General features: G+C 43.0%; 2 protein-coding genes and 1 long non-coding RNA gene across 6 annotated transcripts; 1 reads left to right on the top strand and 2 right to left on the bottom strand.

Annotated features, from left to right (window-relative positions):
• Positions 1 to 64,238: 64,238 nt before the first annotated feature.
• On the bottom strand, positions 64,239 to 93,119 carry LOC116944037 (b(0,+)-type amino acid transporter 1-like). The gene is made up of 5 exons (XM_076068292.1): positions 92,129 to 93,119; positions 83,220 to 83,440; positions 79,028 to 79,159; positions 70,326 to 70,690; positions 64,239 to 67,929 (listed from the first exon to the last, which is right to left on the bottom strand). The coding sequence occupies exons 1-5, from the start codon at positions 92,656 to 92,658 to the stop codon at positions 67,678 to 67,680; spliced, it is 1,500 nt and encodes a 499-aa protein (XP_075924407.1). The 5' UTR covers positions 92,659 to 93,119; the 3' UTR covers positions 64,239 to 67,677.
• Positions 93,120 to 94,613: 1,494 nt separating this feature from the next.
• Positions 94,614 to 231,984, bottom strand: LOC116944135 (RNA-binding Raly-like protein). Of its 3 annotated transcripts, XM_032957593.2 has the most exons (10): positions 231,764 to 231,983; positions 154,556 to 154,611; positions 143,801 to 144,207; positions 124,830 to 124,905; positions 107,274 to 107,321; positions 104,645 to 104,931; positions 102,471 to 102,584; positions 100,839 to 100,993; positions 99,017 to 99,072; positions 94,614 to 98,205 (listed from the first exon to the last, which is right to left on the bottom strand). In XM_032957593.2, exons 3-9 carry the CDS (start codon positions 144,054 to 144,056, stop codon positions 99,037 to 99,039), a joined length of 972 nt encoding a protein of 323 aa, XP_032813484.1. In that variant the 5' UTR covers positions 144,057 to 144,207; positions 154,556 to 154,611; positions 231,764 to 231,983; the 3' UTR covers positions 94,614 to 98,205; positions 99,017 to 99,036. The 3 variants fall into 3 exon arrangements, with proteins under 3 accessions (XP_032813484.1, XP_032813485.1, XP_032813483.1); XM_032957594.2 differs by lacking the exon at positions 154,556 to 154,611 and having other exon boundaries at positions 107,274 to 107,291; positions 231,764 to 231,984; XM_032957592.2 differs by lacking the exon at positions 154,556 to 154,611.
• Positions 231,985 to 251,778: 19,794 nt separating this feature from the next.
• LOC142925373 (uncharacterized) lies at positions 251,779 to 282,847 on the top strand. 2 transcript variants are annotated; one of them, XR_012942354.1, is made up of 3 exons: positions 251,779 to 251,940; positions 260,492 to 260,601; positions 274,912 to 282,847. It is a non-coding gene; the product is annotated as an uncharacterized LOC142925373 (long non-coding RNA). The 2 variants fall into 2 exon arrangements; XR_012942353.1 differs by lacking the exons at positions 251,779 to 251,940; positions 260,492 to 260,601 and adding an exon at positions 271,047 to 271,805.
• The last annotated feature ends 5,511 nt before the right edge of the window (positions 282,848 to 288,358 follow it).

The raw sequence follows: 288,358 nt of genomic DNA, 5'->3' as shown, positions 1-288,358 counted from the left end.
TCAGCGTCTCCCCACAAAGCGTCTCCCCACACAGCGTCTCCCCACACAGCGTCTCCCCCACACAGCGTCTTCACATACAGCATCTCCGCACACGGCGTCTCCACACACAGCATCTTCGCACACAGCGTCTTCGCACTCAGCGTCTCCCCACACAGCATCTCCCCACACAGCGTCTTCACACACAGCGTCTTCACACACAGCGTCTTCACACACAGTGTCTCCGCACTCAGCGTCTCCGCTCACAGCGTCTCCCCACATGGCATCTCCGCACACTGCGTCTCCGCACACAGCGTCTCCCCACACAGCATTTCAGCACACAGCGTCTTCGCACGTGGCGTCTCCGCACTCAGCGTCCTCACCACTGCCCTCACCTACACTCCCTGTGTCAGCCAACACCCGCCCGGTGACGGCGTGAGGGTCGAGGTCCCGTTGACGACTGAAGCGGCAGTGGCGAGATGTCTTCACACTTGGTCCCCGGCAACAACGTCCCACTCGGCTCACACACATGCCCTTATAGGCTTATATCCTTCTGCTAATCATCCGAGACCTCTCGTGCGTCTCTTTCTGCTCTCGCCAGGCCGGCGCCTGTTGGCCCTTCAATCAACCCTCATCTCCCATCTCCCTGGCAACACCTCCGCTCTGAACCTGCAGAACCGGCCGACCCCGTTTGCACCTTGCTTCGCCCCTTAACAACTGGCGGTTTGTCCGTGCAAACCCCATGTGGCACACACGCACCTGTTTGCCCTCTAGTTGCCCTCGGTTAACTGTGCGCACTGCGTATTTCACTCCTCTACAAAAGCATTAAACAAATGAAGTTAAAAAAGGTGTCTGTTGTTGCCAGATAAAAGGGTAAAAAAATCATTTTTTTACTGGCAAATGAGGTTTCCAATGGTGTAAATGCTTACCCCGAGCTCTCATACTCTGATGATGCATTGTCTTTGAGTTGTGCGCCTTTTGGCGTCATCTGGTCCAACACCATGTGTGACTAGGCTCCAATGAAAGCTGTCTCGGTTGTGGACCGATCAATTTCAAGGACAGTTGCATACATTATCAGAGTTTTTGATTTAAAGCTTTCGTGACTGCAGCAATTCATATTCCTAGCTCTTTATATTATCAGAGTTATTATTATTTTTTGCATTCCGACCGCAGTTATTGTGGTAAATGCAAACATGACTCCTTGTAAAAAAAAGGTGTCAGTGTTGTTGCCAGATAAAAGGGTAAAAAAAACATTTTCATATTATTATTAACAAGTGAAGTTGTTCAACAAAAGACGAACTCACGTGCTTTTATTTATTTGTTCTTTTTTTGTGTTTGGATATGTTCAGCCCTGTTTCACAATGCGGTTAATATCATCATCAGCCATGGTCAATTCACTGCTGGATGATGGCCTCTCAAAGCTGTTGGCATCTCTCACAACCCTGCAATACAATAAGCCACCCACCACCTGCACATTAACTGATTTCATTGCTCCATCTCCACAGAGGATGTACCCCCCCCCCCCCCGGGATGGGCAGTTAATTTAACAATGCACAATAAAACATCACGATTGATGCTCGCAATGTGTGCGCTGCGACTTCAACTGTCCGAAGATATATGAACCAAACGGAGCACAAGCAGCCTACATGTATTCAAGACAGCACCTGGACTCTCCTATTTGCATTGCATGATCACGTTTAGATTTGTGGGCAACAAAACTCTCTCTATATATACCGCTTCAGATTGTATGCATGCAATTTACATCGTAAATTGTGAATGCAACGGCGTTAACACAAACGATAAAAAAAGAACAGTCGTAAAATCCGAACGTTCGTTTTCATGTACTGCTATGCAGCTTGACTATGGCTTCCGAATTTAGGTTTTAACCGGATAATGGGAAGGTGGTTCAGTTGAAGAGTGAGCGGCTCCTTATGGGAAGGTTGCCAGTTCCATTCCTGGTTGAGGGTTGGCTCAGGCCCACATCAAACCTGGGTTGATAAAACAAGTATTGCTGGGGGGGGGGGGGTCCAACATACTAACCTCTGCCACGGAATGTGGAATACCCACCACTAACTAAAAGCTCTAAACGGGAGATGAGCACTGCCTCAAGGACGACTTGAGCAGGAAATCGCCTTAACTTTTGAATCAAAATAAAACACCCCACAACATTTTTTTAATTTGTGTAAAATCCAACAACTGCCACGAAAAGCATCGGCAATGGTTGCTCGGTTCACGTGACCTCGCTCGGTATGGTTGGTTGAGTAACTTGACTTCACTGGAAAAATACAATTTACTGTATGATTAGCCTAGCCACAGCAGGTAGGGGATAATTGATGTTAAGTTATCATTGCACACTATTAACCTGCTATTTATACAGTGATCAGAAACCTCGTGTTGAACAATTGCTGAAGAAGTGTGGATGGCTGCTGGTTAGGCTGATTATGGAGTGAGAGGCAAAGGAGAGATGTCAGCTTGAGAGGATGCCCAGTGCAGAGACGTCATGATGCCGGTTCATTTATCGGAGTGAGGTGGATGGTGATGGTGTTGGTGATGCTAACAGACGCTTGTGTTCAAATGTATGATTCAGTGTTTAAATATTGAATCAATGTCTGGATTTTTTTGCCATGAATTATAGCCTAAATGTGCTACGGAAGTCAAGGGATATTGTTGTGACACCACAGAAGCACATTTCCAACCACTTCATTGCGCCTTTGCCATCTCACAATACGGCACCACTCCATTCTCTGAAAATAATTTGCCATTGCATATGAGTCATCCAAAAAACATTTAGAAATGCTGCAAACTGGGATAATACATTTTTTTTACTTAAAACCTTCATGATTGCAGGAAATCATATTCTATTGTTCTTCGGTAAAGTCACGTAGATATAATAATTAAGTGAATAAAAATAATAAAATAAGAATAATGAAAATAATACAAAACTAAAAACCACTGATGTAGACTGAAGCCTGGTTCTTAATCGGAGTGAGTGTACTGGCAGTCTAAAATGTAGACTGTAGCCTGGTTCATATTCTTAGTTTTTTCGGTAAAGTCACGTTGAAGAGAAACAACAAAATAACAAAATATATATATAAAACAATAAAAAAATTCTCACGACGTTTCGACCATATATATATTTTGTTATTTTGTTGTTTCTCTTCAACGTGACTTTACCGAAAAAACTAAGAATATGAATTACTGCAGTCACGAAAGCTTTAAATCAAAATTTGTAGCCTGGTTATTAATTTTGGTGAGTGTACTGGCAGTCTATAATGCAGACTGTAGCAATGGTTATTAAGTTTGGTGAGTGTACTGGCAGTCTATAATGTAGAATTCCAGTACGCTCACTCAGGTTAAGAACCAGGCTACAGTCTACATTATTGACTGCCAGTACACTCACCAAACTTAACCAGGCTACAGTCTACATTATAGGCTGCCAGTACACTCACTTTGATTAAGAACCAGGCTACAGGCTACATCAGTGTTTTTTCGTTTTTTTATTATTTGTATTTAATTTTTGTTATTTTTATTCACTTTATTTTTACTCTTCTTTTTCTATCTACGTGACTTTACCGAAAGAACCAAAGAATATAATATAAATTATTTGTGAAATTCAAATTTACATGTTTTCTGTGATTCGGTATGTATATTTAACAAATGAAAATCTAACTCAATATTTTCGTCAGTAAATTATTCATTTTTGCATAGAAATCTACTTATATTCTTCAGGATGTCCCCTCCCTGCAATATTGCGTTTTTACTACCAGCAGGAAAGCTTGACACTAGAGCTAATAATTGATGCGATTTCATAATATTTTTAGTTCAAGGAATACATATTCCGAGTGAATCTGTGACCTCCTCTTCGTCAGTTGTTGCCCAAGTCGCCCACCTGCCACCGGGCCTCCATAGACCACAAAGGCAAACACAACTCAAAAATTTGGTGTTTGCCTTTATGATGCCGAAATCACAGGTGCGGTCAACGCAGAAATGAAATCGGAATGTGAATTTTAACTCGAGGCTGCAGAAACTCAAGCACCAAAGAATTGTCGTATACGTATTAATTTTAATTTAGCATGGAATAGCTATTTAAATCGCCTCAGTTTATAAATAGGAGTTTGTGTGCTCCTTTAAAACTTGTCAAAGGAGTGCAGCGTTAAATCAATATTACAGGGATAAATCACAGTGAAAGGCTGCAAGATTTAAACTTTTGATGAAAAAAATATTAATGGCCTTACCACGAGTGAGAAAAATACATCCGAAGGAATGTTTCATTATTCTTACTTTCCATGATATTCTTTTGTAACGGTTAGCTTCTAAAACAAAAACATTTCGTGAATTGTACGCATACATGCATACGTACATGCACCTAGCATGGCATAAGCGCCGTGGGGACTCATCTTCACCACTTAGTGAAGACCGGCGGTTGTTGTTTTGTTGTTGTGCATATAGGCGTGTGAGTACAGGTATCATTTATAATTAGAGCAGTCATGCAATAGTTTGTGCACTGCACTATACATGCAGCAACCAAAGCTACACACCTGGGGACTCGGAAAATGTCAGTTGCAAGTGATATCCGAATCAGTCTTGGCCTTGCCTTAGATTCGCTCAGCCTTAAAAAATACAAAGTTATTTGGTGTGGTGTGCAAACGCCAGCACTGGGGAGACCTGGCGTGGACACACCACACCACCTCGTGTATCGGAGAGGTCCTTGACAGCAGCTCGCAAACAGCGCTTGCCAGTCTTTACGAATACTTTAGAGGACATGTTGTCTATGGTTTTCCATGATGGACTCCGGCTTAATCTGTTAACGGTGGGAAAACAAAAAGTGGTTTTGGCAGACACCGCCACTTCACACTGCCACACTGGCAATAGCAGTTGCTCGCTCACGGTACCAATATCAACATTCCAGGCAGACTTAGTGATCTCTGTGCTTGTGCGTCCTCATTTTATTTTGGTTCCACTACATTTACAATCCTCCTACGGCACACGTTTGGGTTTCGCTGTTGCCTATTTGGCCGGGTGTTATTGTGTTCGTGTGTAATCCATCGGCTTGGAGCCAATAATAATTTACATTTGTAAGGCGCATCTGATCCTTAGATTCCAATGCGCCACCGTGTATGGGAAGCGGAATTAAACAGAAGCAGGATAAACGGCCTGAACTAGGGGGTTAAAGGCCAATTTAAAGTTGTACGTTTTCAAGACAAATTTAAACATATCTAACGACTCTGATTTTCCTTAGTAGCAAATGCCAAGCGTCCCAAAGTCTGGGAGCAGCACAGTGGCAAAATCCCAATCACCCAAGCAGGACATGATCCTTGAACCTCGGAGTACTCAGAAGAAGGCGATCCGAACATCTCCGTGACCTTGTTGGAGAGTAAACGGGGATCAGTTCCTGTAACTATTGCGGGGGTTGATGGATCACTTTGAGATCACACGTGCAAGACACCGACTTACAAGGACGGCGAAGGTGCTCGTAGAGGTGAGTACAACAAGGTCGTTGCATAGTGTGAGTGGGGATTGAACTGCGTGGCATTTGGGGGGGCATGGATTTTCTCCAATTGTTCACGTTTCCATGGAAGGAAGAGAACAATGATCCAAAAGCTTAACTTTCCTGATAATGAATCTCAATACTCAGGGAGGTTTCATTTTTTCTTTAACAACACGTACAACGTTTACATAGACATTTATTTTATGTGTACATCAAACTTAAACGATTAAACTACCTTAAAGTTTGGCTATCTGGTTAGATAATAGATTACTTTATTGAATGTCGGGTTCAATTACTCAACCAGCCATATAGCACAATGGGAATGAACAACATTTCTCAGCTCTGGATGAGAGGCGATGGGTCGGGGCATGCTGGCGTCATTAGCATCACGCTGGGAACGGCGTATCTGGAGTTCCCTGCCTTCTGGAGGTCGGATGTGAGGGCGGACGATATTTTTAAAGGCGCCTAGAATCAGAATATTTATTTCGACTGGAGGAATCCGAACAGTTACTAATAAACTCGCAGAATTTGTATATATCCATCTAAATCAAGTCTTAATGCTGTATGCTCCGGACTGAAAGACGCACCCCCCAAGTAATGGGTCATTTTGAATAAATAAAACAGGCTGTCGACCACGAGAAAAAGTAGCACATTACAAGTTGATCATTCGACTCAAACTGACTGAGCATCACAAATCTTAATGAGCGTCAGTCATTCACGTTGTTTTATATCACATCGTTTGATTCCAGTCGGGCATGGGGCTTTCCGTGCAGCGCATTTCCTGCTGGGAGTTTTTACTTTTTAAATGGAGTCACCGTTGGAAAAGAGCCTCTGGTCTCGTGGGCTCTCACCCAGATTTAAATAGCAGCTTGAGTGAATTAGTAAACAAATCGTGAGAATGCCATTGTCATTAACCATCTATGGTGTCAACATTTAGCAAGTGAAATATGTAAATAGTTACTTTAAGTGCCTTATTAATAATACATGCCTCACAATGCAACTCTTAAGGGTTTTTTGGGGGGAATGTTATTGAATACAGTGAAGAAAAAAGTAGAGAGCTAGCCGTAGAGTTTATATTTGTTTCAAAATAGTTTTTCAAAAATGTTGACGGTGGCAAAAAAAATCTCATTAGGATGGAGATTATTCATCTGTATTGGAATTGCAACTGGTTAAGCTCTTTTAAAGCTTCAAAGTGCATGCGTGCAGAATTTAAGTTTCCACTTAAACTTTCATGCATCGGTACAAATGCTTACGTTAATTAATGCACTTATACTGACACTGAGCTGAAAAGATACGGCGATGCAAATGGCAATAATCACATTTGCTTAAATTCGCGACATCCTCAAAGTGTAATGTCCTGTAATAGTTCATAATGGAAAATAATAATGTTGCCAAGTGAAACTGAAGCTTCAAAGAATTCTGAATAAAACGCTTGGACAAAAAATAAAGAATCTCCAAAACGCAAACTTATCAATTTAAAGAATGTGGTGTTCTTTTTGTTGCTTTTGAATAGGTTTTTGTTCCAGAGTCAGATTTGTGTCGTTTGAATCAGGTGAGTGCAATAAGATTTTACCTGTCAACAGCAATGATGTGAGTGGACCTTCCACATTTAAGCTATAGCTACATTGTGCACAGGTATAGTATATGTACCTCCACAGTAATACAATATCACGAGCTGCATACAAAATGAAAAAACAGACATGATTGGTGCTGATAGAAAATAACCCAAAACAAGTTATATTGATGAGGTAGTTAAAGGTGCAGCCCTGCAATTTCTTGCACACACCACAGCTGGCAGTAGGGCTTCTACGAGGGGCAGCTAATGAAGACCCCCATCCAGAAGGTATTTGGTCTACTCTACCGTTCTAAATTGAAAACTCATTTCTTTAGAGCTGCTTTTTGTGTTTAAGTTTGTCCTTGCCCCGCAAGGTTGGCTACGTACGGTGTGAAAAAAGTTCAAAGCATACATGCTGGCCAAGTGTCTTGAAAGAGATGGGAGTCCCCACACACTTTACCCCACCACCCACACCTTGGCTATCGGCCGTGGTTTAGCCATTTACATTGCTGGGCGGACAGGGGTTGGGATGAGGAGCGAATCAACTTGCCCATTTCAAGCGCGCTTGTCATGGCTTGCCATATTAGAGAACCATAGACATGGTCGTTGTTATTATTTGAATTGTTTCAACCGTCGCACCTGGCGATTGAACCAGCGACCTCTGGAATTCCAATTCACCATCACGCCACAGCAGCATTTTTAGGAGGAATACCGATATAATGCATTGCATGTATTCCAAGCCAGAGCTATGCAAGCTCAAACACGCGTGTGAAACATGAAGCGTCTCATCAAGAATAGATTGTTTTTGTCTAAAGTATGTGCACCTGGACACGTGCAATCATCATTGGTACAACCAAAGAGGAATCTGCAATTACATGGGTTGCATGCCAACAACTGTATTTTATTTTCTTCAACAAAGTGCTTTGAAATGGAAAGCACGATGGGGGATGAGTAGCTTTTAAGGTCGGCGTAAATGCATATTATGCACTACTCCGTTAATTATAAACAGCAATGCTAATGATCCTTGGAAATTAAATACTGCAGGTAATAGCGAATATACTTGTGGCTTGGACCAATGAATTTTTCCTCTCGTCTGGCACTCAAAAATAGCCACTGCCGTCGCAGAGTAAAGTGCAGCTGTACATGACGTACGTTTGTGATTGCATTTTGCTAAATTTCGACGTGCTACCAATTTCAGAGGTCAAAATGACAGGTTGATAAAATTCCATTTATTTTACTATCACCTACCACTCTAAAACATTTTTTTGCATACCATTTTGAACATTAATTCTTGTACTTTTAGAAATGTATTTTCAGCATTATACATCGGTGGATGTGGTTATCTGAAGGACAAGATAATAAAATATACCTCACTCTTGCTAAGTACATGCGGATTAAGCAGATTTTAAATACAAAAGGCACCAATAATAAGAAAACCACAAAACGTGTAAATCAACAACATAAGCTAATGCTGTGCTTTGGAGATTCATGACATTGGGAACTATTAAGAAAATGAATGCCTGCGCATGCACATCGTACATCATGAAGACATGTTAGTAATAATCGGACAGATTAAATGTATTATTTCAAACAAAATGTACGTTTTAATGTGTGGCTTGTTTTAGTTATGTAATCATTCTTTTGGATTAGATCACAAAGAAGGTAGGAGGCATGCAACCTGGGGTTGGTATTTTATTTTCCACCTTGATAAAGGCTAAAAAAAGTACTCGGATACCTGTACGATAAGGTAGCTCAATAAACATTGCTTAAGTCGCCTATTGCCCGTCCAACGACGGGCGTATTGCAGTAAATCTGAAACTTGCAAGCGAAAATCAGACCGCGACGTGATATATTCATTGCACCAATTCGTGTGCGATTTGTAAGGGCGCGGTGACACAGAGCTATTTCATTTTAAGGTTATATAATCCCTTGTTCATCCTGACGTCCTTTTTACTTTGATGTCTCAACAGCAGCGTGACGGAGATCACGTGACGTGAGGGTTCTGCCTTTGTAGTGAGGGTTGTCAGTTGACGCCGAGGAGGGGGGAGGAGGTGCCTCGCCCCCCCCCCCCCATGTGGAGTGACGTCACCCGCTAATTATTATTAACGGAGGGGGGGGGTCCATTTGGAGGACGTCACCTGTTCATGATTATGAATGAGGGGGGCTGTTCGATGTGGAGTGACGTCACCTGCTCATGACTATTAATGAAGGGGGGGATTTCTCCATGCGGAGTGACGTTACCCGCTCATGATTATTAATGAGGGGTGGGTCCATGTGGAGGACGTAACCTGTTCATGATTATTAATGAAGGGGGCTGGTCGACTTGGAGTGACGTCACGCGCGTTACACCCTGACATTATTGGGTAACTATCGTCGTCAATTGTTGGAAGAACGCAACTTGGAGTCACCCTTGTAAAAGAGCCGTAGAGCTCAATAGGGTTACCTACTGTGATAGTAAACTTCCGATTTATTCTGAACTCTTCTTCTTCTTCTGAACTATTTTTCTTCTGAACTCTTCCTCTGAACTGTTCTTCTTGTGAACCCTTCTTCTGAAATTAAACACGGCAAAATGTGTATCATAATCAGCATCAGCCATGGTGGATTCACGGTTGTGTGAAGAAGGCCTTCCCAAGCTGCTGCCGATTCTCACACGATTCTGCACGTGAAATAATTGCAATATTTATATTGAGGCTAAATTAATTAATGTGGATCAGGGTCACATTGATGAAATGGAGTGAATTTGTTTTAATTAATCACATTTGCAAAACTGAACTATTAAGGAAGCAACATGATGCTGATTGTCCTGAAGAGAAATATTCAGTCATTGAATACTGCAAGCTATGGCACGGCTCATAAATGTGGATGATGCAAGCGAAAAAATACGAAAAGTACACGAAGCAACGTGGAGAAGGTACAATTTACATTTATATAGCATCTAAATGGAACCGCATCTCCAGACGCATCACAGGGAATAAATAGCCGTATGCACGTGAAAACAAATGCATCTTAAGTCTTGAGTTGAACGAGGGGCAGAGTCTCAAATGCATTAAGTTCAATAGGCGGATAATTCCAGACAACCGGAGCAGCAGCTGGGAAGGAGTGACCTTCCGTGGATCGAAGGTTGACTGTGGGCGGCTTTGTAAGGAGGGGAGGCCTTTATTGCTGGAGCAGAGACAAGATGCCCGGAGAGTAAGGTGAGATGAGGGAGGTGAGAGGTGGGCAAGGTGCATGCTCAGCCATTGCACTGAACCAGCAAAAGGAGCACAATGATCAGAGAGAAAGAACCCCCCCCCTCAAATCAGAGACCTCGTGTTGATGGACACATTGTTATAAAGGGGTGATGGCTGGCGGACTGGTAACTGGTGATGGAATAGCAGCCAAAGGCAAGAACTTACTTGAGAGGATGACCACTGTAGGAGTGACAGATTGTAACATTCCAGGATCATAAGAGAGACAAGTGTGGGGGTGCTTTCGTTCAGCAGTGGATGATGATAATGATGATGAAAAAAGATGTACGTTGCATTTACAGTCAGGAATTTAAATTAATTCGTACCATATTTAAGCTCCTTTTCCTACAATGTGTGTATACCTGTCAGAACATAGTTCACAAGTCTTAATGTGATGTGACGAATGCAATTAATTGTTTTTGCAAGCATACCTGGCTGAGGAATTATGCATTCAAATCACAACTGACAGGATGATGACCATCAGGGCTGGCTTGCCAGCAAAACTCAGCTCTTGGCAAAATATTCGTCTCTTTAAAATATGTTGAGGCATTCTCTGCACCGTGATTGTCGGTTTGAATGGACACATCGAAAGAGGTTAATGGAAACTGATTCAGGCTTTCTTCTCCACAGATGGCTTTCATACAGCTTTTGCTCACATTCGTATTAATTCACGAAGGTTTTTTTTCTTCCCTTTCATGTATGCAAGTGAATGGAAATTGCAGCGTGAAGGATGTTTGACGCTGGCGGTATGTGAAACGGTTTCGGTGTTTGCGTGCCCACTATCTCCAGTTTATTATATTTTTTTATTTAGTTTACCGAGGTTGAATTTCTCTGCGTATATCTGCTATGCAGTTTTCACACTTTTGTCAGCCCCCTGCTATGCTGCCGGTTGCACAAGGCTATTAACAGCCTGTTTATTGGTGAGACAAAGCCGACAATGTGTCAGTCACAGCTCCGTGTCGATTAACTAGGGGACTGCATCAAGCATACAGCACCGTGATGGCATTCTGCTCGTGGCTGCTCATGTGTGTATCATGTTTACGCTGATTAACAGCCCAAGTGAGCCGATGAATGTGTGAAATTTAATGCACTCGGCATTTGTAGTATTTAGGTGTGCAATTTTAAGTAAATCAATATCATCCGAGATGGTTCTCACACGATGCGTGTATGGTCGTTCAAAATCATGCTCAAGACGCAACAGAAAACAGGCTGCCCACCTCTCTGTGTAGCGTTTGAATTATTTACTTGGAAGCATTAGTTTTATTCAAGTATATAATTCTAGTTCCATCTCTGAATGAATGTAGCAGAACATCTTAAGCTGGTTCCTCTTGGGGGAAAAAAAAACGATTACAATAACTTAAGACTTTTTTTATATCTTGGTAAAGAGTATTATTAGTACACTTTTTCAATGCTTTAATTTAAACTGAAAATTCTCAGATATTCAAGTAACCTGAATTTTTCTAAACTTTGATGTCATTTTAAAAATAGATATTTTTGTAGATTTTATCTCAGCTGTGTAATACGTTTGAAACAAATATTGTAACGAGAGATAATACGGTACGTAGGTTAATAATCATGGGAGCTCTGCATTGGAAGTACATTAGAATGAGCACACACTTTTCAATGTCTGACATTTTAAATATAGCTGACAATTAAACCGACACGTGCACACAACGATTCACACGGTAAGGAAAGTGGATCTTTGGTCGTGAAACGGTTGCATGTTACGTTAATTAATTTCACAGATGGAAACACATTTGATGATCTCGAATGACTAATTAATCCAGCTGTGTTTTTTGAATTGCCAGATTGTCAGGGCATGTTGCCACTTTCACTCTGCAGCACTCTAATGCATAAAGTTGAGCTCTTATTCATGCCGTTGACCATATGCAAAACATGATTTTTTTAACCGTAACATCGAGGTTAGTATGCATGCATGTGTTAGCCAATAATTAAACGTGCATGCCATGATAATAGCCTCATTTAAAAAAATGGACCATGTGCATGTATGTGGAGCTTACATACAGGGCTCAATCTCAAACTCAATATTTTTCCTGCACGCAGCTACGCTGGCTTGGAGTAGGGGATGTCGGGTTAAAGCAGTGCCACTAGAATACAAGGTACGACTTATCCATAATAATCATATATGATTATACCCTTTTCATGTGAACAGGTTTTGATATTACAAATACGCATGTGGAGTGCCTACAATAATTCCCGGCATAGCCTTCCAGATTGTTCCGGCTGAAACTAAGCGCCTGCTTAATGTTCTTGTATAAATTGTGCGCGCTTATAATATAATATTAATTGCCATCATGCTTGCAAGCCAACACCACCCAGTGAGTATGTCTGATGGGATTGTGGGTTTGGCCCATGGCTAATGGTTTGGCATTGATTTCTCTACTACAGCAACAGCCTTTAAGCCGACCCCCTTGGCCTTTCCACTCATCTCCCGGCCTAACTGTTGAGAATACACCCACAGTGCTGAATTCTGTCAAGCATCAACACAATTCTAGGGGGACCTTTTTTTTTTAATCGAGCAGGCACCTACATGAAATTTGGAAAACATTGTCATGGGAATCCTGTGTTTTCAGTGTCGTAATTTTAAACTCTTGCAGGAGGCTACAGGAATTTTAAATGCTTCTGGGACCATCGCAAGGGAGTATGTCGCACACGCCTCACAAGCAGGAATGGTTGCAATGAATGTATTTATTGTATATTAAACGTAGGGGATGCTGCAGCGGCGTAACGGTTTGCACACTGGACTCGCCAATCCAGAGGTCGCCGATCTCCCAGTGTGACAGTTGAAACAATTGGCAGGTTTCTTACATCTTAAATCCCCCCGCCCCCCCACCCCGGAGCCTCTGCTCAGCCAGACGTGTAAATGGGTGCACCACCGTTAGTTTGATTGGCAGGACATCTGGCCAGCATGGACATCTGGCCAGCCCAATACCCTCTAGAGGACCTCTGTAGAGCTCCCTCCAGTGGAGGCTTTTCTGGCTAGCAGTGGCGTGAGCAAGCAATTTTAGGGCTGCACCGTTACCTTGCATTTAACGTCCACTGGTTCTGTGATTGCCTGAAATGAGGTTATGTGGTTTTTAAAAATTGCTAATACGTTGTCAATGACAATTCCCAACTAAAGAAAAAAACAATAGGTTTTCATACATTCATATTTGAGAATTAGTTTTAAACATAATCATATTTACGAATGTAAAACAACACCCTCCTCCTTCCCCCTTGTGTATGGAGTTGACTGGACTTTTGCCACATCTCGCTGACCACTGGGGACTGGGTTCTGCTGGCCCAGGAAATGGCTCTGGGCTGTTCAGGATCGGCAACATTGCACGGTTTAACACGTTGGCTTTCGCGACCAATATAATTTATAATAAAGGGTTTTTGGGTTAGATCGCGATGGCACGGATCCATGTTCCCAAACACCATGACCCACAAGGATCCACGGCCTTGGTCCATCCGACTCTCCCTCCCCTTGGCAGCACGAATCGCAGGCTTGCATTAGGATTAGACCATTCTCAGATAAGAAAAAAGAATATCTTTTGAAAATGTTGTCTTGTTTTTCACTCGGGAAAGAGGGTGCAGAAGTAGTGGACACAAGGTTTTTTGATTGGACGGACGTGACGGATGTGAGTGGGGCACTAAACAATAACATTCGATGGACAGAGCTGGGATAAACGCAGACTATTCCTGAAAATTTCTCAATACTCAGAAAGCGTAAGGTAGTCGCCTTAATAGGGTTGTTGCCTTAATTGTATGGATGTTGAGCCATGCGACATTTGAGGGCATGGATTTTCTCCAGATGATACTGTTTCCATGAAATGCAAAATAAATAAATGTACAAAAATCGAAAACAGAACTTAACTGAAAATGGGTCTGAAAAACCTTTTCCTTTTTTCTTTCATAATGCATAACAAAATGCACAGAGTTTGTGTATGTGTAATGACAGGGTGACATCTGCCGGCCTGGAGGAGTAATTACGGTTATGACTGCATTGCATAATGCCTTATTATAAGCAGGGCGTATCTGGGGTAAAGGTGAAAGGCGGAGTCAGTCGAGAAGCTCCGGGAACCATCCCGAAGGTTCTGGAAAGGGGGCGTGGCCAGAGGTGGAACTTGGCTGCGCCGGGGACGATATAAGAGGGAACGAACCAGAGGTTCGGGGCTGTTGCGGGTCCTGGGTCCTGGCTGCGTCTCTTCGTCCCCGAGCACGTGGCTGATCTTCTGGAACACTTTCTCTCCGTCGCTGCACTGGTCGAACAGCTTGCGTGAGCGAAGCCGGAGATGGGGCTACGTGTTAGGATCGCCTATGTGTAGCTGTGTTACACAATGTACCACCCACTGTGCTCTTAATTAATAAGAAGCCTTCTACTCGACGTGTCTCGGTAGTCGCTCACTACATATGTACACATTTTCTTGGTTTATTGAAGACGTGCATTGAACTGAACTGATTAAACTAGCTTCGAGTTGGACTATCCCATCGTATTATGTAATCGATTACATTACCGACGATCTGTTCAATCGCTTGAATCACCGGGTAGCAAATGGTTGTAAAAATAAACGTCTCGCTGATGTTCCCACGTGTGCTCCGCAGGTTACGGATGTGGTTAGTGACACCTTGAACATCATCAGTTGTATCACATTGGCCGTGGATTATTGATTAACCTCTTGTCGACTAATCATCCCAGCTCAAGAGGCTAGTCATTAGCTAATGTAACCCAGCTATAGCGATTGTGGATGTAAGCTATTATCAATTTAGTTACATGTCTTATGTAATATTTTATTCTTTTAACCTGGGAATTTCGCACAATTTACAAACACATTCCTGCGGAGGGAGCTGGTAGGAACGTTGGGTTGCTCGGTCAATGGCCAGGGTCAATGGCGGTGTGATGTATTCCGCAAATATGCCTGACTGTGAGGGCGGCCACAAGCCGGCGTGAGTAGGTTAAATGTTGAGTTTTATAAGGGCACCACGGGGTGACCAGCCCCTCCCCACTCAGCCCCACCCCTCCCAGCCCCCACCCAGCGCCACCCTCCCCATCCGGCCCCTCCCCACCCTTCCCACCCTGCCCCTCCCCACCCTCCCCACCCAGCCCCTCCCCACCCTCCCCTCTCCACCCAGCCCCACCCCTCCCATTTTTGGATGCACGACGGATGGACACAATAATCCCCCTGTGGGCTGGTAATGTAACCAGGAGGTTCCTACCGGTAAAAAAATTGGTAACCATATTTTCGGTTATTAGCTGAATTCAGTCATTATTGGAGCTGTCACTTACTGCTTGCAAACATCAGAATCAAAATCTTTATTTAAACTGGAGGAATCCGATGAGCTATGAATATAAAAAAACGAAGTAAACGATGTTGTTGCTATGCCTTGGACCAAATCACCCAGAATGCATTCAGTCTCATCGGACCGTGGACGCTAATCAGGGTTGCTTGGTTGTCGACTACCAGGAAGACCCACAGGTATCACAGGCATTGTGGGCAGCTGAGCGAAGTGTGAAACTAATTCCATTGTTTTACACTCAACCCCCCACCACCAACCAAACCACATTGACCAGCGTTGTGAAGTATGGTGAAATATCCCTCATGGTCACACAATTGGAGACCCTCATCCAGCAATGGATCATTAAAAGAGGCTGTATATGTAAGTGTGTATGTATGTATGGGGAGCGGAGACCCAAATTCGATTCCCGTTCACGGCAAACACCAGTGGCGATTATCTGAACCGGTCCTGGGCCTCCCCTAGGTCGACTCAGCCTCAAATGAGTATCTGGTGCGGTGTGTAAGCATCGCCACTAGGGAGACAAAGGCGGCCGGGCGTGCTGCTAGACACCCAGCCCCTCGTGTGCTGTGACAGCCTTCATAGGTGCTCGCTAACAGCACTTGCCCCAACAGTCTGTTAAGGCTACACGGGGGATTTTTGTCTTCGTATGTATGTAAGCCACATTGCATAGTCAGGCAAGTAAAAATACAACATTTTGCAAACCAATTCATCACAAACTCTTAGCATTTGATATAGCAGTAAATGGTCAATTGTGGTGCACTTAGAACATCATAGCCATCAGCAAACATCACTGTAAGCCATAACCATTTGAATACGTTAAATTATCTTGGATATTTTGGCTCTGAAGAAAGAAGTTAAAGGGAATACAAATAAATCAAGGCAAGTGTGATCGAGAAATGAAATAACTCTTCCCCCTTTTTCAATTTGCAACAGCCCAACGCATCAACAGCCAGAACTTTGCACGCTACTACAACGTTTGTCGTTTATAGAAAACGAATCTCGGTGCTGGGCTGTGCATCGCGATGCGCTATCCCGCTTCCTTCTGAAAGGGCATCATCAGCAATGCAAGTAAGGCCGTGAAGCCCTTAAAAACCCCGGGACTATATTTTCAAGAGGGCAGGATAAAGAGTAGGGCAAGGTGAAGGTGCAGTCCAACAATTGATTGCTCACGCCACTGCTAGTGGAAAGGCCTCCACGCGGGGCAACCCAAGACAGCCCCTCGAGGGTGTGTTATTTATCCAAACTTCTCAGAAGAGGTGGGAGTAATAACACATAATAATAATAACAATTTACATTCGTAAGACGCACCATTTCTTTAGAAAGTTTTTGTGTTTAGTTTGTTGTTTTTCCCCCGCACCTCCGATTAGCACGGTTGGCTACGTACGGTGCGATAGAAGTTCAACATCGTACATACATTTTCCTCCGTAGATCCCAATCCGCCATCGTGTATGGCAAGCAGCAAATAAACAGAACCTGCAGGGGAAACGGCAGAACCTAGGGGATGAAGGCCAGTTTAAAGAGTTGAGTTTTCAAGACAGGACTTAAATGTATCAAACGACTCTGATGGTCTTATTCCCAAAGGCAAAGCTTTCCAAACTCTGGGAGATGCACAGTGGCAAAAGCCCCATCACCTCACGAACAGAGAGCCTTGACCTCGGAGTACTCAGAAGCAGGCGAATCCGAAGATCTCAGGGACATCGTTGGACAGTAAAACATGGATTAGTTCCTGCAAATATTGCGGGGCTAACCCCCCCCCCATCCCCACTTCACCCCACCGTATGTGACCTGCCAATGGAATGACTGAAGTGGAATAATTTATACTGCTGGATGGACATAGGTAGAGGGGAGCGGCAGGATTTATAGAGATGTCGCTATTGTTTCAACTGCCACTCCGGGAGATCGCATTGCAGCGGAGATTGCAAACCCAGTGCGCTTCACGAATCGCACACGGGAAAAAAAGTATGGTGTAAGTAACATTTTTTACATCTGAAAATCATTATAGAATTAATTTTTCATTATATTTTTTTGCACACTTCAATGAGGTTTTGCGATATATTGTCTTTGTCAGTGTTGACGGTGGTTTCATGTGCCGAAATCCTATCAAAAGGCGACATCCTTTCTAAGACTGATGAATGTATATGCATCATTTGAATGTGGTAATTTTAACCCAGTGATGTCCCGTTTACCATTTTTCATTAATATAAAACAAAAATAATCATACTAATAATATGTACAAAATTGCATTAATGATATGATGCATTGCTTTCGGGAAAAAAAAAATGGATAGCCATCAAAGAAGGTTTTGCCCATTATATTGACTGTGACTTCAAAAGCCTCCCTTGATCCTGATGCCAAAATTAATCTCATTATGGAAGAGATGCGATCTTTGCTTCACCGCTCCAGGATACTGTTTGCGAAATGGCTTTCTGAAAGCCGAGGCAGTGCGCAGGTCAACACAAAGGGTTAAATGGCAGAGGGAACGGAATTGGCCGTAATTCAAATGCATTGTGCCGGGCATTCACAGGGCGCTAAGGACGTGCGTGCTGTGTTAATGCCACCGGGTAGGGCAGGTGATAGAGACTACAGCGTGAGCGGCTCTCAAATGAACGTGACAGGCGGCATTACTGTAACTCCTCTCATTTAACACATTTTTAGTAGGCTTGGCTTACAATTGAAGATTCAAAGATTCCAGCTGCAATGACCTTGGTAATATGTTTCGGGGACGTGATCCAGTAAAAGTGAGAACGTTAAGCATTCTCTCCGGTCTCTCCCTTCACACATTAAAACCCCTCAATACAACAAAACAAAGACAAAGATCCCCCATATAGCCTTAGCAGACTCTAGGGGAAAGTGCTGTTAGCGAGCATCTATTAAGGTCAGCACAGCACACGAGGGGGTGGGTGACCAACACCACGCCCGGCCGCCTTTATCTCCCAACGTGACGATTTTTAGACACCGCACCAGGTACTCATTTGAGGCTGAGTCGACTTAGAAGAGGCCCAGAACCGATTCAGATAATCGTCACTGGGAACCGAACCCGGGTCGCCAGGTTCACAGTGCAGCGTGCTAACCGCTACACTACCGCTCCCCACGAGAACACACACACAGACAAGTTAATCTAAAGCAGGTTCTAACAACTCTGTGAAATGAATCACTCGGGAAGGAACTGAATTGTGTTTTGCAGACACGAAGGGTGACGTAACGGGGGGTGGGGTGGGGCGGGGGGAAGGCTGTACGAAAATTAAAATGCAGACCTATAAACACAGCGCTGAGGTCTCGGAGGGCACGTCACCTTTGACCTGCGATTAGCGTGGTTGGCAACGTACGGTGCGAAAAAAGTTCCACATACATACTTTGAAGGCCACGGAGCAGTAATGATTTCAGATATAATGCACGTGTCCCAATATCTCATGCAAAAGACGATGAGAATGTATATTAATAATGTTCTCCAGAATGTCGTATTTCAGCAGTGAATCAGAGATGTCAATTGTGATGGCTTTTCCCCACATTTCAGTTGTGTTATTTCCATGCAGGGATATTTTCTTTTAACAATGGACATATTTTTTTACAAGTCATCAACATGGGATTTTTTTACAAGTCATCAACATGGGATTGCAATGTAAAAAAAAAACGATTAAAAGCTCATAATGTCAGCAGGGAAAATACAGCACAGAAAATGCTAAGTGAAGCTTAATAGACAGCAATTAGGTGGTGGCACTGAAAGTGCATTTGCTATGTTATAGTGCCTCCTAATGGCATCCAACATTCAGGCATATTTCTGAGGCTATTAAATGCAAATTAACATTTCCACGGTCATTGCAGTTAACTGAAAGGGGGAGCTGGTGGAATTTTTTTTTTTTGAGGTAATGATGCAGACTCTAAACTGATCTTGCCAAGTCTGTTTTGTAAATTGACAATTTGTGCTTTTGTTTTCGAGCAATGTCCCCGTGCTGGCAATGTGTTGCTTGCAGCAGCAACAGTTTGGGTCGCAGAGCTACGTGCTCGGGGCTAAACAACAACAAAGCATAATAACGACGCCGACCCGGAAGTAATTGTGTAATAGCCTAGGGTATATATATACATACACACACACACGTGTCTAGAGAATAGCAATGATGGTTTTTCATCTACACCGTTTACTTGCACAATTATTTGATATGCACTTGCACAACCTTCGTAAAGCCATTTCATCACGCAAGTAATGACTCCCTCGACCCCATGAAAAGTCAATCCATTTCCAGTGTGTTCAACATTCAAAACGAATGTCAATAATCATGGCGAACTGCTTTATGAACTTCTAGATTTGAAGCTTTCGTGACTGCATGCTCTAAATCATACCAAACATTAAACTAATTTTCAATGGTACAGTATATTTATCCAAGTAGTGATATACAGAACTTTCATTGCAGCTTATTTCACTTCACACCACATTTGTAAACTCCCCTCCCCCTCCCGTGCCGGTCCTCGTCGTTACGATCATTCCCCTTCACACTCCCCTCCCCCGCTCCCCCCCCCCCTCCTTGCCGGTCCTCTTGCGCTTCACGGTTATTTTATGCTAATTCCTTTGTCAAAGCGTTTTGTGTCCTCCCACACAGCTTAAAAGGACGCGACCTGGGCTGGACTGTCTTCACTCCAACGCTGCCCTCGTGACAGCACGCTTCACCTGATGAAGGCCACTTGTGTTGTGGCCGAAACGTCGTTATTTTTGTTGTTTTATTTTTTTTACCTACGTGACTTTACCGAATAGAACCAAAGAGTATGCTTCATGAACCCCGATGAGAAACGAGCTCTCGTTTAAAAGTTGTGGGTGAACACTTTTGGAGGTGAATACTGAGAAACCCTGAGTGATGCCTCGATTAACTAACTACTTTGAACTTAATGTGTAGCCTTTTGCCAACTCTGCGCTAACCGAAGTCCTCATCCTGCTGTGTTGGTCATAGGGACTGTTTGACCATATACCTGACCACGCTGCTAGTCAGTGCAGTTTAGTAATGTTGAGGTTCGCTGATGGAGGCCGTTGCTAGGAATTGAACTCCAGCGGCCCAGTTAAGGGTGTGGTGCGCCAATCATTGCATAAAATACCAAATGTATATTGAGCCTGCTTTGTTAATAACCTCAATAATTTCCTGTAGTCAATTGCTTTGGTTGATACAATAGATAAGTTAGTGACAAATCATAGTTTAACCTGTTATATTTATGCCTTAATTCGTTTTTTAGACAATATCCTGCCTGATTCATATTCTGAAACTTTTTGTAAACTTCCCTACATTGTATGAATACAGCGAGAAAACTTCCTGAATCAGATGCAATATGTGTAGACGTCGTCAACGAAGTTGGGACTGCTTTTAGAACAAACTTCGGTGTATTTATAGACGTTTACACAGGTGTAGGGGTGTTATGGGAAAGAAATACACGGTGTGGGAAGGTGAGGCACAACCACACCTTGGTGGCTACAACCACGTCTGCTATGGCTCCACCCTCAGTGGGGTATGGGTATAAAGGGCGTGGAGCCAGAGAGCTCGGGGCAGTGTGTTGGGGCCAAGAATGAAGAACCAGTGAAGAAGGAAGGCCGGCTAGGATAGACCACGGGACTCCTGTGACCACTGTCCTTTTCAGGGCCGGCACGGCAAGCCAGTGGTGCAGCCCCAGAGCCCCAGAGCCGAAGTCCTTTTAAGGGTCGATCTGGTTGGTGGGGTGCCGAGATCTGTGTCTGACCAGGGCCAGATCAGATAGCCTCCTCTAGCGCCTATAGCTGGAGGAATCGGGAGCCTAGGGCTTAGGCTAGATAGCCTGGGGTTGTTCCTGAGTGTATACGGGTGAAGGGGCCGCTACCCCTTCCAGTGTGACCCCTTGTTCAATAAATAGTGCTGCCTCTACTCTACCGTCTCCGTGTCCTGGGAACCCACTACACAGGAATGATATACCCCAATCGTCGAATAATATCTCAATCAGTCATCGATTAAATATAGAAGGCAATGCCGATTTGAATAACTACAGACCAATATACCGGAATCTCTTGCATGCAAATTGTTTATGCAGATCATAGGAAACCACTGGCCTTAGCCAGTCTACTGATCTCGTGTGTCCAGTCCCTTCAAGTTAGACTTGTGCTCTTCGATGGATTGTATTTTTCTAAGATATTATCCTGTCAATTGATGAAATGCTATCGTTGTTGCTTTATCGGTATAGGTGTAGCCCTGCAATTGATGGTTCACACCACTGCTGGTTGGAGGACCTTCACCAGAGAGAGTTTTAGAGAGGTCCCCTTTAGAAGATATTTGGCCTACTTTTCCATGCTAGCCAGACAACTTGGAAGAAGTGGGAGTACCCACGGTGGAGAGATGTTAATTACCTCGCCTGGTATACAGGATGTCGTAGGTTAGATCCCGACCCTGACGCCTGTATATTTGGCGTTTGCGTGTCGCTCTCTCACCGTGGTCACGTGGATTGTTTCTCCGGGTCCTCCGGTTTATCCCTCCACATTTAGAAATATGCGTTTAGAGTATTTCTCTGCTACACATTTCCACGTGATAAGCCACTTTGTTGAGCGATAATTTGTGGCCAGGTCGCTTCTCAAAAAGAGCTATGTAGCTCAGTGGGCCTTACCTGGTAAAATAAAAAAGTAGTTTTACCCCACCACACGGGACATACTGATTGGCTGTCGTGTACCACACATATGATGTTGGGTGGATAGAGGAGTGCTATTTAAGAAACGTGACGATTCGTTTCAATTGCCACGCCAGAGGATCGAACCAGCAAGCCTCTGGAATGGAAGTCCAGTGTGCTCCCGACTACACCACGGCACCATAATTATTTATGTAATATCACCCTCTTGTAGTAAGCATCGCAGCATCGTAGGAGTTGGCTTGGGGAGACCTTATTCCGGCAGTGGATTGATTATGGCTGATAATGAAGATAATGAATGCAATTCTTAATCTTTTATCCCATTACTGGATTATTAGTCGATTATTGCAGTGTGATTGTGTGAATGTTACTCAATAACCGTCCGTTCAAAATCGGATCCAAACTGTGCCAGATTGGATTGGTTGACCAATTCCGATCGATTTACATTGAGCCATAGATAGGATGGGCTTTGTTTGGAATTTGAATTCTTGATGGGATAACCAACCGCCTGCGCTCAACCAGACATACCCAAAGAGGCACTGCCAGCCCTGGGGTTCCTGTGTCCAGCGTGCACACTAGAGGGCGCCAAAACACTGAGCCGACAATCCTAAATCTCATCCAAAATTACGAGGTTTTTTTCTCTCTCATGTCAGTACGTACTGAAATTTAGATTCACAAAATTGTCGTGGACAGTATTGGCACAATTGTATTAGTCACCAGTTAGAGCTGGGCTATCCGGCCGTTTAAGCAATCCATTCACTTGACCATCAGTTGTATTGCTCAGCTAGTCGCATAACACGGAAACAGTTGGAACAACAAGAACAACAAGAACAAAAGGTACTAGCACCGATGTTCTCAAGTGGCCGGGGCCTGGCGACATCATCGGCATAATGAGCCACGTCACACACTGGCCTTGGCTTGTAGGGGGTTTTCAGCCTTCGGGAAGGAGGATGTGGGGGGCCGCTGTCGTACTTAAGGGGGGGGGGGGCGTGTAATCACCCACAAAAAGTGTCGATTATAATGCTTAGTCAATTAATCGACTTAAACGACCAATCGTTCCAACTCTGTAACTAACGATGACAAAGACTCTTTGTCAATCCAGTGCTGGGAACAAGGTCTTCCTCACAGTGTTGACAATGAGGTGATGTTTGTCTATACCAGGGGTCACCAAACTGCGGCCCGCGGGCCGGATTTGGCCCGCGGGCCGTAGTTTGGTGACCCCTGGTCTATACTGATGCACCTTGCAGCTCCGTGAGCGAGTTGGTGAAGTGGGGGAGGCTCAAGGACTGGCTCAAGTATCACTCACTGGGGGAATCAAATTCAGGTTACTGGAGTAATATAACACACTTTGCTAATCACACCAGCGCTCCACCCTCTTACCCATCAATGAATAAAATAGTACTCTGTTATCTATAGAGGATTGCTCAATTCACAAGCCTCAATACCTTTTCAGGAGGATATTTTAATTGGGTGTTTGGAGTGTGGAGCAAAGAGGTTTTTTTTAGCACTGTACTATGATCCCACCAAACTGAGTTCGATTCTGGCAACGGCCAACATCAGTGGCAAATTAATTCGTAACCAGTCCCGGGCCCCGACCGCCATAAAGGCACGGACGGAGTGTTGTGAATTGTGGTCAAATCGCCCCCATGACCGATATGACATGGGGAAGCCTTCATCCAGCAGTGGATTATCAAAGGGTGTAAATACATTGAAACAAGCCACAGTACGCGAGACTGATTACATACAGTTATGAGGAAGATTCTTTAAAATGAATGCTGATCTCACATTACATGATGCCAGGAGTGGCTCTTAAAGATACATTGTGTTTTTGGGGGGGAAATGCCCAACGTACTAAAATAAAATAGCGACACTTTGATCGGAATAAGTCGAGCAAAGTATCTAAATGGCAACAGTGATCAATAGCCAGCCACCAGCAGTCTGCTTGCTATACTGCCTCATGCAGACACCTCCTCAAGCAGGATGACATCTCGCAATGCTGAGTAGGCATTCTTGCTGAGCACATTATTCTGCAACATACCCTGCCATTTCAGAGGGTGGGACCCATTTCATCTGCTTTTTGACAGATTGTGATTACTGACCCACGGCAATGCCATGAGCAAGCTCAAATTGTTCATTATGCCATGAAAAGCGTGATTAGGGTTGCCACCTGAGATCTCAAAAACGGGACATCATGGCAAGAGGGGAGAGCTACGTGTACGTGCATATATTTGAGTGGTGTATTGACAATAACTGGGACTTTTAATCCTAGTTAGACGCACAGATTCCCCACGACAGCCACCTCAAAAGAAAACAATGCTGGCATTTAGGACAGTTTGGCAATCATGTGTGATATGACTGCCATCTCTACATAGTATAACATTTCCATGCCCTATTATATTGCTCACCCAAAATTACTATAAAATTACGCCTTTTGGCGTCTTCTGGTCCAACACCAATGGAGACTAGGCTCTAAGAAAAGCTGTCTCGGGTGTGGACCAATCAAATTCAAGGACAGTGCATATTATTATCAGAGTTGTCTTTTTTGTTTGCATTTTGACTGCTTGTGTTGTGGTTATTGCAAACATGATGCCTTGAATAAAGGTGTCAGTTTTTGTGCCAGTTAAAAGGGTAAAGCCTATTCCTATATAAAATTATATTTAAAATAATTTACGAGGAAACGCCCACTGAGCTATATATAGCTCTTTTTCAGAAGCGACCTGGCCACAAATGAGAACTCAACCAAGTAGCTTATCATGTGTAAATAAATAGCAGCCAAATACGGTGGAGGAGAAAACCAGAGAACCCTGAAAAGAATAGACGCAACCACGGGGAGAACATGCAAACTCCACAATATACAGACGTCAAGGTTCACAATCGAACCTACGACCTCCTGCATACCGGGCGAGGGATTTTAACTCTGGTTTCAGGCAATGAATGCAGTGAAAAGAGTAGCATGACAACAGGTCAGAGCAGTATGATATTGGACACGAGTGAATGGCTAAAAATATACCATAGTTCAGGCTTAAGGCCCTGTTTGCCCTTTACTCGCTACTGGCTATAAGTGGCCATACACTCAGGACTCAACAGAGTGAAAATGTGAAAACGCGGAGACTAGGATGCCAGGGACTTTGTATCGTGCTGAATTTACAATTGTCGGTCTCACAGGGACAATGTCCAGTGTTCCGTTTCAATAATTCAGTGGCATGCCCAGGGATGGGGCGGCAATAGACGCTATCAGGAAGGGCAGAGTGTTCCTCCCTGAAACAGTTATCATTGAACTTACAATCTCCACAGTCTCACACGTGAGGACAACCAAAGGGGCAATGCATCCCTCTGCAGGAGGACAAAAACAACCTCAAAGGACTTATCAATATTATTGCCCTTCATGCAATATCAAAAATATTTAAAAGGCGACATTTAAGGCAATGAACTTTATCGAGAGCACATCAGGGCTAATGTCCAAAACGTCCCGATTGTCTTCTTCCCAGGCAATAGCTCGTCTTATTCTTTATACCTCTGCTAAAAAAAAGTAACTATTGCCAGAAACGCCACCGATTATATATATTTTTTATAATCATCGCAGCTTTATTGACCAATAAGTTGAGCTTTTCTTTTTATTTGTGCTTGTGCACTACAGGCGAAGCAGTCTAACGCAAAAAAAACCATTATCTGCAGGAAGGGTCAGTTACCTCTATCTGTACATGCTCCTGCAACCAATAACACATATCCTCCCGGAATGCCTGGCATCTAAATTACAGGCATTTCCCGTGCACTTTGAAAATAGATAATGGATGATGAGGATTATAATTTTTATTGGATAATGTTGAAAAGCTGGCCTCAAGTCTCTTATTTCTGAACCTTTCCCATATGTTCTGTATGCATCCAAAGATTCTGCAGTCGCAGTGAATGAGGGCGTTATAGGTCATCGAGTGTGGTGGGTGTGAGGATAACTCTGCAGCACTGTAGAGGGTATCAATGTGCTGATAGTGCTATATTTGTTAATTGGAGGTGGATTATCTAACTGTTGGACATGAGAATCGTCCTGCGGGCCCACCATCCGCAGGATGAAGGGTGAGGGGCGGGTGCGATGCTAGAATGGCCAGGAGAGGGATGGTCTCAGACGGACTGGACCTGGCCAATGGGCACTGGCTATTGGGACGTGGAATGTCACGTCACTGTGGGGGGGGAGGGGCAGAACTGGTGGAAGAGGTGGAAAGGCACCGACGAGATATAGTCAGTCTCACCTCCACACACAGCATTGGCACTGGAACCAAACGTCTCGATTGGGGGTGGTCTTTCTCCTATTCCGGAGTAACACCTGGTGAGACGCCCCAGGCGGGTGTGGAGATACTCACAAGCCCCCGACTGGGTGCTGTTCAGTTGGAGTTTGTCCCAGTAGATAAGAGGGTCGCCTCAATGAGGCTTCGGGTCTCAGAAAGGAAATTTCTGACTGTTGTCTGTGATTATGCACCAAACAGCAATTCAGAGTATTCGGCCTTCTTGGAGACGGTGGGTGCAGTGCTTGATAGACTAGCACTTACCGACTCCATAGTCTTACTGGACAACTTCAGTGCTCACGTGAGAAATTATAGAAATACCTGGAGAGGCGTGATCTGGATGAATGCCCCCCCCTAATGTGAACCCAAACGGTGATATGTAATTGGAATTCTGCGCTAGTCACGGAATACCAACAACAAACACCATGTTCGAACACAAGGATGCTCATATGTGTACTGGTACGAGAGCACGTTGGGCCGAAGGTCAATGATTGACTTCATAGTTGTATCATCAGACCCAAGGCCATATGTTCTGGACACTCGGGTGAAGAAAGGGGCAGAGCTGTCAACTGATCACCACCTGGTGGTAAGTTGGATCCAACGCTTGGGCCACCAACTAGATAGACGTGGAAGGCCGAAACGAATAGTGCCGGTTTTCTGGGAACGTCTTGCCGAAGACCCAGTGCAGAAATATTTCGGCTTCCCCCTCCGGGAAAACTTCTCCTGCACTCCAGGGGAGGTCGTCTGAGTGGACGATGTTCAGGACCTCAATTGTGGATGCAGCTGCGAAAAGTTGCGACCTGAAGGCAGTTGGTGCATGTCATGGTGGCAACCCTAGCACTCGCTGTGGACATCAGCGGTGAGGGAAGCTGTAAAGTTGAAGGAGGCTTTCCGAGCTATGCTCAGGAAAAGGTCTCCTGACTCGATTGAGAGGTACCGGCTTGCCAAGAGGGCGGCAGCTGTAGCAGGCACTGCAGCAAAAACCCGGGCGGGGGGGGGGGGAGTTTGGCGAGGCCATGGAGAGGGACTACCGGGCAGCCTCAAAGATGTTCTGGAAAACTATCCGACGCCTTAGGAGGGGTCGATGGGACGTGGTCCAGGCTGTTTTCAGTAAGGGTGGCGTAACATTGACATCAACTAGGGAGATAGTCGAGGCGTGGAAGGAACACTTTGAGGAGTTCCTCAACCCGATGGACATGCCCTCCTTTCTGGAGGAAACCCTGGAAACAGGTGGGGGGGGGGGGGGGGGGCTGTCGAAGGCCTTTGTAGAGGCAAGGCTGCTGGGGTGCACGAGATTCGCCCAGAGTTGTTGAAAGCGCTGGACAGTGTAGGAGTGTCGTGGTCAATGCGCCTCTTCAAAGTTGTATGTAAGGCAGGTACAGTACATCTGGACTGGAAAACTCAGGTTGTGGTTCCCATTTTTATAAAAGAGGACCAGATGGTCTGCTCGAACTACAGAGGAATCACACTCCTCAGCGTCCCAGGTCAAGCGTATGCTAGAGTGCTGGAGAGGAGGCTCCGCCTGGTGGTCGAGCCTCAGATTCAGGAGGAACAATGTGGATTCCGTCATGGTCGTGGAACAATGGGCCAGTTCTTTTCGCTCTCACAGATATTTGAAGAGTCATGGGAGTACACTTTTCCAGTGCACCGCTGCGTTGTGGACTTGGAGAAAGCATATGACCTTGTTCCTCGAAATGTCTTGTGGGGAGGTGCTGTGGGAGTATGATGTACCGGTACCACTTTTGTGTGCTATCCAGTCCCTCTATTCCCGGAGTGAGAGGTGTGTCCGAATTTTTGGCATTAAATCAAAGTCTTTCACTTTGGGTGTTGGACAAAAGTGTGTCTTGTCTCCACTCCTATTTGTGATTTTCATGGACAGGATATCAAGGCACAGCTGAGGTATGGAGAGTATCCAGTATGGGTGCATGGAGGTTGGGTAGCTGCTTTTTGCAGATGACGTTGTCCTCTTTGCCTCGTAAGTCTGTGATCTCCAGCGTGCATTTGAGCAGTTTGATGCCGAGTGTGAAGAGGCTGGGATGGTCAACTGTCCAAACGATAGTGTGTGCCATGCACGTGCAAACTTGCATGTACCTACAGGAAAAACGATAAAGATCTCCCAATCCATTAATGCCGACGAGCGAGCACCTATTAAGACCAGCAAAGCACACGAGGGGGTGTTACAGCCTTTGTCAGTGCGGACTGATGATAATGTTTTTTTTTTTACACGTGGCCCCCAGGCATTCATTTAAGGTGGAGTGAGCCGAACAGAGGCTCAAATAAGTTAAAATACCACGTGTCACTAATGTTTAGCCTGGCGGGGAATCAAATCCAGTTCAAAGCACAGCTCAATATCCAATATTATCACTTTATAAACAAAGACAAAGGTCCCGGATATGGATTTTAATGGACTGTTGGGGCAAGTACTGATAGCGAGTGTCAATGACGGCCGGCAATGCCTTTGTCTCTCCAATGCTAAAATTTACACACACCACCAGGTACTATTTTAATGCTGAGTCGACCTAGGGGAGGCCCAGGACCGGTTCAAATATTCATCACAGTTATTGGTCATGAGGGATTAGAGCTCGGGTCACTGGGTTCGTAGCGCAGCAACACTATATGCAGCGCCACGACTCCCACAAGTGCATTCATATAAAGACAAATATCCCCCCTATAGCCCTAACAGACTGTTGGGGAAAGTACTTATAGCGAGCACCTATTAAGGCCGGCACGGCACACGAGGGGGTGGGTGGCCAGCACCACGCCTGACCGCCTTTTTCTCCCCAGCGACGATGTTTTTACACACCTCACCAGGTACTTAAATGAGGCTGAATCGACGTTGGGGAAGCCCAGGACCGGTTCACATATTCGTCAATGGTGTTGGCCGTGAGCAGGAATCGAACTCGGGTCGCCAGGTTCGTAGCACAGTGCGCTAACCGCTGTACTACCGCTCCCCCACGTACATTGATGCATACACGCACTCACACACACACAGATTGCACAGAAAACAAATTCACTCCCCAAGACAGTATAGCCATACGGACTCTAGGAGGAGCAAGTGCTATTTGAAACACCTTACAAAGGCTGGCGCAGCACACGAGAGTGTGGTAGCGACACACTTTTCCGCCCTTTCCTCCGTAGTGCTGTTGGCTACATGGCATACCAGGTGCTCAGGTATACCCGGAATCACAATCCTTATTTCTCCTGGATGAATCTGATGAGTTATGAAGCTCTTTTTCACAGACGTCCAGTTGGGACGAGGTCGAAAAGTTACAATAATAATAATTAAAAGATACAAGAGTAAAGATAGAGTCATCACTAATAAATAAAGCATGGCAGTACACATTTCAGCCAATTCATATGCTCCTGATGAATTTCCTATCGGGAGACTTTACCCGTGTGTGTTTTCTTTTGGGTATTAAAGTTGGACGGAACTCCCCCCCCCACCCTTCCACCCAAACAGAACTGCACTCACTGGAGGGTAAACATTGGAGAGGTAACAACATTATCTAATGCCATGTCACATGGATCTGTGCCTTTTGACAACATTGAAACAATTGCTTTACTACAGTCATTTCTTTTCAATCAAAATTCATTAAGAGCTTGATTTGTTTCATCTGTGCAACGCAGTGTAAACAGCGACAAATGAATAATTGCAAACGGAAATACCGGGTGATGGCGATTCGTCTTATTTAAAGTAAATATTAAGCGAAGTCTTCGAACGTTTCCAGTTTCCCAACACTTGCTTGTCGTGGGTAAGGCAGCACAGCAATGCTTTTGGATGCTGCGTGTGTTTATGGTTTGACATTTGCAGTTGGCAAACCACAAAGTAAACACATACAAAACAAAAGCAAAGAGACACGGACCTGACGCTGGCTTACGAAAGTAATTAATTTCGAGTAACGTCAAACATTCAAATAACCAAATTTAAAAGGGCGCACGTTAGCACTGTGGTTTGTTAACTCTCACGGCATGGCGTGCGATGTCGAGATTCTATTGTGGGTGATGTTGGCAGTGAGAGAAGGGCAGCACCCATCGCTGTGCCTTGTGTATGTACGTAACAGTGAATAACCCAAGCAATGATAATAATCAGAGATAGCCGTTGTAATTTATATGAATACATTAATCCTCCCCCCATCCCCCGGTCTTCGCACTTGATGGGGTCACAAGAGACAACATCGCAGTCATCCCTCCATTTAAGACCGAAACAGGAGGAGGATTTATCCACAACACTGTACTCTGTCTGTCACCTGATGAGGCTGGTTGTAATTACCGGCGACACGTCGTACTCGAATTGTAAATGTTGTGGGCTTACTCTCCAACACACCGGTGTGCTGAACTAGTAACACATTTCCATGTTTTGTTTACGTGACAAACCTTTACCAATTGGCTGTATCGGGTGGTGGCGGATTTCATGACACATTTATATTTACGCAATATTACAAACAAAAAAAAGAATATGTTATGTACGTATGTGAAACTTCTTTCGCACCGTACATAGCTATTTAGGCCATTCCTTCTTGCCGATGCACCATCTTCTCTGCTGGCTCCCCTCCAGCGAGTTGTTGAATTGGAAGTATTTTTTTCTCAACAAATGAGAGATGAGATGATGTTGGGAAGAGTGTGTCCTACTTTCAGGCCATGTCACCCTTTATGCAAACTTAGTACCTGTTGCGGTGTGTAAATATAGCCAGCGAGGAGACAAAGGCGGTCGAGCGTGGTGCTGGCAACCAACCCCCTCATGTTCTGTGCCGGCCTTCATAGGTGCTCGCAAACAGCCCTTTCTCCAAGTCTGTTAAGACTGTCTTTATAGACATGTGTAGTGGCATCGTTGTGCGCTGTGTGCGATTGTCACGACTCGCAGGCTGTAGTAACGGCCGCGTGTCAACAGGGGGCGGAAGGGAGGCTGATGGAGATGAGTCGGGCCGTTGGGCCAAGGTAACCCCCAGGGTAGCTCGTGACCAGAGGTGCAGACCCCCAGACTCCCAAGAGGGGGGCTGGGGGATAACGTCACACTCCAGGCGCCTCCAGATGGTTCCAGAAGAGAGGAGTGGCTAGGGGCGGAGTGAGCCAGGAACCCAGTATAAAAGTCGGACCCCTGAATGGGAGCGGCAGTTCTCGTCCACTCGAAGATCAAGAAGCTGCCCTGAAGACCTAGGAGCCGGAGCCGGACCCGAGGACCTTGGCTGGGTCGGATCCGAGCAGCCCGGCGGAAAGGACCCGAAGACCTTGGCTGGGTCGGGTCAGTGTAGCCTCCCTAGACCCCGATAGCGGAGGACTCTCTAGAGATTTGTCCCGAGTGTATAGGGCACGCCAGTGAGGAGGACGTACCTCCCTAGTGTAATGGGTGGAAGGGGCCGTACCCCTTCCTGCTCTGTATTGTTAATTGTAAAATAAACGTGATGCCTCTAAAGAGAAGTCTCCCTCTAGTTTGTACCCACTACATACGTAATGACAATACAGCCTGCATACGGTTTGGGGGGACTAGTGGCCATGGGAGGTAATGACGGGTATCAGTTGTGAGTGCGAAGGGACTGGTGGCTACGGGAATGTTCAAGCGTGGTCAGGTGACGAAAGAGGATGGTGGAGTCTGCCGGTGGAGCGAGCGTCCAGAGTCAGCGAGAGTGATCGAGAAGGGGGGGGGGCGTGGCCTCGTGTTGGTATAAAAGGGAGATACCCGGGAGACTCGGGGCTGTTGCAGTGGGATCTCCGCCTGATGTCCAGTGAACGTGTCTTCAATAAAGTGCCATCTCAGGAGAAGTGTGTCAAGTCGTCATTACATATATATATGTCTTTGTCTTCATATATATGTAATCTATTTGCTTTGTGCAGTTGTGTTTATATATAAGATCATATGGCCTAGATCGCTATCAAAATATTATGAACAAAGCCAACCTAATATCCACAATTCATAAAACTGATCAGAATCGGTCAGTAGATTTGATCTGGCATGGGTAGGATACATTTCTTACATTATGTATTGGGTCGATTCATTGACGTAAAAAAATATTTTGGATTGTGTATGCATAGAATTTAGCGTATGAGAACCAATGACAGTATATATGATCTTTGCAAATTATGTGTAAAATGTAAAATGAAATATTACATTATGGCACATCCCCCGAAGCACCATATGAAGGACCACGTAACCATTAAGTCTCACGAATAGCACTAATAAAGGAGACCAAACAAATGCAACTGTAAATACTAGACGACAATATTACATGTCTGGAATGATGTGTGATCCTGAATCACGAGAGATCGTGGAGGTGAAATCAAGGTGCATTTTTGCATGCTTACAGTGGGCTTTCATTATTTTTCTCCAATCCATAGTAATGTAATGTATTGTTTACTATTCTATATTGACTGGTGCTATTTAATGTTCATTTTTTTTGTTATAAATTCACCGTAAAATTATTCAGTGTAGTGTAAATATTTAGACGTGTGTTTTGAATGTTTGTGGGGATTAAAACATAATGTCACGTGTGACTAACAGCTGCTGAATGTGCCCTATGGGGTTTTAACTATTTCCCTGCCTGTACCGTTGATCCATACAAATGAATCAAACACAATCGGATGCTACGATTTAGTTTCCGTCCGCGTTTCATTCCAATTAATTCTGATTGTTGCTATGTTAAGAGCATAGTTTGGGAACGGTGGTGGCGAGATGTTAACTACCTCGCCTGATACACAGGAGGTCGTGGGTTCGATCCCGACCCTGACACCTGTATATTTGGAGTTTCATGTTCTCCCCGTTGTCACGTGGATTTTTATCTGAGTCCTCCGCTTTTTCCCTTCACATTTAGAAAAATGCGTTTAGAGTATTTGCCTGCTATACATTTCCACGTAATAAGCCACTTCGTTCTGATATCAATTGTGGCCAGGTGCTTCTGAAATATAGTTATATAGCTCAGTGGGCCTTACCTGGTAAAACAAATAATAATTCTTGAATGGTTTATAGTTTAATAGTTTAAAGCTCATCCCCCCGAAACTGCAGATGGAACGGTGCGATTTCTGGCTATGACTCCTGTAATGTAATCACAGTGGGATTCTAATCCCGCACCTCTGATTATATTTAGCGCGGTTGGCTATGAACAGTGCGAAAGACGTTCAACATACATACAGTATATACATATATCTCATCATCATCATGATCATCAAACATCCATGATCAATCCACTGCTGGTCGGATGCCTCCCAACATCTCCATCCCTCAGTATCGTGATGCCATTATCAGTCACTTCTGCGCATTTGCTGATCTCCGTACTCCATCTCCGCGGTGGCGGACTCATCATGCATGGTTCCTTTTTGGCTAACATTCGATAAACAATCCTGTTCATCAGCAATCGTGTTTATTGTTTTTCTGTAAAGCCATTTTGTCAGTGTTAATGTTGCCAAACCATATCTCATAGCAGGTAATATAGCAGGATAAGGAGAGATATATGAAAAATAATGGAAATGTCAAGCACACTATAGAATATAAACAAGTATATAAAACCATTAGAATGATAAATTACTTAGCAAAACAAACACAAACATGATTTAATATATCATGACAGCATAAAGTAGCAAGCAAGAGATGAATTGTAATTTACAAATAATTTCCCTTACATAAAGGGGTAAGTTCCATATATCACACTCAATGAAGTTGTTAAAAAGCCAAAAGCTCCCAGATCAGATGGGATAAATATGGCCACCATCAAAGAAGTGGGACCAGCTGCTGAATGACTATTTGCAGACTTATTTACCGAATCTTTACACAGACATGAAATACATAAATTTAGAATGATGATGAAATGGAAAAATTCCGATCTGAATAATAACAAACCCATTAATCCATTATTACACGTGTAGTGACATTGAATGAGTCACTGTTGCGCGTGCCTCTGGGAGATTGGTAGACAATGGAATTCGGGGTAGCAGCCGCCTCTACCAGTTGGACCCGTGGACCAAGCCGGAGCCTTCTGGGGGTTCCAGAAGGGTGCGTGGCTGAGGGCGGAGCCTGGCCACCCTGGGGAGAATAAAAGGCGAGCTCCGACTCACAGTCGGGGCTGCTGTTGGGAATGCAACTCACGCTACTGTTGTCGTGGTCTTCGCCTCTTCAAGCTGTGGGTCTGGCAGCATGTTGGCTGTCCCGACCCGGTATGGAGTTATCCCCTATGGCTGTGAGAGCCGGAATACACAAAAGGGATAACGCCTCTTACTAGTGTCCCTGGATTAGTACACTACATATGTTTAACAATTTATTCACATAGAACATAGACAAATTAATAACGGACACTGTAAAGGCCAACCACAGTGTGAGTAAGCTGTACCTCAAGGGAGGCACGGTATTAATAATTAATCATGATGATGATTGGTGATTGGTTAAATAATATTTACTGGCAATCAGATTGTGGAAAAGCCAAATAACTATACAACGCCATTGATTATACCTGGCTTTTGTAGACAATGAAAAGGAGTTTGATTCTGTGAAAACATATGCAGTCATTCAGGCTCGCATAAACCAAGGCCTCGATATAAAAAAAAATACATTCTGTCATCCATTTATAATGATGAAACATCTACACTGAAATTCTGTACAAAGTCACAAAGTTTCCATCGGAAGAGCAATCCAACAAAAAGATATGCCCTCACCATGGCGATTTACAGCCACATTAAAAACATTTTCAGAACATTGCATTGTGGTTGTGTTTTATTAAATATCCTTCAGCATAATGAGGCGTTTAATTTGATACTTCTTACTATACATTTATATACCAGCAAATGCAGGGTAAGTTCATGTATCATAGTTTCTAGCTCACCAGATTATTTGGTATCAATACTATATTTTTATTTTTATCTAGTCTCGTGGACATATACACACCCCTAAAGAATTAAATGACATACGCCCAACATTTGCTTTTCGAATAATGTGCATCATGTTGTCTATAAATTTAAATTATATTTGAAGCATATGAATCTGATTATTATAATCTTGCACCGAGAGCATTTTTTCAGTAGTTCAGAGAAGGATGAATGCATATCGTGATGAAGCCAAAATAAATTGAAGAAAACATTCTAAATCAAAAACGGCTTCCTTAGGTGCTCGTAATTTAAATTGAATGGAGTTTATGTGCTTGTGCAAACAATACGGTGCGTGTGTGAATAAGCATTGTTATACGATGTGTAAACCTTATTCTTAGTTTTTTCGGTAAAGTCACGTCTTCAACGTGACTTTACCGAAAAAACTAAGAATATGAATTACTGCAGTCACGAAAGCTTTAAATCAAGATGTGTAAACCGTCAATGTGGAATTGTGGCATGGTAGTTTGCACTGTGCTTATGAACCTAGCCATATACTGTAAGTTCCGTTCCCAGCCATGACAAACCATCATTGGCAGGCAATACTGTAGTCTCTTCATTTAAAAGATAAACATTTGTTCCCTGTATTTCAAAGCAACGGTTATAAGGGATTTGTCATTTAATCCAGTACGGGGTATGTGATAATATTTGTGTAATGACATTTGCCAACAGGTACAAGTTTGTGGTGCGTCTTAGTTTATAATACAATTCTGAGGCGCGGAGGCGGGGCTCATAGTCAGATCGCACTCGGTGGTCAAATGTCGAGCTGCAGAGATGAGCCTTCAGGTGGTTTTTGAACGAAGAAAATAATCGATCGTTACGGATATGAAAGGGGGGATGGCGTTCCATTGCTTCTCGTCGGAGAAACGACGAGAAGCAATGGCGGTTCCTTGTCCTTGGGAGTTTCAAGGAGGGTCTGCGTCGCACTGCAAGGGTTTCTACGATTCATTGAAGTGTAAGGCGTCAGCAGAGCACTTAGGCACCGGATTTTAGTGGGAGTCTTGCACAGCATTCCCTCAATATTCACGAACTTGTTATCTGCGATTTTAGCTATCTGCAAATCGCATCTGGAACTCCACACGACTGCATCGAGAGAGATAGAGAACGAAAGTAATGGCATAAAGTGATGAGAGAGAATGCGATGCGGGAAAGTAATGAGATGAGGCGATGAGAGATAACATTACGAGATAAAGAGAAGTGCTATTATGATCATTGTCATGTATTTAACAGCTTATGTATGTTTTTATTTCAGTTATTTAATGCAAGAGATAGGTTTTCATCGGCCAATGTCATTTTCCGTGAAATGTGCTATTCACGAGCATCTCTGGAACATATCCCTCGCGAATAACGAGGAAAATCTGTAATCGAGATAATTTGATATATGACCTTGTCCTGCACCCTCCCATCCCACAGCCCATATCACCACCTTCAACCCACCTTGACCAGCATGGTGAAATATGGTCAAACAACCCCCATTACTGACAGCATGAGAGGGCCTTCGTTCAGCTATAGATTGACAAAGGGCAGTAAATTATTTTTTTCACGGTTAAGCTCTAAAGCATTGACCATCATACATGGTCAATATTACAGTTGTCATCTTCTGTTACTATTCATTGGAACAATCAACTTCAAGGTATGGTTTTCCATTTCTTTATTAAATCCCTCAAAGCAGTTGTGATGAATAGTGGTAATCGAACTTTGACATCTTACAGTGTTTTTGTACAACTCCATTGATCATGACTGGCAATAGACATTTTTATTAAGAACAACGTTGTAGATCATTCTGCCACCTCTCAATTGAGCCCAGAGCCCGGGAAAGGTTGCTGGTGGCCATATGTGGCACCGTAATTGAAGAGCTGGGTGCAAGGCAGTAAATTTAGAATGACTTTATTGGCACCGCTTGACATTGGGAGTTTTAAGACTTGGTTCGAAGCTTTCGTGACTGCAGGAATTACTCTTGGTTTTTTCGGTAAAGTCACGTATAAATAAGAAATAATAAAATAACATAATAGCGTACGACGTTTTGGTTGCAACACAAGCAGCCATCATCAGGTACAGAAGAGCTAAATTTACGAGAGAGGGGAAACACATAACCCCAGATGTATACACAGATACCCAAGTAGGGGGAACTAACACATACTCTTTGGTTCTATTGGGTAAAGTCACGTAGGTGAAAATAAAATAACAAAAATCACGACGTTTCGGCCACAACACAAGCGGCCTTCATCAGGTGAAGGGACGAGACTGTCTGGAGGACAGCGCTGGAGTGGAAGAAGCCACGCTTAGATCACGACCTTTAAGCTGTGTGAGAAGAAAAAGACCACGCGCCTTGACAAAGGAATTAGCACATAATTTAGCATTGCAATGGCTCATTGAAATAGCTAAGTTAAAGTACACACATCTGCAGTGGTACCCCTTGACAAAGGAATTAGCATCGAATTTAGCATTGAAATAGCTGAGTGATTAGCTTGTAACTGGTCACAGAAATAGCTATGTTAAAGTTAGAGCATATACATTCACCGAGGCACCTAGTACTCATCAAACAGGAGAATTTAGCGAAACACAACCACGCTCAGACATCGGACCTGTGTGCGAGCAAACAAGGTGTTCTGACAAAGAAATTAGCATTAAAATTAGCATTTGATTGGCAGATTTTAGGAAAGAGGTGGTGTACGTGCCGGTGGACTCGCAGTTTGGTGCGGGGGGGGGGAGGGGGGAGGGGGGAGTTTACCTATTGATGGTGTGAAAAGGGGGAATTTATAAGAGCTGCGAAAGTTTGGGGTACCACTACTTGAAAAATATACTGTACCATTGAAATTAGTTTAATGTTTAGTTCGATTTAGAACATCTTTCCAATGGTTGCTTAATTTTAAACCATCCTCTCGGTTGAAATTGTGTCTGTGTTTGTAGATCTGAATTGCTTCATGAACAAATCTCTGATAAAAGCCCGTGGGTTTGCAAAGAACCTTGATATCGGAGAAAATTATATCGTGATCCCCCACAGCGTTGTAACAGTGATCAGCCACGGCAGAAGAATTCGTTTTGCGTTGTTTCAAATCTGATTTGTGCTCGCGAATTCGGTCAGAGACATGTCGCTTTGTCTCACCGATGTAGCAATCACTGCAGGTACAACTCAATTTGTAAACCCCGGGGTACTGTAAATCAGGAATGACATCTTTCACGGATGGGATCAGATCACGAATTTTGTGTACTGTATTGAACCGGACCTGGATCTTGTGTTTGTTTAGAATTTTGGAAATCTTTTTAGTAACGCCTGCTATATATGGAAGTGTGATGGTTTTGACCGGAGTATCAAGTGGTTGTTTCTGTATGGAGGGAGAGACAGCTAGGCGGATGGTACGGTCAGAGTAACCATTCCTTTTGAGGGCTAGGTGTACATGTTTTAATTCACTGGTCAGGTGGTGTTGGTCCGAAATGCAATGAGCCTTATGGTATAAAGTTTTGATGAGATAATTATTTTGGGCTGGGTGGTGGTGGGAATCAGGTTTCAAGTAGGAATATGTGTGGGTGAGTTTCCTGTCGACAGAATGCCCCAATGAGCCATCAGGTCTCCTCTCAAACAGAACATCTAAGAATGGTAGCTTGCCATCTTTCTCCACTTCCATGGTGAATTTGATGGCGGGATGTCTGGAATTGATGTGGTGTAGGAAAAGGTTCAGAGCTGGGAGGCCATGTGGCCAAATGAGGAAAGTGTCATCCACATATCTCTTCCACAGGGAAGGTCTGAGGGTGAAAGTCTGGATGGCGTCTGATTAAAATTTCTCCATGAAAATATTGGCTATCACTGGTGATAAGGGGGGTCCCATGGGGGTACCCTCATTTTGTTTGTAGAAGGAGCCATTCCAAGTAAAGTAGGTATTGTTGAGGCAGTGCCTAACCAGTGCAGGTGTGTCGGGGTCTAGTCCATGTTGGACCAAATTTTCAATTATTTCAATGGTATCAGGTACTGGGACCTTGGTGAACAAAGAGACCACATCGAAGCTGACAAGGATATCGTCAGGGGACAGTACAACGTCTTTGACCATAGAGACCAATTGGGCTGAGTTGAGTACTGCTGAGGCGGTCTTGCCAGTGAAAGGCAGCAAGGTATCTGACAGAAAACAGGCTAGTCTATAGGTAGGGCAGTTGATCATGGATACGATGGGTCGAAGTGGGGTGCCTTCTTTATGAATCTTGGGAAGACCATAGAATCTAGGGGGTCTTGCAGCAGAAGGTTTTAGGGAGGGACGTTTAGCTGGGTCGATTAGGGAGGTCGAACTTGTGATGATCTTGTTGGTTTTTATCGCTAGGCTATTAGTAGGGTCAATTTTTTATTTTTGAGTAACTTCCATCGTTGAGCAGATTCTGGATTTTGTTGTTGTATGAATCTTTATCCATAATAACAGTAGCGTTGCCTTTATCGGCTGAGAGGAATGGTTACTCTGACCGTACCATCCGCCAAGCTGTCTCTCCCTCCATACAGAAACAACCACTTGATACTCCGGTCAAAACCATCACACTTCCATATATAGCAGGCGTTACTAAAAAGATTTCCAAAATTCTAAAAAAACACAAGATCCAGGTCCGGTTCAATACAGTACACAAAATTCGTGATCTGATCCCATCCGTGAAAGATGTCATTCCTGATTTACAGTACCCCGGGGTTTACAAATTGAGTTGTACCTGCGGTGATTGCTACATCGGTGAGACAAAGCGACATGTCTCTGACCGAATTCGCGAGCACAAATCAGATTTGAAACACGGCAAAACGAATTCTTCTGCCGTGGCTGATCACTGTTACAACACTGTGGGGGATCACGATATATTTTTCTCCGATACCAAGGTTCTTTGCAAACCCACGGGCTTTTATCAGAGATTTGTTCATGAAGCAATTCAGATCTACAAACACAGACACAATTTCAACAAAGAGGATGGTTTAAAATTAAGCAACCATTGGAAAGATGTTCTAAATCGAACTAAACATTAAACTAATTTCAATGGTACAGTATATTTTTCAAGCAGTGGTACCCCAAACTTTCGCAGCTCTTATAAATTCCCCCTTTTCACACCATCAATAGGTAAACTCCCCCCTCCCCCCTTCCCCCCCGCGCCAAACTGCGAGTCCACCGGCACGTACACCACCTCTTTCCTAAAATCCGCCAATCAAATGCTAATTTTTATGCTAATTTCTTTGTTAGAATACCTTGTTTGCTCACACACAGGCCCGATGTCTGAGCGTGGTTGTGTTTCGCTAAATTCTCCTGTTTGATGAGTACTAGGTTCCTCGGTGAATGTATATGCTCTAACTTTAACATAGCTATTTCTGTGACCAGTTACGAGCTAATCACTCAGCTATTTCAATGCTAAATTCGATGCTAATTCCTTTGTCAAGGGGTACCTCTGCGGATGTGTGTACTTTAACTTAGCTATTTCAATGAGCCATTTCAATGCTAAATTATATGCTAATTCCTTTGTCAAGGCACTTGGCCTTTTTCTTCTCACACAGCTTAAAGGTCGTGATCTAAGCGTGGCTTCTTCCACTCCAGCGCTATTTCCTTTGTCAAGGGGTACCTCTGCGGATGTGTATACTTTAACTTAGCTATTTCAATGAGCCATTTCAATGCTAAATTATATGCTAATTCCTTTGTCAAGGCGCGTGGTCTTTTTCTTCTCACACAGCTTAAAGGTCGTGATCTAAGCGTGACTTCTTCCACTCCAGCGCTGTCCTCCAGACAGTCTCGTCCCTTCACCTGATGAAGGCCGCTTGTGTTGTGGCCGAAACGTCGTGATTTTTGTTATTTTATTTTCACCTACGTGACTTTACCCAATAGAACCAAAGAGTATGGATCCTAGCAGTCACGAAAGCTTTAAATCTAGACACAGATACAACAGGGGACATAGAGAGACAAGTATACCCAACAGACAGGGTTTAGCAAAATTTGGAAATCATATAAAGCAACACAGACTGTCGGTCAAAACACAATTAACGCATATTCCGGTTGATTAAGCTATTTCAAAGATTGCTAAATTGCAAGTTAAGTATGAAATTTAAAATACAGACCGCATACACACACATAGACATTCAAGTAGAGCGAACCAGCTCTACTTGAATGTCTGTTTGGTATACTTGTCTCTCTGTGTCCCCTGTTGTGTCTGTGTTAGTTCCCACTACTTGGGTGTCTGTATATACATCTGGGGTCATGTGTTTCCCCTCTCTCGTAAATTTAGCTCTTCTGTACCTGATGATGGCTGCTTGTGTTGCAACCGAAACGTCGTACGCTATTATGTTATTTTATTATTTCTTATTCATACGTGACTTTACCAAAAAAAGCCAAAGAGTTATTGGGAGTTTTTTTCATATCTCTCAACATACTCCTTGTGTAAATTTTCAAAAATATGTACAAAATGCACGCAGACTGTTTGGCACAATGCAAATACCATCAGCGGTTCATGACTAGCTGCACTGTGGTCATCTTGCCATAGGTCACCATCAATGTACATTTTGAGCAAATGATTGAGAGCAGCAGTGAGACCGCGACAACTGTGGACCGTTATCATCCTTATTCGGACTCATCAGTATCGTGTGGGCACCAGTGTTCAGTGCTGGAAGCAAGATATATGGAGTCCTCACATCTACACTATTGGGGTCCATTAGCTTGGCTAATGCCAACAGTGATCACATTCGTAAATGATGAGATAAAAAATTGCTATTGATGAGAAAGAAAAAGTTTTGAAACTCCTGGGTTTCTGGCCTCTTTTTTTCTGTTGTGATGGGAGCGTTTTTCATCAGTTACAGATGTGATTGGCTGGAAACTAAATTCGTTTAATGTTTGCACAGGGGTGTAGGAATTTGCATGAGCAGGGGTGACTCCCAATACATTATCAAAAAGATTACCAGCTTCAGAAAAATGAAGGTTAAAATTGTCAACTATTTTTTGGGGATCTGAAAAATATTCCCCATTTCAGTTAAGCTCAACGGGAAGATTGTCTGTTTTGGATGCCTTTTCGATGCATTTGATTGTTTTCCAAAAAATCCTGGCATTTCCATGTGATGGGAGAGTTTCTCATCAGTTACAGATGTGATTAATGCACTCAATTTTTCTGCTGCTTTGTGTGGCCCCAAGATGTGAAATGTCTCTGCCTGTCTTGTCTAGTGCCTTGAATGTACGAGGCCAGCAAGAATGCATTGCTGCTATTTGTGGTGCACCTTGGCACGCAGCAATATCGCGCATTCATCACACAGCAGTGCTGGTCAGAGAAGCTTGGACATTTTCTCGGAGGGCTTTTAGATATCGAAGAATAGGAGTTGCACATTAATTTTGTGCAAGGGCAACTTCCCGGGATCCCATTACATTGTATGTATATATGTTTAACTTTTTTGGCACCGTACATAGCCAACCATGCTCACCGGAGGTGTGGGGGAAGGACAACAAACTAAACGCAAAAAGCAGTTTTAATGAAATGTGTTTTCAATCTCGATGATTTAAAAGTGCATAGCTCCACCTGGCTTCCTAATTTCGGAAGGAAGAGCATTTGAAAGTGCGCGATGTGCCCTTATACATGTTCGTAATTGCATATGTATGTCGAACTTCTTTCCTACCGTACGTAGATAATTGCATACTCGTGCAGTGATGTTAAATGGATCACTACGGCGCATATCGCCAAGTGCCGTTGAAACAGGCGTGGAGGCTAACACACCGTGCAATACCATACAGTGGGTCACTAAGGGCACGGCACTGGGTGCTCGCAGAAGGAAGCCTGATGAGTCCTACCGACAGAGTCGAGGATTGCAGCCTCCACCAGCGCCTCAGGGAATCACCACAGAGGGGGCCACTGGGAGAGTGCTGTGGGGGGCGGCTGGTGGTAGGGGCCATATGAGGACGAGTCACCCCGGCACCGGGTTGAGCACGTGATGGGCCAGGGTGAGGAATGTGGGCCAAAGGTGAATGAGGGGGCACGGGATGAGTAGCTGAGAAACGTCTAGAGAGTTCCCGAAAGAGGCGTGATTAAGGGCGGAACCAGAGAGGGAACAGGTGCGGTGTTGCCTGAAACCGTCGGGAATATTCTGGACGTAGGGCGCGGCCGAGGGTGGAGCCAGGCCTCGCCGAGAGAGATAAAAAGGAAGCCCTGATCACAGATCCGGGCTGTCTGCAGGTGAAGTGGAACCCAAGTGCTACGTCTACGTTTCCATCTTCAACATCGTGGGTCAGGCACTCTGACCCGATGATAGTTATCCAGTATGCAAGAGAAATAGGGGTATTGTGGTTCTATGCGTAACAAGAGTGAGAATAGGTGTATTTAGTCCCGTGTGTAACGGTGTTGCATAAAGTGTAGAATAAATGTTGTTGCCTCCGAATGACTCACTACACTCGTTTAAGCAGAAGAGAGGGGCAGAAGCAAATGTCATAAGTGTGTACATCTTGACTTAAAGCTTTCGTGACTGCAGGAATTCATATTCTTTGGTTCTTTCGGTAAAGTCACGCAGATAGACCATTAGATCTTTTAACAGACTCCGAGACAGGAGGGCTCATCTGATCGAGTCTCTCACTTCTCTGAAGAGATACCGCGACACCAGCATTACCCAGTTGCGCAGCTGAGTGTGGCAAAAGTACGTATCAACTTTGTATTGCTGGGGTTTCAAGCCAAAGGATCTTGGCTGTGTCAAAATATTATAATTTAAACGTGTTCCTGTCAGAACAGAATTGTTACAAATTAAACGCAGCAATTAAGTGTCCCTTGTTGCTGCTGCTACAATACAGGCGTTGCGGCACGTTCTGCTCCACTGTGGTGGTGTCTTCTGTGATTGAGCGGTCGTGCTTTGAATCCGCATGGCGCTCATCATGAACACACTTGCCAATGAGCATGCACCTGCGACAATTTGCCGCTCAATAAATGTCTATTGTACTAAAGTTGCACAATTGTAGATACCATACATCAGGGAGTAAAACTATAATCAGTCCAAATGGTGGGTGTTTAACCTTTTGCCTACTATTATTAAGATGGTTTTGTCGTCTTTTGATACGTAAAAAATGCACGTGTTTAATTCTTGATTTTGTTGCTTTCACCACTCTGTTAGGAAGATGATAATGTGACATTAATTTTTTTAGATCACTGAACTTTGGTCTGATGTAAATTGTACGATAATGAATTCTAATAATGTGCAATTTGTATGATATCATCAGCCATTGTCTAACCACTGCAGGATGAAGGCACCCCCATACCGTCGTCCTCCCGCTCAGTACAGTACTGCTACGATCCCTCTAACTTCTGCACGTGCATTGATTTCATCGCTCCATCTCCACAGTGTTTGTCCTCTTGGGCGCACGGTGGTGAGATGTTAACTACCTCGCCTGGTATACATGAGGACGTGGGTTCGATCCCGACCCTGACACCTTTTGTATATTTGAAGCTTCCGTGTTCTCCCTGTGGTCACGTGGATTTTTCTCGAGGTCCTTCGGTTTTTCCCTCCACATTTAGAATCGACAACACGCGTTCAGAGTATTTGGCTGCTATAAATTTCCGCATAAGCCACTTCGTTGAGCTATAATTTGTGGCCAAATCACTTCTGAAAAAGATCTATAGAGCCCAGTAGGCCTTATCCGGTTAAATTGAAAGAGTTTTAGTTGTTTTTGTTTTCCTTCTCTCCTTAGGCTTCCAGTTTGTCACCAGTCTCGTCAATCGGCCATCGTGTCATCCGTCATATCATAGAGTCAATGTCAACTGCAGGTGTAACTATCTACCCTCCTGGTGATTCGCTGTCGGTATTCTGCCCCAAGATTGAATGTAGCTTGGGGCGAATGCAGCTGTTATTTGTGACTGCAGATGTCGTGCTAATAATTGCTTTTGCGTACGACTTCATCGAAACATAGATTGTTGAAACTTGCAATCCGATACGCGTATCGTGAGTTAAACATGTTGTACGAATCAGAAAATCATTAGACCTCCATTATTATTGGTTGGCTCATGATGTAGGATTTTTAAATAACGGTTTCTTGGACTATATATTTGTTTCTGTGTACTGCCGCGTTTCACAGAGAAAAAAAATATTTTCACAGCACGGAAGATGTCGTGCCCAAATTAAACTATCAAGCATGCATGGTTACTCTGGATAATTTGAGCAGCGTTCGCAATCCATGTGTCTCTCATGAATAGTGGACTGCATCCACAAATCCAGATGAGCAGTATTTGATTGGAAAAAAAGGCCTCGTGATGCCTCGAGCAGCCTTTTTAAACCATCATTGATTTTGTTGCATACATTAGTGAAATGTGTCCACTGCTCCAGGTTTAATGGCAAGTAGGCTGTGGGGAGGTATTGTGGTGAGCACTCGATTTGTACGACACGAAACGCGTTGATGTTCGTAGTTCGTGCTGCTGTGTAGCTCTCCGATGGGTTTTTTGGTTCGGCACGGTGTCTTACGTGTCGTACGCACCTCCGTTGTCAACGAAGTTCGGTTATTGTGACAACAAAGCCCAATGATCGTGTTTTTAACCATAGCTTAACTCGTTATCGTACGACGTCATAATTTTCAACCCGTAGTCAATCCACTTCTGGACTAAGGCTTGCCCGTGGCGCGTCAGTCGTGTGGGTTGTTTGACTATACTTCTCCCGTGCTGGTCAGTGTTTGTGCGCACTAAATTCAGTTCGCGAAGAAGCCCCCCCAGCACATGGAAGTGAAATCGTGCCGGACAACACACGTGGTACAACCCGAAGACACATCGGGAGGGCTAAACCCAAGCATTTTTCCTATAACCTAGCTGTCTGGATATTAGAGTTCCGGAGTGCTTTCACCTGCATTGACACAGCTGTATGTGCACGGGGCACATCTTTCCTTGACTAATATTTACCCCTGTGAAGCCATAAAGGCCACATCCAGTATATTATATTGAAAATCACCGTGGTACGCAGGCAGTGACGAGCGGAATGAAAACTAGCTCTGCATACATAGTTCACAGTTCATAGTTACATTTATTTGGTATAGCCCTGTGAGCCATTCGGCTCTTGAATCGGGTGCAGCCGCAACAAAAAAAAACAAAAACATGAACAAGAAAACATCTTAAAGTGACTATGTGACTGTGCAAACGGAAAATCCAGGAAAAAAACATCAAAATATTCCTGAAATAGCACCGTACACCAACGCTGTGTGCAAAAATCCCAGTGGGATGCAAGTCAAACAACAACAACAACAACCACAAGACAACTACGATTAAGGCCATCAGTCTAACTCCATACTACAATAAACAAAAACATGGCCAAACCAAAAAACTTTTCGAAATCACCAAAATAAATCCATAAATGCAATGTAACAGTGATAATAGGGACTGTGACCGATTTTTTTAAACAATAAACTACATAAATAACATGTAACACCAAACTCTAGAGCTATAGCTGGCTGCATGAGTCACTCCACAACAACAGGAGCATCAGTCGGAGTATCACATTTTTCAATGCACCTTTAAGATCAGCACACTAAATCAAAATACAGATAATACTTTGCAGCATTATCCGGAGCGAAACATTTTATTTTATTTTAGGCCACTGAATAGCAGTGGCAGCAAGGGGTGTACAACTCCTCTAGAGCAGTTTTTAGTGAAGATCTCATAGGTAGTGATTCAAGTTGCAGTTTATTGGCAATAGCATTCCAGACCCTGTGGACATCAATAGGAAAGGCCCTTCCTCCGGTTTTTGTACGGCAATAGGGAATGTGAAGCTGGTAAATGAGCGAAGACCTGAGGTCAAATTTGTTCTTTGAAACAGAGAGGATATCCAGCAGGTAGTGTGCGGATTTTTTTGTCAGTACATCGTGAATAAATAAGATCTGGTGCACAAGCCGTCGAACATTAAGAGATGTTAAGTTTGACCCAATGCAGAGATCACAGTGGTGAGTCCTATATGGGCAGTTCAATGCAAATCTTAAGGCCGAGTGATAGATGGAATCAAGCTTCTTCAGTACATTACTTGGGGATGATTTATACACGATGTCACAGTAGTCAAGTAGAGGCAGTTTGGTTGCTTTTATCAATTCCAAACGGAACATAGGGGGGAAGCAGTGCTTGTGTCAATACAGAAAACCAATTTGTATTTTGGTCTTTTAACCAATATAATCAATGTGATCTTCAAAATTCAGTTTTGAATCCAGGATGACCCCAAGATACTTATAGATCTTGACTTGCTCTATTTGATAATTATTTAAGGAATGTAATTGGGGAAAAATAACTTCCTGCTTTAGTCCCGGTGAGAAGCATAGCACCTTGGTTTTGGAGGTATTCAGGACTAGTTTAAGAGCAACTAGCTGATGTTGTAGTTTGTTGAAATCACCCTGGAGCTTAGCAATCACGTCATCCGGAGAGCGGCCAGCAGTAATCAGTATCGTGTCATCTGCAAAAAGATTTACCCTAGAATGATCCAGGTCAGTGCCCAAGTAATTGACATGAAGAGAGAACAAGAGGGGGCCAAGGATGGAACCCTGTGGAACCCCTTTTGTTATCTTAACACGGTTTAACCTCCGACCATCTGTGAATACAGTTTGGGTGGGAGAAAATAGGTAATTTTTAAACCATTTTACTGTGTTTTCGGAAAAACCGAGGCAACTTAGTTTACTAAGCAGGGTGTTGTGGTCTACTGTATCAAAAGCTTTGGACAGGTCAAGAAAAAGACTGGCACAGTACTGCTTATTATCAAGGCTACTGTAAATTTGATTCAGAGAGTCTAATGCAGCAGATGTGGTGCTGTATTTTTTCGGAACCCAGATTGTTTTAGATGTAGTAGATTGTTGGTGGACAGGAAACTGCTAAATTGGTAGTTCAATAATTTTTCAAAAATTTTAATCAATGGGGACAAAATTGAGATAGGTCGGTAGTTATTGGGATCATCTTTAGGCCCCCTTTGTGAAGTGGACAGATATAGGAATGTTTCCATTCTAGAGGCACTGATGCTTATTTGATGGACAGGTTGAAAATATGGGCTATAGGTTTGTATATTAGGTGACCAACAGTTAGTATAGCAAAGACGGGAAAACTATCTGCTCCGGTAGAGGAGGACCCTTTGAGGTAGGACAGTTGATTCAGAACATTACTTTCGTGGATTGGCTGGAAACTAAATTCGTTTAATGTTTGGATAGGGGTGTAGGAATTTGCATGAGCAGGAGTGACTCTCAATACATTATCAAAAAGATTACCAGCTTCAGAAAAATGAAGGTTGAAATTGTCAACTATTTTTTTGGGATCTGAAAAATATTCCACATTTCGGTTAAGCTCAACGGGCAGATTGTCTGTTTTGGATGCATTTTCGATGCATTTGATTGTTTTCCAAAAAATCCTGGCATTTCCATGTGATTCCAGGACAGTGGAGGAAAAGTAGGCATTTTTTGCATCCCGTATTTTTTTGACGCATCTATTCCTTAAAATCCTGTATTCTAGCCAGTCATTTACCAAATTACTTTTCTGAGCACATGCCCAAGCCTTGTCCCTAGTTTTCATGAGTTGTAATCAAAGGATCATACCATGGTGGGCAGTTGCCTTTAGTTTTAAACCTTACCAACGGAGCATGTTTGTCAAGAATTCGGAGAAATGTGTACCTGAAAGTCTCCCAAGCCGTAGTCAGGTTGGGGATATCACAGACCTTGTCAATATCCGAGTGAAGCACATCATTAGTAAATGCCTGAGTGCTGAAGTGCCTCAAAATTGTGCTTCTCAACAATTATAGGGGGGGCTTTGGGTCTGGCTGATGATCTCACCCCAAAAAATGTAGTGATCGCTAAGGTTATTACCCAGAACACCAGTCAGTGCGAAATGTGAGGGGCATTTGTCAATAGGACGTCAAGCAGAGTTGACTGTCCTGGATTTTTTAGGTTGGGTCTCGTGGGGACATTTGTTAATTGAAACAGGTTAAATTCATCTGTAAAATTTGTGGCTATGGCCGGCGGGTTTAGCCAATTCCAATTTAGATCACCCACTAAAACTATTTCACCTTTAGGGAGGCCCCCAAAAAGATCTCTCAGTGCAGATGCAGCTTCAACATCCTTCCCACTAGGCGGTCGATAGCAGCACACTACCAATATTTGTTGATTATTTGGGAGAGTTATTCTGAGAGCCAAACCTTCAAAGCAACATTTTTTAAACAAGGAGTGAGCTGGTGAACATGCAATAGTATTACGAACATAGATGGCAATTCCACCTCCTTTAGATCCTCGGTCAAGTCGAAAAAGGTTGTAGTGAATCGTAATCTGCAAGTCATTGACGGCAGGAGTGAGAAATGTTTCTGTTAGGCAAAACATGTCCGGGTCAAAATTTGCCACTTCTAGTTTTAGTTGACTTAATTTAATCACAAGCCCTCTGATGTTGACATGTAGAACACCAACACCTTTTCTGCCAGAAAAATCTACAGAATTATACGAGTTCTATACATTTGGGCCAGGATGAAGCTCAATACCACCCAGAAATAAGAAAAGTAGAATAGTTTGCACAAGTATTTTCTGTGAAAGGATGATGAGCGGCGAACCTTGGACGAATAGCAGTAGCTCGAAGATGGTGTTATTTTTAAGAGCAGAATGAAGTTTGGAAGGAGTGCTGGTGAAGTAATGGGACAAAGATAGGGTTTAAAAGGATACAATGATGGAGTGTAGAAGTGTCTATGAGCTGTTTCATTAGCAGGTGTAGTGACATCGATTAACAAGTATGGACGCAAAGTAACGAGGGTAGCTGTTTGTAGAGTTGAGTGTGGCAATGTTGCCTTGGCAGGAACACAGCTTGGAGTCCGTGGCAATGTTGCCTTGGCAGGAACACAGCTTGGAGTCCGTGGCAATGTTGCCTTGGCAGGAACACAAGTTGGAGAGATATTGGAGGGCTTTACATCCCGTCCAGAGGCCATGACCTCAAGCAAGTATTTTCTACCATGGGGGAATAACTACTCGAGCAGTAATTACCCCAATATGCCAGGAGAAGTTAGTTTCATATCCCAATGCTGCCTATGCCATCTTAGCTGTCAATTAGCAGGAATCAAATCGGCTAAACACTTTACAGGCAGTTGAATGGGGTTAGCTGGCTAAAGCCTGGAGCTTTACAAGACATTGAGCTGTGGAGAGATTGATCTGCTCAGGGGTTTCACATCCCCGACCACCACACTCCAACCCCCCCCGCCCCCCACTCTAGAGTGTGACCAATAATGTCAATCTAAATACAAGACTTACATATTAGCTCTTTAATTGCCTTCATTTGCCACACCTGGCATAGGGAGTAGTTAAGTCCCAGGGCTGATCACAATTTTATTCTCACTGCACCGCTTACCCCCACCACCCCCCGTGCCGCCCCCCCCCCCCCCATTTGCCCCCCCCCCAACGCACCCTCCCACCCATCATCTCGCGCATCATCGTACAAAACTCCTGGCCGATGAACGCACGTTGTCAATTGCATCTTGACCTAAAAGAACCGGATCTGACTGCCGAGGTTTTTAAATTATTTCAGGCGAAATTTTTTTTGTTAAGTTGTCTCCCCCTTTTTTGTTGTTGTTGCACAGCTTGCAACGTCCCGGTCTCACGCGTGCGTTGGCAATTAGTTCACGGCGTTAAATCATCCGTGCGGTTATGCTATTAACAAATGATTTCGTGTACTAGCGAGGAAGGGGGAAGGTTTGTTGACAAACCGATGCTTATTGGGATAGTGTTATTGCTGGTCCAATGGAGAATGTTCTCTCGCATTTGTGTAGGTTAAGGCACATTGATTGGGCAGTGGAAAAGGTTTAAAATTGATGCAGCCCAGTGCTTTTCCAAATTTAGAGTTGAATCATCTACTGCGATGTCAAATGCTGATAATTAAACCCAAAAACATCCATGATGCTTACCATATCTGTAATTGCTTGTCAGTTTATCTCAAGGTGCCTGTCGATTGAAGAGTACATTTTGTCTATTTATATTATCACAGTTCAGAAATGCTGCACTCCAAATTGTGAACATTGGGTCAAATTTAATTAGTGTCCTGTGACAACAAAGCCCAATAACTGTCCTATGAAAGGTTGCCTTTTTTTTCAAATTATAGAAGGATTTTTCAGCATGTAGTCATTCCACTGCTGGATAAAGACTTATCCATGTCATGTTGGTTATGGGATTATTTGGCCATACTTCACCATGCTAGTAAGTGTAGTTGGTGAAGGGGGGAAGCCTGGGACTCGTTTAGATATCACTTTCCACTGGTGTTAGCCATGTCACGTAATCGAGATCAAGCCACTGGGTTCATAACGCAGCGTGTTAACCACTGTGACACTAATCAATACCTCTTCATCGTCAACATCACTGTTGTCGATGGTCTATTCACTGCTGAATGAAGGCCTCGCTGCAACATTCTCCAGCCCACGTGGTCCTGCAACTTGAGTTGACTTCAACAGTCCACCACGGTGGCCATCCTCTCGGCGTCACATTCTCTCGTTTCGCTGCCATTCCATAACCAGTCTGGTCCGTCCACCATCATCCCTCCACCTTCTGCCCAGGCCCCCTTGTTTTGAGAGACAATAAGATGCCTCGATTTGTATTCGTTACTTGATCCACCTTGTCCCACTTTGCGTTTCTCGGGCGTCATCTCAAGAGTGCCCCTCTCCATGCTTCTTGCCTAGCTTTTTCAGCTTTTGTATTGTGGAACCACACTATACAGCTATAGTGTCTTCACTACATCCGGCAAGTGCATGTGGTTTTATATATTTTTTTCACTTGTGATGATCAATGGCATGGCCAGGTGGCTCACATGTTCATTGCTCACTTTGCTCGTATGCCTTTGACCAATTCTCTCTTTTTCACCCACACAATCGGATAACAATGATAGAAGAGTTAATATGCCACTGTTTGCGTACCTGTACACTCTGAAGTCCAGAACTTCTGCACCTGCTGGTGGGTTCTTTGTCACTCGGTTGCCCAATTATGAATACAGCTTAAACATGCATGTGTGCACGGCTGCCTTTGGGGACAGAATTAAGATGAACGCACTGCTGTGCAGAACAGACATATGGCAAAGTCCCATCCACTGATAGCCGACTGGCACATTTCCATTTTTTTTAAGAAACTGTCATATTTTTACAGCACATGTCTTCGCAAGCAGCCAGAATACACTCAATGGTAAGGGGGGTGGTAATTTTGAAAGTATCAGGTTTTTTAATGGCATGTTGCCTTCAATTTTGTCTTGCACGACAGCTGTACGAATTGTAAAACATTAACAGCGGTGAAAGAATGTAAATGTGGATTTTTGATAAAAAAAAATATGTAACGTGGTTAAAGTATCAAATGGAAATGACTCCGCGTACTTTTGAAATAGAATGAAGTGTGTCTTTAACAATGTGCGGTTATAGATGGAAACGCCTACATCACAAGAAGAATTACAGCACTTTCACATTGTGGGCGTGTGTTTACCGTGTGTGTTTGTGAGCGCGTGCGGCAGTGTAGCGATTAGTGCACTGCGCTACGAACCAATACCAGGGACAATTATTTGAATCGGTCCTGGGGCTCCCCAAGGACGCTTATCTGAATCGGCCGCAAATTGGTACCTGGTGCAATGTGTAAAAACATTGCCACTAGGGAGACAAAGGCCGCCCGCCATGGTGCTGGCCACCCACCCCCTCGTGTGCTGTTCCGGCCTTCATAGGTGCTTGCCCCCAATAGTCTGTTGAGGATTTTAGTTTTGGGATCTTCGTCTTTGTTGTGAGCGCGTGCATACGTGTGTTCAATGGAAAAGTACTAATTCCGGTGTTGTGTATGCAACAATAGCTGTGCATAATTGTAGCCAGGAGCGATGAAATGTACCCGTTTAAGTGATAATGACTGTGATATTTAGGGATTATTACAAGAATATGTATTATAAAAACAATCCATGTATCTGGCACACAACTACAGCAGATCTAACGTTTATCAAAGGAAATCATTCTGAAATGAGGGCCCAGGTGTTAGATTACGATGATTTGTTGGTATTTATAACCGTTGATTCGTGCTATTACATTTAAAAAAAAGGTAAAAACGGTGAAGGCGCAGCCCTGCTATTACTTGGGAACGCTACTACTGGCAGAACAGCCTCCACCAATAGAGAGAGGGTACTTGGTCTACTCTTCTACACTGGACCGACGTCTCTTTACCCCACGACGTACAACCTGGGTGGACAGAAGCGGGTGGGGGTGGGGGCTTTAAAAACTTGCGAAATTTAGTTTGAGACTGAACCAGCAATGTCTGCATGACAAGTCCACGTGTGCTGACGATGGCACCACGGCAGCACCCCTCCGAAATAAAATGAATGAAAGTGAATTATATGGGGCCAAATTCACATTTTGATTACAAAAAAAACAACCAACCCAAGCCATGTGATCTTGACAATTTGCCTTGATGGTCGGTGAGGTGTAGAGGGGCGCGTGTTTTGCAATTCGAACGACGCGAGTTCAAAACTTTGTGCCTTCCTGGTCAAGGGGGTCGACTGAACCCTTCATCCGTCTTGAGTCGATAAAATGATTACCACGTTGTGGGGACGTCAACAGTGGCAACAGTGGCTGGCCTATGGAAAACACCTTTCTCTGTTGCCAGTGGTTTAACACGTGGTAGGCTTTCGCGACCAATTGCCATAATAGAGTTTTTTTTTGGGTTGGATCACGTAAATATATAAATGTGTTGTTAAAACCCGCCACCACCCGACACAGCCAACTAGTAATGTTCGTCACGTAAACAGAACGTGGCCATAGGAATAGGTTTTTCCCTTTTTCACTGGCACAAAAACTGACACCTTTATTCAAGGCATCATGTTTGCAATAACCACAACACAAGCAGTCAAAATGCAAACAACAAAAAAACTCTGATAATAATATGCACTGTCCTTGACTGCTTGTGTTGTGGTTATTGCAAACATGATGCCTTGAATAAAGGTGTCAGTTTTTGTGCCAGTTAAAAGGGTAAAACCTATTCCTATATCTTGTTACTGGCAAAGGAGGTCTCATAATTTAGAACGTGGCCAATTCGTCACTAGTACAGCACGCCGGTGTGTTGGAGAGCCAAGCCACAACATTTACAATCTGAGTACGACGTTTCGCCAGTAATTACAACTAGCTTCATCAGGCGACAGCCAGATTTGTGGAGAAGTCTACCTGTTTTGTTCCTTATATAGAGGCGTAGATGTGGTGACCACGCTTCTGTTCTCTTGCGCCACGTGGGGGGGGGGGGTTACTGAGGCAACGTGCATGAATTCATGATGCGAGTCCTGTGAACGTGTCCTTCCTGTCTATTGTGTGTATTAAAATAGCGTACCAACGGTAATACCCATTGAAGTATGCTGCCCTTTATAGGTGTAGTTATGGTAACATCACTACTGTGTACACACGCGCACTTGTGACGTCACTATGCGGGGGAGCGTCACGACCACGCGGGTCTACACACACACACATGAAGTCATCCCGGCTGGAGGCGGGAATGACGTCAGGGCCGGTTCTGGACTCGGGAGGCCACGAGGGTGGTGTGAGGTCGTGGCACTCTCTGTGACCCCGGCTGGACACGTGACTGGACCCCAGTGGGGGCCGGGGGCCTAGGGGGCACCTCGGGGGGCACGTGGACAGCAGGGGGGCTTCGAGAGGGTTCTCGAAGGGAGGCGTGGCCAGGGCCCGGGCACGCCGAGGCCCATATAAGCAGCCTCCTCACGAGGTTCGAGGCTGCCCGTATCAAGAATGAATATGCATCGTGAAGACGCCAAGAAGAGATCCGTGTGTAGGTCCCAGCCGGAGGACGCTAGGATAGCGGTAGACGTGTAAGTCCCGCCAAGACAGGAGGCTGTACCTCCCTAGAGTATCTGAGAAGTGTGTGTTAGCTAGAGTAAGTCGGTGGTCACCACCCTATGCGTAATGTAAGAGTTAACTGTTGTGTTCATTAATAAATAAGTGTTGCCTCCCAAGAAGTTGTGTGTGCACCTAATTCGAATCCACTACATAGGCATGCATTTAAATAAGGTATTATTTGATGATTCGCTTCCACGCAGCACTAAGACAGTAGCGATCCGAACGGTTATTATTATTTTGATTTATTTCAATTTCGATAGATTATCTAATTAGTCTTGGCCAGTAGTAGCTAGTTTTGCACAGAACTTCAACATTATCAAAATCAATGGAGTGTCCTTGTTGGCACGCGTGTTCTGCTACTGCTGACAATTGCATTTGGGAGAATTTCATATAAAATCAGCACGAGACTAAAAGAACATCAGAGAAATCAGTGGAAGCGAATCATCAAATAATACATTATTTAAATGCATGCCTACAAAGGGCAGCGTACTTCAATAGGTATTACCGTTGGTAGGGCTATTTTAATACACACAATAGACAGGTAGGACAAGATCAAAGGGCTTGCATCATGCACATGCATCATGTACGTTGCCTCAGTAATCCCCCTCCCCCCTACATTGTGCAAGAGCGCAGAAGGCGCTAGTTGTAATTACTGGCGAAACGTCGTACTCAGTGTGTAAATGTTGTGGCTTGGCTCTCCAACACACCGGTGTTGCTGTACTAGTGACGAATTGGCACGTTCTGTTTACGTGACAACCCTTACTAGTTAGCTGTTTCGGGTGGTGGCGGGTTTTAACGACACTTTTATATGGAGCTGAGTCTCAAATGGGACCACCATTTGAGACTCGGCTTAAAAGAAAGCTGTCTCTGGTGTGGACCAATCAGTTTCAAAGTCAATGCATATATTATCAGAGTATGTTTTTTTGTTTGCATTCTGACCACAAATATTGTGGTTAATGCAGACATGATTCCTTGTAAAAAGTTTCAGTTTGTTGTTTTAACATCTTAACAGCTGTTTTCATCATTAGACCTCCTTTGCCAGTACCAAAATGTAATAATAAGGTTTTTTCCCCTTTTTTCTGGCAACAAAACTGAAACCTTTTTACAAGGATTCATGTCTACATTAACCACAATACCTGCAGTCAAAATGCAAACAAAAAACATACTGTGATAATATATGCATTGTCCTTGAAACTGATTGGTCCACACCAAGGGACGGCTTTCTTTTGAGCCTCGACCCAATTGGTGCTCGACCAGATGACGCCAAAAGGCGTACAGCTCAAAGACAATGCACTATCAAAGTAATGAGGGCTCGGGGTGAGCATCTACATCATTAGACCTCCTTTGCCAGTACCAAAATATAATAATAGGGTTTTTCCCCTTTTTTCTGGCAACAAAACTGAAACCTTTTTACAAGGATTCATGTCTGCAGGTATTGTGGTTAATGCAGACATGGATCCTTGTAAAAAGGTTTCAGTTTTGTTGCTAGAAAAAAGGAGAAAAACCCTATTATTATTATAACAGCTGTTTTGTTGCCAGAAAAAAAGGGGAATACCCATTCTTATATTTTTGTACTGGCAAAGGAGGTCCAATGATGACACTTTTATTTATTTACGTGATCTAACCCAAAAAAAACCTCTTATGTTGCCAATGTATTTATTTGCACATCTTTAAAAATAAAATAAAATCGCGCGCGCACTGTTATGAGACGTTGCTGGTATTAATATCGTAAGATCGTGAGAGATGGTGGCCGAATGGGGGAGGATTTCATCTGGAAGGGGGTTGACCGTGGGCAGCGGTTGGCAACCAAAATAACAAGAATGGAATTTTTTTGTTTGAAATTCGGTAAAAACATTTTCTCAAAGATCCACAATGCATGTGATGAATAACGAGCCCGGTGGCCCTTAATAAATGACGTCACGAAGCAGTCCTTAAAGAGCCGCCCGCTGCACCGGGAGCCGTAGATTGCTGACCCCTGTCCATGGCTGATGACGAAGATGAAATTCCTGCTCTTTTTACGCGAAGGCCAGTATTTAATGGGTTCTCTTCGAGCAGCAGACGGAACTTTCTTCCCGCGTGGAAAAATGTCCGCCCCCGGTAATTACGTCAGCCAAACATAGCAAGCAAGATCCTCCTGTGAAAGGGAATCTTGAGACTCAGTTGATGTTTCGCTGATAACATCGAAATCCGGGTAAAGACAATTGTCATACAGAAACGAAGTGTGTTTGCGTTTCAGATCTCATCATTTACAGCTCAATAAAGTCCTACTTTAATGGCTTCGTTCAGGTTTGTATTCTGTAGTAATAAGTAACTTAACAGCATGACCTGCAATAAAGTGGACTTTGGATGTCTTTGGTATTTATTATCGCGTAATAAAATATTACTCCTGTTATGTGCTTGTCTGTGTGATCTCAGAACATTGTGATTCAATGGTAATAATAATCTGAAATCAAATAGAAATGTTAACGTCATGTGCTTGGAAAAACTGTTAACAGTCCGGTGCAGGACAACTGAAAATCGGATTTTCTGGGGTAAGTTAGCACTTACGTAGTCACGTTTTAAAGTACACGGCTATACCTTACACAGTCACATGTGTTAAAACACATTACCGAGTGTCGAAATACACTGGTAATCCTGTAACTTGCAGTGAGATTGGGTTGTTTGCACAGATTAAGCAATGTGCATTTGACACCCTCCAGCAGTATAATAAGCTAACCTATGTGAGGCAGTACAGCAAACAGGTTATCTATTTTTTTTGGCTTGGTATCTTTAAAAAAATCTCATGTATGCTTAGGTCTTATTACGTGGTCATCCTGGTTATATTCGTCTGCACAGAGCAATAAATGTCCAAGGGATGTGTTAAACATCCAAATACAGCAGCGCCCGAGTGAAAAAAAGAGGATTGAGAGTCAGTGATGTTTTTTTTTAAGGATAGCATTATTGAAAATAACTAACTGTCATACATTATAAGTATGGAAACACACAAACAAAGGACTCTATGTGCATCGTACACGTAGAGTCTTGTGTCATTCCACTGGTGGACGGGGTCCTCCACACTCCGTTCAGGACACGGGAGATATTTAACCATACTTCGTAACGCTAGTCCATGCATGTTGGTGGAGGCAGGGAGCCATAGACTTGGGGCATAGAGTTCTGCCCAACAATGGATGGTGCTGGAGTCTGCCACATAGCCCCACGGCAGCCTATAACGACCTGTTATGCCCTATTCGAGCTCAAAGTCTGCTTAGCTTCTGAAATGTAATGGGACCAGGTGCGTTCCAAGTGATTTGGTCTTGGGCTTCGTAGGGGCGTAATCACAGGCGGAGTTTCAAGTCTATACTTGGGGAGGAGACATGGGTTCGCTTTGTTCCTCACATTTGGAATTGCGGGTGCACATAAGGGGCCGTCCATAAATGACGTCACGCACCTGGGGGGGGGGGGGGGTTAGACATTTGTGACGATGTGTGACGAGAGGCGGTTGAGAAATGTGACGTCACATCAAAATGCGCAACTTTAAATAAATATAGACAAGACGTTCTACTTAATGAAATAGACCTTTTAATAAATGTTTTCTCCTACAACATCAGAGTGCAGCGCCACATTAAATACGCACTACTACAATGACAATACTTTAAAGCGATTTGAAGCATGTTACAACATTTTAGGGGGGGCTTTGTGACGTCATATTTGATGGGGGGGGGGGGGGGTCTGACTTTTTGTGACGCCGTGTGACGAGGGTGGGGGGGTCAAAAATCGTCCAAAATCGCGTGACGTCATTTATGGACTGCCCCTAATTAAAAACAAATCTTAATTGTAAATTACTGAAAGTAAATTAATACAGGTGTCCAGTTGTGGCGGGGTGTTGCCTCCCCGCAAACTCCGCCAATGGGCACAGTAAACTTAAAAGACGACTTTCACCCTGCCTCTTCGCCATGAGGATACGGCTTAACATTTATATCCGCGGATGCTGCGGTCTTCGAACAAACACGGGCCTCAGAAGCAAGATCGTGAATATTAAAGCCATAGTGCGTGTGCATTTGCCTGTGTGTTCCGTTGTCGTCGAGAGAGGCAATGCAGGCACATCGATTGAAAGTGGTTTAGTCTTTAACCAGCCTCTCCTGACAACGGAGAATAGCGACAGGCGTATGGGGGCAGCGATAGATTGCACATTTCCATGGTCAGGAATGTGCCTGGGAAAATTGTTTATCGATTCACGACAATACACAACGCCACAGTAATAATGGCCACAATGGGCAGAGGGGAGGGAGGGGGGGGGGTGTTATGCGAGGACTGTGGCGGCGAATGCGTCTGTTAGTCCCGCAGATTCCATCGAATTACGAGCACCCTCGCCTCAACGTGAGCGAATCCCTTTGACGTCGCGAGATCAGGATGCGAAGCTACGCAGAGCGCGAGGAATTGACGCCGTGCTGAGCGAATGACAATAACAGCGGCATTGTTTCTGCTTTGTCGCATTCTTGGCGCGTTTGCTGTTTGCGTGCGTAAGTAACTTAACAGCATGACCTGCAATAAAGTGGACTTTGGATGTCTTTGGTATTTATTATCGCGTAATAAAATATTACTCCTGTTATGTGCTTGTCTGTGTGATCTCAGAACATTGTGATTCAATGGTATAATAATCTGAAATCGTCGTACGGGGCGAATCGCTCCCCACGTTAAAATGACAATAGTACGATTAAAAAAATTAGGTCAATTGACTTCGAAGAATTACATGGGGTGACATTGTCGTTGTAATCACACGGAAACGACTTGTAGTGGTAGGAACCTCCTGGTTACACCAGCAGCCCACAGGGGATTATTGTGTCCGTCCGTCCGTCGTGCATCCAAAAATCGGAGGGGTGGGGCTGGGTGGGCAGGGGAGGGTGGGGAGGGGAGGGAGGGGCTGGGTGGGGAGGGAGGGGCTGGGTGGGGAGGGTGGGGAGGGGCTGGGTGGGGAGGGTGGGGAGGGGCTGGGTGGGGAGTGGCTGGATGGGGAGGGTGGGGCTGGGTGGGGCTGGGTGGGAGGGGTGGGGCTGGTTGGGGAGGGGCTGGTCACCCCGTGGTGCCCTTATAAAACTCAACGTTTAACTCACGCCGGCTTGTGGCCGCCCTCACAGTCGGGCATATTTGCGGAGTACACCACGTGGTGCCGCCGTTGTTGACCCTGGCCATTGACCGAGCAACCCAACGTTCCTACCAGCTCCCTCCGCAGGAAAATGTGTTATTAAGAGGAGACGTTTAAATGAAATAAATATTTGTATGAAGAACAACCACGGTTAAAATTTCCTCACCGCTCTCGCGGGGGGGGGGAGGGGGAGGGGGTGGTGGAATAATCGTTTATTGAGCACAATGAACGACAACTTTAGTCGCCAGTGCCACACGGGTTGCCACATGCTAAGTGACACCTCGCGGCACTCACACACACACCACAGTTGCAGCTGAGACGACGTTAACGATGGCCCTCCACCCACCCCACCCTACTCAAGAAACGGCCCCCTCCTGTCAAATGGGTCGTCATTTATGCCCGTTGCTTTGGCAGGTGCCGCTCCTTTCATAGCGGCGTGGACCTTGGCTCCGCGTTGGGGTAAACAAACACCACCCCCCCCCACCCACCCCTGGAGGACTTCATTCGATGCACGCACACACCAGGTGGAGGCGAGTAAACGCATACCAGATGATACGATACATCGAAAACAAAAGAGCCGTTTAATTTAGAGCAATTAAACGCAGTGCATGATTAAGCTCGTGCGGGGGGCCTGTAACATTTGTTATAAAGGGGCCCTAAATTATAATAAAAAATGTTAAATATTAAAACACACACTTTTTAAATTGTATAGTGAAGCAATTGTTTTTTTGTCATTTGCTATGCAGCCAGATAATACGACAGATCGCTAACCTTAAACACCCAGTCGTTCATAAAAGTTGAAGGCAGTATAGTACTATAGTAATAGAGCAAGTGCAGAATAACTGAACCGGAATTGATACTTTGAAAGCATTTAGCGCGGGGCCCTTGAAAGTGCGGGGCCCGTAGCATATGTAGCTACTTGTGCTACTAGGATCATCCGGCACTGGTTAAACGTTGATTTGCGTTAATCTCCCCCCTAACTCAATTGGCTGTAATTGACATGCATGTGGTTGTGAGCTCAAAACTAAACACTAAATCTAAGGTTTTGTGCTCATCTTGTTTACAGGCTTGAGCCAGCGGTGAGAATTCCGCATTCCCATGCCAGGGCAGAGTCTAACCATGGCACAACCAATGTTAACTTCCCAACAAAGCAGAACTGAGCTCCAGTGAAGTTCCAGCTCAGATCCTCAACACACCAGAAAGCCACCAAGCCAGGCTCAAAAGAAAGCTGTCTCTGGTGTGGACCAATCAGTTTCAAAGACAATGCATATATTATCAGAGTATGTTTTTTTGTTGGCATTCTGACCACAAATATTGTGGTTAATGCAGCCATGATTCCTTATGAAAAAGGTTTCAGTTTGGTGTTTTAACATCTTAACACCTATATTCTTAGTTCTTTATTTTGTTGTTTCCCTTCAACGTGACTTTACCGAAAGAACTAAGCATATGAATCACTGCAGTCACGAAAGCTTTAAATCAAAATCTTAACACCTGTTTTGTTGCCAGAAAAAGGGGAAAACCTTTTCTAAATAATTTTATTTCAAATATTAATTCACTGAAAATCATTATCCATTAACATTTTAATTAAAAAAATTGTATTAAAATGTAATTTAAGTCGATCCTAATCCAATTTAACGTAAGATATTTAACAATTTCAACGTCTCACGTTATTTCATTTCCCCCTGCTCGTAGTTATTCATGGGTGATTGCAGGGTCATAAATTGCATTCCTCATTATCACCTACATTGTGAACTTGCCTGTTGTTGAAGCCGAACGCATTATCTATGGCCTCCAAAATGTTCAACATTGCATGTGGCTTCCGAAATATTCCTGCCCTATTATTCGCAGTTAATGGTTTCAAACCAACAGGTGACTCCTTTCGTAAAAAAACATGCTCGTTTTATGAAAAAAATCTCTACTCTCCTGGCTTTGTTTTAGGGGTTGTACCATACTTGCAGTGAAACAAACATGTTTTTACATATTTCGTTTCAATAGAAGCCAACATCTGTTCTTTTCTTTTCCCAATTTGCTCTTACGAATACAGGAAACGTATTCTTTCATGTGGGCACATAGCTGAGGACCAATCTCACCAACCTAAAAAAACATCATAATTGCTGCAAGGAATTTAGAATACCACCCAACTTTTATACGTCAGTGGAATAGGGTATTTTGGATTACTTAAGATATTGCAGCTAAATTTCGATTTAAAGCTTTCGTGACTGCAAGGATTCATCTTCTTTGGTTATTTCGGTAAAGTCACGTAGAATGAGAATAAAATAATAAAATAACACAATAAAATTATCACGACAGCGCTGTCTTCTGGACAGGACTGTTTCTTCACCTGAGGACGGCTACTTGTGTTGTGGCCGAAACGTCGTGAGAATGTTATTGTTTTATTTTATTATGTTATTCTCATTCTACGTGACTTTCCCGAAAGAACCAAAGAAGATATTGCAGCTAATTCGTTGGTTTGTATGTGTGTATGTACGTGATTTGTGATAAAAGTGATCCTCAGTTTTACTGCATCTTTAAGTCCTCGTGGATTCGTACAGTTCCCATTATGAGTTCTCAGTATGCATCTCATTATCATTCAACAACTGTTACAAGTTATATCTATATCATCTTTTGTATTCATTACAACGGTAGTGTTGCCTTTATCCTCTTATAAGGTGGTGATGTATTGAGTGTTCTTCAATTTAGGAAGTGCTGTACATTCTTATTAATTGTTTGGCATGACCCTCTAATGCGGCAGTGGCTGAACGTACAACAGCTGCAATCCTGTCAACAGGTACCATCTCGGGCATTACATTAAACGTAACCCTTTTGACAGCGAATACGTGTGGTGTTTGTTTAAGTTTAAATCGGAACAATAAATCACCCACTTATCCAATTGTTGAATATTATCAACGCCAAGCTTTGCTAAATTTTTATTACGTCTAGTTAGCACATTCTTGCGTTCCGGATCGTATGAGATGTGGTTGCGAATTTGCTTGTGAAATAAATACAATTCAGGTTGGTTTAGCAAGTTAAGTTTGCATAGCATGTAATTCCCAGATAAATTTCTCCATTACAGCTTGGCATGGTGGTGGTGGAGGGGTATTTGTATCTGTGGTTAAATCATAAGCCCGCGTACTCAGTTTTCACAATTGCGTGAGTTATTTGTTTTTAGCTATGTGCAGCGCCTTCCTACCTCTGGGTTAAACGCGCTTTGTAAGTGTAAATTATTATTAATTGCTCTGAATTCTGCGTGGATGTACAAATCAACGAAAATGAAAACACTTTGATTGTTTGCATGCTATATTAAATGCCAAAAGGCGTTCAGAATTATATATTTTTTTGCATGATTAGAATATGGGGCCTGCCTCATAGCGCTCTTATAAATTATATTTTAAAAAGGCATAGACGGAGGTAAAGTCATGCGACCAGGTTGGCAGCACACTTCACTGGCAACCACGATGGCCTGAGTTCCAATCCCAGCCACGGCTTAACACCAGTGGCATTAACAGTATCTAAACTGGTCATGATCCACCCACCACCCCTCACCACCCACTCGTCAATCCCTCCCCCGCCCTTTACCGATATGCACTGACCAGCATGGTGAATTATGGTCAAAATAGCTCGATGCCTCCTGAGAGACCTTCATCCAGCAGTCAATAGGTGATTACTCATGATGATGATGATGATACATTTTTAGGCACAGTGGCCTTCAATCTTGAACAAAACAAAACATATATTCTGACTCATGCCTCAGTGTAATGCAATTAAGCAATAGCTGCTGATTTTATATTTCTTCCTTTGCATTATTAATTGATGAGACTTGAGCAAGAATTCCTTTAATAATTGATTTGTCCTGCATTGTTTTTCGGCAAAAAAAAATTAGTTCTTGAAGAAGCACCCAGGACATGGAGCAAAACGTCAGACATCGTGTCGAACAATGTGCCGTGCAGTCTGAAAACACATCCGGGCACTTTTGATCACAACCACGAACCCCACGCAGTCGTATCGAGCAGTTAATTAACCAGAGAGCAGACGAGCAAACAATGGGTGACTACTTAGCTCATCGATGCACTGGCACACTCTGAATTTCATACAGCTAACCACAAGGGAAATCGGCACACGTGAGTTCGAATTTTTTTTTTTCATTTCATTATTTTATTACACCAATTCAACTCCTTGGCACTGGAGCAATGACACGTTGAACAGAAATCATGATATGTGTAAAACAGTATTCACATATTGCAATGTGCATCACGGGAGGATAAAACATCTCATGACGAGGAAAACTTACAATTCCAGACCTACAGAACGAGATAGCTCAGTATAACTTATTTAATAAGGCCACGTCAAATCAGGCTGCACACAGTTACACATTTCCAGCATCAATGGCACAATCAGCATTAGCAGTGGCAGCGTGTGATAGGTGAGGGGCTATTATGTCATGCATGTTATAATTTTCAAAATCCTACGGCTCCAATTGTTTTTTCTGGGTGCTTAGACGGATATTTTGAGAGGCACTGTGGGTGACGGAGGGGCCATTAATTGGGGTTAGTTACAGGCTCTGTTTTTTTTTTTATCTCAGGCTCAGTTTTGACCACGACTTGGCAGCATGAAATTCGAGAGGAGCGAGTCGAGGGTTTGCTGAGATATAGGAATGATACAATGATACAATTATACAATGATACGTGATATGATAGGTCTCCTGTGAACGTCGTATGGTACATTTTGCAAGATATTGTTATATTCCTGATTATGATTGCTCATGAAATCATTAAAAAAACACATTTCTTCAAGCAGTATAAAATAACCAAAACACAAATTAAAGCTGTAAATAAATACCTTTTCACGTAGTGCCTTGAACAACGTTTTTAGAGTAATTCACAGCAAGGCAGTTTATATGACATCAGCATTTTCATCATCATATAATAATAATTTATTGTGTGGCTGACAGCATCTACGTTCTAAGCGTTATATATTGTAAGGTTGCAATTATTGTAAGAGTAATGGCAGGCTAACGTATAGTAAGTAGTTGAAACATTATTCTGAATACAACAAAGCAGGTAACAACGCAATCAAAATGTGAATTTAGAATTGTAAAGTTTCAGAAACCGATATCGCTAAAATCATCATATCGTGAAATTTGATATTTTATCACATCGTGAAAAATGATTCCATTGCAACCCAATTCGCAAGTAAAACTGCAAGTGCGCAGCTAGGTGTGCAATGTGCTTAACGTGAGCTGCTCATAACATTTACAGCTGAAAATATATAGTACGTCACTGTGCGGAATAACATCTAGCTAGTATAATTAAACGTTGCAAAAAGTTTGGCAAATCTGCACCGGTTTTGCTCATTGATTTAAGAGCGCTTAATGTTCATGTTGTTTCTTCCCATAGAGTCTTAATTTTTAAACACATCTGACTCAAAGTGTGAACTCAACCTTGTTGAAGGTAAATACTGCATTCGTGGCCTTTTTAAATGCCCCTTGTTCTCAGTTCCTTCAGATGGCTATCTCGAGATCAAACAGCAACGTGCAAAAGCCTTGCTGCGTGTAAAAAAAAAAACATAGGTTCAAATTTACGGGGCATTTTACACCCGAGAGAAATCACGAGGTTATTCAAAATTCCGGTTGTACGCTTGCTTAAAAATTCTTTCAAAATCCAAAGTTACATTTGTAAGGGTATATAATTAAAAGTTTTCTTATTTCATTATAATTATTGTATTTCTTCCCTTAAGGCAGCAGGACAAAGCATGCGAATAACATGGTCTTTTTTTCGATTTAAAGCTTTCGTGACTGCAGGGATTCATATTCTTGGTTCTTTCGGTAAAGTCACGTAGAAGGGAAATAATAAAATACAAATAAAACAATAAAATTCTCACGACGTTTCGATTGCAACACAAGCAATCATCACTTTTTTTCAAATTTTCTTGCTGTGGTTTTCACGCCTGATGATAATTGCTTGTGTTGCAATCGAAACGTCGTGATAATTTTATTGTTTTATTTGTATTATTTTATTACTTCCCTTCCACGTGACTTTACCGAAAGAACCAAGAACATAACGTGGTCTTTCCTTTAAAAAAAAATAACAACCAAATTTAGGCCAAACATGTCATTGCTATAATCACCATCAGCCATAGTCCACGAATGGGTGACGGCTTCCCTATGCCATTTATCATGTTCAGAGTACTGCGACGTGACAATTCGTCTCATTCCTGCACATGCACTGATCTCATGGCACCGCCTCCACCCGCTATCATTTCTAAAACCGTGAAATCTGCTGCCCAAGGACAGCGTGCTTCACTTAACAAACGCCATGTCATTGGGTGCCTGATTCTTGTGTCCCTCTTTCCGCCTCTGTAATTCCCAGCATGCATTTCTCCATGATTCTTTAAATATGTCAGTGACTATAATCCACATGTGAAAACGTGAATTTGCTTTGATTCAGTTATTTCTCAGTCAAATAACACGTTTACTGATATGTTTATTTCAATTGTATTAATGTAAATTTACGCAAGTGCATCAACGTTAAACGTATTCACTTCAGTAATATCACACTTTGACATTTGGGAGAAGTCAAGGTGGAGATCTGACAGTACGATTAGCTTCCAATCAGAGATTTTGATCCCAGTCAGTGGTCCACTCAGCCGATTTCTTCCCCGTGGTGGATGAAATAAGTATCATTATAATAGTAAAATACATTTTAATGTTAACTACCTCGCCTCGTGGGTTCAATGCCGACCCTGACTCCTGTATATTTGAAGTTTTCATGTTCTCCACGTGGTCGCGTGGATTTTTCTCCGGGACCTCCGGTTTTTCCCTCCACATTTAGAATCATGTGTTTAGTGTATTTGGCTGCTGTACATTTCCACATGATTACCCACTTCATTGAGCTATAATTTGTGTCCAGGTTGCTTTGAAAAAGGAGCTATATACTGTAGGTCAGTGGGCCGTACGTGATAAAATAAAAATAATTCAGTTTAGTTTGATTTCGAAGGAACTCATTTGTGGTTGTTCCTATAAGTAGACTGGGCCACAGTCCCCACCTGTCAGAAATAAATTTGAATGTCTACCATCGTCTTAGAATCAGCAGTGCGAATGAGTGCTGTACAAACAATGCTAATTTGGATATTATGATGCATTATAACAATGGGAATACTTGAGTATATTTGGTATTCACAGTATTGTTAAAATTCGGCCTACTTTTTAAAGTATTGTAATGGGACCTTGAACGTACACGGTGAAGCAAAAACCAAGCACATTTTTCGCACATCTGTGGTCAATACACCCTGTAGCATTAACCAGGGCGGCAACTGGGCCTTCGAACCGCAGACCTCTACAGTGAGCGGCGGACACGTCGCGTCACTGACGACGTGACTCTAACCGCGCGCTAATGGCGGCAGCACCCGCTCGGCCCTCCACCTTAGGCGTAGACAGGTGAAGGCGCGGCCAGCCATCGCGGCGGACCGCGGAGCTTGCACGGCGCGCGTCTCGTCGCTATCGCACGGCGTCCACGCACGTGGCCGGCGCGACAGTCGGCGACACCTCGAGGAGCAGCTGCAGCCAGCAGGTGAGCGCGGGGAGGCACGGCGCGCGCAGCTTGAAGTGCACGAAGGGCACGTAGAAGACAAATCCGGCGAGCACGAAGAGCAGCGCGAACAGGTACTCGTAGCGCGGAGAAGACACGATGGGGGCGAGCACCAGGTACCCACACACGAGCACCACCACCACGGGTACAGGCCACAGCACCTGTGGGAAAGGAGGAGGGTGAATAAGAGGTGAATGAGAGTGGGTGGGTGGTGGTGTTCGGGAGATGAGCGATTAAATGGTTTTTCGTTTGCACCCAATGGCTTATGTCACTTGGCTCGGATTCTTCCAAAATTCGGTGGACTCAGTATCTGTGTACTGATTGTGAAAATGAGCTGAGTGTAATAATTTGTGATACGTTGAAATGACATTTAATAATCAATTAACTCGGTTCACGCTGGTGATTTTAACTTTTTTTTCACGGATGGTCATTATTGACCATTTTTCGATTGGGAAGAAACCAGCCTGCCCAGAGATAACGTATGCATATATTTGCTGTACTGCCTTCCTCCAGGCACTGGGTGTTTGTTAAATACCACCTTATCTCTGCTTCAATTTGGAAAGGTGCCTCACTGAAGTTGGTGTCTCAGTCCCTCGCTCTCTTTCTAACATTCAAACTCTCTGTTGAATCGGGTAATCCATTCTTGATGTATAGCGTTGTGTTATAGTGTTAGTGCCTCCCGGGTAAGCGTAGAGGCCAGTTACGCATTGAACATGTTCCATTCGTGAAGGAAGTAGTGGCGCTTGGCTTGCGTTGTCCACACGTGATTGAATGCAGCATGTTGCCTTCTATGCAGGCTGAATGAAGCAAGTTAATAATTCCTGCATCGGATCCATTCACATTGTTGCCAGAATAAGTGCATCTATTGTGATGAAAGTATTGTAAAAAAAACATTGCCCATCGCTGAGACAATGAGAGCAGTGATGTCTGTCAGACCAGCACGATTTTATTCTCTGGGCTGATGGAAATAACCCCCTAGATAAAAAAATATGGTATGTTGTCAATATCAATAGACGAAGAAGGTACATTTGAGGATTATCAAGGTTTCATTTGATACTCAAATGCTGTGATTGCTTGCATTATCGGCCCAGAGGAAAAGGTGCCACTCAGCAATCGAAGATGTGGAATGAAAATTCACGGGGGATGGCAGCGAACAACCAAAAAGCTGCCATTCAAATCCCAGTCAGGCATCAACTCAGCCACTCATTAGCATGCTTTGGTTTTACAAATAAATACCGATTGTTGGGGAAAGCGTGGTTGTGGTTGTTCTGTGAAAAGGCTGGCTGCCCCCATAGGAATGTGGAATTCTCATCACTGACTCATACCCCCCCGCCTCCGCCCCCCCCCCCAATAGGTGTGCCCCAATATAAATTCGACTGTGGAGATAACTTGACATGACTGGACTGTTTAGCATACATTGTATAATAAATTAGAATACAAATTTGGATATGCGAGGCATCTATCTGTGACCAATTCTCATCAAGACGCTGTACAAGCATGGAGAACGTGCAAGGGAGGAAAGAGATTACGGTTTAAGGAATTTTTTTGTAGGTGGCAGGGGACTAACAAGACAGAGGCAAATCGTGAACATGCAGATGAATACAATTCATAGAGATAGCCCTTCTTTGGCAGTCGGAGAGGAGCAAAGTTTTGAGCCTGGCTATGAACCGAGGTGTCTTAGAAATGTGGAATAGGAGGAGGTATCTCCTGCCATCTGGTGCAGTTGAAGAAAATAATCAACCTCCCATTTTGCGGAGGTTGACTCGAGGCATAAACAGATGGGGACTGATTGATGTACAATTGTGGTGTTAGGCTATTGTGTAATTCTAACAGTTAGCGCGCATTTTACAAAAAGCGATTCCGCCAAAATTAATTCATATGTTTTTGCCTCCATTCTACGAAAAAAGCCTCGCAGCCAAATCGGTAGCCGGAGGAAGGCATAAAAGGACATGGAGCAGTAGGTGCTGATGTCGGCACGCTCGTCATTCTGACGGAGAACAGTCGAGATCAGCGGTCAAAGTGTTTGCTGAGCACAGACTCAATGGCCCAAAATGCCAAGCAGTCAGCAACAAACATCGCCGTTGAGTGTGTAACGGATCGGAATTCGTTTGTTGAACTTCTTTCGCACCGTACGCAGCCAACCGTGCTAATCGGAGGTGCGGGGTAGGACAGCAAAGTAAACACAGAAAGCAGCAAATGAGTTTTCGATCTAGATTTAAACGTGCATAGCTCCTAGTGGCTTCCTAATATCGGCAGGAAGAGCGTTCCAGACGGCCGCAGAAGCGCACCTGAAAGCGCGCGATGCGGTGACCACCGTCTTTGTTCGATGGCCAGCTGCCAAAAGCCGCTGCTGCGAGGATGACCGGAGTTCACGCGATGGTTTATGCTCCGTGACGAGCTCAGAACGGTTTTGCGTTGAACGAGCGCGACCTTATCATCGATTTGTTTCGGCAACTGGAAGCCAATGTGGCTCGGCGAGCACTGAACGGGCACGGCAAAAAATGTTCGAACTCCGTGGCAATTCGGAGGCGCAGGGCAGCATGGCAGTGGCGCTCACCCTGTACGGCCTGCGGAGGTCGGGCTCGCGGTAGCGCAGCACCAGCAGCCCCGCGCAGTTGAGCCCCACGAGCAGCCAGGTGACGAAGCCGAAGTAGTTGGTGAGCATGATGAGGTCGGTGGGCAGGACGAAGGCGACGGACAGCAGCGTGGAGAAGGCGACGGCCGGCGTTGGTGTCTGGTGGCGCACGCTCAGCATGGCGAGCAAGGGCAGCGCGTGGCCCTCGCGCGCGGCCGCGTAGTTGAGGCGCCCCATGACGAAGGCGCTGCAGTTGAGCGAGCCGAAGGTCGACACGGCCACCGAGAGCGGCACGATCCACGAGAAGGAGCCGAGCACGCGGTCGCCCCAGGTCACCGCCACGGCGGCTGCAGTGGATGGGGGGGGGGTGGCGAGGGAAGCAGCAAAAACCGTGGGGGTCTCACGCTCGTGCTGTTTAGCGCTCCGATGTGAACTCGCATTGCACTGCACGCTGTTTGGTATAATGGCGCCACCACAGTGGCGAGATGTTAACTCCCTCGCCTGGTATGCAGGTAGTCGTGGGTTCGATCCCGACCCTGACACCTGCTGTACATTCGGAGTTTGCGTGTTTCTCTCCCCGTGGTCGTGTAGATTTGCCTCTAGGTTCTTCAGTTTTTTCTCTCCACATTTGGGAACATGCAAATAGAGGATTTAGCTGCTACAAATTTCCATATCATAAACCACTAAGTTGAGCTATCATTTGTGGCCAGGTCGCTTCTGAAAAAAGAGTTATATAGCTCAGTGGGCCTTACCTGGTAAAATAAAACATATATTATCTTAATTTAGTCTGATATTTCGCTGCACGTCCTGGGAACTTCTTAATTCTGAAACTTCTTCAGTTCCTGAAGAAGCTCCCAGCACGTGAAGATTAACTTAATTCAGTTCCTGAAGAAGCTCCCAGCACATGAAAATTAACTTAATTCAGTTCCTGAAGAAGCTCCCAGCACGTGAAAATTAACTTAATTCAGTTCCTGAAGAAGCTCCCAGCACGTGAAGATTAACTTAATTCAGTTCCTGAAGAAGCTCCCGGCACGTGAAGATTAACTTAATTCAGTTCCTGAAGAAGCTCCCAGCGTGTGCGAAGAAACGCCAGACTTTGTGCCGAATGATGCGCGGCACAACATGGAACGCATCAGAGCACTCCGTCATACATCAGTTTAACTTAATGCCATTTCACAACTCGCATGCGAAGTTATTACTCAGAGTCATTTTCACATTTTCAAGGGAGACATGAGTATAGAGAAATTATGAGCTCCAAATAGTGAATGTTTGAGGCCGCTTTGTATACAGTCCCACGTGTACTGTGGCTACTGCTACGCAGGCTTCTCTCGCTTTAGGCCGTAAATGCTTTTAAAAGTGAAATCGCATAGTACGGAGCCCACGGTCACCCAACCCACAATGCACCACGCGAGACAGCTGCCTGCCGAGTGGCGCATACAGTCCACACCAACAATGTTATCCCACATTCGACCGCATAGCCGCATATGAGCGAATTCAAACCGCATATAGCGAATTTTAGGTAGAAACTGGTTGACCGCATGTATGTAAAAACGCACAAACTGAAACCACATGAAGCAAGGTAAACCTGGATTGTCAGAATCGTGACTGTAATACAGCTGTTTGACCTTGCAAGGCCCTTTGCTGACACTATGGTTAATTGGTCTTAGAGTTCGATAATCCATTGTGGGTATTATGTGATTTGACTGGTATAAATGTATCTGGGTAACAAGAGTTGTGAGTAATGTTGCTGGAATCTCTGAGAATCTGCCACAATTTAAACTCGCTTGTCGCTCATGGAAAGTGTGAGAACAAGGAGTAATTTTAAAGAAAAACACATTTTTGTTTAAATAAATACATTGGTGACGGGTAGTGGAGCATTAATATTTCCAGTAAAAATCAAGTGAATAAAGGAAATTTGAAATGGAAACAATTGTACGGAGATACAAACCTCATAACGCCAAAATATAGTAATCCTTTTAGCTTCGACCCGATTTTAGTTTCCTGCTGAGAGTAATTTAAAATGTGAAATGTTTTAAAGCAACGTGGAACCATAGTAAATCACATATTATGGTATTTGCTAAATTGAAATGGAATGAATTCCATAAACAAAAAGCCCAGCTCAAAGGCTTGCTAATTAAATCACCACGCTGATAACCTCTTTTATTCGAGCATTGTGCATTTCTGTGAATTTTATTTGGGCATGTAAATGATCTATTCCTCCTTGCATCTTGCAACATGAAAAAATAAATGCTTTTATTGCACCCTTTTGAAATGCAATAATTTATAAGGATCCCATGAGATGTTTAAACAACAGCAATTTCACAGGAATACTTTAGAATTAAAATGACCATTGTAATGAGAATTTGATGGTTTTAATGGTAATTTAAATGCACGGATGGGGAGCTACCTTAATTCGTGTTATCACTACAAAGGGCTGTAAAGTTTCGCTCGTTAAAATTCGTGTGACGACAGATTTATTTTAGCCACATTCATCTTGGTTGCCACTGCAGTTGACGTTCAGAGACGATCCATGGAAATTATGGAAAGTATATTATTGATTAAACTATGGCTAAGCTCAACGGATAACTTGATTTGTATGTCAACTAAGCAAGCATCTTAAAACTGTTTTTAAACAAATTAACCAGTAGATAATCAAACTCTGACAACCTCCCCCCCCCCCCATGTTAGGGATGGGCTAACTGGCAAATAAAAAAATCCATGGTAACAAATCTGCCAACACAATATTATGAATTCCCTAAAGTGGATGATAACGTTTGTACTCAACATTTTCAAATAACTGCGATAGAAAAATAATGTTTACTTGGCCCATGAGACTAAGCAATGCCCCATTACACAGAAGAGACCCTGTTGCTTGATTGCTATTTACTTACTCTGTACAGCTGCTAATATGGCGTTATGGCATGTGGAAGGTGAGCACGAGTGCATTCATTCATAAGTTTAAGGGAATCTTCTTAGCATCTTCCATTCTGCGTGGCCCACTTAAGTCCAGCCATCAACAGCAGCCAATTAACATAACACGTATATTATTGCAGTTCCAACAGTAATTATCACAGTAGCCTTGTTAATACAAGGCATTGGTATCTTGTGTGAAGGTAAGTAATGGATTTAGACTATCTTGAGTGCTGTATATTAACCGTTGTGTGGCCGCAAGGACGGGAGTTGCGTGCTAATGTGCTCTACCGCAATCCTTTGCTTTTGAACCACAATACATTGCTGATCTTGTCAAGGGGCATAAACCATCACGCAAACTCGTGTTATCCTCACAGCGGCTTTTGGCTACTCACCGAAAAAAGACGGTCACTGCAATGTGCACTTTCAGGTGCGCTTCTACTGTCGTCTGGAACGCTCTTCCTTCCGATATGAGGAAGCCACTGGAGCTATGCAGTTTCAAATCATCATCTAGATTGAAAACGAATTTCTTCAGAACTGATTTTTGTGTTTAGTTTGTTGTCCTTCCCACACACTTCGGATTAGCATGGTTGGCTATGTACGGTACGAACGAAGTTCAACATACATACCTACTTAGTATGATGTGCATGTCCATTAAGAAATATCAATCAAACTGTGGAACTGCCAAGCACGGTGTATATGATCAATGTGCTACTGAAGTGAAGCTTTTCCCATTGTCACTCTGGCCATAACACATATAATGTGATATCGAATTGCATCGGTAGTTTTTTTTCAAGCTGGAAGCAGTCATCAAAATGTTCCAACATGTAATAATAGGGTTTTTCCCCTTTTTTCTGGCAACAAAACTGAAACCTTTTTTTACGAGGATTCATGTCTGCATTAACCACAATACCTGCAGTCAAAATGCAAACAAAAAACATACTATGATAATATATGCATTGTCCTTGAAACTGATTGGTCCACACCAAGGGACGGCTTTCTATTGAGCCTCGGACCCAATTGGTGCTCGACCAGATGACACCAAACAGCTGTATGCCTTTTGGTGTCATCTGGTCGAGCACCGATTGGGTCGAGGCTCAAAAGAAAGCCGTCCCTTGGTGTGGACCAATCAGTTTCAAGGACAATGCATATATTATCATAGTATGTTGTTTGTTTGCATTTTGACTGCAGGTATTGTCGTTAATGCAGACATGAATCCTTGTAAAAAGGTTTCAGTTTTGTTGCCAGAAAAAAAAGGGGAAAAACCCTATTATTACACTTTGGTACTGGCAAAGGAGGTCTAATGATGTTCCAACATGTATAGATTTAGGACTCAAAATAAACAAATGAACATAGTTTTTTATGTTCTAAAACTGCTTCTTAAACTGCACACCATGCTCAAACTGTTTTGTATGTAAATGTTTTAGTTTAGCTTTTTTAAAGTTTAGAATGCAATACGCGTTTATGTTTGGCATGTGAGAGGTGTCCGATGAAACAATTTTTAATGGGACATTGCTCCTTCAATCAAAATACACGTAAAAAACAATGATACCATTACAAGTGGGTGCATTCTTAGGAGTCATTAAATATTTTCAGCAATTAACCATAGGGACCCCAATATTAAACCACTTCAGTGTCCTTCCTGCTCTTTCATGTAGTTCAGAAACACGCTTGTTAAGGTTACACTGAAAATTGCCCAAATAGGCATGTGGAGACGCACGCTCGTAATTACGTTGAGAAAGAGAAAGAGGAACACATGGATTAGAGAAAATTCGCAGCTCAATGGCATAATTCAAATTGTTTTGGGAAGTAGCCGGGCTTGGCCAGGACACGTTGCTCGAATGAATGATGACTCATGCTCAACAACAATAAAGAATAAGCAACCGAGCAGTGGAACGCGTCTGAGAGGATCGTTAGCAGGCGCTTAGGTGGATTGCTGCATCACAGAGTCGTGAAAGATGGCGGTGGCTTGGGGAGGCCTTCATCCAGTCGTGGATTGACTATGGCTGATGTTAATGATGATTAATTCACTGAATTGTGCAGCAGAAATTTGATTAGGAAACACAATATATATATAGACTTGATTTGAAGCTTTCGTGACTGCAGGAATTGCTCTTTTTGTTTTTTCGGTAAAGTCACGTATAAATAAGAAATAATGAAATAACATAATAGCGTACGACGTTTCGGTTGCAACACAATCAGCCATCATCAGGTACAGAAGAGCTAAATTTATGAGAGAGGGGAAACACATAACCTCAGATGTATATACAGACACCCAAGTAGGGGGAACTAACACAGATACAACAGGGGACACAGAGAGAGAAGCATACCAGACAAACAGGGTTTAGCAAAATTTGGAAACCATATAAAGCAACACAGACGGTCGGTCAAAACACAATTAACGCATAGTCCGGTTGATCACGCTATTTCAAAGATTGCTAAATTGCAAGTTAAGTATGAAACTCAAAATTCAGACCGCACACACACACACAGACATCAAAGTAGAGCGAACCAGCACAGAGACAAGCACACAGTAAAGTCGCCTTAAATAGGCAGAGAAGGTAAGGCTGAGAGACAATGAGACAAAATTAGCATGAGGTATGCATGTTGTCTGCTTGTGTATCTGCCTTTGTGTCTTGGCTTGGATTTGTGTCTCTGTGCTGTCTCTGCCTGTGTGTGGGCCTTGTTGCTTCCGAGTGGGTGCTGCCGCGCCCCCTTTGCTCCATGCATACCTCATGCTAATTTTGTCCCATTGTCTCTCAGCCTTACCTTCTCTGCCTATTTAAGGCGACTTTACTGTGTGCTTGTCTCTGTGCTGGTTCGCTCTACTTGGATGTCTGTGTGTGTGTGCGGTCTGTATTTTGAGTTTCATACTTAACTTGCAATTTAGCAATCTTTGAAATAGCATGATCAACCGGACTATGCGTTAATTGTGTTTTGACCGACCGTCTGTGTTGCTTTACATGGTTTCCAAAATGTTGCTAAACCCTCTTTGTCTGGTATGCTTCACTCTCTGTGTCCCCTGTTGTATCTGTGTTAGTTCCCCCTACTTGGGTGTCTGTGTATACATCTGGGGTTATGTGTTTCCCCTCTCTCGTAAATTTAGCTCTTCTGTACCTGATGATGGCTGCTTGTGTTGCAACCGAAACGTCGTACGCTATCATGTTATTTTATTATTTCTTATTTATAAGTGACTATACCGAAAAAACCAAAGAGTACAATATATATTTTTAAAGCATAAGCCAAGCTTGGTTAATTTGGAGAAATAAGATTGCACGTAAAAAAATATGAAAAAATGTTGCACAAACAAAAATAATTATTTTATGTTTAGCGTTATATTACTTTAACCGTAATATTTGACAGTGAAACAATGTCATAAATATAACATGTTCATGGGAATGTAATCGTAAGTAAAGTGCTACAAAAACAATGTTCTTGCAATGACGACTGAGCTACGTAGCATCAGGTAATTGGGACGTGTATAAAGTTTATAAAGTGAGTAATATCCAGTGAAAGTCTTGAAATTAAATAAACCAAACTCGTTGTCTATATGCCTTCGGTGTTTTCTTGCTAATTTTAAAGAGGTAATGGGAACAAACTGATGTGACAGGGCAAGCTATGCCATCTATATAAGTGCAGAGCATCCTTAAATTATTGCTACTGAGTAAACCTACCACGTAATAATAACGCTGTCGAGACAGCATGGTAACACAACCCTTTCGCTGTCATGTGACGTCTTTGTGCAGTAATAGGCTTCCTCTTGAAAGTGTCCCAATGAGCAAAAAACCAACAACAATGCAGCAGCAGAGACCTAAAATGGAAGAAAAAAACGAGCATAGCGCACGTGCATTGTTATTCCTCGCCTGTGTCACTAACTATAATTGTGTTGCCGTGCTTACGTGACACTGGCTTGAGTTTTCAGACTGAAAAGCCAAGCAAATCACGGTTGGCTACGTACGGTGCGAAAGACGTTTGTTGTACGTAACATAACACGTAGGCTTTCGCGACCAATATTATTCATAATAACCGTTTTTGGGTTAGATCGCGTTATTTATAAATGTGTCATAACCTTCCACCACCCGACACGGCCAAACAGCAAAAAGTGTGTCACGTTTACAAAAGACAAATAGTTCACTACTTTAGCCCACCGGTGTGTTGAGTTATTCAACATCATTTACATTTTTTTAGTACGACGTTTCGCTCGTAATTACATCCAGCATCATCGGACAATTTGCCAGAATAGTGAAGCCAATTTACTCTTCAACACACCGGTGGGCTGAAGTAGTGAACTATTTGTCTTTTGTAAACGTGACACATTTTTTACTGCTTGGCCGTGTCGGGTGGTGGAGGGCTACGACACATTTATAAATAACGCGATCTAACCCAAAAAACGTTTATTATGAGGACATAACATAACATCTGCCAACCGCTGATAGTGGCCCCGGGCAGCCTCGGGCCGGCGGCTGGCGAGGACATACGTGTGGGTAATAATTCGAAGGCAGTAAAGGCAGTTAAAACGCACGTTGCTCAATCTGTCTGGCTGTGTCGGTGGCCTTGAATGCTGCACCTGTCTGTACAGGTGTCTTAAGACTGAAGGACTGAAGGTCGTGTTCCTGACCTGGGTGGGATACCTAATTCCCCGCTGAGCCTTATTCAGCTGTTTCTGTTCAACGTGAATTGCTATGCTCCGTTTATGATGGTCGTCAGCAACCAAACAATTAAGTGCTTTTTCGTTTTTTCATTACAAAAAAATATACCATAGAGGCAGCGCGTATCACTACTCTTTCGCCGTACACGTTATTATGCTTTTAGTTTTACAATTAAAGAACGTCCCAGATATACAAGTATAGCCCATTACCAAATCACCCAGAATATACCAGATCCCATCAGAGCTCAGAGGCTAAACAGGGGGTTGAAGCTGGAGATCGCTTGGATGGGTGACCGCATGCACCAAGCCCACTGACCGGCGTGATGAATTCTGATCAAATAACCCCCATGACTTGCAGGGCGTGGGGAGGCCCTCATGCCGTAGTGGATTGACAAAAGGACTGCACATTCACACGTAAACTCTACTCTCTCCGTGGAAAGTCACATTAACAATGTTTCAACGCGCTGTGCTGAAGGATCCTGTGAGGTTTTCAAATATCTGTGTATTCCATTAGGACATTCCTCAACAAAATTAGATATTTTGGAAGTGAATGTGAATTAATATCTAGATAAAAAAGTGCGTTTTACGTACAATAAGGTATGCGACTGTGCCCCATGTACATTATTCTACCTTTGCACGGATGAGTGAATAAATAATAATACAGCCGTTTGTCAATCAACTTTTCCACGATAGCCTCCCCACGCAAGGTCATTGGTCATTGGTTTTTTTGTTGACCGTACACTGGTCATCGTGGGTTGGTGAAGATGGTTACCCGGACTGGTTCAGATATCGCTTGACACTGGCGATGTTGGCCATGTCCACAAATCATACGCAGGTCCCCGGGTTCAAAGTGCAGTGCACTAAGCCCTAGTAAATATATAAGCAAGATCAAATATATATATACTGCATTTAGAAACCACATTGCTTACCTGGTCTGGAAATGTACAAATATGTTTAACAATGCACTGACCTCACAAAAACACACGCACACAAAATTATATAATCTTGACATTAATCAGAGGCGACAGTGAAGAAAATAACATATTGTGGTAGGTGAAAGGAGTGGGGTGGTGCACGGCATGCTGCTGAAATTCTAATTCAACACAGGAAGCGGGCTTGCACTGACCTGAAGATATGATCTCCTTCGGAGTCAAGACGGTCATGTATGAGATGTTCACCAGCACGTAGAATGCAGTTACCAGGGGCACTGCCACCACGATGCAGCGCGTGATGTTCTTGTGCACATCCTTGAGCTCCTCTGGAAATGTGACATCACCGCTCATCACGATGCGTTTTATTTACTTTCCACCTCATGCGTAACAAACGTTACGACGAAGTAGCAAAGTGTGTCGCCGTGTTTTCCCAAAAATTCTGATGCTGGAGATACATTTTTTTAATATATATAAACGTAAAGAGGGAAACTGTGCTTATTTTGCCTCGCAAGGTTTGCCCTCGTGCATTGTTTACGTACGGGCAGCTTTAGCGTAGCTCACGGCCCACAGGCATGTCCCCTGTCGACCTCAATCGCTTGTCACTTAAGGCCAAAGCGCCGAGCGAGCTGTGCGGACGAGGGTAGCGTGCGGCCGCTTGCGCAACGCGCGAGTAATCATGGCAACAAGGGTCTAGATCAATGAAACAGCCTGTAATGGTAAACTCGTAATCGATTCCTTATGGGACGAGCTTGATTGCTCTGGAAGACCCGAGTTAAACAGAAATACGTGAAAGTGATTGGCCACGCAGCCTCATATAGACTCCTGCGGTTTAATGTTCAACGGGAGTAAATTGTAGCTTGAACACATGAATGGGTCATGGGGGGGGAGTGGGAGTTTGTCGATTAGCCACCTCGGTGGCAGATTGCAAGGTTTGGGGATGGTTCAGGCTCACATTTTGCCAGTATTGCCTTGGTACAATATTAGAGCAGCGACAGGGTCTCCTCTTCATTCCATTTTAAAGATTCCGTGACATTCAACAAGGTCGTCGTGCGCCAGCAAAAAAGTCCCAAAACCCGACAATTTTTTTCTTCTTCAAATTACCGACGATTACAAGATTACAAATAGGAGCACAACAATGAAAAATGAGGGTGTCCCGTCATTTGTCCGCTTGCTTGCTGGGGAAGATGAGCCACGCGTTTCTGAGCTCGGGGTGACGCACGCTCGGGCTCATTCACCACGATAATTGGCGAGCAGATGATGGAACGATTTGATCTACCGTCCTCCACTCCCACCTGTCGAATTTTAAATAGGGAAGCCCGAAGCTTGCAGTGCTTCCAGTGGCCAAGGCCGACGAAAGGGCTTTCTTCGCTGTGTATCTCATGGCTTAGAATCACGTCGAATGGTGAATTAATACGAGCTGCGAGATACTTCCGCGTCACATGCAGGTACACTTACACGCGCGAGGTGTCCAAAATGTCAAGTTTCAACGTGTATACATATCTATCGCTAGCAGATAACCAATTGCTCTGCAATGGGAAATAAGATAAGGCTGTCAATTTCACACTCTTCTCACAATGCAGTACTCGTTCTACTCAGAGAAATCTCATTTTTTTAAGTAATAAAAAGCCAATATAATAGGTATTGTGAGTTTTTTATATTCTCTAGGATTTAAAGACAATTCTGGCAAAAGAATGACATTAATAGGAGCACAAATTGAAAAGTTAGAGCAATTTTAAATGAACCGGTTAATACTTGTGTATACAGTTCACCAATTCTGTGATGTTACTACCTATTATACGTCTTCTGAATTTATTCCGCCGTTTCAATTCCATTCAAAGTTCATTTGTTACACAGGAAATCCAGTTTAGCCACTTACCCAGCTAATTTTGGTGGAAGTAACCCGATGCAACTCACGACAACAGAGTTATTGTTGGGATGGAGAGGCGCCCAGCCAGTAGCCAGCCAAGAAACTCGAGGCAGAGATTATTTTAACAGCAGTATGACGCAGTTTAATTATACTAGTGCCAATTTTTATAAGCCCTGCCCTAATACATCTGTAATGAGCGACTTCTGCGACACGTCGTGTAGAGGGTACTTCTTTTAAGTCTCACTCTGAGCACAACACAGGCCAACACTTATTCTTCCTCACTCTGAGCACAACACTTAGATATTAACGTCTCTACTGGCTACACACAGCCGATCACTCGGCGTGGTCCCACCGCCCTCACTCGGCCACGCCGCTGGCTGGCGGCGTGACGATGACGGCGATGGAAACCCCGCAGGAGATCTTCCACGTGGCCGGACGACGGAGAGAGATGACGGCGAGCAGCGACGCAGCCGGGACCCAGGACCCCACACACGAGCCCCGAGCCCCGGGTCCGTTCCCCCTTATATCCCCCCAGGCGTGGCTAGGCCCCGCCTCCGGCCACGCCCTCTCGTGGAACCTTCCAGCAGGTTCCCGGAGTATCTCGGCTAGCCCCACCCATTACCTTTGCCCCAGATACACCTCCCTCTCTGATTGGTTGTTACTCTAACCGTGCCCGTACCCGTGCTTCCCTTTCCCGGCCAGCAGGTGTCACCCTGTCATTACACATCAATCACAATGGAAAAATACAGCTATTATATACAATACAAGTATATACTGTACAGATAGTCGCCTGTGTGCGCTTATAATTATCATCACAATGATAAGTTTGTCACCACATTTTTTTTAATATTTGCTAGTATATGTAAGGGATTGATACAGAGTTGGTGGCTCATTTATCTTGCAGGCACTGTGCTGTGTGTGTATATGTGTGTGCTGCATGAAATCTGTAGTCTGTGTGCATGTGGGCACAATACGCGATATGTGTGGAGGCACATTGCCACAGCAATTAGTTCAACTAAGCCAGTGATCTGGCTTTGATTTCGAGCTACATTGAGGGAAAAAAGTATTTGATCCCCTGCTGATGTTGTACGTTTGCCCACTGACAAAGAAATTATCAGTCTATAATTTCTGGCTCCCAGGTGTATTTTATACAGGTAACGAGCTGAGATTAGGAGCACACTCTAAAAGGGAGTGCTCCTAATCTCAGCTTGTTACCTGTATAAAAGACACCTGTCCACAGAAGCAATCAATCAATCAGATTCCAAACTCTCCACCATGGCCAAGACCAAAGAGCTCTCCAAGGATGTCAGGGACAAGATTGTAGACCTACACAAGGCTGGAATGGGCTACAAGACCATTGCCAAGCAGCTTGGTGAGAAGGTGACAACAGTTGGTGCGATTATTCGCAAATGGAAGAAACACAAAAGAACTGTCAATCTCCCTCGGCCTGGGGCTCCATGCAAGATCTCACCTCGTGGAGTTGCAATGATCATGAGAACGGTGAGGAATCAGCCCAGAACTACACGGAAGGATCTTGTTAATGATCTCAAGGCAGCTGGGACCATAGTCACCGAGAAAACAATTGGTAACACACTACGCCGTAAAGGACTGAAATCCTGCAGCGCCCGCAAGGTCCCCCTGCTCAAAAAATCACATATACATGCCCGTCTGAAGTTTGCCAATGAACATCTGAATGATTCAGAGGACAACTGGGTGAAAGTGTTGTGGTCAGATGAGACCAAAATGGAGCTCTTTGCCATCAACTCAACTCGCCGTGTTTGGAGGAGGAGGAATGCTGCTTATGACCCCAAGAACACCATCCCCACCGTCAAACATGGAGGTGGAAACATTATGCTTTGGGGGTGTTTTTCTGCTATTCCACGTGATGCTCATGACGACCGTAATGCACTGTATTATTCGAGCAATCGTATTGGAGTTAGTGTATTGCTCTATAATACCAGTAACCCATTTTTAAGAATTAGCCCTCTCATCTCTCTCCACCCAGCAGCATAATTCGGTACACTGCAGTCGATTGGCACGTTACGTCTTAAGTGTGAGTGTGCCCACCTCTTGCAGCACGTGTGGTCAGCAAGGATGAGTAGACCAATTATCCTCCAGAGATCCTTCTTGTGGAGGCCCCTCGACCAGAAGTGCCTTGAACAATATATTTCAGGGCCACCCTACCTTCACGCTTTAACTGAGAAACCAAGAACAAATTTAGCACGCGTTGACTTAGGCCTGCCGCTGTTGCTTGTAGATAACTGCCACTGACCAATCAGAATCACACGCGCCGTGCCTGCGGTTTGTACGTCCGCACGCACGTGCCAACTGGTGCATTCAAACCTGAAATTCCTTTGGAATTGAATTCGAAAAACAATACCCGTTTTACCTCTAATTGTTTAACCACCATAATCATTACCTATAGTGTTTACATTTGTGTTTTTGTACATCGACTGTGTCTTTACACCCCCCGCCCCCCCATAAGTGTTTACTACCCCAAAACAATGACGTCTGCGGACCTGTGGCATAGTTGAGAGCGTTCCATCCGCCGTACGCCCACAGTCCCTGGTAAAAGGACTCTCCGATCTGCGCGGGGCTTGGCGGCGCGCCGGCGAACGAGCCCAGCGGGTTGTGCGTGCGACCGCTGGCCAGCAGCACCAGGCCGCCCACGCTGACGATGGCCAGCGCCAGCATCTTGAGCAGCGTCAGCACGTCCAGGGCTCGCATTGCCCACTTCATGCTGCACAGGGGTGGGGGAGTGGGAGCGGGGATGGGGGGCAAGCGTCGGCGGTGAAGAGTCGCGTCGACTGAGAGAGAATACACGTAGGCTTTCGCGACCAATATTATTCATGATAAAGGTTGTTGGGTTAGATCGCGTTATTTATAAATGTGTCGTAACCCTTTGACCACCCGACACGGCCAAACAGTAAAGAATGTGTCACGTTTACAAAAGACAAATAGTTCACTACTTTAGCCCACGGGTGTGTTGAAGAGTGAATCAACATCATTTTCAATTTTTTTAATACAACGTTTCGGCAGTAATTACATCCAGCATAATCGGGCAATTTGCCAGAATAGTGAAGCCCTCCAATTGCTCCCGGTCTTAAATAGAGCAGCAGGATGACGTCATCATTTAACCCAACCTGTGCAGAGATTTGATGACGTCACCCTGCTGCTCTATTTAAGACCGGGAGCAAGTGGAGGGCTTCACCGTTTTGTCAAATTGCCCGATGATGCTGGATGTAATTACCAGCGAAACGTCGTACTCAAAAATTTTAAATTATGTTGAATCACTCTTCAACACACCGGTGGGCTAAAGTAGTGAACTATTTGTCTTTTGTAAACGTGACACATTTTTTACTGTTTGGCCGCGTCGGGTGTTGGAGGGTTACGACACATTTATAAATAACGCGATCTAACCCAAAAACCTTTCTTATGAGAGAGAATAGTTTCCAACGCACGATTAATTGGCATGTAACGACTGAAACAGATCACTAACACCCACCCGATACCCCCTGCTCCCCGCCTACTTCACACCAGTGATGAATTGGCATGATTTGAAATGTGATATAACTCCAGATTAGATTTTTATGCCATTTATATAAAATATATATTTATGCCATTTCATACAGCTTCTATGCCATCTCATACAGTTTTTTTTATAGAAAAAAAAGTCTAGGTCTCACACACTTTTGTTTGCTTCATTGTATTCAATGTAACATTAGGAACTAATATGCATGAATAGTCTTGAAACTATTGCCAGATGCGTTATCCGACGCATGTATCTTGGCCATAAGAATATATATTTTTAATAAATGAAGAGCTGTCGTGTCACAAGCCTACACATTTAAGTCGTTTTATTGCCACGATTCATGAACATGGAGAGCAAGCAGCACCCGAGCACACTGACGGTAAATATGTGAAATATGCACGTCACCAATCCAGCTGCCTAATGTTTCCCAATGCCTACGTGTTTTTTTTGTATTGCACCAAATTATTAACAATTCCAGTTAAACACAAATTGTTTTAAATCGCACAAGGAAACGTGATTGCAAGCGACGCGTTATTAATTAGATCAAAGGAAGTTGCGCGAGGACGTTCTTTGCTGTGATTGCTTGATCTTCATGAGACATTCTTCGCGAGCACTGAATCACATTGTCAAGTCCTTGAGCAGCTTGTCAGGCACCTCGCAGGGTTCACGCGCGTCGCCGTTGCGCTCGCGGTGAACGATGGGGGATGTGATGAGCAGAGCACTGCTTGACATTTCCAGTAAACTCGAGCTTGACTCCTGACCGCATTCACCACTCGTGACGATTCAGTTTTCGAAATCTGGACTTTGTCGACCTTCCGAGTTTCAGTGGGGGCGGGGAAGTGGGGTGGGGGTCGGTAAGCCTGATATTCAACTGGTCGACTCAGCCACCGTGTGTCAAAAAATCTTCACAGCTCATCGGATTCCTCCGGTATGAATAAATATTCTGATGTAAACAAATATTTGATGACATTTACCTGTGCTCGCCCGCGTCACTCGAAAGGGCACATGGTGACGTCTGAGCACGGTGATCCGCGCTACTGCGCTCCAAACACGTTGACCGAAGCTCGGTGTACCGCTCCACGGCCAGCATCGCCGACGAGTTTCTGAACCGGCCCTGAGACTCCTCTAAGTGGACTCGGGCTAAAAATTTGTACCTAGTTGCAACGTGAAAACATCGGCAGAGGGGGAGACAAAAACGGCCGGCGGGGGGTGTTGCTAGCGACACCAGCCTCCTCTTCGTGCGGTGAACAGGTGCCCGCTGACCGCACTTGCCCCAACAGGATACACGACTATCGGGGAATAGTTTTCTTTGTGTGCGTGTGAACATACTGCACGCGATCCAGTGCCTTCATTTAGCATTCAAACATGTTGAGACGCCCTTGGCATTAATGTCAACAGAGGGAATATTTGAGATTGCCTGGTCAATGTGCTCATGTATACACACGTGCCTCATCAGTAGAGCCAAGGTCGTAATTAAAATATATATTGGGGGGGGGGACACACATCCCCCCCCCCCCAATATTCAAAAATGCTCAAAATGTAGTCATGGTTGTACTTTATGAATCCCTAATCTCTGCCATTACATACAATGAAACAAGAAAAGGTATTAAAGAAAAAAAAACAGAGCAATGTAAATACAATAACACTATTAGACATTATTGTAAAAAATAAATAAATAAAGGCAATGCCATGTGTTAGTGAATTTTAAATATTTGAGGCAGGAAATTCGTTTTCAAATTTATAAAAAAAATTCTGGGGGGGGACCCCCAGACCCCCTGGAAGATTTGGTCCCCCCCAATGTTGACTCCATGGCTATGGCCTTGAGTCGAGCTATGTATTTCTTGCGATCAGTCGATGCACGTTCATGCTGCAGTAATCTGCAGCAATATCGTGAAATTGATTAAAATCTTGGGCTCGACTCATCACAGTCGGGTGATATGAGAAACACGACTCAAATAGATGCCCATAACAGGCTGGCTCACGGTCGTATTTCTGTATTCTGTCACTCACGGCGGCATCAAGGTCGCACACCTGAGAAACTGAAAACGAGCAAAGGTTTCACATGGTAGAGACTACTGTATTAAATTTAGAAAATAGCACGAATGTTTCTGTCCATAACGGCCTGGCATGCCGACTTTGGGTGTAAATGCTGCATGAATGGAACAGCTGGGGTATAAAATTAAATAAAATCACCACCTTATTCGTTGTCACCGCCTTAGATAACAGAACACTTGTGCAGGAGGGCAATGCTTTAGGCAATCGGCCCATGTTTAGAGCAGAGCGAAGACGAAACAATTGAATGGATTAAAGTAAGAGATCGGTGGCGACATTGCGATGGGAAATATGACGACAGTAGATATAAGAGCGGGTTTTGGACTTGCGGCACGGAATGGGAAGAAGCAAGGCTGAGTGATGTTGACCGCATGACAGCCTTGACCCGGTCGGGATTAGGGTAGGCTGGTGGTAGTAGAGGCTGACATTTCTAAACCCAAAGAGCCATTAGAATATATATTTTTTTGCCAGTGGGAAGATAATCCCCTGCTCTGTGTAATGCACCAGTTAGGCACGATTTATCGTCAAGTTGGAGCATTGCTCTCTCCTGCCCATCATCTGGATATAGAGCCCTTCCCGTAATGCTCCGTCCCCCTTTATCAGTTAACGGCGCTTCACTCCCATGGCTCCGTTGCAATTTAAATGCAATATTATATCGCAGAGTATCTATCCGAGGGGCACATCTGGCACAGAAATGGAACGATGATATTGGTTTGTTTGCAGGTGCTAGGTGGATCGTTACATTGCAGGACTGCTAGAGGTGGCAATGGCTTGAGGAGGCCTTCATCCAGCAGTGGATTTATTGTGGCTGCTGCTGGCAATTGCGTTGAACAACCTGGTGCCTGTATTTAAATAAATACACAATTTGCATTTGTTAATGGGTGAATTTATACGCCAAGGAAATTATTATGCAAATGTATGATAAACAATGCGGCTTTGTGGTCAAGACACTGCCCTATAAACCCCGTGACCTAAGTTTGATTCCCAGCCATGGCTAACATCAGCGGTGAGAAAACCAGTCCTGAATCCCGCTTCATCAATGTGCACTGACCAGAGTGGTGAAGTATGGTCAAACAGCCTCCACAATGGAGATGAAGAGTGTGGAAACCTACATCCGGCGGTGGATTTTCAGGGGCTAAATAAACATTATTATTATATCTACGTTCAGATAGCAATGTTACAATTACAGTACTTGAGCCTTGTACACACAATTAATTAAAATACAATTTTTTGTATAAGGGGACTTGAGCCTTTCATTAAATACATCGAATATAATATGAAAGTAATTCCATAACAGGTTAGAGGATATCTTAAAGCAATACGATTTTGGCAGTCTTATTAAAGTATTTCTCCAGTTTGGAAAAATAAACATGAAATATTCATATCCATGTTTACCCGTGCCTTAATTCCAATAACAGGAGAGCTTTGACTTGAGCTTTCGTGTATGCTCATGGGATCCATTTTATTATTCAACAGGTGCTTTGCAACGTGTCAATATCTCATTTGCATTTGAATTGGCAATACCCGGTGAAAATGGAAAAGTAAAAATCAACGTGGAGACTCGTGACAACAGGGGGTTTGTGAAATGCCACACACTCCAAAGAAGAATCCAATTAAATGTTGATTGACAACTATCTTGAAAACAAGGGCTGATCCACTAAAACAGCTCATGAGGTTTAAAAGTTTGAGTTGGCAATTCCAAATAAGATTTTTGTTCATATTCATTTAGGAGGAACAAGTGTTTTTTGGCTAGTCGTGACGGTGAATTCTGGAACTACTTATAAGCAAAACAAGTAACGACATTGCCTCGGCCTTGATCCAGTTTGCTAAACCTTGATGGATTATTTTCTTAAATGTTTCATTTAACATCGTTCTTTGCTTGTTTATTACAGCATTCACAGTCGTGTTGGTGGGTCATACGTTTCGTATTTGGAGACAAACAATTTATTTCACCTTTGTTAATTTATTATAGTTTTTTTCTCTCGCTATTTTTGAAAATCCTGCCCATGTCACAAGCAAACCCAGCTGACCAGCGCGCGTGTGTTTATGTGTGTGCCTCTGAGCAATAGGCAGTGCTCTAATGCGTGCGGCGTTCCCAGCTGTGCACCATCGCAAACGCAATTGAGCAACATTTTATGCACGTGGTGGACGGGTTTCCGCGTGTACGACAACCTCCTTCAGGGCCTTCTAACAAACGCAGCCCCACCACGCTCTGCTTTGCTAACCTTTTCTTGCGAGCCTATTCATATTGACGGTGGAAAGAGAAAGGATGATTTTTTTTTTACCAATAACCTGGAGAAGTACATTTCCATTTGGCACTGGCTTAGCTTTGTCATCGCAGAGGAGCGCTTCCCGATTCCGAAAGCGTCTCTGTGACACACGCACAATCGCATAAATAAGATCTCTCTCTTGAAAAACTTTGTAAGCCCCCCCCCCCCCGAACACGGGGCATGCTAAAGCTGGGTTGAGAAGAACCATTGCTAGAAATAAACAAAGACAGAGAGAGAGACGTTCCTCCTGGAGGCAGTTATGGAATGCAAATACATTTGCGGCATCGCTTCTGTACCCATTTTAAAATTCTGTCGCACCTGCACGTGGCCAACCGTGCTCATCGGAGGTGAAACAATAACTGGTGGTCAAGCTGGTGCAGTTAAATGCATTGCATGAATTACGGTGGCTGAGTCCAGGCCTATTGGACCGAAATGGCAAGGAGCCAGCAACAAACAGCACGATTAAACGCGTGGTAGGTAAGGCGTAATGGGTTTATTGAATTGAGAAAGGTTAGGCAAAGAAACGATTGGGGGGGGGGGAATCCCAACGTCGAGCAATGAGAAGAAAGAAAGAGAAGAAGTGTCGTGACGTGCAGTGTGGTGAGTGAGTGAGTGTGTTGTTGTGACCTGCAGTGTGGTGAGTGAGTGGGTGAGTGAGTTGTTGTGACCTGCAGTATGGTGAGTGGGTGGGTGAGTGAGTTGTTGTGACCTGCAGTGTGGTGAGTGAGTGGGTGGGTGAGTGAGTTGTTGTGACCTGCAGTATGGTGAGTGAGTGGGTGAGTGAGTTGTTGTGACCTGCAGTGTGGTGAGTGAGTGAGTGGGTGAGTTAGTGAGTGAGTTGTTGTGACCTGCAGTGTGGTGAGTGAGTGAGTGAGTTGTTGTGACCTGCAGTGTGGTGAGTGAGTGGGTGAGTGAGTTGTTGTGACCTGCAGTATGGTGAGTGAGTGGGTGGGTGAGTGAGTGAGTTGTTGTGACCTGCATTGTGGTGACTGAGTGGGTGGGTGAGTGAGTTGTTGTGACCTGCAGTGTGGTGAGTGAGTGAGTGGGTGAGTGAGTTGTTGTGACATGCAGTGTGGTGAGTGAGTGAGTTGTTGTGACTTGCAGTGTGGTGAGTGAGTGAGTTTACGTGACGTGCAGTGTGGTGAGTGAGTGAGTGGGTGAGTGAGTTGTTGTGACCTGCAGTGTGGTGAGTGGGTGGGTGAGTGAGTTGTTGTGACCTGTAGTGTGGTGAGTGAGTGGGTGAGTGAGTGAGTGTGTTGTTGTGACCTGCAGTGTGGTGAGTGGGTGAGTGAGTTGTTGTGACCTGCAGTGTGGTGAGTGAGTGGGTGGGTGAGTGAGTTGTTGTGACGTGCAGTGTGGTGAGTGAGTGAGTGGGTGAGTGAGTTGTTGTGACCTGCAGTGTGGTGAGTGGGTGGGTGAGTGAGTTGTTGTGACCTGTAGTGTGGTGAGTGAGTGGGTGAGTGAGTTGTTGTGAGCTGCAGTGTGGTGAGTGAGTGGGTGGGTGAGTGAGTGTGTTGTTGTGACATGCAGTGTGGTGAGTGAGTGGGTGGGTGAGTGAGTTGTTGTGACATGCAGTGTGGTGTGTGGGTGGGTGAGTGAGTGAGTTGTTGTGACATGCAGTGTGGTGAGTGAGTGAGTGGGTGAGTGTGTTGTTGTGACCTGCAGTGTGGTGAGTGAGTGAGATGTTGTTGTGACCTGCAGTGTGGTGAGTGAGTGGGTGGGTGAGTGAGTGAGTTGTTGTGACCTGCAGTGTGGTGAGTGAGTTGGGTGAGTTAGTGAGTTATTGTGACCTGCAGTATGGTGAGTGAGTGGGTGAGTTCAAGTAACCTGCAGAGTGGTGAGTGAGAGGGTGGGTGGGTGAGTTGTTGTGACCTGCAGTGTGGTGAGTGAGTGGGTGGGTGAGTGAGTTGTTGTGACCGGCAGTGTGGTGAGTGAGTGGGTGAGTTGTCGTGACCTGTAGTGTGGTGAGTGAGTGGGTGAGTGAGTGTGTTGTTGTGACCTGCAGTGTGGTGAGTGAGTGGGTGGGTGAGTGAGTGTGTTTGTTGTGACCTGCAGTGTGGTGAGTGAGTGGGTGGGTGAGGTTTTGTTGTGACCTGCAGTGTGGTGATTGAGTGGGTGAGTGAGTGAGTGAGTTGTTGTGTGCTGCAGTGTGGTGAGTGAGTGGGTGGGTGAGTGAGTTGTCGTGACCTGCAGTGTGGTGAGTGAGTGGGTGAGTGAGATGTTGTTGTGACCTGCAGTGTGGTGAATGAGTGGGTGGGTGAGGTGTTGTTGTGACCTGCAGTGTGGTGAGTGAGTGGGTGGGTGAGTGAGTTGTTGTGACCTGCAGTGTGGTGAGTGATTGGGTGGGTGAGTGAGTTGTTGTGACCTGCAGTGTGGTGAGTGAGGTAGTGGGTGGGTGAGTTGTCGTGACCTGCAGTGTGGTGAGTGAGTGGATGGGTGAGGTGTTGTTGTGACCTGCAGTGTGGTGAGTGAGTGGGTGGGTGAGTGAGTGTGTTGTTGTGACCTGCAGTGTGGTGAGTGAGTGGGTGAGTTGTTGTGACCTGCAGTGTGGTGAGTGAGTGAGTGGGTGAGGTGTTGTTGTGACCTGCAGTGTGGTGAATGAGTGGGTGGGTGAGGTGTTGTTGTGATCTGCAGTGTGGTGAGTGAGTGGGTGGGTGAGTGAGTGAGTTGTTGTGACCTGCAGTGTGGTGAGTGAGTGAGTGGGTGAGTGAGGTGTTGTTGTGACCTGCAGTGGGGTGAGTGAGTGGGTGGCTGATTGAGTGAGTTGTTGTGATCTGCAGTCAGTCGTCTTCAAATTGGGAGGAAGAATTAATTATTGAACGTCACGGTATCGGTGATCATGGCATTTGCGGTCGAAGAGTGATGAGGAGGCGACTGATTTCCAGTAAGTGATGTCAATAAACTAAGCGATTATATTGTAGGACCTTGGTTGATTGTGGGAATAATAATCTGTTGAATTTGTGTGTGTGATACTGAACTTGCAGGGCAATGTGGTGGCCGGCAGAAGGCAGCACAACAGGTGGGTTCCTGACCGTATCTGTGCAACATTTCTGAGCGCTTTGCTATCGCACGCGCGGGTTCTAAATACTCTGGTTGCCTCCGACAAACACACGAAATATTGGGAAGGGATTTGGTGAGACAAACCAAGGTAGGACCCACCCCCCCACGAACGTGACTCCTGAGAATTGTCGATGTCTTCCTGGGTTTAAGGGTAATTTAAATGCACTTACGGGGAGCTACCTTAATTCGCGTTATCACTACGAAGGGCTATAAAGTTTCGCCCGTTAAAATGAGTGCTGCTACAGATTTAGCTTAGCCACATTTATCTTGGCTGCCACTGCAGTCGACGTTCACAGACGACGCATGCAAATTTATGGAAATTAGATCATTGATCAAACGGTGAATGCGTCGCATATCGGACCCGCAGCGGGCCACCGAGATAGAGACAGATATCGGGAACGGTTTACAGCCGCGCGCAACTACTGCGCCGGCCGAACGGTCAGGGCACACACACACACGCGCGCGGACAAGTGCCTCGCTGCGTTGTCGCTGTTGCTGTTCACGAGCCGCCGACCTGACGCAGTTGAGGATGCCCACGACCAGCAGCGAAGCGATGGCCAGGCACTTGACGATTGCGGGCGGCGCGGGGCAGCCATGGAAGAGCGGTCGCAGGACGTACTCGGCGAACGTGAGCGCCACGGCCGAGTTCATGGCCGGCCGCAGCAGCGCCACGGACGTCCACGCGAAGAGGAACGCGAGCGGAGCGCCGAACGCGCGCCGGACGTACGCGTACTCGCCACCCGTCGTGGGCACCGCAGCGCCCAGCTCGGCGTAGCAGAGGGCACCCAGGAGGGAGAGCAGCCCGCAGCCGGCCCACACGAGGAGCGCCGAGCTGGGGTCACCGCCGACGAAACGGAGGACGCCGCCGGGCGACACGAAGATGCCCGAGCCCACCATGCTGCCCACCAGCACGTTGACGCCCGTGGCGAAGCCGATCGTGCGCGCGAGTCGGACGCCACCGCTGGCATCGTGGCCGTCGCCGCCTTCCTCCTTGGGGCTAGAGTCGGCCGACTTGGGCACCGTACAGACTTGCCTCCTCTTCATGTTCAACGCGGGGGGGGGGGGGGGGGGATGGTGCACGCGCTCTCACGATCGCCTTTGTTGTCTGACGATTTGTCAAACTTTTATTTAGTCTTTGATTTGTTTCGGTCGGTTTTTTTTTGTACTCGCCCTATTTGTTGTCTCGTTTAATGTTTCTTGTTATGCCAACAATATAAATTGAGCATGCTTTTTTTAAAATACACATGTCGATATGTTAAATTGTAGGGATGTAATATTTGCACCAAGAGCTCAACACAGAGGAGCGCGGCCGAAATCCTCACTTGGGCAAGGAGGCTATTTCCCCCCCCCCCCCCCCCCCCCAAATGAACGCTTAATACACTCACAACTAAATGTGACGTTTTGGCCTCAAGGTGCCGCGGAAAAGCACTCGCATTTCTACTGTAACCAACAAACCTTAAGCATAACGCTTGGCGTTTAAATAGCACTGTGGCATCGCGCCGCAGTGGCTGGCAACCTGCTTGTGCAATGAGCAACGTGGGGTTAAAATATAAGCGTTTTGCAGGGGCAGTGCTCTTATCGTGGTGTACTTCGTCCCATCTTCCTCCCCCCACGGCTGGCAGGTAGAGACCGCCACTTCTCGGCCAGTAACCTCTCCCTCCCCAATGCCCATACTGACCGACAGCAAGCAGTGTTGATGCCGATTTTTGTTAAATTTTTCGTTTGCCATGGCCAGCTCTTTGCTAGCCAAGGCCCTGTTCGGCCTGTGTCGATCAACGCAAGCTAAGATGATTATTTAAGGGACGCCTGCAATAAACGCTCAGCAATTAAAGTGTAGCTGCTGCTACGGTGCACAGTGAACTTGCATTCCAATTAGCCAAATGAGGCACGGCAAATGTCATTTTTTTTACGCTCTGCCATTACCGAGTCTGCTGAAATGCAGTGCTTACAAAGAGTACTGATAATAATTCGACCGTCGGAACCAAAGCCGCTCTTGGCAATTATTTGGAAGGACGAGGTTCCCTAATTTGTCTCAGAATTGAGCTTTGCACTTGCTCCTTACTGTAGTTTTGCGTTCTCGCTCTACTACATGACAACGCGATTTACATTGCAGTCAAACCGACATAAATTGTGACCGGCCATGTCGGATCTCTTTGGCTATGCAGGGTTGAGCTTGGTTCTCATTTGGATGAGAGACCGTGGCGATTTCTACGTGTTGTTTTCATTGGCATTAACAAAGTTGGCAAGGATATGGAAGTGCTAAGTGTCACTCTCCTCGTATGCCTGGGTTTTCTCTGGGCACTCTGGTTTCCTTCCACATGCCAGACACTCATCGCTCGAATGGGCTAATCAATCCCTTGCAGGATCCTGCTGAAAAAGTAATTTATGTAATTTTAACACTTAGGCTTTCACGACCAATATCATCCATAATACAGTTTTTTTTGGTTTAGATCGCGTAAATATATAAATGTGTCAAGCCCGATACCACCCGACACAGGCAATTTAGTCAAGTTTGTCACGTAAGCAGAACATGCCAATAACTGGCGAAACGTCATACTCAGATTGTAAATAAATTTAACTTTATTCTCCAACACACCGGTGCGCTGTAACAGTAACGAATTTTCATGTTCTGTTTATGTGACAAACCTTGCTAAATTGGCTGTGTTGGGTGGTGGCGGGTTTAACGACACATTTATTTCTTTACGGGATCTAACCCAAAAAAAAACCTATATTATAGAATATATTATTGTTATATAAGCCTTAGTTATCTGGTGATACTACATTGGCAGTTGGTGTGCTCGCACAAATGACAAACACATTAGTCAATAACACTCCCTTCTAAGTCAAAAGACGTTTGTAATAGGTGTCGTTTTGAGCAGTGGTTCTTCTTTATGGCACACCAACATGCCTCAGACAGGCAGTGAGACTTTCCTGATTGTTTGCATTATAGAGACTTAACAAATAGTCCAGTGAATTAAGTAAAGCGCTCACACAACACATTTTATTAATATACTTTAATTACAATATGAACAAGCATTTTTTTTTCCAAAAACAAAATCTGTACTTTAGCTAATCAGACAATGTGGCTCCATTCCTCCTGTAGGATGACCCAGTGCAGGCTTTACAATGCAGCAGACGTGTTAATGATTTACGATCTAGCGAGGCAACCTCCCATCCTCCGAGAATTCGTTGAATCATCGCAATCCGTGATCGCAATTATTCTCGAGAAATGTTATTTTAATTGTGGTGATATTCAGTGGCCCCGAGTGGACACAGAGGTCACTTGAACCCATTACATACAATATATAAATTAATTATAATATTTTTTTGTATGAGTCCTTTGTAATCCAATTGTGGATAAAGGCCTCCCCATGCCTTGTCGTGGGCACGCTTTCACCATACTTCACCATGTGGGTCGGTGAAGTGGTGGGGGGGGGGAGTTCAGATATCCCTGGCCAGCAAATCAAACCGGGGTCGCTGGGTTCGCTGCACACAAGCATGCTGAGCATACACATTTAATACACATTGATTCTTACATGCACAAGTCGATGTATCTATTGTGAGCGAACAAAACAAAATCGATGTTAATTAATTAATCGAAACAAGGGAATTTGGGTTGTTTTATCGAATTTCATTATCGTAATTGCACTCAGATGCCTCCAAATTGACTCTCACATTGTTTAGTGTGTTCTTTAAATCTAAGCATGCACAGAATCAGTCAGGATTAAACCACATAACCTATTTCAGTGAGCAACAGCTCGGTTTGAAGGCATTGTGTCTGCGTTCCATGTGCATACTGCATGTATTCCCTTGAGTTGACTTCCGCATGTGGCCTGCTTTTGCGCCACACAATCCCCTTACATGCTCGATAATCTGTTAATTTTCAAATCACTGCCAAAAAATTAAACACTTTTGAGTTTATATAAAATAAACATAAAACATATAATGGCGAGGTAAAGTACCGTGAATTGATTATTTCTCTCGCTTAGACAGTTTGTATAATTGCAATAGATCAGTCCTTGAAATGGCTGGCCTTGTAAAAACATAAACCATGTGACTGGGTGTAATTAACAGATAGAACAGAGCCACGTTGACAAGTAATGGTTTAGAACAGGGATAGGTAACTAAGTATGTACGGCCAAACACAGTCAATCTTCGCCATTCACTGGCAGATTGGATCTCAAGCATTTTTTTAATCCCCACGTGTCGCCTGTAACAGACTGTTGGGGCAAGTGCTGTTAGCGAGCACCTATGAAGGCCGGCACGGTACACGAGAGGGTGGGTGGCCACCACCACGCCCGACCGCCTTTGTCTCCCCAGTGGCGATGTTGACACACCGCACCAGATACACATTTGAGGCTGAGTCGACCTAGGGGAGACCCAGGACCGGTTAAGATAATCGTCACTGGTGTTGGCCGTGAGCGGGAATCGAACTCGGGTCACCAGTTTCGTAGCGCAGCGTAGCGCTAACCGCTCCACTACCGCTCCCCATATCTCAAGAATTATACTCTCACACTCACACACCTTTAGACTGGTTGACATGGGAAAGACCGACTGTGTCTGCGCTACGTCTGAGGAAGTTGACTGGTTTCCCATCCTGAATTATGAAGGCATTTGCAGCACACTGAAGCTTCGTTGCGAATAGAGGCACACGACACACTGTACAGTTTAACACAGACACGCGCACATACTTAGAATACAGAATTAGACAAAAAGCTGAATTTGCTAATTAAGTGTTGTTTGTGTTTATCTAAAAAAAAACCTCACAAAGCCACACAACACCAAAAAAAACAAAATGATGACAAGCGGGGCCATTAAAGATCAAAAGCATTTTGAAAAAAAACATCTTGTAATGCACGTCACGATTCAATGTTACTTCATCTCTTACTCTGCACGACGTGGCAATTGCCGCGTATAACAATGCACGTATATACACGGCGGTCTGGGAACACGATCAATCTCACTCAACAAAGGAAAGCACAGAATCAAAACTGGTAGAGGAAACAAATTCGAGGTTTTCTACTCGTATTGTGCCTTTGGGCAGATATTATATGAATCTAGGGGCTATATATATAAAGTGCGCCTCGCAATATTTTTTTTTTTGCCAGCGCACGAAACATTGCCTAGCCCAAAAAAAAAATGACAAAAAGTCGTTCCTTCGCCGCTGCCGCGAAGTCCGCTCGCTCGCGAAGGGTTCCAAGATTTTTGCTTTGTGCGGCGGGCGAGAGCGCCGATGCAGCGCCGCAAGCCCCCCCACCCGCCCCCCCCATTATTTAATGAGCCAAGAAGAAGAAGAAGAAAAGAAGCCGAAGCTTGGACGCATGAGCGTACGATCCGATGAGAACAGCAAGAACCGCGTTGGACCGATGAATGGACATTACATCGAAAATGAAGCAAAGTATGAGTAATAAGCTCTTATTTGTACAGCACTATATGGAGATGATTCGGGAGTTATGTACAATAATCATATTCCATAAATTATATAGGTAGTCTTTTTTTAAAAATAACTTTATTCACGGTATTTTAGGCTTTTTTTCTCTCTTTTATAACAGCTGCATCTTTGAGAAACCCTGATTTTGACACCAGTTTCGCGAGAGAAATGCAATATTCTCTGCATTCTCGCCGTTTCCCCCCGGTGTTTCCTTTCGGTAATAATCGAGATAAATTCATGTCCCACAGCCCGGATAAAGAGACCAAATCTGCCTAGCGTTTGGCTTAAATGCAGACAATTTAACTGTAAATGGTGGCCTTGAATCACTCAAAACTGACACTCTGCAAACACACCGCACGGTAAACACCACGCCTAATTATACACTCAAGTGTAAATAGATTTTTTTGAATTCCGCAGGGACATTGCCTTCGTTTTGTCACTACCATCAAAAGACAACACCGGGGTGGGATGAAGCAGCGGGTGGGGATGCGGTGTCGACGCGACGCGAACACGTGTCTTACAGCACTGTTATTCACGGCGCCGTGCTGGGCGCAAAGCAAAATGACTCCTTCGCTCGTCCATGCGACCAAATAAATATCATCAAGCCAAACAACTGTAAAACATATTGACAATAAATAAGGGGGACCTTGACGACAAATGGGTAAAACACAGGTAGAATGTTAAATCATCGGTGTGAATCAGCATGCGATTGACAAAAAAAATTGTTCCGTCCATTTACGAAGCCCAACAACCCCTTACAAAACCACAAACTAAGCTCTTTGTAGAAATGCCAAAACACAAACAGGTGGAGAGCAAAAATACAAATGCGAGTATCAATTAGCTCAGAATCGTGATACCTTGCAAGAATGTACGAGCTGCATAATGAAATCTGAACCGTAAATATATATATCACAGCTCTAGCACAGCTCTTTCTCAGATATCCCAATTAAAACAAATTCTCAGTAGTCATAATGACACTGTCACCTTATCGCTGAGCGGTGTAATAATGAGGATTTGTAAAATGTTGGCACTGTGTATGTGGATGACTGGAGCTCGTGAACAAAATCAATTTGGTCTGCAATTATGCAGAAGATCCTTCCTCTTCATTTCGCGACTTCTGCCGGTGTCTCCGATGCACATCTGTTATGATTCATTTTCACCTAAGGAAATAATTTCACATTCATTAAATTGTGCCAACAAGTGCCAATGCCCACCCCCCTTTTTTCTAGACTCAACAACTGTTAGGGGTGTGTGTGTGTGATTGAAATATAAAAAGAAAACATGATTGTCAGTGCGAAGTCCATGGCAAGCAATGTGGCAACAACTTTAATTTACATACATGTGCTCCCCAAATTAGACTTTAACTTTACACGGATGCATAATACTAATACGCGTATTCACAAAGGTCATATTTGAATTTACATCTCCGTTTATTTTATTGAAAAAGTAATGCGTATGACAGCTGGTAAATTTGCGTGGCATCTTTACAAGTTGACAGCTAGAAATGCCACGCAACATAGCAGTGATCATAGTGACCTGCATATGTGTCAATATTTGGGCTCATGATGCCACTGATACTCTATTAAAGGTCTGTGGTTGGGTTCCTCCCCCCCCCCGGCCACATTTTTAAATATTTTCTGGTCGAGGTTTAGGTTTGCGTCAGAGATGAGAACCCATTCCATCCAAAAATAATTCGAAAGAACATCACACTACTCTTCAGCACAATACACCTTGATGTAACGTTTGGCTGAATACACCGCCAGCATCAGCACCACCACCTACGACAATAGGCAAGTAGACATTGCATCTACACTGGAAGAACCCGACGTTTGGCAAAAGCAAAAAAACATTACAATCATTACCATAATTTGTCTTCATCTGCAGGTTTAATGGCACCGTTTCACCACAATACCGGTATCAATTGCAATAAAATATGCGATACAAATGATATAAAACACGTCAGATACTAACCTGATTCATATTGTCCAAGGTCACTGTGTTTCCTCAGAATCTGATATGTGGTTATTCTGAATTGAACAAGAAAAATAAAATAGTTAACAATGTTGCCACATATACAATATGCATATTTTTAAAAAAGCATACACACCCATGGTCATGTGTGTGTGGGGGCTACATTGTTTAAATAGTCTGATAGACACTCATCATATATCTTAAAGAAAACCACATTTTCTAAATGATGAGATTGTCAAAAATAATATATATTTCTAACACACATGCTCAGGCAATTTTGTCATGCATAATTAATGTTTAAAATATTTGTTATTAATGTTGTTGTATTTTTCTCAATTGGTATTTTCTGATTTCTTTACACTTCATTGCATTGTTTTGCTCACTGTTTCACAAATTCAAATGGCAGATCTACCTTGAAAAAGTGATGGTCTCAATGGGCTTTTAATAACAAAAGTAATGACTTGCAGCGCTCTTTGTTAATTATCTGCTTGATTAAGGCCTTCCCATGCAGTGTCGGCCATGGGATTTGTTTGTATGTATGTGGAACTTTGTTCACACCGTACGTAGCCAACTGTGCTAATCGGAGGTGCTGGGGAAGGACAACAACATTTCAAATTCATAACTCAAGAGGGAGAGTGCGGCAGAGGGTATGACCACTTCAGGTGTCACTTGCCACTGACTTTAGCAGTGGAAACTGAAGTCGCCGAGTTCATGCTGAAGCAAACTAACCACAGCAGCGCCACTGGTCAACTCCATTGGATTGAATTGAAGGATTGAAAATCAAAGGTCATCTTTTTTGAATCGGTATAACAGAGGCACCATTTTCTAAATGAACATTTTATTTCGTTACATACATGGTGATCAAAACAGCACATCTGCCTCAAAATACTCTATACAATTAGCATGGTTGGCAATGTACGGTGCAAACGAAGTTCGGCATGTATACATTGGCAATCATATTTTAGAATAATATTGTATTATGTAACCCAACGAAAATGTATTGAATTCGAACTTCAACAATCGGCTTGTTTTTGTCGAAACTGCATGGACATGTAACCTTCAGAGCAACCTTCACGGACTAAACATCAGCGTTGGGCCTCCACTTATTGTGAATCGTTGGCATTTAATGGGAATGGCTTGCACTCTTGAGGGCCAAATAAAAAAAAGAAAAGGAGTTTCTCCAACTTCCTGACAGTAATGCGCAACCCAAGCGATTTATTTATTTATTTATTTCCCACCGTCCATCGAGAGTAAGAATGACATCCCGTCAATCACCAGCAGGTCCGAGTGATACTCGCTTTCACAGAGTTGCCAAGCGGAGCAGTAAGATACGGATATTTATGTGCCCGTGATATTTGACGTCTGTATCTGCTTGACAAAAAGGCTCTCTCGTGTGTACATCGACGCAGGCGCAAGAGTGCAAAGATAGTGGTTATTTGCACGATTTGCAGTGCAGATATGGCCCTTTCAGCCAGTCATGTGGTTCATTATTTATTTAGCACATAATTTATCATGTTGCGGCATCTGCGCACTGCAGTGTGAGTGTAATGACTTGTGGATTGATGGTCTGCTGGAAAAATCTACCAATTTATGAATATGTAAACGACATGCTTGATAAATTTGAAGATGGGGAAACTGAATTTTTGACAGAATGTACGTAAGAAAACTTTGCTGCATCAGAGAAATAAATTGAAAACGAAATGCTATAACATAGTTATTTATACTTCTACAGGGTAGAGGGCAATTATCAATCATGCATGTAATCTCGTGCAGTGCATACAACCTCTATTTCATGTACAACTGCGATCTAAAAGCAATTCACCACATGGACAGTCTCCTCTTCAAAGTCATCGTCCTCTCTGTCTCTGTCTCCCACCTCCTCGCTCCCTCCCTCCAGGGCATCATCTGTGTTTGGCTCCTCTGGGGTCCCAGGGACCAATTCCTCCATCCCATTCCCTTCCACGTGGTCACAGACAGCTGTGGACACAGCACACAATTTGCTCTATCGGCATATCTTGACCTAACACATTCCTTTAGTTCATTCTTCGACCGCTTGTCCGGCTTGCAAAATCGAACGCTTAATATAAGAAGGCGGAGATTCCAATAGGAAACGCATTCGTTTGATGCAGTCATGTTTTGCACATTTTAAAAAAAAGTGGTGACGTATATTTCAAGAAACATTTACATCAGAAAGTGATATCGTGAAAAATAAAAGGTAGCGGATCACATTAGTAATACGATTATCAATTTGAAATTAACAGCAATGTGGGTAAGGCAAACTTTCCAATTAATAATTATTCTAATAATTTTACGTATACTCATATAAGGTGAACTTGTTTTAAGCTGTTAGATGGCCCAACATGATCCGAAGGAATGGCACGCATCTGAGAGAACGTCCACCGGGGAGATGGATCGCTCAGCCCCTGTGCAGATGCCAGGTGAGTTGTCACATCGCAGAATCACAAGAGATGGCGGCGATTTGGGGAGGCATTCATCCAGCAGTGGATTGATCATGTCTGATGATGATGATGATGATGATAAAGATGACATGATCCGAAATTGAATTTTTAAAAATAAATTGTTAGCGCTGCGTACAGGAGTTCAAACCGCCTAGCTCTAGCATTCAACCCATGGTGCCGAGCGTTTTCAATAACCTTTAGGACCTTTTTTTTTTGCGAAGGACATAGGCAGACCGAATGAAGCAATGTCAGGTGGTGCTGAATAGGTCGCTACACTGGAAGTAATGGGACGAGATGACGCCGAATTCCAAACTCACCAGGATGGCTTTAACAATGCCAATGGGAGGACAAAGCGTGTTACTCCAGCGATCGGTCTCCTTTGGCAGGTTAAATTACCCTGCATCTCACAGCAGCACATTGCCTTCCAGCACATGTCCGAGGCTGTCCATCACTTGACAGGTGGGTAAATTAAACTTTCTTGGCCATTCGCCCCCCCCCCCCCACCACCCCCACCACCCCCGGTCTTAAAACAAACGCTTGGGCAATATTATATTCAATTAAAATGCACGCACCATTCGTGCAACTTCGAACGTGACCAATTCATAACAATTGTCAGCCCTCTGTCAATCCACTGCTGGATGGAAGCCACCTCGTGCCATGTCGGTCATGGTGGTTGTTTGACCATGCTGCACTGTGCTGGTCTCCACGGGCTTGGTGTGAAGTGGGTGCGCAAAGGACCGGTTCAGACATCACCCGTCACTAATGTTAGCCGTGGCCAGGAATTTAACAGGGGTTGCCAGGTTCACAGCACACTACGCAAACCACTAAGCCACCAAAGGTACCAATAACTTCACTGGGGAGTAAAAAATTAAAACCCACCAGCAGCAGCAACAATGAGAAACCCATAAATATTGTAATACACAAATATTGTAATAGACAAATATTGTAATACACAAATGTGTGTTGTGGTGAATGAATAAATAAATACTACGTACAGTTTTGATTTCTTTGATCTTTTTCTATCTTCTCCAGGCTCTCCAGAAGCGAATCAATTTTAGTTTTTATCTGTGTGAGCTCTTGCTTTATTGTGTACAGGTCATGACTCCGCACTGCAACAAAACAATAGAAATGTCACAGTAAGGAACAAAAAAAATTGTAAAGCCGGTCGAAATGTTCAAATCCTATTACAGACCTTGTAATGGGATTTTTGGGGGGGGGCTCAAAAAAATAAATATAGTTAGCGGCGAGGGCATTTATAAGTACATCGGTGTGCAAACACCACGTGCGTAACATATATCCTTCATTGCGGATTGAAATGTGGTTTTCATAAAATCAACAAATAGGCACTATATTATGAGAATTTCAGTGACGACATTAGCGAAATTTCCATACAAAGTGAGCAAAATACAACCGCGTACAACTTTAGGAGAAGAAAAATCTACACCAGCAAAACTTTTCAAAATCTGTTTGCTGACCCTCATGGCCCCCCATAAACTGTTAACGGAATTGGTGTTGGTGTCAATTTTTTTCTTTTGTTGGGGGAAAGAGAAACACAAGAAATTGTTTCAGAGATGTCCAATGCAATCCAGAAGGAATTTGAATTAAGCTCTGGGTTTCACAATACTCTGAGCAGAATCACATAATGTCGTTTTTGTTTGTATTCCTTCGTAAGATCCCGGAGGATTATAACATAACAAAACCTGCTTTAGAATTTTCCTCGTCCCCGCGACCAGATGATAAACAGGTTTTGAAGTCTCAAATGTAATAAATGGCAATGCCGCTCCGTGTGACATCAGTGAAATGAATTAGCTCAACATAGATTTCGTAAATGTGGTGCACAATACACAACAACAGCCTTGCATTTTGACAGTTTGTCCATCAATTGCTGTTTTCATTATATCACAACCAATAAGGCTTCTGAGACAAGCTGCAATAAGTCTCCACATCTATTAAGTCTCCAGGACATATTTTAGACGCGTCATATCTATGCTGAAATATTAAATCCGATGGTGCAGTTCTAAATCACTGATGATCACAACATATCAAATGTGACTTTGGTTTTCGGCTAATGTATATATTTTTTAATGAAAGGCGGCTGTCGTATCTGTCCAAACACATATACAGATTTTATGAAACGTTAGCAAATTGCTTCAAGGAAAGTGTAACTAAACCATTATTATTTCCTCCAGTTCATAATATGTTCTCGTGATTTGTTTCTTAAATGTGGAACTTCAAAAGTATTTAACATTAGGTAGGTATTATTTATCCACGGGACCGCACATCAATCCCTCTGCTCTCGTGAATGAATGAAAAAAATCTAATTAAATTTGTAATGAAAATTAAAATCTAGTCTATCAAAATAAATACTGCAGTCGCAATGATGTGAGTGAGGTCATGCGGAAGGAGGACAGGACAGGATATTAACAATTTAATGAGAACACAGTTGCCAGCGATTAAAGGGGCAGTTGGATTATTCAAGAAACGGCTGAACTGTGACATTTCACAGAGGTTCCAGCTCTCATGTTTATATTCACAGGTGTCTAAGTTCAGCAAGCGAATCACATTATTTTTTGTGTTTGACTTCACGGTCGTACGGAACGGCTCTCCGATGTCACACCGCGCGTTGTTCGGAACGATGTCCGACATTTCGTTGCACGCGCTGGGGAAGCTTCTGCTGGAACTGAACCGAACAGCTCACTTTTCCCCTCGACTATATAATCTATTATATTATCAAGGGTACATAACACAAAATTATCATAACGAAGGCCCTTAGACATTTTTGGATTTCACCAGCATTGACTGATTCAAGCGAGCCTGGCTCTGCTGATGAGACATTGAAAGCTGGAACCGATCGAGCGTTTGTTGCCATTGAAGCGATGTTGTTTAAGTTGTGAACTCCCAGAAGACCATGTGGCTGATAGGGTTGCGAAGAAAATAAAAAGAGCTTAATTTTTGTCACGCGGAGAAATATATATTTTCAGGAGGCGTATTGTCTGCCGATGTTATCAAGTGAGAAAGATAGCTGCTCAGTCCCGTTCCCAGAACATGGACAATAACTCGTTTATATCCCCTTAATAACAGTAATAAAAACAAAACTTGTTTTCTACATGTCAGCGGAGATAATCAACATCAAGCCAGCACAAGGAAACACGGAGAATCGGAACTTCACCATTGGAGTTATTAGCCACGGACTGAGAGCCCTGGACGGTGGATGGGCCGATTGTGGGCTCGGGCCGGATGGAGGCCAGAGCGCTCGGGCTGACGGTGGCGGCGATGTCGTTAGTGGGCCGCTTGGGACCCGAGGGGGCCGTGCCCGTCACGGTGGAGCGGGGCCCCCCCTTGAGGGGGAACCCCCCCTTGCCGCGCCGTGGCACGGGCACGGAGATGCGCGGGCGCTTGATGGGCAGCAGCGTGCGAGGCGGGGGCAGGGGCCCCCTCACCGGGTACTCATAGACCCTGCGTCGGCGGACGGCAAAGGACAGGGCGGTTGGTCAAGTGTGAAACCACGCGTGCGTTTGCCGCCGGACTGCAGCTCCACGGTTGGTTTGTTTTCGGGTTGTGCCGTCTGGCGTGACGTCCGACGATTCACTCCACACGCAGTCGTGGGGGCAGGGGGGTTGTGGGGGGGGGGGGGGTGGGCTTCTTCAGGTACCGAGTCCCCGACGTAAATGCCGAGCGGTACGCGGCACAACCCGCAGCCCGGACGTACCGGAGAGCGACAGCAGGTCAAGGTGCCTGCCTGAACGCTGGTGCTTATCCCCATTACTACTGGCCCCGAGCAGGCAGTGTCAGTCGCTCCGATGAGCAACCGTTCACCTCTCACAGAGCGGTGCTTGTTTTTATTGATCCTGTATACGGATGAAGGGTGGAGTTACCGCCACGACCAGCACTCGTGACCTGCAACCTTGCTTTTGCGAGATGTGCACTCTGCAACAGCGTTCACCATTCAGTGGTCACAGTCCCACCCAGGGCTGAAGCTACAGGTATCCATTAGTATGGGAATGCGGTTTCAACGAATTCCACCATTATCTAAAAAAAAAAAAAATCGTTTTTTTAAATAAAATAATAATATGAAAATTAAACTTCATTTATTTTACCAGGTAAGGCCCACTGAGCTCTATAGCTCTTTTACAGAAGCGACTTGGCCACAAATGATAGCTCAACGAAGTGGCTTATCATGTGGACATTTATATCAGCCAAATACTCTAAAAGCATGCTTTTTTAATGTGGAGGGAAAATCCGGAAGACCCGGAGAAAAATCCACTCGGCCACGGGGAGAGAGACACGCAAACTCCAATTATACAGGCCTCATGATCGGGACCGAACCAACGAGCCCCTGTATACCAGGCGAGGTAGTTAACATCTCGTAACAGTGGCGTCCACCTTTTTACCCTACAGCCGAAATCTAGGACTCTGTGGCTATGAGTTATTATTTTCTGTACACATAAAATATACCGACAGGATCTTAGTTTTACTTGGAGTTTAAGTTAAGTGTGAATAATTCAATTCAAGCCCCGAAAGGGTGTTTTTTTTCGTGTGCAAAGACACTTTATTAAATTAAAAATGATATAGGCGTAATGCGTGGTGTGGTGGTGCACGTGCAGCAGAAATTACATTGAGAAGCAGCATAGAAACAAATTAAAGCATAGTTTCTACGAAACATGTTAATTTGAAACAAGCTGCCAATTGCAAGTGTTGTTGTCTCATCCATAATAGAGGTGTATTGGGTTTGATCGCTTAAATAAAAAATGTGTCGTTAAGCCCGCCACCACCCGACACAGCCAATTAGTAAGGTTTGCCACGTAAACAGAACGTGGCAATACCTTACGAGTACAGCACACCGGTCTCGTTGGAGAGTAAATCAACAACAATTACAATTGGTCACAAAAGCCTCGTCTCACGCTGGGGGTGGGGGGGGGAACCACAATAACACAAACGGTCACAATGACCTTAATTCAAACAGCTGTCTCTGAAATGTATCTTTAAGCAGCAGACTACAACAAGAGCCCGATTCACTCGGGCTTTGAATGTTCTAATATTTTTTTTTTACGTGGACATTTCAGTCCCGCTGTTGTCAGTCGACGATTGGATGAAGGCCTTCCATACACCGCGTTTGTGAGGGTTTTTGACCATACTTCACCAAGCTAGTTAGTGCTTGTTATTGGTGGGAGGGAGTGGGTATTAAAGGTACCAGAATATTTATTTATTCTGGAGGAATCCGATGAGCTATAAAGCTCTTTAGATGTCCAAGTCAGCCATGGCCAGGAACGAAACTCCGGTCACTGGGTTCATAGCGCAGTGCGATAAACACTGCACCAACCCTCGCCCCTTTAATATAAAATAACATTAATAATTACAATACAATTTAATATCGTATTCAACTACCATCGCTGATGAATAGACAGAGTACCTTTCTTATTTTAATGCAATTTTCTAAATGGCCATCAATAGATGACATAAAGTACTTGATTGCATGTAGATTATAGACAGTTTCGAGCCTGCCCCGTAATGACATTAAAATGAACATTGTCAATTTACTTTTCATTGTGCTACTCCAAAGATCGCTTTAACAGAATTAAACGATATTTTTGTTACGTAAATGTCAGTGTATGACATTAATTTAGTTAATAAGCTGCAATTTAATTGTGCACAATGTTGAATGTTTAACATCGTGTTCTTGATGTTTTTATACATCTAAAAATGCAATGTATTTCTCCTGCCAAGTTCTATTAAACCATCGACGTACGGTACTGTTAAACTCAACGACAATGCACAGGGAAAAACAGAAGAAGACTCACCTGTCATAGAAATCCTCCCTGTAGTAGTCATAGTCAAAGTCAGGTCCCCTTGGGGAAGAGAAACACATGTACAGGATTATTACAAACAAGTTGCATGCAGCCTCTGTTCACAGTCCATCAAATGGGTTTTGTATGTATACTTAAAGGAGCCACGATAATCTTGCATTCATGCCGGGTGGCAGGGTGGTTGAACAGATGAACATACAACATTTTGCCGTAATACTCCGAGGGAATAAATTTTCCACTCGTGTTTCATGTTGCAAGAACGCCAACGAAGGTCATCCACTGGCATGTAACGCACGATAGGTGCTAGGGCACGCGATGGAACGATTCATCAAAAGAAGAGCGATTCTGATGCTCACGATGGTCACGATTGAAATCTGCACGGGAGAATTGATTGCTGATCATGTGTGCAGTTAATTAATTGGAACTAAACCATTGTCTAGATGGGCTCTCTACATGTACCTCTACAGGAGCCCCCCACTGCAAGCAGTGACATGTCAAAGAAATTGCAGGGCTGCGCCTTTACCTTATACAATCCCATCCCACAGATGGCAGAATGACATCTAAACGACATTCCTTTATGAAACTGTATTGCAATGGTGACCTAAAAGAGTTTGTGTTGCATTCCTCCACTACCCTAGTCGTTTTTTACTTCATCTACTTTACTCAATGAAGAACAATTATATTGCACATCAGTGCTCTTAACCCTCAAGGATAAAATGGAAGGTATGGATCACATTAATTGAATTGTCTACAATTTCACTAAATCATTCAACATTCTCAAATGAAAAAAGAAATAGAGTATTGGGAAGAGCGTTTTAGACATTTATTTTACTTCACAAGATTAGCACGGTCAAAACATTTGGCCACCTTTTTCACGTAATTCAAAGGTCAGAGCTGATCATCATACCATCGGTCACTGGTTCATTCTGGCTATTTTGAGGACTGACTCAGCTCTGTCTAACAAATATTGCTCGAGTTGCTGTGACCGACGGACTGACTCACAGTGTCGTATAACATAGATGCGACCAAGTGGTATGAATATGTGACATTGATGCAAATTGAGGGAACAAAGCTAGACAAACTAAACAAAAAGAGACAAACAAATATTGACTCCCTAATCGTGACGATTGATCGAAACTCCTCATTTGTTATAACGCAAAACCAGGCAAAGATTTCTACGAAGCCTTATATGCTGGAGGCTAGAGCGGAACAGTTCTGATTCTTAGCCTGGAATTGCAGTTCCATTCATGGACTCTGCAAGAGCCACCCAGCTCTGCCATCAGGCATCACTGTAGTAAAACGAGCACAAAGAGGTGGTGTCACTACCACCACTACCACCACCCGCAGTGTCGATGATCAACACCATACCAAGTACATACCCATTCAAGGATGAGTTAATATACTAACTGAACTAACTTTTTAATTTTACCACTTAAGGCCCACTGAAATATTAGCTCTTTTTCAGAAGTGACCTGGCCACAAATGATTGCACAACGAAGTGGCTTATCATGTGGAAATGTATTGCAGCCCAATGCTCTAAACGCATGTTTCTAAATGTGGAAGGAAAAACCGGGGGACCCGGATAAAAATCCACGCAACGATGCAAACTTCTACAGTAAATAAACAGGCGTCAGTGTCGGGATCGAACCCACAACTTCCTGCATACCAAGCGAGGCAGTTAACATCTCGCCACCATGTTGCCCCATATATAGTGGAAACCAGGGACGTGTGGTCAGGGGAGGCACAGCCTCACCTGTCATACTCCAATGGAAATAGCTGTGACGAAAGGTAAAACAGAATAAAATAAAAATTAAGATTTTTTTTCCACTGATCTGCGTTATGTCATTTCTGTACGATTACAATAATTTTGATAGTGAAAGTCGCCAAATTTCCGGAGCTCCGCTGCAAATACAGGAAGAGACGAGAGGTGAGGCAGCGACGAGCTCAGCCTCACCCTCTGGATGCGCAACCGCTCAGACACTGGATGGAGCACGGGCAATAAGTGCGTGCCTGTTACTATCTCTCTGTAATTATTGGAATCATACAGAAATTACATTTATAACACAGATCAGTGCAAAATTTTTTTTTTTACTTTTCGTAACAGCTATTTTCATTGGGATATGACAGGTGAGGCTCTAGCCTCCCCTGCCTCCCCTGACCACACGTCCCTGGTGGAAACCTATGGCAGGTTCAGATGCTGATGTGGCACTGGTCTCACAACGTTGTTTGCAACGTTGTTTGCAACGTTGTGAGAGAATCACTGCGCCACTGCTCCCTACACAGACGTACAGAGACACGCGCACACACAACGTAGTCGAAAGTATTCTTAGTTTTTTCGGTAAAGTCACGTTGAAGGGAAACAACAAAATAATAAAATATATATAAAACAATAAAAATTCTCACGACGTTTCGACCATAACTCAAACGGTCGTCTTCAGGTGTGTTTGTTTGCATAAATTTATTTTTAATAAATTTTATATTTTTTTTATTGGTTTTTTATTGTTTTATATATATTTTATTATTTTGTTGTTTCCCTTCAACGTGACTTTACCGAAAAAAACTAAGAATATGAATTACTGCAGTCACGAAAGCTTTAAATCAAAAATGTAGTCGAAAGTGTTGAGAACAAATTACAGCTTGAACTACAAGTATAGATGAAGCTCAATCTGGGCTTAAACAGAAACTAACAAAACACAGGCCTTAGTGGTTGGTATTTACTTTATTGAAAAATAACAGAGAAAATCTATCAGGAGGACCTTAAGAATCATTTGACCAACTCTTTCAATTCCACGTTCAGGGCAATGCTTTATTTATCGAATGATACGTAAAAGTGAATTTGTGTTAATGTTGCCGAGCAGAATATAGAAACGTGACACTTAAGGGAACCTTTACGTTGACACTCAGCCAGCCTAGCAAAGGAAACAAATGTGTTTTTTCATTTCATCCATTGAACCACTCAACCCGTGCTATTACCGCAGCAGCAAAGTGCACGTTGATTTGTGCATGAACATAGCAAGAGCTCACTGCTGAGAATGAAAATCAACGCAGAATAAGAGTGGAAACCACATGGTATGTGGATGAAAAATACATTTCAATGTATCCACAGCTTACAAAAGGGATAAGAGTCCCTGGGAAGGAATGTTTTTTTATATGTAATTCTATTGCACACGTTACATATTTAAATTATTTGAGATCTTATCGAATTAAAGAGAATGTTATTGAAATCATGTAAAAGCTGTCGTAGAGGCACATTCTTGACTTCTTCAAGGCCATAAGTCCATAATTTTGGTTTTATATACAAGGGATTTTTGTTATTATTTTGCAATGCATGTGTAAGAAATGTCACGTTTATTTTGGAACCGCAGGCAATGGAGAAGTCCCAAAACAGCAGCAGCATAAGTATTACTGCATTATTAGACGTGTTTTTTTTCTAGAGATCTCATCGTCCATTGGGTTATGTTTTGGACAGAGTTGAAAATGCCTCCAGCTCAGTGCTATTCCATTCAATGCGGTTTAAAATTCACATTTTTACAAAGGAAGTATTTTTTCCCCTATATATTTATTTATTTAATCATAATTCCTGTTTCTTATTTACAAAGGAAGGATTTTGAAACATGAATAGGCATGGGGTGAAGCATCGGTGCAGTAGCTGGCGCACTACGCTATGAACCCAAAATATGTGCTTAGTGTTATCTGAACAGATCCTTGGAATCTCTTTCACTAACCCGCACTGACAAGCGTGGTGAAGTATGGTCAAACAAACCCCGTGACCGACGATGTATTGACAAAGGGTTTCACATTATCATGACATTAATCATTTTGATCTTGGCTTTAACAAATTTCTGTTGTGGGCATGGCTTAACAAATGGTCCTAAATGAGGTCTGTGAATAAAGAGCACAGGAGCTCATTGGATTCCTCCAGTCCAAACATTTTTATTTTGTTTTTATTCATTCTATTTTGGTTTGCACCTACAAAAGCAATGTAGTGTCTGTCTAAACCTCTTTTTTCGGTCTACAACGTATATTTGGGTGCAAGTGATGGGGTTGTAAGGATCAGATATTAATTCCACCACCTACATTCTGGATACCTGCTGGCTATGAACAGCCCCCGACTGAGACACCAGAGGACTTATTGCTGCGTGCCAATCAATTGTTGTGGTTTTCAAGCTGCACAACATGGGCACAGCACGTTCGTGGCAGCATGAGTGTTTTCCTATAACAAGCGAATGCGTGTGGAGTTCATACATCTTTTTTTTATATTTTACTTATCACAGCAACTGATTTGGTACAACTTGTAACTCAGTGGACTTGAAAACCCTTCCATGGTCACCAAGGTTAAATAAGCCCCTGCATTGCTCTGTGGATGGTAAAATTGAGTGATACCTGGTATACAATCAACTGGCTAAGAGGACAACAGTGGTTGTCTTATGGGCAAATTGACCTTTACAAAAAACTATGTCGAATTGCCACCCCTGGACTAGGAATGGCAAAAGTGAGCAGTAGTGTGCAATGCTTGCCCTTTACGATGCACTTCGCGTAATCCTTCCAACAAATGTCTCGTGATTAATATTACTCTACTTTAACCTGCATTCATTAATCTCTTTTCGCGATTCGTTTAACAGAGGCGGAACTCATCGTGTGCACGTGACCAGAGGCAAGATGGCTGCTCGACGAGCACGCTTGGCTACGCAGGGTGCAGCAAATGTACATTCGATACAGGGTGCTTAAAAAAAATGTTAACACTTATTTTTTGTATGGGACTATCGTTTTTAATGAACAAAAAAAAGAACGGGTAATACACTGTGACATGATAACAAGTGTACGTTAATACTACACTTGTCCGCCATCGTTGTCAAATGCACGCCTGGAATCTTCTCCAGGTGGTCTCTAGAACCCGGAGGCACAGTTCTTGTGGTATTGTTGCAAATTCTCAGAAGCGTTAAAAAAAATGCTTTGAAGCACCTTGTAAATGTAAAATAACAATCCCATTGCTGCATTTGTCCTGTAAATGCCAATTAAATGACATTCTTTGGTTCAGATAGAAAATACAAAATAAAATTTAAATAAGCACAGCCAATTAGTAAGGTTCGTCACGTAAACAGAACGTGGCCAATTCGTTACTAGTACAGCACACCGGAGTGTTGGAAGGCCAAGCCACAACATTTACAATCTGAGTACGAGATTTCACCAGTAATTACAACTAGCTTCATCAGGCAACAGCCAGATTTGTGGAAAAGTCATCCTGTTTGGTTCCTAAAATAGAGGCGTAGATGTGATGACATCCCTTGTGCGCTCTTCTTGGGGGGGGGGGGGGGTTAATAAATCCATATAAATGACTATCGGTATGCCTTGCCGTTTGGGTTATGTACATGGTAATCAAGGTTAATGATGGATGTGCATTACGGAAGCCCATTGCTCTTGCATTTCCTGTGAATTGTGAGTACTAAAATAGCTGTACCAACGGTAATCCCAATTGAAGTATGGTGACCTGTATAGGCATGCTTTTTAACAATATATTATTAGATTATTCGCTTCCAAGCAGCACTACGTCCGTAGCTATCCGAACGTTTTAAATGTTTAAATTATTTTTTATTTCTCTCAATTTTGATATGTTCTCTAATTAGTCTTGGCCAGTAGTAACTAGTTTTACACAGAACGTCAGCATGATCAAAATCCTTTGTTGGCACGCGTGTTCTGCCACTGTTGACAGTTGTATTTGGGATCATTTTGTATTTCTTTGATGTTCTTTTAGTCTCGTGCTGATCATTCATCCTGTTTGCCCAACATAGCATTTGCCACAAGTGCAATTAATCCGGTACACCACTGTTGTTGATGGCTTCGGTAATACATCTTTTGTACCAGATGTTAATTTATTTTGTATGTACCGTGCCAAATCTGACTCGGATGTTTTGTTTTACGGTATTTTAATAGTTGTAATTACTTGATCAATTTCAATGCTCGTGTTATTTGATTTGGTTTTGGCATTCAATGCCCTGTTGATTTGTGCATCATTGTAACCATTCAATTGCAGCACTTCTTTAACATGTTTCATTTAACTTCTCAGACTGTCACCATCTGACACTTTCTTAGCCCGACGTATGAGCGTCTTGGTGAGAGCGGATTTCTGTGCGGAGTGATGGTGTGACTGCATTCATAGGCATCAGTGTTGGTAAATGCTGTGTTATTTTGCCATTTCGACCGCGTCCAATCAGAATATCCAGAAATGGTAGCGTTCTGTCAGTTTCCACTTCCATGGTGAACTCGATGGAGGGGTTTTGCTGAGATGATTTAGAAATTCGTTAAGTATATCTTTGCCTTGTGGCCAGACCACTGACGTGTCATTCACATATCTAACACAAGCAGAGGGTTTTAGTTTGCTTGAAGCTATTGCTTTTGTTTAAAAAATCTTCCACGAACAAATTCGCGATCACAGGAGGCAAAGACAGCCCATTGCTGCTCCTTCCTTTTGTTTATAGAAGTCACCCTTCCACAATAAATAGATGTTCTTTAGACAATGTTCAGCTATATTCTTGGTTCTTTCGGTAAAGTCAAATACGTGAATATGAATCCACGCAGTCACGAAAGCTTTAAATCGAAATTTAATGTTCAGCTAGTTGTGGGCTGAACATGTGTGCGTTACTAGAGTCTGGAGTAATTTAAGCGAATCATCAAATACTACACCGTTGAAATGAATGCCTATACAGGTCACCATACTTCAATTGAGATTACCATTGGTACGCCTATTTTAGTACACACAATCGACATGAAGTAAAAGAACGGGCTTGCATAATGCGCATGTATAATGTGCGCAAATTACCATGTAAATAACCCAAACGACAATTGATACCCATAGTCATTTATATGCATTAATTAATCCCCCCCCCCCCACTTCGCGCAAGAAGAGCACAGAAGCGTGGTCACCACATCTATGCATCTATATAAGGAACGAAACAGGTGGACTTCTCCACAAATCTGGCTGTCGCCTGATGAAGCTAGTTGTAATTACTGACGAAACGTCGTACTCAGATTGTAAATGTTGTGGCTTGGCTCTCCAACACACCGGTGTTGCTGTACTCGTGACGAATTGGCACGTTCTGTTTACGTGACAACCCTTACTAGTTGGCTGTGTTTATTTAAATTGTATTTTTACTCCACATATGCAGTTTAACGACACATTTATATATTTATGCGATCTAACCTAAAAAAACCTGTATTATCGATGATATTGATTGCAAAAGCCTACATGTCAAACTGCATATGTGGAGTTTGCATGTTCTCCCTGTGGTCACGTGTGATTTTTGTCTGGGTCCTTCGGTTTTTCGTTTCACATTTAGAAACATGAGTATTTGGCTGCTATAAATGTCCACCTCATTTGTGGCCAGGTCGCTTCTGCAAAAAGAACCATACAGCTCTGTGAGCCTCTATTGCAGGTCTCCATTCTCTGCGTCCGCTGCATCCATCTTGAAAATGCTACAGTTCTAAGTCCCAGGCATCTTTGAGGCAGGTCTGCTTTTCCCGTGCAAAAATTAGCAGCACTATGCCACAAAATGCATAACAGGGCACTAAGACATTGTGCAGTGCCCACACCTGCAATGCATGCATAACTTTTACACATCGCTCCTACAATAAAAATACTACAGAGAAAGAAAGCCAATACGATGACTCTTCCAAAACATGATGTGCATCTTTCAAGAAACGTTTCATCGTACAAAGTGAAATTCCCCAAAAAAATTTACATTTTTGAAATTTAAAGTAGAGTTGTGTCGCAATGCTTATCTTGGTTGGGCTGCATGTCAACGCATTTATTCTCTCAATCTTTCACCACGTGCTACTACGGGAATCTTCAAAACTTGGATTGAGCTGAAATAATTAAAGCGCTAAAGTTGCCGCAGTAGTGCGTGGCAAAAAGCTTGAGGGTATACATTCTCAATATGCACACAGCTCAACCGATATTAAAAAAACACACACACACACACTTGTACTTTGTTGGAATTCAATCCCGTAACAAATTTAAAGGTACATTTGCAAGAGTGTATCATTATTTCTGTAGCAGTGAAGCAATTATAACGTCAGGGCGATATCGGCTTCTTGCATCGCACAGAAAGTGGAAACGTACATTTCGATGCGTGCGTCTCACCGTTTCTTTGCGAGCGTGCATTGGTGTCTCTGCGCATCTGAGCGTGTGAATGTGTCAGTGTTTATCTCTGTGTTTTTCAGAATCTCGATGCTGACACTCACATTTATATTCATGCCTGCGACGTTTGCAGGTGCATTTTATGGTTATCCAAGTGCATCTTTGAGTGGCAATATTTTATACGCACAATCATTGTGCTTTGAAGAATGAATACATGCATACATATAAAGACCAAATGTTGTGACAATTGTGTTGGTCTAATGACCAATTAATTTGCTTCATCATACATCAATTCCAGCCAAGCAGTATTCTTTAGTTCTGTTGCTTGAGCAAAAAAATTCAGATAATTTGACCACTGATTAAAACACGAACTAATAATAATAACAACAATATAACTTAATAACACACATATATATGAACAACATAGAAGACACACATAACAAGCAGTAGTCCATAAAAAATAAAATCTAAAACGTACACGACAGAGGGCAGGAAATAGACATGAAATGTATTATTTAGTTAACTAATAAACGGATACATAGTTTGATCATAAAAGCTGTGCGACCGGCTTGTCTTGCACACTCGTAAAATGAATACAATCGCACCAGTATTGTTTTGTAAATATGTTACCAGTTTTTGTAGGATTTCTGCAAGTCCAATACCCTTTTTTCTGATGTCTTGTAGAATATTTTGCAGGTCCTTTGTCATGTATTGAAGGTAGGTCCACAGAATAATGTGCACGGTAGCATGCATTAAAATTCCATTTCATTCTTGGAGGCTGAAACACTTTTCATCAATCTCTGAAATAATATTCATGCCACTTCCTTTTGCCCGGATTGCATCTATGAACAGTGTGCAAGTGGGGGCCAGTAAATTTGGCATTTTCTCGTCGTGAATAAACATAACTGGCTTTTTTATTTGGATGCCAAAGATAAAATGAGCATCTTGGGGTCACTTGCTGTAAAATTTAAACATTGCAGAGATGAATGATTTTTTTTGTTCTAAACCATCTGTTTTATTATCCAGTGGCAATTTTCACAAACGTCGCCTTTTTTCCTGCTACAGGTTAAATTGCTGTGAAAATGCGTGCGTTAAACTCGTTATGCTGGGAGGGATTCAAGTCATCTAAATTAGGTCCACCTGACCTGTGCACTCGGCACACGTAATGCACGTAATGCAAGTTGGTGTTTATATTTTAAAATTTTAACACATCGATATTTTATGCCAAGTGTCACTTTAACTTATATATACAAAATTTAAAATGGTGGGACGAGATAGCGTAGTGGTTAGCTCTCTGTGCTACGGACCCGGCAACCTAAGTTTTATTCCCACTTACGACCAACACCAGTGACGATTATTTGAACCGGTCTTGGGCCTCTCCTACCTCTACTCAGCCTCAAATGAGTACCTGGTGCGGTGTGTAAACAATGCCACTAGGAATCCAAGGGTGGCCAGATGCGGTGCTGGCCACCCACCCCCTCGTGTGAGGTGCCAGCCTTCATAGGTGCTCACTCACAACAGTCTGTTAAGGCTATACGGAGGGACCTTTGTCTTTATATATGCATCTCTCGGCAGACATCGATGATGCATATCAATGACTTGCTATGACGTAGATGGGCTCTGACGAAGAATGATGAAAAGAAACATGGAGAGGAATTACACTGAGAGGCAGAAAGAGGACCATGGATTAGAGAACAGAGCTAAATTAGAGACGTTACTTTGACTGTTAAGATACGTGGGCTCCGGCAGGACAGTTGGCCTAAAGGGTTGATGGACGACAGTTGAGACTGACGATGAAGTCGACAGCCAAGGGAGAGAACGTGCCCAAGAGGATAACCGCCATGGAAATGGAGCAATACGATGAGCTCGTGTGCAGTGTCTAGTCGACCTGTTAAAAATGATGAGAATGCAAGAGATATCAATAACGTGGGGCAGGCCTTCATCCAGAAGTAGAAAGATAGTGGCTGATGGCAATGATGTTGTCGAGCGATATCGAATTGGAATTTGATCAGTGGAAACCATGGAGAGAAAAAAAAACTCAGTTCAGCGTGAAAGATATATGAATTGCCTGCAGTGCATAACTTGCTAATGTCTCGTGTTGACCTTCCCGTGGGAAGATAATGACAAAAGAAGTGAAAATGCCATGCTCTGGCTGCCTGCCATACGTTTGTCACAGCTTTGATTATTTCAGCTTTCAAAACAATGAAATGCAGGGCTATATTGAAATGTTTTTTTTCACAGGTGCATTAATGAATCTTATTTAAAGTGCATTGTTAATGTTATATTCCCTCCCAAAAACACCGGGTACAGGTGTTTGCCAAATTAAATTAAACTCCGTTTATATATTTTGTATTTGCTCAATTGAATCGGAGTGCTGCTTCTTTTCAATGAAAACAAATTATTTGTATCCTGCTAGAGGAAACCGGCAATTATACTAAGCCACAGTCTCACAAAAGCCATTTTATATTTTGGTGATATATTTGCCTTCGATTATGTTACATATTTACGGAATGTGTATATATTTTTTTCAAAAAAGAAAACCTATTTGAAAACGAAAATAAGGAATTAAAAACAATTGTTCCAATTACTGCATTAAGAGATGCTGTCATTGTGTAATGGTTAATGCACTGGATGGCAATCCAGAGGTCGCCGGTTCAATTTTACATTCTCGTAGGGCAGTTGAAATAATTGTCAAGTTTAAAAAATTCTCCCAAACCCACCTCTGCCCATCCAGTAGTACAAATGCAGCCACCACATTTTAGTCAATCGGCAATTTGTGCGCAGTAGGTTAACGTGCAGGTAATCCCACCTTCTCAAAGACATCTGACGAGCATGGAAGAGTAGGCCAAATTCCCCCTGAAAAGGGGCTGTCTAGAGCTCCCCCCAAGGTGAGGTTCATCCAGCAGCAGTGGTATGACCAAGTAATTGCAGGGCTGCATCTTTACCTACCATTATACTATACAGTAAAACATTGGATTGCGAGTAACTTGGTCTGCGAGTGTTTTGCAAGACGAGCATTTTTTTAAAATAAATATTAATTTGATGCACGAGCGAGGTCTTGCAATAGGAGTCGTACGTATACGCTTTGTCTGCCGAGCGTCACGTGATCACAACTGATATACGAGTGCTTTGATATACGAGTGCTTTGGATTACAAACACGTTTCCGGAACGAATTATGCTCGCAATCCAAGGTTTTACTGTACTCTTTGGTTCTTTTGGTAAAGTCACGTAGGTATAAAATAAAATGATACTTACCATTGTACTATTTAAAAAAAATGGTTCTAATACTTGTATGCAAACGTCTCCCCGTGTGCATCTAGGAATTTATAAATAAATGTCTAAACTATTCAATAATAGTCCTGCTTTGGTATTTTTTTTGCAATCATTACTTTTTTTTAAGTGTGAAGAAACCAGAGGCCCTGATGAAATCACTCCTATGACTCAAACCTATGTCTTCACATCTCAGAAGCTAAGCAGGTTTGAGACTGTTTTTTTACCTATATAGGTGACAGCCACAAATTACAATGTGTTTTAGGCTTGGGCTATATGAGGTGGCTAAGAGAGATGGCCTTACAAGTAATAGACACTTGAATATACCTGTGCAGAGCTTCAAGTGTTACCCCTCACATGCTTGGATTTTGCCTGGGTACTCCGGTTTGCTACCACAAACAAAACATTCGCGAATGTGATTGATCCAATGTCCCAATGCAGGAGCTTCCTTACAAGGAACTTGAGACTCAGAGGGGCTTCTCTTGGGCAAAACAAAGGCACAACAATAAACCTAATTGCAATACCGCCTACGAAGAAAATACTTGATTGTTCTGCAAGTGGGTGTCCCATGTGCACGATGGTTATGTCACAGCATGGCACCCACCAAATACCATCAACCACATGTCTGTGACGCAGATGTACGCAGGGAATGGGCTCCAGTTGTTTAGAGTATATAGCTGAATTTCTGCCACATTCTGGGACACCTACCCATTAACGTCTCGAGTGTTCACAATGCAAGCGCAAACACAAACAGTTCGCTGAGCTGTGACAAAATTACCGCATTACAATCAGGCAATGCCGATTGTGCGCGCGGTCCAATCAATTAACACTTTCTCAGTCGCCTCGGAGAGGCTCATGAATGGATTTTGGCATGAAAATATAGACTTCAGCACATTGAAGGAAGTCAGTGCATTTCTGCCGTTTGAATGAGTAGTGCGCTCAAAAAGTAAAGCACTGGCAGTCCCTTGGACATAAGCATGGTCCCAATTTGTGTTGTAGTGTCAGCAAAAATAACTGCAAATTGCTGGGAATTTGGGACCACGAAATATGCAGTTTAAATGCAGGATTGGTGTTGTGTTTTCATGCATTTCACTTTTTGTTCATTCTCACTTATATATTTCCTGATTCGCTTATAGATTTACTAAATCGATTTGCACAGCACCTTATTACCTTCAGACCGAGTTTCCATCGCTGTCATTATCATCATTGATGGGCGAACAAAAACCCAACCCTAATTTAACTGAATTGCATGCAACACAGTGCTATTTCTTAGCGTTCAGATCTCAATGCCACAGTATCCTTTGGTTTGCCTGTTTGTTGGATGTTATCGCTTTTAGCGTTCACTCTGCACACTGATGATTTGACGATTCACACGGCCAAGAGTCGGGAAACGTGTGGTTCCAGAGCCACGTGCGGCTCTTTAAGGACTACCTCGTGACCTTATTTATGAAAATCACCGTCCGTCTCGTATTCACCGCGTGCATTTGCGGCTCTTGATCTGTTGAGTTGATATATATATTTTTTTTACCGAATTCGACAATAAACCCGGCTCTTCTTCTTATTTGAGTTACCAACCCCTGCACACGGCCAATGAAGAGCAACGCTTCGAGACTGAGTAACCGTGCCACTCGTTTTGTCCGGCAGCTTGTGTCGGTACATTACAGTCGGTCGATCGGCAGGTAGGTCAAGTCCGTGTCGGGTGTATAGTGCGAGTACTCTCAGCACTTTCAAGGTGTCCGGCCAGCCTGGAAGAGTAGGCCAAAATACCTTCGAGACAGGCTCTCTCGAGAGCTCCCGTTAGTAGAGGCCCTTCCATCATGAACAAGCAATGGTAGGGCTGCACCCACACCTTATACGTTAATAATAACGATAATGCATACGATGATGGTGTAACACTCTTAGACAAGACGTTTGGTCATTTTAATGACACTTTATAAGACAAATACATGGTTATATTTGACACTGACTTTAACGAATAAAAAATATCTTTTTAGGAGTCAATGTGTTTGCTTAAATATTAGCTATTGCCAGCGCTGTGCATTGGTTCGATGATGAATAATTTAATGTGGACGCTAACACTTCGCATCGGAAACCTTCCGAGGAATTGCAAAAGACTGGGTTTGCTGGGTAAATCAATGAACCCATCCCATGCCAGACTGCAGAGCGAGCGTCATGATGATCTCTCTGTATGAAAGCCCGAGAGCAAGCGAATGTAACTATAAACCTTGTCTGTTGGATAAGCAATTATTTTTATGGCAGCAATGGAATAAAAAAAAACAATTCAGAACTTTGATTTAAAGCTTTCGTGACTGCAGGGATTCATATTCTTGGTTCTTTCGGTAAAGGCACGTAGAAGGAAAACAATAAAATAAAAATATAAAACAATAAAATTCTCACGACGTTTCGACTGCAACACAAGCAATCATCATCAGGTGTGAAGACCACAACAAGAAAATTTTAAAAAAGTGGCGGTAATTTTTAATATTTGCACCACGGAGAGAGATTTGACAGTTTGTTCAGATGGACGAGTCCATCTATGTTCGGAAAAGAGGAGGGGGGAAACGAAAATAATGGATGCGGTCTGAAAGCTCCCTTAAGCGTGATCAATCAATTAAGACCCGAAATGGTTTATCAAATCCTTCCAATGATTGCTAAGCCAGAATCCATCTTCTCGGTTGAAATTGTCTCTGTGTTTGTATATGTGGATAGCCTCATGAACGAATCTCTCATGATAGCCAGATGGCTTGCAAAGAACCTCTGTCTTGGAGAAGTCAATGTCATGTGAACCTACTGAATTATAACACGGACGTCGAAAAAGATGGCAAGCTACCTTTTTTGGAAGTCCTAATAAAAAAGAGACCTGATGGTTCAATGAGCCACTCTGTCTACAGGAAAGCTACCCATACGGATGCTTACCTGAAACCGGATTCCCACCACCATCCATCCCAGAAGAATTCCCTCATCAAGACTCTGCACCATAGAGCCCAATGCATATTCGACCAGGAACATATTGCCAGTGAACTCAAGCACGTACACCAAGCTCTTAAGGTTAATCGTTATTCTGACTACACAATCCGCAAAGCTATCACTCCAACCATGAAGAAGGACCCTCTTGAGGAGCCTTTCAAAACCATCACTTTACCCTACATTGCGGGGATCACAAAATAGATCTCCAAAATCTTGAATGAACACAAGATCCAGGTCCGATTCAACACATTACATAAAATCCGTGATCTGGTTCCGTCTGTAAAAGATGTGATTCCGGACATACAGTACCCTGGCGTCTACAAACTAAGTTGCCTCTGTGGTAGTAGTTACATTGGAGAAACCAAACGACATGTCTCGGACCGCATTCGTGAACACAAAGCAGACCTGAAACACGGTAGGACCAACACCTGGGCCGTGGCAGATCACTGTTATAATTCAGTAGGTTCACATGACATTGACTTCTCCAAGGCAGAGGTTCTTTGCAAGCCATCTGGCTACCATGAGAGATTCGTTCATGAGGCTATCCACATATACAAACAGAGACAATTTCAACCGAGAAGATGGATTCTGGCTTAGCAATCATTGGAAGGATTTGATTAACCATTTCGGGTCTTAATTGATTGATCACGCTTAAGGTGGCTTTCAGACTGCATCCATTATTTTTCGTCTCCCCCCTCCTCTTATCCGAACATAGATGGACTCGTCCATCTGAACAAACTGTCAAATCGCTCTCCGTGGTGCTAACGTAAAAAAAAACCCCGCCACTTAAAAAAAATATATTACTGTGGTTTTCACACCTGATGATGATTGCTTGTGTTTTAGTCGAAACGTCGTGAGAATTTTATTGTTTTATATTTTTATTATTTTATTGTTTCCCTTCTACGTGACTTTACCGAAAGAACCAAGAATACAATTCAGAACTGTTAAGCAGTCAGCTGCTATGTTAGGGCGACGGCGAAGTGGGAATTGCGTCACACCACAAACACGACGACCTGCGGTAAAGTCTCAAGCCACCGCTAATATGAGTGGCAATTGATATCTGAACCAATTCTGGGCCCTCCTCTCTTCACCAATCCACGCTGACCAGCGTGTTGATTAAATGCCAATCCCCGATAGCATGTGGAGTACTTTATCCAGCAGTAGAATTAAAAAGGAGAGAAAATCATTATTATTGAACCAATGTAAATGTGTAATTAGCACCCCTATCCATTAGTGCCTATATATGATTTCTGGCCTCAACTTAATGTAAAACATTCATCCTGAGCCAGTGATGTAAATTCCACATGGTGAACTTTCAGTCTCTCTTGGGGTGTGGGTTGTGTGGCGCTGCAGGAGATTCCGTGGTGCAGAATCCTGAGCAGTTCAAGTGTGCAACTCAATGGAGACGCAGCTAGTCTGTAACTTTTTAAAAAAAAATATAACTTTATTTGAAACAGGAAACAAAAAATCAGCAGAAGCCATAGCAAGCCCGGCGCACTGGTCCAAGTCACGAGCACTCCCCGGGGTGTACTCTCGAGGATGTCAATATTCAAAACGCCGCAGCCAACCAGTGCGAGCGAGCTGGCTGTGTGGACACCCCACGTGACCGCGAGTGGTGCTGCGCTTCGTGACTCTCGGCCATGTGGAGGTTTTCGTGTGCAGATCGGGGTCATGAAGTTTGGCCACCCATGCTCTATGGGATGACCACTATTGATTTCACACCAAGTGGTACTCACTTTGTTGAATGTCGAGGGATGACGAGGGCAGGATTGGGTTGTGACCTATAAACAATTTCTATTTGACCAGGTAAGGCCCACTGAGCTCTATTTTTCAGAAGTAAACCTGGCCACGAGTGATAGCTCAGCGAAGCGGCCAATCATGTGGAATTTATAGCAGCCAAATATTATTCACGCATGTTTCTAAATGTGGAGGGAAAACACCGGAAGACCCGTACACACATTCACGCGACCACGGGGAGGGCATGCAAACTCCAAATATCCAGGAGTCCGACTCCGGCTCGAACCCACGACCTCTTCCATACCAGGCGAGGGAGTGAACACCTCGCCACCCTTTCGATTGAGAGTCAAGCACTCTAACGGCAGTGACATCCCGCCCGATGGTCACCCATGAGTTCATAGAAATGTAAACCAGCTGAAGTCTTGACAACAAAAAAAAAACCTCTAAGAATAACAATGATCATGCTCATTGATTCACGAATGGAGACACGATCTGTGATGCGTTGATGTGAGACACGGCCAGTCGGAGTGTTGTTTTGTTCTGACATTGCCAATTTACAATGGATGAATGTATTATCCATTGACTGACAGGCATTGGTAAATGGTTGACCTCTCATTGTTTGAACACATCAATACATAGGAATGTAAAATAAAATAGCATCCAACTGTTTAGCGCAATGCTCTGCAGCTACACAGTGCAGTGGATATCAAGTGCAATATTGATCGCAGTGAGATTGCACCATGACCCCAGAGCTTTATAGTTTAAATGCTGCAATGATTTGGTACGAAATTCAGTCCTGTCTCCTGCAAGAACCAAAACTGTCAAGTTCGATAGGAATAAAAAAAATCACTCTTGGATGATATTAAATTACTGACCTATACATTTGTGTATCAAAAAATTCTGCAAGTTTGCGCTGTACAATTATTGCACGACATGTTATTTTGCATGATGTTTGGCGCGCAGGTCTCGCAATCCAGAGGTCGCTGGCTCATTCTCCGGGCGAGGCAGTTGAAACATCGGTGCAAGTTTTTTTTCAACCCCCCCCCACTCTCCACTTATGTCCACCACAGTAAGATAGGCAGGTGCGCGTGTGGTGGGGAAAAGTGTAGGCACACCCACCACTTCCAAGACAGTCTGGCCAGCATGGATGAGTAAGGTCAAGAAATAAAATAGGGCCTTCTCTTGGACCTCCCTCCAGTGGAGGCCCTTCTGCCAGCAGTGGTATGAGCAAAAAAAAACCTGCAGGGCTGCATCTTTATCTTTATGTTTCTTGAGTTTCAGCCCACAAAAAAAACACATTTGGTAGTGTACAATGGTGCCGATGTAAAATATATGTGGGCATTCTTTTTTTTATTTTAGTCGGCTACTACAACCACCAACTTGAGTTGCCCTTTAATGGTTGTCAGTGTTTAACCTACAAGCACATGACTGCAGAGCTTACCCATAGAGAGCAGCAACTGGCCTCTTTCCACTGGTCTTGGGCCGGTTTGGTTTGGGCTCGCCCGCCATGTTAATATCTGTCAAAACGGAAATATGCGACACGGTTACAGCACTCCCACAGAAGGGCGCAGCGCTTCTGTTCAGCGAGTCAAAATGTTGGGTTGAAAAAAAAGAGACCAACAAGAAAAATCTTCTCGGCAGCAAAAAAAGCACTTGTAAAAAAAAAATCTTACAAGTTAAAAAACATGATCATAATTTATTAGCAGTTGCTAATATATATTTGAAGATGATACAGTGTGTTGTTTAAAGATATTGCTTAACGATTCTTTATTGTAAACATGAACGTGTTTTGCTTATTCTGTATGTGTTAAAAGTGATGTGTGCAATTGTCCGATAAAATGTTGGTATTTTTCTAATAATATAAAAAAGATATACAAGTCCTTTCAATTAGGGTCCTGCTTGGAATGTCTGGGCAATTACTTGAAAATATGTTTTGTAAGAACATGTTTCTCTCGCTTTATGCGGGTTCGGCTTGGCGATTAGACGTATCTACGCAGATACTTTATTTCTACCAAAAAAAAAAATCGCTTGATGTGGTTCAAATTCGCTCATATGCGGCTACGCGGTCGGACGTGGGACAACATTGTGAGCGTGTGGTGCATGCACTGCTTGGCAGGCAGCTGTCCCGTGCGCTTTCGTTTTTGTGCGTCATTTTGTAAATGCGTCTCCTGGACAAAGCGAGGGAAACCTGTAAAAGCAAACTGGAGTCGGTAAAGAACTCACCCCTCCCCCATCACAACCCACACACTCAGGAGACAAAAAATAACCACACTCAAGTTCCACACCGACAGGCGATTTACTTTACGTACTGCTAGCCAGCTCACCAACCCCCTGCGAGTGGTAGACCGGTCATAAATGATATCATCGGCGTGCACCACAACAGCCAAGCCCAGCAGCAGTCATCTTCCTGGGTGTATTTTGTCGAGCATCAAACTCTTTGAAGCAGTTTGCAAGCGCAAGTAGGCGAACTTTGTAGTTTTTTCCACGCGTATTTTCTTGCGCGTGCATGATGTTCACGTTTAGCTCGAAGGCTCACTCGACTCTGAATGAACAGTGATGGAATAATCCGCGTTGACTTTGTGTTTCAAACTGGCATAGAATTGACCAATACAGCCATGGTTGTGACAATTTAGCATGAGTAATTCATAATACTGCGGATAAACAATGTTAATTACCAACAAAGGTAAAAATGCAACATCGTTAAACTGGCTCGTGCATAATAGGTCGGATATAGATGTATGCACTTCTGATGATCACATAGATAGAGAAAAGTTACACAAGCTAGACGCCTCATGATATGCAACAACTAAAATCACCGTGAGGCCTCATCATTTGCATTGCAGCCATAGCAAAAGCAGCAAGCAAATTTGGAAATAGCAAAAGTGAAAATGACCATAATAAATATATAAATATTCCACAAAGTCACCCAACACTCTGATTGGCAATTCATGTGGAATCATAATACGACCGTCCATTGGATGTGTGTTAAATTATTGGAGAGGATGAAATCAACTCCCGGAAAAATTGTAGTCACAACAAACCTTCTGCCTTTGAAATGAACGTGATATTGAATGTCTGACGGGAGTAACAAAAATAATGTTCTTATGTAACCATCTTAACGAACAGCGAAACAAATTGCATTAAATGCATGAATTATTGATAGAAAACGTTTTTTTTAAACTCCTACAGGAATTGAGTTGTTTTTTTTTTACCTTGAGGCCATCGACTTTTGAGAAAGTTATTAAAATGCTATTAAAATTAACTGCAAGTTGATTAAAAAATTTGCTGGTACTGAACGAGTAATTTTACCAAGGAGTGCAATTATGATCCAGTTTTCTTAGTTTGATAACAAAAATTAGCAAGCAAAAGCTCACCATTTACACTTTAAAGATTACCAATGTGCGGCCAGTAAGAATGAATCATGTTTATATCAATGTATTGGCGAAAGTTTTTCATATCACAATAATACACAATAAGTGCTGGTGTCAAAGGTCAATTTGTCCAAAACGTTTGTTCAAGGAATGCCTTGAAAGCATTTTGCGTTCAGCATAATATGTAGATCATTGTTTTATATACAATAGTTAGAAAATAAGTATAATTATAGTGTTAGCAACAAGCATCAGTTAGTCGATCGACAGATCGTGTAGAGTGGGGTAAAGTGTGAATACTCACACCTCTTCCGAGACGTCTGGCCAGCATGGAAGAGTAGGCCAAACATCCTCTGGAGGAACTCTCTAGAGCTCCGTCTGATTATAGGTCCTGTTGCCAGCAGCAGTGTAAAGCTATGGCAGAGCCACACCTTTACCTCTTGATTTATACACTTCAAGACTTACAAACCAAGGACTCAAATTTAACGGACTTGTATTTTTTCCTCGTATCAAATTCCATCGGGTGATCTACATATATATGTCAATCTACCGTATATCAGCGGGGACCTGTACTTTAATATTCAACGCAGGCATTTTTGCTTTAGACGAAACAGAACATTCGCTACTTTAGCACAGCTGGTTGCACGCGATGAGAGGTAAACACAAATTTACATAACCGCCATAAATAAAGATTATGGCCACTTGTTTATAGTCACGTATTATTCCTGAATGGCGTTTTTTTGTAAGTACTTGATAATATTCTTCCAATGTGTCTTGAGTGTAGCAGATGGTGTTACATAGCAACAACTGGTTGCCTGTGACATCCACACAACACCTTTTGTCATAAAGTAACTTTCGGTGTAAGTGGACCCTTGTTAAAGGAAAAAAAGGTACTGACGAACGGATATAACTCCTCCAGAAGTCTTGCCAAAAGATACCTGGGTTAAAAATCCTTCACGCATATATTCCCGAGTAAAAAAATAGTTATGGGATTTTATTTCACTCCTAAAAGAGCGTTGTCACGCTTTAGCTGCTTTGGTGACATGCTTCCCTTAAATAGGGTCAGCAATGTGATTGTGGGGGATGGACGATGAGTACATGGAGACCGAGTATCTCTCGATCGTTACATGTGCGCGTGTTAGTGTCACACTCGGAAAAATGCTGAAAAATAACGGAAAAATAGCGAGCCATTGTTTTTTTTACAATTATAAAAAATTGTAAAAAAAACCACCCTAATTGACACAGAATAGCAAAAGTTATGGATGCATACATTATGCATTACAATTACCATATCAACATTTCACGTTAGTTAATATTTAATGAAAAATTCACCATTAAAGATAAAGGTGTGGTGTAAATCAGCCATGAAATGTACTTGGCCTATCAGCAAAATGCTAATTTCCTTGCATTCGATCTGGTCAGCATTGCCTAAATTCCTACATCTATTATGAATTAATTTGTATATATGTATTTGAGTTCCACCATCCCCCATTCAGTCATAAATGAGCTTACTCTATTTATGGCAGTAAGCCGGTCTCAGTAGAACTCATTTGTGTCAGTGATTCAGCTGCCTAGATGACTGCAGAATGTGGGGTGCATGAGACCAGGAGGATTTTAAAGGGTGTGCATCTTATTCATCTTGTGGGGCTTTTGCAAACCCATGCCACTGAGCAACGGTATTACCGCAACACTCTGAATGGTTGCACTTTGGCAAGCCATTTAATTCCAGAAATCCAGTGAAAATTGAACATTAGCACTCAATGGCATTATGGCTGTCAATGCAAAACACACAACATAGCCTCAAGTGTGGATAACAAACTAGTATGGGTTGGATAAAATGAAAAAAACGAAAGAATGCCTTCTCTGAGTGACATTGTAATATTGACAAAGATGCCATTGGAGAGAATGGGATTTTTAGTCCACAGAGACAAAGTTGCAGTGCAGTCTCCGTTAGTCATCATCACGTCCGTGTTTATTATGCATGCATCAACAATGTATGCCATCAATCCACGGAGGGTTTTCGTGCGGACACTCTGTAATTACTATGAGCTCACGAACGACCTTTATCTGTGATAGGGCACCACATAAAACACGGCTAGAGTAAATGCAGGTCGTTCACAATCTTTATACCTGGACTATGAGATTGTTTTACTCCCACATTCCAAACACCGATTGAATTCTAATAATGGTACTCAACATCATACTCAACAGCCATGATCAATCTACTGCTGGATGAAGGCCTCTGCATTTCATCGCCACCCCCCGCTCCACCCCTCCCCCTTTTGTGCTGTGATGCCACAATCAACCTTGCTCCTCCATCACGAGGCAATTTAATCGCTCCATTTATGTGGTGGGCATCCTCTCAGCCATTCCATCACCAGCCTCGTCCACCGGACACATTGCTAGAATTAACAATGTGTCCTCTTCTTAACGGTCAGTTTGCTAACTGGTAAATATTTTAAAATATTTTGGAGATTATGTTTTTTAAGAATATAAAATGGTTTATTTTACTGTTAATGACTTCACAAGGGGTTACGACTGTACGCTATTGTACAAAGATTCTGCAATCATACAATATTATAATTTGACACTTTGACAATAAGAATGGGCATTTATCTTTCATATTTAATGACGGGTTTTTTGTATAAGAAAATCAGTTTTGTCCGACACACTCATCATGCGCTGTTGTAAGCCCTACATACAGCGGATAGGAGAACAACGTGTGCATGTGCACTGATGGACAAAATTATGGAAGACGAACCCTCTGCTGGCACCAATTATGCTAACGCCCACTTTTTGTAAATATCCTATATCCAAGCTATAATGCGCACATGCACACATACATTAGAAACAAATAGTGCATTCGCAGCAGTGGCCTAAATTGGTGAAAACAGAGCATGGCCTCATAATATACAGGGCTTAATGGTATACAGTGACGTTCAGAAATGGCTCTGTTTGCTTGGAGGACAATCTATCAGCATCGGCATAAAAATCTTTATATATATACCCGAAGATGAATATCATTACATTTTCCAAGATTATGTGTCACAGCAATTGTAAATGGATGCCACAGAATTTGAGTGAAAATACCAGATGATATCTTAACACATCAAGCCTCATTAGTCTCAAGTAATGCCTAATTACAAAATTTTGCCATCTTATATATTTAACAAATAATTAACAATCTGAATTTTACTGTCGACTTACAGGACTCGGTAAAATGGTTATGACAGATCCAAAATAAGAAATAAGAAACTTGATTACAAATATCTACTTTAATGAGTGAATGTGAAATGCAAAAACATGTATGGAATGAAAACAAATACTTGCCAACTGAAGCATTTGCCATATGATAATGTGTCACTCTTATTGTTGAAATAAAATTTGCTCTTTACATTGTTTAGATAAAAAAAATCATTGATCTAATCAAGGGCATGCATGAAAATAATTAGTTGCATGACGTAAATTATTACACTAGATTATGACACATTCTAGATTGAGTGTTTCGTGAAAAAATAATTGAACGCAATTTATGCATTCATAACAGAAGTATAGACGTGACATTTGTACCCGAACACACAATACAATGTTGTTGGGTGACTTTTAGATATGATTTGCACCAAACAATTTGCATCAAATAATTTAATATCAATTTAAAAACCTCCCATTGACTGTAAAAAGTAAAATAGTAGGCACTGTATGCTGATGCCATGGCCCAGATCTGTCAAATAAATAAAAATGCCCTATGATTACTAAATAAATAAGAATTCCATTTCATGAGTGCTCTGAAGGTAAGAAGCACTGGCTCTGATCTTGTATGCTTTCTGTTCGGTTCACATTGCCACAAAAACAAAATAACAGGTACAATTATAACATATCCTGTATATACTGTATTTTTCCATTTGCATGAACACTGTGTAACCGATGTGAAACAAAATGCTCTCTCGAGATATCGGTGACAAGTTTCATATCTAAGCTGAGAAAAGTGTGAAAGCTAAAAACAAATCAAAATATATTTTCATATACGTGGTTTCGAGCTTTACCCATAGACGTGTTAATTTCCAAAACACCAAAATAAAACACTACATTTCTATCGTAAGCCACGATTCAAATGCTGAATTGTGAAGCTCTGCTTATGAAAGATGGAACACTTCCACACTGAGTGAATGTAATCACTTCCCGTTCCCACAATGAAAAGGGCCTGCCTTGGTGCATTGGGGACGCGCAGCTGATGGAGGCTGCAACGTGTCATGCTTGGACCTAGCCTCATGCCATCCCCAAATTACACACATGGCAGCCCTGCCACCCGTGACATCTCAGCAGGCTGCAGCCTCACACGACTGTCACTCCAACTGTCAAATCGTTTCTGCCTTTCCCATTTTCCCCGCGTATGCCGTTGCCACTGACGTGACCGTTTAACCGTGCGGACGTGAAAAATTGGGGCGGGCGGGGGGGGGACGTCTCACATAGGGCGTGGAGATTTGCCGCACAAAACTTTCACCGTTTGCATGCTGTTCCTGCATTTCCCACTTTTCCTGTGTGCACGGTTATTACTGGCGCAAGCGTTTCACCATGCGCACAACGGAGACTGCCGAATGTTCCAAATAGCGCACGATGATTGCCATACAAAACTTCCCTGGGAGAAAAGAGGAGGCGTTACAATATAACGAACGTTATTTTATCCCGACGGTGTAAATGCAAGGTCAATGAATGATGGAGGCATCGTCCTGTGAGGTTAAATTCTTCGCTTGGAACCTCTAGCTGTCACGATGTCATTAAATTGATAAAATAGCAAGCACGCGTCAATGGAGGCCAGGCAATTGCAATAGATTATTCAGTTAAATTACTTGTCCCAGAGAGAAGAAAAGTCTATTATGTTTTTCTTAATGCAGTTATTTTTGCCAAGTCATCGATACACATATAGATAAACATATAGTCGAAGACAAAACACCACGTATTGCACAAGTACTTATGGATATGGGAATTTCTCACAAATAAAATATCTCATTCTTTTTTGTAACGATGAATACTGTGTCAGAACTTTTCTATTTTAAAAAGGAGCATAACTTTGGATATTAATGCACAACAGTAAATAAATTTTTGCAAGTACGCACCAAGTTCAATATTTTTCATACACAGACAAGCAATATCGCCGGCAAGACAGACAGTATATTATGTTGCTGAAACTATACTATGTACAGCATCACTATGCAATTGGCATAAAAGCTAGTTAAACATTCTACACTTAATTGCATTTCGATGGAAATGGATCATACTTACATCGGTAGTTGTAGCGATTTCCCTTGTACATTGTTCCTGCTGTTGTGAGTGCTACACACTGCTTGCTAGTGAGACGCCTCAGTGGAGGACACTTAAACGCAGTCAGTATCTTCCTTGTATCTGCAGACAAAATTCTGCACGCTTCCAGATGGTGGCGGCAACATGACGCCGTTTGGATGTACCAAGTGACTACGGTTTTGGGGGGATTAACCCATGAAGAAAGAAAATAGCTCAGCTAAATTTAATACGGAAATGTGGTTACAGCATGTTAAAAAAATTAGAAAGCCATAAGCTGCATCATTTCACAACATCTCATGAATCAGTACATGATGTGTGAGCGTAAGATTTCATAGAATTAATATTTAAAGATGTGCGATATGATTGTGTGTGTTTTCGATATTTACTATAATAATAAAAACAACTCTAAAAATTTCTCAATAAGAGTGTGGCCTTAAAATGAAAAAAAAAATGTATAACAGGTGACGTTTCAGGCAACGTTAAGAATGGCCACCATGTGTTATGAAGTAGGGGAAACTCCCTGAATACTTTTCCCTTTTAAGGCAGTGGAATTGATGAATTAGTTTTTTTCTCAACGCATTATCACCAAATAATTAGTATCATTAAAAAAACCCCTTCGTGCATTGTACATAAGCCAACTATTTCAGCGTCGTGCAATTCATGTGACAAAATATTTTTGTTATGGCAAAATATGTGAAGATCAGCATATAGCTATGTTTGTGTTTTTTTGCATTAGTGAGAGAATGAGATAAAAAAAAGATGAAGCGGGGGGAGTAGCTGAGTGACAGACAGCTGTCGAGGTAGCGGTGGGAGAAGGGTGAATACAGTGTTTGAGATAGAGAATGTTGCCTCTTTCCGTATACTTGTAAATTATCTCAGTGATTGGGTTCCAATGCACCACTGCTGAAGCATGTCTCCGCTTGACAGGATGATTCCATTGATGTCACGACATCACTTACTGCTGGCTGCTTATCGCCTGGGCATGCGACTGAATGTCATGAAAAATGCATTCAATGATGGAACAGTTGGCATCACAGTCAAACGGATTTTTAACCAACAACCAATATTTGTGACACTTTTCTCTTTATCGGAGGAACTTAGATTAAAAGCTGTCCTCCCTGATTCAACAACTGCAGCCACTAAAAGTGACAGGTCGCTTGAGTTATACCAACAGTGCAGCAACATCGTCCAAGACGATTCTCTACATGGCCTATAAGGTCACTTATAGAAATTTCTGACATATGTACGTATTGTTTTACATTATATAATCGCATTAGCTTCCTCCTATGCCAATAGTATATTGTGAATAAGAAATCAGAGCGATGTAATCAGCTTGTGTTCTGGTGCTCGGTAGATTGTTACATCGCAGCATTGTGAGAGATAGCGATGGTTTGGGGAGGCCTTCATTCAGCAGTGAATTGATCATGGCTGATGATGATGATAATGATGGACAGGAAGGATAAATTGGTCAGACATTCTTGAAAAAAAAACACATTTTCAAATGATACTGCCAAAAACAGAAACGTCTATAAATGGTATTTAAGTATATAATAGTATACAATAAGAAAGGAATAATATGAGTACAACATAGTAAGAAAAAGAGTATACATAATATAATAAAGTAAATAATGCGAATTTTCTGGCAATGTCCCATCTTCATAGCACATAAATAGCAAATACATGGCCTCTATTTTTACATGTTATGAAGGACCATTGGCCGAAAATTAATCGTTTAAGGCCACGATGTTATTGTGCTTGTGTGCCACTCTAAATGCAGCATCACCAACAAAAAAGTCACTTAGTTGAGGTTATCAAGGTAAATGAAAGGGCTATTTACTGGCATGAATCGATGATGACCGTTCATTTATTTTGCTCCACAATTTGCCATAATCCCAGTGTGAACCACCTATGACAGCGATATTAATGCAATGGTGTGAAAAGCGATGCAAGCGCTAAAGAAAAAAATCTCACGCGTAATAAAATGTCATTCAGAGAAAATGTGAGCGAGTAAAAATAGATCTTTAAATAAATAATGAAACGGCTGCCAAAAGGAAAATCAATATTTTAATATCAGCAAATAATAACAACCGAGTATTTCTGGAAAACCTTTATTTGTCGCTGCAGATTACCATTCCAGATACATTACTATCAGGTTTCATCTCTGTTTTGGGGAAATAAAAAAAATAAGAATGGGTAAAAAGTGATGCATTTACATGAAATATTATCATTGATTCAGTTCACATTGGCAGCATAAGTTTTAAACACACGAGGAAAGTATCAATTTAATAGTGATTTTGTTCACGTAGAATTTTCGAGTCATTCATCTGTCACTAAAACGCATTGATGCCCTCTGCTGGCAAAAGCTGGGCCTCTAATCTCTGCAAGCCAAGGATGGACACTGTGGGCGAATACACACATATAAGCAGTGAGAGCATTTACCACTTTCCATTGCGTTATACGATGAGACACACTTGGATTTTCTTACAATAAACTGGGCATAATATGAGTTCTTGCTTAAGAGAGTGGTGGTGGCACAGTGGTTAACGCACCACACTGCGAAACCTGGCGACCCGAATTAAATTCCTGCTCACGACCAATAACAGTGACGAAAATTTGAACCAGTGCTGGGCCTCCCCTAGGTCGACTCAGCCCAAATGAGTACTTGGTGCATTGTGTTAACGTCAGAACTCGGAAGATACAGGCGGTCGGGTGTGGTGTTGGCTCCCAACCCTCTCGCGTGTCATGCCAGTCTTCGAAGGTGCTTGCGGACAGCATTTGCCCCAACAGTCTGTTAAAGGCTATATAGGGGAGCTTTGTCTTTGCATGCCTACAATCCAGCACATTGGAGGTGAGGGTTGGTGGATGGTAAACATTTGTGAAATTCGGCTGAGCTGTGCGGTGGCCATAAAATGCCGGTACAGCGGTGGATTGAATCCAATCTTTGTAGTGCTTTAAGCGTTTTCCCCTTGTACCTGTCCAGGTATGTAGGTGCCCTCCATGTCTCGCATGAAGACAATTATTGAAGACATGTGCATTCATTGAGTTGGCCCAACATCCAAATATAGGGCCCTCCTGAAATTAGAGGAATGAGACTCAGGGAAGCTATCCTGGGATGGAGCAGTGTCGCAGGGGTTAGAAAAAATGTTTCTTTTGAAGCTGCCTACCAAGGGTTCAATTCCCGGCCATGGCTAACGTCAGTGTCAAGTGGTTTCTAAACATGTATTGGGGCCTCCTTCCTCAACTCACACTGGCCAATGTGATGCAGTATGGTCAAACAACCCCTGCGACTGACACGGCACATCCATATTTGCATCTCTAATAGGCCATATAATGCAATGCGGGAGTGTGTTCAAGATTACAGAGGAATTGTATTTTTTTTGAAAATGCCTCGCATTGAAGAAAACCACATTTATATTATCTACCCTGGCCATGTGCCTATCTTCAGATTATGCAATCAAATATACCCTTTGATTTCTGATAGGAGCAAAATTACTCGCATGTATAAAAAGTAAAACACATACAATACATTTTTCAGCAAGTTGATAGTTAATTATTGCTGTTCAGTATGAGTCACACATGAGTACTTTGTGCCTTAACTTAGATTTCATTAAACATTGTTGTTAAATTTAATCTTAACACAACAATGTCTTTTGCCGTATTAAATCAAGAGTAAAATGTTTAAGAGTTAGAAAACCCTGCAATGTAAACACCGTAGTATTAATACTATCCTGAATTCAAATGTTATTTTAAGGTTGTAGCAACAACGTATAATATAAACATTGATTAGAAGCACGTGTCGTTGTCAAACTAGTACACCTGTATGCATCAAAGCTGAATAAATCACTGCACAAACATGTGCAACCAAGGCCGGTGACCAGATCCATGTGAAAGTGAGTGATTTCAGCTTTGCGATGTTATGCATCAGGACGTGGTGCAGGAAAATATTTGAAAGATAACATTAACAAAAAAAATCCCTCCTCTTGCCAAAAATTCAGAGTAAGCCCATCAATTTGCCAATCGTGACACAAACAAAAAACACCAATCCATTCAGTACGTACGCATTGAGGAAGGAGGGGGGGGTTAACCCAAAGGCATTCGCTTGCGTATGGGGGGTCTACTGACAATGCATGTACACACAGGAAGCGGGGGTGGGGGGGGGGGGGTGAAGCCTCGATAATAATTTGTCTACATTGGCCTTCAAATGAGTTAGATAGTCCGGCGGTGGACTATCTGTTTGCTTAAACAAGTTAATATTGTTTCTGTGTGGATTAAATATCGGCCGTTCTATAGGATTCGGGGGGGGGGGTTGTAAAAAGTCCGCGTGCGTACGGGGAGAGGGGAGGGGTCAAGTTTTGACAGATTTTTGCGTACCTACTCAATGGATGGCCCCGAAGTGGCCATACTTGTCGACTCCCTGGAAATGTTTAAAAACAACAACCCACCCACCCATCACAACTCAATGGGGGGAGAGGGGTCAGGGGGGGGGGGAGGTGCCCCCCCCCCCCACACTAAGCCACAAGAAACTCCATGACGTCGAAGAGAAGGAAAGGAGTAAATCCTCACCTCTTGCCCCATGGAGAGCTAACCCCACGTACTTTAAAGTGGTCACTTAAAGTAGGACACAAGGCCTACTCAGGGCCCTAAGAGAACAGCGCTGCAACAGCCAGCCATAACCCTCTAGGATTCCAGTGTAGCAGGAGAGAAGGTGAAATTCGCCAATGCATTCTCATCATTTTTCTTATGAATAATAATAACCTGCATTTATATCCTGCTGTAATCTGAAGATTTGAGCCACTGAATTGCCAATAAACAATGTTATCCCACTGTGTATTTTCCCACAGCGAAAGGAAATACACAAAAACTTTTTGGATTCACCATGATTTATTTTAAAATATGTATATGGTGTTAAAGCCTTTGGAATACGTAAACACATTTCGTTTGCAAGGTCACTATGCTACAGATGGCTAAGGCATTCAAGTATAGAAGCTCTTAACTGTTGCATATATATACGTATATGTATATACACATCCCATATGTACTGGCATATATACCTGACACATTGCACATGCTGAGAACACACATGCATTATGCATACACGCACACACAACAGATGTTGCACAATAACAGGAGCACTTCATAAACGTGCAAAAATAACGAAAGAAAGGCAAAGAATCATCATTGTCGTCGCATTTTACTCCTGAGAATATTGCTTTCAGCGAGCACATTGATGCCGGTGTGGTGGCATACGAGGGTGGTGAGGCTAACACTGTGTAGAGAAGACTTCGTTTCCCCAACGACGATGCTAACGCGCTGTACCAGCGACATGCGTGAGGCCGAATTGACTCAGAGGATGCCAATGCCAGGCTTAGACACTCAGGCCCTTATGTGAGTGGGACCATAATGAAGTGAGCTAATTATGAGGGGTTCTGTTTGTATTTGTTGAATTTTTAATCCAGCTGGCTAGGATTTGGCCAAGGATATAGCCAACGTGTTACGCAGGCAACAGGAGAGCCAAGACTTACATATCTTGTCTTATTACATATTTAATAATACACATTAAATGGATTAAAATAACCCATTTGGTGATTTGATTATCATGATTCGGGATCAGGATTCAATTTTTTTTTTTTACTGGGATGCCTCTAGTGGCTGCAGGAGTGACGTGAAATCGTCACATGCACTTTGTGAAAAAAAAACCCACTTGATTCTTACCCACGCAATGCAATGCATGTATCGTGAGCTTCGTACTGTAACCAATACTAATTATGGATAATTTCATTGTTCCAGTCCAACTGCTTTGTCGCCCATCCATATGCATGCATAACACTCTAAGACATGGTTACAAAACACAAACTACACGAGCACAACTCTGAGATTACATTGCAAAGTCTCGTCAAGAATTGTGAAATAGTGTTTATCCCCACATCCTCACTTCAGATCATTACTCTGTAATAATAGCGACAAAGCTGGAATTGTAAATCAATTTCCCAACCAAAAAAAAATAGCATTCGATTTAACCTTCTAATGCAGCGGGATGATGGGTCTGCAAGATTCACGAGACCAGCGTGAAGCTGCGACGGTGCCCGTACTTGAGCTGAACGGGCTCTGAAAGCCAAGGTAAGGTAAAGCGGTGTACCGTGCCGGCGTGTGAAAGGTGCACGCTCAGCGGCATGCACCGTTGCACGCGACATCACTCCCAGCGCGCCAGCATCTCCAAACCAGCACACCCGCGGCGACACGGACACCGGGCAGGCACTTAGCGTACACACTGTGTGCACCGCCGCACAGCCAGCAGAATCGACGGGCTTGTCGCTTGCAGTCTCTTCCGTTCGGAGCTCGGATAAGTTATAACAGTGCCTGCGGATCTGTGGCTGAGAACATGAAGACGTACGGCGTTTTGTGCTTCGATTAAAAAAAAGATCCTTGCGCCGCCCCCACCACCTCTTCTATGGATCATTACTTTGTAAACGTTAACCCACGCCACAGCCCAGCTGGATAGCCCACGGGTTAATGTGCTTGCCGCTGGGCCGGTGTGTAATGGGGTCAAAGCTTTGAGCCCTGCCAATACAACACCTCGATAACGTCCGCTGGGTGATAACAAAGCGTATGGATGCTGTAGAGCCAAAGTCAATGCTATCGTGGCACCATTAGCAAGAGCGTGCCATTATTTGCTGCTTTCATGGTCAATGTTTCCCGTGAATGTGGCCCTGTTGGATGTAATGGCTTTGTGTGCATTGATGCTGCCAGCTGCCAGGGCCCCTGCTAACCCGGGGTTGCCTTGTGAACGCATTGGCTGAACGCCGAGTGTGAAAGGCACCGGCATAAATGTGACCGATGCCGGTAATGATGACAAACCGTGGCCGACGAGATAGCAAACTACGCAACTGTTTACACGCCCGACACCATTATCGCCTGGAATTAAATTTCTCCTCGTGTGCATGTATACGTGCCATCGGTGTCTGCGCCGCAATAAATCCAAAGAAGTTGCCGGTCCCTGCAAAAAGCAACCGCGCAGTCAACCGCCGGCAGCAACCGCACGGACCCCTCGGCGTCCGTGCCGAAGACGGCGAAGCGACGAGACCGAGACGCGTCGATAATTATCGCCAAAACCATATCACCGGCAAAATCTGCCACCCGTGAGGAATTTGACAGCAAATCCAGGATATATGATGGGGAAGCAAAACCAGGCGGTATTTCACAATAGCGGAGGAGGGGAGAATTTGATGTAAATGGCGTTGCGATGTCTCGAGTGTTGCACTACTGTGCAGTTGACAAAAATCTGAGGATTTTAACTCTCTGGTATGATGACATCACAGTGATGACATCGCCCTTTATTTAAGACTGGAAACAGGAAGACTCCTTCACAATTGTGGCAAATCGCCTGACGAAGCTGGTTGTCGTCATCACCAGCGAAACGCCGTACTCAAAATGTAAATGTTGTGCGTTTACTCTCCAACACACCGGTGTGCTGAAGTAGTAATTAATTGGCACGTTGTGTTTACGTGACAGACCTTCCTAATTGGCTGTGGCGGGTGGTGGTGGGTTAACGACACAGTTATATTTATGTGATCAAACCCAAAAACAACCCTTTATTATGAATAATAAAGGGTTGTTTCTAAGACAACTACTTCAAAAATAGGACGATCCTGGGAAAACCTGAAAGGGAGGAAAGCCCCGTTGAATGAAGTCTCCAAAACGTAGGACACTCGGCGCAGTGCATACCCAGCATGGCACGGTAAAAGCGTGCAAATTCATTGCAATTTATATGCAATATTTAATTAGATTTTTAAAAGAAATAATTCCATGATTGTTCCAACAGTCTGTAGTTGCAGTTTTCTTCAATATTATGACGTTTTCGGATATCAAATTTGCAATATAGTTTTGAATAAGTGCCTGCTCACTCCAGTGAGTACTTGGGGCAGTGCTGTCGCTGATCTTGGCTGGTGGTTCTGTTCCAGTGATAGCCATTCCACGTTATTTTGGCAGAGACATATTTTCACTTAGGACAATTATATTGTACGTGTGTATACGGGGGCAGCTGTGGGGCTATTATTAGTGTATTGCCATATCAATCTGTTCAAATGAGTTTGATTCCCTGCCATGGCTGAGATCGGTCGTGAGTGTAATCTGAACCAGTTGCGGGCCTCCTTTCGTCCACTAACCCCCAGTGACCATCTTGGTGAAGTATGGTCAAAACAACTACCACGACTGAGGGGTGGACTGACAACTGCATTAAATGAATTATTACTGTAAATACTTTTGCTAGAAATGTCATATTATAAAAGGTACACCTAATGATAGCGTTTTACCCTGGCAAATAATATTTAGATGCCATCCAAATGTAACGATTGAAAAACACCAATCATGAGTATTATTTTCATAAAACTGAATATATGTATAGTATATATGGGACTAGATTAATGTTTTTGTTTGTTTATGAAATCGCAAGAAATCAATGATTAACCACAACCCTTATATTTTAACAGAAATTGCATAATATACAAGTTTAAATAAAGGTTTGAGAAGCCCTGCTAAGTCTTTAATACGCTTTCATGAATTGAAATGTATGAGAAGCACACACTTCTCTGTAAAACAATACAATATTCCCTCCCTAAGCTTACAACACATATTTCCCACGTGCAGTATCGCCGACTCGTTGTCAACGTTACAATTAACACGTGAGGGTTATGTGCCAGAGATGCCAATAGAGGGCAGCATCGGACAAGCGTGGTAAAGGACCCAGATCAGACGCCACCACCACCACCATCAATGGCATGGGCAACCACAGGAGTCATAGGCGGAGTGATTCATTATAATTCACAAGCCCTCTCGTGTGTGATGCTCACACTCAACTGGCTTTTGCTTAGCTTTGCTGCACGAAGCATCGCAGTATGTAAATTGCCAGCACAGTAATGCACTTCCCTTACGACTACACTGAGCTTCACCTCTCAGTTAAATGGCCTTCTTTACGCTTCACGACTCAGAGAAGCAAAGCAAGGCGAATGTTCAAATCCTATGGAGACTTCTTTTGTAAGATGGCTTACAACATTAACACAACGGTGTCATATGTGACCTCCCAAAACGATGCGCGTAAATGTTTAATGACATCGCACTATTTGGCGCTCCATTCCATCATCGCTTTCAACTTACAAAAAAAAACATGACTTAAAAGCCCAGAACTGGTCTTCGAGTCATGCAGAAGCCCCTTTGGGCAATTTTAAAAATGCATAAATGGTTCTATAATAAGCAAGTGTCCACACAATGCATCAAGGCAACATCACAACACGTGCACGTGAATAATTGACGCTGCGGTTTGTATTTCAGCAATACTTGTTTCACACTCGTTGGCCAGTGCGGCCGCTGTCAACTGCAAAGATGCTTTGGACCAGGGAGTACAAGTGAAGTGTTTATATTATTTATATACTCACCTTCTTGTGTATCTGCCGTTGTTCAGAAATGTATCTGCATTATACATTTCAGTCGTGTTAGGTCGACGCGACAAAAAACACGCGGCCTAAGAGACGTCTTAATCTTTTTGATGCACACAAGGACATCGGGGTACCCAACGGTGCAAATTCCATACATAGATGGTGACCCGATAAACACGGAACGTTGGACTAACGTTCATCCAACGGTTCCGACCACGTGCCGACATTGTCGCAACGTTGCGCGTTTAACTGGGGAAGTCGCATCGAGGATCGGCTTGACGCGACGTCGCGTCAAGCCGATCCTCAAGCATCGCCGCGCAGACAGATTCCTTCCGTGCATTTCTCTCCACAACGTGCGTTAACGCGACAAAGACGCGTCCGTGCGTTCGCATCGTCGCCGCACGGAGTTGCTCTGTGGACAGCACGCCTCTTTTTTTTTTAGGACACGTGGGGCATCTGCGGCATCTGCGGCAGCAGCATCATCCCTGGCCCTGACTCGCGGCATGCATTCATCACCGCAGTACACTCGCGGGACCTTGTACGTTGGAAAAACAATCACACAGGACAGCCGGCTTAACGTTCCCTCCAAGGACGGTGTGCACTTAATGGTACTGTGCCGGCAGCACTTGCCCAGGGTAGCTCTCTGTCTAAGAGTTTGAATTGCTGAAGCAGACTTCCAACAACAAGAACAACAACAGTACACTTCCGGTGGCTCGTTCAACCTCGCTTAGAAAATAAGAGATTAAATTGTACCTTAAGAAGGCTAATGGCTTTGCCTTATACGAAAGTAACAAGTTAACAAGGCTTTTTGCATTTTTATCGGCGCTGCCATAAACGTGCTATAAACGCATTACTTGGAGCATTAAACTTGTCGGAGAATAATAAAATTACAGCAGGCTGTTCCAGCCATGCAAATAGTTATTCCGCTAGGGACGGAAAATGGCTTTCCAAAGCTTTTTGCCGCGCCTCTGCATTGCGGCTTGATTGGCCATAACAGTGCCTTGTTTACAGCAAAAGGCGTAACAGCAAACAGCGTAAAGAGTTGATTGTGTTTTATGGAAGATCGAGATGCAATTGTTTCCTGGAAACAAAGCCCATGATTTTAATCAACAAAGCCAGCGAGCGTATAAAATTGACATAATGGGTGATCAATAGATGTAGGATGTGCAATCGGTTTAAGTGGAAATAAATGCTAAACGTAAACGGTATGAAGAGCAGAACATGTCATAATAGCTTTACATACGCATTCAAGATATATAATTTAAGCTGTGGCAAAACTGATTTTCAATTGATTTGTGAATTAAATAATATAATTGTTGCTTACCATCCACAGACCTCCAGACAATTAATGTAGTAGTGAAAGTAATGTTAAACAAAACACAGTGAACTCTTGATAAATGCAATCATTGTTGAGACAGCTTGGTATTTTTGTTTCTCATATATTAAATTGAAACAAATACTTTCAGCGTGATGACAGGAGGCTATGCAAGTGCACCCTAACCAGACTGCGTGACGCGTCTTTCACTGCTTTTGGCCTCCACTCCACAAATGGAAAATTTTAATCAGGAATTGTGTAAATGAAAAAGCTATAAGGGAGATATACTCTTCCATTGTTGGTCACTGATTAGCAGCGAGGGAACACATTGGGTGAACATATCTTTTGTATCGTCACATTTCCTGAATGTACTTGTCCTAGAAGCGAAAAAAAACATTTTACTCCCTGCTTTGAAACATGAAAACAGTTATTCGTGACTCTTTTATCTTATTCTTCCTGTTGTCTTAAAACAAATTCTTGATACCCATTATATTTTCAGTTCTTCTTTTCTCTTGTGGTAACTACAACCAGTAAACGTTCAACTAAACACATATATATTAATAGTAAAAGCACCGATTTAAAGCACAGTGGCAGCCTAGGAATGGAACGCGTCTGAGAAAACGCACATCAAAGCGACGGAGCGATTAAGTGACCTCGTGTGCAGCTGCGATGTGGAATTGTTAAGTCACAAAATCGTGAGAGGTGGTGACGGCTTTGGGAGGCTCAAGCAGTGGATCGATCAAGTCTGACTATGATGATGACGACGACGACGGTTTTAAGCATTTATAATACGTGCGTACAAGTGTTGACAACCCTTTTAGCTGTGAATTGTACGTAGCACAAAAAAATAACCAAACTAAACAGCGACAGTCAAAGAATAAAAAAAAAATCACAGAAACGTAAAAAAATAATCGCACCGACGACAACGACGACGATGACAACAACGACGTCATCATCATCATCGTCGTCGGTTTTGTTGTTGTTGTTGTTGTTTCCACCTCACCGAGCTGCTGGCCGGCCATGACGCGTCCGTTCTCCCCGGCCACGGCAAGCCGGGCGCTGCGCTCGCTGGCGTACTGCACGAAGCCGTAGCCCTTGTGCACCGAGCAGCCGACCACCTTGCCGTACTTGGAGAAGAGCGTCTCCACGTCCGGCTTCTTGACGATGGCCGTGTTGAGGTTGCCGATGAAGACGCGCGAGTTGATTGACCTCGGGTCGTTTTTGTTGGTCACGTTGCTCGTCTGTGCTTTGCCGGTCATGTTTGTGTCCGGTTTTTTGTTGTTGTTGTTGTTGTTGTTTGGCCGGCGAATGCTTTCAAACAGTTAGCTGGGTTTTGTGGTGGGGTTTTTTTCTTTCTTTCTTTCTTATTGTTTATCTTCTTTTGTTTGGGCGTTATTCAAAGAAAGTGTCCTGTGGGTAACAACAAAAACAACAACAACAAAAAGGGTGGGAAAATTAGGCACATGTTGAATATATGCGTGCAGGTTAAAATTAACTGCATGTTCACGCGTCTAAAAAAAAACAAGGAGTTTCCTGGGCAAGCGTTTGCATTGTGGCAATGTCCAGTGCAGTGCAATATTTTTTACAAGGCTATTAATGGGTCAACTAGATCTACTGACCGCGCTAGAGATCGGCACTCTATGGGGATAATGCAGCAATTATAAAAGTCGGGTACTGCTTTACAAAAGACAATATTTACACGATGATGGGTCGATAGCGTCATCATTTGTTATTACAATCACATCTTGCTGGGGGTAAACTGGACAAACTCTGTACAGTATATCTAAATTTGTGTTATTTCTAAAACATTTAACTCAGCTCTAATACAACCCACAACTGAGACACATGCAATTATTTGTAGTTGTAACCTGTAGCTGCAATTTAATATACGCCTGTCAAAATAAGCAAATAATGTGCAGTGGAAATTAACATCAGTTTCAGAAGACTATAATTAGAAGGCTCTAAATGGCATTTTAATCGCAGTATACCTAAATTCAGTGGTGTATCCAAGCAAATCATTAGGGCCCCCTTAAATGGCATTTCAGGTAATGAGTGGCAATAGCTGAATTAGCAGCTTAGCTGCAATCAAGACTAATATTTAATTAAGAACCCTCCTTATTTTATAAAGGAAATTAAAGTATATTCCAGTGAAAATAAGATTTCGAATTCAAATCGCATACCAGGCCAATTTCACTTTTGCACGTGCATTCAACTTGATATAATCGGTGGGCAATTAGCAAATGGAGGTACTATGTTCATAAAAAAGATGAATATTCTAACCGTGCACGTCCTATGAATTTCTGCAAAGAGGTTACACCACAGTGACTCCATCCACAGACTTACTGCCTCATTCACACGTTCGGAATTGCTTCGGCGGGATGAAAACACAGAAGTGACCGTGTGATGCGTGCAATTGTGCAGCAGCCGATGTTCAGGTTGAGAATAAAGAAACGAAAAAGAGGGTGATCGCGCAGCAAGACCATCTCGTGATTTGCCCTCCACACTCAGAAGAGCATTCAAGATCCACATCTCAAGTTCTCCCCCCCCCCACCTTTATTAAGTGTATGTGCTCCCCCCCTCTGCCCCCCCCCCCCGCACCTCAAAGGAACACTTCTATTCCTGCAGAGTAATTATTTCATGCAATGCACTTTGGGTGGGGAACAAGCAAAAATATAATGCGACCTGTGCATTTAATTAATGCATTTATTTTAAAAGACTTGATACATATTTCATTGAAACAAATGAACAGCTGAAAACGGAACGTTATCAAGTCTCTATGGAAAAAAACAAAAGGCGCCACTGGAGTGTTAAAGAGACATTTGAATAACGGCTTAAAAAAGCAAATGGCTGGTCCATCACGTTCAATTGCTGAAAATCAGGCACAAAATGTGTGAGATAAAAAAAGGACACTTGGACCTTTAAAATTCCGTGACACACAAAAATAATGGTCAGAGCGGTTTGGGACTGACTCTTAGTTTTGAGCGATGCATTTAGTAGGCCATTTCTGTTATGCACTCAGACATTCTAATTGCATAACGAAGTGCTAATACTTAGACCAATGTAAATATAGGACGATTGCATAAGGCATATTAAAGTGATTTTACTGGGTTATACACACAATATAAGTGCGCAAACAATATACCTGCAGGTTTAAAACTACATTACTTTAATTGTGTTCAATAAGGGTAATTTAACAAAAAAAAGTAAAAGGAAAAAATTATGCTACAATTAAAATGGCCAATTTACTTTTGTTCAGATAGATTAGTATGCAGTTTGTGGTATATATGCATCACTTTCAGTGCTGTAATGTCTTCATGTATGAAAGAAATGCACTGTACTTGTTTACTATACATTGGAAGACCATTTCAGAAAGCTGTAACCCGTTACACCTGGTTTGAATTGGTCACTCTTGCTTACAATGACAAGCTATTTGACATCCACCAAACAATCCATCAACGTTGATAAATGGAATTCTCTGGGTACGCCATTCGGCTCTAATGGACAGCTGATGGGATACAAAAAATTGAACACCCACGAATGCCAGGTGACAGCGACAAGCATTGTCCAACCACGAGGCTCCCCAGTTGTCAGTCGACGTTGTGGACATCGACGGCTGAAGACTGGGGACTGCAAAATCACGAGATGAGCAAAGCGTGCAAAATGCAATCTTGAAAAAAAATACTTTAATTATAATTAAAGTGCGTATCTCTCTCTAAAAGTCTTCCGGGCATTTATACTCCCGATTGCAACACAGGCGCCGAGGATGCACAATAACAAAGATCCCCTGCACTGCTATACCACATAGACTTTTGGGTCTCAGCAAGCACCCAGTAACAGTGCACAAGCTGAGTCAACCTCTGGGAAGCCGAGGAGCGGTTCAAATATTCGCTTATGTTATTGGTCATGAGGAGGAATTGAACTCTGCTTCACTTACTCCGTGTCGCCTTTAACAGACTCTTGGGGCAATATTGATTGGAAGCTTTCGTGACTGCAGGAATCCACACTCTTTTGTTCTTTCGGTAAAGTCACGTGGGTAGAACAAATAATATATCACGACGTTTCGATCGCAACACAAGCAACCGTCCTCAGGTGGGAGTGCTGTTATTGAGCATAGATGAAGGCCGGCACGGCACACGAGGGGGTGGGTGGCCAGGACCGCGCCCGGCCGCCTTTGTCTCCCCAGTGGCGATGTTTACACATCGCATCAGGTACTCGTTTGAGGTTAAGTCGACCTAGGGGAGGCCCAGGACCGGTACATATATTTGTCACCGGTGTTGGCCGTGAGTGGGAATCGAACTCGGGTCGCCGGGTTCGTAGCGCAGCTCGCTGACCACTACACTACCGCTCCCCACACACACACGCATACACACATCTACCCGACGATGGACATTGCTTCCATCAGGTATTCAAACATTAAGCGATCATCTGTGAGTGACCGGTCATGTTATGTCCCCTGGACATTTTTAGAATTACCGTAGCTGGTGTCAGTGTCATGACACTCATGCACCACCACCCGAAGCATCTCCCGTGAATCACAGAGCACATTGCTGCCGCCTTCGGGCTCTGGCATCCATAAAACAGCGGGATGTGTGTCTGTCATGCCGAATGTGTGACGGCTGTCATTAGTCTCTGTTACATTGGCATACATTTCTGGAGGAAACCAACGCTGCAGAACAAGCCAAATGTCAAAGGGTGTGATCTCAAGAGACCTTACGATCAGCTTGGAGCAGAACTCCCTGGGGTCTACAGGCGTGTTTAAAAAGTGTGCCGTATTCCGCAACAAATCACACGTCAACGCATCCTCCAGTGCTCAGGGATAATGGTGCTTGTTTATTGAATTTGTTTTCACAACTTTTTAATCGGGTATTGTACTGATGGCGTCCACGTCAGAAGAGCACCACGTCTCGATGATTTTATTAAACATACACGGGCTTGGCAAATATCCTTCCAGAGTCTCTCTTACACAATAGACTGTCAATGCCGCCTTCTTTTTCCTTGACCGTGCAAATGCCCACGTTGTTTGCTGTAAGCTTGTAATGATAAATAAGCTGACAGAAGCTATTCCCTTCTTAAATAAGTGCTCAGGACAGTTGTTCTGAGGCTGCTGTGTCCTTTTGGTTGGCGTTTGCGGCAACGACGGTCAAACTCACTCCTAATGCTATAATCTGTTTTTTTTTGTACGTCCATCTTCTTCGTCACGGCTCTGGCTCAGGATTGGCTCTGGCTCAAGCGAACCGGCTCAAAAAGGCCACACTTACCTTGCTCAGGATTGTTTGGGGCCGAGCCGCAGCTGAGCCATTGCTGAGTCGCACACGCATCTTCATAAGCAACTGAACGGTTCAAGCCCGAGCTGCGACTAACAAGAATACGACCCTAAGAACTACTGGTTCGGTACACACGGTGGCCATACATTACATGCTCGAAATATGCCTGATGATTTCCGTCTTTGGGCAACATGTTGTTTCCATGGGCATAGTCCAGTGATGGATTTTAAGGGGGGGGTGATGGGGGTGATGCCCCATCCCGCCCCCCCCTCTCTCCCTCCCTGGAAGCTTCTATATCTGCCTCTGTCATAGCCACACACCATCCAGTTGTTGCGAGCAAAAAAGCATGTTTTTGTGTCAGTTTAAAATCCTCTATGGTCACACTCACGGGCTGACAGCCCGAGGAGAACAAAGTGGCCAATCTAGCGCAATCTTAACAGTTTGTTTCCGTGCATACGCGATGGGGCTCTGACCTGTGCTCAGCACGCGCCTCAGCCCATTTGCTTTACGGAACTCGGTGCAGGCGCCTCGAGTTGGGCATTCACACGCGCACGCGGTGCGCTCCTCTCACTCGCAGCGCAGTGCAGATCATCACTCCATTCCCGTCAATGGGAATCCTTAACTTTTTATCCACCGTAGCCCATTCTCTCTCCTCGTCACACACAGCTGTGGTCTCACGCCACCTGCTAGCCAATATCGAGCTCCGCACTGGCCGAACACGTCACCCATCTTCCGTCTTGAGAGGTTTGTACACTTCAGTGAGTGGAAGGGGCATTTTTTTTTTCCGCCATGGCCTTGCTTGAGTTGTTTTCTCAACGTAAGATGTTTTTGTTTTTTCAAGGATATAATATTGAGGCTCATTGAAGCCGTTGTGAATAAATGTGTCATTAATGCCCTATATTTACGTATAAAAGTATCAAGGCTCTTTTTTTTTCTTTCAGAATGATCCTGCATTGAGATGTTCGGATAATTCTATTCACTGTGTTTGTCACGTGTGCATAAAACTGAACCTCTCCACACTGGGTGGATTATATAATCCACCAATGTACTGTCATTCACTATCCACCTCACACTTCAACCCTAAAATAGCCAATCTTGATTTGAAGCTTTCGTGACTGCAGGAATTCATACTCTTTGGTTTTTTCGGTAAAGTCACGTAGGTATAAAATAAAATAAATCACGACGTTTCGATTGCAAAACAAGCAATCATTATCAGGTGGGAAAACCACATCAATATATATTTTTTTGCTGAAGTGGGAGAGAGAGCTGCCGTGGTAAGAGGTTATACAGGTAAGAAAAGTGGAGGAGCAAGGGGGGAGAGAGAGAGTTGCCGTGGTAAGAGGTTATATAGGTAAGAAAGAGGGAGGAGCAAGGGGGGAGAGAGAGAGAGTTGCCGTGGTAAAAGGTTATATAGGTAAGAAAGGGGGAGGAGCAAGGGGGGAGAGAGAGAGTTGCCGTGGTAAGAGGTTATACAGGTAAGAAAAGGGGGAGGAGCTAGGAGGGAGAGAGAGAGTTGCCGTGGTAAGAGGTTATACAGGTAAGAAAGGGGGAGGAGCAAGGGGGGAGAGAGAGAGTTGCCGTGGTAAGAGGCTATACAGGTAAGAAAGAGGGAGGGGCAAGGGGGAGAGAGGGGGGGGGGCGCTGCGTGGACGCTAGGAGAGGGACGTGAGGCTGGGGGGCGGGGGGGAAGTGGGCGGGGCTGGAAGTGGGAGGCCGAGGGAGCTGGGGATGCGAGGGGGAAGTTAACTCATAAAAAATAGACTAGTACCCGGCAGATATGATAGACAACAACCATAAAGCAGTTAGGGTTTTACCTGGTTAATAACATCCTTCCAATGATTGCTCAATTTGTATCCTAAAATAGCCGTCTTTTTCCCTTGGTAGTCTCCCATCCAATGAATAACTAAGCTTAACCCTGCTTACCTTCCAAAGATCTGATGAGAATGGACGAACTCAGAGCGACTTGGCCAGTCCATTGATTCCAACAATGTTCTCAGTGTTGACACCTCGAGTGTGTGAGAATCAGTACTAGCCTGCATCAAGTGTAGTTTCCGGATAAAAAAATATATAAATAATAATAAACGCAGCATGGAAATGAAGCTTTTCCCAACTGTGGAGAAGCTGATAGGCTGCTCAATCCTTATCTCTGTCTCTTGCACAGCACACACTTCACCTCGATTCTGTCAGGTGGGGTGAGTGGAGCAAGTTTTGTAATTCCCTTCACAAGGCCAGGTTCAAAATCCCTCGGGGTTAGCTCAATAAACTTTGCACGCGAGGATCACAGCAACGTAATTTTATAAATATTGCACATGAATGAACAACAACTCACATTCCCCAACTTAGTTTAAAAAAAATTATAATGAAAACATTATTTATCTATGCTGCGGCCTGTACCCCCAAAACTCAACTTTGTTTTCTGAAAAAAAATATATAACAGAGATAAAATGTAAACCGTATTAAATTGGAGCAAAATCTAACCAGTCTGTTTTATATTTACAGAAGCAGAGTAATTGTTCTTTTTTGTGTAATGAGAAAATAACTCATTAATAATAATCATGAGAATAAAAGCAATTATCTTGTGCTGTATTACTCATTTCATGGTGAATTCTTTATTCTTGCCACTTACGTGAACACATGAATTAATAATTAAAATGTCTCAACAACATTATAAATAAATCTGTGAATCACGCCTGCTTAGGGCATTATCTGAGTAAAATAACCTCATGGTCAGCATTTAGGACGTAAGGAATGTCAGACTGCAAACAATGCATCTACATAATCCAATACGCTGCCTCCGGCTGGGGCTACACTGCAGAAAACGGAATGAAACCTTTTAATTGATTATTTTGTTCACTGGTGTAAATTGTTTTCCAGAGAGGTTATGAATAATCCCATCGTGCATTTTTTAATTGTTTTATAAGTCACCCTAAACTTAAAGTCAAATTTCTGGAGATTCTGCATGAATGTTTCGTGTTTCTTTTCAGTTTTACGCAGTTTATTTATTTTGGTAAAGAGCCATTCGGCTCTTGAATCGGGTGCAACCACAACTAAAAAAAACAAAAACACGAACAAAATGGTTACCTGTAAAGACCGTTGCAGAGAGACACGACCACGTATGAAATGTGTTAGTTTAATTACGAAGCATGTGATTTTGTATGATTTTCTACACGTATATACTTTTTCACGTGAAGAAGTTACGAAAGAAAATTCGTTATAAATTCTAATAATTAATAATTAATAATAAATCATTCATTATTATTTTTCTTCTCATGTAATTAGTAATTTGCAGAATGCATGCAGTAACTTCAAATTAACACTTGATGATGCACATATATGATGGCATTATCCCCGATGTAAATGATAATATTCCAGAAGAAGAAACAAAAAGCCTTGTCAATGTCCATAAAAATGTAAATAAAGTGCTCATTAAACCATTAAACAAGGATTGCCTCCATTGGAACGCGTTATTCATCTAGGTGCGGAGGGATGTCAATTAAAGTGTTGTACTTGTGTTTAATTTAAATGCGGGCAGGGCAGCTTCCGATCCCTAACTGTATTAAGCTCGACTCAATCACTCGTTAATCCAGCGCATATCAGAAGGTCATCCCGAGCCCCCTTTGTACGCACCACGGCTGGACTATCACAGATGGCCGCAAAGGCCCTTGCTGCACCGGCTCAAAACCCCTGTGCAGTATCTAATCAACGTTTCATCAGCAAGTAATTGACACGTCCATTGAGAGCACGGTTACTATTAGCGAGGTAAAAAAAACATGCATTGGAAGTGGCATACAGTAGAGCATTAATATACATGCGCGGTGTCCATATATCCGCGCGCGTATATGAGATTTGAGTCGTTAATATAGATCACAATGCGTTTCTGCCCCCCGATAGACTTCATCGTAGATGTATGCGAGGCGCTAGAGCGCGTACATGTCAAGGGGCGTAAGCACGAAGCGATTCATATTGATTCATAAGCTCGCGATGCGTCCGTCGCACCGCGTGTATAAGAACCGATGCCTTTCAATTTGAATGTTGTATTGTGTTCACACAAATATGGAATTTTCTTTATTGAATTCGATTGTGACGCTGAGTTACACTTAATACATTGAATCGCAAGGGGAGCAGAATCCTACGAAATAGGCCTTCTTTGTGCACAATATATGTTAACGGTGTTATTTTTCAAGGAGTCGTCAAGGCTCGCCAATGGGACAGCTTTCCAAGTCTATGCACAATATTATTCGCAGTGCATATCAATGCAAAACATTGCGGAGTATTTCATACAAATATCACAATTGAACATGTAGGTTTTTGCAGCCGATATTACATGACAACTCAACTTTCGCGAGGCATTCGGTGACCTTAGTCAACAATATGTTATTCCTATTAACGATTTTACTTTTTACATGAACGCACAATTACGTATTACAGAGAGAAAATAAATAAATAAAAACTTTTCGAAACGATTCGAAGCATCGTGCATCGTTCGGGTCAAGAATCAAGCTACATCGATGCATCATCCCAGCCCTACTGCAATCCGCAGCCGCACATTATCCAGAGCCTCCCTGATATCTTTAAAGTAATGATGCACAACCACAAGCCTGATGCTGCTTGGTTCTGTATTGATTTGGGACTTTATTTTCATATAATACTCCAGGATGTCAATGAAGAAGAGGAAGGTGGCTAGGACATGTACAATGAATGGGTAACAACCGAAAAGCCGAACAAGTTAGGGACTGGATCCCAGGAGACAAAAATAAAATCGGGCGATCCACGGAAGAATTGGAGGAGACTTGGCGAAGATCTTAAAAGTATGGGCACGAACGGTGGAGGAAACACAACTCCCACTTGGCAGAATATGTTTAGTTGATAACGAAATTTGCATGTTTTAGACGGGGATTTCAAGTAAAAATGCAAACAGAGAGCCATATGGTATATATATGGGATTTGGGTCTTAGGAGTATTTGTAACCTAGTAGTCCACAAGTTCATCGTGGATGAATTTAACGTATCAACGCATGGATTTTTGGATATCTGTTGCAGTTTACTAGTGGCCAGCCTGTCCAATGGTCTGGGTGACGTGACACTCACGTGACCCTGGTGAGCCATTCACCACTCACCTGACCCTCACCGCTCACCAGGTTATACTCCACGGTGGGAAGTCCGTTGAGATTCAGCGGCTACTCCCCTCGCCCGCTTCACCCCCCCCCCCCAGTCCCCGCACACCCTCCATCCCATAACCTGCATATGTGGCACGATCGTAAAGAGAGACGGTGGACGGTGGGACCCACCCCATAAAACATGGAACGTTGGGTCAATGTCGAAGAAACGTTCGTCCAACGGTTTCAACCACGTGCCAGCGTTGGCATGTTTGCTGAGACATCGCATGCTAGCTTTTATTTTTTTCCAATGCAGCGCGAGAAGCTATGAGCGAAATGAATGGGTCAAAGGTAAAAACATATTTACATTAGCCCTCATTTGAATAAACAACATATCATTAGCCTTTAAATAACTCCCCATTCATTATAATTGGTGGAGTGGTCGAGGAGAAGTTCTACAAATGAAAATGCATGCATATATACATGATAGCCATTGATTACAGAGATGATTCTGTCAATTTCAAGACAGTTCTCTATATATTTAGCTTAGCCCAGTGAAGCGATATTGCATACATTCCTGCAAACAAATTTCGTACTGCAAAGGCAACTATTTATAAGTCAAGGCTTAGAAAACTGCAAATAAGATAACATGTGCGTTTGTCACACCGATGCATCACCGCACTTGTAAGCTCCATCTGAGCTTTGAAACATTTTATCTGCAGCACTTTAGTGGTGCTGCGTAATATTTTCAGTTATTGGGCATGTAATGTCTCCCTGTTTTCGTCTCAAGGTTGTCAGCAAGGGCAAAACAAAATTCAACGAAATGTTTTTCTCAAACACTAACGGACGATATAGAAAAGCTTTAAAATAATTTTCCTGATAAAACACCGCACGATCTTCCCCGGCTGCGGAAGCGTCTGCGGCGAACGTCAAGCGAAATTAACAGCGGGCGCGCTCACTGTGAGCCCGGGACCGCGCGAAGCGACTGGAGATTAGAAGTGATGGCAAAGCCAAGCGCCAAACACTCAAGACGAGCAACGCCTGCGCCGCTTATCCCTCAGCGGGCGTCTGAGCCCAGGGGAGGCATGGCGGGACCGGGTCTTCGGCGCCAGAACGCATTTAATGCCCCGCCGCCAGCGTGCCGCTAACCCATTTGAGCACGCGTTGTGCCGGCTCACATTTGTCACGTGTCGCAGCGACGCCCCCGCGGCTCGTCCCTTTCCAAAGCCTGCTGTGGCCCGCCGCTGTGACTCTCCGTGCCTCGTCGGAAAGTCAAGTGCCACCGGAGGTCCCTTTGAAAGCCCCCGCGCCTGAACGAGCTCGCTCGTTAAGTCTGCGCCAAAGACGCGCTTGGATGCGGGGAATGAACGGACCGAGTGCGTGTGAATGCGACGCTAACCTCGCCACCGCCGACTTGCCTACGCGCGGGCACTGTATTTTCCACTGCTTGAGCGTCTGAAAGAGATCAGCCGCAGGTCAACTGTCAAGATAGTACCCTCCAATCTCCAAAAGCTCACTGACTGGAACGCTTTCAATGCCGGTGCTCTCGTGTTGCGGTGGATGCAATGTGCCTGCGAGCATCCATTGATCAAGAGGGAAAATACATTCAAGGCAGCAGACGCTCTGAGTGGCATTTAGCGAAATTATAGGAAATTAAAATGTCTTGGCAAAAAAAATAAATGTGAAAGTTTGTCAATGTTTTGATCGACATTTCCATATCTGTGGAATAACTTTGTGGGTTGATGTGTTTTAATTCATATTTTACTTATTCATGCCTCTAGTGTGTTATAATTAATACGCACTCGTAAAATATATTTTTTTGCACTAAATAATGAACGATGGTGTCATATAAATTTTAATAAATAATCAAATTGTAAATCAGTATTAGCTGCTATGACATATGGATCATAATTACTGTATGGACCTTGCATAAGGATATAGAATGAATGCTGAAATGTGCATAAAGAGGCATGGAAAGTTGCATGTCTTGAATCACACCGAGAGGAATAAAGTGGTGGGACGCATGCATCACGGAACATGTGCAAGTGAGAGAAATTATATTACTATAACTGTAGAGAAAAGTGGGCTTTGGAAGGACACATCGCTGGAAGGGATGGTCGACCGGCGGGCCGAAAAAAACAACAGAGGACAGAATATGCCGGAGAGTAAGAGACGTCCACTGTGGCGATGGAGTGATGAGAAGAACTCACAAGGAGGAGCTAAATGGATTATTGTATCACGAGGCCATTACAGGTGGTGACGGCTCGGGAAAACGTTCATGCAGCAGTGACAAGATCAAGGCTGATGATGATAACGATGTGCTCCATAGCTTTGTAAAATTAAATATGCAAATATTGCTTAGAACACAAAGACACTGTTGCTGTAACACAACGTGTGAGTTTGTATTTGATTAATCTCTGTGGATTAACATCTCAACTACATCACTTGTCCACATTCAAAAAAAAATTTCTAGAAAATAATATAGATTTCGATTTAAAGCTTTCGTGACTGCAATGATTCATCTTCTTTGGTTCTTTCAGTAAAGTCACGTAGAATGAGAATAAAATAATAAATTGATAAAATAAAATAACACAATAATATTCTCACGACGTTTCGGCCACAACACAAGCGGCTGTCATCAGATGCGGCCTTCATCAGATGAAGGCTGCTTGTGTTGTGGCCGAAACGTCGTGAGAATATTATTGTGTTATTTTATTTTATCAATTTATTATTTTATTCTCATTCTACGTGACTTTACCGAAAGAACCAAAGAAGAATATGATAGATCAATACCCGTTCACTGAGAACACATTACTAATACAATATACAATTGATGATGTTCAAGAATTTGTAGGGTTCTTTAAGGAGATTTTGATTTGCAAACCATTACAGGTGATTACATTGAATTGGTCTGTGCTAAATCTCACCAAATTGCCACACAATGGCCTTATGCTGATGAAAGTTTGCATTTGCAAGTGAATTAGGGTTGCATTTGCAGGTGAATTAGTGCACAAATGCAAATTACAGACATCACATTTACCGGTAAGCAACGTAAGCATTCTTCTAAAAAACACGTCGCTGAAAGATGGTCGAGACTAATGACGGAATTGCGACCAGAGGCATTACACCCGAGAGAGTACGTCTACTCCGGAGATAGAGCAATGAAAGTAGCGAGTGAGCAGAGGCGTATAGATTGTGTGCAGTGCCTAGATCATGGCTGGTGGCGACGATGATTACTTAAGGGCACTCAAATTGCCATATTCTAAGCCATCACAGACTGTGCTGGACTCCAATAAGTTATCTTTTCCAGACACGCAAGTCTGACATTTGGGCCACTATATATCCATCGGTAACATATACATGCTATATATAATGATATCTCTTTGTCAATCCACCGCTGGATGAACGCCTTCCCATGCCATGGGGGTTGTTTGACCATGCAATGGTACTCGAGGCTGGTCAGTAGCGGTTGGGGAAGGGAAGCACATGCCATAGTTCGCATACCTTACTGGGAGTTGAACTCAAATCACCGATTTCATACTCGAGAGTAATACCTCGATCAGCGAATATTCGTCATATGAAGTGTCAGTAAAACGAACTTTGGACGTCTTACCATTAATATTTTCGTGGCAATACAAATAAAGTTAAATAACGAATGAATACTGAGATCACTAAATAAAGAACAGATGTGTCGATCTCCAGTACGATATTAATAAGAATACAATTGTGTTTCATCACTATGTTTATTTCATTCACGTCGTGTTTTAAATTGTAATAATGTACAGTATAAAATATATTATTTTAAATATAAATTGTCTTTGTTTACATTATGAATGGTGAGTTATTAAGTGTTTAGAGTATGAAACAGTAAGCTACGAATTCTGGGAACGTATCTTCATAGTACTAATGTTATAACTTATTCAATATACGAAGTTTCAATATACGAACGAAGCTCCATGAACGCAATCTGCTTCGTATATCGAGGAATTACTGTAGTATGAAAACCACCACACCACCGCTCATCCATAACCCCTGTTGGCAACGTATGCTCACTTTATTCAGAATGAAAACGGCGCTCTCGTGTTTTGCACGTTCTCTGTTGTGATTGTTGCAATGGGTCCAATAAAAACAAGAATGAAAACGTTAATATAAACGGTGCACTTAATTGCTGGTTAAACGTCAACTAGCAAATTACCAGTGCGTTAACTGAAAACGAAAACAGCCTCAGGACATTAAAGAATCCCGGCACAGGCTTTAAGAAGCTATTTTTGGACGCAGTGGACATATACTAGTGTTGCGCGAAAATGTATTTTCGGCCACAGATATTGAAATGCTTACGTACCCACTTAATATCATGCTGCCGGGATCTCAAACAGTCGTGACAATAATCAGAGTAGATGCCGCACGAAGAAAAGCCAATGTGACGCTCCCGAGGATGGTCAAGTGAGCTCTGCAACACGGGGCACGGTTAGAATGATGTAGAGTGGCCCACGAGTGTCATTTCGCTGTGTTCCACCGTCTATGGTAATTTAATGACGCCACATTTCTCATATTCAAAAGGGATGTTGGCTCTGGGATTCAGAGATGGTTGTGTGCGATTCGCAATGTTTGCATGGCTCGGAGCCATTTCTTTCCCCGTTAACTTTAATCGGACACCAGCTGTGCGCCCTGACAGATCTGCATTCCAGAATGTGGTGGGGCGGGGGGGGGTGGGGTTAGTGGGGAGAGAGGTGGACCTGCTCCCGAGAAGAGTGGTACCCACCACACGTGCGCGCGTGTGTGTGTGTGCTCTCCAGTCGGGAGTGGTGTTGGCCACCCAACAGTCTGTTTAGGCTACACGGGGGATCTTTATCTTTGTGCTATCCAGTGTGTGTGTGTGGGGAGCGTTAGTGCAACGGTTAGCGCGCTGTGCTACGAACCCAACGACGCAAGTTCGATTCCCGCTCATGGTCAACACCAGTGACGATTTTCTGAATCGCTGCTCGGTCTCCCCCGAGGTCAAATCAGCCTCAATTGAGTACCTGGTGCAGTGTGTGTAAAAAAACATCGCCACGGTGGAGACAAAGGCGGTCGGGCGTGGTGCTCGCTAACAACACATGCCCCAACAGTCCGTTAGAGGCTATACGGAGGATCTTTGTCTTTGTGTGCGTGTATGTGTAGGTGAGAATATTTGACGTGCTCGCTCGGCCTGCAAAATGTTCCACGGTCACGCGCGACCAATCGTGACAATCTAATTAGAAAAGCATGCGTCCTGTCTGCACCCAACCCGTGCAGCCCGGGATATCCACACGTGGTGCGCTCAGATAAGTAAGCCCCGAAGAATGACCGGCGTGCCCTGCCCGCCAGGCGCGCCTTGTGTGCCACGTGCTCCTGCGACCACTCATCTCGCGGAGCGAGCCAAACTCGTGCTCGCCTGTCCACGACGGCGGCGGACGAATGGGACGTTCACGTACATTGCCCAAGTGCAAAGACAATATATCGCACGCTCCCGTCAAGTCTTTAACAGGCTGTTGGGGGCCATGCATCGCCTATGGAACGTCTCCCCCAGTACTGATGTTTACACACCGTGCCGGGTATACTTGAAGGGGAGTCCTATGGCCGGCTAAAAGATATTCGTCACTGTTATTGGTCACGACACTACCGCTCCTTATTTGCAGACGTACACGCGAACACCCTTGAACAACGTACTTCATCACGTACTCTCACATCAGAGCACCAAGACTACTATATGATGAGATGATGGTGATATTTAGCCCTTTATTAACCCACTACTGGAGGAACACCTCCCAACGTTGTATCAGCCATGGGAGTCATTAGACCATAGTTCACCATGCAATTCAGTGTGGGTTTCTCAGGGGGAATATTCAAGATACAGGACTGCAGTTGAATTGGTGTGTGGAGTGTGGCGCAGTGATTCGTGCCCAGCACGACATATTAACTTTGGCGACCTGAATTAAAATTCCCGGCCATGACCAACATCGGCGGTGATATCCAAACCGGACCTGGACCAACTCTTTACCAACCAGCGTGGTGAAATGTGGTTAAACAATCCTCAGTGTAGTCAGGCTTTCACCCAGCAGTGCATAGACATATATGGGCTGTAACGTAATGTATTCGGTGCGCCATGATGGCATAATTATCGAACACGAGGCACTGCTCTTATTTTGTCGTACGTAGTTCTGAAAAGTTTTGAACTTCCATTTTATGAGGCTTAACAAGTGACTACTGTCGACTGCGATTAGAACCGATAGCACAAGTATTAGTCATCACGTGAGATGAGCGTTCCAAGAAAGAGTGGGGGAAAAGAGGGTGCAGAAGATAGGTTGTTGTGTTATCTGTGCCGAGCCTGGGTATTCTCCCTCTATACAGGAAGACTTCTGGTTTTAAAATTGGTGTGTTCCCAATTTTATGTTTGTCCCCCAAATAAGAAAACTGGCCAAACATTTCCGAGAAGAGGTATCGATACTGGGTGAACAAACCATCGTAAGTCTTGATTATAAAATGCTCGTTTGGTTATCCAGCACACAAAGCGCATAGTTTGTAGCAACAAAAACAAAAAAAATGTACAGACACCCCAGATGAACGCCGCTGCTTATTACATGGCATGCTCCGTGGGTTTACACAAACCCGAGGGCTATCACACTTTAGGTGGCGCAGGCTTATTGAGTAATTAATAGAGGGGGCTACCCAACTGGCATTGTAGTGGGAACGCTGGGGGCGGGGGGGGGGGATATGCGCGCACCGAAGGTACACGCATATCCTTAAAGGATTGTATTTGATTACATAACAGTATGGTTATCAGAATAATTGTTTAAAGCGTGTGAAGTCTATTGATGGAGCATATGCCATCTAAAACGAAATGGGTTTTCTCATGGCGATTGTCAAGAAAATTGTTATTCAAAATACAAAGGAATTCAATTTGTGTGGGAAATGATTTTTTTCGTGACAAAAAATCACAACTATCCCAATTTTAAAGGAGACGTGCCAGTACTGCGCATTCATAAATTAATGTCCAGAAGCAATAACACTGCAGCGCAGCAGAGTGTTACATGTCTTTAATGAGAAATGTAAGCCAAGATTAAGCCTTAAGTCCACGATCACATTCGTCATATCATTTTGCTTTGCATCTGCATATGGCATATTTCATTAGAAACCTACTTGGAACTATAAAGTGATGTGGTCAAAGACCTGTTACTACAGCATTGTTTTGGCCCCATGCTCAAACAATAATTGCATGGTGCACATCTCTGTTAGTTGTTCGAAGCCAGTAATATGGTGGGGACCAGTCTATCCACTGTTGACTCGTGACAAAGTGGGGTGGAATCAGAAGGAAAATCTATACCGACGGTGGGAGCAAGACCAGCATGGCAGAGTACGTATTTATTGTGAGAATATTGTAGAAGACACGTACTTAATTTTATATTTGCCATACAACACAGTGCTGCTCAAGCCAGCAAAGGAAATAGTAAGCTGTGAGGCTCATTGAAGGAGAGGCTCAATCACTGCATCTAGTTCATGCGTCCAGGTTCTATAACGTGAACTTTGCTGACAATAGCTCATTCACCAAGTGTGCATTTTTTTTTTATTACGACGTTATGGCGGAAAGTTGTTTGGCCACGATATTGGTGTTCCGTGACGCCCACTCATGACGGGCATAATGGGATTTGTAAATTGCACAAGTGGATGGGACAGCAGGCGTAATGTCCCCCATGGAGGAGCCAGCGCTCTGTGAGACACTGCCCACCACACGGCACCAAGGCTGAGATTAAATTTCATACTGGCAAGGCACCCTGATTATGGAGCATATAAAAGTGACTCGTGAGTCTCCCTGACCATCCCAAGGATAAATGATGAGCTTCCCATTTTTTGAGCCGTAATTTTCTGTGTGCATGATTCAACAACATGTTAGGGTATTTTTTGCCAACGTTGGAGCGGGACCAATATTGATGAAGCAAAAGTTATTTTTGCTTCATAATTTCCTGATCCAGAGCACCGATGCAGAATTTCAAGAACCACTTTGACGCCGTGCGAGATGCATGGAATGTAAAATGAAATCCGTAACGCTGTGTTTACCACCAGGACTGCAACACTGGCCGTGCGGGTGCATATATTTAATCGCTTGCAGACTCAACCTTTATACATATTAGGGACACCGATTTTGGATTTATGGCGACTGCAAAAAGGAGGTGTGGGTTAGCAATCCCCCCACAATACACATTTTCTGGCACCGTCGCCGGCCGCAATCCTGATTTAGTTAGCCCCTCTCCATCATTGCCCTTGGCTTGGTGAGCGAGCTGAGAAATTTAGCAGCAATCCTGGCAGGCGCAGGTTCATTAACATAATTGACCACAAGAACCGTGCCCGGAAACGCACGCATGGCTACTCTTGAGGTGGGCCCTTGAATAACGCAAACGGGCCCTTGGTGCGCACACACCAAGAGAGCGCCAATCTGCTGATGTCCGTGTGAAACCTTGCCACCTGCTAGCAGTTCCACGTTATGCTGGGCCAGCAAGCCAGCTGACATGGGTGGGCTTAAGGGTGTCCAGTTTTGCATGACAGCCGTAAAGGAGAAACGAAAATAAATGTCCCCGTTTTATGCATTGTTTACAGATTCCCGCTGCGGCTGTGCGTGTGTGCGAGGTTTCACACGTGCGCTATGCGTGTGCGCGCACGTGTGCACGCGTGCATGCGTTATGCCTTTCACCATGTGTCCCTGAATTGAATATGCCAGCCAGGTTGTATTGTCATCATTGTTTAAAACACATCTGTGAAAGTTTACAGACAAAGTTGAAATTTTCAGCAGGCGTTATTACAATTAAATGACTCCAAACCAAATGGTGCAATTTAAAATAAAAGCGATGATTTTTTTTCTGGTGGTACAGCCACAAGCAATGCACATAATGGTTTAAGTTGACATGCTGTTATATTCATTGTTTGCAATCATCTTTAATATAATTGCATTATACAACGGGGATATGTATGGTAAATGAATTTGCTTTTGGATGCTAAAGTGCTTTGTAGTCCTGCTGATTCATCACTGGGCAAAGATTCCTTCTTTTTAATGCCGTATTATGGTCGCTTAGCTATCATTCATTTCTAATTGATTTGTACAATGTTTACAGAAATCATATTACCATAGCGCTGATGCTATATCAACAAATACATTTTGAAATGTGAAATTCAGTGGCCGAAAGCCACTTTCTTATTACCGTGTCACTAGCCACTTGCCAAACCCACTTACATTATTATCGTGTGTTTAGAATGCATCAACATGTTTGAAACCTAAGCGTTCTGTATAATAATTTAATGGAGAATACAATACACATTGGAAGGGTCAACATAAAATATAAGTGTATTCTATTGGAGATGCATTTAATCGCAGGACTTTAAATACAATTTTTTTTATATTTCATGCTTGCGGCACCACCTTTGTTATTTATTCCCGTGGACTGATGCAAGCGTAACAGCCGGCAGTGTGCATTCATCAGTGAGCACCTGCCACCATCACTCATCAGCTCGGTAGAAGGGATAAAATTAGCGGGACGCTTTGCTCAGGGAGAAACGAGTCCACCCCGTGGCGAAAGGGGCAACGTTGCAAAAAAAAAGGACATTTTATGGAAAATGCTAAACTTGCAAAGCCACGCATATAGAAGGGCATCGCTGCATTCCATCTGCTATTCATATCCAGAAATACAGGTATAGCCAGAGAGTGCTCAATGCTGAAAATGTATACCCCAAGCAATTAACTTAAGTTTTAATCAACTGATGCTTATTTTACTCCTGCATGCAGATATTCTCTTTGGCTATGCAAGTTGCAAGAAAATCACATGGCACAGATGCTGCCGTATTGTAATGGTGAGCGCACTGGACTTGCAATCCAGAGGTTGCCAGTTGTATTCGATTCGCGGGGCGGCAGTTGAAATGATGGGCAAGGTTCTTAAATCCCCTCGCCTCTGTTCACCCGTCAATATGAATGAGTACACCGCAATTCATCGATCAGAAGGTCGCGTGCGGTTGGGTAAAGCTAAAATTCCCTCTAGAAGGGGCTCTCCAGAGCTTGTTGTAGTGGTGGCCCTTCTGCCAGCGGTGACGTGTTTTGACTCTGTCAAAGCCACAGAAATATATATGCCACTATTTTTAAAATGTTTTTTTTTATATATCCATTACGGACATGTACCGCATGCATCAACCGATACTGTACAGCACCGTGGCTCGCAAGCAAGGCTGCGTAGGTATGGTGCCAGCAGGACTGAATTTATCACTCGACACCTTGAGCAACGGTGCTATAGTTTGGAATATCGGTGTAAGGCACTAACATTAGAGGACAAGGCATGCCTAACCTGAATAATCCTCGCATTTTCGGAAATACTTTAACTGGTTTTTTTTGTTCGTAAAAACATGCGTGGACTTATTGCTGTTGTTTTTTTGTTATTTCCCAGAACACACTTTCCAAGGCTGTCCCAGCAGAGAATAAAGCAGTGGGTAGGAGGTACAATCAGTCACAAGGCTGAAGCATTGAGCACGTTTTTATTTATTTATCCAGTGACCTGCCAAGCAGCAAGCAGTAGCAATGCATCGCTAGTACTTGGACGAGGGTGAAAATGCGAGGGGAAGAAGCGTGGAAGTAACGTGCAAGTACTGCTATCTCTTGTGTTCTGTTTGGCTAATCTGGATAGGGCTTAACATCCTTTAGAAAATTGCTAAACTAACGAAACTTTTTTTTATTTCAGCAGGTAAGGCCCACTGAGTCATATAGCTCTTTTTCAGAAGCGACCTCGTGACAAATGAAAGCTCAGCAAAAAGTGGCTTATCACATGGACCATTTATAGCAGCCAAAAACTCTTAACGCATGTTTCTAAATGTGGAGGGAAACGCTGGATGATCCGGAGAATAATTCACGTGACCACAGGGAGTAAATGCAAACTCTAAATACAGAGCCATTGGGGTTGGGATCGAACCCATGAACCTCCTGCATACGAGGCGAGGTAGTTAACATCTTGCCACCGCGAGATGTCTTGTGCTTCAAATGCTGCAAGCACCATGTTCTAAGCATAACAAATACAAAAAAGGACAAAAACCTCTATTTGACCTGCAGATACACGACTGGGAGAAACGCTTTTTTTTAATCGAGGCCACAATGGAACCAGCATGCCAGGCAAGGGCCTCTGTCTCGCCATGGCTCACATTCACATACAATAGCGCGTAATGGACCACATTCTTACAGAGAGGGTCCTTGTCTATAAATATTGGGTAGTTCACCAACATTTGTGTCAGCAAGCTCGACTCTGCTGATGAGGCACTGCATATTGAAATCAGGCCAGATCTCCCTTGTGCTGAACCCAATGCTGCTGATGCGATGCACCCTCAGAAGGCTGTGCGGGCAGTGGGTTATGTATAAAATATATTTTGTTACGTGGAGAGAAAAATAAGTAATTAGCGGGTTATGTGTTGATATTTAGGCTAAGTTGACCTAGGCGAGTCTCAAACCAGGTTTAGAAACCACTTGCTACTGATGTTTTGTGTGGGCAGTACTTTTAGTTTTAAAGAACGTTGATTCCAATACAAAAAACCTTATTAAAGAAATGGATGCCACTATTGTGGTTATCAGTGTGCTGCAAAGAGAGAAATAAAGTGTTATCTGAAAGAAACATCAATGATCACCGATGCACATTTTAAATGTTTGGCACTGCTGCTAAAATTATGTACAGTACACTGCTTTGAAAAATAAATTAAAATGTCGTGACATATCTGACATTTTTTTAGATAAAAATGTAATTGGATTGAATAACTTTGAACATTTGCCAGATTATCAGATTATATATTGGCATTGTGTAAAAGCACACTGTATATTGGTAATAAGTAAAGTATTTTAACGTGCAATGTATCGACATAATTTTAATTGCATTGATTCCCTTTCAAGAGTAAATAATGAGAGGTAGAACTTAATGGGTATAAGATGTAAAATATTTAAACATATTTTTACCCGGCTAGTAGTCCTGCTGTTATCCCAGTTCTAATCTATATGCTAGCGAGTTCACACACGAAACAATTGCATTGAAGTTTATTTTGAAATTAGATATGGCATCCCATATCTAAGAGATAGTCTGTGCATTGGTCGAAGCGAGCCTGACTCAGCTGATGAGACAACTGATGTCGACACCCATCGAGGGGTTTTCTTGCATGTCGAACCAATGTTGCTGGCATAATCCAGTTCCCGCAAAACGTGTAGCTGATGGGATGTAAACAAATAAAGCTTGTTTTTTTTCCGTACGTTTGTAGAACTTCTTTCACACCATACGAAGTCAACCGTTTAAGGGACAGATGTTTGATAGACATAGTGTCTGCTTATTTCGTTGCCTATATTCTCCACAACGATGCAGGTTACTATTATTTGTGCTATGTTTAACAAGGGAGGCATTCAAATTGATTTGGGATGTTTCTCCCATTACACTTACAATTCATGACACGTATCTCCCATTGACTCTTCTAGTTAAGGAATCTATCTGGAAACAGATAGCACAGTGTACAGACACATGTCCAACGAGACTTAAAAGGAGGACTACCTCGCTGGCCTCGCCTTGTGCCATGAAGAAGGTAAATTGCCCGATAATAAGTGTCTATTGTATACTTTAAATCCGTTTTTTTAAGGCAGTGTTTTTGAATAATGTTTCGAGTTGTTTTTTTTAATTGTATTTATAAGCGTGCATAGATAAACCACCCCCTCAACCACCGTCCATGGCACTTGTGGAACTTTACTCTTCCAATATTTGAACCCAGCGGCCGCCCTGATTAATACTGCGGGTGTCTAAATCATATAAAAACACGATGCACCGTCCGCTTCGCAGTGGAAATTAAAGAGCAGGGCCATTGTGTGCCGACGTGATGGTACGTATTTGCAGCAGCCCTTTTTTTTTTACGGCAGCCCTTTTGCCCACTTCAGCAATTGTTTCTTGCTGTGTTTGTCCCACCTGATGACGGACGCTGGTGTTGCGCCCGAAACGTCGTGATTAAATTTTATTTTATACCCACGTGACTTTACCGAAAGAACCAAAGAGTATGGATGCACGCTTGATTGATGGTATCACAGTGAGCGACAGAGAGAGGAACACGTGGATCAAGAAACATGTTCTTTTTGCAACTGTTAAACTGTTAAGCAAAGTGTCGGACGATGGCTGATGGACAAGATCCAGTGATCAAATGGCAGCCAAAGAGCGACCAATGTGGACATGGAGTGATGACATAATTTTCATAATTTTTGAGAGACGGTTGCATTCCGGAATCGGCGGGACTGTGTGGAATGGCAATGGTGTGGACATGCCTCAATCCAGCAGTGGATTGACAATGCCTGGCGATGATCACGAACGTGGGCTACACACAACGCTCGCACAGCAGTTTGCATTCTTTTGCTATCAAGAGGCATCTGCGCATAGCGAATTGCTGTGGGGGGGGGGGTGGGGGGGGGACGTGGCACGACCATCTGGGACTCGCTCCACAATTACAGAGAGATGCTGGGAGGGCTGAAATCTGCGGGGGCTCAGTGTGCCTACCAGTGCACTGGTGGGCTCAGTGTGCCTACCAGTGCACTGGTGGGCACTGGTGGGCACACAGCTGACGATTAGACACTAGCCACTTCCTGTGCACAATCTGCTTAGTGCTGGGGGGGGGGGGAGGACAGATGCTCCCACGATAACGTTCAGGTAATTCTTGGGGGAGCAATTTTTTTTTGTTGCCAGTGCTCACTCGTGAAGTGGAAGCAGATCGACCGCTCTAATGCAGGCGGGATTGACCACGTTGTGCGGGACTGTTCGAAATGTTACGCGGGTGAGCGCGGAAAACATCGAGCGCGGTGGACCTCATGCGAAATCACGGTAATGCACAAGATGCCAACCCTTTGGTTACGGGGTGTCGGTAAAGGCGCAGCCCTGTGATGTCTCTGTCATGCCAATGTTGGTGGAAGGGCTTCCACTGCAGGGCACTCGAGAAAGCCCATCCACAATGTGTTTTTGCATACTCTTCCACACCTTGAGAGAGGTGTCTGTACCCACACTTCATCCCGCAATAACGTGACCTGCTGATCGACCAACTGTGGTTTGCCCATTTATTCTCCTGGGTGTGCAGCGGCGTGAAGGAGGTAAGGTAAATACGCCTGCATATGGTTTCAGCTATCAAGCTGGGAGATAGAACTGCTGGCAACTTATGGATTGCAAGTGCAGTGCATTAACTATTAAACCACACCAGCATCCGAATAAATTAATTATATCTCAATTAAATTAAATGCGATACCCCCCCCCCCCCAAACAAAAAGAATGAGAATTGGTTACCACGATTATACAGAGATGCACACTGTTAACTGCATTACTTGATTCTCGACTGTATTGTAATACGTTAATACGGTAAACAAACACATTGCACATTTCTACGGAGCATTATGTGTAAAACATACAGATTATTCGCGGAACTTTGTTCTGTGACTCAATATTCTGGAGTCCATCAGCCTTATAACCTTTCCTATACCAACAGTTTCAAGCATAGGACCATTTAGGCATAGAACCATTTAACTCGCAACACGCACAATTTCGCACACCTACTATCGTTTGATCTCGACTCGGAGGCATCTGCATAGTAAGGTTTGTTAATAACGAATGCTGCTGGATCGCCAGGTAGTTACGCGCAAAGAGGACTGCACGTAAATGATGGGACTCCGTTCAACACAGCATTGTCAGCTGCTCAACGAGGCTCCATTGTAGCTCTCATGTCAGAAACATGCCCATAATCCCAGTCCCAGAATGAGTAATTCTGCCCTCTACGTAGCAGCCCCTCGACGTTTGATGCTTTGTAAAACTAGCGGAGGACCTTCCAGGATTACTGCTTTCTCGGTCTAGGAGCAGGATTCTCAATAATTAGAGCCTGGGTTCAAGTTCCAACAAGGATGACTCGGCAACATTACCCATCCAGGATTGACAAATGAGCACTAGCCGGTAATGTTCACCACTCATTTGCAAAGTCAACAGTGTTCGCCCTGGGGGAATACTGCTCCAACATTCCTGGCAAATTTAGAATTTATATCACTGTCTCAGGGACCAGCACCGCCCAAACACATCGTTTCGAGGATGTGGATGCACTTGGGTGTGCTTCCATCGGAGTCCTTGGCTCAGCGTTGTGGCAAACGAAGCACCAAACGCATGCTCCATCGCGCGTAACGCCACAGAGTTAGCCTTCATTCCCTCCCACAATCTCCCAATCACCCACCAACGGAACAGTGAACGGAAATGCAAAGTCGGATTGCTATAAATGAAACGAGTTACAGGATGGCAAACAGTCGCACGGGTCGGCTTTACAAATGCCCCCCACCCAAAAAAAAAACCACCCCAGGTAAAAAGCACGTGGAGCCTTCGAGAAAAAAAAACATTGGCAAATATTAAAGCTGCGTACAGTACTTGAAAAGACTGGCGTTATTTAACGCCGTGCTGTTAAAAGATCTTTGCGAATAATCCAAAAAAGACGTTATCTCGCTGAGTTAAATGAGCGTGAATGGAATAAACTGCGCTTTTGCTTTAACTTGACTGTAATGCTAACCGATGCAGTAATAAAGGAGCCGGCCGAAACACCGATGCGGGAGTCTATTCCTGGCCTGGGATCTGCCGGTATTATAAGCCGTGCAATTGTCCTTTGATGGTATTTTACTCATATTGAGCAAAATTTCCCACAGGGGACTTAAAACAGGAACGGTTGTTGGCGAAATTGTGCTTCCATTACCGGTTTGAATTTTTTTATTCCCACCACATGTTTAAATGTTTTGAATTTCGATGAGAACTGTACAGAGATGCAGCGCACGCATGCGTTTACCCTCATCCCAACCCCTGCAACAAAATCTCAGTGGGCTATTGTATGAAACGCCTTGAGTGAAAAAATGTCCCTTAATTGACACTGAATTAAATATGAGCAAAGGGATTGCTGTACTTAAGTTATTTTATTCAACTGACCCCTGTGGCTGGTTAACATAAACAACTTAAGTTGAAATGTACCCATACTCTCGTATTCAAAGCAGTAGAAGTTAAGAGGAAAAACGTACTTAAGCTGTCATGCAACTGACTGCTGGTTAGAATGGTGTCTATGAACTCGCGTAGCTTAGGGTAAATAAAGCCAATGCACTTAAACAGGACATTCCCTATCATTGTGTCTAAGGCACCATCACTGTATTGAAAGTTCACCGGTTTGTTTTTAGCTTGGGCAAAGCAAGCCAAATGTGACATGTATAGCGGAGGACTGCATGCATGTGAACAAAAAGCGCAGCTCTGTGAACACACGGAGCTGACGGTGCCATAAAGCAGCATCGTAATTTAATGGTGATAAACACCTTCAAATGACCCGTAAACAAGCCTGCATGAAAAGTGTAGAGCCGCAATATTTGCACATGATTTATAGCCACCATGTAATAGGCCTGGTTGCATTTCTTTAAATAGTTACATCAACTAAGAGGACAGAGATGGTTGCCAAAGCTATATTTAGACACTTCAGCCAAAAACCAATAACATTTTCCAAAGCTGATTTTTTTGGGTCAATCGGGAGCATTTCGAAGAAAGATGTCGTGATTTGGCAGAAATCCCAACATGTTTGTGCTCGGGTCAAAGTTTAAGCCTTGTTATGAACGTCAAAATGACAAAAATTTTCATAACATGAGCCCACATTGACATGCTATTTTGTGTTATATCTCTGTGAATTGGTCCTGTATCAGCATATGTAGACGGAATAATTAAAGAAAGTTTTAAAAACTTTATTTTTTTCTCTCCTCAGTGGAGGAGACATTCTTGATGATTCAGTTGGCTTGCCTTGTTGAAGATAGATTTTTAATTAGGCATTTCCACTTATTTTGGCATTTGAAAAAAAAAATTCAGAGAAGTCCCTGTTTTTCGCAGCCCTTTAATCTGTGGCTCCTAACATCCATGAGGTTTGACCAATCCGAGGTTTTTCCCCAATATCTGCAACTGAGGCTTCCTATTATCTGTCAGGTCCATGCCATATATAAAGACCGCACTACAGCCGTCTTATTATCTCTGTATAATGGAGATGATGATAGATTAAGGTAATTGTCTACTGCAGTTACCACTGCCAATGCTATAGCCATTGATTGATTGATGTAGATGATGATAATGATAATGGTGGTCAATGATCACTGTCAACTTCCGCCAATCACTGCTGTCGCGATTGCGATCGGCACCCGTGTTAGAGCGGCATCCGGGAAGGTCAGTGGCCACTTGGAAGTCACCACAATATACACGTTGGGCTTTGGGCTGCCGTGATATAATTCTTCACAATCCGATACGATATCAAATTTCGCGGTCTGATCGTTTTCGCGATATTAGTTTCCTCTAACTTTGTAGGGGTATCGAGCATATTTATTTGACTGTTTTCATACTTTGCTGTGCAATTGGTACAAATGAAGACCGCTTAAAAGTTCTTCCACTGCAGGTAACTCAACAAAAGTCCTGCCATAAGTCTTCTGATGATGGCATGCCTGTAAAGACACATGCCGTCAGTTAATAAAATAATTATTTAATCAACACATGACAAAAATGGGAAATTAATCTGAGGGTATTTGTTTAGAACTTTAATGTATGTCTGTAAATATATATTTTTAATTTTTTATAAAATGATCAACAATAATCATCATAACATGGCAAACATTTAGCTTAATGGTTGACAATACAATGATCGTGCACCTAATCTTGTACGATATATCTGATTATCGCCATAACCCAGCGATCATAGTTGGGATGCATGACCAGAAGACATAAGAGAATAATGTGGTTTGATGACGATGATGATTATGATGATTATGACGATGACGATGATTATGACGATGCTCACGACGACGAGGATGATGATTTACAACATTGCAGATGCTGCGCTCTCCACTGCCATCGACAGTCAATGGGTGATGACACAGCAACGGGAAGGTACCGACAATGCGCCACACAGTCGTTGAATGCTCTGCCTAAGGGCAGGTTCCGAGGTCATGTTCCCCCCCCCCCGCCTCCTCCATTCTCCGAGCTGTCGAGCAATGCTTTGCCTTTTTCAGCTGTTGTTTTTTTCCCCCCCCAACGGCCTTCCTTCTGAGAGCTTCCATCGGCCAGCCATCACCTCTGACAAAAATGCCCAATTCAAGATTGCGTGGCTTGTCTGAATTGTTACAAAAAAGATTTACCCTCCCTTCCAGTGCTGCCATCAGCGAGCCGTCACCTCTGAGAATATTATCACTCTCGATCTTTTGCCTTCTCCGAATTGTTACAGCCTCACTTCCAGCATTGTGAACATTGCATTCGCAACTTCCCCTGCCGTCCGGCGGAATTTCCACGTTCAACTCCGCACCCATATCTCAAACTACTTCCCAGCATTCCAATGCCTTTATTTTCCTTTCTCAGCGTCCACATCTCTACTGAATGCAACATCACACTGCATAATGGGGTCTTTACAAGTCTCTTTTTGAATTACATACTCATCAGTAGTACCTTGTCCTCGCTGAATATCCCCTTTTCATAGCAATTCTAGTAATAATCACCTTCAAACGTCTGCTATATTCCTGGCATAACAATGCCAAAATAGTGCCCGGATACCTTTAAACTGTCACATTGTTCTATCTATTTTCCATCCTCGGTGATATTTAACTTGCGTTTGCTTTTCCATCAGATTTTAAACACCTTGGTGCTTTGTACATTTATTCTCGTTCCAAATCCCTTTGCCGCCCTGCTTAAGCTGTTTAGCAGCCATTGTAGACTCTCTTCAGAACTGGCCAAATCGAGCTTCGAAATCTGACTGATGTAACAATTCAGCCTCCCAACATTTACTCCTCCTGAAACTCCACTCACTCTTCCGACACCGTTCTCTCTGCATACGATATCAAGAAGAACCGGAGATAGTGACACTCCCTCTGTCTCGCTCCTTCCTATGACTGCTGGTTCTGACTTGACACCTGGAACTCATATCACTGCTTGAATGCTCCGTGTGCAATGACTAATTCTGCAGTGTCACTGCAATCTATTACAATGGTCTCGAGCACCTCGAGCAAGTTATCACATTTCACACGATTGCAAGCTTTCTCAAATTCAACGAACAACGCAAAAAATACCGCGGTCATATTCTAGACTGCTCTTGCGTATCGCTTTCATCACCATTGTCGTTTCACCTTGTTCCACACCAACTCCTGAATCCAAACGTAGTATGCCAATACACAGAACAATACATTAGTGCCGTTATCTACAATATCAGATAATGGAATGATTTGTTGTCAATGTACGGGGCAATAAATGTATCCTGCTATCCGGAATTATTGCAGTCAACATACATTTTACTGTAAGCAGTTACAAAAGCTAATCTTTTCACAAAGTTACCTGCTGGAGTACCTGTGGATAGCAATGCAAGATACTGGATGGACAAGTGGAGTTTTTTGCAACATATTTTAGGAGTAAATCTGCTCTGGTCTGCAAGTTTGTTCATCCACTACGGAGTTCCTCTGGCCATCATGGACATGTGGAGTTGAATGTTTGCGCTTGTACAAAGTGTATAGTTTGTATAATGAACTTGCGAGATAATTTCAGATGGGTAAATTTACATTATGTTTCGGAGCTCAATTTGCAACAACTGATCGTAGTTTTCTTCACAAATTCACAACCAAATCACGAAGCAAAACTATCCTCTTCCACTAGAATGTTTGAGCTGATCCACAATAAATGATGGTGATACCTTTATTATTTCAATATTCTGTATAATTTAGGACCTCCAAAGGAATCAAATGGTATGGTCATAATGATCATCAGCCATGGTCAATCCACTGTCGAATGAATGCCTATCTAAGCCACCGCTCACAATTCTGCAATGTAACCATCCATCATGCCCCCGCACGTGAGCTGTTTTGAAATAGTACAGTTCAGGTGCAAAATTTAGACAGCTTCTACTGTGTAACATAAATACTGCTGTGAAAACACACTTGCTTTGGCTAAAATTGCAAACCTACCAAATACTCGACTTATACAGTACTAAATGTACATGGAAATTTTGCAGTTTTAGTAAAGGTCGGCTCTTTACAATTAAGATCTACAATTCACGGCAAAGAAAATTGGCGATAAAAATAACAGCAGTAAAAAAACACAATGTATGTTTTTTTTTCATGTACGATGTTCCAGAAAACAGTAATTCAATTGAAAACAAAAGCCAGATTTATATTTTTTATTTTGCACAATTTGCCAAAATATTATATGAATGTTCACTTTTACAAATATAAATTAACGTCTGGAATAATCATAGAGCGAATTGTGTTTACATACTCTGCCATCCCACAGAAGTGCAAGAGAAAATTAAAATTTATACACTACCCGTAATTATAGTTTGCTGAAAATGCTGCAATAAATTGTTGGGAAATTGTTCATCGTTAAAAATGCATGACTTGAAATATTAATAATAATTAGAAGAGAGGGGAAAAAAGCCACGTTATTTAGTTACTGTACGAATGTGGTAAAAGTCCTGAAGAATACTTCACGGCGAAATAAATAAAAAATTGCCCTCTGCATCACTACGACTATCGTAGGTCATTTCTGCCATCTTCCCCAAGAAGGAAACATTTGTATTCTTAGCATTCATGTTTCATTCTTTCATTTACAGTCAGCATGAAAGAGGTAAACAGTAAAAAGAGACAAATTGGAAAAAGCAAAGAGCACGCACGTGTACAGAATACTAATTCGGGAACTTGGTGTGGATTAAGTGGTCATATTTGCCACCCAACGTAAGTGTACTTCGTGTTCTTTTAAGCAGTGCTCTGGGAACTTTGAAAGCAACAGGCAGACAAGCAACAGCAGTTTTAATGCCCTCTTGAAAAGAACAAATCTTTTGCTTTGAAAATAAAAACCTCTATAACACTAAAATGAGAGATCAAAGCACCAATTAATGTTTTAGAGAGAGAGAGATGTAACTACGATTCACCAAATAACAATTCGGCAAAACACAGCGTGCATTGCATATTCACGCGGCCATGGCACCCCCTGGTACATTAAATTTACAAACCAAGACCAAAGCACTTCACTTCCCTAAAACGTGGCACATTTGATAAGCATATCTCCCCTTAGCGAGACAGCTATGATGAAGAGCATAATATTGGATAACTATCCATATTATACAACCATAGTTAAGGCAAATTACTGCACACTGGAATAAACAACGGGCTTGTATTTAGCATTGAGGGCTGGGCAGCTGCTGCACAGGGTTTTGTGCACTGAGCAAGCCATGAATACTGCCACGGACTAACATTAGTGGTGGTGAGCGGTATCTGAATTTGTTTTTAGACCCCAACTCCATCACCAACCTATACAGACCAGCGTGGTGAAGTGTGATCAAACAACCTCTATGGCTGATATGCCTTGGGAGGTCATAATTCAGAAGTGGATTCACTCACAAAAGGCTCAAAGTGATTACAATATGCACGTATTAATTTTGAAGGTGTTATCAGGTAATAAAATAACAATTATACACGGTTAATGCATTGTATTTTATAGAGGTTGACATAACAAATCTGGACATGGTATTGATAAACTGGAAATTTTTTGAATGTGCAAAAAAATGTACCAAGCTTCAGTTTTTTGCTGGGTTTTATCGTAGCCCTCAACATCGATATTCACTACGTCTGTCTGCCAATGAGACTGCACAATTAATCACCAAGATTTGAAATTACCAGCTTTGTTTAAGCATTACATGCACCAAAAATGACTTGTTTGTAAAGCAAGCCAATTATACTGGATTCTGAATTCCAAAATCACAAACTGTTTTATCAATGTTGGAAATGGCTGCTGAAAATCATGCTAATGAAACCGCGATTAAATAAGAGAGCTCATTGTTCTGATTTGTTGAGTTGTTTTCGAGGCGATGACATTTATTCATCCCTCCATTTGGCTCGCACGAAGATGCTTTCCTAATTTTACGGACGGCAGGCAGAACACGCACACACCCCCCACACGTGCAAGATGTGTCCTCCACGCAAACCCGCTGATCCTTTGACTCTTTCTCAATCATCTCGTCCCTCGGAACATCGCCAATCTGCTGACATGCCCAGTGCAATCAAGGCTCTTTTCCAGACTTCTCATTTTAACAACCACCTCTGGTGAATAATCTCAAGTTGAAGGACACGCGCAAAAGCACGTGCGTGTACATAAAATTACGGTGGCCTGTCAAAGCCAAGGCCACAACTGCCGAACAATGAATTTAGATTTTTGCACAAATCTCCGGCATCACCATTTTACATTCAATATATGCCGAGGTAGAAACAATCCATGCGATTGTGTACTTTGCATAACAAGTATGTGTTTCTACACGGCATATGAGTGACAATGTGAAAAGATCCCCTTTATAGCCCTGTAGACTGTCAGGGCATGTGTTGTCAACAAGCATGCACAAAATAAAAATGGCACGTTACTTTTAAAATCCATAAGGTTCCTAGAGCTAGTGATGATAACAGCCATTAAGGAATTGGCCAAATATCTCAATGTGGATGCGTCAAAAACGGGTCGTGATACTCTGGTGGGCGTTGTGAGATAAACAAATTACCATACTCTTTGGTTATATTCGGTAAAGTCACGTAGGTAAAAAAATAAAACAACAAAAATCACGACTTTTCGACAAATTACCGTTATTATAAATTATTCCGCTACGTATGTTCAACTTCTTTTGCACTGTACATAGCCAGCCATGCTAATCGAAGCTTTAAAACGAAAAAAAACACAACTTTTCACATCATCTACATGCCTATGACAAAATGACCCAGAATGTGCCCTATCTTCGATCAGACCTTGTAAACCTTGACCATGCTTTGAGCCTGGAAAGTGCTTGAATAGGTGGCCAACTTTTGCACGAGATCAGGTGCAGTAGGCATCGTGGACAGGAGAGGGCAGTGCAACGAAAATTCATTCTCGTTCTTAACCTCCCTCCACGTTTCACCAACCCACACTGAGCAGGATGTGGTGAGGTATGGTCAAAATATAACCCCCATCTCGCCTGCATGGTGAGGGCAGGCTCTCGCCCAGTGGTGGATTGACAAATATGACCGTGTATGTGCATATGCCACGCTTTATTACCCATTTCCAACAAAATTACTATTGGCCATGAATAAACGATTTGCTAAATTAAGTACTGCAATTGTATTGGTACGAAGCTACGTACGACAGTATTGATGACTGTTTGTAAACACTGCGTGTGGGGAATTACAGACGTCATGACGTCTGAATTGAGCCAAAGCCACGTAAATCTATCCACACAAAATGAGCGTGCCAGGGAGGGCAGAGCGGATGACTATTTTCCGTCTCCCCCCCCCCCCCCCCAAGTCAAATGTTTGTTCCTGCAAACGCCAATCCCAACGCCGATGCCTCTGGTGTCCAACAAAGAAGGAAACGTGAAGCGGAAATGTGAGCGGATAGCCCCAGCGGTTCGCGCTCTTTACACTGCGTTTGCAAGGGCTTGATGGTTTAATTGTGCTGTCGCCCCCATCATGCTTAACAGACCGTGTTGCGCACTGTTGTGACGTAACGGTTAGTGCACTGGCCTTGCAATCCCAGAGGTCCTTGGTTCGATTGGCCAGTGCGGCAGTTGAAAACAAACGGTGCATGTTTCATAAATCCTCCCCGCTTCTGTCCACCCAGCAGTAGAAATGGGTTCACCACAGAAGTCGGTCGATCGGCAGGACGCGTTGCAGTGGGTAAAGTGTGGGTACTTCCACCCCTTCCTAGTTGTTCCGGCCAGAATGGATGAGTAGGCCAAAACAGCATATAATAGAGGGTCTCGAGGAGGTCCAGGACCGGTTAAGATATCACATGGCAATGCGCCACCACCGCCACCCACCTGGTTTATAATGAGGTCAAAACAAGTCAACATGCTCAAATGAACGATGTTGCGGGCAGCACCATATGGTGATTTCCCACACAGCCTTCCTTGTGGATGGAAGACAAGTCGAGTCAACGCCCAACCGGGATGTGAACTAAGCCCTCGAAGTGGAGTTGCCAACTGCCACTGTGGTTGGGGAAGGTACAGAAACAAATATTGCACTATTATTATTGTCTTTGAAGATTTCTCTACTGGCCATGTACAGGTATTGGCACAAAGCAGGAATTGATATATATCGATTATATTATGAGCTATGATATCGTCTACATATACACACATGCACAGATTGTGCAAATACAAAGAGCAAATTAAAGTGATAGTTTCAATAATTCCAACCAATCAAACAAGTCCATCCCATTGACATACCTGTAATTAATTCGGATTTCAATCGTTTGCGGCACCTCATTCTTCACGTGGAGTAATTAGAGTGGGATATCACTTATTAATAACGTTCATACATATTACATACGTCTGGCTTGACTAAGCATTGAGCTAATGGAAGTAGACGTTTCGAAGTATGGTTTACCGCACCAGAAGTAACATTAATTACATTATTAGCAAGGCATACAATTCAGTACGTCACCGCATTTATAATACTCTATCGCTTTTCTGACGCGCGCATTCCCATGCCATGTTCACATTAAATAGAATGTGAGAGAATAAAAGGAAATGACTACGTTACAAAAAAAGAACCCAATACCGTTAATAAATTACTTAGATCGGCTCCTTTTTAATGGTGTTGTGTTTAATCCCCAAATAATGTTACGAAGCATCCATGCATTTTTTTTCCGTAAGCATTGGCTAACATGCAGAATCAATTAATTATAATTTTCCACCAAAGCAGTTATAGTTTTCTTTAGGGGATTATGGGCGGTGTTGCCTGGAGGAATGTACAACGATTGGGGCTGGAGGGTAAGGACTTTCCATTATAATTGCGACTGCCACATCTCTGGCCGAAAACTTCTGCGGTGCTGACACACCCGCTTTAATGCTCAAACGAGCAAGCGTTCGAAATCCTTAACCATTCAGTGCAGATAATGCAGGCGAGCCAAGCAACGGGTTTTTTTTCTCTCTTTGAAGGCACCTAAGATCACACAGTCCAGTACTTCAAACAGCGGTACAACTCTTCGGGTTGTCTTTTGTTGCAAGAGTTGCACGTATAATGAGAAATAGAGAATGAGAATCCGACAAAGATAGAACAAAAGAGTATGGATTCCTGCAGTCACGAAAGCTTCAAATCAAGAAAGATAGAACATACTCGTTCATCTATTTGTCGATGTGCTTTCATTGTCCAGCAGTATTAATAAAACATTGTTTTACGTGATTATTAAATCACCAAGCGATGAAGGACTTGCAACATCCTCGTGGCAAGTTTCCAATATTGTTAACCTATTGTGTTGGCGTGAACAATGCATGTTTGTTGAATCAGAGACAAAGCTAATAAGAGACGCAAGACAAGATAACCAGACTTGCACCCTGCAACGATCTCACACTCACTGTGAAGAACACCAAACAGACCCTGGCATGTGACATGATCACGATAGAAGGCAACAGATAAATGGGATACTTCTAACCACCTGATGGCCACGAGGTTAGAAAGCATGCGAGGGAAGAGGCGCTAAATAAGAGATGGAGCACACCAAGAGGCCGGTGCATGTTCATGCGATTTGAGACAAGGATGCCAGGAGTCCAGTCTAACCTTTTTTTATTCGTACTCCGTTTCCATGGCCCACGGAACTAGAGTGCACATGTTCTCGAGTTGCCTCCTCCGCTCAGCATTTCTACGCTTTTAGACAATTCGAGTTGGCTACCAAATCGGACGGGAATGCGAGAATACTGAAATCTGTTTTTTTTCTATCAAAAACTACCACGCAAGATGAGACATAGGTGCCATCACTTTCAAGCATAATCCAAAGGACAGCCCCTTCATATATCAGCAAGAAAGGTTACAGCATTTCTGCTTTGGGATTCATGGGATATTATCAAGGCTCATTACCCAAATCATCACTAACAATCCACTGCCTCCCCAAGCGGCCACCACCCATTGAGATTCTGCGATTAAATAATCCACCTCACACTTGCACATTAATTATTCCATCACTCCATCTCCTTAGTCGACATCCTCTCAGCCATCGTCCATTCCCTGGCTGCCACTCCGTTATAGTTCTTGACCTTCATCATTCATCCTATTTAGCAACATGTCCTGACTAAGCCACTTACTCTCCCCAGCAGTTTTAATTATGCCGTTCTCCTGTGTATGTTCTACAATCCACATGTTCCTCTTTCTGTTTCTCGGTGTAATTCCCAGCATGTATCTCACAATGGCTTATTTTTAAATTCCTGTTCTTTTTTTCCGATGATTGCGGTGTTTCTGAAGCATATTGTGGAGCAGGGAGAACTATAATAAAGAAAATGATGTTTCCACAATTACAGGGGGAATAATAAACTCACCTCTATCTACAAGAAGAAATCGAACAGAAGCATCGAGGACAACTCTAGTGTGACATTCGCATGCTCCAGGACAATGCGAAGGCCTCTTCCCTGCTGAGTGGAAAGCACTTTGGTTCCAATCGTGATCTCATTAGCTGCGCTTTTGACCGGCTCAAGCACCAAGAACCATCACTCTTCGTGAAGGGTGTCCAGATACCTGAACACTGCTGGGAAAACCATTTCCACATGGCGAATGGTTATGTTGAGAGAAAAAACCGAGACGTGTGTGAATTTGACGGCTTAATTAATTTTGTTCCGGGTATAACCCAGGACTTCGTCATGAACCCTTGTATATAATACACCGAATGTTAGTTGCACATTGCTTTCTTTAGTAACGTGTTTTCTAGAATAAATATGGATAAGTGAAGCTCAACTCTTCCATGACCCAATTATCTGCAATGCCTTTTATTCATGGCAGTGAATCAATCCATAAACACGATGGCTATTCTTGGGGTGGTATCTTCCTATTATCCCCTTTGTCCTGGTGAAGAGAAGTCACTCAAAATGATCAACATGGGTGTTTGCTATCGTTCCATTATCCGTGTGTATTTGCAGATAGGAGATATTGTTTGGCAAATTCATCCCATTATCTGCAAATGTGGATAACAGGATGACGATGAAGATGCCAACAATTATAACTATGATCATCATCTTAAAGCTGTTGCTGCTGCTGCTGCCGATGATGGTTTCCTTTGTTCCATCAGGAAAGCCTCTCTGAGTCCCAAGAGTCTTGATCAGGCAGGAGGACATATTTGGCCGTTTCCACGAGTGAGTGATTGGTTAAGGGTGCAGTCGCCCCCCCCCCTTCCTTCTTAGTGTAGTCGCCCACTCGATCTGCATTGCGCATGCGTACATGAGACTGGAAGGGCCTCCAAAGTTTGAGAGAACGTGTCAGAGTGGAACGACTGCCACATTACTAAACTAAACCAGTTTTCATTGTTTTTTTTACCAGGTAAGGCCCACTGAGCTATATATTTTCAGAAGGGACCTGGTCACAAATGATAGCTCAACCAAGTGGCTTATCATGAGGACATTTATAGCAGACAAAATATTCTAAACACAGGCGTCGGGGTCGGGACTGAACCCACGACCTCCTGCATAACAGGCGAGGTAGTTAAGACAATGGCGACATGGATGGAGCGATGAAATCTGTTCACGTGCAGGAGATTTGTGTGATAACTTAGCATTCGCAGGTAGCGATCACCGTCCCCTCATTCTCTTGCTGGCCAAGTAGAGTATAACCACGTGAAATTAAACATTGTGTTGCTTATTCCAAGAATTTACTCAAAACATGCTAGAACGTAAATATGTGGTCGGGACACTCTCTGAACTCCATTCAAGTGTCTGATAAAAAAAAAACGGTAAAAATGTTCTTGAGACCTACTCTTACTCAGAAACATCTACTCAACAAGGTCACCGTCGCGAATGGAAAGATCCCGGTTCTCTTGTGTACTCAGCTGGCGAAACAGAAACAGACTGGATATGGACTGGGACATCGCAGAGGTCTCGACAGCATGCGGAGACATTCGTCCAGCAGTGGCAAGCCGGTGGCAGATGATGATAATAATAATGACAAAAAGGTGATGATGATAATAATTACAAAAAGGTGATGATGATACAATGATAAAGTTCTTCTGGGTTCTTTTGGTAAAGTCACGTAGACTGGAGAAAAAAAAAAATAATAACAGAATTAAATTCTCACGACGTTTCGGCCACAACACAAGTTGCCTTCCTCAGGTGAAGAAACAGGACTGTCCGGAAGACAGCGCTGTCTTCCGGATAGCGCTGTTTCTTCACCTGAGGAAGGCTACTTGTGTTGTGGCCAAAACGTCGTGAGAATTTTATTCTGTTATTATTATTTTTTTCATCTCCATTCTACGTGACTTCACCAAAAGAACCCAGAAGATGAATCCCTGCAGTCACGAAAGCTTTAAATCGAAAAATTATAAAGTTGACAATTAAAAAAGATATTCTTAGCTATTTTGGTAAAGTCACGTTGAAGGGAAACAATAAAATAATAAAATATATATAACAATAAATTATATTTCATTATTGTATTGTTTCCCTTCAACGTGACTTTACCGAAAGAGCTAAGAATATGAATTACTGCAGTCACGAAAGCTTTAAATCAAAAATTAAAAAAGATGATAATGCCATGATCTGCAAGACTGGTGATACCTGCAGCAGAAAAGTGGTCAGACACACATGATACAGTACTATATCACTACACCACACCGCACCACTACATTGTTTTACACCACTAAACTTCTTCTGCATCCTGCTATTTGCTTGTCTTTGTGAATATAAAGATTCATCCGGAAGAGGTCGAAGCAGTCACTAAATTAATAAATACTATTATCCGCAATGAGTTTGCATTCATCCGTGGATAATCGTACAGATAAGAGGCTATATTTGTTTAGCAGATAATAGAATGAGACCATCTGTGGGCTCGCTTATCTGCAAACAGTGCAGGCTACCTCATTAATGTGAACTCGAGGAGTTCCACTTCATACAGTGCCCCTATTACCTGTGCATCCTATTATTATCCACAGGAGTTGTAGGTTTCACAAGACTCCTATGATTCACGACCATAGTCAGTTTTCCATATCCCGCTATGTGGTTACCTTCCTATTATCCAGAAATCTTTCACGGATGACAAGAGTTCATCGGTAAATTCATCCTATTATCTGCAACAAAAACTCTTGCAGATAAGTGGAGTAAATCCGCCGATTTCTCCGCAAGATATAATAAATTCCGCATTTCTGCGGATAACAGGAGTCCCCTCTGTATATGTACATGTACACAATGTATATGTATGCCACAGCCCCCCCATGCAAGAATATCAGTGGGTTTTTTTTGTCGACAACAAAAAACTATGGTTAGTAGAAATCCTCACAGGAAGAACAGGACAGTAACCCGTGTCCTTTCACGTTAACATATCACTTGCTGCGCCAGTGAAAACCGGTGTGAAAAAAGAAGAACATGAATGATTGACAAGTACCCACATTTACCATCCTCAGCGTTGCATCGGTCGATTTGTATCGATAACTCCCAAAGAAATATAAATCTGCGTCGTCTATTGGGTCAGAGACGTGCAATATTTTTTTTTAAGACAAAACTTCAATTAAGCCTCGCATTGTATCCATGAGTCAACACTCAAGCGTGGCATGGAGCATCAAACACCAATGCTGCCGCTACGCTGAGACATACCCAGGGAACCCGAAAAAAAAACTTTTCCCAACACAGCTTTAAACAAAAATAATGGACCTGCATGGATTTTCAGCATGCAACGTCATGTGCTATGCAGGCCACAATAATTGCCTCACTGTATTCGCACACTACAACAAAACACACCACATTCTGTGTTCTAATAACATTGCTGGCTCAGTAATTCCTAGGCACAAAACACGCCATGTAGCAAAAAACATGTCTTCTTAATAAGGTGCATTATATTATTAATTCTTATTAATGTCAAACAAGTAATACAATACTTTGTAAAATATTGGCATTTTGCTGGCCAGTAATTGCTTTAACTCGATGAATTGCTATCACCTCCTGCGCTATTTTGACATATTTTTACTTGCCTTTGTTTACCCCTTGCATGCTCTCATTGATGCAATTTAGTGCAGCCACTTGTGTGGCACTAGAGGAATCAATATTGAAATGAAACCAACGCCAAGTCACGCCATGTATGACAGGTTTTTTTTTTGTGGCAATGTATATTAAGGACCATTACTGTAAGATGCAAGAGAATACTTACAAGAGATTGGTGTATCTTCTTTCAGTGACGGCCATCAAATCTGACATAATAATTGTGAACTACAGTATAAGATAATTTATTAATGTAACGTGATTTGTATCGTTATTTAAATGCTCGTTCAGACACGATTCAACATTATTCTGGAAGGGCATAGACGGATAGAATAATGAAAATATATCGGACAATATATACAATCATATACTATGCCTCCTTTTTCTCATGATGCAGCTATCTGGAGGTTTGTACAGCATCTTGAGATGGGGTCGCATTTACAATCGCTCTATAAATACACGTTTTATTGTTGTTTGCTATCATTTTTACGATAGGCTTAAAAAAACGCACAACGGAGCTCTAAAAAAAATGGAGTCAGCAGAGAAAATGTGTTCGCTCAAAAGCAGCTTTTTAAAAAAAAAAATTCGTGTTCATCACGTGCAGCTGCCAAAGTAACGATACATTACGTAAACAAATGCTTCACAACAAATCATGTACAGCACTTCAACGCTTCGCCCTCCTGAGAATCCGGCCTCTCACTTGTACCGCTTCAACTCAAAACTCTCACGGGAAAGGTCACATGGATTAAGGGAGACCGGTGGAAATCAAAGACAGAGAGATAGAGAGGGCACACCTTGGCTTCAGACCACAAATATCCTCCAGTGGTATGGGCAGCCAGCTGCACAAGTGCAGATGCACACGTGAAGCGGAAAAGCTAAATAGGATGGGACAGGCGCGACATGGCAGTTGCGTGTCTATCATGCTTTTCCGTCTCGCAATACGTTTTCACAGTTTATCAAGTCCTTATCGTGACACAAAGCAGCTTGCTCCAGTTTAGAGCCTAAGTGATCTGTGAAAAGATGGATCTTTGGGCCAGATAGACTATCAAAGGTTGAAATTACTACTTGCAGCATACAGAAGATTATGGCATGAACGGATGGATGCTGATTTTTCTGGACCTCAAACGCTGATATTTGGCGCACGGAAAAGCATGAGTGATTTTTAGTGAAGAATAAAAAAATGTGCATAAAATGTGAAATCTCTGGATTGAGGTTGGCGTGTGGCTCAGGGGCCTAATGCCCACGCAAAAGGCACTCTATGATCCTGGGTTAATCTCTATGGATTAAGCAGTGAAAAAGGCGCACCACATGGTATTGTTGCTTAATTTAGTCTGACTTGATATTGAGGGCGCACACACATCAATATTCAATAGGTGGATAGTAACAAAAAAACGCTCCACTGGTATGGGGGCACTTGGGTATAATCAAGAGGGTTGAGGTGAAAAAGTAAGTTTTACTCTGTCTCTGTTGCTCATTCATTGCACTCATTACCGGTGATTTTAAAATAATGACTAAAATGATTAAGATATTCAAACTAATTTTGCAATGCCATTTATATCAGCGTTCTGAACATGCTGCACGAATAAATAAATAAAATAACGACTGTACGAAGATTTCCCAATGATTAAGACTCAAACGAGTTAATGTTTCCCACTCATCAAGCATTGGGTGCTGCTCATCTCCACTCGCAACCCAGAAACAGATGTGGAAATTCCACATTCACGTGGCAGGGCTCAGTCATCCCATAGCACAACCACTCTCAGCTAATTAACAATGCCTGCGCAAAGCGGAATAATTTCTCACTCGATATTTTATGGTATGCTGCTAGGCTGGCTTTGTATAGGGATTGTAGGCATAAGGCACTTCCATCACTAGATTACTAGGTATGCCTATCCATAACAAGCCTATATTATTATTATAGCCCATATTCCGATACCTTCTATGAACTGGTTTCAGATAAAATTCTGGCTGAATTAAGTATTTTCTTGTACATTGTTTATATACCGTGCTGGACAATGCCTTAAAAAAAGTGTCATTAGCCAGCACCCAGCTCGTGAGGCCATTACTCAACCAATACAGCATTGTTTGGCCGAAGGCTGTGTTTGGACAGCTGTACGTATACTTTGAAGTAGACATTTATTATAAATCGCAGTGTTTGTTCTTGCTGTAATTTCTCTGTGACATGTGTCCAGAGAAAACCTACAAATATCCGCATTACTGAATGTCAGCACCATGTACACCCTGCAGATTGCAGTGAACTGCGTGGCATTTTATCGGCTCTGCAGTTGCAAAACATGGTTTAGTATCGCAAGCAATTAATTGCGGAAGACAAAGCAATCAGTCGCGTGATTGTGTACACACGAGGCGGGAGAGGTGGTAGAGTGGTCCTCACACTGGACCATGAACCCGAGTTTGATTCCCGAACAAGACTATCGTCAGTGGGGAGAGATATCTGAACTGTTTTTTGGGCTCCCCTTCAGCAATACGCATTGACCAGCGTGGTGAAGCATGTAAAAAAATAACAACCTCTATGACCGACATGGCACGCGGAGGCCATCACCCAGCAGTATCTTGACAAGGGGCAGGAAACTGTTCTGAATAGATGATTTCCCATGTGGCCAAATAGAACAAAGGTGAGGCTGGACGTGGACAGATTTGTAAAGTGGTAACATTAAAATAACAATCCTCGCACATCCCTTAGGTGGGCTTCGTGTCACTAGCTCACACACAATCCAATGGTGTACATTATCAAAGCAGGTGATTTGTCACTCTTTAAAAACGCAACAAATAACGAAAAAAACAACAAGTTCCAATGCCCAACACTCAGTATCCCCAGCCAATATGAAAAGCGCAATCAATACGCATTTCACAAATTGATTTTTTTGCAACGCGTGGAAATGTAGACCGTTGCCATACGATACTGCTCCAACGCGTCCTCGGCTCGTGCGATATCTAACCGGCAGTATTTTTTTCTTCTTCTTCTTCTCCCTCTGTTGAGTACAAAAAATCTTTAAAACTGTTTAATCAGTGAGTACATAAAGTCGATGTGAACTCTGGCCACGCGTCAAGCACATGGATTGTGAGATGTCATCGTGGCTGTCCTCAGGTGCAACCTTCTCGCTCAGCTGGTCATCACAATGACCAGCGTCCACAATTACTGCAACTGCGACGCCCGTTGATTTCCTCTAATTCCGTCATGGCAGAGCAATTGTTTGAGTAAGCCGTCTATTAGACATCAGCAAGATTGATCGCCGTGACAAATGGTATTCTGTAGCAACGCTTAATTACCTGTCCACAGCTGATTAATTCCCAACAGATGTAGCGTTCGTTGACTGGTGCAGTATGCTGTACAATGTGCACATCCAAAAGTGCATTCTTGACATTTTAGCAGATTGTACCTTGAATTATGCAGTCGAGGTGAGCTTTTTTGTTGTTGTAAGCCTCTTAGAAAAGCAACTTCAGATGGGTATAAGTGATTCACTTTAATGACAATCCATTTTTAATCACGAACATTCAATGAACACATTTTGTCCTACAAAGGTATTCGTTTCTAGTGGAGCCAAACTTCCAAATGTATCTACATTACACAAGTATGTTATGCAAGCTACAACGAAGGTAAATAAACACTCGCAATGTATAAATCATATTTCAGTACATACAGCAGCCAACATCGTACTGAACAGTATATGATTAATGCATGAAGCGATCTTGTACAAATATAACGTTGAGTTTAAATCACTGAAATAATTAACTTTCAATCGTACTTTTCGAATCCTAGTTGCTGACCACAGGGCCAATGACTAGAAATGCAAAGCGGCCAGCAACAAACAGCACGAATAAAGTTTGAATAGAGAAGGGTTAACACGGCAATCAATTGAGCAAAGCTTCATCAATTGAGCAAAGCTCAATTGATGCTGCGAGAGAAGCGGCAGAAAGAGAAGTGTTGTGACCTGCAGTGTGGTGGGTGAGTGGGTGAATGAGTGGGTGAGTGAGTGGGTGGGTGAGTGGGTGAGTCAGTGAGTGGGTGAGTGAGTGATTGGGTGGGTGAGTGAGTGGGAGAGTGAGTGGGTAGGTGAGTGGGTGAGTGACTGATTGGGTGAGTGGGTGGGTGAGTGGGTGAGTGAGTGGATGGGTGAGTGGGTCGGTGGGTGAGTGAGTGGGTGAGTGAGTGGGTGGGTGAGTGGGTGGGTAAGTGAGTGATTGGGTGGGTGGGTGAGTGGGTGAGTGAGTGGGTGAGTGAGTGGGTGGGTGAGTGGGTGAGTGACTGAGTGGGTGAGTCGGTGGGTGAGTGGGTGAGTGAGTGGGTCAGTGGGTGAGTGGGTCGGTGGGTGAGTGGGTGAGTGAGTGAGTGGGTGGGTGGGTGAGTGGGTGAGTGGGTGGGTGAGTAAGGGAGTGGGTGAGTGGGTGGGTGAGTGATGGAGTGGGTGAGTGGGTGAGTGGGTGGGTGAGTGAGGGAGTGGGTGAGTGAGTGGGTAGATGAGTGGGTGGGTGCGTGAGTGATTGGGTGGGTGAGTGGGTGAGTGGGTGGGTGGGTGGGTGAGTGGGTGGGTGAGTTGTTGTGACCTGCCGTGTGGCGAGTGAACAGTGTGGATGAGATAATAATAGGGTTTTCCCCCTTTTTTCTGGCAACAAAACTGAAACCTTTTTACAAGGATTCATGTCTGCATTAACCACAATACCTGCAGTCAAAATGCAAACAAAAAACATACTATGATAATATATGCATTGTCCTTGAAACTGATTGGTCCACACCAAGGGACGGCTTTCTTTTGAGCCTCGACCCAATTGGTGCTCGACCAGATGACGCCAGAAAAAAGGGAAAAAAACTCAAATAAATGTATGCAAACCGACACACCTGAAGACGACCGTTTGTGTTATGGTCGAAACGTCGTGAGAATTTTTATTGTTTTATATATATTTTATTATTTTATTGTTTCCCTTCAACGTGACTTTACCGAAAGAACTAAGAATATATAAAAACCCTATTATTATATTTTGGTACTGGCAAAAGAGGTCTAATGATGAAGTGTGGATGAGACTAAGCAGTCAGCCTAGTACACCGAATCCTCAAAATAGGTGAGTAAATCAAATAATGAAGTCTACAGGAACATGTATGCACATGTGTGTGTGCGTATAGCCATTTACCCAGGGCTTAATTTCAACGGCGTCTATCTGGGTCAGTGACCCGGAAGAGGTTCCGTGGTGGCGAAATGTTAACTACCATGCCTGGTATACAGAAGTTCGTGGGTTCGATTCCCACCCAAACGTCTGCTGTATATTTGGATTTTGCATGTTCTCCCCATGGTCGCATGGATTTTTCTCGGGATCCTCTGTTTTTTTCCCCTCCACACTTAGAATCAACACGCGTTTAGTGTATTTGGCTGCTTGTAAATTTCCACGTGATAAGCCACTTCGTTGGGCTATCATTTGTGAGCAGGTCACTTCTGAAAAAGAGCTATATAGCTCAGTGTGCCTTACCTGGCAAAGTTAAACAGAGTTTAGTATCCACACCCAACTCACCACATCCGGTATTCTGTGGCTAAAAATAACGTGCCTACACCAGCCTAACCAGTGACCTGAAAAATACACGGTAGTAAATTAGTCCATGCATTTACTGTGTAAGTAAATATAGTCAAGATAAAGGTGCAGGCCTACAACAGCTCGCTTGTGCCACTGTTGCTACGAGAGGGGGCTTACTAGAGAGCCCCTTTTGAGTGGCATTTGGCCTACGCTTCCACGCTGGTCAGACGTCTTGGAAAAAGTGGAAGTAGCTACAATTTACCCCACCACACGCGAACCGCTGATCAATTAACAGGAGCTCCCACTTATGGTGCTGGGTGGACAGATGGCAGAGAATTGAAGAAACTTGCATAATTGTTTCAGCTGCCACGCTGGGAGAACGACTTTTGGCATTGTTTGTTGTTAACGTTCTGACCCGCCCCTACCGGGCATCTGTGAAAAAGAGCTTTGTAGCTCATCGGATTCATCCAGTATCAATACATATTCGGCTACGGATTCTGAACGAGCGGCCTCTGGATTGCAAGTCCGTTGCTGCTAATCATTGCACCACGACAGCCTTTCAAGTAAACAGACAACTGTTTGACACATTCGGATGTTCTTGTGTGTGTGTTACAGTATGTGGGGAGCGGCTGTGTAGGAGTTAGCGCACTGTGCTATGAAGCCGATTCCTGCTCACGGCCAACACCAATAGTGACAATTATCTGAATCGGACCTGGGCCTCCCCTAGGTCGACTCAGCCTCAAAACGAGTACTTGATACAGTGTGTAAACATCGCCACTAGAGAGACAAAGGCATTCGGGCGTGGTGCTGGCCACCCACCCCCTCGTGTGCCGTGCCGGCCTTGATAGGCATTCGCTAACAGCACTTGCCCTAAAAGTCGGTTGAGGCTATCCGGGGAGTCTTAGTCTTTTGCATTACAGTATATTCTAATTCCCATGTAAAACCCATTCATGTACTTTGGAGACAAACATACACGTAACATGTCCTGCGCAGCATTCATGTAGAGTCCATAATAAAGGTTTTTGGGTTAGATCGCGTTTATTTATAAATGTGTCGCAACCCTCCACCACCCGACACGGCCAATCAGCAAAAAAAGTGTCACGTTGACAAAAGACAAATAATTCACTACTTCAGCCCACCGGTGTGTTGAAGAGTTAATCCACATTCATGTAGAGTACTGAAATAAAACAACAAAAGCGTTGGCCAATGAATCTTTCAATAACCTCGCAAAAAATAGGACGCATATGTAACATTCCGGGCTTGCGCGTGCATTTATTTTTAGACTTTGAGGCATAATGGCAGGATTTGCAAACGTACTATTCAAAATCCTCCTCTGGCTTTGCCCTACAAACTCGCTGGTAGATACGAATTGATGATGCACAACAACATTTACTCTTCGCCCCAAAGCAGATGGTGCAATAGGTTTTTTGGGAGCCAAGCCCAGTGCCAAAGCTGATAATCTGCATAGCGGTGGCATTAAAGAGCGGCTTCAGATAGCAAAATTATACCTTTGAATGAATGAATACAAAGGTTAACCATCCATTACCAACCTGGAATCTCTGATGACAGCCTCTATCACTCAGTGGTATTGCTCCTGTCTTTAACCCATTGCAATACATGCTGTCAACCCGAAATGGCCTGCAGGGATGCATGACACAGCTCTTAATGGTACTTGTATGTGCATTTTAGAGCACCTGCAGGTATCGTAATGTATTTACATTTTTAAAACACTCTATCTGTATCACATTTTTGTTCTACTTTATAAACACTTTTTTACAGTTGTTTTTTGCTCTTATTTCAATTTGCTTCATCACTGTACTTTACTTAATTTATTCAGCTTTTTTTCCATTTTGGTGACACATCACTCTTGCAAAAGATGTTCATCCTGATCTCTGGAGTTGTCAGCTAGTTAAATAAAATATATCGTATATTGTACTGTATTCATATCAAAACACATATTGTGTTGTCCTCAAACAAATTAACGAGCCAAAAATATTCCATTGCTTTTTTTCCCTACACCTTCCAAGCTGTGATCTCACATTTAAAATGTGTCTAATAATCTGGCAGCGTGCTAACCACTTGCAATAGCCAATTGGCCAGCTTGGCTGCACAGGCGTTAATCACACGCTAACATTTCCATAGTTTTGAATGCCAGGAAGACAGAGGTCTGGGATTTCCAACAGCAACAAGGCTGTCTGGCTCATAGCACAAAAATGATCCCATAAATGCTGGCAGAGTAACAGCGAAAATTCCACATCAAAACAACCGATATCTAACGCCTCCCAAGTAAACGTAAATTGCTTTGTAAATATATAGGAAATACTGTAATTGCTTGTCATGAGATTTTGTGAAGAACTTGCATCTATCCATTTATACAGACACTGAACTCTGGGCATCAGTGACACATTATGTAATGTATTCCCACAGCAGCAATCCAGTCAAGGAGCCATATTTTTAAAGCCCGCGACAAGCATTAAAATGCACTTTGTTAGCAAATTAAGTGGCAGGTAATTAAGGTCGAAATTTGGCGTATGGTATTAAATGTTACGTGGAAAGAACTAAAAGTTTAAAATATTTTCAAAGGATTAAAACTATCCATGCAACACAGATCGGTCACGGCAAGAAAAACAAATTCAGAAAAAAGTGGGAAAATAATTGCACGAAGAAATAACTGTGAAAGATGCGACTCTTCCTTTGCACTCTGAGTGAAACCTCTCTTAAATTCTACTCCCCTATGTATCATTATGGGAACAGAAAGCAGGCTTATTTCCGCACATTACCCTATTTTCCAGATACACATCTGCGAAGTTCAAAAGTGAAAAAAACGATAAATGGAAGCGACATTTGAATAAGCCTTACTATAATGATTTAATGCACTCGCGCGTGATAAATATACAGTTGAAAATTCATGACGATGGCTCATGTAAAGAAGGGAACAATTCTTTAGGATTAAAATAATAATAATCCTTTTTCGAAGTTTACATTTATATATAATTCTGTACTGTGATACAGAAATATTGATGTGAATTGTTTATAAAATGTTGCATAACTACCCGTAGGATTTATGAGGTCAAATGCTTATTGATTAAAATATATTTTTTGTGGGTGTTTGTTTTTACTTTTCATCCGAATTTTGGCGTAACTACATGGTCTTTCAAAAAAGAGAATTATTTACTTTCAATGGCAGTGTGCCACACTCACCTAAACCGTTCGCAAACCAGGCACTAACAAAGCGAGAGCTTGGTCCTATCCCATTGCTTCCTCTAAGAGCAAGAGAGAGAGAGAGAAGCAATTGGTGTAGGAGAGAACTTCACAGACACACCAATACAGAGACAGCAAGACAGAGAGAGAGAGAGAGCGAGAGAGAATGCATGTAGCAAATGTGACTATTTGGGAGGTGCCAGACAACCAATTAAGGCCCTGTTTCGGCTATCGATCAGCCCTCCTGCTCACGGCTTCACAGACACGACCTTTAAGTCTCTGACTTACACAGTCCTCCATTTGACGAGCCACAGCTTGCCCTTAACCTCAATGGCTTAGCCCCCATCCTCTGCCCTTCCCAAGAAACCCAACTGTACCCCTCCCCACCACCATCACCGCGGCAAACCTCTACACAATGCGGTACAATGTAAACTACACGCAGTTTCTCTCACACCGTTCCAATTTCCCAAAAAGTAACAATCGTCGTAACACTGCGCATGATAACATAAACACACCTGCGTATGGCTAGACAAAAGCACGTTTTAGTTTAAGCCAAATTCGAGAGGCACAAGCAGCGATGCTACGTGCTTGCAATGTATCATTTATTAAAAATTCTGGACAATATTGCGATTTTTATAGTTGTGTCAGCTTTGTGCATTAAAATTAAATTTGAAAAAAAAAAAACTCTGACCTTTTCATATGCGGTAAGATGTTTGCGTGTGATTAGACTTTTGCCAATAACTGAAGGGTAGGGCTGTAATTGGGATCCAGCGAAATTGATATAATTGATTTATTCCTCAGCAATACAAGACACTGAAAAATTGATGGCAGCCCCTTTTCATCCATCAGCTGACCGGACAGTAATAAATGCACTCAGAGCCCTTTTGTTTGGGGAGACCGAAATTAAAAACAGGGCTTCTCAGCGCCACCCACATCACTTTTTGACACCCAGATTCCAGAGGCAATTCATGCATCCTGATGCGGTTTGTTCTAACACCCAAATCATAACATTCCACACATAGTATAATAATTTAAACAATTGCGTTTCTGACTCATCATTGTCCATCGTGGATAGTTTTGAACTCCAGACTACGCGTTGCACTGACAACGTATAACTTGTGTGCCCAATGGCAAAATAAGACAACTAGTTCCTAAGTAAGCGGGATTGGTAAAAGGAAAGGCTAGGCTAATGGGATGGGGATTAGTGGATTTAAAGTAACTAAAAGTAGGAGGATAAGTCAGCTTGTGAGATGAGGTGATTTAGGATGGCAGCCTGCACAAATTCAACAGCCATCGTTGCTTAAAAGTCAAATTTCAGACTTCAAATATCTTTCCACTCAGCTAACCAGCCTGCAATAGTAATGCATGGTAACCATTTGCGTGGTGCCACATAAGTGGACAATTTAATTATGCAAAATTTAATCTAAGTTTGTAACGCAATTTAAGTTCATAATATAAGCACTGGAAATAATTATTGAAAAAAGAATCTAAAAAAAAATAACTCTGTATTAAGATATAACTAATATTTTCATAATGTGCCAACTTATTGCATTCCACTTTTCTGTTCTAAGATCTTATAAAGATCTTGCAAACAGGAGCCACCAATTCTCAGCATTATCTTGGTCTGCGTTTTTGAACACCGAATTGTTCAATTGAAGTGGGAACATTGCATGTGTCGCTTCTCAATTAAATGACACATCACATGGAAGGCAATCCTCACCACAAAGCACTTGTGATGATCAAGCAGTTGGCTGGTTCGCATGAGATTCCCTTTAAACCAAGTGGCGTAATCCAAAATAAGTTTCATTTTTCTTCCCTTTGGGTTAATGCAAAAACTTAATTCATTGCCAAAATACCGTTTATAAATACGATCTCCAATTACCTCTCATGGACTCACCTGGGGCATAAAATGTGAAGAAGAAAAAAAAATCCACCAAAGACCACTCTGATGTGTGTGTGTCTCCGCTGAACATGGAAAGCGCGCTCTTGTCAAAAGTGGATAGCTGCTGCTGGGCCACAGCCAAAATTGTATAAATATGCAGCCGTACTCTCGGTTGGTGGCACACACCTGCATGAGCCCATATTGAGGCATATGCAACGCGCACACATTGAGGGGCTATATACAAAAGCCTTTAAAGGCACCATCTGGCCCAACGATAACGGTGGAGATATGTTGAACAGAGCACTGTATTCCCCGTTTGCTTTTGAGGGAAAAAAACTGTAAAGCATGCACAGTCATTAATGACTAATTAACTGCATCAGTTAACCAAATCGATACTTATGTTCGTGACACACCCTCAAATAATTCATGTGAGCATCATTTTTGTTTGTGATTTATGTAAATGGTAGAAAAATTTTATGCTGATATTAGGCTTTTGTAAGGGGGTATACTGCATTAAGATGTTTGTCCAAAAGCGTTTTTTTATAGATATATATAATTGATTAGAGGTTTGCTTAGTTTGGGAACAAATTGGATAACCCAGAGAAAACTCACACATATGAGGAGATAAACCCCAGGGGCCCACACAGGCAGGCTTGGGAGTTTTACAGATATCTACGTCCTCGACGAAGCCCTTGCTACCTCACTGCTGCCTGATCACAGGTGTGCACTATAGCTCCATAATAGGGCATAAGAATCTGGAATATCTATCGATTTCAATGTAAACAAGATTAAAACAAATCGAAGTGTTGATTTGTGCCTCAAAGCCACACTGAGGCAGCCACAATAGATGATTAGCATAAATACACGGTTAACAAGGATCGATTAGTGAATAAAGTCATGATTTCTGCAGCCATTCATATTTTTATTCTTCCAGGTCAGATTCTGAACGCCAAAAAAATTGGTCGCTCAAGACGTGGGCGACTGTCAGTTGGTTTGTGTTCGGTTGCAACCTCGGTTGGTCCGATTCACCCAAAAAAAAAACCACGAAAGTTAAAGAAGAAAACTGGAGCATGGTTGCAGCGAAAGGAAGTTGATCGGCCAATCACACAGTGGGCCTCGAGGTGCCAGATGGAGCCATAATGCGCGAGAGACCGAGATAAGCAAAAATCATGAAACGAGTGGAGGCATTATACAGATTTCTATAGCGAACTCGAAGTGTACACCCCAGGAAACGAATCACTATTCAGGCAAGGAGGAGGATGCTCCAGATGTCACACTGCAATTAGTAACCACAGCTCTTTGTAGTATGAAAATATGAAAACATTGTCAGACAAAATTATTATTTTTTTTACTATATATACAGTTACTGAGCACAGGCCCAAATGCCCAAAAAGGCAAGAGGCCAGAAACAAACAGCACCATTATCAGAGTTGCAATATAGATGAGAGTGAAAACTTTCTTGAACTGAGCAAGGTTAAGAGGGCTTGGGGAAAGAGACGGCGGGAGGGAATTCCAAAGTCAAGCAGTGTGAGGGAAGAAGCAGACAGAGAAGTGTTTTAACATGCGATGGTATAGTTGAACATTGAACACAACAATGTGGATGCGATGAAACAATCGGTCAACAAATAACTGCGGACATCATCATAAGGTTGAACCAGATATTGGACAGTATATATGTATACTACACGCATGTACACACACAGAGACGTGAATTACTTCAATTATGAAATGGTACATCATTCTCCTATTAAGAAAGGTGCAGCAATAATTTGAAAAATGTTAAGATTCAGCATCCTTCAGCTACCTCATAAGCACACAGTATATTCTTTCCGAACTTTTCCATTTTTATTTCCATTTTTCCATTGCCCCTGTGCAGTGACCCACTGCATCTCCCGCACCCTCAACATAACAAAAGACGGATTAACTTAGCTCCGCACAACATCAATGTGCACTACTTTGCTCCTCCCCGCCCCCCCTTAACCTGTATTTAAGCTCGAGGCTCTCAGAGCCTCCCCACTTGATGCAGCGATCTTGCTGTGACTGTTCCACTTGAAGACGGAAGCTTGCGTTGCCTCCGAAACGTCGTGATTTAATTGTTTTCTTTTATTTTAATTTATTTTATTTTACCTACGTGACTTTACCGAAAAAAACCAAAGAGTATGAATCCTTGCAGTCACGAAAGCTTCAAATCTAGAATTAAGATTCAGCATCCTTTAATTCGCACGTAAATGCATTGTTCGTCAGGATCACAGAGAACCGTATAACGAACACATTGGAGGCTAACCAACCAAGTCAGCGAGCTGGATATTGGAAACAAGGTTTTATATCATTGCTCACATACACACACGGTGATTCTAGAAATGAAAAATGAATATCAAATGTTATTATGCTCGGGTTTTGTGGAGTAGGATCAGGTGGCTTATTCCAAGCACACTGATGCAGTCATCCAGACTCACAAATGAAGATCTTATATATATAAAAAAAAACTTTAGAAATAATGAAAACCATGTATAAAGGTAGAATGGCCACAGTGAGATGTCATGTAGAGGATAGTGAAATACAACTCGAAAGAGGAGTCAGGCAAAGTGATACACTCTCATCAATTAAACTCATAGTCAAATAAAAATACCTTTTTTACCGAACATTGTATAGGAGCAATGAATAACGAAGCATAAATGGGGGGGGGGGGGCTCTTCTGATCACGTCTGGATTAAAATTAACGACATCCGCCAAGATTACACTATTATTTACGTTAAAGATGTTTAAGGCAACGTGAAAACAATTTACAGGTGAACTGCAACAAGGCTAACGAATGCCACCCAATCCACAGCGTGATTGTGGCCATGCAACACAAACTCTGGACCAAGTAGCAAACCAGTGCAGTCTGTGCTCCTTAAGCGGAGGAAATAATTGCATCACGACATGAACTCTCTCGTGAAGCCCTCTCGTCGTGTCTTTTAGCTCCTGAACATATCGCCTACCCAAAAATAGAAGATAAAAATTATTGTCCACCTCACTTTAGCTGACAACAAAAGTCATTGTAAAAAAAAAAATGGAAATGAACTGGAGGATTTTATACTCTTTGTTTTTTTTCGGTAAAGCCATGTAGGTAAAATAAAAAAAAATGAAAACAACTAAATTAAATCACGACGTTTCGGAGGCAACACAAGCATCCGTCTTCAGGTGGAACAGTCACAGCAGAATAGCTGTATCAAGTGGAGAGCTCTGAGACAACCGAGATTATATATACAGGTTAAGGGGGGGGAGGAGCCAAGAAGGGACGTGGGTGGGGGGGAGGGCTGAGTTAAGCCGCCTTTTGTTATGCTGCAAGGGGTTCGGGGGGAGAGATACACGAGTACACACAACCCACCTGAGAGCAATGGCAATGGCTGTACAATTATAAAGCAGCTAAAGTTTGACTTGGTTTATAACATCTTTCCAATGATTGCTCAATTTGAAACCATCCTCTCGGTTGAAGTTGTGTCTTTGTTTGTATATCTGGATGGCTTCGTGGACAATTCTTTGGTAATAACCGGGAGGTTTGCATAGTACTTTGGTATCGGAGAAAACAATGTCATGAGAACCCGCTGTGTTGAAACAATGATCAGCCACGGCCGAAGAATTCGTTCTGCTGTGTTTCAAATCTGATTTGTGCTCGTGAATTCGGTCAGAAATATATCGTTTCGTTTCCCCAATATAGCAGTCACCACAGGTACAACTAAATTTGTAAACACCGGGGTACTGTAAGTCAGGCATGACATCCTTTACGGATGGGATCAGATCACGGATTTTGTGTACTGTCTTGAACCGGACATGGATCTAGTGTTTGTTTAGAATTTTGGAAATATTTTTGGTAACACCTGCTATGTATGGTAACGTGATGATTTTGATCGGAGTATCAGGTGGTTGTTTCTGTATGGTGGGAGAAACAGCTTGGCGGATAGTACGGTCAGAGTATCCGTTCATCTTGAGGGCCAGATGTACATGTTTTAATTAACTGGCCAGGTGGTGTTGGTCAGAAATGCAATGAGCCCTAAGAATAGTGGCTATTTCAGCTCTCGCAATGTCTGCTTGGATGTGTCCTATGCCTTTGAGGGCTACATCGACCTGAGAGATGATATCCTCTACTGGTATATGTTTAGGGGTGACAGTGAAATTTAGTCTCTCTGTTCACCAAGGTTCCAGTGCCTGACACTATAACAATAATTGAAGATTTGGTCCAACATGGCCTGAACCCTGATGTTCCTGCGCTGGTTAGGCACTGCCTCACCAACACTTACTTTACCCGGAATGGTACCTTCTACAAATAAAATGAGGGTACCCCTATGGGTTCCCCCTTGTCACCAGTGATAGGCAATGTTTTCATGGAGAAATTTGAATCAGACGCCATCCAGACATCCACCCTTCGTCCTTCCCTGTGGAAGAGATATGTGGATGACACTTTCGTTATTTGGCCACATGGCCTCCCAGCATTGAACCATTTCCTAGACCACATTAATTCCAGACACCCATCCATCAAATTCACCATGGAAGTGGAGAAAGATGGCAAGCTGCCATTCTTGGATGTTCTGTTTGAGAGGAGGACTGATGGCTCTTTGGGACATTCTGTTTACAGGAAGCCCACCCACACAGACTCCTACCTGAAGCCTGATTCCCACCACCACCCAGCTCAAAAGAATTATCTCATCAAAACATTATACCATAGGGCTCATTGCATTTCTGACCAACACCACCTGGCCAGTGAATTAAAACATGTACATCTGGCCCTCAAGATGAACGGATACTCTGACCGTACTATCTGCCAAGCTGTTTCTCCCACCATACAGAAACAACCACCTGATACTCCGATCAAAATCATCACGTTACCATACATAGCAGGCGTTACCAAAAATATTTCCAAAATTCTAAACAAACACAAGATCCAGGTCCGGTTCAATACAGTACACAAAATTCGTGATCTGACCCCATCCGTAAAGGATGTCATTCCTGACTTACAGTACCCCGGTATTTACAAATTGAGTTGTACCTGCGGTGACTGCTATATCGGGGAGACGAAACGACATATTTCTGACCGAATTCGCGAGCACAAATCAGATTTGAAACACGGCAGAACGAATTCTTCGGCCATGGCTGATCATTGTTTCAACACAGCTGGTTCTCATGACATTGTTTTCTCCGATACCAAAGTGCTCTGCAAACCTCCCGGATATTACCAGAGATTTGTCCATGAAGCCATCCAGATATACAAACATAGACACAACTTCATCCGAGAGGATGGTTTCAAATTGAGCAACCATTGGAAAGATGTTATAAACCAAGTCAAACTTTAGCTGCCTTACAATTGTACAGCCATTTCCATTGCTTTCAGTGGGTCGTGTGTACTCGTACATCTCTCCCCCCGAACCCCCTGCAGCATAACAAAAGGCGACTTAACTCAGCCCCTCCCCTCCCACCCACGTCCCTTCCTGGCTCCTCCCCCCCCTTAACCTGTATATAATCTCGGGTGTCTCAGAGCTCCTCACTTGATACATCTATTCTGCTGTGACTGTTCCACCTGAAGACGGAAGCTTGTGTTGCCTCCGAAACGTCGTGATTTAATTTAGTTGTTTTCATTTCTTTTATTTTTATTTTACCTACGTGACTTTACCGAAAAAACCAAAGAGTATGAATCCTTGCAGTCACGAAAGCTTCCAATCTAGAATGGAGGATTTTAATGAAGTTATCTACGAAGTAGGATGGCAATGTCGGCTAAATATAAATATACATGCGAATGAAAGGTGACGTACAACAAAAACAAAGTATGAAATTGAAGAGACAACTGGAAATGGCCCAAATCTATGCACGTGTGGGGCAATTATTGAAGGCAGACTGGGGTCGAAATTACTAAAAAAAAATAGCGATCACGACCAGGTTGGAGTGCTTCAGGAAGAAAAAAAAGACGAAATATGATCATGAAAACCAGCATACAAAAGATGAACGTTTTGAATCATAGCTTATTGTCTGCTCCGATAGGTGGACATTAGAAACATAGACGCTGATTGAAAATAGGTGGGGGGGGGGGGGGAACAACAACAAACGAAATTGGAAAATAAAAGCGTGGAGAAAGATATGCTCGTAATTGCACTCCGAGGAGAAAGAGGAACACATGGCTGGGAGAATAAACACAAGTTAGAGACATCACGTTGACTGTGAAAAAAAGTAAGCGGTCTTGAACGTGACCACATCGCAATGAGGCACGGTGGTTGACGGACTAGACTGGTGACAGATTGGCAGCCAAAGGAGAGGGCATGCCCGATAGGATGAACACAGAGGGCATGTCCGATAGGATGAACACAGAGGAGATGGATAGATGAGATCGGCTCAGGCACAGCGGCGAGATGGAATGTGGCATCGCAAGATGACGTGGGAACATGCCTATGTGGGGAGTCCTTCATCCAGCAGTAGATTTTGATAACACCGCTGCTGCTAATGATGATGATGAAAATAAGTTGATTATGCACGTGTGAACTGGTTTGCGCGGATTCTCGATTTACTCCTTCATGACTGCATATGTCAAGGTCTGCAGGCACAATATGCAGACATGCAAAGAAACACACATACACAAGTATAGGCATGTACACGCGCACACTTTAAATTGCCTACCCAGTTACTCTGTCGCTTGCCATGGTGCCTGCAACGTATTTTACAATGCGATACAATGTTATTGCATCATTGTAAATCCTGTGACCTGGAAACTTACTCAAGTCGAGCAAACTTCCATTCTTGTTTATTGAGACTGCAGTGCGAGTCCGTGGCACACGATGTCAACAGGATCAGCGATGGCAAATTAGAAAGCAAAAAAAAACACTCTCCTGCCAGAGAATACATTTTAATTTTGTTGAACGTTAGATGGTACTATTAAACAGCGCTACTAAGCTTAAGATGAGTGTGCATGTAAAACAAAAGTTATCATGGGAAACCTTGTTTATTTTCAAATATACTGAATTCCCATCCCGTGGAGGCAATGCACTCCTCTTGGTCTATATTTTTTTTAGATGGGGCTGTATATGTGAAATAGCAGTAAACCCGTAAGCCATAATATACACATACACATTAAGATAGTCATAACAGATGCAATTGTAGCAATTGACAACATTGTATAAATAGTACGAGGGATGCCCCAAAATTAATACAACAAGAACGTATTTCCAATTACTTTTTATTTAAACGATACGACAGTTTGCGTATTCTAACATAATCATGAATATCATAAATACGTTGTCAGCATAGTATCAATCATTTCCTATGCCCTTCAAACAACAAGTTGCCACATGTCCTGGTTTTCCCATGATCGTCATTTGTTTGAGGTAGCTGTGCTGGGACATTCAAGAGTTCTGATGTTTTTGTCCGTTAAGCAATAATACATTTACACGTAGTTTGCTACCCCTTTTTGTGCTGTGCCACACTATATTCTCCTTCTCATTATATGTTCCGAATGTTTGTATCTCAGAGGTGGCAACCCCAGCGCCAAATAGCAGAACCAGGGCCATCACTCCCTCGTAGTGAAACGATTCACCAGCATCGTGGAAGAATATTTGAATAATTCCATAGAGCAGTGTCGTTTCAAATTGGCCAGGCAGGACAACCTTCAAAGGTAAAAATAAGATAATCTGAAGGTGCCATATCTGGGCTGTACAGGGGATGGGCAGCATAGTTCACCTGAACTGTGCAATGCTTGTTTTTTGTTCACTGCTTGTAACAATGGCTTCTGTTCTCTGTCTGGTTCACGTGTGGTCTGGCATTGTATGCACGTATGCATGTTGAACTTATTTTGCACCGTACGCAGACAAGCCGTGCTAATCGGAGGTGCGGGGGAAGGACAACAAACTAAACACAAAAAGCAGTTCTGAAGAAATTAGTTTTCAATCGATATTTAAAAGCTCATAGCTTCAGTGGCTTCCTAATATCAGAAGGAAGAGCGTTCCAGACGGCCGTAGAAGCTGAATCTGAAAGTTCCGCGATGCAGTGACCGTCTTTGTTCGACTGTGAGCTAAAAGCCGCTGCGAGAGTGATCGGAGTTTGCGTGATAGTTTGTGCTCAGTGACGACATCAGCGAAGCATTTCTGTGATTGAGGAGGACTTGTGGCATCTGATTGTCTAGAAACAATTCACCAAATATGAAAATTCGTTTCCGTCAGCGTCTCGGAAGTGCCTGCGCATAACTTTTTATCGGCAATAAAAAAGTTACGGACAAAAAGACATAGACTGGGGGTGTTACCTTTGGTGATGTCCCTCATACCACACATATATGTAGAGCATCGTATTTATTTTTTTATTTTGATTTTTTTCTTCCGTAATTTAATCAAAGTTATTTTGACAACACGTTTAAAATAATATTACACGCGACAATATTACAACTTTGTTCAAAACTGAAACATAGTACACTGCTATTGGAACAAATGCACTCGGCGTATTCCGAGAACAAATTTAAAGACATTTTCGCTTCCTTATTTTTTTTTTCGTTGGGGGGAGGCGGGTATCAGATCCACAGTGGTTATGCTAGGAGTGACGAGTGTGCGTGAACTCAGCTGCCACAACACCCAAGTGACCATTTGCCCTTAGAGCCTGAATTAATTTGCGTGCGGTTATTCCGTGCTCAAGATGGCACTTCACACAACTGCCTCCATAAAAAAACACACACACTTTAACAGTGCACTTTTAAAATGTTTTATGATGGGCCGAGTGAGCTGTGCAGCCTGGCAGCATGTATAATTGCTGCTCAAATTAATTCATGCTCCGGGGCTTACGATCAAGGACCATGTTGGCAGCTAAGTTTACTCATTGTGGCACGGTTTAACTCTTGTAAGTGTCCAAGTTCACGTGCTCATCATTATTAGGTGAAATCTTTGCATGTTATGCTTCCAAAAAAAGATTAAAAGCTACCATCAAATATTATATACGACATCCTAGATTGCAAAAATAAATAAATAAATATATAGGGGGCTTTTGCGAAGCAAGATTAATAAATATTGTGCGTGACTATATCATTTTTGATGATCCGAGATGATATTAAATATTATGACAGGACTACTACTAACATTGATTTCTCTGCACTTTGCACAGTAATTGACTTTAGCATTCACGTCGGCTTGGTTTTGTGATTTGATGTGGTTTACATCGCGTATGAAATAAGATCGCTTCAGAGTAATTTAACTGCAGGTTCAATCAACACAAGTCTGCCTTAATTCTTATAATGTTACAATATATGATGCTTATATGTACATATTAGAAAAAAAAACGACACCATATAACCACTGTCCCGTAATATGTATCCAGGAATTGTTTTACCAAATTACTTGTTTAATGGGTAATCGCTATTAATTAGAACTTTCAATATTATTGTGAAGTTTGAATACTATACATGAGAATTCCTAAAATTAATGTGGATACACTTAGGTGTATAATAACGCAGGAATAATTATCTCCCATATATGTTCACATATACGCATGTATTTCATGTTTAAACCTGGCTCAATCCTGTCATCGAGTAAGGTTGTGATTTATATCTCTAACTAACACCCCCTACTTCATAAGAATACATTGCCAGAAGACCTGGTTACATTTTGGTGTTAAAAAACCCCCATTATATACTAATTTGATACATTACAGGAGCATCGTGTTGTTCACGTTTGAATTTGCATATTGACAGTCATCTGTCAATATTGTGTATCATTTACAATTACAGCTAATCGTCAGTCACAGAAATTTTGAAGCAAAGCAAACAGCAACAGGAAATTCAGGGATGAGCTGGCTCACATTGGGAAAGTTGCTTTAGGCATTAACCTGGAATAGCTCCTATGAGGTGTAATCCAGTTTTTATTTCTGCGAACTCTGTCCAGCTTTCGCGATTCAGTAAATAATTCTGCACCTGGCACACCACATCCAGTATACCTCTTGTGCTATAGCTGTGGCTCGTAGTCACGTGTCTACTCCAGTCGACCAGCGACAAAGAAAATAGCTGGTTGAGAAATTACGCCCTGGGTGTAATGATTCGTCAATTAATTAATGAATATTGATCCTTCAGCTTACTATATATGCATCATATCACGTATATTAAAAAAAATCGATGTTTATCGATTAGTATGTGTTGTACATAATAGGTTCACGTGACCCCAGCAGCCACTAGAGGCCGATATATTAATCACAATGTAAAAAAAAAAACCTAATCTCCGCGAGTGAAATGGAAGCAGGATGGGGCTCTAATCTGCAGCATTGCCGATAGATCAGCAGCCTCCAGTCGGGACGGTTTCTTGGTCCCCTGACATGGGCCCAACTCCTCTCATCAGTGGACCACGCGGATAATACGAGGAATTTATTGCCTGTCGTGACCACTTCTGGGTGACTCGTTCGAACCGACAAAAAAAATATCAAGAGACACAGGAAGAATCAAATCCACGGGAGCTTCTGCAAAACGATTCGGACCTGCGGATAAATAGGGTCCTGGATAAAAAGGAGTTTCACTGTAATTAAAATCCTATCCCAATCGATGAGGATTGGATCAAATGACCAAACCAATTGGATCTGTGGAAATATTGATTGCATCAAATCGGTTTAGATTTGGATTCTTTATTGCGATCCGAACCTTAGATGCCGAGCGGGCAGTATTTTGTACACGTAGAGCTATAGAGCACACGTTACATCGTTGCTGTTTTAATGATACATCATTTTCCTGGTACAGAAAGTACTGTAAGTGTATCATTCGATTTGAGTTCAGTGCTATGTAGCACTGTCTAGGATTTTGCCGTTGTCAAAATTGGCTTCACTGTATCACTCATTACACCATACCCTTTCCACTATTAAATACGCAAACACACCATAGCATATTCTTAGCTCTTCCGGTAAAGTCACGTTGAAGGGAAACAATAAAATAATAAAATATATAAAACAATTAAGATTCTCACGACGTTTCGACCATAACACAAACGGTCATCATCAGGTGTGAAAAACCAACGGCAAGAAACATTTGAAATGTTTTGAAATGTTTGAAATGTTTCTTGCCGTTGCAGTCACAAAAGCTTTAAATCAAAATTTATACCATAGGATGTTACTCTTCTTGTTCTTGTGTACGGCTGATGTAGAAGCAGGGCAACGACTACAATTTCAAATTCAGGTGGTCAAACCCAGATAACCGCATCAGGAGTAGCGGAGTGTTATCGCTGTGATGTCTCCTTCGTATCTGTGGATTGGCGTTGCGTCGCTATACGTTGTACGGTCTGTTCTGGATGACCACGGTCGCACACTACTGGAGAGTTGTACATTTTACATTTGAGCATTAGGTATCCGCATCTGCCATGGTCTGTGCGGATGCAATTTAGGGTGGACCATGAGCTCCGTGTAAGATCAAAGCCAGGGATCTTCTGTGTTGTATTTTTTGTTATATTTATCCAACATTTAATTCATTAAAAGGTAACGACATTGATACAACGTAACCAAATCAATTATTTTCCTCCTTAAATTGCAATGCCAACATGTAGCTTCAGGTATGCGATTGTGGCTACATGCTTAACAGTGGTGGTTCATAGCTCCCCGTTGAGGATGCAACAAAGTCTGGGTTGTCTTTCCCAGTCAACGGAGATGTGTACAATGTGTGGGTGGGTTAATTAATACATGGAACACAAAGGCAACATGTGATAATGTGCCAGTGCTGAGCTTCCGCCAGACCAGTTCTCCTGGGAATCTGGGAAGCAGTATAGGGTGCGTGCACTCAGTCTGGCTGAGAATTCATGTGAGCCAATGGGCCGCTATGTGAGCAAATGTGCCTCTATGTGAGAATATGGGCCTCTATGTGAGCCTACGGGCCTCTATGAGACAAATTGCTGATGATGAAGCCATTGCCAGCACATTTCAGTTTCCCAAAAGAATTCACCTGTCGGCGTTTTCATCTGAGATTGGAAATCCCGAGGCTGATGTTGTTGCTTCCTCAACCTGGAGCCAGGGTCAGTCGAAGAGGTGGGTTAATGAATTAAATAATAATAAGAATTTTTATTATTAATCAAGTGGAGATGGGTGAGATATATCCTGAGAACAGCTGACGAGAGATAAGGGATACAATTAACTATGTAGTGGACACTAAGAGTAAGCGAAATAAGCAGAGGAAGACAGCGGAGGCGATGGCAGTTGCGACAAAATTAACAAATTCATAGGCCACTACTCAGCATGAACAACTCAGTCGTTATCCAGCAGTGGGAATTTACAGGCAGAAAATAACAACATCCACCACCTGCAGCTATAAAGTGCCACCGCTCTTCAAAGAGCAACAACATAAGCTCGGAGAATAAGCTGTGATCCAGAACTTTGCAGGCAAAAAGTTGATGCACCACACAGATTTGTTCAAGGTGGCCAGGAGGTGGCAGATCAGCAAGTAGGATCGCAACAATCTGTCAGATTGAAGCTTTAAGTATGATGCCTCCGTGCCTGGGGTTTTCTCTGGGCACACTACTTTCTTCTCGCATACAAAAAAAAACATCGCACTAAACAGGCAGTAATAAAAGGTTATTGTTTTGGTTAGATCGTGTAAATATAAATGTGTCGTTAACCCATCACCATCCGACACAGCCATTTAGTAAGGTTAGTCATGTAAACCAAACCTGCCAATTAGTTACTACATCAGCACACTGGCATTTTGGAGAGTAAACTCACAACATTTACAATTTGAGTACGATATTTCGCTGGTGATTACAATCAGCTTCATCGGCGATTTAGCCAGAAATGCTGGTTGTAATTGGCAACGTAACGTCGTACTCAAATTGTAAATGTTGTGGGTTTACTCTGATTGGCAACTAAATGGCACGTTTTGTTTACGTGCCAAAGTTTACTAAATGGCTCTGTCGGGTGGTGGTTGGTTAACGACACATTTATAATTAAGCGATCTAACGCCCCCCCCCCCCCCCCGCAAAAAAGCTTTACTTTGAATAATATTGGTCGAGAAAGCCGACGTGTTAAAGTGAAAGAAATTGGCCGAACATCCAAAAAAACAGCAGAACCCTCCATAAAGTGAGGCTCAAGATTCATTCAGGGTTTCTGTGATAAACGACATTGAAATATTGCTATCAAGTAGCCTCACCCATCCGTGGAAGCGCCAGCGAATTTGATCATGTTCTTACGAGCAGATAGCACGTCTGCTAGGCTGCGACGGAGATTTAAATGCCTGGACTTGAGATACAGTAAAGTGTGAGAATTATTAATCTGTAGAAGCCTCAGCCATACCAGTTATTTTCTAATCGTGTAATCACCAGAAGTCTAGAGTGCAGTGAGAACATTTACAGCACAGGCGTTCACAGGCATAGACTTAACAATGGCATGACACTGCTTTTTTTTCTTTTAAACGCTTTCCAATACTTCCAATGACACACACACACATGCTCGAGAGCATCACGGAAACCATGTATGCGCATGATTTTGTTTTCGTCCTCGTCAATGTCAGCGAGCACCTATAACCGCCAGTTTCGCAAAATGCAGCCCGCAGCAAGGTGTTGAGGGACCACCAACACATCCAGATGTCGCCGTCTTCTTAAGCACACTGCTAACACATGTATATGTACCACCATTCACTACCGGATTAGGGCATTACCACACCGTGCAGGTCGTGGGTGTTATTTGACCATGCTTCGCCACGTGTATCCGTGCGGATGAGCGAAGACATGGAATACAGATAACGGAGTTATAGTTCAATACAAACAATGGAGTTTGCTGCAGTTCCATCTGCTGATAACGTAGCCCCCTACTGCATCCTCCGGCATTTGTTATCTTCGCATTTATCACCCATCCATGCACCGCACAGGCTCAACTCCACTTAGCTTTGGAGATGTGACGAGACGTGGGCATATACCGGGTGGCTTGGTCAGAGGCTAATGGGTTAATTGTTCATACAGCGAACATGTTATTGATTTTATAGAGGCCTGCGCCACGTATATATTTCACATGCTCCTGATCTGTACTGGCAAGAAATAGCACCCGGGCCACTGATGCAATGGAATGGTGCCACGATCCAGCATAGGGTAATGCCATTCCTCTCGCGTACGCACTTTTATTACGAAGGAATAGGTGCGTTTGGTTGAAAAAATTTAGTCATGGTTTTAAATTGCAGCTTTTTCTTTTTTTTACTGAAAAGGCTTAAGAAGTAAAAACCGCCCTAAAAGAAGCCGGACGAAATCGAGTGGGATTTCTTTCCTTCCCTATTAATTTTACAAAGCCATTGTGGTCAGAGTATTTACAGGACTCGATAAGTCAAGACTTTCATTTACACCCATGGGAATTTCATTATAGCTTCACATTATAGTGTGTATTAGAGTTTTGACTGCCCCGTACCTTACACCAGTCATTCGCGTGTGTGGGTGTGCCCAATTAATGTGTTAAGGGAAGTGCCATTATGAATTATTTGCATAATTACCAATATGGATGTTAATCAACGATAATTGTTGTCGATAATCGATGATAATTGTTTTAAAACAATCAAAGGCAATTTGGCATGCGTTGTTTAAACCCATTACAGTATATTAAGTACATATACAAAAAGCACGGCCATTTGTCTGTCCACTGCTGGATGAATCGCTCTCACAATGCTGAGTCGGAAATGGGACTTTTTTTTATCGTATTTTAACGTGCTGATCAGTGTGGGTTTGTGAACGTCGGTATACGGATGAATATACATGTGTAATTGTACACGATAATCGATAACACGAAGAAAACCCCTAAATACCAACCAATCCCCACCACACCTGACACCGCAACTCTTTACTTTTTTATGAACTCAATGAACTTGAAACGGAGATGTGGCGCTATATAAAATGCATGTGTGTGAAATTGCCATCAAATCCTGGATTGGAATGCACGGGCACACCATTGCTGACAATGCGTTTCCCTCCCTCCCTACCCCCCCCCCCCAACTCGATTTTGGAAGTGAGTTCACGTATCGACAGCACAGGTCTCTACCCCCCCACCCACCACCACACACACACATCTGTGATCGTCTTGCATGTTGGTTCCTTGCTTTGCTGCTTCAAGGCTCTCAAGTTGCATGGAGGAGGCAAGGCAGCCAGCCGCCCCACCCAGCCACCTGCCACCCGGTTGAGGATATCAAATGGCTTAGGTTGAACCATCACCGACAAGGTAGGGTGTTTGCGTGCGGTAAGTAGGAGCAGGAGGATGGGGAGGGATTGCTCGTGAGATAGAATGCCATTCCCTTCCGTTACTGCTAACGAGCAACGGGGGTGGTTTGCGAGCAGGCACAGCGGACATAGGAGCCACGCACATTAAGCGACGGCGATGTCCGACATTAAACCTTAAATAAGGTGAGGTTACGATTCCAATGGAGTCACACGCCTGTCGGAGCATTTTCAAATGTTGCTGGGGGTGGGGGGGGTGGGAAAGGAGGCGTTTGATTTTTTTTGTTTGGTGTGGCCTGTATTTTTTTGCTTCACGTCCAAACGTATTGTTTACACTGTGATATATAGATCGATATAGATGGAGGGGAGGGGGGGGGAGGCACATTTGAAAGAAATACATGCCGAGGCTGGATTGAGTAAATGTATAGCTGTGGCGTGACAATCAGCAATACAATATTTACACAGGGCAAGAGCAGCCCTGGCGTACTGGCGCATGGGAAACGCACAGAAGAAGCACTCCGAGCTGAAGGCCAGCAGTGAAGCTTAACATGTATTGTATCGCTGTACAGTACTTTGTTCATTTTTTGTGTTATTTTTGTATTTGAAAAAATATATATATTCGCAACAGACCGGTTCGTAACATTTTGGGGAGGGGATTTTTTTGTAACGACACAATAAAGAGAAGATAATTTCAACTTTACAAATGTTGTGGGGTGCTTATTTGAGATATTAAGTCTCCATTCGGAATAGCAGATCTCTGCGCATTAATGCAAGGTCGGTGCAGTGCAACAATTGTACAATGTACCATTTTAAATATCAAAACACCCTGTTAAAAATTTTAAAAACACACCAATGCTGCATGCCACGCTGTCCCAAGCTGCCGCATGGATGGGTATTTTAAGTGAACCCAGGAACGGTATTGCAGAATACCACCGCAGCATACGTTTCTAAAATTGTTCTTTTTAAATGTGGACAATGCATTTATTTGTGAGGATCCGAAATAAAAACAGGGGTTACTCCTATACCCCATCATACACTCTGAGAGCTCTATGTACTGCTCACGGGGTTAATATCATGTACAGTAATGCATGACATAACGCCATAAATAATAGCAGCGATAGCAGAGTGTGCAAGATGTGATCTTAAATTTGCACAGCACAATACTGTACTGTGAATAGCAAAGGGCCTCCTACTGCAAGTGACGTACAGCAGTTGTTGTTGCACCGCAAATAAACATGGGCCCATAACGAAATGCGTACGAGAGCACTGCACACGCATGTTTGTACTGGAGTCGCCAACCTTTGCGGTACAAAACGCTGCGACATGTAATGGGAAGAAGAGAAATATCTCACAATACCAGAACAGGTGAGAACTGAATGTAAATTTCATTATCTTGAGTGGTGTATGATGATTATTATCAGTTTAATACGTAGGCTTTCGCGACCAATATCATCCATAGAGGTTTTTTTGGGGGGTTAGATCGGGTAAATATATAAATGTGTCGTTAAAACCCGCCACAGTCAACATGCCAGTTCGTCACTGTGTTGGGTGGTGGCGGGTTTTAGCGACACATATATTTACGCGATCTAACCCAAAACAATCTCTATTACGGATTATTATTATTGTTATGATGACTGATGGATCCTGGGAATTCAAATATCCTGGGACAATCAGGATGGGTGGTAACCCAGGGTTGTTACAGAACTTAGCATATGGCACGCTCACCAACTAAGCCATCTGACTAAAGCTCTTAAGCTGGCAAAAGGTGAATTATGCCCGACTGGACTGTGGTGAGCGTGATACTGGAAGTCTGTGAGGGTTGATTGAACAGATGTCATCCGTGGAAGATGGTGGGGATGGGGAGGGGCACATGCGGTGGGTGGGCAGTGTGGGGGCACAGTGGCTGCGTTTCTGGTTTCTTCTGAGCGAAACAATTGATCGATCACAATCAGTAGGATGGGGCCGATGCTATTTACACATTTGTGGCCTGTATAAGGTGTGGGCCCTATGAGGTGTCTTCAGGTGGTTGGTGTCTTAAAGTGGTTAATAATGTGTGCAGTCCTTTATGCTTGAATTTTGTCCAATCTAGGTTTCAGAATAAGTCTGTTCATGCGCTATGGAATTATAAGAGCGCAAGAAAGTCCCTTCGTTTGACTCCTCCCTTCTAATACGTTATTTTAATACTTTGATAACACAGTCATCATCTTCTTGGTTCTTTCGGTAAAGTCACGTAGAATGAGAATCAAATAAAATAATAAAAATAAAATAAGACAATAAAAATTATCACGACGTTTCGGCCACAACACAAGTAGCCTTCTTCAGGTGAAAGAACAGATCTGTCGGGACGACAGTGTTTCAATGAGCGCTGCTAAGATTCGCAGCGTCTTTTAAGCTCGGTGAGAGGCGTGAAGACGCCTTGACAAAGGAGTTCACATATCAAAGCCGGAGAATTTAGCATTGAAATTGTTGAGGGATTAGCTTGTGACAGAAATAGATATGTTAAAGTCAAAGTTTACATATCAACAGAGGCATTTAGCACAATGACTCAATATATTCCTTTATTATATTGATGTAGTGTTTACTTGGTCCTCTCATATCGGTTTACTGTATAATGGTTGGGTATTTGGAGTCCTTTAGCGTCCTTGTGCTAAATGCCTCTGTTGATATGTAAACTTTGACTTTAACATAGCTATTTCTGTCACAAGCTAATCGCTCAACAATTTCAATGCTAAATTCTCCGGCTTTGATATGTGAACTCCTTTGTCAAGGCGTCTTCACGCCTCTCACCCAGCTTAAAAGACGCTGCGAATCTTAAGCAGCGCTCATTGAAACACTGTCGTCCCGACAGATCTGTTCTTTCACCTGAAGAAGGCTACTTGTGTTGTGGCCGAAACGTTGTGAGAATTTTTATTGTCTTATTTTATTTTTATTATATTATTTGATTCTCATTCTACGTGACTTTACCGAAAGAACCAAGAAGATGAATCATTGCAGTCACGAATGCTTTAAATCGAAATTTAACAGTCATCATGACAAACAATGCAAATTAACAACAGGAAACAATTAAATAACTTGATAATGACAGCTGTAAAGTGGGCGCTCAAGATGAAAAAGAGCAAAACAGCAAGGTCATATGCAACAAATCTGATAACAACTGACGATATCGCATCAGAGAGAACGCATTAGCGTATTCACATCTGGGCAGTTACTGAAGGTGGACCAGTATCAAAATAAGGAAATAAGCAGATGAGAGCAGTTTGGAGTGGTTTTGAAAAACTGAGCTTAATCGTAGAAAAGAACAAACCAATGTTCCTAAACAATTATATTTTAAATTTTGATTTAAAGCTTTCGTGACTGCAGTAATTCATATTCTTAGTTTTTTTCGGTAAAGTCACGTTGAAGAGAAACAACAAAATAATATAATATTGTTTTATGTATATTTTATTATTTTGTTGTTTCTCTTCAACGTGACTTTACCGAAAAAACTAAGAATATGAATTATATTTTAATCAGTAAAATTTACCTGCTTACGACATATGGATCAGAAACATGACCATTGACAAGCTGGACGGTAACATGTGCAAAAGAGCCATGGAGAGAGGCGCATGCTTGGAATTGCACTGAGAGACAGAAAGAGGAACACCTGTTTAAAAAAAAAAACATGCAGGGGGAAATGGGGCATGAGATCAATTTGCGTGCAGGGACCGGATAAAGTTGCGCCATAAGATCCTTCAAAAGATGACGATGGCTTGGGGAGACTTTCTCCCAGCAGTGGAGAGATCACGGGTGGTGATGATGATGATGATTATGAGCATATATTTTTTATCCGGGCACTTGAAATCATTACCTTTGTTGCAATTCAAGAAGTGCTCATTACCATGCGTGAGATTAACCACCGTCATTGCGACGGGGCGAGGAACGCCCAATGCACGAGTGTCAACGGCAAGGGAGAGACGACAGCAAATGTGCAAGACTTAAGAGATCTGAATTTACTCCGGGGTCATCTCTTACATTCGCACAGGATTCCTATAATTTTCGAGTGACTCTTTTTGCTAACTAAAGTGTGACGTTAACGGCTAATTGAAAGCCTTTCAACGGACATCTGCCATCATTTGCAGTTGTCGTCCACTGAGTACCATAACAACCCAAATCCCGCACCACTCTGCAAAAACAACTGAAACCATATTTAACCTATTTTGAAAAAAGATATTCGGAGTAAAAAATATATATTTGAATGGTGTACAGCGCAGAGCCAGTGGTAGAAGTTCCTCGTTCCTATTGTGGGGGAGATGTATTCATAGACAACCTTGTGGGATGATAGAACTGAGTCAACCCAGACTAGGATCTGAATTTGCAAGCCCTCCAATTGTGAGTCACATGCCCGAAGCACACATAACGAGATGATGGGCCCAGAGCCTGATCTTTACCAATGTTTGTTTTCATCAGAGTTTTTTTTTTGTGAAAGCACGCCCATAGCTCTACAATGTGTTTCCGAGTGTGTACCGTGTGTTGTTTGGCAAGATGTTCAACAATTTCGCTCAACGTGCTGCGAGCTCCTTCAGGAACTGAATCGTTGAGCATGACGCCAAAACATTCCACAGCACGCAGAACAACACGTGGTCCAACCAAATAAAGAGCTACACAACACAATCGCAAACACCTATGGAGTAGTAAAACATGCCCCATTACCAGTAATGGGGCAAACCGCCCGATGTACTATTGCCACCATCCTCAGAGGTTTTGGTGTACTCTGCTGTACCATGAGGTTTGTTGTAATCGCATCCTATCATGTGGGTACAGCACCGTGGGACTGTTCATCTCTGACGTGGACACCCAATTTTCTGGGTGTCACCCCAACGCCCGTCATAACGAGCCACCTCAGCAGCAGCAACTGGCAACAGCGATGGCAAAAATCGACCACCTTGGCCATCGGCAGCACCGTCAGTGGTGGCAGAGCTCGAGTAGATATGGGGAAAACGATCATCTTCATCATCTTCATCATCATCTTCATCATCTTCATCATTTTCATCATCTTCATCATCATTTTCATCATCTTCATCATCTTCATCATCATCATCTTCATCATCTTCATCATCATCTTCATCATTTTCATCATCAGCAGCATCTATGATTGACATCATAGCCATCATCTTCATCAGCAGCAGCAGTATCTATGATTGACATAGCCATCATCATCATCACCTCTATTATTAATGCATTATCACTGGTAATAGACTTAATTTAGCGCCTGTCTGTTCATGGCTTGTATGTGGTTTGCGTGCACAATTTAGTGCCATACTGTGACGCCTTAGAAATACCGATCCAAAGGCGATGATAATAACGATCAATCAGCCCAACCCTGCAGATATTAGGAGTTTCAGATATGAGGGCTGCAGGTAGTGTAATACTTTACTACATGCTGCAGTAAAACAAAAGTGTAGAGAGGTGGCGAAGTGATTTGCATGTATCTGAGTTTGATTCCTGGCGTCCACGGTTAACACCGGTAAATAAAAAAAATGATATCTGAACTGGTCCTGCTCCCCCCATACTCCCCTCCCTCTCTCCTTTCCTCATCTTCACCAGCTCACACTGTCCAGCAGAGTGAAGTAATGCATGGCCAAACAACCCCCCAATGTGTGACAGCATGGAACGGCCCTCATCCGTCAGTGGATTGAGAAAAGGGCTGACAATTATGAATTAAAATAAAAAGAATAAATGCAGTAAAAATCAAATGAACCAGAGCTGTGTCACTCTTTGAAGGAAATGTCCATCAAAATCACGCAGAGCCTCTAAGTAAAATCAACGTACTGCGGGACAAGATGCTGCAAATCTCACATTTACATTTTCCGCAGCAACACAAACAGTTGCATAATCATGGTGCTGGTGACTAAAAAGTAACATCTGTATGCATGTGTATCTTTCTTGAATCGTACAAAAGAGCAAGTGTAAGGTCAGAGTCAAGAATACATTTTAAGAGTCCCGATAGATTTATATGTATGGCATAGCATTACCAATTTCAGGCTCACAGTACAGCACAAGTAGTGTCTTTTTTGTGTAAGGGAGTTCCGGAATGAATATAGAAAGCGCATTCTCCCACCAAGCATGCGGATCGATAGAGTCATAGACAAACATTAAATCCTTCTGATTGTATATACTGCAGCGTACAGTATTTATGAGCAACTTTAGAAATCTTAAGTGCCTGTTTAATAAAACATGTGAGGATGTAAAGATCATTAAGATACTGACCAAACATTGTAAAACACTTGTGTGGATTTTTTTTTTATTTAAAACCACAACTGTTGTAAAATTCGTTGTCATTTTTCCAAAAACGTGTTTGTATCGCAATTCATGATCATTTACGCAACTGCTACCCACATTTTCTTTTTAAGACAGTGACATAGGAGGTGCAACACTGCAGACTAAATTATTGTGCATGCATTCTACAACACGTGACCATTGCACATCTTACACCACGGTACACAATGCATATGCGCCACAAATTATATATAAAACATATTGTAAGTACTACAGTATAGCCGAACACAAAAACATTATATATATCCCTTGCGTATTGAGTATATACATGAAATTATAATAAACAGTTCTGGCAGTACATTAAAAATGCAAGACCGGCATCTTAATTGCATCATTTGTCAGCTCGGCACAGCATTTGTCGCTAAAGAAATGACATTTTGGGCTAATGACCCCTTCCGTAGACAAAATCCAGGGTGCCAAGATGATATTTACCACAATTCAGGTTCCAGTTACTTGCGCAGTAAATGGGGGACTTTTGAAGCAGGTGGCTTGCCATTCCCAAAGGGCTCATGCCTGGGCTGGCAAAGGCCCATAACAGTGCCGCCGTTTACCGCAGTCATCCCACTCCTTCATGAAAAGAAATGAGTCGCGCAGGACGCGGCAGCTTCAACAGATATATTAACCGTTGGATAAAATCGGTGCCTGGCAGGACGGGCAGCAGCTGCACTTAGATGTGATCCTAAGCTCCCTTGCTCACTGTAGACTTATCATTTGACGTCAGAATTTCGGTTGTTAATAACCAACGTGGGGGAACCTTAATTTGGCCACCCGCGCTCACTCTTGTCTCTTCCAACATGACTCCGCGACCCCAAGAGCGGCGTTTGTTTTTCGGAATCTCGATGGCAGTGCCCTCGCTGACTTGATGAAAACAACCTTGATCCCTTCGAAAATGTACCTCGCAAGTGCTCATTAAAGTTGACCACGGGAAAAAAGTACACAGCACACATCTCGGAAGCCAGCGCTCCTGTAATTGCTTGTTTTCGTGGCCAGCAACAACAGAAGACGCATCTTGTTTATTTATTCACGATAAAAACAAATGCATAGCGCACGGAGAGGCTCAATAAGAGTACTTGTATCGAGAATGCAATCATTGGGCATTAACCAGCGGTCAAATAAAAACATAATTTAGGGATAAGGACAAAATGTATACGGAAAGGAACCAAAAATTGTCTCACGCATATGCTTGGGCATTTACAATTGGCAATGATTCAAAAACAGTAGAGTATTTAAAGGGCCACAATTAGGACATTCTTATGACAGTAATATTTCTGTAGCTGTTGATTTTTGCAGCAAATACATAATCTGTGCATGCCAATCACATTAATTTAAATCTTTTAACGGACTGCTCCATTGAAATAAACTGCAGGTTTTTTTTTGTAGTGAGAATAGCTTCACAATAATTTACATTAATGGGACAAGCATACCAACACTGTACAGATATATGTGCCTTTTTGGATTAATCAGTACAGCAATGGCCCACTGAGCTTCACTCCTGTCCCAATCTATTGTCATAATAGGGAACATAAGACCATTGTGCAGAGCGCTAAACCACTGCTATCTTCATGGTTGATTCCCACAGTCTCCAAATTCTAAATAAGTAGGTAAACAAAAACAACATCTTAGTTGTTGCAGCTGTGATATATTTTGACAGCACTTTAATACTGAACAAATGCAAATCACATGCCTCTTTTAAAAACTACCACAGTGGCCGTGAGGCCACCCTGATCACCACTATCTTAGTGCTAGCTGGATAACGGTGATACAAAACTCACCCTTATTGTAGAATGAATAAGCACAATGGTGAGTGTTAAGAAATTGCCACTAACCACAAAGCACCGATATGATTTTGGACAGAACAAAATGGCGTCATGCAGAGTGTGGGGGCAATGGGTGTAAAAGCATTTCTAGAGCTAGAAATCAAATGTCCATGCTAACCAACAATTATTAATTTAATTCTGAATTGTCACCCGCAATATCAATGCACTTATCCTATTAGAGTGCTATAAAGTCACACGGTTCATAAACACGAGGCCTTTATTAGAGGCCTAAAATTAGGTCTTGTCAGATATATATTTTTTTGCGTGTTATTCTCAAAACGCTTCGTGGCGACTCGTCTCATAAGATCGAAGGTCATGCTCAACAAAATGGTATTTGTGCCCGCACTTTTGGCGATGACAATTTGCCAAATTGTTGTTGAGAATCGTAGAAGTCTTGAAAGTTCAGTAGAAAGCTACTGCATTCTAAAACACGATTTTTAAAACACATTACCATAAATCTTCCAACAAGGTAGGGTAAATAATGCATAAGGTATAGTATATTTGGCTGTGTAGAATGTTAAAACTCTGTCTGTCAGGTGGTTTTGTTACATATATTTATGAACTGAATTGTAAATTATGATACGAATGAAACAAAGTGTGGTATTACTGCACTTTCCACTGGTACAGATCATGCATCAGATTCATATTTGATTTGCATTTGTAGTCATAACTACTGTATGTAATACTATACAGAAAATAATAATTGTGAAAAGAAGGAATAATGCACGATAGAGTAAAAGTTCTATTGTCTGCCACATTATCATTGGCTACTAATATATCCATCTTCCAGTCATCCATGAATTGCCTTTTCCATTTATCCACAATGTTGCAGACAATAGGAAGAGTATGGGAGGGGATGAACATGGGTGTTAACATCATATCTATATTTGTGTAAAATATAAAGGCAGATGGCAATACATTAATGGGTTTATCCATTATCCGTGATCAACTGATGATGGATTCGAGTCAGTTCTCGACTTACGAACGCACGACTTACGAACATCCCCTCTTATGAAATAACTTCCACAATATATTCCTGTTTAACAATCCGACTTGCGAACTTTAACTCGCACTTACGAACCGAACCACGGAAATATTTCGGTTTGGCAAATGTACAATATTTATTCTTATTTACGAGTTTAGCAACGCTTCCCATTTTTGTTGAACCGTAACACATTTTATACCACCGACCGCACGTGCAATTAAACACACTCTTTTGTTCTGACTTACAAACTGTTCCACTTACGAATGGGTCTCAGGAACGTTAATCCGTTTGTAAGTCAGTGACTGCCCATTCTATAATGTTGATGGAAGAAGATGGCGGTCATGATTGTTGACCTCGCCACTGCTCTAGCTGTTGCCACTATTTTCGCCACCATCAATGATGGATGATGACGATGGTGACATGGGCATTGACTGTTTCCACCGATTGTTTGCCAGTCACTGCCAAAAGAGACAGTTTGCCAGAAGAGGGGTGGGGATTTCCTAGAGACTCAACCGGGATGCCGTTGTGAGTTGGTAGCTCCAAACTCTCTCAGCCCGCCTACTTTTACACAGTCACTCCCACCCAATCACTAGCCCTGCCCCAAACAGTGGCCTTGCTCTTTCTAACATTTGCCCCCACCACTGCTCATAGGCCCCCACCTAATTGTCTGCCACCCCCTCCCACCTTCCACTACTTAGGTAGATCAATCCTTTCCAAATACAGTACAGGTACCCCTCGATTTATAAACGTTCGGTTTACGGAAATGTTGCGTTCACGCAATTGGCAAATTACGGACACTTTTCGATGAACGAAATCGAATTTCCACATTAGCGAAATATCACGTGGCACACCACCAGGAGATCAAACAAGAAGCACCCGGGAGGCTGCATCATCCATTAGCGACAGTGTGATGGTGTCCCTACAGTGCAACAGTAATGCCTCCACATCACATTATCAGTCATTCCAAAATGTTTTGGTGAGTTCCCAGAAAAGGTTCAAAATTGTTTGTTTGCAATAAATTATTATTTTATCGTTTTTATATTTATGTTCATTATTTTTGCATTGCGAAACGTCATATAGGTGTATATTTTTGGGTTACGAGTAGAGTTGGAACACATCCCTCAGTTTTAAAATTAAATTAATGGGAAAAGCCATTCCGATTTACTAAATAAAATTTTATGCGCGTTTTTTTAAAGAACGCATCCCTTCCGTAAATCGAAGGATACCTGTACACTGCATATACAGTGTGACACCGAGAAATAAATTCTGAAACCGGGAATGTTCCGTGAAAACTGGGACACTTAGCACTGGAGCAGCACGAGAAGCCAGCAACCAAGTGTGAGATCGAGACAATTACTGTGGCCACGTGGTGCAGGTACAGTAGGAGACCTTGGAAGGCCAGTACCAATTCCAGCAGTTGCAGAAGCAGCATGATGATGATGATTAAAATGATGGATGAGGAAAATGAACATATTGATGGATAGGGGTTGTGCTGGTGTTGGACAGTGTTGAATTTTTTCACATCATTGTTTCCCTTTCCAGATGCCCCAGATACAGCACTCTACGCTGATCCGTGCACACTTTGCCATATTAGTGTAGTGTTTGTAACGACGAATAAACTTCTTATGAGGCACACTCTGTTTATTGTGATTCTTCTCTTACACAGTCCTTAACACACGGAGGGGTATACGGTCCCCTCACCCGATACCCTAAGGAGGTACAGCCTCCGGACTTGGCGGGACTTACACGTCTACCGCTATACTAGCCTAAGGAGGTACAGCCTCCTATCTTGGCGGGACTTACACGTCTACCGCTATTCTAGAGTCCCCCGGCTGGGACCTAGGGGAGGCTATCTGACCCACCGCTGACCCGGTGGGTCTTGACCACTGGATACGCCGAGCCTTAGCCCTCAGAAGGGCTGGAAGGCTGGGTCCAGGGTCCTAGCTGTCTTCAGCCCGGGCTTCGATCTTCGTGTAGGGAGAGAACTCTCCGTGCTCTGCGCGGTCACCCTTCTTATACTCGTTTGTGGCCAGGTGTAACCAATCCCACATTCCCACGTGGAACTGTCTGATTGGTTCTTACCAAACCGTGGCTACGATCCACCTCACCTCGTCTGACGCCAACCGTTATGTACCCAGAGGTAACGCTGCACTGCCCCTTTGATACCTAGTGGCAATGCAGGTTACAGAACAGTGCGTAGTTAACACCTCTACATCAGCATCCACCATCATTGCAGATAAGTTGCAGATAAAAGTAATTTCTACTGTGTGGCTATTTGGAAGACAATTATTATCCATGGATTGTCTTATCTGAAACAAGATCCCTAGCTACGATAGTATTCCTGATTTTTTTTCTAAATCCCAAAAAATTCAGATGATCCATACAAATGTTTCAATTGATCTGGAAATATGACATTGCAGGAAGTGATGTCATGAACACACGAACTTGGCATCACGTGTGTGCTTTTCCCACCAATAGTGATGCCACTTGACATCAGCTAATATCACTTATGTTAGCACCAAGACAGATACCATTATTACAACTTCTAAATTATCTTCGAAAAAAAGTTAATCCAAAAGAATTCTTAAATATACCAAATCCAATAGTAAAAAAAAATTGAAATTCTTTCTGAGTCCCTTCACGTTGTTACTGTGCAGTAATACGCATATTCTCTTTGGATTGTGCATGGAAATTAACGGATCACAATGTGTGAGATTAATGCCAATGGAACGTACACATTATTGCATGTTCGAGGCTGGCAACCTCTACAGCTGAACACCTACTTTGCAACTGATATGCAAGACGGAAAAAAAACACAGTGGATCCACAAACGCCAGCATATTTACGAATTTGCACGACGCATTCTGTCCATCAGCACTGATTTAATACCAGGAAATACGCCATAACCTGCTCTGCACACACTGAATATCATGACTTATACACTGCCCTTAATATAGTCTCTACTTATGAAGCTGTTCTGTGTACGCTAAAAGCTCGGTAAAAGCCCAATAAAGTATACCAATTCCTCTTTCAATGGGACCATCTTCAATGCCTCAAGCAAATGGCATTAACTGTGGGTGGTCATGCATTTTTCTGTTTAGAGTTGCCATGGTCTAATTCGCGATAAGCTTTCAAATGTTTCACTGCTGCCACTGTTGGTAACTATGTTGACAGTCTCTCATGATGTTCAATGTCTGCCTTTTCAGGGCCAACGATAGGTAAGACACCATCATCTTCAGTCATAATCGCAGCCTTCAATGCTAGCCGATGGCAACGAATCACGAGTGATTTCGGAGACATGCTTAACAAAGGACAGTAATGGTGCGTAAGGTGGGCTCAACCATGCAATTCGCTTCTCAGATTATTCTTCATAAGCGACAAGCCCTTTGTCAAGTCCACTGTTGGTCAAACGCCTCCGCATGCCGTGTCAGTCACGGGGTTGTCGACCACACTTCGCCGTAGTGGTTAGTGTGGGCTGGTCAAGTTAGGGAAGAGGGCTGTCCCTAGGACTGGTTCAGATATCACTCCGCACTGATATACCCATGGCTAGGAATCAAACTCAGGTGCATAGCACAGTCCACTACAAGAGAAAGACAGCCAGGAGCATGCCCTGCGACTGGAGATCCGTGAAAATAGTGTCAGAGCTCTTCAGATTTCTCCAGGACAAATAAATAGTCTGAAATTTTTTTATGATTCTGTCTGTTCAGTCAGTCTTGTCTAGTCCAAGAGAAGACAGTTCACCTACCATTATGCCACAATCCACCTTAAAATACACAAAGTTGTGTTTTCATTTAAACATGAATTTTATTTTTCTTGGAAACAATAAGTCATATGTCACTGTATTCACCATCGTCACTATCAATGGTCAGTCTACTACTCGATAAATGCCTCCCAAAGCAACCGCCATCTCCCACGATCCTGTGATGTTAGCATATTAATGTTACTGTACTATACTAACAATTCACTCAAGCTATGCCCAAAATAAATCACAACCGTGCGATACCGAGCAGTGACCGTTGCAGAATTTTATTTCGATTGAAAGCTTTCGTGACTGCAGGGATTCATCTTCTTGGTTCTTTCGGTAAAGTCACGTAGAATGGAAATAAAATAATGACAATAAAACAAAATAAAATAAAATTCTCACGACGTTTCGGCCACAACACAAGTAGCCTTCTTCAGGTGAAGAAACAGGTCTGTCCAGAAGACACCGCTTGAGTGAACACTGCCAAGCATGGACCGCGTCGTTTAAGCTGTGTGGGCGGAGTTAACAAATTAATTAGCATGTTACCCAGCCCCACCTCCAGAGCGGAGGAGGGTGGCGGCTGGGCTATGCTATAAACTGGACTACTAAACAATACAATATTATACCTTCCAATCTAAACTACATGGTATAACATCATGTCCATAGACAAATTCCACCTTTGAATTATACAATGCGTTACTTTACACTACCCTATACTTTAGACTATAAAATATTAGACTATGTCTTATTCTATGAACCCAACTATATACCACACTGGTGTATATTCACTATGCAATTACGATACTATATATTGCCTTATGAATTATGTTAAACATTACAATGTTATACTATTTATTATTATACCACATGCTATAAACCATACCATTAACCGTGGTGTGAGAGGTATTAAGAGGCAGTGCCAGCGAATGGACTGCGGTCTGAAGGTCACCGTAAAATACAATCAATTAGGAACCAAAATGGTTTATAATATCTTTCCAATGGTTACTAAGCCAGAATCCATCTTCTCGGTTGAAATTGTCTCTGTGTTTGTATATGTGGATGGCCTCATAAACGAATCTCTCATGGCAATGTGTTCCTGGTCGGAAATGTATTGGGCTCTATGGTATAGAGTCTTGATGAGGGAGTTCTGGGATGGATGGTGGTGGGAATCCGGTTTTAAGTAAGCATCCGTATGGGTAGCTTTCCTGTAGACAGAGTGGCTCATTGAACCATCAGGTCTCCTTTTAATTAAGATATCCAAAAAGGATAGCTTGCCATCTTTTTCGACCTCCATGGTAAATCAGTGAACTCAAGCACGTACACCAAGCTCTCAAGGCTAATGGTTACTCCGACTACACAATCCGCAAAGCCATCACTCCAGTCATGAAGAAGGATCCTCTTGAGGAGCCATTCAAAACCATCACCTTACCCTACATTGCGGGGGTCACAAAAAAGATTTCCAAAATCTTGAATAAACACAAGATCCAGGTTCGATTCAACACAGTACATAAAATCCGTGGTCTGGTTCCGTCTGTAAAAGATGTGCTTCCAGACATACAGTACCCGGGCGTTTACAAACTAAGTTGCCGCTGTGGTAGCAGCTACATTGGAGAAACCAAACAACATATCTCGGACCGCATCCGTGAACATAAAGCAGACTGGAAACACGGTGGGACGAACTCCTCAGCCGTGGCAGATCACTGTTATAATTCAGTGGGCTCACATGACATTGACTTCTCCAAGACAAAGGTTCTCTGCAAGCCATCTGGCTACCATGAGAGATTCGCTCATGAGGCCATCCACATATACAAACACAGAGACAATTTCAACCGAGAGGATGGATTCTGGCACTAGTAACCATTGGCAAGATGTTATAAACCATTTTGCTTCTTAATTGATTGTATTTTACGGTGACCTTCAGACCGCAGTCCATTCGCTGGCACTGCCTCTTAATGCCTCTCACACCACGGTTAATGGTATGGTTTATAGCATGTGGTATAATAATAAATGTAATGTTGTAATGTTTAACATAGTTCATAAGGCAATATATATTATCGTAATTGCATAGTGAATATACAGTAGTGTGGTATATAGTTGGGTTCATAGAATAAGACATAGTGTAATATTACAAGTCTAATATTTTATAGTCTAAAGTATAGGGTAGTGTAAAGTAACGCATTGTATAATTCAAAGGTGGAATTTGTCTATGGATATGATATTATATTGGAAGGTATAATGTTTTATTGTATAGTAGTCCAGTTTATAACATAGTTACAATGCAACACAGGACAGAGCAGCGCACCTTAGCTGTTCTGCTTTGGCATTTTTCAGTGTGCCCAGCCGCCACCCTCCTCTGCTCTGGAGGTGGGGCTGGGTAACATGCTAATTAATTTATTAACTCCGCCCACACAGCTTAAAAGACGCGGTCCATGTTTGACAGTGTTCACTCAAGCGCTGTCTTGTGGACACACCTGTTTCTTCACCTGAAGAAGGCTACTTGTGTTGTGGCCGAAACGTCGTGATAATTGTATTTTATTATGCTTTATTTTTATTATTTTATTTCCATTCTACGTGACTTTACCGAAAGAACCAAGAAGACGTTGCAGAATTGTATCTTTTTTTTGTCATTTTAAAATGCAGTACTGTGCATGCAGTTGACATTGGTGTATCAAAACAGAAGCATGCTTTACTATGGAGCAGAGTGGCATAACAGGGGTTAGCGCATGGCACAACAAACCTGGTGCCATGAGTTTGATTCCTGGCCGCGGCGAACATTCGTGGTGAGTGATGCCTTACCCACTCCTGCGTCCTCCCATCACCAACTGGCACTGACCAATAACTCCGATGACATGGCCTCAGAAAGCCTTCATCCAGCGGATTGACAAAATGTCTGTAAATTATTATCAACGTATTCAATAAACATCATTATTATTGCACTTGGGATTTAGAAACCATGTAGTTCAATGTGTTGACGTAAGCACAACATTTGTAATACAAATATTGTTACCTGTAAAGAGCAGCGGTTAGCTCACCGATCAGCGGCCTGAGTTAGATTCATGATCATGTTTAATGTCAGTGGTTAATTGTATATTTTGCCTGGTCCTCCCGTCACAATAACGAACACTGACCACCAGTGACGTGAAGTACGGTCGAACATCCCCCATGACTGTCACGATATGTGGAGGCCGTGGTCCAGCAGTGGATAATAAGTATTGATACACTTCACTACGATGGTGGTTAGAAATGTGCCAGCAAGGAATGATTACGACTTTAAGTGTTGTATCTTTCAAACGTGTACTTAAGAAATCTGTGCCTCATTTATTCACGTGCAACTCTAAGTTTAGAAAATTATTTTATTATTGCAACACAAACATCCAGGCGTAGCCCGGTCTATGCTAAAACAAAGGTTTTGCATTTTAATAATTCTGCATTGCTCCCTACAGTCGAGCAAACCTGGTGAAAACCCAACCCTGTGCAAAACCACCAAACCGAAATTGCATCCTAAAAAATGCTCAAAAGGCATGCAACATGGAGCGTTTAAACATCACAATGCCGATTTGTATTTTAGATTATTGCATCACGAATGTTATTTTTCTTTGCCAACTCCACACTTTGAATGATCTGCAAGACGCAGTATTCTGAACGTGGTTTCATAACATATCACGTCCACCATGTGTTATAGCTGGGAATTATGAAAATTATTTTGGACTTGTGACAGGTGTAGTGGTATTGAAGTCGAAAAAAAACACCAAACAAAAATAACATGCGATGGACTTCATATCAAACCACGTGTGCTACTACAACAAGAGCCATATAATTCACTGCATCGCAAACACACACGCACTGCCATCAATTTTAACCTCTTTGTCTTTAGGTCAAATTAAACATTTTCCCCAGACACATTTCATTTAGGTGGAATTGAACGAAAGCAATTTGAGACAATGGCAATTTCTCTGAAAACTCATTCACCGTATTAACACCACACCCTTTGGTCGTGGGTGCTGTGGCTACAGATGAGGACATTGCTGAAAAAATGACGTTGTCCTGCCATCAGAGCCACTAATTTTACACAACCAGGGCTATGGTGTCTGCTGTATTGTGTGTGCACATTTATATATTTCTATTTCTTCACCTCAATACAAAGTAACATACGGGAAATATTCACAAGCGGTGGGTTAAAAAGCGCAGGTTGCTTTTTGTTCCGACAGTGATGCATAAGTGTGATGTAATAAAACATATGTAGACTGTAGCATGCTTCTATTAAAATGACAAACACATAAAAACAGACCTTTAACATTACAATATATTGCGAACCTTTGATCAACAGTGTATACTCGATACGGTATTCATTATGTCATTGCATTTCGTTAGGAGTGCAAAAACACACGCTGTGATTTGTTAGATTGTTACATTGCGACCGAGGTAAATGCTATTTTTCTACATTCACGATTAACTACCTATTTTAATACAAGTGAGAAAACTCCACAACTGTGTATGCATATCACATTTTCCCACTAGAATCACTGCAGCTATTATAATGTGGCAGCACATTTATTATTTGGTCCTGGTGATGCAAATGTCAGCACAAAGCAAACAAAAATCACACATTTTCACGATGCGTTGAGTAAACACTCAACAAACGTAATAGCGTACGACGTTTCGGTTGCAACACAAGCAGCCATCATCAGGTACAGAAGAGCTAAATTATGAGAGAGGGGAGACACATAACCTCTGTCTGTATATACAGACACCCTACTTGGTTGCAACCGAAACTTGGGTGTCTGTATATACATCTGAGGTTATGTGTCTCCCCTCTCTCATAATTTAGCTCTTCTGTACCTGATGATGGCTGCTTGTGTTGCAACCGAAACGTCGTACGCTATTATGTTATTTTATTATTTCTTATTTATACGTGACTTTACCGAAAAAAAACAAAGAGTAATCCCTGCAGTCACGAAAGCTTCAAATCAAGACTCAACAAACGGTCTAACTTTCACGATATTTCGCTCACGGCAACTGGCAACTTTCATGCGTATCATCATCCTCCATGATCAGTCCACTGCTGGAGGAAAGCGTCTACAAGCTGTCACCATCTTATCACGAAACTGCGACGTAGCAATCCACCCAGCACACGCGCTTATTACATCGCTCCATCTCTCCGGCGAACGTGATTTTTTCCGACGCATTCTAGTCTTGGGTTCCCGCTCCATCATTTGGCTTGACCATTGGCCAATTTCATGCTAATTGGAGGATATCAGAATCGTCTCTTTGGCAGTGACACTTTTAATGAGTGTATGCATATTATGAAAAATATATCGGCATATATTGCTATACATGTGTATACAATTAGAAAAGAACACGAGTCATTCATATCCACGTAAATTGGAATACATTCTAGAAAATTCTAATGTGGCGTGTTATCATCACCAGGAAAATATGCAAATACGTTTTTTTTTCAAACACGTCATTATTTTCACGAAATATTTCGCACGTATGCACGCGTGCGATTATTATCAGAATCATTTCATAAATATAATTAGTCTTTCAGGGATTCAGCGTGACGCAGTGATGTCCTTTGAAATTGACTCGGCCGATTTAAAAATGCAAGCTTCGGAATTTTGAACTTTTGATTTGTGTCTCGTGTATAATGTTAACGAATCACATCGCCCCCCCCCCAACCCTCCAACCCGTCCCCGTGAAAAGTAGCGCACACAACAATACAGCATGATTAACCCAGCTTAAGAGAGATTCTCTGCAATCTTGCACAATTCATAAGTCTTGCATTTTTTTCATTTGCAGCATGAAGGATTTTCTTTCTGCTCATGTTTCTCTACACAGCGCCGTCTTACAGCTAATCAGCATCATACCTCGTGATATAAATTAATTTGTTGAAGGTGCAGTATTTTCAGATATACCATTCGTTTTTTATGTATATCTCAAACAAATTAAATAAATCCAAATGCAGAATAACTATTTAAATACATTTCGATTTAAAGCGTTCGTGACTGCAAGGATTCATCTTCTTTGGTTCTTTCGGTAAAGCCACGTAGAATGAGAATAAAATAATAAATAATAAATTGATAAAATAAAATGTTGTGGCCGAAACGTCGTGAGAATATTATTGTGTTATTTTATTTTATCAATTTATTATTTTATTTAAATACAATTCTCGCTTGGCCTCTCCTGCTACTAGCTTGCAAAAGGGCATCAAATGAAAAGCGGGCTTCTTGTTTGTCCCCGTTGACTTAGAGCTCCCTTTGGCATTGTACAAAATGCACAGCATGCGCGCTGCTCAGACATACTGTACCAACTTTCTCTGTTCCACTCACGGCACCGACCACAAAATCAGTGCGGAGTTTAGCAATCAGGCAGAAAAAAAAGCATTAGCTTTGTACCTTGGCACAAGCCAAGGTGTCACAGGAATCACCACTGCATTCTAATGAAAAGCATTCTGCTCAAGCAATTATCATTGCCAATGAAATAATTTATGCATAAAGGTGCGTACATACGCAAACCGTGCATAAAAGGAAAACATTGACCAATAGATACAGGCTTAAAGTACATAACCACAGTCACCTTTAATCGAAGATTAAAAAATGCACAATAGTGGGGAGTGATTATTCAGCGGTTAGCACACTGCGCAGTAAACACAGCAACCCGAGTTCGATTTCCTGGCCAAAGCAAGTACCAGTGGCGAATGGTACCTGAACCGAACCTGGGCCTGAGCTCACTTCACAAACCCGTACCGATCAGCATGAAGTATGTTCAGATAACAATCCCCACGACTTACATGAGATGGAGGGGGATCTTCACCCATCAGTGGATTGGCAAAGTTGTGTAAATGTATTATTAATATGAACTTAATATACGATGAGCTGATGCTGTGAACAATGACCCCTTAATAAGTCAGAGAAATGGAAAGCCTCTGGCTGGCGGAGAGCATGGACATCGAACTCTGTCAGCGTCACAGAGTGTGACAGTGGGGACTATCACCTCTGGATGACCGTGAACTCTTGTCAGCGGAAGAAAATGAAACAAGCAATTACGCATTGCATGTGCGCACAAGGCAGGCAATAACTTTTCGGAAAACGGGCCGATCAATATTTTTCATCATTGGGCTCCCGGTACAAGAAGACAAACTTTTAACAGGTGCTAAAATAAACGACTCAAAATACCTCAACTTAGTCGACTGTGGGACTTAACTAAATTGAATTTAACTTACGTTCTGTCAGCTTATTTTTTTGCATGTTTATTTTACATTGATTTAAAAAAACCCGAGACGCTGCAGACCTCAGCCTGCCCATCTGCTCAGAAAGTGTGTAAGACTCCCAGCATTGTAGAGAACTACTCCATACCCTTACCCGGTAGCCTTGAATAGAAAAAAAAAGTTCTGCCCACACACACTGTGTCAAAATGATTCATGTCTTGCCATTCGTCAATCTGCAGTGGTAGTCGTCAGTTCCCACAGTTGTACAGACAGCGGAAGGAAGGGGGCTTTAGATGCAAGGTTATGGTGGAATTAAGTGCCGTGTTTTGTAAACAGCATCGCCCATCCATTATCAACATTGACAGGAACTACAATACACTAAATTGCAATGTGGGTATGCATAGGCAACAGTACGTGGCAATAAAATATGCCTTCCTCGACAACAGGAAGCCACGCACGTACAATTTAAATTTCACAATGCATTCTATTGTCTCAAGAATATCAGTGTAAAATCTAGATTTGAAGTTTTCGTGACTGCAGGAATCCATACTCTTTGGTTCTTTCGGTAAAGTCACGTAGGTATAACATTTTATTTTATTTTATACCTACGTGACTTTACCGAAAGAACCAAAGAGTAATATCAGTGTAATTCATGCACTTGTTTTGAAACGAGCGGATCGAATGATAAGGGCTGCTTAATTATGTTTACGATTGTACTCCTGCAGCACTCAATGTTGTGATAATATTCCCGTGTAGATCCTTCCACGGCACGGGCGAATTAAAAATAGCAGCTCACCTCAGCAACTATTGAAGCAGTGAGTGGGTTGCAGGAAAACAGCTCCAATTATTATTATTTTATTTGACGGCGTGCGAGGGAAGACTTCTAAGCACTGCCTGCGCAGTTAATGGCTTTGATCATAAAGGGATAAACCAAAGGCGACGCATAAAGTATTCATGTTAATACGGCACTTTAACAAATGCTTAAGGGTATGTGGTGGCAATGGGACGCCGCCGTCGGCTCAGAGCCAAGTCCTAACGAGCAGAATCTTAAGATGCCCTGCCAGGTCACCCCGCAGTCGGACGGATGCTTTTGAAGGGACGCGTGCCTGTCCCTCGAAACCCTGCCAGACGTTCCCGTCACTTGCCATCCCACCCCCCTCTCCACCCCCCGTCTTGCAGCTCCGTTCCAGTTCGCTTGGCCTAGATGTTTTAACTACACAAGTGCCGGTGTCTCGAACTTGGCAACGTGTGTCGATGCGAAGCCTCGCATGCTATACGCGCTGCACGGAGTTAGTCGTCGTAGTTGGTATCCTACACAACGAGATTTGTACTTCGCGTGGAGTCTGGCTTGTTCAGCCCAGCCGCCTTGACGTTTTAACCGGACGACCAATGTCTCCCAACTATGGCAATGCGTCACTGTGAATGATGCATTCCGTGATGTATAATAGTGCTGCGTGGAGCACTGGCAATGACGTTTTAACTTCTTTGGGTCCGTTACCTTCACACTGGGGTCCACAGCAGGGTTGTTATTTTCAAAAGGAAGCTATCTAAATTCAATTTCGAAAACGAGGACAATGACAAATGGATACCGACGAGGATTACCCCATTCATCAAAAGACTGTCAGGACGAATGAAAGCTGTTAGCGAGCACCTATTAAGATGCCAAATGAACACACACCCACGTGTACCACGTGCGTGCATGTGTGTTCATTCGCACGTGTGTGTTTGTGTGGGCGGGCGGGCGTGCGCACGGCTAAGATAAATAAGACATGCGCACAATTAAAAACAGAACAGTTGATCCACATTTAATCACAGACGCTTACCCATCGACTGAATATTAAACAAACTCTAAGATACTTGTATAAAGCACTGTGTGTTTGTGTGTATACACGAGCACATTCTAAAAGGACGCATGCTGTAACAGCCTGGGCACTATGTACTGCTCACATTATCTTATCTAATTTGGTTCTTTTCAACGTGGTAAGTAGGTTACACGAATTGCCGTTGTGTCTAATTGGGCTTTTTTTTCAATTAAACTAGCAAAAGTAAAGTGTGTGTGTGTGCGTGTGTGTGTGTTACACGACATTACCGAGCTAGGTAAGAAGGTAGTCGGAGTCGTCGGGACTCTGTTTGAACGACCACTCTAGACCAGCGTCGACAATACATTAAGCAATTGCACACCGTTACACTTGATATTTAGAGACTGCATAGCGAATCCAAACACGCACCGCACACACACACACACAAATACAGCACAGTAGTAGTTTGTGATTTAACGCAGAGCTACTCGTCGCGTCATTGGCAGTGCGTCTATAGATCAAATGGATGCGAAGCGCTGTGCCTGCAGGCAGTACACGGACAGGCACCACGATCACGCTGCAGGGGCATCACGATGAAGGCAGTCGTGGTGGTGGTGGTAGGTAGCAGCTATGTAACGTCGCGTTACCGTCAACAACACCCCACACACACACCCCCCCGTGTCGAGCTTCAACGCTGCAGACACCGCACACAGCAGCAGGAGTGACTAGTCAGGGTTCATCGCGCAATTTATAACAGCAGCAACAGCAGCAACAGCAACACGACGCAGTGAGTAAGAGAGAGAGAGAGAGCGGAGACTTCCCCAACCGCATCTCCCCAAAAATCAAACATCTCAATGGAGAGGAGGAGGAGGAGGAAGAAGGGGTGGGTGGGTGGGTATACATAAAAACAGCAAGTCAAGAAAGAAGACGTGAAGAAAAGGACACCGCTCGTCAGGAGGAGGGTGCCATTCGGGGTGCAGGTTTTGCCTTTTTACTCACCGCCTTCACAAGAAGCGGAACAACAATCCGGGCGGTGGTGGTGATGTTGGTGGTGGTGGTAAGGAAGAGAAAGAAGGAGAGAGAGAGAGAAGACGACAGTCGATAACGCCGCCTGATGGCAACACGCGCGGGGTCCGTGCACAGGAGGCGGCAGCAGCGCACGAGAGCGGCCGCCGCTGTTGTCGCTGCAGCTGTGGGGCGCGCTTCGCCGAGACGGGAACGAGAGGAGGGAGGGAGGGGGAGGGATGGGGGCGTGGCCGCACGGCTCTCTCCCCCTTGTGACGTCACGCAGAGAAATTGAACACGGGGCCGTGCGTGGCAGCGTCGTGTCCCGTTGTGTGCGCGTGTGTGTGTGTATGTGTATATGTGTGTGTGTATGTTTGTGTGCGCGTGAGTGTCTCTCTGTAAGTGTAGCGGTAGTGTGTAGCGGTTAGCGCGCTGCGCTATAAACCCGGCGACCCACTCACGGCCAACACCAGTGACAACTATTTAAACCGGTCCTGGGCCTCCCCTAGGTCGACTCAGCCTCAAATGAGTACCTGGTGCGGTGTGTAAACATCGTCACTGGGGGAGACAAAGGCGGCCGGACGTGGTGCTGGCCACCCACCCTGTCGTGTACCGTTCCGGCCTTCATAGGTGCTCGCTAACAGCACTTGCCCCTACAGTCTGTTAAGGCTATACGGAGGATCTTTGTATGCGTGTGTATGTCTTGAGTGTGTTGCTTGCGTCTGTGTGTGCCCCAACAGTCTGTTGAGGCTGTACGAGGGATATTTATCTTCGTATTACATATATAGAGTGTGATCGGCCAGTCAGCGGAAAGAGTAAACAATACACTCTTCAGAAATGCCTGTCTTTTGTGATATAGTGTTGTAAACATGTGCACATTGTACACAATGTGTGTGATGTAACCTGCACGTGCATGCATAGTAACCATTGAGAATGACTGGCAGGTACAGGCTGTATAGAGTGTGGGAGACCAGCCAACGTAAACAGTAAATGCTGAACACTGCAATACACGTACCTTGTAAATACGTGTGCAGTGACATGGAATGGGTCACTATGTAGCATAGCGCTTGTTGCTGGCAGAGAAGGGGATCTGCAGTTGCAGCAGCCCTGTCTGTCAGCAGGTCACGTGACAAGTCAGAGAGATGTAGGGGAGAGCTGACAGAAGGGGGCACGGCGAGGCAAGCCAGGGAACCCGCGAGTAGGTTCTAGAAGGGGGGCGGAGCGAGGCCACGCTGGGAGGATAAAAGGGGGTCCCGAGCGAAGGCACGGGGCTGTCGTTTGGAGTGGGGTCCCCTCGTCGTGCTGCCGGGGTCTTCGTCGCCGTCACCGTCTTCACCTGCTCGGCTTCGTCAGTCAGGCAGTCTGCCGGCTGTCCTGACTGAGAGTTGTAATTACCTTTTGTGAGCTGTGAAGGCTGTTAATAAATAGAGTGCCTCCTACTCCTAGTGTCTTTGAGTGCGTCACTACACATATGTTATGTATGCATGTTGAACTTCTTTCGCACCGTAGGTAGCCAAACGCGTAAATCGGAGGTGCGGGGGGAAGGACAACAAACTAAACACAAAAAGCAGTTCTCAAAAAAAGAATTTTCAATCTCGATTTAAAAGTGGCTTCCTAATATCAGAAGGAAGATTGTTCCACACACACGCCCATACATGCATAATTGTATGCCTTGTGAATTGATCTGTAAATGCAAAGCTATAGAATAACCAGCATCTACTGCAAAGAGTAAATTATCTCTACTGCAATTTCATGCATTTGTATGTTACTGCATTGTGATGTAAATATGCGGAAAAAAATAGCTCCATGTATGAATATGGCATACACGTGCAGCGTGCATTTATTGTGTACTTTGGACGTCGACCTGTACCGCGCACAGACTACGTAGAGCTAGGGGTAAGCTCGGGTGCGGAGATATACATACACCTGAGCTCTATGTATATGCACGTTGTGTTTCTTTTGCACCGTACATAGCCAACCGTACTTATCGGAGGTGCGGGGGAAGGACCACAAACTAAACACAAAGAGCAGTTCTGAGCAAATGAGTTTTCGTGCAGGACTAAAGAGATTTTGGGTATGCAAATGACAAAATGAAAATCACCTGGAATGTGTGCTCGATCTCATCAGATATCCGGGATAAACGAAGCGAATTTGAAACCTGGACAAGTGCTTTGGTGGGCGAATGCACCACGCGTAACAGCTCGCAGAGACTTCTGAGCCACGCTCTCGGCAGCAGAGAGCAGAGCAGCAAATTCCATTGTTGTACTGTACACTCTAAGCTCCCACGTCACCATTCCCTGCGTTCACCAAGCCCGCACTCATGATCAGTGTGGGGAAGTATGGTCAAGCAACCTTCCGTCGATGCGCATGGCATGGGGGAGGCCTTCATCCAGCAGTGGATTGACAAAGGGCTCTGTGAGCGTGGCGAATTGACCCGTGTGGAAATGCTGACTGCGGAGGTGTGTATGGAGCCAGTGTCAAATGCAAATGATTCAAGTTTCAAACAACTGTAACGGGTTCACCTGAGAGACACGCACATTCAGGAGGCAACACCTTTATTCTGTGACCACAATGGGGCAACTACGTAACCAGTAACCACAACGAGATAACTACATAACCGGTAACCACCACGGGGTAACTAGATAACCGATAACCACCATGGGGTAACTATATAAACGGGTCAGGTCAGTCGGCACACTGCCTGACCCACGATGCCGAGCACGAAGACCGGAGACCGAGGAGAAGACGCAGCAGGCCAGGTTCCATTCCAGCAGACAGCCCCGATGGGAGCCCGGGACCTCCCTTTTATGCCCCCCCCCAGCGTGGCCTGACTCCGCCCTCGGCCACGCCCCCTTCTTGAACTTCCCAGAAGATTCTGGGCCATACACCACGTGTCCCTTCTGTCACCTTTGACCCACATCCTTATCCTGTCCTATCACGTGCCCTTGCCAGCCAATCGGGCTACTACGTCCTCAAATGCCCTTGACTTTGCCAGCCCCCAGAACCATGCTCCCCTTGAGACCTCTTCCATGACATCGTGTACTCTGCTGGCAGAGGGCTAATACGCATGCAATTCCTCTCTCTGTCGGTAGATGGCGCTAGGCGCCATCGTGACCCAATATATGTCACTACACAACACGCAGAAAACATGTGTCAAAGGCGCAGCCTCCGTGCTTATGCAACATCCACCAGCATTTCCTACAGAAGCGCACCGTGTTCGTGTCGTCACTTACATATCTGGGTAAATGCGTGACAATGCAGTATTGCATACGTACGTGTATGTTCGTATGCAGCGGGGAGCGGTGGTGCAGTGGTTAGGGCACTGCGCTCTGAGCCCGGCGACCCGAGTTCGATCCCTGCTCGCGACCAATAACAGTGCCGAATGTTTGAACCCGTCCTGGACCCCCCCCCCCCCCATAGGCTGACTCCGCCTTTCAATGAGCACCTGGTGTGTAAACATCGGCACTTCATAGGTGCTCTCTAACAGCATTTTCCCCAACAGACTGTCGTTTGTATGCAGGGCTACTTTATTGTAACGTAAACACGTGAACACACACCTTGTTAAGCATCGTCCGACTGCGACACACTCTTCAATACGCACACGACGATGGCGTACCCATGCATGTGTACATCGTGACGAAAACGCAGACTAGCTGTAAATAGTGCCAACAAAAACGCCCGTTTCTGTACATGTTTTTTTTCTGTCAGGTCAAAGCTTGCACTTGGAATTTTACGTACGAGTGCAATTTGTACGTCCATGCTTTATGCATGTTATTTATGTTTAAGTGACTGGCTTAACTCTTATCTATCTGACTCTCGTATCCTTTATCGCATTTTCTGTTGAAGAGGAGCTTCGTAGATTATCGTGTCCCCCTAACAAGGGTTTTGATTCTGATTCGTGTCGTTAGTACTGCACAGTCAACAAGTATAACATAATTACACAACTGGATTGTACAGAGCAATCATCGCCCCCCTGCTGCGAAAACTTGGCAAGATCCTCCTGCGCAACATGAATGTGCCTCATCAGTGAGGTTTCCCTGGGTATCAAGAATAATACAAAAAAAATCAACTGTAGGCAATGTATGACGAAGGCATACATACAAACACGACAGGTATACACACTAATCCATAAACACATCATGTAGTTGCAGTGTGTAGACATGAATGCATGGTGTACACATCGCGCATTAAGTCTGTGCATGCGCGTGTTGTTAGCGAGCACCACTTAAAACCACCAACCACACGTCCCGGACACGCATCAGGGTTGTTAGATCATACGAGAAAGTGATTACGGGTTCGCAAGTCAGCAACCGGTAACCAATTTCAGCTTTTGTGTTTGTAGTGAACCCACCGATTTAAGAGATGTACATTGTTTGTCTCAGATGAATACGACCCAGCGACCTGTGGTTTGCAACTCCAGTGCACTCACCATTAAAGACCACGACGGACAGCTAGCTCACTTCGTGTCTCAGTTAATAGGGTAACAATGGTGCGTGAGTTTCTCGAGACATTTGCTCACGTGCAACAAACCGCAGCTCTCCGCCGGCTTTAATCGTTTGCCATGCACTCAATATCTATTTCGAGAGCCCGAATACGTATTCTCTGCATACAGCATACATCGCTCTCCCTGCGTAATGCACACGTGACTCCACTGTGGGTGGGACACGTGTTTGTCAGTGTGTGCAAGCGTGCGTGTGTGACGGGTGCGCGCGCGTGGTACAGGGAACTCACGCAAGCGATTGCGTAATGGGTGTACTACTATTCATAATAAAGGTTTTTGGGTTAGACCGCGTTTATTTATAAATGTGTCGTAACCCTCCACCACCCGACACGGCCAATCAGCAAAAAAAGTGTCACGTTGACAAAAGACAAATAATTCACTACTTTAGCCCACCGGTGTGTTGAAGAGTGAATCCACATTTACAGTTTGAGTACGACGTTTCGCTGGTAAATACATCCAGCATCATCGGGCAATTCGCCAGAATGGTAAAGCCCTCGCTTGCTCCCGGTTTTATATAGAGCAGCAGGGTGACGTCATCACTTAACTCATATCAGGTGCAGTACTACTAAATAATACACCTCTTTGTTATGACGTTATAAAGCGCGCTAAATTGCAACAACAACACAAAGAATCCGACCGCTGTTGGTCTATTAATGAGAATTACATTTCCAGAGAACATATACTGATCCTCTGAATGAATGCTCGACGTTAAAGTTAATGCAGCGTATGGCCGCAATAAGTTCAATGACCTGTCCTTTACTCTGGCCGTGCGTTAGCTTTACGACATCCCAAATGCAATAGTTAAAATACCAAAACCATTGGAGGAGACCGAGGGAAAATATGACGCTTAAATTGAGCGTTTATATCGGAGCATTATTTATGCAAGCGCGTCACTCGATGCTGCACGGTCCCTAAACACGGAGGTGCAGATATGAAGGTGTTTTCAGCCAATTAATGAGTGTTTATGCAAATCCTCAAACGGTGCTCTTTAGCACTTTGCTGGCAACCCGTGCACAGCAATCGCTCCCCCTTTCTGCGTAGTTTTTTTTGCGTGTGGTTGTTTTGTTACGTGATATTCATTGCACTGCCGTAGTAGAATTATGATGGGTAGCACAATAAATTGGCAATCCTGGCGTGGCAGTTGAAACAATGGTACTGGTTTATTAGATGCCACCAACTCTGTCCACCCAGCAGTATCAATGGGTACACTGCAGTTTGATTAGCAGGCCGTGTGGGATGGGATAAAGTGTGGGTACTTCCACCTCTTCCAAGAAGGCTGGTCAGTGTGGAAGAGAAGCCCATCATACCCTCCAGCTTGATCGAGTTATCTTTAGTCGAGGCCCTGCAAAATAATTCCAGGGCTGCAACTTAGCCTTTACTTTATATATATATAAACCAACTTAAAGAGGTGTGACCAGTAGATAGCAGTGAGGCAATGAAAGGATTGAAGCCACATGTGGAAATCTTTTAATGTTATCCCCACATATTTCATGAGGTTTTTTTTATGGGTAATCCAGTTTCCACATCACAAAAAAAGAACTCGTCAATGGAATTGCAATTTGGGGAGAGATCAGAATGCTTTGAGGAAGAGTCTTCAAACTCAGGTGGATTCCCTGGGTAACAAACGTTGTTATAACCAGGGTTCTCAATGCTTGTGAAACATCATCAGTAATAGATCACAACCTTCTACCGTGCATCCTCAGCTGTAAGGTCCAATTACTGAGTTCTCAGTTGAACCCCGCTATTTTTCACTTATAAGATTATGCTTGGAGTTTACCATTGCTATAATTGTGGACTGCTTGAGCAATTGATAATTGTACAGTGATTCTTATCGTCATGTATTGCTCATTCAATTTTGTAAATAAGTAAACAATCGTTGTACGTAGGGAGAAATACAATTTAAATGTAGGGGCTTTTTGGGGGGATCTGCAAGAAGTTAACACTTATATGCTTATTGATCAATGTTGTCAAAGTGGAGAGAACTGGGAGAAATCATTTAGGCGGCCTCAGTGAGGTGAAAAGAAAAGGAGTTGACTCCATACATTTAAACAGTGGGAAACCTTTTCTATCACATCAGGAACGATGACAGGAGTTATGGGCGAGAAGGATTATTATATCTCACTAGAAAACATATACAGCATAGGGTTCTAAAGTTCAAGGGTACTCCAGAAAGAGTTGTCCAGCCAACATCAAGGCTCTCAGACTACTAGAACATGAAGTTCATTCAAATAATCGCTCCAACATGAAGCTACGAAGATGCACACGTAGTCCAAAGGTGTGAAACAATTGTCCAAATATAAATACTGGCAAAACACACCACGCTATCCATAAGGTCTGTAAAATCAGCAGAGATGAGAGGAGATTGGCGTCTTGAGATGTCCAGCATGGCAGGCATGGTATGAATAATACTAAATGATGATGATGATGACAGTGCTTTTGGTATAGGAGTACTGTAATGAGCTGATAGAGAATGTCTTAGAGTTTGCAGCCAGCAGGGACATGGAGGTAATAAACACCTTTTTTCAAAAATGAGGCTAGAAATTGGACATGGAGAAGCCCAAATGAAAACATCAGAGATTCGATTAATATTAATATTATTGTCATGGGCAAACTCCACATTGTCAGAGCTCTCTCCACTCTCAACAAACTCAGCACAGAATAGCTGGCGTGATGCAAGTTACACTTCAACATCGCCACAAAGAGAACAAAACTAATTACACGCGAAAGAAAGACAAGCCACATCAAACATTTAGTTAATGAGTTAGGGAATTTGCACTTATTGTAAGCAAGACGTTCAATTCCCCGAGAAAGCAAAATGATGAAATGGATGTTACCACTTTAATCACACACTAAGATTGGCATGAACAGTTAACTGAACGTGCTGGGCAAAGCAATGCAGGAAACATAGAACAAGATATTTCAAACGAACAACGTATGTTAAAGATTAAGAGAGAGAGTTATGAAAAGGCATGAAAATGCCACACGAAATGTGATATACACAGAACTCAGGCTACAAAGCATCCCCACACTGCTGCTTCAACTCCAGATACTCTTAGATGGCTCCTGCTTTGGAGCCAAGAAAAAAACAACTATAATCAGTAAAGTATTTTCTTGACAGTACTTAACAGCATCATCCTATTTCCAACGTTGAACCGCAGCCAACTTTATAAATACAACGGAGGTTCAGCGAGCAAATCATTCAGCCTAACCTGAACACGTCACATGGCTTTCAAAACTTAAATATAGATCTTGAAGTTGCTATTCACTTAGGCCATACGTATGCAACAATAAGAAGCGGAAGACGAACGGTATGCGATTGGCTCCGTGAAATCACAGCGAGCTCTGTGCACGGTGACATCACCCTGCGCCTTGCGTGTCGTCACCTCGCAACACGCTCTTTGCTACGTTAAATGACACCTTCCTCTGTGCATTGTTAGTTCTGAGCTTAACACACTTTGAACTGTGATGTCGTTGGTCGCCCTGTGCAATGTGACATCGCAGCCTGCTCGGCGTGCTGTGATTTCACAGCAACCTTTGTGTGCTGTGACATCATAGAATTAATACTCTTTGGTTCTTTTGGTAAAGTCACGTAGATAGATACATTTTCTACCTACGTGACTTTACCGAAAGAACCAAAGAGTATGGATTCCTGCAGTCACGAAAGCTTCAAATCATCATAGAATTGCTCCGTACTCTGTGACACCGGGGCTTGCTATGCGATCAGTGACATCGCAGCATGCGATGTGATTGTGACATGTGAGCTGTGAAAATCACAACTTGCTCGTGGTCTGCGATATCACAACGTTATCCACAGTATGCACCGTCTCATTATGGCCCGCCTTGTGCTCTCTATTTAAGACCAGAAACAGGAAGACTCCTTGACAATTCTGACAACCTGCCTGATGCAGCTGGTTGTAATCACCAGCGAGAAGTTGTACTCAAGTTGTAAATGGTGTGGGTTTACTCTCCAATACACTGAAGCAGTAACTAATTTGCACGTTTTGTTTACGTGACAAACCTTACCTCATTGGCTGTGTCCGACACATTTATATTTATGTGACCCAACCCAATTTTGTATTGTTATTATTATTAATCACAGCATGCCTTGTGAATTGTGATATCGCAGCTTGTTCTGGGCTCTGTGAAAAGCCTGTATTTTAATAATACAGTTACACAAAACAATGTTTGCGTTGTACATCGATTAATACAGTGGTTCTTAACCTTGTTGGAGGTACCGAACCCCACCAGTTTCATATGCGCATTCACCGAACCCCTCTTTAGTGAAAAATAAAATGTGATTTTTTTTCAAATTCAAGACATAGATATGTTTTTTACTGGTACACAAAATGTGCCGTGCATAAACATTACCTTGTTCAAAGAATAAAACCAACACAATGCATAAACTCACAACAAATTACATACCTGGAAATCAATGTGACTTCTGCTGTTGCCTTTGAGAGATCAGTTCAGATATGCGTGGCTTCACCTTGGCAAGTGCCACTCTCATGTCATTTTCACAGCAAAGTCTGTTCCTTTTCTTCGTTTTTATGTCCAGCATCCTCGAAAAGGATTGCTCACAAAGATATGTTGTAACAAATGGTATAAAAAAAATCCAGGGCTTTCTTAGCAATAACTGGATACTTGTTCATTTGTCGACACCAAAACGTTGAGAGCGTTGTTGTTCTGAAGAGTTGCTGTTGAACCTGGCTCTGCTGAATTTCAATGATTTCGTCGAGGAATTCATCATTGACATCTGCTGTTTCAACAGCAAACGTGAACGGCTGTCTCACCCATGCTGGATATGACTCTCTTGTAGGGAAATATCCGTCGAGAGACTTTGCAAGCTCATCTAAGTGCGTGGCAATTGTTTGCTTCAGTTCCGTGGATACAGAAATATCTCCGATTCCAGACACATCTTCGATCTTACTTGCACAGTCGTCCAGAAGCAGGAAGTTTGCGAAGTTATTGTTCTCTGTTCGTCGTTTCCATAACGGTAGCTTTTTTTGAAAAGCCTTCAGGTGTTCTTCCGCTTCCATGATATTGACTCCACCACCCTGCATCTGCTGATTGAGATGATTGAGAGCTGCGAATATATCAGCCATGTACGCTAAAATGAGAATGAACTCAGGATTTTTGAAGCAATCTGCATGGCAGTGTTGGTGCTCTTGCAAAAACAGGGCTAATTCCACACGCATGGCAAAAACACGATTCAGCACCTGTCCCCGGGATAACCACCGAATATTAGAATGGAGCAGAAGTACCTCAAATTCAGAGCCCATTTCTTTACACAGCTCACTGAAGATGCGGTGCCTCAGAGCACTTTTTCGCACATAGTTCACACATTCCACCACAGTTTTTAATACTTCTGCCATTTTTGGAGGTAAGGTTTTTGTTGCCAACGCATGCCTGTGCAGAATACAATGCGTCACAATGATGTGTGGTGCATCGGCCTTTACTAGCGCACCAAAACCAGACTTTCTTCCCAGCATGACTGGAGCTCCGTCCGTACAAACTGCAGAAACCATATCCCATGAAAGATTGTTGTCTCTGAAGAAGTCATCCACAAGCTTCTTCACATCGGCTGCCTTCGTTGTTGTTGTAAGAGGCTTACAAAATAAAAACTCTTCTTTTATCATGTCGTCTTTCACATAGCGTACAAAAACAGCAAGCTGGCTTAGATCAGAAACGTCTGTGGTTTCGTCGAGTTGAAGGCTGAATTTTGCCGGGCTTGAAATCAGATCCGCGACTACTTGAGCCAAGATGTCTTTACTCATGTCTTCTATTCTGTCACTGACGGTGTCATTTGAAAGGGGAATTTGGGATAATTTACCTTCGGCCGCTGTTCCGAGTATCAGATTCGCCATCTTTAATGCAGCTGGTTTCACAAGTGGTTCACCAATGGTGTGTGGCTTGCCCTGCTTTGCGATCAGGTAAGCAACTTCGTACGATGCTGTCAGGATCGGTTTGTTAACAGGTACAAATCCAAGAGCAGGCAGAGTGGCCTTTTCATCGAATCTGGCTCTCTTCACCCTGAATTCAGCAAGTGTTGTGTGTTCTTGCATTCCCCGTCTCCATGCAGCTTCAAGAAGTGTTCCTTTAGTTTTGCCGGTGCAAGACTAGAGTTGCTCAACTTGGCGTTGCAAATCATGCAGATAGGACGCTCACTCCCATCACGTTCCGTGATACATGAGAATCCATGTTGTACATATTCGTCCGACCACTTTCTTCTTTTGCCCGACATAGTTAGTATGGATAAAATATTAAAGAAATCACACGACGTACGACAACAACAGTCACACGTTGACTACTGAGTACGCACTAAATTCCCCGCAGCGCTGATTGGCCAAGCAGTGTAGCATGATCATCTGCAGCCAGTGATGGCCAAGTGGGCCGTGTGTGTCATCACAAATTTACACAATAATTCAAGTGTGTCCGGACCTCCGTGGCGGGGGCTCTGCCGAACCCCTGAGATCGACTCACCGAACCCCTGGGGTTCGATCGAACCCAGGTTAAGAACCACTGGATTAATAGATATTTTGCATATAAAAACCATAATATATGTGATTAATACTCGTTAGATGCTGCCGTGGTGCAGCGCACTGGACTAGCAATCCAGAGTTTGCCGGTTCGATCTCCAGGGGCGGCAGCTGAAACAATTGACCTGCCCCTATACTGCTTGTGTCCACCCCGAAGCAGAACGCAGTGATCCGATCGGCAGGTCGTGTGTCATGGGGTATCTCACTATCTCTGCAGAGCTCTTTTCCACAAATGATAGCTCAGCGAGGTGGCTTACCACGTGGACATTTAAAGCGGCCAAATACTCTAAACGCGTGTTGGTGAATGTGGAAGGGGAAAAAAAACAGAGGACTCAAAATAAAAAAATCCACGCGCCCACGGGGAGAACGTGCAAACTCCAAATATATAACAGGCGTCAGTCGGGATCGAACCCACGGCCTCCTGTAGACATCGTGTGGGTAATCCCACTGTTTCAAGCGTCATGGTCAGCATGGGAGAGGAGGATAAATACCCTCTAGAAGGCGCTCTCCAGAGCTCCTCTTTAGGGGGGGGGGGGGGGCCTGGGGGGGCTTCATGCCAGAAGTAGCATCAGTGGGCAATAGCAGAAAGATTTACGAGTTCACTGTTAAACGTGTAGACATGGTGTGCCCCAGCGCAGAGCGGCGGTCTTCACTGCAAGGCCCGCGGGCTACTGCTGGCGGTGTGGCGGCCCTCACATCGATGATGTCTCATCTGCGAAAGTGTCCCCCACCTCTGACAATTAGTGAAGAACACTGCTGGAAAGTGTGATCCCCAGCTGCAGATGCTGCAAGTGGTTCGGATGATGATGATAGTACAGCACTGAAGAGAGGCTACTGTTCAAAACATTAGCCTATTACAGTATACAGTGTATTTCTAATATGTTTATAAACCAGTGTTAATGATGAATTTTGTTCGTTTGTTTTCATTTGTGCTTGAACAATACTCCCAAGTTTTGTAACACCTTCATTTAATATGGTAAAACATTTTTTTTAACTAACATCTGGATAACTGAATGATTTGTGGCAGATACAGTAATTATTGGGGTTTTTAAAACCCAGCCAACCGCTCGTACTACGACTACTGCATAATGTAAGAGTGGAAGAAAACAATAGTGGAGCTGCTCCAGAACCTCCGCTCTGGTTGCAGGCTCCAGTTGTTCAAGTGACCCCAGCTCCAGTAACCCCAACCCCGATAACCCCAGAGCCAATGATCCCATACAGCATTGACAAACTCTTCCTCCAGCTCCAGGGTTTTAGGGCTCCAGAGTCCGGCGAAGCTTAGATGTAAGGGTTAGAATTGAGGGTTTGGGATTTAGGGTTGGGATTAACATTTCGCTTTGGGGTTATGGTTCAGGGCAGTAGTAACTACGGCTGCTTTTCTTGGGCATGAAAACGCGCGAAGACAATGGTGATTAAGACGGATTTTCTTGTTCTGCTTCTGCAGGGTCAAGAGTCAGAGCCGTATCGATAGAGCCGCGACCTCTCGAGAACCTTCCACAGTGACAGCTACGACGAGTGGGGGAAAATATAAAGCAACAACAACTCCTTTGACAGCTCCCATTGACACATCATGCGATGCACACCTCGCGATCTCAGCATCTGAGTGTGCGTGAGATATAGGGTGTTGGAATCAGCCCCGCAGAGCTGAGACAAGCGTCATCACTTTCAAGAGCCGGATGGCTCACAGGGCTATACCAAATAAAATAAAATAAACTGAACTCTTCTTTGGTTATTTCGGTAAAGTCACGTAGAATGAGAATAAAATAATAAATTGATAAAATAAAATAACACAATAATATTAATAATAATATTAAATAACACAATAATATTGTGTTATTTTATTTTATCAATTTCTTATTTTATTCTCATTCTACGTGACTTTACCGAAAGAACCAAAGAAAATTAATCCTTGCAGTCACGAAAGCTTTAAATCGAAATTGAACTGAACTCCTCTCTGGGATGTTTACTAACCGGAGGTATCGTTTAGCGGTGCGTGAAATTTAGAGGTTTTTGGTTCCTCCACATTCACAATCGTTTTGTGCAACTGTCTTTTATCAGTTGAATTTATTAAATTACTGTCTTGTATCACAGTCGCAAGTTATAATATTGATAATAAAATTTCAAGATTATGACGTAAGTAACATAACATTTGATTAAATACATGAGAACACACATTTATACTGTACCAAGTAAATTATATATTACCACTATTATATATATTAAATATTGTTAGCAATATTGTATTGTTATAAGGATATTCATATTTTTATAGTGTTCAAGCTGACTTTCAACACAGTGCTTGGCTAACTCCCAAAGATATAATTAAAAATAACAATGATCGTAATAATATTTATGGTAGTGGTTTTGGGTGGCATGTGTGCGAGTCGTGTGCTCCTCATATCGACGAGGTACCTTTATCAACCCAAACTGACCAACATGGTGAAGTATGGCCAAATATTTACTCACCATTGTGTAGGGCAGCTTGAACCACGGCACTCACCCAGTAAAGGCGCGGCGTTGGGCCAACATTGGCACGTGGCTGGAACTGTTGGACCAAGGTTGACCAATGTTGGCTCCAAGTTGAGCCAACCTTGGCTCAACGTTGGCCCAACGTTGACTCAACATTGGCCCAACGTACCTTGTTCTGGGCAATCACCTGCAAGTGATTTCATCAGACAAGTGATTTCAACCCTGTCGAATTGGAGACAGACATCAAGAGAAATAAATTGGGATGTAGTTGGCCCTCAGCGAGGTTATGACACGGGGCGCTCCCGGGAGCGCCCCGGGAGCGGCTTGTGGGGGCCGTTTGTGAACGGGCCGAGGGAGCTGACGGAGGGGGCCGATGGAGCCGGGGGAGCCGACGGGGCCGACGGAGCCGGGGGGGGCCGACGGAGCTGGGGGGGGCGATGGAGCCGCGGGGGGGGGGCGACGGAGCCAGGGGGGGGGGCCGACGGAGCTGGGGGGGGGGAGCCGACGGAGCTGGAGGAGGGGGTGACGGAGCCCGGGGGGGGGGCCGACGGAGCCAGGGGGGGGCGACGGAGTCGGGAGGGGGGGGCGACGGCGCGCGCAGAGGGAGCCGACACTGACTTTCTCACACATCATACACTGACTCACTCACACATCATACACTGACTCACTCACACATCATACACTGACTCACTCACACATCATGCACTGACTCACTCACACATCATGCACTGACTCACTCACACCATGCACTGACTCACACACCATGCACTGACTCACTCACACATCATGCACTGACTCACTCACACATCATGCACTGACTCACTCACACATCATACACTGACTCACTCACACATCATACACTGACTCACTCACACATCATGCACTGACTCACTCACACATCATACACTGACTCACTCACACATCATGCACTGACTCACTCACACATCATGCACTGACTCACTCACACCATGCACTGACTCACACACCATGCACTGACTCACTCACACATCATGCACTGACTCACTCACACATCATGCACTGACTCACTCACTCATCATGCACTGACTCACACACCATGCACTGACTCACTCACACATCATGCACTGACTCACTCACACATCATGCACTGACTCACTCACTCATCATGCACTGACTCACTCACACATCATACACTGACTCACTCACACATCATACACTGACTCACTCACACATTATGCACTGACTCACTCACACACCATGCACTGACTCACTCACACACCATACACTGACTCACTCACACATCATGCACTGACTCACTCACTCATCATGCACTGACTCACTCACACATTATGCACTGACTCACTCACACACCATGCACTGACTCACTCACACACCATACACTGACTCACTCACACCATGCACTGACTCACTCACATCATGCACTGACTCACACACACATCATTAACTGACTCACTCACTCATCATGCACTGACTCACTCACACATCATGCACTGACTCACTCACATCATACACTGACTCACTCACACACCATACACTGACTCACTCACACATCATGCACTGACTCACTCACATCATGCACTGACTCACTCACACACCATACACTGACTCACTCACACCATGCACTGACTCACTCACATCATGCACTGACTCACTCACACATCATGCACTGACTCACTCACATCATGCACTGACTCACACACACATTATGCACTGACTCACACATCATACACTGACTCACTCACACATCATGCACTGACTCGCTCACACATCATGCACTGACTCACTCACACATCATACACTGACTCACTCACACATCATGCACTGACTCGCTCACACATCATGCACTGACTCACTCACACACCATACACTGACTCACTCACACATCATGCACTGACTCACTCACACACCATGCACTGACTCACTCACACATCATGCACTGACTCACTCACATCATGCACTGACTCACTCACACACCATACACTGACTCACTCACACCATGCACTGACTCACTCACATCATGCACTGACTCACTCACACATCATGCACTGACTCACTCACATCATGCACTGACTCACACACACATTATGCACTGACTCACACATCATACACTGACTCACTCACACATCATACACTGACTCACTCACACATCATACACTGACTCACTCACACACCATACACTGACTCACTCACACATCATACACTGACTCGCTCATCATGCGCTTACTCACTCACACATCATATACTCACTCACACATCATGCACTGACTCACTCACACCATGCATTGACTCACTCACACAGCATGCACTGACTCGCTCATCATGCACTTACTCACTCACACATCATACACTCGCACAACCACTGACCCATTCACTCATCATACACAGGTTCACTCATCGTGTGCTGGCTCACTCGCACATCATACACTCACTCACACTGCCGCTGACTCGCTGACACATCATACACTGACTCACTCATCATGCGCTGACCAACACATCGTGCGCTGACTCACACATCATACACTCACTCAAGCTACTACTAACTCACACATCATACCCTGACTCGCACATCATACACTCACTCACGCTGCTGCTGACTCACTCACACATCATACACTGACTCACTCATCATGCGCTGACCAAAACATCGTGCGCTGACTCGCACATCATACACTCACTCACGCTGCTGACTCACTCACACATCATACACTGACTCACTCATCATGCGCTGACCAACACATCGTGCGCTGACTCACACATCATACACTCACTCAAGCTACTACTAACTCACTCATCATACGCTGACTCGCACATCATACACTCACTCACGCTGCTGCTGACTCACTCACACATCATACACTGACTCACTCATCATGCGCTGACCAAAACATCATGCACTGACTCACACATCATACACTCACTCACGCTGCTGCTGACTCACTCACACATCATACACTGACTCACTCATCATGCGCTGACCAAAACATCATACGCTGACTCACACACACATCATACACTGACTCACTCACACACCATACACTGACTCACTCACACATCATACACTGACTCGCTCATCATGCGCTTACTCACTCACACATCATATACTCACTCACACATCATGCACTGACTCACTCACACCATGCATTGACTCACTCACACAGCATGCACTGACTCGCTCATCATGCACTTACTCACTCACACATCATACACTCGCACAACCACTGACCCATTCACTCATCATACACAGGTTCACTCATCGTGTGCTGGCTCACTCGCACATCATACACTCACTCACACTGCCGCTGACTCGCTGACACATCATACACTGACTCACTCATCATGCGCTGACCAACACATCGTGCGCTGACTCACACATCATACACTCACTCAAGCTACTACTAACTCACACATCATACCCTGACTCGCACATCATACACTCACTCACGCTGCTGCTGACTCACTCACACATCATACACTGACTCACTCATCATGCGCTGACCAAAACATCGTGCACTGACTCGCACATCATACACTCACTCACGCTGCTGACTCACTCACACATCATACACTGACTCACTCATCATGCGCTGACCAACACATCGTGCGCTGACTCACACATCATACACTCACTCAAGCTACTACTAACTCACTCATCATACGCTGACTCGCACATCATACACTCACTCACGCTGCTGCTGACTCACTCACACATCATACACTGACTCACTCATCATGCGCTGACCAAAACATCATGCACTGACTCACACATCATACACTCACTCACGCTGCTGCTGACTCACTCACACATCATACACTGACTCACTCATCATGCGCTGACCAAAACATCATACGCTGACTCACACATCATACACTCACTCACGCTACTACTAACTCACTCATCATACGCTGACTCACACATCATACACTCACGCTGCTGCTGACTCACTCACACATCATACACTGGGAGTGTCGTGCTGCCAGCTATGGCTCCCGGTTTTGTCGTACGTGTTATGTATATCGTTTATTGTTAAATTTAAAATCACAGTTCCTATAATTACTGTTGTTACATTGTTTTTGTAGCTTTATTTTGGTAATTAGAAAACATATGGTTAATCTAAATTGTTTCATGGTTGTTGTTGTTGTTGTTGGCTTGCACCACATTGTGATTTTTGCACACAGCGTTTTAATAAGTTTGTTTTGTGCGGAATATTTGCTGGTTGAATTCCAGGACGTTTCTGTTGCGCGTCGTCGCTTTGAGATGTTCTGTGTTCATATTTCGTTTGTTTCGGTTGCACCCGACTTAAGAGCCGCATGGCTCACAGGGCTATACCTAATAAATGAAACTTGAAAACCACAATACTCCATGTTAACGTGCAATGTTAGGTCAGAACCAACCAACGTTGCGTGTTTACTGGGATATACATGGGCAGACCCATTGTAACAGCAGATGTGTCTTCAAAGCGAAGCACGGTATTAATAATTGACTCCTGTCGAGTCCTATGTTATGCCACTGCCAGAGACGCTGACTCACAGTTCCATACGTTTCTCTTTATTATCCAGACGGGCGATGTTTTTTCTCCTCCTCCTCCCAAACACCGGTACGCCCTTTATTAAAGCCACGACGCATTTCAAGCCATGGCCCTGTTTGTTTTTATCACCAGACTCTCCCGACGTGTCTCAAACATGTGTTACGCACAGTTAGCATTGCAGACCTGATTGTTTGGGGGGCCTCTTAAGCCGATTTGAGTTCATTGTAAAAGTTATTTAATGTCGAGCAATTATCTCATTGGCGTATGCTAATTAGGCCAGTTGACGCGTATGTTACGGCACCATTGTGCGTCATAATCCGCACACGTGGTGATTTTTTGTGTTGATTCTGGGGGTAGCTGCGGTTCGTGTTTTTAACTCGCTTTCTACAGGGCGGTCCAGATGTCTTGTGATCCCCAAATTAATTGACCCGAACGTCTTTTTTTTTCTTTGCATATTAATTTGTTTTAAAAAACCACCCTACTTAAAACGTATGAAGTTTTATAGAAAAAAAATGGGGGTCACAAGACATCTGGACCGTCCTATACGGAACCTTTTCGTGTGTTCTATAAAGTACAACATCCAATATCCGACCGTCACGTCCGATTAATCGCCAACATCCTCGGGCGGTAATTGTGCGTGGCATAATTGCTATTTTCTACAGATGTTCACAAATCCACTTTTTCACACGCAGTGATGTAATACGCCTCTTGCATTTACTCTCTTAATTCTACAGTACAGTCGACTAATTATTTAGTGATGTTGCTGCTGCTGCTGCTTTGGCAGTGGTACACGAACATTAATAACAAAAACATTCAAACGATCTTTCGGTAAAGTCACGTTGAAGGGAAACAATAAAATAATAAAATATAATACATATAAAACAATTATTTGATTGTTTCCCTTCAACGTGACTTTACCGAAAGAACCAAGAATATGAATCACTGCAGTCACGAAAGCTTTAAAACAAAATTAAAACGATCGTCAATAACACTGCTTTAGAAAAAGTATAAGTGACGTCCCAAGCAATGGCCCTTCTTCATAGCACATAAATGAGCAAATAAACGTTTGACAAAGATGGGTCATTGCCCCAAAACATTGCCTATTGTATATTTCTACTTTTAAGGCCACAGCGTCGTTGTATAATGTTTCTTTCGTTAAAACACAGTAAAAAAAATTCCCATATTTAAAGCTGCCTGCTTTATCTTTGTCCATTTACCCATTTGTGCACGGCGATGTGACTGTCATCTTCTCTCAATGTTCACTTTTCCAACCTTTTCACATATCCACCTATACCACCGTGCCCGACTCGTCATATCTGTAACGTTTAACTGTACCATTGCTAACATTACCAATGCGGTTCCTATTTCCAGAAGCCTAATCAATAGGCGATGTTGCATAGCACATTTTTCGTTTATCATTTCCAAACTGGAGGATAATTATCTCAATTTACCGAAAATAAAAAAAGTGTCAAAACTTTAAACTGTTTCTTCGTGAAAGAAGCACAATCTTTTTAAGTGCCACTGAACTATTTTAGAAGCGTGCGCTAATAACTGATTATGCCGGTACGCTTGAGAATGCTTGGCAAATGCCACGTTCGTTGGCACTCTGGGCATGACCAGCTGAATGAATTGTTTACATTACAATCGAAATTGTAGCATTCAACTCTCACTGTTTTGACTTATGATCAGGATTTCCCAATAACCAGTGTTCAATACTGACCTCGCTACGTCTTAACGCGTTTACCAATTTATTTGCTCCACGCTGCACGCGCCCGATGATCGTTAAACACGTCCCACGTGACGTGCTAAGCAATTAACGCTGTCTGCAGTCAATAGCGCCTATTTACATTAATATTGAGACCTCAGTGTGTTGATCGTGTTCCACGTGACGCGGACAGCGTTAATTTCTTAGCGCGTCATGTGGGACGTGTTTAACAATCGTCTGGCGCGTGCAGCGAATTCATTTGTATTTAAACGGAGAGGAGTGCATCGATGAACGCGGAAAGACACGGCGTCGCGGTGGGTCTGGCGCTTGGGAAACCCTGGCCAAGCTTCGTGATCATGGAATCCAGACCACGGGCAAGGCCAGCACGGGATTGTATTGCACATATCTTTACTACAGGCGGGTTTCCACGACAGGTACGATAAGGTCCCCGATAATCGTATTGGCTATCTAGAAAAATATTGCGATGTGGTGATTATCGTTACTGATTTTATTCTTTTAATGATATGTCATTTCCTGGCAAAAATAGCACTGTGTAACAATTCGTTTTTTTGGTTTAACACGTAGGCTTTCGCGACCAATATTATTAATAATAAAGTTTTTTGGGTTAGATCGCGTTATTTATAAATGTGTCGTAACCCTCCACCACCCGACACGGCCAATCAGCAAAAAAGTGTCACGTTGACAAAAGACAATTAGTTCATTACTTTAGCCCACCGGTGTGTTGAAGAGTGAATCCACAACATTTACAGTTTGAGTACGACGTTTCGCAGGTAATTACATCCAGCTTCATCGGGCTATTCGCCAGATTGGTAAAGCGCTCACTTGCTCCCGGTCTTAAATAGAGCAGCAGGGTGACGTCATCATTTAACTCATTTCAGGTGCAGTGATTTGAGGCGGAGGGGGGGGTATTGTAAAACTAAAATATAGATGTAGTTCATATTTTAGTATACACCACTATATAATGAATACCATATAGTAAACTGATAAAAAAACTAAAATATAGATGTAGTTTATATTTTAGTTTTTTATCAGTTTACGATACGGTATTCATTATATAGTGTAGTATATACCCAGTTACTTTATGTTAATAACTCAACTTATTGAATAATATATTGAGTACATTTATTATATTGATGTAGTTTATACTTAGTTCTTTCACATCGGCTTATTGTATGATAGTTGGGTAGTTGCAGTTCTTTAGCGTCAATATACTAAATGCCTCTGTTGATATGTAAACTCTGACTTTAACATAGCTACTTCCGTGACCAGTTACATGCTAATCCCTCACGTTAAAATCATGATAATCTCCCACTTACATGCTAATTTCTGACTTTAACACCCTGCTAATCCAACACTTTAACACAGCTATTTCAATGCTAAATTATTCTGTTGATATGTAAACTCCTTTGTCAAGGCGCCCTGCTCCTCCCACCCAGCTTAAAAGATGCTGCGAAGCTTAGCAGTGTTCATTGAAGCGCTGTCGTCCCGACAGTTCTGTTCCTTCACCTGAAGAAGGCTACTTGTGTTGTGGCCGAAAGGTCGTGAGAATTTTATTTTATTGTTTTATTTTTATAATTTTATTTCTATTCTACGTGACTTTACCCTTAACTACTGTCGGTTTGTCAGTGCAAACCTCATGTTGCAACGCGCACACCTGTTTGCCCTCCGTTGCACCCGCTTAGCTGTGCGCACCGCGTATTTCTCTCCTCTACAGATGTTGCCAAATATGATATGAGTGCTTTTCAAAAAAAATTGTCAAGGTAATTGACAACAAAGGTTCTTATGACCTCATAATTTTCATTCTTTGGTTATTGAATTTATCAATTCATTTTAAATTGACTGAAATATCAGTATTGTAAATTGCAAAGTTTCAATGATTATAAGACATTGCAGGGTTGTTTATGTCAATTGCAGTTAAATAAATGATAGTTAATATTTAATGCAGACTTGGTAAAAAAACGAATGACAAATAGCAATAAAATGCCATATATATTGAAATCGTTGTAAAAAAACTGACATTACAATAATTGTCCTATTGCAGAAATTCATATTATATCATTTTATCGTGAGAAATTATATCAGGGACAGCCCTAATGGCAAGTCACATCTCTTTTGACATTCCACAATTCTGCTATGCTGAGCTTCACACTTTCATGAGTTCAATAGCTTCACTGTATTGGTGTAAAATACACCGTGCTGGGGTTCTCACAAAACAGAAGGGTTATTTTTGCGCTGCTGCCCAACTCTCAATTAGGCCCCTTGAGTTGCATTACATTTAAACGACTCGCATTACATTCATATCAAGGATTTAATTTCAATTGCCACACCGTTTGCAGGTGTTTTTCATAATTAGATTATCTCTAAATTGGAATAATGAGCCAGTGTGCTGTATAAGCATGTACGTGCAATTCTATTCTTTTCAGTTTATTGGACAATACGTGTAAACCACCATGTGCTGACAATGTTCCAACTGGTGGGATGTCCAAATGAGAATGTTAAGGAAGTAGTGGTGATTTGTTTTGGAGGCTACGGTATAAAGGCACCCATATGTTGTGCATCACAGTTGGGTGCACTTGATGATCAAGCGCGTTTAATATAGGACTGTCCAAGATTTGCTTGCTAAGAGTATAAGGGAGGCTGACGTATGAACTCTTTATGAAGTACACTTCTATATACTCATCAGGGTCGAACGGCTCGTGAGTTCAAATGTCGCATTCGGCTCTCTCATTGGCGAAGGGCCATCATGGTGAGGGCCAACATAGAGCACACAATCTGATTTTGGAATGGTGGATGAATTTAAAAGAGCCTAGCAAATACCACATGGAAATGATGTGGTCGTTTGGGAGACCTGTTAGAAGACACGAAGAAGCGAAAATAAAAGGAGTGGATGGAAGGTGTTCAGGGAGGCGCCTGAACGGAGTAATTCCCTAATGTGTGGCGTGCTCTGCTGAAGACTTAATCAAGTCCCAAGTTTCAAGATTTACCCGGGCTGAATTTTTTTTTTTTTTACGAAAGTATTATCTAATTCAAAGCATCCGTGGTTTTCTTTAAACGGTGCCACGCACGTTTTGGGGAAAGTTTTCCGTGTTGCTTACCAAGCCGTCCATTCGTGAAAGTAAAACGGTTTCATTGTATTGCACTGCTGTGAGTCACTGAGTATGCTTAAAGATTATTTTAATGACTTGTTACAGGATTTAAATTATTAACAGCAAGAACTGTTTGTTTTCATTGCCAATGCCAATTTATTGAAACTGCCTCTTTGTGAAAACATAATCACCATATCTACCCTCATAAATGAGATACAAAATGTGGAATTACTTGCTCATGGTATTTGTACCTAAAAAGACAATTAATTTAGTCCAAAGGTATGCAACACTTGGTTATGTACCATGCTGTTGCTTTAATCAGAAGGTTAATGTTAATAGCGATCAATGTCTGTTTTTTCATGATTTTTAGCTATTATCTTGCTGCCCAAAGGTATATTGATATGCATTCACCTTCCACAGACGTGAATTTGTGCTTAAGTTGAGCAATTTGTCTGGTTTGTTGAGACAGATTGTCGGATGAAATAAACGAAACAACTCGGAGTACGGATCATATATAAACGCAACAAAACAAAACCACAGTGCAGCTATAAGAAAAAAACAGAAATGCATTACGAGTATCAATAATGTCAATGTAAGACAGTTTCACGAAAGGAATAATGATTTAAAGCCGATTTTAGATGCACATGCTGGGTGACGGTCTCCCCATGCTGCACCAGTCACAGGGGATGCTTGACCATGCTTCACCACGTTGGTCTGTGCGTGTGGCTTGGGGGTGTTGGAGCATGGCTGGGGATCGAATCTTGAGGCCACGAGTTCCCCGCGCGTTGTAAAAACTGCTGCGTCACTGCTCGCTCGCTCAAATTTTGGGGCTGGGCGCTTTACTTTTCAACTCGATTCAAATAATAGTTCAAAAGGTCCGAATACTTTTCATTAAATGCTGACCCAAGTTTAATTTTCTGCAACCATTAAATACCACACCAAATCAAATTAATTATTAGCAGCAACTTTCTGTACAGCACTTAATAAAATATTTACTCTCCAAAGAAGTTCAGTAAAGGCGTGCCCTTCCAGTAAACTTGCAATTATCAATTCCTGGCCATAAAAACTCGCAAACTGCGCCATACTGGAACACATTTAATCGTGGAGAAACCTCTGAAAGCAAATTGGCTTGTAGTGTCATCTTTGTGTGTGTGCCGTCTGTATCTTAAATTTCATACTTAACTTGCAATTTAGCAATCTTTGAAATAACGTTATCAACCAGGCTATGCGTTAATTGTGTTTTGACCGACCGTCTGTGTTGCTTTATATGGTTTCCAAATTCTGCTAAACTCTGTCTGTTTGGTATGCTTCTCTCTCTGTGTCCCCTATTGTGTCAGTGTCAGTTCCCCCTACTTGGGTGTCTGTGTATACATCTGGGGTTATATGTTTCCTCTCTCTCTTAAATTTAGCTCTTCTGTACCTGATGATGGCTGCTTGTGTTGCAACCGAAATGTCGTATGCTATTATGTTATTTTATTATTTCTTATTTATACGTGACTTTACCGAAAAAAACAAAGATTAGATCATCTTTGTTACTTTCTCAAAAATTAGCACCTATATTTTAGGAAAACTTCAAGAAAAGCAGGTTAACTAAAATTACGGAATAAAAAATAAATCTGCCAACTGTGAGCGGTTTCCAGTGAGCTCTGGAATAGGGCCCCATTCTAAAGCAAACATTGTGGACGCGATAATTGTTTTTTTATTTCATCACGAATGTACAGTAGATTCCACATGGTAAGGTTAACCTATTATTTAGAAATTTGTATGTTTTAGTTTGAGAAATCCCTGATGGCAGTAGGCACACGAGGCCTACTGCCATCCAAACATGACTCCAAAGGGGTCGTCTCTCTCAGCGCATCGCATGAAGTATACATTCTGTAACTGTGCAGCCCAAGCAAAGTTTGTTTCTTGTCCAATTCCAAAGTCGGACCCATTAGAGTGGTGCTTGATTTGATGATGTGCTAAAATCGATTCTCTCTTCTCAAACATGTTTTTTGTGCTCGCATTTACGACTTTACAGAGACCATGAAGTGTGCGCAAACTAAAAGACTGTTAAATTTTTACTAAAAAATTTCGTGACTGCAGGAATTCATATTCTATGGTTCTTTCGGTAAAGTTACGTAGATAGGAAAAATAATAACAATAAAATAATAAATAACTAAAGTGAATACAAATATCACGACGTTTCGATCGCAACACAAGCGGTCGCCATCAGGAACAGGGAAGTTGGTCTTTGAGGGAAAGTTGGTTATAAAGGATTAGAAATGGGCGAGGCAGCTAATGTTAATGTAGGAGAGGGCTCCGACACCGGCAGTAGGTCTACACCAATCAAAGCATTGCACCTCGCTCCACACACCCACAATGCTGACGGTGGAGGTTGACAAGAAAACACAAATCAAGTCATGACCCAAAGTGGTTGATGACATATTTCCAATGATTGCTGAGTCTATAACTTCCTCTCGGTTGAAATTGTCTCTGTGTCTGTATATATGGATGGCTTCATGAACGAATCTTTGTTGATAGCCAGTCAGCTTGCAAAGTACCATCGTCTTAGAGAATTCAATTTCGTGTGAGCCAGCCGCATTAAAATAATGATCAGCCACAGAAGAAGTGTTGGTCCTACCATGTTTAAAATCTGCCTTATGTTCACGGACACGGTCTGAGACATGTTGCTTAGTTTCCCCAATGTAACTGCTGCCGCCAATACAACTTAGTTTGTAGACGCCGGGATATTGCATGTCAGAAATCTTTTCTTTCACAGATGGGATCAGATCACAAATTTTATGTACTGTGTTAAATCGGTTCTGGATCTTGTGTTTGTTCGTGATTTTGGAAATCTTTTTGGTAACCCCTGGTATGTATGGCAGGGTAATGGTTTTGATTGGATCCTCAGATGGCTCCTTCCTCATGGTTGAGGTGATGGCTTTGCGGATTGTGTAGTCAGAATATCCATTCGCCTTGTAAGCTTGGTGTACGTGTTAGAGTTCACTGGTTAGGTGTTCATGGTCGGAGATACATTGAGCTCTATGGTGTAGCGTTTTGATGAGGGAATTCTTCTGGGATAGATGGTGGTGGGAATCAGGTTTTAGGTAGGTGTCAGTATGGGTTACTTTCCTGTAGACAGAATGGCTCATTGAGCCATCTAGTCTCTTTTTATTCGGATATCCAAGAAAGGTAGCATACCATCATTTTCTACGTCCATGGTGAATTTGATGGCTGGGTGTGTGGAATTGATGTGGTTGAGGAATTGGTTTAGAGCCGGTCGGCAATGTGGCCAGATGACAAACGTGTCATCTACGTACCTCTTCCACAGGGATGGGCGTAAAGTGGATGCCTGGATGGTGTCCGTCCTCTAGTCAACCGAGAAGATGGGTAGAAACTGAGCAATCATTGAAAGGACGTTATTAACCAGGTAAAGTTATAGCTGGCTGTGATGCTTCCATCCTACCTGCCTATGTTAGCAGTTATTTCCAACTCTCTGAGTTACATTACCTTGTTAAATGTCTTTACATTAACAGGCTAAATGTCTCACTAACATAGCCGCTGCTCCCTTTCCCTCGATGTGGCGGCGGTGACGCTCATTGTTTAATAGCAGAATGTCTCTCATTAACACAGCCGCTGCTGCGGGAGCCGTCTCACATTGACATGCATATCTCTAATCTCGAGCAATACAATGGCTTCTTCAGCATCGCCACTGTGGGGTTACATTAACACATTGACATGCTAATCTCTAATCTCAAGCAATACAATGGCTTCTTCAGCCCCGTCACTGTGGGGTTACATTAACACATTGACATGCTAAACTCTAATCTCTAGCAATACAGTGGCTTCTTCAGCACCGTCACCGTGGGGTTACATTAACACATTGACATGCTAATCTCTAATCTCTAGCAATACAATGGCTTCTTCAGCCCCGTCACTGTGGGGTTACATTAACACATTGACATGCTAATCTCTAATCTCGAGCAATACAATGGCTTCTTCAGCCCCGTCACCATAGGGTTACATTAACACATTGACATGCTAATCTCTAATCACGAGCAATACAATGGCTTCTTCAGCCCCGTCACCATAGGGTTACATTAACACATTGACATGCTAATCTCTAATCACGAGCAATACAATGACTTTTTCAGCCCCGTAACTGTGGGGTTACATTAACAGATTGACATGCTAATCTCTAATCACGAGCAATACAATGGCTTCTTCAGCCCCGTCACCGTGGGGTAACATTAACACATTGACATGCTAATCTCTAATCACGAGCAATACAATGGCTTCTTCAGCCCCGTAACTGTGGGGTTACATTAACACATTGACACGCTAATCTTTAATCTCTAGCAATACAATGGCTTCTTCAGCACCGTCACCGTGGGGTTACATTAACACATTGACATGCTAATCTCTAATCACGAGCAATACAATGGCTTCTTCAGCCCCGTCACCGTGGGGTTACATTAACACATTGACATGCTAATCTCTAATCTCTAGCAATACAATGGCTTCTTCAGCATCGTCACCGTGGGGTTACATTAACACATTGACATGCTAATCTCTAGCAACACAATAGCCGAGGCATACCTAGCTCTGCGATCTTACATTTACTTGCAAATTCCATCTCTAGCCCCGCCCACTTACCCTTGGGTTGTACCCATCTCAAACCTCTTGCTGCAGTAGTTAACTCGCTATATTTATCCTGCCTCAGCAGTCTGCCTGCTGTATTTTTTCACCTGAAGATGATTGCTCGTGTTGCAATCGAAACGTCGTGATTATTTATTATTTTTCTATCTACGTGACATCACCGAAAGACCCAAAGGGTATGAATTCCTGCAGTCACGAAAGCTTTAAGTCAAGATCTTAACACCTGTTTTGTTGCCAGAAAAAAGGGGAAAACCTATTCTCATATTTTGGTACTGGCAAAGGAGGTACCATGATGTTTATAAACAGCTCTTTGATTGGTGTAGACCTAATGCCTGTGTCGGAGCTTTCTCCTACATTAACATTAGCTGCCCCGCCCATCTCTGAACCTTTATAAACAGCTCTTTGATTGGTGTAGACCTACTGCTGGTGTCGGAGACCTCTTCCACATTAACATTAGCTGCCCCGCCCATCTCTGAACCTTTATAAACAGCTCTTTGATTGGTGTAGACCTACTGCCGGTGTCAGAGACCTCTCCTACATTAACATTAGCTGCCCCGCCCATCTCTGAACCTTTATAAACAGCTTGCCCTCAGAGGCTAACCTCCCTGTTCCTGATAACGACCGCTTGTGTTGCGATCGAAACATCGTGATATTTTTATTCACTTTAGTTATTTATTATTTTATTAATCTTGGTTCTTTCGGTAAAGTCACGTAGAAGGGAAACAATAAAATAATAAAAATATAAAACAATAAAATAATTTTATTGCTTATATTTTTTATTTTATTTAAAAAAAAATAAAAAAAATTATTTTATTGTTTTTATTTTATTATTCTTATTTATTGTTTCCCTTCTACGTGACTTACCGAAAGAACCAAGAATATGAATCCTTGCAGTCATGAAAGCTTTAAATCAAAATTTATGATTTTATTGTTATTATTTTTTTCTTCTATCTACGTGACTTTAACAAAAGAACCATAGAATAAAATACTGTTATTTGTTTGTTATCTTGCATGGCAGCACCTGATTTGAAAAATCGGCATCTTGTAGATTGTCTGGCCGAGGTGTTATGACAGTGGATATACCAGGAAACCATCAGAGCCTACTCGGCCACCTTGTAGATGAACCGAATTGTCTCGTTGTACAGAGTCGTGTTCTACCAAGTTTTGGGCCTTGTTCAATGTAAGCAGAAACAAACGGACTTTTGAAAAATAACAGTGTATTGTGTGTGGCTTTTAGTTGTCGTGCCAGGTGATGCGAATCAAAGAGACGCAGGGATGGGAGATGTCCACCAAGAAGGATGGAGGCCATCAAACAGCGATGCCATTGCAGTCTTCATTCCATAACAGGTTTTGTACCATTTGTTGCGGTTTGGTTATTGTTCTTTGCTCATGGGTAATAAATCACAAGTAAACCTGCGGCACGTGCTATTTATACATCAGTGCGTGCAATATGTATCACGTTTAATGTATTCTGCCTGTGTTATTAACAATACAGCACAGTATGTATCCAGTAAAATGTTCAGCTGCATCGTTCATAAAAAAAAATGCGTAAAATGACGTGTGAATTTGGCTACTTGTTATCGGGGAGAAAAAGCCAGTATTATTTACTAAGTTGTGTAGTATAATTATCAAATTGCAATCAAGCGAGTACTACATGTTATTCTGTAGCTCGAATTAAAATTAGTTACGACTTCGTGTTCAATTTCTTATACATAATGGTTTCTCTCTTGGTCAACCTCGTAGTGAATTACTGTTTATTTTATTTATCATTTATATAGGATATAGCATTTTCATGGAATTGTATGCATAGAAAGCAGTAAAATGTTCGTAAAAAAAATAATTACCAAGGACGTATACCCTGATGCAAAGTTGGATTTCATAATCTTCACATGCACATTGCCGAAACCTCGACCGAACCTGTGGTTAGGTGAGCATGTTTGCTTCTTCGGCCATTTTTGCCTGGGTTTCATTGCTCAGACCTCTCTCTTGAAGCTGGGTAATTCTGCAAGGTGGTTATTACCAAACCGCCCAGTCCCCCCTGGTGAAGTGCATGTCAGGAACCTCTGTGACATCATTTGCAAGAGCTGGCCACTGGGTGTTGGTGTCATGACCCAAATTCCAAATTTGAAAATTAATAATAACAGGCCTTTTTTTGCCTTGAATTCGAAGAAGCTACGTGTGGTTAACTTGCAAGTGTGTCCTCCGTTTGTGTACACAGCCAGGGGGCTTTAATTCCCCAATGGTTGGTGCGATGAGTGTATATAGCGTGCTGTACACTATGGTGTAATGACGAGCAAAATGTGTAATGTATGTGAATGCACCAGAAAACCCAAGGGGGAATGGTTTCAGCTGTAGCTGTCTGGGGCTGAGCTCCAGAAAATGGTTCCCTCCCGACCACCTACCCCCCCCCCTCCCCCACAAGGTGGAGAGAGGAGGGGTGGAAGTAATGGGGGGGGGGGCCCGAGAAAATATTCTGAGAAACAAATCCCTGCTTTTATTCCTAGAATATGCACATTGTTAAATCTTAACTATCCTGAATAAGCATGATTGTTTAGACCTCTCACATGCCCTGTTTTTCACACGTAGTAAAATGTAATAATGTTGTAATGGTATTCGTGTTGTTACTGGAGTGCAAATCTCCTCATGTTTTATTCTACTCTTATTAAACAACAGTGTTATAATATTGTTATGTTTTGCAACCGTACAGCAAAAGCACTGAAATCTTCTGAAAGGGTATGTTATCTTTTGTAGTGAAATATATCCCCTCGGACTAACAATGTGTTATATTGTATTACAATGAATCTGTCTGTGCCTGAATATTAGATAGAAAAAATACATACGACATTACATCTGCCACATATTTTGTCAGCCTTTCCATAACAAATCAAAAGTGCAGTGAATATATTGTATGTTTAAAAGAGGCCTCTGTTTTATGACAACACTCCCATGATTTTGAGAATATTATTTTAAAGTTTCAACGTATTTTCCTTCCCAGGCGCTGTCATTGCATGCCGGACTTCCTGCGTCATTAACGCCTAGCTACCAATTGTAAATCCAACAATAGTCTTGCGTAATTCCATCCAAAATATAGTGATTGGAGTATTCATTTTAATTGTCTCCATTTTAGTATAACCAGGGGATAATTCATTGAGATTCAAAATTGCTCTTTCAAGGACACCAGAAAAAGGTCAAATATCAATATCTTGCTCAGGCCAATACTGGCAGAAGGTTCTCTATTTAAGAAAGCTCTCCAGAGCTCCTTTCTCAAGGCTACTTTAGTGTAGATATCTTGGAAAAGTCAGGGCTACCCACACCTTACCCCACCACATGGCAAGCTGCACAATCTACCCGTGGTGTACCCATCCATACAGCTGGTTGGACAGGAGCTCAAACTGGCAACTTTTGGATTACAAATCCAAAGTGTTTGTCCTTACAGCAGCTTCCCCAAGAGAAACGTACGTGGCCATAATTACGTTCAGACAAATGTAGTGATGTTTTCAATTTTGGGGTTTGGCCCATGACATCAATACACGGGGTGACCTATGCTTCCAAATTACTCCGTGCCACGTGGTGTTTAATGTCGTACCACAGGCACAGCACGCATTGTGCTTCAGTGGTCCTCCGGAGAATGTACCCCCCCCCACCAACTCGTGATGGAAATCAAACCAAAAACTTTGTGCAAAGTGGCTCTTTCATAAAACATGGCTCAACGCCCTCGTCTCCAAATATTATGTTATTCTGTAAACTGTACTGTACGCACAAATGTGTTTTTGGGAGTAAATTCGGTACGTGTTTCCACACATGCAGAATTGGAAGGCCAGTCCATTTTAAAGGAGCCTGATCCATTGTGTTATTGGAGTCAACTGTACTAAGTAATGTACGCATGAAAGCTTGCAAAAAACATTAATGGTATATTTTATAAGCTACAAGTCACGTGCTGGAAATCATGAACTTTCAGACTGTGGCTATGCACAGCTGAATCTAGCACTGGGGAGGCGAGGGTTGGTGGTTCACACACAGATGTCAAGGTGTTATAGCCTGGTTATGGCCTGGTTCACCAAGAGAAGACAAGAACAGGAAGTGAACTAATCTCCATCGGTTTATATCTGTGCCGGGGGGTATTCTGACCCCCTTGCACACGTGGGTCTTCTCTGGTTTCCTCCCACTCGTATAATAAACACTCATCATTTCATTGGCTGAAAGCATCTTACAACAAAAACCCAATGCAAGACCCTCCTGAATAGTCACATGACTCGCTGTGCCTCTCCTGGATGAATAAGTACAATTATTACAAATTATTAATTGTAATCATAAACTATTATGTTCAATGCTGGAAACATTAAGGTCCGTTTAAGTTTAGATGGGATTGTACCTCATGTCTGCGATGGGGGCCCATTGACTGATGTTATAATGCTGACCATGCAGATGGAAAATGTGGCTGGGACAGCCCTTTGTGGGCATGCACAGCCATGCGCGTTATTGTTTACACTCGGCAAGGCAGCTATGGTAATGGTGTTGGTTTCAAGAATATAAGGGCATACCGGCATTATTGCTTTTCACATTTTTTTGCATCTTTGTATGAACATTTGGTTAAAAAAACCCTAATTGAATCGGCTATTAAAATATTCCACGGAGTCTTTTGCCTCTAAACATTTAGTCATCTGCTTTTAGCAGATGTTATTCCCATAGGTTCCAAATATCTGGTTTCTGGTCCATGCCCTGAACGCTGGGTCCTGCCCTCCCACACATTGTGCTGTTTAAATAGTTGGCTTTCCTTTTGAAGATTTATCTCTTGAGAGCAGAACCTCAATGTTGATGGCTCTCATATTCGATTGAAGCTGGGTCCATCATTCGTTTTAAGTAGAGCAGTTCACTCTTTGGAATGAACTCTCCTTGATGATTCAAAGGGCAAATAGGCATTGTGGTTTTGGCAACACAGTATTTTAATTCCAAATGTGCAATTGGAATCTTAACTTGTAAAGCTAGACATGAAGTGGTCCCTTTGCACCACAACTCTTTGCCTTATGCAAGTTTTTTTTCCGTCTGACGTTGTGCCCCTTCATATCATCCGTCCTACACTCTTCTTTTAAAAGTTAATATATATTGGCACGCAGCAGTAATATTGTTTCTCACAGGGAAAAAATAAGGGTTATGTTCCTTTGAAAAGTGTCTTGAAATTTTCTGAGGATTAAACAAATATGCAGTGACCAGTGTTGTGTATTTGAACTTCTATGTATAAAGGCATACTTGTTGCTCTGATCATGTGACTCCACTTCGATTCATCGACTTGACACTCAAGACGACTTTGGCTGAGTGCCACTTTAACGCAGATATATTATATTTAAAATATTTGCCATCACGGCAGCTTAAATTTTGCTCTAGACGTCCAGTTTCGATACGGCGCTCTCGGTACAAAAAAAAACTAAAGTTGTATTTTCCTCTCCTGCCATAACACCGATACCAGCAGTGTTCTTTGTCCCAGGCTGACGTGTTTTTCTTGGAAATCACTGTTACAATCTTGTTGGATCTTACAATGGGTGGGGGGGGGGGGAGAATCCTAGTTTTAAGAAACTCCTTGCCTAAGCCAGATGGATTTTTCACTTTTTAGCTTTAGTCCATGTACAAAAGTAGAATATTTTTAAGGCGTGACCGTGGGGAGAATCGAATTTTGTGTGTGTGGTGGTGCACGATCTGACTCTATAGTGTTTGTGTGTTGTCTGCTGTATGGGGATAATGTTTGTGGCTCCACTCCTTGTACATAAAAGGACATGGATAAAACAGCCTTGAATGATGGCCGGCGTAAGAAGTTTATCGGCTCTGCCGAGTGCGGGTGAAGACTCGATGCAGTGTTTTGTTTTTTGGTGGTTTGTGGACTTTGTGTCACTCCAGTTTTTCTCGTATACGAGCGGGACACTAAAAATGTGTAACATTTATGTTTGCACTAGTTCACAAGGCCCGCAAGACATTGCCACGATAGTGCTACATTCTGATGAGAGATTTTTTTTTTTATGAACATACGTCCGAGTTGTATGATGCTGAAGATGAATATTTTTGTATTCTTTAACTTTGTATGTTTTCTCTTGTTGCCCCCACCCCCCTTTGCATGTAATAATTAAGTTGTCCAAACGTTTTAGCAACGTTTTGCTAGGTGTTTATTGCATGGTGGCATTGCGTTTCACAACAACTCTTTTGAGGGTGGGAAACATGGTGGCATTCCACATTTGTTTTAATAATTCTTCTGAAATACTTTACCTTAATCTCTAAAATGTCAGTAAAAAATAAAGGTTATGGCAGTACACATTGGCATACCATTCATAGAGTGATGGAATTGGCCATTTTAAGTCAGTTTTTTGCAAGCAAATGTTAACTTAAATAAATAATTTCCTGCAATAAACATCAATGGCTTAATTTGCCAGCAAAGCACAAGATGTGTGCCAGTGCAACTTAATATGCCGTGGCAGCAGCCACGTAATTGATGTACGAATTTTGCAGAACTTTTAGCAAATTTGTACCAAAAAAATAAATGGCCAAATAGGTATGTGTATCTATTCCGCATGCATTTGCAGTCACAGATTTTACAAATAATCGCTGAAAAGCAGACATTTATAGGCAGTTGCTGTATCACGGTACTCACAAATGCATGAATTAGCAAAAATGTGCTTTTCAGTATTGATACCCTTTCGTGAAATGAATGACAGCTTGCATACAAATATATTCTAGATTTAAAGCTTTCGTGACTGCAAGGATCCATACTCTTTGGTTCTATTCGGTAAAGTCACGTAGGTAAAAAATAAAACAACAAAAATCAGGACGTTTCGGCCACAACACAAGCGGCCTTCATCAGGTGAAGGGTCCACTCCAGCGCTGTCCTCGAGACAGTCTGGTCCCTTCACCTGATGAAGGCCGCTTGTGTTGTGGCCGAAACGTCGTGATTTTTGTTGTTTTTTTTATTTTTTTTACCTACGTGACTTTACCGAATAGAACCAAAGAGTATACAAATATATGTTTGGGGCATGCGTGACACTTTGCGATTCCTCGGTTAGAACACGACTGCAGCTACAGCTGGCTCTGTGAAGCATTGCCGAACATTTCCGCTTGCAAGGGGAAGTGAAGCATTTTTTTTAGGCGGTGTCCGATAACTGGGGTCTTGAGCCTCTGTGCACAGCGATCCCGTGCGCTAGCCTTTCAATGCACTTCGCAGGTATCTGTGTGCGTTACACGAATAGAATGCAAGGGCAGACTTGCTCTTGCATTCCCTGCTCGAACAAGCATGGTTGTGGTTGGATGGCGCTCCACAGTGTTGGCAGTGCAGAGCCCAGGGATGGGACACTTTTTTTTCTTTTAAAACAAGCAAACTGACCAAAGGCCATTCCCTCCGCATAAAAGTTTGGATTTCCAATTAAGTTGGCAATCTGCTAGCTCCCCGAGAATTAACAATGTCATTTGGACTCTTGACACATTGCAACCATTATTGCAGACGCGTGGCGACCGTTGCTCTGCAGGGAAACACAAGAGTGATAAACTTGGGCATCGCGCTAATGTTATTTTATTTCCGGTTATGTTTGGTTACCCCCACCCCCCCTATCGCCTCTTCCTTGTTCTTCCCCTCCCCAGCAAATCTACCGCTCCCGACCGTTGCCCCTACTGTGGTGGGGCAGTGAGCCCAAGTGCCTTCAATCGGTCCCTCCATTTGAGGGTGTATTGCTGCGGGTTTTGTTACGTGCTCATGACCGGTGTTTTCCCTATGTGTGCGTTTTTGGGTTCTTGAAAAGAAAACGAAATCAGTTTAGCCATCGTGTGGCAGACATTTCTCACCTCGCACTACCATCCACCCTCGTAGTGCAGATAACAGGTAATTTGAAGCACATTTTAAAAAAAGCAGTTCAATGACGTCTTTCTTCTGCAGACCTTTCTCGAACACAGGATGGTGATGCTCTTGACATCATTAGGCTAAACCCTTTTTATTTACCGTGTAAAGCCCCACTGAGCTATTAGCTCAGAGGCGACCTGGCCACACGTGATGGCTCATCCGAGGTGGCTGATATGATCACACGGTGGGAATTTATAGTAGCGACCAAATACTCGACGCATGTTTCTCAGCGTGGAGGACAAAACCGAAGGACGTGGAGACAAATTCACTGGCCGTGGGAAGAACATGTGGACTCAAAATTTATGGGCATCGTCAGTGTCGGGATTGGACATCATGGCGATCATATAGATGACGTCTAAATGTGGTAAAATACAATGAAGTTACTTATAACATAAGTAAGCAAAAAAAAACTGGACTGGTTTTGACCATCTGGGTCTCATCAGCAGTCACGCCTGTAACTTTTTCTATAACTTTGGAAATTACATAATTGGTTTGGATCAGTTACTCAATAGTGCAACAACTGTATGGGTTTATTGGATATATACATATTGCTTCTCAGTGAGGTATATTTAAGAAATAATTGATGTGCCAGTAGTAACAATAGATTATTTATACTTTTAATAACATCTTTCAAAGAAATGGGGCTTTCAATGGCATAACATTGTATTGTTCACAAGGTACCTTTTTGTCGAAACGTAAAAACAAATGAATCACAGTGCAGGAGAGTTCTGTCATTTAAAAAAAAAAGAGGACCTTTGCTGCACAGTATTTGGGTGCAAATGAGCATTTTGAGAATTAATCTTTTGTAAACGAGATGTTGCTATAATGACCATAAGCCACTCCTGAAATTGAATAGTGCAACAACTCATCACGTAATAAGCACCCCACAGTGTTGCATTTTGTTCGCATGCTTAATGTGAAACTCGTTATTTGAAAGTGTTTTGGCTAACCTGATGACACTTTACCATACAAAAGAAAAACATTATCTGTTCTTTTCCTCACTGAGATTCAGAAATATAGAACCAATATTAATGTGCAACGCAGGATCTCTGCAGGAGCAGTTTTAATAAGACATATTTGTACTATAAGAGCAGCAAGGGATTGATGTTTGCCTCTCGAGATAACGCTTCCAAGTTTAAAGTGCATTAAATAAATAAGAGGTGTTGGTGACGTGCGTATTGTTGGAACAAGGGAATGTACATATACTAATTACCTCTGGGATAAGTTCATGGCTAAGAGGAAGAGACGCTGCGTCACTGTTGGGTGGGTGGTGGTTTTTACATTTCCAGCTGAGGTACAGATCAGATGGTTGTCACTTACTGAGAAACAGAATTCCCTGAACAGAGGAAACAGAAAATTACCATATCTCTAACTACAGCGGAGATTACTTGGAATATGGGCACATAAAATCCCATTTTATAAATGCAAGAGGTGTGTGCCTTCCTCGTTTGCAGTTTATTGAGGGTTTTTTTTTTAAACATTAATAATGGTTTTTAATGATCGATACGCAGAATCCACATTCTGATTTAGTCACATGGCTCCAAATTTGCCATGAACCTCACAACAACACCACCACCACCACTGGCAAATGAATTTGATTACAGCAACTTTCATTAACTTAAATCATATTTACTTGGACAAAAGAATGATTTTTTTTCACATGGCATTTTTGGATAATGGTCTTGCTTTTAAATGTTTCAGGTTCTGTGATGATTATATATACAGCATATGAGACAATGTCTTATTTTAGATGTGAAATAGTATGGTCATGCTACCACTTATCGTGCTCACGGGAGTTTTTTTTACAAAACTGTACAGTAATTCGATCCATAATGGCCTCAACATTAATAAAGCACAACACAAGCACTTGGTGGTTCAATCCAAATCACCTAAGGCTTGGTGACACCTCCAATGAATAACGCCATAAGCTACAATTAAGAAACTCAATATACATCAATGGGGCCATCATCCATCAAGTATGGGATGGAAATGTATTCTGAATTGGTAGCCTGTGTCGGTCAAACATTCCGGTGATGTTCCTGCACAGCATGTACAAAGTGGAGCCAATGTGATTCCTGCTGACATGATTGTTGAAGCGGTGTTCTTGTCCTATCTATAAATTGTTACATTACTATCGAAAGGGGTGAAGGGGTTCATGAGGCCATCCATAGGAAAACCATTTAACTTTTTGTAAAAAAAAGAATTGGTGCGTTTTTTTTAACAGACCCTGGCAGGATGATGGGCTGAGTCGATCTCCAATCAAGATTTTAATTTGCTCGCACCTTGTTGCGACTTGCTAACTCTACTGCTGAGCTTACCTGTGTGTGCCTTCAGAGCCTTTACATTTGTTGCATTGTGCCGAATCTGTAACTGCCAGCTATGCTGATGTGGCACTCGGCAATTCTGGGACAATGTAGAGATGACGTCGGATTGAAATGGCTTCTTCAGGATCACATACGTGCATTTCACCATGTCTTCAATGACGTGTTACAAGGCATTCCAGGAAAACACAAAAAAAAACGAGACTTCCACTCCACGTAATTCTATACATTATCTATGTAAAGGTGGCTCCAGGTGAAAAGGTTAGGTGAAATGTTGTTGTCATCATTACAACAAAAACATCTGTGCAGAAGGGTGCATCAATTCGGCAGGAAAGACACCCTGGAGTGATGAAAAATGAATGACAGTGATCCTGTAGTTTGGCTCTGCTAAGGGTTGTGAGGCTCTTAGGGTGTTTGACACTTGCGATGCAGAGGGCATCATTTTATAATGCGCCTCGGTTTGTTATACAAATTCTAGAGGCTCTCATTACCTCTTCTATTTTACATCATGACACCACATCCAAACTCGCATATGTGTGCTAAAAATCCTTTACTCTTGAGCATACATATGTATATGTACAGGCTTTGCACAGTACCGCATACATTATATTTCATATGCACTTGGTTGTATCATCATCATCATCATCAGCCATGCTCGGTCCATGGCTGATGATGATGAAGACCTCCAAGCTGCGAACGCTTCGCACGATCCTGAGATGTATCAAGCCATCCAGCACCTGCACATGAACTGATTTCATTGCTCCATCTCCCAGTTGACCATCCTCTCAGGCATATTGTATTACTTGGCTACCAATCCATTATTATTGACTACCCTCCAAATATACGGACAGTTTGGAAGAAGAGTCTTCAAGGCTGTATATAAAGCAATTAGACGGTCGTTTTCTAAAATGACAAATTGGTCTGATCAGAATTATGACATCCTTCAAAGGTCTTGTATTGGTGGGAGTCTTGAAATCAAATGGCAAGCTCATGCATCAGGCGGTGAGCTGTGCAATACATCAGCCCGGACATCACTGAAGTGGGATAATACAGAGAAAGTGACTTGTTGAGCTAGTCACGTGTCCAGAACTCGTGCTACATCTCTTCCCAAGGTCGTGTTAAACAGTAAAAAAAAAAAATCCCCAGGTAAAAGGGAAGTGGAGATTACAGTGTTCGAAGGGTCAATTGAAGATGAATGAAAGGTTGTCTTTAAATTGTCTTGAAGGAACTTTGGGAAATAATATTTGAAACATAAACAAGCGGTAGAGCTTCTTTTTGAATATAATACGTTTTAATTTATATTCTAATATTAATTCCACGTATCTATAAATGCAGATGAGCATTTCCCCCCCCCCCCACTCAACCCCTCCCTTCCAGAACATTAAATGCAACAAGCTGTTTTTGTAATCAGAAACACGCAAACCAGCAAACAATTAAAACAATGTACCAAACATACGCCGCAAGTGATTTAATTTAACCTCTAACATTTCCAAGTGTGCTTTTATAGCGAGGCAGTACCCGCTTCCTTGGCATTGTGCTTCCAGTATAAATGCAAAAAAAAACACCACGTTATCATGATCTGTCGTGGCGGTTACAGCGAATGTATGCATTACAAAGGGGGGGTGGGGGGTGTGAAACGTTCCAGAATATAGGCTTTGAAAGCTTTTCCACTTCATCGTACTAACCTGGCAAGCATTGCGATATTTGTGAGTTGTTTTAGGGAGTGGAAAGCTCCTCCGTGCCAAACTCTAAATATACCGCTCATTTACATCACAACGTTAGCGCCCTGGAAATGGGGCAGACAATAAGAATAGGGCCATCCACCTTCAACATGTATACACGTGTGCACGTCTGATAAATGAATATGCCCTTTCACGTGAAAAATTACGCATGTCCACGTCGTTTAAATGGCTATAAGTATCACGTCGACACCGACCTACTTCTCAGGGGTTGTTCATTTCCCGTCAAAAAAGAATGTCGCGGGGGGGAAAAATAAAAAAGGTCCTTTCGCGAAATGTCTTTGTCACAACCTTTTTGGCCCGCCTTCGTTTGCTTGGGCGCGTTCTTTCGTCTCCATTGCTTCGGTGGGTCACCTTGACACTGACATTAGCGGAACGGGACGTGGATTTGCTCCGCCAGTAGTACACTTGAAGTGCAACGTGAGTGGGTGCGCCGTTGAAATGGAGATTTATTTTGTTCCCGTTGGGCTGTTTTGGGTGGCTGGTGAGAGGAGGAGGGGGTGGCGATAACAGCCGGAAGAGAGAGAAAGAGCCGAGCCATTCCCGAGCGCCTGGATGGAGATGGACGTTGTCTTGCGCAACTAGGGGGGGTCACAACTCAGCCCTTCATCCCGGTCCGAGGTGCGAACGACAACGACGCCAAGCTGAGCACAACAACTGTTTCATTCTGTCCGATAATCTGTCATTGTCTCGTTTGGGAGCAGTGTCCTTTTATGCGCGCTTTGTTTTGACGCCCTCACACTCGTCAATGTCTCGAGGTTAATGTGTTGGGGGAGATTGGGGGGGGGGGGGGGGGGTAATGCATTGCTTACGAGTGGAGATGGAAACAAGCCGAAGAGAAAATGTCCTTGAGGTTTTTTTTTCTCCCTCTCTCTCTCTCGCATTTTATTTGGTAGCGTAATTACTTTGTGAAATATTAAAACGTCTGTAACTTTTTTTGTAGTGTTTGAAAAAAATCTATTTACTATACAGTAGGTTTAAAATGACCGAGTCTATCGACACGTCAATGCGTTTACCTACAGTGATTTATTTACGATGTAATTCCGTAAATGGGCGAATGCAATGCTATTGGTGCACAATATAGACGTTACATCCAAAGTGTACGATTCAATGTTATTGTCTGTTTTTGTAAGTCACGTTATAGGTGGGAAATGTTTAAATTGGGCGTATGGTCTCTTAAAAATACATTTTGCCTTTTTATATTTAAAAAAAATACGTGTAAAAAATGAATTGCTTGAGATTTTTTTCGTTAAACACAGACTAACAAGCGTGCAGTAACTATACCAGTATACCACAATGATATACAAGAGCAATGAGAACTGCAAACCCACAGTGTTTCATCTCCTTTATTCCAGATTTAGAATTAAAATGTTGTAATTTTAAACGAAGGAGTAAACAAAACATCCGTGTGAAATTCCATAAATTAAGTTTTCTACTAAGAATGTAATTACATTTTTGGAATGCTGAATTGGCTGTACAAGTGACCATCATGTTTACACAGTTCCTGGAAAAGAATGGAACACTTCATCTTTGACATTGAACTACAAAGAGAACCAAATATTATTTTACCTAGAGGACGATTAAATTAACATTCAAAAGAAAGGCAAAAGTACGAGTTTCATGAAGTCACTTTAATTAAACATTAAAATGTCTTCAGTGGCTCACAGCCAAAAAATCCAAAGGATCGGGCGACTGTCACTATTAATGAAACGGTTTCTTCTGTCACAACGTCTCCCATTAATTCAAATTAAAGACTTAATGTGTTGCATGTTCGAATGCATTTAAATGGCGCTGATGCATCTTACACCGGCTATGAATGTGACTAAATTAAACATACCGTGCTGTTACTGAACCATTATGTCAAGTTTATAGCCAATCGACTGTCTGTGCTATTTTTGAGAGCTGATAAGGGGTTATGGTCAATATTAACTGCCCCGGCTTCGTTAGAGGTTATGGCCTCAATGTGCCATATCAGAAGATTACAAAACATCACCCTCAGCTGCCAAGCAAACCACTGCCATGTCAGTTTGCCAATAGGATGAGTAAAGTCCGTTCACCGAAATAGAACTGTGCAAATGTATTTCTCCCCCCCCCCGCCTCCAAATCTGCTGAGACAGCCGAAATTGAAACCAAGGGAAATGTATTGGCTACAGAGGCATTAACTTGATTTAATAGGGGATACTGCTTTGTAACTGCGCACACGCAAATAACAAAACCCACCACCCCCCCCCCCCCCGACCGCTGTACACGACATACCCCCAAAATGGGATGGAAATCATCACACTTGCCAATGCATCTTCTTTCCACAAGAGCCAATGCCTGATCCGTGCATTGCAGCGTAGCTGATGCGTGATGGGTTTGAGCAGGTGTATTTGTGCATACGATTACGTTTAATGAGCAAATAAAGGAGTGCTAATTGTGCTCGCAGTGAAAAGATACCCAAAGCCAACGATTGGAATTCACGCGCGCATGCTGCAACGCGAGAGCTGTCGGAATGGCATATTCTTGGACGCGCTTGGATAGCAGCCTGTCCACACGATGTGTCGTGGGTGGACTTTCCATACTTTGCTCAAATACTCTCCCATTTTGAATTAGCTGTGGAATAGATGCGCGTTTCCATCCTCGTCGTAGTGGCTTTTGGCTAACCGGCGAAGAAAGACGGACACTGCATTGCGTGCTTTCGAATGCTCTTCTGCGGCCGTCTGGAATGCTCTTCCTTCCGATGTTTGGACGCCACTGGAGGCATGCTCGTTTACATTTGAATAGAAAACTAATTTCTTTCGAACTGATTTTTGTATTTAGTTAGTAATTCGCCTCCACCTCCGATTAGCAGGGTTGGCTACGTAAGGTGCAAAAGAAGTTAAACATACATACAGGCATATATAGTGGGTGGAATTAGCTGTGGAATAAATGTAGGGGTTGGTCTCGATTTACATTTTTGGTTAATGAAATGGAGTCGATGATGAATTGGAGCTCGTTTCTGTGGAATCGCCCTGATCAGTAACAAACACCAAGCTCAATCTCATCTGTAACACAGGCTCGGAGTTGTCCCTATTTGAAAGGCTAAATTTAAACCGAGCACAGCACATGCCAAAGCGTGCTGATTATGTGCCTGGTGCTGACTTATCTTTCACTTCCCATGTTCTATCAAGACGTTGTCATCAAGTCTCTGAGATGCAATGTCCCAGAACATGCATCTTTTTACATACGCGTTTTAATAAATCGATAGTCATTTTCATCTCACTAGAGATTATGTATTTTCATATATGTTTTTTCGTCCAATGATGAGAATTCGCTATGATGCCCAGGACGGATGTAACTATCATGTAAGGAAGTATTATTTCAGCCTCTTAATGTCATGGGTATTGCTGTGTCCACCGCTAACTTCTTGCAATCATTAGTGACACATATCAGATGCACATTAACCTTAACTTGAAAAATGTGGCCCTTTTCTCTCGACCGTCGGCCAAGCTGAGCTTTGTAGAGCCCGCAAGGTCATAGTGTGGCCAATGTAATTAATGTAAGTTGCATGCAGAACTATTAATCACTCAGTTTATTATTTTGGCCACAGCTGACCTTGACAGTTTTCAGAAATGAAGCTTGGGTGGAGGACACATGGACAGGGCCTGACTTAATTCAATAAGCAATGTTATAACCGATAATACCGGTTAATATTGCTGATGCTTGAAATTCAGGCTTTTCTTACTCAACATTTTTGTTCCTACAGTGCGGAGTCTGCATCAAGGCACGAACCAATAAACATCACGAGAGAAGTTGCTGCTAAGGAAAATGTGAGATGCAAATTCTAAAACGGCACAGATCATTACTGGTCATCATCACCATCGTCATCATCATCATCATCAGCCAGATAAAATTGGTCATACTTTGTGTATGCCCAATATTTGTTTTTACTGCAGCATTGTGAGATTGTTATACTGACCGTGCTACTTTGTGAAGTGTATTTTTGGTTGTGAGACCGTTCCAGGCCAATGTTGGCAGCTTAATCCAAACCATGGATCGGAATTGTCTTCGTAACTTGAAGACGTGCCAGAAGAAGAAATACAACACATCCTTCAGTCTACGTTTCTTATATACTAAAATATTTCCTTTGTAGCTACAAATCGCTACGTAATAGGTGATTGCTTAACTTAGACTTGCATCATGGCGTGATGCTAATTGTGTCTCTTTGAGCTAACATTTGTTTGAGAGATCCTGGATAAATGCACTGCAAATTACGATGATGTACTATTAAACTGGCTACTCACAAACTGTAACTATAACACTGTAACCACAACATGAATATAAAAATACTATAATTTACAGCCCTTTCCTCCCCTGCTGAAAGGAGGCCTTCCCATACCACAAGGCCTTCTCACAAGATGGCGGCGGCGTGTGTAGCAGCATGTGAGTTGTTTTTGTGAGTTGTTTTGCGTAAGTGTAAACTGTGCGTGAGAATGTGTTAAAATGTGAGTGAGAATGTGTTAAAATGTGAGTGAGAATGAGCTGTGTGTGAGCTGCGTGTGAGTCGTGTGAGTGAGCCGTGTGAGAGTGGCCGTGACGAGAGGGACTTCTGTGTTCGTGTGTGTGTGTGTGTGATAGTGTGGTGGTGTGCAATCTGTATGTGTGTGATAGTGTGGTGATGTGCACTCGTGTGTGTGATGGTGTGATAGTGTACACTCGTGGGTGTGTTTAGTTTAGTTTATTTATTTTGGTATAGCCCTGTGAGCCATTCGGCTCTTGAATCGGGTGCAACCACAACAAAACACGAACAAGATGGTTATGGTGTGGTGATGTGCGCTCGTGTGTGTGATGGTGTGATGGTGTGCGCTCGTGTGTGATGGTGTGATGGTGTGCGCTTGTGTGTGTACTTGGCACAGCCTGAGTGAGGCCTGGTTGGTCGTACACGTGACACTGCCTGAGTGAGGCCTAGCTGATCATGCACCTGGCGCAGCCTGAGTGAGTCCTAGCTAGATCATGCGCCTGACGCAGCCTCAGTGAGGCCTAGTTAATAGTGCACGTGGCGCAGCCTGAGTGAGGCCTAGTAAATCGTGCACGTGGCACGGCCTGACTGAGGCTTAGGTAGTACTGCACATGACACAGCCTGAGTGAGGCTGAGTAAATCGTGCACCTGGCGCAGCTTGAGAGAGGCCTGGCGCAGCCTGAGTGAGGCCTGGTTGACAGTGCACCTGGCGCAGCCTGAGAGAGGCCTGGTTAATCGTGCACCTGGCGCAGCCTGAGTGACGCCTGGTTGGCAGTGCACCTGGCGCAGCCTGAGTGAGGCCTAGTAAATCGTGCACCTAGCGCAGCCTGAGTGACGCCTGGTTGATCGCGCCCATTGCGCAGCCTGAGTGAGGCCTAGTTAATCGTGCGACGGACCCCAAGCTGTGTTCCTGCCAAGGTAACATTGCCACGGACCACAAGCTGTGTTCCTGCCAAGGCGGCATTGCCACGGACTCCAAGCTGTGTTCCTGCCAAGGCAACATTGCCACGGACCCCAAGCTGTGTTCCTGCCAAGGCAACATTGCCACGGACCCCAGGCTGTGTTCCTGCCAGGGCAGCATTGCCACGGACCCCAAGCTGTGTTCCTGCCAAGGCAACATTGCCACGGACCCCAAGCTGTGTTCCTGCCAAGGCAACATTGCCACGGACCCCAGGCTGTGTTCCTGCCAGGGCAGCATTGCCACGGACCCCAACCTTTGTTCCTGCCAAGGCAACATTGTGACGGACCCCAAGCTTGTGTTCCTGGAAAACTTCATGGAGATAATCATCATTAGACCTCCTTTTCCAGTACCAAAATGTAATAATAGGGTTTTCCCCTTTTTTCTGGCGACAAAACTGAAACCTTTTTACAAGGATTCATGTCTGCATTATGATAATATATGCATTGTCCTTGAAACTGATTGGAGCAATCCTTGAAACTGATTGGAGCAATCCTTGAAACTGATTGGAGCAATCAGTTTCAAGGACAAGTATGTTTTTGTTTGCATTTTGACTGCAGGTATTGTGGTTAATGCAGACATGAATCCTCGTAAACAGGTTTCAGTTTTGTTTGCCAGAAAAATGGGGAAAAACCCTATTATTCACGGAGATCGTCAAGACGGCCAAGAGTCCCCTGTGTGGGCTTCAGTGGGGCCGTCTGGTCGGGCAGCAGAGACACGAGAGGCCAAGAAACGACATTCCAGTCATGGGCTGAGCTCAAGGAGGGCTAGCTCGAGCACCATCCTGCGGCGGGGAAAGGAGGTGGTGCAAGCGGTTCAGCCGAGCCCACAACAGCCAAAAATCTGTTGTCCCTGTCTGGGGGGGGGGGGCGGGCGGGGCGCTATTCAACCCTAGCACATGGGCGAGAAGCCGTGCATGTGTGACGAGTGCGGCAAGACGTTTTCTCGCGCTCGGCCTACAAGTATATATATTTTTTATTTTCCGTTTGTGTGTTAATCTGTGTTTACCCCAGGTATTTTAGAGATGGCAATTCTCCTGCTGTGTATCCTACTGCTGTCCCTCCTGGCCATATCTAGTGCCACACTAAACTCTACAAACAGCTACCCTCGTTACTTTGCGTCCATACTTGTTACTCGATTTGCCATTACACCTGCTAATGAAACAGCTCATAGACACTTCTACACTCCATCATTGTATCCTTTTAAACCCTATCTTTGTCCCATTACTTCACCAGCACTCCTTCGAAACTTCAGTCTGCTCTTAAAAATAACACCATCTGCGAGCTCCTGCTATTCGTGCAAGGTTCGCCGCTCTTCATCCTTTCACAGAAAATACTTGTGCAAACTATTCATTCTACTTTTCTTATTTCTGGGTGGTATTGAGCTTCATCCTGGCCCAAATGAAAATAACTCGTAGAATTATGTAGATTTTTCTGGCAGGAAAGGTGTTGGTGTTCTACATGTCAACATCAGAGGGATTGTGATTAAATTAAGTCAACTAAAACTAGAAGTGGCAAATCTTGACCCGGACATTTTTTGCTTAACAGAAACATTTCTCACTCCTGCCACCAATGACTTGCAGATTGCGATTGACAACTACAACCTTTTTCGGCTTGACCAAGGATCTTAAGGAGGTGGTATTGCCATCTATGTTCGTAATACTATTGCATGTTCACTCGCTCACTCCTTGTTTAAAAAATGTTGCTTTGAAGGTTTGGCTCTCAAAATAACTCTCCCAAATAATCAACATATATTGGTAGTGTGCTGCTATCGAACGCCTAGTGGGAAGGATGTTGAAGCTGCATCTGCACTGAGAGAGCTTTTTGGGGGCCTCTCTAAAGGTGAAATAGTTTTAGTGGGTGATCTAAATTGGAATTGGCTAAACCCACTGGCCGTGGCCACAAATTTTGCAGATGAATTTAATCTGTTTCAATTAATAAATGTCCCCACAAGACCCAACCTAAAAAATCCAGGACAGTCATCTCTGCTTGTCGTCCTATTGACAAATGCCCCTCACAATTTCACACTGACTGGTGTTCTGGGTAATAACCTTAGTGATCACTCCTTCATTTTTGAGGTGAGATCATCAGCCAGACCCAAAGCCCCCCCTAAATTGGTTGAGAAGCACTCTATGAGACACTTCAGCACTCAAGCATTTACTAATGATATGCTTCGCTCGAATATTGACAAGGTCTGATATCCCCAACCTAACTACGGCTTGGGAGACCTTCAGGTACACGTTTCTCCAAATTCTTAACAAACATGCTCCGTTGGTTAGATTTAAAGCTAAAGGCAACCGCCCACCATAGTTTGATCCTTTGATTACAAAGCTTATGAAAACTAGGGACAAGGCTTGGGCATGTGCTTTGAAAAGTAATTTGGTCAATGACTGGCTAGAATACAGGATTTTAAGGAATAGATGCGTCAAAAAAATATGGAATGCAAAAAATGCCTACTTTTCCTCCACTCTCCTGGAATCACATGGAAATGCCAGGATTTTCTGGAAAACAATCAAATATATCGAAAAGGCATCCAAAACAGACAATCTGCCCGTTGAGCTTAACTGAAATGGGGAGTATTTTTCAGATCCCAAAAAAATAGTTGACAATTTTAACCTTTATTTTTCTGAAGCTGGTAATCTTTTTGATAATGTATTGGGAGTCACCCCTGCTCATGCAAATTCCACCCCTGTCCAAACATTAAACGAATTTAGTTTCCAGCCAATCCACGAAAGTAATGTTCTGAAACAACTGTCCTACCTCAAAGGGTCCTCCTCTACCGGAGCAGATAGTATTCCCGTCTTTGCTCTACTAACTGTTGGTCACCTAATATACAAACCTATAGCCCATATTTTCAACCTGTCCATCAAAGAAGCATCAGTTCCTCTAGAATGGAAACATTCCTATGTCCGTCCACTTCACAAAGGGGGCCCTAAAGATTATCCAAATAACTACCGACCTATCTCAATTTTGTCCCCGTTGATGAAAATTTTTGAAAAATTATTGACCTACCAAATGAGCAGTTTCCTGTCCACCAACAATCTACTACATCTAAAACAATCTGGGTTCCGAAAAAAATACAGCACCACATCTGCTGCATTAGACTCTCTGAATCACATTTACAGTAGCCTTGATAATAAGCAGTACTGTGCCTGTCTTTTGCTAGACCTGTCCAAAGCTTTTGATAGAGTAAACCACAACACCTTGCTTAGTAAACTAAGTTGCCTCGGTTTATCCGAAAACGCAGTAAAAAGGTTACAAAATTACCTCTTGTTATCGCACTCAAACTGTATTCACAGATGGTTGGAGATCAAACAGTGTTAAGATAACAAAAGGGGTTCCATAGGGTCCCATCCTCGACCCCCTTTTGTTCTCTCTTTATGTCAATGACTTGGGCACTGACCTGGATCATTCCAGGGTAAATCTTTTTGCAGATGACACGATACTGATTACCGCAGGCCGCTCTCCGGATGACGTGATTGCTAAGCTACAGAGTGATTTCTACAAACTACAACATCAGCTAGTTGCTCTTAAACTAGTCATGAATACCTCCAAAACCAAGGTGCTATGCTTCTCACCAGGACTAAAGCAGGAAGTTATTTTTCCCCAATTACATTCCTTAAATAATTATCAAATAGAGCAAGTCAAGATCTATAAGTATCTTGTGGTCATCCTGGATTCAAAACTGAATTTTGAAGATCGCATTGATTATATTGGTAAAAAGACAAAAATTAAAATTGGTTTTCTGTATCGACACAAGCACTGCTTCCCCCCAATGTTCCGTTTGAAATTGATAAAAGCTACCATACTGCCTCTACTTGACTACTGTGACATCGTTTATAAATCAGCCCCAAGTACTGCACTGAAGAAGCTTGATTACATCTATCACTCGGCCTTAAGATTTACATTGAACTGCCCATATAGGACTCACCACTGTGATCTCTACATTGGGTAAAACTTAACATCTCTTAATGTTCGACGGCTTGTGCACCAGATCTTATGTATTCACGATGTACTTACAAAAAAATCCGCAGACTACCTGCTGGATCTCCTCTATGTTTCAAAGAACAAATTTGACCTCAGGTCTTCGCTCATTTACCAGCTTCACATTCCCTATTGCCGTACAAAAACTGGAAGAAGGGCCTTTGCTATTGATGCCCCCAGGGTCTGGAATGCTATTGCCAATAAACTGCAACTTGAATTGCTACCAATGAGATCTTCTCTCAAAACTGCTGTAGAGGAGGTGTACACCCCCAGCTGCCACTGCTATTCATTGGCATAAAATAAAATAAAGTGTTTCGCTCCGGATGACGCTGCAAATATTATCTGTATTTTGATTTAGCGTGCTGATCTTAAAGGTGCATTGAAAAATGTGATACTCCGACTGATGCTTCTGTTGTTATGGATTAACTCATGCAGCCAGCTATGGCTCTAGGATTTGGTGTTACATGCTATTTATATAGTTTATTGTAAAAATTCGGTCACAGTCCCTGTGATCACTGTTACGTTGGAATTATGGCTTTATTTTTTTGTGATTTCGAAAACGTTTTTTTGATTTGGACATGTTTGATTTGTTGTAGTACGGAGTCAGACTCATGGCCTTAATCTAAGGTTTCTTGTGGTTGTTGTTGTTGTTTGACTTGCATCCCACTGGGATTTTTTGCACACAGCGTTGGTGTACGGTGTTTTTTTTTCAGGAATATTTTGCTGGGTTTTTTTCATGGATTTTCTGTTTGCACAGTCACATAGTCACATTAAGATGTTTTTCTTGTTCGTGTTTTTGAGCCGAATGGCTCACAGGGCTATAGCAAAATAAATAAACTGAAACTGAAATACCATGTCAGTCATGTTGGGGTGTTTTGACGATACTTCACCATGCTTGACAATGGTGGTTGGTGAAGAAAAGCTCAGTGGACTGGTGCAGATACAGATAGTACCTGCAACTAGCACGAGAGAATTATCATAATTCCAATAATGGGATCTCAATTAGAATTCAATGTGATTCATAGCAGAATCGTGAAATTGGCGAAATCTTGCCATCTTAGCAACTAATGTTGCAATATAACCACAATATCACATTCCATGGTACGAATACTACTACTACTACGGTCTCTGATGTGGTTAGCACAATGGCTTTATACACCACGTGCAGGTTTTGTAAATCCCTCCCCCATCACCGCTTCTCGACCAAAACAGCATTATTACTCTCCTATTCATCTTCTTTGGTTCTTTCGGTAAAGTCACGTAGAATGAGAATAAAATAATAAATTGATCAAATAAAATAACACATTCTACGTGACTTTACCGAAAGAACCAAAGAAGATGAATCCTTGCAGTCACGAAAGCTTCAAATCGAAATTTATACTCTCCTATTATTACTCTCACTTACCTCACGATACACAACCTGTCTGTCGATTAACAGTGGTGCATTTATTCAGGCTCTCTTGGGTAAAGTGTGGTTAGTGGTTATTCTCAAATGTTCCGAGCTGGGTATGGAAGAGTAGACCAAAAATACCATCTATATCTCGCCATCTACTGTGGAGGTCCTTCTGTCAGCAGTGGAACGTGCCAACTATTTTCAGGTCAGTGCTGTTTGCCTTTACCTCGCAACTGTATATTTGTTTAAACTGCGTGCCAATTATTGCCTTGGCACAGTTTTGAACCAAACGGGTTACACTTTAACCTCGGCAAAGTTGGCGCTTTGTCCTGGAAATACAAAGAAATGAGCAATGATTTAAAATGTCACCCAACCAACTTCACCCCCCCCCCCCCCCATTTTTTCCGCTCGTCAGCCAAACGTGTTTAATTAAAATCTCCTGCGGTGTGCCCTTAAATACACGCATCATAAGTGCAAAAGAAGAAAACAAAATGATTTATTATACTGAGATATAATATAGCTCATTAAGCAGCATCAGTTCAGTCTGTTTGAAGTGCATTAAAGTGGCAATGTTAATATTCTCATTTGCCGAGGCTGATCATTATGGGTAATTGCAGTCTTGCGTACTTGCCTGCGCCACTCAAATTTGATTGTGTTTCTCTAAAGGACAGCAAGTTGCGTGACCCTTTTACTGGACTGTGGAAAGTAACATTTTCCACCGTGCCTGATTTGTGTCATTTACCATAACGGTCTTATTTGACTAATGTTATTGCCCATGTTGTTCGTCGAAGTTGAAGGCTGCAGTGCCGATTTAAAAACATAATCTCAATAAAGGTAACGCAAATCAAACATTTGTCATGTGATATTGTAAAACAATGTTCTGCTGCTACAGAAGCTTTTTGACGGTCACTGTATCACGCATTTTCAGATGCGCTTCTGCGGCCGTCTGGAACGCTCTTCCTTCCTATATTAGGAAGTCACTGGAGCTGTGCACTTAAAAAAAAAATTAGGACAGTTTTTTTGTGTTTAGTATGTTGTCCTTCACCTGCACCTCCTAGTAGCACGGTGGGCTATGTACGGTGCTAAATAAGTTAAACATACATACTTATGGGTGTGGGAGGGGTGAATGCGTTAATAATATTTTGATTTAAAGCTTTCGTGACTGCAGTAATTCATATTCTTAGTTCTTTCGGTAAAGTTACGTTGAAGGGAAGCAATAAAATAATAAAATATATATAAAACAATAAAAAGCCTCACGACGTTTCGACCATAACACAAACGGTCGTCATCAGGTGTGTCGGTTTGCATAAATGTATTTATTTTTAAACGGTGTATTTATTTATTTATTAAAAACCGTTAGCGCCATGCGTAGCGATTTGGCAGTTTACTTAGAAGGACTAGTCCATCTATGTTCTGAAAAGAGGAGGGGGGAGACGAAAAATTTAATGTATGCTGTCTGAAAGCCACTGTAAGCGTGAACAATCAATTAAGACCTGAAATGGTTTATCAAATCTTTCCAATGATTGCTAAGCCAGAATCCATCTTCTCGGTTGAAATTGTCTCTGTGCTTGTATATGTGGATAGCCTCATGAACGAATCTCTCATGGTAGCCAGATGGCTTACATTGTTATAATTCAGTAGGCTCACATGACATTGACTTTTCCAAGACAGAGGTTCTTTGTAAGCCATCTGGCTACCATGAGAGATTCGTTCATGAGGCTATCCACATATATAAGCACAGAGACAATTTCAACTGATAAGATGGATTCTGGCTTAGCAATCATTGGAAAGATTTGATAAACCATTTCAGGTCTTAATTGATTGTTAACGCTTACAGTGGCTTTCAGACAGCATACATTAAATTTTTCGTCTCCCCCCTCTTCTTTTCAGAACATAGATGGACTAGTCCTTCTAAATAAACTGCCAAATCGCTGCGCGTGGCGCTAACGTTTTATTTATAAATAAATAAATACACCGTTTAAAAATAAATACATTTATGCAAATCGACACACCTGATGACGACCGTTTGTGTTATGGTCGAAACGTCGTGAGAATTTGTATTGTTTTATATACATTTTATTATTTTATTGTCTCCCTTCAACGTGACTTTACCGAAAGAACTAAGCATATGCGTTAATAATAGTTATGGCAACATGACACAAAGACAATAGATGCCATAGTCATTGGAGTTAGGATTGTACTCTAGAGATCTGTTTGCTTGGAAGAAAATGTCCCTTGGGCCAAATGCTGGCCATCCATACATTTTCTGTAAGAGACAGTGTTAATGAGGTCGGCAATGAGGAATTTAAAGGCTGCGTTGACTTGACTGCCGTTTTTAGAATCGTGTAATAATTTACTTTTTAAAATGTAATGCTGACTGTCGAAGATGCACTTGCTTTCTTTAGATGCGTGGTGAACCGTATTTTAAATCGTGCACTGTTCAGATTCTGTGGAAGGTCGGAAATAATGTTTTAAGGAACGTTTTTGAAATTAAACTTGTCTTCGACATCACCACACAAGACAAGCTTGCTCTTGACTTTTATATACGACTATTTCAACGTTTGTTTAAGAGCTTTTCGGAAGACTGGCCACGAAGGGGGCCCCCAGTGTTGCTGGTTATTTTCACACAGACACACACACAGATATACACACACACACGGCTGCGTGGGCTGGTCGGTATCCAGTTTCATCAGTTGTAGCTCTCACTTGGTGGCACATGCTGCTGTCGTGCCAGCTGCGCATGCCACATTGTCTCCACTTAAAATGTCCAGTGTCTGCCAGGTTTAATTTTGATTTAAAGCTGCCAGGTTTGTCAAGTGCTCGTGGAGGCAAACGTTGTCCGATGGTGCTATCAAGTAACGGTCGGGCAAATCAGGCATGGATGAAGGTATCTTGGGCCACTAATCAGGCAGCATTCATTCTGATTTTAGAAAAAAAAATCCTGTTTTTTGAAGCGGTCTATGCAAGTGAGTCTTCATTTCAGACTTGGCATGCGTAAAGCGATCAAGCATTTCTACACTGCCACTTTTAATCCGGCTTTTAACATCAAAACAAATCGAATGAAAGCTTTACAATAACAGATAAGGTTTATTGAAATTTTGATAGTTTTTACTTAAAGTGGACCTGCCTATGATAGCTTAATGTATTTCACCATTAAAATGTGTCATCTCGCCATAGATAGAGGAAGCGTATTTTTGTTAAATTATTTTAACGACTGTTTTATTTTAATTTGAATACATCCTGCATTTCATCAGCTGGATAAAAGCAAATTGTAGTGCTTTTGGAAAACTGAAACTCATCTTGCAAAGCAACATTGCCAATTTACATAAAGAAGGCATGTTTTTTTAATCAATGTATGTTATCTCCAATTACATATGCATCCAAAATATGCCCAGTTTTCAAAGGTAATAGAACAAGCACTTAAGAGTGCTCAAAGAAGCATCGAGAGACGCATACTTATAATTAATCGAGAGACTGGAAGGAGGGGGGAGTGGAACGGGTGGGGGGGGGGAATCACTGCTTGCAAATGTCTTCATCCAGCAGTGGATAAATCATGGCTGGAAATGATGATTGAAAACCCGCATTAACATGAACTATGTAACACGCAATCTTTAAATCCACGCAGCTTCTAACATAAACCAAAGGTGTACTGTAATTTACACGGTCAATGGTTTAATTTCAGCCATCCTAATTAAAAACCATAACAACACATCCTAACAATAAACGGACTCTCGCGTGCATTATCGTGCACTTATTAGTTGTCCCGTAGCTCTGAAAGTGCCAAAAGATAGCTTAGAAGCCACTGGAGTTTCACCACTTGCCACATTCCACCGAAATTATCCGTAAATCTGGCAAGATCGATGCAGATTGTAATTTGTTGTTTGGGGATATATTTTTTTTTGTTTACACAAATCACCGCCTCTGTCAATATCATCGTTACTTTGTCGAGATCTGCAAGTGTGTGTGTCTCATTTGGCGGCTGATTCTACTGGCTGCGTGCCGGTTCGGATGGTGGTTGGTGGTGCTGCGTTTTTTTTGTTTTATGCGAGAGAGAGGCAACTTTATTTTGGGAGCCCACCACGACCACCCCCCTCTTTGAGTGATGGCGACATTCAAGCGAAGGCGCTGTCAGAGCCGGGCTGTGAAACGAGAGTGTCGATGCCGACAGGTGGTTTGCCTCCCATTGATCCGCATCGCTGGCATGACATGGCGAGGGAAAGTGCGCCCGTTTAAAAACAGTTTGCACTTGTGACGGGGCCTGTTAAGTCATCCGTCGGTAAGTGCTGGGACGGAGCACCGAGTGTATTGTCCAACAGGCGCGTGCGTACCCGTGTGCACTCACGTGCGGGTGCACACACACGCGCGCACACACGCGCACACACACACACACGCGCACTTACACGCGCGCATAGCTGATGACCCCACGTACACACACGCATCAGTGCACACGGCCAATTAGCGTTGCCTCTGTAAATAGGACTCACATCCTGACTGTGTAGAAAGAAAGGGTTCAATGCAAAAAAACCAAACATCTGACAGTTCACCAGGATTGGGTTCACGCAAGCCTGAAAATAAACGTCAAAACTGGTTCGGCGTTTGCTTGTATTGAACCAATGCTGCTGATAAGATGGATTTCCAGGAGGCCGCGTGGCTGATGGATTTTGTGTGTGTATATATATTGTTTTACGTGAAGAGACAAATGGTAAAGGAGGTGTGATTTGTCATGGCTTACTCAGATCTATGAACCGTATGTAGAACTTCTTTCGCACCGGATGTAGCCAACCGTGATAATCGGACGTGGCCACAACCCCCAAAGCACTTTTTGATAAGTATCTGACTGTGCCTTTGAGATGTCGTATTATGGCCAAGTGGTTGCCGTCTAAAAATCCATAATTCTCATACATATGTCGACACGTACACGCTTTACTATGTACAACTCAGTCAATTGTCAATAAAAAACAACGGACATTACTCCTATTGTGATGCTCTTTTGCAGTTAATAAACGGATACATTTTTGTTTCACAAATAAAACAAATCATGTTTTCACGATGCCATAACACAGCATCGCATCAGATGGGCTCGCACGTCTTAAACCGTGACCGTTTTGCTCGACGAGAAACGCCCCACCATCAGTTGTAGAAATTAATTGTATAGTATTAATTCCCGTCACATTGTCTCCATCCAAATCAAATTAACGACGAATATCACTGACCTACAATAAACCCCAATAGCCCAATCCATAATGCCCCGTGTCGGTTTAGTCTTGTGCAAGTAACGTCTCACCATGCTATGGACATGACCGCTGCAGACAGCCCGCAGTGGCGTGGTCTCAGAGTTGCTCTGTTTGCTGTGGTAAACCAATCGCGACTGTGAGTTTTCTGTGATATTTTAGAATATGCACTAAATCACACATTATAGTCTAACGGTCGTGATGTATATTCTAGACGCAGAGTCAAAAGAGCACAGGTTTTTTTTACGGATATATTCACATACAGCGCAGCTTTCCCGCCACACTCTTTCATTTGGTGGTGAGTTGCACAACATCACGTAGGTAAAAATAAATAAATTAAATAAATTACCTACGTGACTTTACCGAATAGAACCAAAGAGTATGGATCCTTGCAGTCACGAAAGCTTCAAATCTAGAATTGCACAACATCTTTACGTGTTCACGTCAATGCTGGTGAACCAGCGGTGGGCTTCAGGAATAGCCTGATGAGTATGAACTGACCCAGGAAAACACATTTTTCCAGTTCATCTTTGCTATATTAGCCATAATTTCACTAAAAAGTGGAAAAATTACGGCACTGTTACAACACTGCCACGAACCTCAGTGACCCCGAGGTCGATTTTCCAGCCACAGACGAACGTCAAGTGGCGAGTCATCGCTACACCGGTCCTTAACATCCCTTCACCAACCCACACCAATCAGAGTGGGTGGTGTCAGTCATGGGGGTTACTTGTCCATACATAGATGTGGGACGGCGGTGGGTTAATAAAAGCAGGGGCGGAGCCAGGATTTTCAGCCCGGGGTGACATTCGACAAATTTTAATTTCAAGAATGATTAGAGAGTCAGGCTGTTGAACTAGACGCCATCGGTTGGCGACACACTCTGACAATGCAGTTGCACGAAGTCCACCAGACCGAGTGTCGTACACTTATACGCAGAATGTTTCAGATTTTCGATTTTTTTAAAACAATTTCGGGGGTGCCAATTGTCTACCCTGTCACCCCCCTGGCTCCGCCCCTGAATAAAAGCATGTTATTAAAAGTTATTGTGATAATAAATGTTTTGTTTTTACGGTTGCCAAAATGAATAGAAGTCTACTGTTGTATGCACTTTGGATGGATTTCTTGG

Source organism: Petromyzon marinus, chromosome 20 (assembly GCF_048934315.1).
Source record: "Petromyzon marinus isolate PM22_M1 ecotype Great Lakes invasive population chromosome 20, UKy_Petmar_22M1.pri1.0, whole genome shotgun sequence".
Classification (NCBI taxonomy): Eukaryota; Metazoa; Chordata; class Hyperoartia; order Petromyzontiformes; family Petromyzontidae; genus Petromyzon; species Petromyzon marinus.
The sequence above is the reverse complement of the archived record's forward strand: the minus strand, read 5'-3'. Positions and strand labels throughout refer to the sequence as shown.

Bases quoted from the DNA above. Each gene is read 5' to 3' on its own strand.
- LOC116944037 (XM_076068292.1), bottom strand. From the start codon at position 92,658: ATGAAGAGGAGGCAAGTCTGTACGGTGCCCAAGTCGGCCGACTCTAGC. The intron at 83,441-92,128 runs GTCGGCGGCTCG...ACCCCTGTGCAG, and splicing joins GGCATCCTCAACTGCGTCAG to CATGAAGTGGGCAATGCGAG. The intron at 67,930-70,325 runs GTGAGCGCCACT...CCTTTCCCACAG, and splicing joins ACCTCCGCAGGCCGTACAGG to GTGCTGTGGCCTGTACCCGT.
- LOC116944135 (XM_032957593.2), bottom strand. From the start codon at position 144,056: ATGACCGGCAAAGCACAGACGAGCAACGTGACCAACAAAAACGACCCG. The intron at 104,932-107,273 runs GTGAGTCTTCTT...CCGCCGACGCAG, and splicing joins AGGGAGGATTTCTATGACAG to GGTCTATGAGTACCCGGTGA. The intron at 102,585-104,644 runs GTGAAGTTCCGA...GTTTTGTTGCAG, and splicing joins CGTGGCTAATAACTCCAATG to TGCGGAGTCATGACCTGTAC.